General features: G+C 40.5%; 12 protein-coding genes across 14 annotated transcripts in view; 8 read left to right on the top strand and 4 right to left on the bottom strand.

Moving 5' to 3' along the window:
* Positions 1–3,644, top strand: part of LOC310929558 (inositol hexakisphosphate kinase 2-like) — a 6,852-nt gene extending 3,208 nt beyond the window's left edge. The window contains exons 3-5 of the mRNA XM_083892352.1: positions 460–617; positions 1,560–1,735; positions 2,411–3,644. Coding sequence (XP_083748478.1) covers positions 460–617; positions 1,560–1,735; positions 2,411–3,058 — 982 coding nt within the window. The 3' untranslated portion in view covers positions 3,059–3,644. The remainder of the gene's footprint in view (positions 1–459; positions 618–1,559; positions 1,736–2,410) is intronic.
* A 13,793-nt stretch (positions 3,645–17,437) lies between these two features.
* On the top strand, positions 17,438–23,510 carry sec61a1a (SEC61 translocon subunit alpha 1a). The gene is made up of 12 exons (XM_083892154.1): positions 17,438–17,545; positions 18,893–18,960; positions 19,059–19,124; positions 19,232–19,310; positions 19,526–19,657; positions 19,762–19,871; positions 20,097–20,250; positions 20,345–20,505; positions 20,601–20,798; positions 21,358–21,549; positions 21,626–21,702; positions 22,438–23,510. The coding sequence occupies exons 1-12, from the start codon at positions 17,539–17,541 to the stop codon at positions 22,622–22,624; spliced, it is 1,431 nt and encodes a 476-aa protein (XP_083748280.1). The 5' UTR covers positions 17,438–17,538; the 3' UTR covers positions 22,625–23,510.
* Positions 23,511–25,174: 1,664 nt separating this feature from the next.
* chchd4a (coiled-coil-helix-coiled-coil-helix domain containing 4a) lies at positions 25,175–27,148 on the top strand (the record flags this gene model as incomplete). Its single annotated transcript, XM_083892157.1, has 3 exons — positions 25,175–25,310; positions 25,864–25,962; positions 26,808–27,148. Exons 1-3 carry the CDS (start codon positions 25,289–25,291, stop codon positions 27,146–27,148), a joined length of 462 nt encoding a protein of 153 aa, XP_083748283.1. The 5' UTR covers positions 25,175–25,288.
* Positions 27,149–29,805: 2,657 nt separating this feature from the next.
* Positions 29,806–44,172, bottom strand: LOC310929240 (netrin-4; the record flags this gene model as incomplete). The annotated part of the gene is made up of 10 exons (XM_083891961.1): positions 29,806–30,029; positions 30,928–31,098; positions 31,636–31,704; positions 33,272–33,396; positions 33,498–33,714; positions 34,418–34,606; positions 35,563–35,689; positions 36,666–36,977; positions 38,200–38,663; positions 43,887–44,172. 10 exons carry the CDS (start codon positions 44,170–44,172, stop codon positions 29,806–29,808), a joined length of 2,184 nt encoding a protein of 727 aa, XP_083748087.1.
* Positions 44,173–79,484: 35,312 nt separating this feature from the next.
* Positions 79,485–106,382, top strand: LOC310929410 (MAP kinase-activated protein kinase 2-like). The gene is made up of 10 exons (XM_083892155.1): positions 79,485–80,190; positions 92,387–92,526; positions 94,557–94,621; positions 94,781–94,860; positions 96,143–96,269; positions 97,054–97,129; positions 97,244–97,368; positions 101,317–101,402; positions 101,511–101,591; positions 105,727–106,382. Exons 1-10 carry the CDS (start codon positions 79,873–79,875, stop codon positions 105,880–105,882), a joined length of 1,254 nt encoding a protein of 417 aa, XP_083748281.1. The 5' UTR covers positions 79,485–79,872; the 3' UTR covers positions 105,883–106,382.
* An 8,088-nt stretch (positions 106,383–114,470) lies between these two features.
* On the top strand, positions 114,471–141,729 carry pfkfb4a (6-phosphofructo-2-kinase/fructose-2,6-biphosphatase 4a; the record flags this gene model as incomplete). Of its 3 annotated transcripts, none has more annotated exons than XM_083892153.1 (14): positions 114,471–114,698; positions 127,202–127,318; positions 127,426–127,522; positions 127,607–127,673; positions 127,762–127,836; positions 128,142–128,198; positions 129,044–129,165; positions 129,266–129,473; positions 129,563–129,709; positions 129,795–129,899; positions 132,420–132,549; positions 133,106–133,168; positions 134,165–134,229; positions 134,490–136,045. In XM_083892153.1, the coding sequence occupies 14 exons, from the start codon at positions 114,641–114,643 to the stop codon at positions 134,547–134,549; spliced, it is 1,371 nt and encodes a 456-aa protein (XP_083748279.1). In that variant the 3' UTR covers positions 134,550–136,045. The 3 variants fall into 3 exon arrangements, with proteins under 3 accessions (XP_083748279.1, XP_083748278.1, XP_083748277.1); XM_083892152.1 differs by lacking the exons at positions 114,471–114,698; positions 134,490–136,045 and adding exons at positions 124,247–124,448; positions 139,829–141,729; XM_083892151.1 differs by lacking the exon at positions 114,471–114,698 and adding an exon at positions 124,247–124,448.
* Positions 141,730–143,121: 1,392 nt separating this feature from the next.
* Positions 143,122–148,251, bottom strand: arpc4l (actin related protein 2/3 complex, subunit 4, like). Its single transcript, XM_083891910.1, has 6 exons — positions 148,185–148,251; positions 146,657–146,775; positions 145,868–145,979; positions 145,341–145,436; positions 144,564–144,734; positions 143,122–143,572 (listed from the first exon to the last, which is right to left on the bottom strand). Exons 1-6 carry the CDS (start codon positions 148,185–148,187, stop codon positions 143,567–143,569), a joined length of 507 nt encoding a protein of 168 aa, XP_083748036.1. The 5' UTR covers positions 148,188–148,251; the 3' UTR covers positions 143,122–143,566.
* Positions 148,252–148,809: 558 nt separating this feature from the next.
* tada3l (transcriptional adaptor 3-like) lies at positions 148,810–155,829 on the top strand. Its single transcript, XM_083892771.1, has 9 exons — positions 148,810–148,822; positions 149,879–150,126; positions 150,239–150,486; positions 151,993–152,098; positions 152,200–152,335; positions 152,902–153,005; positions 153,122–153,228; positions 153,382–153,573; positions 154,945–155,829. The coding sequence occupies exons 2-9, from the start codon at positions 149,917–149,919 to the stop codon at positions 155,135–155,137; spliced, it is 1,296 nt and encodes a 431-aa protein (XP_083748897.1). The 5' UTR covers positions 148,810–148,822; positions 149,879–149,916; the 3' UTR covers positions 155,138–155,829.
* A 2,717-nt stretch (positions 155,830–158,546) lies between these two features.
* LOC310930047 (matrix remodeling-associated protein 8-like) lies at positions 158,547–180,133 on the top strand. The gene is made up of 12 exons (XM_083892941.1): positions 158,547–158,724; positions 162,576–162,602; positions 162,692–162,997; positions 163,588–163,689; positions 163,787–163,920; positions 164,803–164,982; positions 167,975–168,116; positions 174,957–175,115; positions 177,072–177,096; positions 177,264–177,352; positions 178,215–178,286; positions 178,376–180,133. The coding sequence occupies exons 1-12, from the start codon at positions 158,670–158,672 to the stop codon at positions 178,396–178,398; spliced, it is 1,314 nt and encodes a 437-aa protein (XP_083749067.1). The 5' UTR covers positions 158,547–158,669; the 3' UTR covers positions 178,399–180,133.
* A 3,807-nt stretch (positions 180,134–183,940) lies between these two features.
* per3 (period circadian clock 3) lies at positions 183,941–201,116 on the bottom strand (the record flags this gene model as incomplete). Its single annotated transcript, XM_083892206.1, has 21 exons — positions 183,941–184,369; positions 186,027–186,177; positions 186,771–186,957; positions 187,308–187,497; positions 187,903–188,762; positions 188,865–189,116; positions 189,216–189,380; positions 189,473–189,588; positions 189,673–189,784; positions 190,699–190,807; positions 190,890–191,018; positions 191,122–191,230; positions 191,629–191,785; positions 192,330–192,436; positions 192,538–192,616; positions 193,245–193,393; positions 193,852–193,903; positions 194,967–195,165; positions 197,801–197,919; positions 199,123–199,283; positions 200,833–201,116. The coding sequence occupies 21 exons, from the start codon at positions 201,114–201,116 to the stop codon at positions 184,247–184,249; spliced, it is 3,810 nt and encodes a 1,269-aa protein (XP_083748332.1). The 3' UTR covers positions 183,941–184,246.
* Positions 201,117–210,008: 8,892 nt separating this feature from the next.
* On the bottom strand, positions 210,009–222,548 carry vamp3 (vesicle-associated membrane protein 3 (cellubrevin)). The gene is made up of 5 exons (XM_083892240.1): positions 222,467–222,548; positions 217,741–217,819; positions 214,144–214,302; positions 213,368–213,419; positions 210,009–212,209 (listed from the first exon to the last, which is right to left on the bottom strand). Coding segments are annotated over exons 1-5 (309 nt in total). The 5' UTR covers positions 222,469–222,548; the 3' UTR covers positions 210,009–212,192.
* Positions 222,549–225,001: 2,453 nt separating this feature from the next.
* ccdc3b (coiled-coil domain containing 3b) lies at positions 225,002–254,278 on the top strand (the record flags this gene model as incomplete). The annotated part of the gene is made up of 3 exons (XM_083891960.1): positions 225,002–225,366; positions 239,944–240,118; positions 253,985–254,278. 3 exons carry the CDS (start codon positions 225,002–225,004, stop codon positions 254,276–254,278), a joined length of 834 nt encoding a protein of 277 aa, XP_083748086.1.
* Between the last annotated feature and the right edge of the window lie 34,080 nt (positions 254,279–288,358).

The following is a 288,358-nucleotide window of genomic DNA, read 5'->3' as shown; positions in this document are numbered from 1 at the left end:
AATATTTTCTTGTTTCCATTGAACAAAGAAATCCTGAAAACTGAATAATTTTGGTTTGCTTTGTTCAACATTTTCTGACATTTTATGGATTAAATCGAGAAAATAATCGACAGATAAACTGATTATGAAAATAAGTGTTAGTTGCAGCCCTTGTATCAAGCCATCCTTACACTGGAATAGACTCATATGATGCTTAAAGACAGTGATTTTACTGCCTACAAGAGAACAGGCTGTGAATACAGTGAGCGGCTGATCTTTAGCCCTGTTTTCCTGTGAGAGCGTTACAGCCTCAGGGTTATGGAACTGGCTTCACATTCACTTAACTATTTACTGAGGTCTGTATCATTGTTCCACATCCACATGCACACAGACAGTAACAGATACAGTGTTTTTGTGTCAAACTAACAAGGACCTCTATCTCTCTCGCTCCGTCTGTCCTTCCCCCTCTCTGCTGTCCAGTCTTCACAAGCTGCAGGAGGCCGAGGTGCTTTACAGCAGACTGGAGCGCAGTCACAGCAACGCAGTCCCACAGCTCACACACAACCCGTGGAGTCTCAAGTGCCACCAGCAGCATCTGCAGAGGATGAAGGAGAATGCCAAGCACCGCAACCAGTACAGTATCCTTTCACTGACTCTGTTTGGTGTTTGTTCTACTCACCAACAGGGAGGCAGGTATATTTGTTTAAAGAAATACTGGTTTCTCAGGCTTAAAGGAAATGTGACAGTTTCAGTTTAATTATTGAACAATCTCTCTCTCATACAGAGACAAATTAAACAAGCTCTGTGATATTTCAGCTTCTCAAATGTGAATATTTTCTTCTTTCTTTGCGCCATATAACGAAGAAATCATTGGAGAGTGTCATATTATTATTATGGGTCAAACAACTATTTAATTAATCAAGAATATAAGCTAAAGAGTAATCGTTAATGAAAGTGCAGCTTCTTTGATCTCAGAAAGAACCGGCCGTCTCTATAGTTAATTTCTTAGCATCAAACACCTTCATCTTTATAACTAACATCTCCTCTGTTTATATTGTATTTCATTTGCCACATACAGGCCTGGCGTGTATACATTATGGAAACCTTCTTAAGAAAAGAAAATAATTGTTTAGGGAACGTTGTGTTCCTGTGAGGACGAGCCCTAAAGGCCAAACAGCTGTCCACCTCAAGCTGTGTGCAGAGGGAGTGTGGCCTCGTAGCTCGTGAAGCCTTGTTGTTGTTATATTTCCACGTTTCCCTGAGCCTTTTGCACAGCTGCGTTTTTAAGTGGAACTCATGAACTCACAATCACCACATAGACGTCGTGAACAGGACGTCCTGAAATCAGAACTTTCAGAAAACACAAGAGTTCAGAGGTGATGGGAAAGTGTTCACATGTCCTCGTCTTGTAAACAGTGCTTTTATATTCAGGGTCTGATGTTTCCTGTTGTCTCCAAATGCAACTGCTTCGACCACAACAAACAGGAGTGTGACGTCACACTCTGCTGAGTTTACACAGTTCATCTCTGTTTTGCCAAACTGCATTGAGGACAGTTTCCTCCTTGACTAATTTTTCCCAGAATTCATCCTGTTAGAGAACCTGACATGGCGGCACACAGTGCCGTGTGTGCTGGACCTGAAGATGGGGACACGGCAGCACGGGGACGATGCCTCGGAGGAGAAGAAGGCCATGCAGATCCGAAAGTGTCAGCAGAGCACGTCGTCCTCGATAGGAGTCCGTCTGTGTGGCATGCAGGTGAGTCAAAACTCTCCTCTCTGTGTTCATGACGCTGTCTTCAGTCGTTTGACATTTTCTATAAAGTTTAGGTCGATGACAACATCCACCTATTTAATATATGATTTCACTTTAATATAAGCAGTTGTTAAAAATACTATTTGAATTATATATATTTTTAATTTTGTCATTTTTAAAGTGCAGAACAAGTATATAAAGACAGTTAGTGGCATTGTTGGTGTGTCTTAACAATGGTGTGTCCAAAACCCACTCAAACTTTTGCTTTTACTGGTACGAACACAAAAGTGTGTCCAAAAAAGGGTGTCCAGACTTTACACTGGTTTGGACGCCAAAGTTTGTCCAATGATTTGGACACAAAAGTGTGACCAAACATTTGAAACAATATTGTGTCTAAATTTTTGACTGGTTTGGACACAAAGGTGTGTCCCAAATTTGACCGGTTTGGACAACAAAGCGTGTCCAAAATTTGATTGGGTGGACACAAAAGGTCTGTCCAAACTAAATTGTGCCCAAATATTTAACTGGTTTGGACACAAAATCGTGTCCAAAATCCTGCAACGACATAACAGCTTTGTGTAGCTGTGGAGCTAAATGTAGGCCATTCCTTTCCCTGGAGTGAAAAAGAACCTTATCCTTTTTCTCTTGTGACGTCTTCGTGTTTTTCCGTCCTCTCAGGTTTATCAGTCTGACACAGGACAACTGACGTTCATGAACAAGTACCACGGCCGCAAGCTGAACCTGCCCGACTTCAAAGAGGCTTTGTTCCAGTTCTTTCACAGTGGACGGCGTCTCCGACAGGAGCTCCTCTCGCCGGTGCTGCAGCGACTCAGAGACATGAAAGCGGCTCTGGAAGCCTGCGAGTCCTACCGCTTCTACTCCAGCTCCCTGCTCATCATCTATGACGGCGCGCCGCACCGCAAACACACGCGCCGACGCACTGAGGGCGGACTCTCGGAAGAAGAGGACGACGAAGAGGATGATGATGACGATGAGGAGGCTGAGCCAGAAATGGAGGCAGAGGAGGAGGAAGAGGAGGGAGAAGTAGCAGGAGCACTCGGTTTCCCTCACAGCTCGTCCACGTCGAGTGACGTCAGCAGCAGTTGCTCCAGCAGCAGTGGGAGCTCAGGTGTCAGTCAGTCCCGTCTGTCCTCCTCCTCCTGCAGCCCCCTGGTGGACGTGAGGATGATAGACTTTGCTCACACCACCTGCAGACATTACTGCGAGGACAGCGTGGTGCACGAGGGCCAGGACAGCGGCTACATCTTTGGCCTCCAGAACTTGATCACCATCATCTCCGAACTGGAGAACCACAGCACAAACTGAAGCCACACAGGTGCAGAAACACACACACACACTGAACTGTGGAAGACAAGAGGAGTGGACTACTGATGACATTTAACCTCCTCTTATTGTTTTCTTTGCACCTTCCTGTTTCTGCCGCTGGTGTTTTCATGATGAACCTGACGTCCCTCTTCAGGATTTGCACGTAACATAGAGGGCTGACCTGTCATCATCGTTCTGTTTTAACCCATGAATAAAAGCAGTTTGAAGCGTAAGACAGTAGAAACGTCATCCTCATCGTGTCCTATTCCAAAGAAAGTGTCGGCGTTTTGCACACACACACACACACACACACATATTTGCACTCAAACACACTCTGCTTGAGTGTGTGTTTGGACTGAGACAGGGTTTTGGAGCACGGGCCGTCGTGTGTGTGTGTACGAGGATGTCGCCGAAGAGACGCTCTCCGTTCTTCTCCTTTTGCCTGTTCATCGCCACTCAAAGAGGGTATATTCATATCGCTATCAGAGACAGAGGATATATATATATATACATATCTAGTTATTTATTCAATTGACATGTTTCATAATATAAACTAAAAGGTCAAACAGGATGTGGATGGAGAGAGAACTACATTCCATGTTATTAATGTTACAATAATGATATGAATTAATATTGTTATTTTGACATGTTTGGATACCTCTATCTTGTACATCTGTCTTTGTCCACAGTCTGTTGGAGGACAAAATTAAAGACTGGTTTGTGCTAACGTCTGTGTCTGTCCTCTCTGGAGCTGCTAAAGGTGTATAGTACGTAACATGTGAGCAGAACACGAGCCAACGCGTAAGGATTGGAACTGGGGCGTGAAGCAGCGTGTTTTAAAAACAAAAGTGGAGCATCGCCTAATCTCTCGCTGCAGTTTCTCTTATACTCACAAGAGGAGGATGAGGGGACACCTGTGATGTCACGGGTCCAAGTGTAACAGATGACCCAAATCGGTCCAAACATTTGATTTGACTTTGTTTGGACACAAAAGTGTCTAAATTGTGTCTAAGTTTTGGGTTGGACACAAAAGTAAAACATTTGGTCACACTTTTGTGTCCAAACTGACTGGTTTTGTCACAAAAGTGTGACCAAACTTTTGACTTGTTTGGACACAAAAGCGTGTTCAAGCTAAACTGTGTGGTGTATCTAAACATTTGATTGTTTTGGACAAAAGTGTGTCCACACTTTTGACTGGTTTGGGAACAAAATAGTGTCGAAAATTGGAATTTGTTCACCCCTCACACGACAAGATATTTTGGCCAGATAATCTGTTTAATCCAGCCTTAAATCGGAAGACAAATCATAGACAAAGATAAATCTGGCAAATCGTCCTCTAGTGTGAGCTTGAGCTCTTTTTTCAAACTAAATGGCCTTTGGAGAAGAGAATTAAATAATATTAAAAAAGATCTGATCCAGATCTGATATAAAATTCCAGTTTTGGTCCACAGGCAGCCAGTTGCTGAGCACTGGTCTAGAGTAAAGAATGACTCGTTTACTACAGAGATGGAGGTCTGTTCTGGTGACAGGAGGTGAATGCTGGCATCTGTGGCTGTTTCAGCCAGTCTCGCTCGTCTCCAGCCGGTCTGAGGCAGACGGAGAGGCGGAGGAGGAGACGTCACTGACTCTGAAACACCGTCGGCAGCAGCAGCAGCAATCTTGTGGTGAAGAGCGATTAAGCAGAAACAGGCCTGTGTCACCAGAGTAAACAGACTGTAACCACTTCAGTGTGCCTTTTCTGCGGAAAGTTCCGAGACAGACATGGTCGGCGAACCATCAGCCTTTGTCATATGTATATTGGTCAGAAAACATCATGTTATGGTGGCCATGCATGTGTTTAGTCACCTCCTGCATATCACCATCTGTCACATGCTCGCTGGGTGTTGGACGTGAATAGCTTGTCCCTTGAGGTTCGACACACACACATCCACGTTCCATATGACCGACCACTGTGTCCAAAATTAGAAAAACTATGTTAATTTCAGTTTTCTGCATGTTTTTGGGAGTAATTCAGTATATAGTGTATCTGTTTTATCTTTGCATATAAATGACCTTTACATCAATCCAATATTTTAAATGATTTTATATTAGGCTTGAGTGTTGTCAACAATTGAGAATGTTTAAAGGGATAGTTCATGGTTCACAGCAGGAAAAACGATATTCACTACTTAAACAACTCACCTTATTTACAAGCATACAAGTCTGCGATGTCTTAAGAATGTTTTTTAATGTTTTTATGTCACTGGACAGCATTTGCTGACTTAAAATTGAAGTTTATGTCACTTTATGTAAATCGTTCTCTTCCTGACCAAAGTCCATAGAGAAAATCAGCAATTTTACACCACAGCACACAGGAGCTGCTGATCTGCTTCTATCTACATGAAGAAGTTCAAATATGTCATTTTGTGACTTCGGTGTATGAAATCCTTTGTTTTGTTTTACCTAAGTGACACTAATTAACCAAAGGAAGCAGCAGTAGAGCAGCAGTTTCTGTGTTCCTGTGAGCTAAAATCACTGATTTTCTCTATGGACTTTGGGGCTGTCAAATTGTGAAAGAAGCACAGTTTAAGGGAAGCCTGAACTGTCCCTTTAACTGTAAATGTGACACTGTCGTTAGTGGACTAGTTACATATACTGTATATATATACTTGCGTGTAGTTGTTGCTCGGGGACCTAGTTCTGTTCAGTAATCCCATAGTGGTCCAGTACAGTACATTAAAAGGTCAAAGTCTTTACTGTAACCCAGTGAAGTCCCCGAGTAGACAGACAGTTTAATCTTTAAGCGTCCAGGTCAGGTCAGGGTTAAGACACACACACACACACACACACACACACACACACACACACACACACACACACACACACACACACACACACACACACACACACACACACACACACACACACACACACATGCAGACACACACTTTCCTTATTTAATAGAGCATCATAGATAGATAGATAGATAGATAGATAGATAGATAGATAGATAGATAGATAGATAGATAGATAGATAGATAGATAGATAGATAGATAGATAGATAGATAGATAGATAGATAGATAGATAGATAGATAAGCTCTTCCAACTCCTTTAATACTATGCGTGTGTGTCAGGATTGCATAACAGCTCCAGGGTCAGTCGGCTGCTCTAGATCATCAAGTGGATCCCATTCTGTCATGTATACACATGTTCATGCATGAATGTACAGTATGTGTGTATACATATGTATACATGTACACTCTTAGAAATAAGGGTTCCAAAAGGGTTCTTCTACAAGGGCTGAGGTTCTACCTGGAACCATTTGCTTCTGAAAAACCCTTTCCCGAAGAAAGGGTTTTTCAAAGTTTCTTGGTAACACTAATGGTTCCAGTAAGAACCATTTTGATCCAGAGAACCCTTTAAAACCCCTTTCCTGAATTAAGATTTTTAAGGTTCTATCTGGAACCAAAAAAGGGTTCTCCTATGAGGACAAGCCTTAAAAGAACCTTATAACCCTAAACCTATGGTTCTACTTAGCACTTTTATTTCTAAGAGTGTACTAAATGTATATACGTACACATGTAGTGAGTGAGCATATGCATGTTCTGTAAGCATATATATATATATATATATATGCATATACATGTATTTATTGTATGTGTATACTGTGTGTACAGCTTATGCTTGTATGTAGGCTGTCTTCACATGTATAAATGCATATACAGTATATGTGTGTGCATGTATATGCATGTGTGTATGTGTATGTATATATAGTTTGCATTTACGTACATATACTGTATGTATACGTGAGTGTATATTTCACCACATGTTTATCCATCGATGAGCTGTACCCCAGTCCATGTATGTCATGGTATGACATATCTATAGGAGCCCATCAAGGTCACAGCACTAAGTAGAGCAGTTGCATAACAGTTTGGAGTCACTATGGCAACAGCAGACGTCGTCGGGAATTAAATGGTGTCAAAGCTTTTCGGGGCCACAAAAGATTTATGCCCTCGTTCATCAGACACATGAGTGTTCCCTGTCACTGGACCTGTGGACGGTGCAGGAGTCGGTTTGTTTTTTAATGGCCATGTTGTCAGGAACAGCTACAGTAAGAGTTCACTGTGGACTTTAAATCCACAGAGATCCACAGAAACTGACAGACTGCATGTATCTGACCATTATCATGTCTCCACAGTGCTTTTCAAGACATTATCCCAGTGTTCTGACATCCTCCACATCCTGATAAACGATTCCCTCCAGAGAATAAAGAATGAACAGTGAGCTCTGACGGCGTGACACTGAGTGTGTTTACATGCACACAAAAAAAATTATTACTGGCAATAATCGGGTAACTGGAATAAACCGTTTAAGGTGTATGTATTTCTCAAAGAAATCAGATTATTGACAGAAACCTAGGTGTGTTAAACAGGTTTTTCAAAAACCGAGAATGATATCAGTTTATTCCGTTTACATGAGCACTTGAATAACCAGATAACCATTTTTTTAGTTTGCATGTAAACGCACTCACTGGGGCCGTAGCCAACACTGTAGTGATCAGAAAATGAGTCACAGAACTCATAATTCCAGGTCGATATAAATAACAGGAATTGTGTTAAATGGTTAAATGCATATTGAATGTAAATGAACTATTTTCCCGTAAAAATTAACTTAGTGACTTTTAATTTAGTGAGCTGCACTTTTTACAGTGTGTGACGTTGTATTTTAAACCTTTTTCTTTATTAAACTTTATTAAACTGGATTACATCGCTGACAATTTTAGGAACTGAAGGAAGCCAAACTAACGTTATTTGTAGCGATGGAACTAAACCTGGATTAAATACAAAAAATATTATGCAATATTAAAATATGACTGCAGTGACTAAAGCTAGGTTTATACTCTTCGTAGTTTCCGGGCGCGTAAGCTCCAAGGTGTCGCGTCTTTGTGTAAAGACTAGTGTAAAATCTTACGTCGATGCCGACAGTTTCCGTAGTGTAGTGGTTATCACGTTCGCCTAACACGCGAAAGGTCCCCGGTTCGAGACCGGGCGGAAACACGGTTTTCTTGAATTTTCTCGGGATCCATGAAGCATCTATCGATTTATCAAACTTCATACAAGATCAGTGGACTCCAATGCTGCAGCAGCTGTTTCATCTATGGAGGACGAGACCTGACATATCAATAAATAAATGCATAAATAATTACAGCAATAAATTAATATATGTAAAGCATTTTTTTTATTTTTTTATTACTGTATTTATTTATTTATTCCTGTATTTATTTATTTATTGATATGTCAGGTCTCGTCCTCCATACTCAACCACTCCTTGTGCAACATCACTATAATAATAACTAACAATCAAGGTGGAACAAATGTGAATTATAAACAGAATGGCCCTTACACAGCAGTCCTTAATTGTAATAATGTACTATTACACCCTTAAATCAGTAAAGTAGCCATAAGAGTCTTTTTCTTTGGTCTCAGGAGTCATGAACCCCAGAATCTGTATTGACTCATTGTCTTTAAACTCTATATTTAAGTAACATCTTTGGTACAGTCTGTTCCAGGAGTCTATTCTTTGTTTTGGACTGATTAATCACTACAATGACTGTTTTGCTATGTTTCAGTGTTTTGTTGACGTTTGTTCTGGTCTGGTTTGAAGCTTTCACGCCAGATTTGGGCCATTTTGGCTTCGGCCAAACCCAAACACACGCTCGTGCCTGGTGTGAGTTTGTACAGCTGGAATTTGTTTGAATTCAAAATAAAAGCAAAATATTAATTGAGTCTCGTATGATTGCCAGAATGAGTGATTTATGTTTCACATTTTCATGGAGGAGTACAGACATGAAGACAGAACGTGAGCGCTGTATGAATAGGGGACAGAGCCACGCTTGTTTTGACAGGTGCTAAACTGTGGTTACGTGATGGTGATGAGCTCTGCACAGTTACATAAACAGCACAGTAATGTAACAGGCGAGAGATGAAAGGCAGACAGAACCACTGAAAATGTCTCTTACATGGTTGACCATGCAGGAAGAAAGAAAACTGTGATGATGAGGATGAAGGTTGTGCAGATGAACCTGCTGAGCTGTTTTAATGTGTTTATGATTGAATAGTGTTCTGGCTGATTACACCTCTGATTACACCACAATAAGACCTTGTTAATACCAGAGCGGGATTAAAGTAATTGGTTTCTTCAGCAAATTTTACCACCATATTCATATTTGGATCGTGCTGTATAGATATAGATACTGTTCATATGTATAAAACACATGAACAGCGTGAGAAATCGTGGGTGTGAGTCTATATATTTAATAAAATGGAAATGTACTGTTAATCTCATAAATCTGCGACTTTATTTTCTCATTTGACACTTTTAATGTCGTGAATCTGCAACTCCGAGCTGTCACTCGAAACTCAGCAGAGAGCTTCCTAAGGCCCGCCCACTCTAAGCCTTGTTTTCTTATCGATCAATTCGCTCGGCGTGCACAAGTTACAAATCCTTTTGCACCACTTATACCACCTAGCGAGGAGAAAAAGTATCTGAAACTCAGATTCGAGCACTTGTATCAATTGACTTGTAGTTGTGCAAGAAAATGCTCAATGCTCTATAGAATTTTATTAATGAGAAATTATTTCACAGATGCACAACTTCTGATGCATTAGTTCACATTTGGGTTTACAAATGAACAAATGTTATGCATGTTCTCAGATTATGAAACACAGGTGTGTGAATGTGTTTTGCACCAACTGCACCGCAACTATTGGAGCAAAAGTGTCGAGTGCATGACTGCTGGTATTTGTGATGCACAGGATAGGATTTGTGTACCTGTAACAAGGATTTGTGTTAACAAGGTATAAAAAAAATATATGTACAAATTCAACTTTACGGTTACACATTTTTGACTTTCGTGTGGCAAGTAAAATCTGCAGTTACATGTGCTTGTGACATTTGCACCAAATATACCTTCATACCATAGACGCTGCCTCCACCATCTATACGTTGTCTCCTTCTACTTCTGGGTCAAAAACCAGGGAGGAAATTTGGTGCATGTGCAGCCAAGTCCCACTCCAGTCCGACTAAGCGTATACATGCAGGAGTAATCGGACTATGAGATAAGAGATAAAGCAGCAAGCTCTGGAAACTACAGGAGGCTCCAAGAATCACATTTTAAAGCACTGTTGTAACTGTTCAGCGTGGATATTGCAGAGGCGATGAAGGATTTCTTGCAGATGTTTTTCTGTGCTCGTGGTACATTATACCATAACTGAGGTGGAGAGGGTGTGAAGCGGTGTCTGTGATCAGGGCTGTGTGTGTGTGTGTGCGTGTGCGTGTGCGTGTGCGTGTGCGTGTGCGTGTGTGTGTGTGTGTTAAATTTAATTTGGACTCCTCCCCTCACTAGCCCCATTTCACCCCAAGCCTCAGTTTAAAACATTTTACCTTTTTTTGTGTGAATGGTTAAATTGTGTGGGTTTTTTTTAAAGGATTTAAACAATAAATTGTATTTTTCTTACATTTTTGAGCCACGTCTCTTGCATCCTGAGTAGAATTTACTTGCGTGTCCTTCATTGGGGTAAATCTTTCGGTGAAAGTCCCAAGGTTGTCAGTTTCCAGTAGGCTACGAACAGGACCTTTTTAGTCCTAATAACTTTAGCTTTAGCAATATTACGTTACTTTGTTTGGTTCCCTCCTTACACTCGCCACACTTGTATTATTATTATGAGTCTTGTTTTGAGGTGTGAGGTGAGAGCTGATTCAATCAGTGAGTGGTAGACCATTTTCCTTGTCCTTGTTGACCTGGAATTGTCCTGATTTTCCTCAGCATGTGGAACCAAACAAAACATTCAATGGACTTCAATGAAAAGGAGCAGAAGGCAAATCTTATACAATCTGCCTCTTTCTTACAAAAATATATAATAAATCCGGTGTTACTCAAACTTTCTGAGTCGAAAAATCCAACTTAAAAGCATCATTTATGTTGAAACTTCCCGAGTTTGTAAATTCTCACTTTCACACCTGGAGCACACCACACCCTGCGTGTGTATGTGACACGTGTATGTTAGCGATTAGCGGTTACACTGAGTCACTCCTGTTTCGCTGAGCTGTGCAATCATGCGCATGTTCAGGTTTATTTACAGCCTGCTATCTTTACCTGAGATGTGCATTGCACCTTTATTAATAATAATAATAATAACAGGTTTCAACCTGCAAGGGCACAGAGTCACACTCTCTGACAAAGACGTGGACAGTGGGAAAAGTAAACTGGAGCTCAGCGTTATAATCTAACAAATGACAAATACTTTGTCAGTGTACTTTAGTACATAATTTACGTATCTGTACTTTACTTTGTTATTTATATTTCAGGCAGCTTTTACATTTCCTCTAACTATCTTTGCTTGTTAAATAAAACCAGAAGAAGAGTTGATCATGGTCTGTTCTAGTCTTGATGATCTGATTTACACTATAGTTTCAGTCATTCACCCATTCACACATCTTTCAAATCCATTCACACACTTCAACATTGGGGTTATGTGTCTTGCTCAAGGACACATAGACTAGCATAGCCAGGAATTGAACCCACAAACTTCCAGTTAATAGACAACTCATCCTGCCACCATGGCTCCTCAACTCCTCACTTTTTAAATACTTTTACTTCTAATTACATTTTATATCAGAAAATTACCTTTGATTCAACTGTTTGGGGTCACTTAGAAATGTCCATATTTTTGAAGGAAAAGTACTTATTTTTCAATTAATATAACATTAAATGAATCAGAAATACACTCTATACATTGTTAATGTAGAACGACTATTCTAGCTGCAAACGTCTGGTTTTAATGGAATATGTACATAGGTGTATAGAGGCCCATTTCCAGTGTTCTAATGGTACATTGTGTTTGCTCATCACGTTAGAAGGCTATTGATGATTAGAAAACCCTTGAAAACCCTTGTGCAATGATGTCAGCACAGCTGAAAACAGTTTTGCTGGTTCTTTGAAAGGCACAATTATTTTGAATAAAAATCATTATTTCTAATCTTGTCAATGTCTTGACTATATTTTCTATTCATTTAGCAACTCTTTTGATGAATAAAAGTCTGACTTTTAATGAAAAACACAAAACAGTTGTATAGGTGACCACAAACTTCTGAACGGTAGTTTAAGTACAGTAAATGTCAAATACTTTACTTACGTAATAATATATTTTTTAAAAAGTGACTTCAACTTCTACCAAAGTCATTTTCTGTTTAGATATTTAAGGAGCCAAGATGTAATCATCGTTGCATAACGATGGCACTGACGCTCTATCTCTGCTAGACGTCGGCCTCAGGCTCCAGTCGTACCCTCACTGGTCCGCCCTGTCAAGCTCGTTTACGCTGAACACTTAATTACTATAATGAACCATGTGTAGCAGCACATTAACACCAAACATGTTTTTTATTCAAGCTCAGCCGTGAAGGTTAAGTGAGGGAAGGACTTTCTACGTCAGTGCCGGGACGTGACTGTGACCAGTGCCATGCTGTCAGGACTCCACTGCATTATCGTTTAGACTGCTTCAAATACTTCAAATGAAACCACTGTGAAACGCTATTTTTCATGGCTCAGTGTCTTTGTGTGGCAGACAGAGCCTCTGCTGTCCACTGTCTCACATGGTTTCACTGTCCCGTGATGTGATGCTGACAAGTTTGTCATAAAAATGAAAAAGAAATCCAAGTCAACTTTATTTGTACAGCACTTTAGAACAACCACAGTGGAACCAAAGTGCTGTACAGAATATTACTAAAAGTTGAGTAACTCTCCTCTGTCTCCACAACTGACCCCGGACTGTCTTCACCCACTCGTATGTCCTCCTCATAAGTCTGACTCCCTTCATATGGACATGTCTCCGTCTTTGGGGGAGAGTTTACATAAGCCCTTCATAGTGTTCATAAATAGTATGTGCTTATTTTTACATGTTTGTTAATGCTTGCTTCCATAATTATAATAATTATTGTCATCATCGTTACAAATCATACGACAAAATGATAACACATTCACTCCATGACAAAGTGATGAATAAAAGAAGACAATTAAACAAATTTTGGTTGCAAATATGTGCTTAGAAAATGTTAACTTTAAACTCACACACATACACACACAATATACATAATACACTTAGGTTTACCTTAACCATCACAACTAAATGCCTTAAAGGGACACTGTGTAGTATTTATGGGTTTAGACCCAAAATCCACTTTTGTATACATATTATGTGCTCCTGCATTGTCTAGTCGCTGTATAATAGTTTCATTTTCGTAGTGTTTCAAAGAGTCATGTAAAATAACATGGTCGCGGGCCGCTGTTGCATTGCCACTGTTAGCAGCGAGACGCCATGTTTCTACTGGAGCCTGTAAGGACAAACGCGAGAGAACAAATCAAGCGTCGCTTTACTTGTAGTGGAGGTCCCGCCTCCACTCTCTCCTCTTCGTCTGCTACGGCCGTGGTAGCTCGCCCTCTCCCTCGCCTCACGAACCTCATCTGCTGACACGGAGAAAGACGACGAGGACGACATTTGACCAGCTGCGGATACCGGGAAGGGAGGGGGTGAGCAGAGGAGCAGTTCTTTGTTGTAAATTTCAGCCTCTCCTCTAGATGGCACTATAAACTACTTACTTCACCTTTAACCCTGACCACAAAGACAGGTTTGAATCAAAATGTACTACCTCACTACTACCACATACATTTCGGCACACACACATATCATTCATATTGAGGAGACTCAAAGATATAATGCGTTCCCTAACCTTAACCATCACATCTAAATGCCGAACCTTAACCCTAAACCAGGTCTTAACCCTCAAAAAGCCCTTTAAAGTTGTGTGGACCAGCCAAATGTCCTCACTTCCTGTGGTTTATATGTTTTTTTTTGGTCCACACAATGCTACAGTTTTTTATATCTTAATTAAGACACTTCATAGAAACAATGCATTCCATTGCCCCTTAGCCTGACCTTGTCCATTACCCTAACCGTAAAACCAGGTTTCAACCTTGAACCCTGAAAAGAGTCTTTACAGTTGTGGGGCCCAGAAAAAATGTCCCCTCAAAGATAGGTTTTCACAAAGATGTACAGACACGGAGAGCAGCGTGCTCGTCTGCCCTCAGATAAAGAGATATTTGTTCATGTGGTTATATAATGACCACAGTGCTGAGAGCTAACACAGAGGTGAGGACAAGCAAACGCCTCACTGTCCCTCCACTCTCTGCTTTTCACCATGAAGACACACTCATAGTCAAGATCTGGTGCTCAGTTCTTATTTGTATTGTCAGTCGTGAGAGAAATGTCATCAGATTCATCGAAGATCTCAACAAAGTATAAGAGTCTGACTCTGTTCCCCCATGTTTAAACCTAAGAACAAACAATATAAACAGGAAATAACTTCTTTAACTTTTTTTCAAAAAACTTTGGCACTAGTTTCACAGCCTCCATCACTGGATACAAATCTGACTGTTTATCACTTAAAACACAAACCTTTAAAACATTCCTAATTTTATAAGAAATGTTGCATTCACAGACCCATGGAGACATTTGCCTTTAGAATAGAACAGCCTTTATTATCATTGCACTGTTGATGACGCACACAAAAACACCATTAGTTTCACTTTTTCATAAAACCACACGTCCACATGTGTGGATGCAATTATGACTGTTCCAATAACTACTGTGCAATAATAGATGTCCACTGTGCTCTTGTCTATTATCATTCTGCTTACATATATATATATATATATATATATATGTATGTATATATATATATGTATAGCCGTTATATATAACGACTGTTGTATACACTCTTAATATGCAACAATAATTCCTATTTATTAATTGATTTATAGACTGTAAGTCTGACTAAAATTCTGATAAACTATCAAGGTTTTCACTGTAAAAGTAATACTATTAGTACTCCTACTACTACTACTAATAATAATAATAATAATAAAAGGGTTATATAAATACATTTTATCGGTCCTCATACAGTCAGCTGATTCTGCTCTCTCCCAAAATAAAATAAAATCAAATAAAATAAACAAAGACCTCTCTCTCTGTAGATTCTCGAATATCAAATGAAAGTGAATTTCCTGATTAGATCCAAAGTTTCCTCTGAACATCACACGTACCTCCACGCACCATGACACAGACACTCTGTCTGCCTGTGGTGTTGGAAGCTCGTATTTGAAGAGAGAACACACACCGTGATAATGTCAGGACATGGTCAGGTGGGTAATTTGCATCCGTGCCAGAGGAGTCATACAATTTGTTCCTTATTTTTAGAAATGGGCAATTGTAAACAGAGGAGCCTGCATTTATTTCAACCCCCCCCCCTCTCTCTCTCTCACACACACACACACACACACACGCACACAGGTTCGCACAGCTTTTATCTGCATTAACTACCAGCCTAAATAAATTGTTATCCCTAAGTTAAACCAAAACCAGTTAATGCCTAACCCTAACTTTAACCTCACCACAATTGAAATCTTAGCCCTAAACTAAACCAGTTCCTTAGAAATATGGTCTCCATGTGGACTACTGGTCCTGACAAGGTTAGTGTATACCAGAAACTGTCCTAAGGTAAGAGGTAAGAAATACAAGTATAAACACACACATAACAGATGTGCACAGCTATATTTTCAAGGACTCTCATCGAAGTCCATTCATTTGGACAGACCAAACAAAGTGTCATTCCTAAGCTGAACCATAACCACACCTCACTGAAGACCTTTGAACTTTGGAGGGCAGCATTGCACCTCTCAGTGTACAGCCTGCTGGAAGTAATTATTAGAAGTCTCCTTATTTGTGAGAAAATACAACAACAAAAAAGAAAAAGAAAATGAAAGAAATTAGGTTCTGTCCCATTAGGACCAGGTTTTAGTCTCCATGAGGATGACTGGTCCAAAAAAGGTCACTGTTTATAGCAGAAATACTTCAACAACACTGGAACAATACTGACCTCTAGTGGTAGGTAATGGGACTGAGGAAAATCCCTGTATGATTTAATCACCAAGGACTGTGTTGTGAAGTTTTCTGCAGCGCTTTACAATACTCTGCTAAATCATATCAGACTTTCAGTCATAAATGAAGAAATACATGTCCACACACATGTAACACAATGTGACACCCTAAGCATATTCATTTCTCTTACAATGTCATTACAAAAATACAAAGGAACATCTCTCCAATCACAACAATCAACATCTACATATTCGTTTGGCTTTATAACACACACACACACACACACACACACACACACACACACACACACACACACACACACACACACACACACACACACGCACACACACACACATACACACACACTGTTGTGTTATTTAGAGGTGTGGCCACTGCTGTGGTCTATTGTCTTTTTTTGTTTTTTTATTTTAGTGACAGTATTTTCAACACACACACACACACACACACACTGTTGTGTTATTTTGAGGTGTGGCCACTGCTGTTGTCTATTGTCTTTTTTTGTTTTTTATTTTAGTGACAGTATTTTCAAACGCCTGTTTTAGCTTTTGCTTGTAAACTTATGTGACTTCTTTTCATTCATTCATCCATTCATTCATTCATTCATCCATTCATTCATTGTCTACCACTTTATCCTCCACATTAGGGTCTGCGGGGGCTGCTGGTGCTTTTTTTGTTTTTATTTAATGAGCAAATAAACACACACATACAAAGTGAGGACACAACATTGACATAATGAATTCCCAAACCTTAACCGTCACAACTAAGCACACACACACACGCACACGCACACGCACACGCACGCACACACACACGCACGCACGCACGCACGCACGCACGCACGCACACACACACACACACACACACACACACACACACACACACACACACAGGAGGAGGAGGAAGTGGGGGCGTGTGTCAGAGCGACCGTTTAGTCAGAACTGGGGCTCCCTCTAGAGGACGGGAAGACTCAAAATTATTTCCGTTAAACTAGAAATACTTGTTGCTTTTTTTAATGTGATAATCTATTTCTCACCTCGGGTGAATTCGGATTAAACATCTGTGTGTGTGTGTGTCTCCCTCCCTCTCTCCCCCTGTGTGATTGTGTGTATTTGTGTTTGTGTTCGTTTCTGGCACCTTCTTTAGGACCACTTCTGACATCATCGCTGACTTTTTAAAAACCACTCGTGTGATACAGGGTGAACGCACATCTAAGACTCTAAAGTTCAGGATTTGACTTTGATGAAACTGTCACAAACGAATCGAAGTCAACACTTGTGTCCTCGCAGGAATAGTGACTCACACCTCTGTGGGTGTGTGTGTGCGTGTCGGAGAAGCAGTGACGTGTATTAGCGGCTCCACTGGTGACGTGTCTTTGCTGCTCTCTCTTTCCTGACGGAGCGGCTGGATGGAGCCACACTGACCCCACTCTTAGCTCTCACACTGGTACCAGAAACACGCGTGGACTTGGACTAAGGAGGACAACATGGGGAGTAGGTGTCAATCTTCTCCTCCTTTTTCACTCGCGCTGACCACTATTTAAATTGTTCGTGTTTAAATATCAAACAGTCACGCGCACACACAAAACCGCTCGTCGAGAAGCTAACCGGCTAACCTTGGGAGTTGAGCTAGCTAATAACGGAGGCTAATTTGAAGTTGTAGCCTAATATTTTCGCCCACCGTGTTTTAGTGACGTTGTCGATGTTCGATCGCAGTCAGAAGCGATTCCAAGACTTTAAAATATGTTCTTAAAAACAAGCTTCCTCTTTTTAAAGTCATTACTCACTCGGTTTGTGATTAAACGCTAGCTAGCATAATGCTAACGCTGCTTAGCCGTGTATTTGTTCATTTAAATGAAATGTGTTCGAACAGACATGATTTATGGTCGACTTTTATCACGTTGTTTGATTATTACGTTGTGATAATGTGTAGTATGTGGCATTTGTTTAATATTTCTGTCAAAATCAGTTTCTGTGATTCGACACTAGATAATCGATGTTGAGCAGCTTTAGCCTCGAACATTATAAACATGACCACACATCTGAGCCCTGATCCACTGAACTAAACGTGTTTTACTTCCGATTTTACCACGAAAGTGCTGTTTGTTTGCTGAATGAGCCAGTTTATCAGACGGCCATGTTCAGCTTTGCTGCCAGATGTTCATCTGCCTATAGTGATGACGTAGCGTACAAGTTAAGATGACCTGGCACAAGAAAACTCGTAAAAAATAAAACAAAATAATTAAAAGTAATGTTGATGATATCGGAAGGACAAGTGTTGTCTGACACAAGGGCATTGTTTTTTGGTAATTAGTGCTGCAATCACAGAATCATTTAATGATCAATGAGTCTGTCAATGATTATTTGGTTTGTCCAAAAAATGTAATTGTTTGAAAATTGTCAGTTGGGGTTTCCCAAATGTTAAATGATGTTATTTACACATGCGCAGTAAAATTAGTTGATTGATAAGTCTAATACACAGGATAAGATAGTGAGTGTCCTTGCTAGTGCTCAGCATTTTTCACAGTTTGTGTCTGCACTGCACATTGATATTTAGTATATTACCTTGATATATTTCATACAAAGCCTGCCAAGACAATGTTATTATTGTTTCAGCAATATAAACAGCTGACCTCTGTTCACAAATGTTTTTTTTTTGTCACCAAACCAAAGCGTCCTGTTGGAGGAGCGAAGAAAACAGAAAATGACCATATTTAATGGAATTAGATAATTTTTAAACTGTATATAAAAGAACCAAATTCAATGCAATTAATTTAGTAGTCTGTTGTTAATATACTTATTGTTGAGCTTGTATTAAGCTTGTCGTTTTCTTTTCTGCAGTTAAATTTTTGGAGGTCATCAAGCCTTTCTGTGCAGTCCTGCCAGAAATTCAGAAACCAGAAAGAAAGGTATGTTTTTTCTGTAAATATATATTAATAAGCTGCAAAAGTGCGACTGGATTTTATTGACAGACGTATGCTGTTTTTTTTATTATTAATCCTCACAGATTCAGTTTAGAGAAAAAGTACTATGGACCGCTATCACACTCTTCATCTTTCTGGTGTGCTGCCAGGTCAGTATCTCTTGATGATAAACACTAATGTAATCAAAATGCTGCTTCTGTTGCTGATGACACTGGATCTTTGCATTCTATTCAATTAATTTTTCTCTTTAATTCAGATTCCACTCTTTGGCATCATGTCTTCAGACTCGGCAGATCCCTTCTACTGGATGAGAGTAATCCTGGCTTCCAACAGAGGTGCTTCAAATTAATATTTTAAATTGGCTGTTACTTTTTGAGTCCAAAGCTCCTTTATGTCGAGCGCAGCTCCGGCAAATTCCTGTGTTGTTATCAGGCACGTGAGAAGTCAAAGGTCAACAGTTGTAGGACATCTTGCATTGTCAAGTACTTAAGCTGTTGTTGTTCTAACTGAGGCTGATAATGTTAATAACGTTGTCCGTGTTGTCCTCCAGGTACTTTGATGGAGCTGGGTATCTCACCCATTGTTACCTCCGGTCTTATCATGCAGCTGCTGGCTGGTGCCAAGATCATTGAGGTTGGCGACACTCCCAAAGACAGAGCCCTCTTCAATGGAGCTCAGAAATGTAAGCAGTATAACTCACTACATAACTTAGTTTGTGAACTCACAGGTAATAATACTTGACACTGTAATGTCAACTGGAAATCATGTTCTCCTGTCCTCCTGCAGTGTTTGGAATGATCATCACCATCGGACAGGCTATTGTTTACGTCATGACCGGCATGTATGGAGACCCTTCAGAGATGGGTGCTGGGATATGCTTGCTCATCATCATTCAGGTTAATAAACAAAAAGTCTTAGGGAATACTGATTTCACATGCACCAGTCGCATGTCTACAAATGTCATTGAATCAGTAGCAATTCAGAGGACTGAAGAAGCCTCCTGGATGAGAGGGCAAATGTTACCATTTTAGTGATATTTGAAGAAATGTGATTGAGGTGAATGAATGTACAAAGATGTGTAAATATACTGTCTCCCTAAAAACACTGCTTTTTTTCTGTAGCTCTTTGTTGCAGGTCTGATTGTCTTGCTGCTCGACGAGCTACTCCAGAAGGGCTATGGTCTAGGCTCTGGTATCTCTCTCTTCATTGCAACCAACATCTGTGAGACAATCGTGTGGAAGGCCTTCAGCCCCACAACCGTCAACACCGGCAGAGGTGAGGGCGACTGGGAACAAATGCACAAGTGTTGAGACGTGAGATTAGGACTTTTAATCAGTGTTATAACGACATGTCTTTATGGTTTATCCAGGTACTGAGTTTGAAGGAGCCATCATTGCACTCTTCCATCTGCTGGCCACTCGCACGGACAAGGTGCGTGCCCTGAGAGAAGCCTTCTACAGACAAAACCTGCCCAATCTCATGAACCTCATCGCCACCGTCTTTGTGTTTGCAGTGGTCATATACTTCCAAGTAAGTAACCAACAGCCCAGTGTCCTATTTCTGAGCTCTAGACTGCTTTGTATTTGCTCTGTGAATTAACCTATGTGGACTTTGTTTCTCTCCAGGGCTTCAGAGTGGACCTGCCCATCAAATCAGCACGCTACCGTGGCCAATACAACACCTACCCCATCAAACTCTTCTACACCTCCAACATCCCTATCATTCTGCAGTCTGCCCTGGTCTCTAATCTCTACGTCATTTCCCAGATGCTCTCAACACGTTTCAGTGGCAACTTCCTGGTCAACCTTCTTGGAACCTGGTCTGTAAGTATATGATGGCTGTTCCTCTCTATAACCTAGCTGAGTTGCCTGGGAGAGTGTTTATGGTGTTCAGTGATGCACAATATGCAGGAGCACTAAAGGTGTTTTTTGAAAAGCACTTTCAGTCCTTGTGTGTCTCAAGGTTAACCTACTGTATCAAGGATCTCTGAATACAAAGATTTGAGTGGGCATGACCATACCAAGGTCTTCCTCTGTGAAATCCATTTCGCAAAGATGCAAAATTATAATTTGTGCGCCCGTCTGTCAAGTTCTTTGAGTTCAAGCCAAACAAATATGCATGACATGAAAGCAAATAGAGAGATTCTTCAGGACTTCAAATCGGAAATTGAGGATAGTTGCTGTATGTTTGCACACTAAGGGAGTGACCTGCCCTCTGTCAAAGAGTCAAAGGGTGTGTCACCTGATTCAAGCTATCTGCCGCTCCGTTAGTTGGTTGTTGGTTGGCTCTAGCATTAGCCTCAGGCTTCATGTTTGTTAGGAGCACAACGCTTGTGTTATTTGTTCAAGGATGATGAGGTCTTTTTTTTCTGTCTTTTTGAAGGACACCTTGACTGGTGGCCCAGCCCGGGCCTATCCTGTGGGCGGTCTCTGCTACTACCTCTCTCCTCCAGAATCGTTTGGTTCTGTGTTGGACGACCCTGTTCATGCCGTCATCTACATTGTCTTCATGCTCGGCTCCTGTGCCTTCTTCTCCAAAACCTGGATTGAGGTCTCGGGATCTTCTGCCAAAGATGTGAGTTTGGGTTTGCGCTGGTGCACAATGTCCTTGTGTCATTTATTTGTTGTTAATATTGTTTTGTGTTTTTCAGGTGGCAAAGCAGCTAAAGGAGCAGCAGATGGTGATGAGGGGACACAGAGAGACCTCCATGGTACACGAGCTCAACAGGTACGAACTAGCATCGTATGCCAGGTTTCTTAGTGCTGGGTCATATTTTCGCAGGGGTCTCAATGAGGTGACTTGTGTCACCTTCCCATTTTAGACCAATGGTAATCTATGCACTTTGATTCCAGTTTGAATTCTCTGGAGTGTCCGCACTAATTGCACAAGCTCCTAGATTCACTTTCCTAAATGAACAACTCTGTTCTCAAAGAATACAAGGAAACAACACCACTGGTATGGAATATGAGATTGAGTACACAAGTATTGATCAATAGACCTAGAATCTCGTTAAAGAGCGTGAACATAACTGTGAGCTTGTACATGCATGTGGGAATGCTTTACAGATGTGGAATGTGGTAGGTATAACCTGGCCCTAAGGCGACATCATACTGCTACAAGCCGTGTGTTTCTACACTGCTTCCAAACTAACATCCCTAAAATGGAACTATAAATCATGTTATTCAGGTTCACTGAACATGTGCATGCCAGTGTAAACAGGAAGGGACTCTCCACTACAGCTGTTCATTTTCCAGATACTAATAAAGCAGAGCCAGGGACCTGCGTTACAAGATCGGTGATGTGAAAATAAAACTGAAATTAAGTGTAGATGTAGAGGTTTCCACAGCCAATGTTACTCAATTACAATGTTTCAAATAAAAACCAAGCCAGTTGTTTTTAATCTTATTCAAATATATTTGTTGCTGAGTTCTTCTCTTTTTTTTTTTTCTTCCACATCCACAGGTACATCCCCACAGCCGCTGCCTTTGGTGGTCTGTGTATAGGAGGGCTGTCTGTCATGGCTGACTTCCTGGGTGCCATTGGTTCGGGTACAGGAATCCTCTTGGCTGTGACTATTATCTACCAATACTTTGAGATCTTTGTAAAGGAGCAGAGTGAAGTTGGCAGCATGGGTGCACTGCTCTTCTAAACAAACAACTCAAAGAAACAAAACAACCTTTTGACACACAAATACACTAAGCATCTGCCCCTGCCACCATTTTTATTACTTTTTTTTTCTATTTTTTTTTGCAATTGGCACAATTAGTTAATGTTGCAGCTGGGATAGGTAATTGTTCTGTGTCACCGTCATTGCCCACCAGATCTCTCTTGCATGTCAGTGATGAGAAAACTGTTTGGGTCACTCCCAGTGTTGAGCATAGTATTGTGTCTCTTCAGTCCCTTTATTCCAAGAGTTAGTACCCACCTGTCTGCAGGCTGCCTAAATCCCCACTGACTGTCTTACAACCCGAATGATGCCTGAAAGCACACAAGTGTAATGTGCCGTCTGCGACTTCCTCAGGCATCGGTCATGGCAGCACATTCAAGCAGCACTAAGACGGCAACACCAAAATGTTAGTGCTCGTTTCAAGCTCAAAGCACTGTGCCTGGACATTTCAGGGGGAATGGGCTGAAAGGAAGTCATGTCACGTCCATCACATCACATTGCCGTCATGCTCGAGGTTTCTAGGCCCCTCTAGTGGGATGTAAAAAAAAGTATAAATAAAATATGCTTGTACTCCTGAAAAGGTTTCTGGTAATCTTAGGCGAGCTGTTGCTGGTTTTCATTTATCTTTCTGTTGATATTTTAAGTGACGGACTATGTTTATGTTCACTCTGGTCTTACGTCGGGCACTGTGTTTGTTCTCCGTGTCTGGGTCCTCTAAAGGAAAAGTGTTTGTCTGCGTCTCATGCTCTTTTACTCCCAGACTGAATCGCTGCACAATACTGCCGAGATGGTCGGGATGAGGGTGGGTTTGATAGGGGCAACAAAGGGGGGTTCATTTTGATTTTTACTGTATGTAACAGACATAACTGAGTTATTAAAAAACAAACAGGATTTTTTTTTTCCAAAAGGTGGACACTGTGTTTTGATTTCTGTCGTCTCATTGTTCTTTGTCATGGCATGTTCTGAAAAGTCTAATGACATAGCAACTTTTTTCCATTTTCAGAAAGATCCAATATCACATGGTGAAACACTGCTCATCCTTTCTGTGAAAGTTAGCATTTAAAAACGAAAAAAATGCCGGCTTTAACTGGTTTGTTTGTGCCCCTGTAGAAACTAGGGATGGCTCGATATCACTTTTTCAACACCAGTATCGTAACCTTGAGTATAGCTGATATCAGTCTGACCCTTTAAATATTCTCAAATAATCCAATTGCATGATTTGGCTAACATGCGGTTGCTGTTTTCTTTCCATTTACATTTTATAGTCTGCATAGTGAAGCATGCTATGTACAGGATTGTTAAACATACTCGTGGGTAGTATATTCAGTCCAAACTTACATGCTGGGCCTTTAACTTTTATATTTAACACAAAAGAAAGAGAAGGGCAACAAAACCAATGAGCAGCAAGTGCATTGTTTCAAATTGCAGTTTTGATTTGAAAACAATGACCAGTTAATTGCTCAAATACTTGCCATACTTGATTTTTTTCTCTTTACGTTTCCATCTGCCATTTATGAAAATATGTGAGACCTTTATTCTTTTTCACAATTTGAAAAGTGTGAACTCCCTGACATCATCAGCTGTAGTTGTGCACACAATTAAAGCAGCAGTGAATCACTTTCACAAAGAGGTGTTTGTACAGGGTTTATTTTACTCTCCAATTCTTAAGTCCTGTGGTGGGTCTGAAAAAGATTAAAGGGAATTAAAGTAGTAAAAGGTAGTCGGCTTTAATATCCCTGAGAGACAATTTGTTTTAAAGACATACAGGTCTGGACAGGTTACAGTAAGATGGAAGAAGACATCCATAATACAAACAGACAGTTGGCAAATGAGATGAAATAAATCAGTAAGGTAAAAAAATAAGCAAATGCAAACAAATTACTATTTAAAATATTTGCGGCAGGAATGAAGCTGTTTCTATAGTGACTCGTCTTAGACCTCTGGACTTTGTGCTGAAATTCACTGAAATATGCCACATTGATACACACAGCACTGAATTTGAAATAGTCATCTTGATGAACTTGTTTAAAAATAGTTGTAGTAACCAAACTACAGAAGCATCTGAGGAGTCTGCATTTTAATGGAAGCTGAGGGTCAAAACCACTTTTTTTTGCCAGCCTGTCCCTGTATTCAAGGTTGATAATGTCAAACAATACATTATGGAAAAAGAGGGGGACTGTAAAAGAAGACTAAAATATTGTCATCAGTAAACCTATAAAACAAAGATTGATTGAGAAAAAAAAATGTATGTAAATGTATGTATACATGTACAGAACATAAACAAACCTTCATTTATTTATCAAGCATTTTTAAAATTAAAAACCTGAAGGAAAAATATTTGCACTACTCCGTTGATAATCTCATTTTCAATTTTTGGAATTTAATTGAATCAACATTAAAAATATATATTTACATGTTACAGTTTATATAGACTTAACAAAAATGTTTTTCATGCTAAATGGTGTTATCACACAGTGTGTGACGTCATCACCGTGCGCCCGCATGTGGGGCAGGTCAGACTCGGGGTAACAGGTTAGCTGGACGCCGGGTGTCTTGTCAAATGAAATCCTCGCCGCTTTTCGGTAATTTCTCTCACGCGTGTCATCTTTCCACACCAAGGACGAAGCTCGACGGACGCCGGCAGACATGTCGTACTGCAAACAGGAAGGTAACGTTCGGCGCTCTTTCATTAACCCCCCGCAACTGAGCAATGTCACCGAGTTAGCCACCGTGCTAGCCGGCTAATTCCTCAGCGAAACAGCGGAAACTCGGGGAAGGTTAGCGCGTTAGCTAACTGGCTCACGGCTGTCGTGATGACATGGTGTAGAATTTACCTCGTCACCGCTGCTGTAATTCGAAATGTAGTTCAAGTGACCAACAGTTGGAGTGTTCAGACAGTTAGTTTGAACCTCGCTGATGCTGTTACATGAGACTGTGTCACGGTGGAACAAAGCAGCTTTAACTTTAGCAAAAGCTACTGACAGAGGTCGCCCACCAGGCGTCGTTGTCAAACGGCACAACTTCACTGCGCGTTCATTGAATTATAATGGCCGCTGTACTGTAAACTCACCGGCTGGGTTGCAGAGGCGATCCTAGACTCTGGGAGGCCCATGCTAAGAAACTAATTGGGGCCCTTCACCACCCCTCATCGCATGCACATTGTAAGCCTACAGGAAGTGCATTTAGTGATTTTATCATGACTGTTTCTGTTACTATTCAAGGTAAAGATCGCATCATCTTTGTGACCAAGGAAGACCATGAGGCGCCCAGCAATGCTGAGCTGATTGCAGATGACCCCGACGATCCATACGAGGAGCAGGGTCAGTCACTTTAATTATTTTAGAGATTCCACCTTGAAAGGCTGTTCATATTTATTTTGCATTTTTTGCTGGTTTCATTAAATGTCATGTGATTCACAATATTGTTACCATGACTGTAAAAATAATAATAATAAACAGCTTAAATTGAGTTTTTCAATGCCATCAGTGTATTCCAACGTCCTCTGTGTCAAGCCATTTTTTTGTAAACTTACTCTGTATTGATTGTATAGCTATTGAATTATTGTCAATACAGTTGTGGATTATATATTCATGGGCCACTTCACTGATTTTTAACAAGCCCCATTTATTACCGCTGCAGTTATGCTTAAGTCGCCACTTTTGTTTGTCTGATTGGGAGCAGGATAACTCGGCATGTAAAAGACAGATTTTGATGAATTTTCTGGGGATGTAGGTTTTGGTCAGTGAAAAAGGACTTGGTGTTTATCCAGGTATGATCCAGACGAAGAAGAATTATTATTCTTATTAAAAGAACATTGTAGTTATGCATCATCTCAGGCCACTTAACTGTGTACTTTGATTAAAATCCAAATCTTGATCTGTATCATCACTGAGGGAAATTTAATTTCCTTAGAATAGGTTTGCACTCTTAATGTATCTAGTTCCTCATCATGAGTTTTATCCTGGTAACAAAAGCTGTATAATGTTTACAGTGGCTCTCGGTGTGAAGCTGAGAAACTTGAGTTCTATTGTGGGAAATGTAGAACCCTAGACATGTCTGAAGGTTCTCAGTAACCCCACAGTCATCACAACCCTACTAAATATTCATAATTATCAGCCTTTTAACAGTAAGTGTCTTCTGTTAACATGGTCTCCTGTTTCTTCAGGCCTGATTCTGCCAAATGGGGACATCAACTGGAACTGCCCCTGTCTGGGCGGCATGGCCAGTGGACCATGCGGCTCTCAGTTCAAAGAGGCATTCTCCTGTTTCCACTACAGTAAAGAGGAAGTGAAGGGCTCAGAGTGCATCGATAACTTCCGTAACATGCAGGAGTGCATGCAGAAGTATCCCGAGCTTTATCCTCAGGAGGAAGATAAAGAAAGCTCCTCTCAAGCAGAGTCCGACTCTGCTTCTGCCTCTGCCTCTGCCTCTGCCTTATCCCCTGAAACTGACGCTACCCAATCCACCTCAAACCCCTCACCTACAGATGGCCAGACTGCCAGCTAATCATTCGTCAGTGGGGCTCTTGTTCTCTGTGACCAGCGTTCACGACTCTCCACGAGCAGCTCTGATCATCTCCTTTCCAGTTGCTTAAGGAGAGAGGACTTTGACTGACGCAGCTCTGACACTCACAGGCAGGATCTGTTAGGCAGGAGGACACCGTGACTGCAGAACAACAAAGCATATGTACAAAATCAAAGGCTACTTTTATTAACTTAGCACTCACAACTCATCAGATGATAAAAATTTAATGAGAGCAGGCCTAGCTTTTTACTTCAGGGGACATTAGCTCACAGACTCGCGTTTATATGCAACATGTAAATTCATTTGCTGCGTTTTTTTCCATGTCAGTTAGACAAGTAATTCATTGTTTGTCAGGAAATATTGAGTAGCACTGATTTATCGACTGAAGTCTGAGCAGTAATCTAGATTTTTTTCTCCGCATTGACTTATGTTCAGCTTTTCCTTGACTCCAGGTAGTTTTTTAGTTACACAGCTCAATCACTTTACTTTCCATCACTTGAGCGACCAAATTAGCCCTGGACACATCGCCCCGATGATTGGCCAATGGCAAAGAATGAGGCCCAAGTTAGAGGGAAGTAATTTCCTTACCAGCAGATGGCAATATTCTGTGTTTATCATAAAAGGGGAAACAGGGAGGCCTATTTGTTGGTGGCATAGATAGACTGCAGTGTTTGTTGATCCTGTCACTCTGTATTCGCACAGATGTTTGCTCCCGACAACCATGTTGTTGATGTCATCCATCCATCTTCTACCGCTTTATTCTCCACACAAGGGTCATGTGGATATACATCTCCACACAACCCTCACACCCCCGGTATCTTCTCGCTGCCTGTTGGGGCGATGTGTCATGGGCTTTAGAAAGCAAGGCTGCTGCTGTTACTGTATCTGTGCTATAAACATTACATTGATTTTAAGGGGTTTTTTTTAGTTTGCCTGTATGATGTATTGACACTGTCGGTTCTGTGGATGTGCCCGAGAGCCAGGCACTCACACTCTCACTGACATGGCTGCCAACAGGGGCAGAAAAGAAAACTGGCTTCAACCACTTAAAATATACACCTGCTTAACTCTGACGTCTTGAGAATATGTGTACCACTTTTTTTAAATTCTCTCTGTTAAACAGCCATTTTTGTCTGGGTTAGACAGATAAAATCAGCATTTTTTTTACATCACACAGGAGTTGTTGATTCACTGCTGATTCACTGAGCACATTCAAATGTGTTATATTGTAATTTTGGTGTTTGAAAACTTTTGTTCAGTTGTCCCCAGGTGACACAAACCTAACAAGGTTATCAGAGATGGCAGACTTCACCTCATTCACGCAACAAGCCTCTGGCGGTCTCTGTCTCTCAGACAGACACACAGAGCCACAAACAATACAAGTAATAAATGAGACTGCAGGATACCAGCAGCTCCTGAGTCCCTGTGAACTAAACATTTTGTTTTGATCAATTCAATTTGGCGCAGGACAATATGAGGTTTACAAATCTCTCATTAAATCACACTTAGAAAAACCTAAACTATCCCTTTGAAGCTTGAAACTATAGATTGTTTCAGAAACAATGTTGTATTATTTGTTGAAATCCACCCAACAAAGAACAGACATTTGAAAAGGACTACAGCTTTAACACAGATGTTTTTGAAGTGATTGTTCAAAAACAGGGTCCTCATCTGTTGCTGTTTGAACGTTTGCCACGGTTCACTGACACTGTTTCTGTGTAAGACCAAAGTGTTCAATCGTTGCTGCATAAATGTTCTCTCTTGTCTCAACACTGTTTTAAGTCACCACTTTGGAAGCTGTGGTCACCACTCAGTGTCATTCAAGCCTTAAAAGAGTCAAAGGTATTTATAATAGAACGCGTCCATGATTAAAATGATAATTAAACAATTCAACTTCCAGGTTTCTTCTCTTCCCAAAGACAAAAGCATTTACCTTACACAACAAGGAGTGCTGGTTTTTTGTAGTACCGTTACCACAATGATGTATTTCTTCAGCTTTAACTTATTATAATACTTCTTGTGGAGTAGATGTAGTTTCACAGCATAATGGAAGTGTATTATTTACCTTTTATTACAAAAGTTTGAAACCATTTGCCATTGAACCATAACTCAAGTTTTACTTTTCTGTATAGCTTAACAACCACTTGCATGTCTGTATGGTGCTTGTTAAAGAAAGTAGTAAAAGACTGAACTGGACCCAAAACGTGGGAAAAAAAAGACTATGTAACAGGTAAGATTTTTTATTTTATGTACATCACACTAGATGAGCTGCTTTCAGACATGCACCGGAGTGTCTGTGTGATTTCAAATGTCTGCAGGTGTCGCTCCGGAGATTCTGTCACCAGGTCCGTGGTGCTGCTGCTGTATAATCTTCAGTTAATGTCGGAGTGAGTTTATGTAAGAAAACAGCAGGAGGAACGACAGAATCCACAGAGAGTGTCCAGGAGTCACTTTGTCATCTGGTTAAATTCCATGTGTGAAAATGGCTGAGGACAGTTAATATAATCTGACCTTCCAGTCTTAATTTTGTGTTACACAAACGCACACTTTCGTGTTTCACCTAGAGTCGCCACGAGTTCTGTTTCCTGAATATTCTGTTGTTGATGATGATGATGTCCAGGGATTGATATTGCTAGATTTCAGTCTTGTTTCTGAACTGTCTGTTGACTCTTGGATTTTGAGTTTAATGTGCATTTCTCTGGAGTTTGTCCATCACAGAGTCCAACTGAAGGACATCCGTTCCTCAGGCCCTCTGATATGAGCAGACTCAGTCGAGGCGTCCAGGGGGCCACGACGCTTTGCATGGTGACCAGCAAACGTCCTGTCCCAGCCTCTTCAGGACCAGCAAGCAGATACTCCATACCTGGTTTAAAAAGTGACATTTAGAGTAATACTCAATTTCTTCCTCTGTGTTTATGATTATGAACTTCAAAATGTCTCATTTAATCTGCAGTGTGTACTAGGGATGTGAATCTTTGGGTGGCTCACGATTCGATTCCGATTCTTAGGGTCACGATTAGATTCAAAATCGATTCTCGATTCAACCGATTCTTGATCCAAAAATTGATACAATGCTGTGTGTTAAGGCAAATTATGGCATCAAAACAATACAATTCATATGTGATAATGTGATCAGACAAAGGCAAACTTAAGACAAAAGTTAACTTTTATTCATTAAAAACAAAAACTTAGTTGCTGTACAAAAAAAACTTGCATAAAATAAAAGCTTAGACGAGCTACCTTTTTCTCCCAGAAGCTACAAAAATAAACTGTACACAAATAACACAAACTTGTGTTTTGGGTGGTTTTTCAAAACGTATTATTATATTTTTCTCTTCAAAATTAGATTTTTGAAGTTTATGAATCGTGGATGATTCGAATTCCTATGTGAATCGATTTTTTCCCCCTACCCCTAGTGTGTACATTTTGGTGATTTTTGCGGTTGTTGATGTTTTTATTCGGTCTCTGTTTGGTTTAATGAACACAAACGATCATGTTCAAGCAATTCTATCTGATCTGAGGGAGCGCTTGCTTGTATACAGCAGCAGCACAGGAGCGAGCGGGGACGAGATGTATTTACAACAGTGGGTTTTATAAACGTGTGGAGTTTATAGACTTAATCAGCATTTTGTTAACTCTTTTGAATATAATGGACTATAGTTTTAAACCATATGAGAGAACACCTGTTAAGCCCCGCCTCCTTCTGCTGCCAGTAATTGTCTGCTTCACAAACCAACCCACAGATGTGTGATTTCCCTTACCTGGGTTCAGTATTGGACAGGTGCAGCCGCGGCTGGTCCAGGACAGAGGGTAGATGCTGATCGTCCCCGGGTGTAGCGCCACCTGGCCTGATCGAAGGACCTTGCGGACTTTGACTTGAACTTCCGCGTGGCTGCCTTTGTCATGAGCAGAAATTACACTGGCCTTGATCACTGTTATGCACAGGAATGAGACCATATCATCATTTTACTTCACAATTATCTTGACCAAAATGATCACAATTAGTGAGGTTCCTTAGGTACCTTAAATTACCGTAATTTAGTTCTTTGCATCCGACATGAATAGTTTTTTAGTGAATATTTAGGCTCCACCTTTAATCGTTTGATCCAAGTTTAATCGCTGTTTATCTTAGAGGGAGAATGCAGCAGGAGATACTCCTGCTTCCACTAAATGTTTAAAAATTACATGGAAATAATGTCTGAAAACGTAGTAGCTTATTGACAAAGTTCCCTATTCACGATTCTCGTAATGATGGAAAATTTACTGCTACTACAAAATTATTGTGATTTTGTGTAGTGTAATTTTTTAAAACGTTTTATTTATGAATAGAAAATCTTTATTGTCGATGTACAAGTACAACACAGACAAACAACAAATAATTAACAGTTAAATAAAGAGATAATAAATGATAAACAATAAAATAATTATAAAGAAATGGCACAGCTATTACAGGTGCAATAACAGCTTACCATAGTCATGTTTGGTCTTACAGAGGTCGGACACACTTCTCAGTTTCTTCTCCTTGCAGCTGCACTTTCCTGTGAACAAGCATTAGCATACAATGTTATCACAGTAAGTTCTGCACTTTAAAGGTCCAGTGTGTAACATTTAGGAAGGTTTATTGGCAGAAAACTGAACAAACTACTCATTAGCTCCTCATTAGCTCCTCATTAGTCGCCTTACAATAAGCTGTTTATATGCACTTGAGGCAGCCATCTTGTGCCACCATGTTTCTACGGAAGTCCAAACAGACAAACTATCCAGGCTGTGTGTGTTGAAGCAGAAGCAAACGGCACAAATACAAATGATCAAAGGTGGAAAGTAACAAAATACATTTACTCAAGTTACTGTATTGAATACTTTTTTTTGTGTATTTTGTATTTTTTAAGTACAATTCAAAATCAGGATTTTGTATTTTACTTGAGTACGTATTGACTCAAGTATTGTACTTAGTTACTTTATAAATCCTATCCATTATTGGGTAAAAATCAAAATTCAGCACAATGAAGACCTACAGGGGGAAAATATACACCAGAACCAGACGAATGATGATGTGATTAGCACCAGCACTGGCGCGTGAACATAGAGGGCGTGCGCTAATAGTGACGTAATATCCTGTGTCGAGCTCCAAAATAGTTTTGGATTTCTGACCCCTTGTCATATTTCTACAACCCTCACACCCCACACAAAGTAACTAAGTAACGTTTACTTAAAGAGCCAACTTCAAACTTCAAATGAACTACTTTTTACTTCTACTTGAGTAATTTATAATATTTCTTATAAATCTTATATTTCACCAAAGTATTGGTACTTTTACTTGAGTACAATATTTTAGCACTTTCGCCACCTCTGCAAATGAGCGACATTATTTTGGGTCTGTGAAGGCCAGTGTAGCTCCCTGATGCACTGGAGGAGCCCTCTGTTTGTTACAGTCTCACATAAGATGTCACTAAAGGTGCATTTCCACTGTGTCGTACCTGGAGCTCCCATCACACCTGTGTTGTGCTCCCTCCTCTAGTTTCCTGTTTGGTTTTGGACTGATTTTAAAAGTCTTTTATTCTATTTTACTTTTAATTATCAATAAATCAATCAATCTTTATTTGTATAGCCCACAGTTTACAAAACATAGTTTGTCTCATTATGATCGACTATGTTTTATGTCATTGTTGTACCTTTTACAATGTGAACCACTTTGGTCAACCCTGGTTATTGTCGAAATTAACTTCACTTGACTAGAACTAAATACCAAAACCCTTCCTGCAGGCCACTGTTAAGGTGCAGCATTAAAAGCAAAGTCAAAACATTATTTATATTATTGGGTTTTTAGTATGAATACATTTTAAAAACTATTGTGGAGACTGATCAGCTGACATAATTCGCCATGGCATGACCAGTTAATTGTGCCAACCAATCAAAAATGTGGCTCTCCTACACTTCTCTTTATTTCCTGGTTCCTGCAGTGGTGACGCACACACTACAGTCCTTAGTTCCTGGTACTAGTTCCTGCAGTGGAAATGCATCTTCATCGTTACACACGGCACCTTTTTAATCATTCTACTGTGGTTGAACGTGTGTGATGTCATAGTAAGCTGCTCCAGCTCTCACCTGTGTAATGCAGAGCAGAGACTGCGAGCTCCTTTGACCATTGTACGTCATCGAGAGGGAGCATATAATCCCGATCAGGGATTTTTCCACCAATGGGCACGTTGAACACCTGATTATCTGAGTAGCTGCAGAATTAAAAGGGGAATAAATAATATTAAAATACATCACATGCCTTATTGTTAGTGTTTGGTGAAAAATGTGGCCACAGATGAAGAGAGCAGCCAACCTGTCGAAACACTGCCCGGTGCTAGGATCACAGCTAAGAGGGCAGACGCAGGGTTCACAGCCTTTGTCTCCAAAGCCCCAGTAACCAGGCAGGCAGTGGCTGCAGCTCCTGCCACCGACGCCTGGTTTACAGTGGCACTGTCCAGTCCTGGGGTGACACCACGGTCCTTCTTCTTCAGGTCGAGGAGGTAGAGAGCCGTGTGGATCACACCTGCAGCCTGAGGAGCAGAGAAACACAAACTCACAGGTCTGTATGCTGCTGAAACCTTTGCTTTCTACCTATTCATTACAGGTACTTGTCAGCAGATGGCAGTAAAGGACCTTGATGGTTCTCTTGACAGGCTTTTCTCAGGCTTTTTTCCAGATCACTTCCACTGAGGTTATAGTTCTCAAAACGACTTGTTACTGTCATTAACACAGTATCAAACTGAAAGTTTTGGCTCATTTACGCAAGTTCTTCTGTACACTGACTATGTGTAGTTTATTTCTTTACAGACCTATGACCTAATAACAATTAATAATAATTTCCACTTCAGATCAGGCAAGCCCCTACACTTCTTGATGACATTATAATGATAAACAGTGTGTCCTTTACATGTAAACACAACATAGGCCTTCAATGCTGTGGCCAAAATCTGTAATCAGTTTTACTTTTGATCCATTAAGATGATTATTTATTGATAATTGGGACAAAATAAAAGTTGTGGATGTTAGGGGCCTGGGAATGAGAGAAGTGCAGAAAATACCCATACTTAATGTTTATGTTTAAAGAGATAACCTTAGAGACACTTTTACAGGTCAACTTTTAAAACTGCATTTCAAATATTAAGGATAATTATAGAATGTTAAAAAGATACTGAGGAAAACCTCAAAAGTGACAGGCTATATGAAATGGTGAGTGATCCCTTCTGTGTCTCTTACGTGTGCAGGCATGGGCGGAGCTGAGGGGCAGGGACAGGTGGCGGTGGTAGCCATGACGACAGCGCTGGCACCGGCGTCCGGCGGTGTTGTGCTGGCAGTCATCACAGACGCCACCGCTGGTGCCGCCGGACGACATCCACGCCCGGTGAGAGAAGTGACAGCTGTCTGAGTGACCGTGACACTCACACTCTGATGTCACAGCAGAGGAGAGGAAGATAAGTGAAATATAAACTGTTAGGTTAATGACACAAAAGACAACTTTCCCGACATCATCTTTTCCTTTTTCATTCTTAAAAAAGTTTTCATAAACATGTAATTGTTTTCAGAATCCACACAAACCCCTCAAAAACGACTCTAAACTCCAGGTGTCTACTTTTATTCTTCTTTAATCTTTATTTTCTTGTTAATGTCTGTCTGTTCTGCACTGAAACATAAGCAAAAAAAGAAAAACCTCTGGTGCTCTGCTCATGAAAGGGAAACAATTAAAGTTGATAGCCTGTGGAAGAAAAGGCTAAAAGGCCTTTAATTCAAAGGGCTGGAGACCTTTAACCCCATAGATTAAAGGTTCTTTTTTCCCATTTTAAAACACACTGAGTGCCTGGGCCTGGATTATTTCTACCTCAACATAAATCCTCATGTTTTTTGTTCACGTAAATGCTTCACTAAGCACAGGCAACTGCATCAGTGCAAGTGTCTTATTAAAGCAAGATCTTAGCAAGATTGCGGACCCCTAATCAATTTAATGTGGCCCACTACCTGAGTAATCATGAGTTATTTCTGTATGTTTATTTTTTATTTACAGATTAATTTTCTGCTTTTATTTTGAAATTCTTTTAAGATAATTTTGCCTACTGTAGATTTGCATCACAATATGTATAGTTTCAATACATCTGTGAAGATTTGTACCTGGATCAGTAAATAATGTTCCTAGTTACTCGTATAAACTGGATTACCTGGAATAAAATGGTTTCACTATATTCTTCTTACTTTATCAACAGCCTACACAAATCTTGACTGTGTTTAAAACTCACATGACGATTATATGTCGAGTATTTCATTCTAAATAGATTCACACACTTTAAGACGTCTTCTCTAATGTGTCTCTTTCATGCATGCTCTAATATAATAGTTGTGCAGTCACGTACTCTGGCAGGGGTTGGGCTCCCCGCTGCTGCCGTTGGCGGGTCTCCAGGGACGATCGTTGTAGAGCGTGGCACACTCCTCGCAGTGATCCCCCGCTGTGTGGTGAGTACACAGACACCTACCAAACACCTGGAAGACACATCTGGGTCTGTTTAGTTCACCGACATGAGCGCAACTTTAGAGACACCTGCGGTCCACAGGCTGTCGTAAAATACACACAGGCAGGTGGTGTAAAGAATAAATCCAGCAATTTACAGCCTTTTAACTGCAAATGTTCCCATCAGTGAGTTCATTTTATTTCTGGAAACTTATAAATGAACACATGCCAATCCAAGAGCTCAACTTTATGGTCTCCTTTGTTTTTGAAATTGAAGTGATTGTTCCATGTTTTTTTTTGCTGTGTGTACTTAAATGAGATTCACACCTGCCATACATAACATACCAAACATAAGCCTCATCCTATAAAATCAATGTCAGAATGTGTTTGCTGTGTTATGTTGCTAATAAATCAATAATAAAACTGCCTGAAAACTGGAAACATGACATCAGGAAAAACTGATTTTATGCACTTAACAAAAGGCTCACTAAATGAGATGTATTTCTGCTTAAGTCTGTGATATCTTAAGAATTTTTTGGCCTCTTTTCTTAACCATCATACAGTCATTTCTGACTGGAAAGTGGAGATTGTGTTGCTTTGTAAACAGTTGATTGACAGCTGCCTCCAACACAACGTTTAAAAAAAAAATGTTATTTTATGATGATGGTGTTTGAAATCTTTTGTCCGGATCTACCTCAGTGACACAAACACCAGGAAGCAGCCCCAGTGTCCCTGTGAGATAAAAATGCTGATTATGTCTATGGACATTGGTGTGGAAGAGTGAGTGCTTAACAAACTTAATTTTCCCTTCAGGAAAGGCTGTATAATGTTAAGATAAAATGATGAATATATTCTTAAGATGTCTCAGACTTAAGCAGGCATAGATTTGATTAAATGGCTACAATCAAATTGTCTTAGTGTCCACAGCCATATATTCACTTAAACCACTCTTTTCTAATTGTTCTTTTACTTTGACATGCACATATGCCCACAAAAAGAGCTACTGACCATGTTACTGTCCTGTTGTGATTCTTGGCTGCTGTTGTATGGAACACAGTACTCCGCGTGTCCGTGGCACAGACAGGTCCCTTTGGCTAATAAAGAAAAAATAGCATAAGTTGCGTTCTCTGTTGTGGATGTGGAGGTCAGAGGTGATGCTGTGGGGCTTGTCCGTCCTGTAGGGGGAGTAGGAGGTGCAGAGCAGCTCTGAGACTTCAGTAGTCTGATGCGGAGGTTAGTGAGTGTGAGGCGTGCGAGCGTCTCTGCGCTGTAAGGGTCCCGTGTTTTTGCACTGCTGGGGTCGAGGGTCCGTAATATGACCTGGGAAGAGAAACAAATACTTATCAGCACTGAATTAAACATTGTACATCTGCTTAAAGACATAAACGACACCCCAAGGGGATAGTTCAGTTTTCTGAAGTGCAGTTGAATGAAATACTGCCTGAGACACAGATGCTCACTCTCACTGAAAACATGGCAGCTTGTTTTTCATTCAAGGTTCATTAAATCTACACCTGTCTGTGATAACTTATACAATATGTTTGTTATTTTTTTTCTCGCCATTAGAAATCCTCTTCCACCTGGAAACTGATGTTTGTAAACCCATTGTTCTCCTGCACCAAAGCCCATACAGAAAATCAGTTTTTACCTCACTGTATCACAGGAGCTGCTGTTCTACTGCTGCTTTGGTGAGTTTGTGTCACTTAAGTGAATCCAAACATTTTAAAGTGGACCTAGACCGGAATTTCAAATTAACGCTGTTGTTTAGTGTGTATCTGCGTCATTACCTTGTTTACGAAGCCCTGAAGTTTCGAAACAAACAATTCAGCCATTGCTGAGAACGCTGTAATGTAATAAATAATTTAATGTAGCGAGATCTCTGAAAAAAACCTGGTCCGGTTACGTAAACATCGGTTCTCCTGAACAGCAGATCCTCCTGCTCCGGGCACTAGTCCGGGCACAACCGGTTGCGTACATTGAACCACAGAAGAAGAATAACGTCCGTTGTGGAGGTGTTTCACGAGCAACAGTGTCTTTTGACTCTGGGTCTGACTCAGAGTCAAAGTCATAAAAGGGACTGCGGCGAGGAGTCGTGAAGAAGCTATTTTTAAACATTGTTAAAACAATGTTTTGATAATGAGTAGCAGTGCATCCACCGTTCCAGAAGGGGGAGCTGTGCTTCTGAGAGCGGATGTGCTGATGATGTCACTTCCGGGTATTGGCCAATCACAAGACAGTTGGGAAGGCTCTATGCTGGCTGGCCAATCACAACACACTCTATCTTCTGGGTGTGAAATTTATGTCTGAAATATCGCGGCTCAGGACAGTGTCAGAAAAGAGGATTTCTATCTATCATTCCCTGTTGTCATATGTATACTGTATTAATATAAACAAAAATGTAAATAAAAATGTATTTAACAAAAAAGAAGATACCGTTAAGCAGGCGAGTATGATTTCCCCCCACACCCCCCCCCCTTTGTGTCCCTCTGTGAAATCAGTACAACAACACTTGAAAAACCTGAACTCTGGTTTATCCTCTCACCTCTCCACCACTGCAGGGAGTCGCACTGGTGTAACGTGACGTACACAAAGAGCCAGGCAGACTAAACTCATCAGGCAAACCAAACTCTGCGCTGCAGTTTTGTGCAAATAGCTGAAGAGGCTCCCAGGTCTTTCCAGAGTCAGCAGAGCGTTCAATGGCCATGGCTGAAGGCCGGGGCGACCTGAACACCAGAACCACATGGGACAGACAGAACCGCGTTTCCAGATCCAACCGGATCTCGTCGTGCTGCTCCTGCGTGGAGGCGGTACCCGCACCTGATGCCCACCAGGTCTGTGGACGAGAGAAAGGGTCGTCGGTCATGTGAGCAGGTGGGTGTACGTCCTCGGGGCAGAGGGGAGGCTGGAGGGAGCAGTTCCCACAGCAGCTGGAGAGGGTGCTGATGGTCCTGCCGCTGGCCAGGTTCCCTATGGGTGGACTGCAGGCCCTGTCCACACATCTGGAGACTGACACAGAGGAGAATGGAGAGTCAGTAAAATGTGTGTTCTAGGTATTACTCATGTTGTGGGGACCGAAATCATACAGTCACATTATGGGGACTTGTCTTTCTTATGAGGACAAAAAGCCACATAATGTGAATTTTTCTATTTTAAGGTGAAGACATGTTTTATGGTTACGATGAAGTTAGGATTATCTTAAGGTTAAGGTTAGGGTTAGGGTTAGGCCAGTAGTAGTTATGGTTAAGAAAATTGGAAATTGATGTAAGATTATTTGTTTGGCATATGTCAGAAAATGTAAAAAGAAAAAAAAATGTTGATCAGTGTTTACCAAACCTGGACATGATGATGTTCTCAAATGTCAAAATGATTCAGTTTTAATGATTTATTTGTTATATGGGAAAAAAAAACCCTGAAAATATCCACATTTAAGAAGCTGAAAAATCTGAAAACTTGTTTTAATTATTAAAAAAAACTCTTTTGATTAACCAATTATCAAAATAGTTGACAATTAATTTAGTCATTGATTAATGATTGAATTATCATTGCAGCACTCAAGTCAATGTAATGTCCTCTGAAGTCATGGAAACCTGACTCTCTCTGACTCTCTCTCTCTCTGTGTGTGTGTGTGTGTGTGTGTGTGTTCGCGTGCGCGTGTGTTCCTTTTGTTGTGGCTCTCCTCTTGTTAAATACTGATGAATAGTTTCCTGCCCCAGTCCAATTATTTTGCTGCCCAGTTTTATTATTTTGTTTCATGGTTTGTGATAAATGTTAGTGACGATGACGGATCTGATGAAACATTTGTAAAAAATAAAATCAAACAGTTTTTCAGATGAACTGCTTCAAACAACGAGCCCTCGCTGACTTTATGAACAAACTCATTGTAACTTCTATGAATATTTAATTCACCCCTTCACTGCTGCTGCTGCAGCTCACTGTGACACAGAATCCCTCTGCTCTCAGTGGACACAGTCCTGTTCCACCATGTTGTCTCTCAGGTTACAGGTGATAGAAAGACGAAGACAAACATGAGACAGCTGCTGTCAACTCTGACCTTTGCTACTTAAGTGTGAAGTGTGCACATAATGTACAATACAGAGCCACCTGCAGATAATGATAAACGCATTCTGAACATTTAAAGGGATAGTTTTCTGAAGTGCAGGTGTGTTACATACACACTCCATTTGCAGAGGGAGAGAGGAGAGCCCACAAAACTATTTTAACATGGTTTGTATGTGAACAGGGAACGAAAAAAATATGTTATATGTCAGGTAGCCCTTTAATATTTCCTAAACGCAGTTCTACAAGCATAACAGCACTGTATTATATATTGTTAAAGTTCATTATGTCTTCTGATTTAACTTACAATTGTTTAGTTCAGGGCTCATCTACCTTTTTTTCCCCTCTGAGAGATACTTTAAAAATTAAAAAGCCCATGAGCTACTCATGTTTTTTAACATCACCCTTTATTAGTTCAGCAATAGGGAAATTTACGTTGTCACAGCAGCAAAGACGGTAAAGATAAAGATGATAAATAATAAACATGCATTAAAGGTCCCATATTACACCCTATTTCTCCAAGTTAAACTAGTTCCCTGGTGTCCTGATGAACATCTGTGACATGCTTTGGTAAAAATACCATAAGAATGAAGCACCACAGCAGTTCAATCACCCTGACAAAACATCCCTGTTCAGAACTCTTGTTTTAGTAGTATCTCTTAAAAAAAAATAACTTAAGGGACAGGAAAAGACATCAGCCACATAGACTACTGGGAATTTACATTTGGAAATGTGATCATTTGCAGGTTCTAGCAGGCACGTTGCCGTCATATAACATGTATCCACTGCACAAATAAATCCTCTGAGGTTGGAAGTTTGTGTAGAACTCTGTGCTGCACTGTGGAGCCAAGAATAGAACTTTCCGCGGACTTCCGATTTTTGGATGCCATTGCCCTCGCCAGCACTCCGCAAAACACAAATTCCAGGAATTTAGCGCATTGTGACGTCCCAGTGTGCGCGGAAGTCAACATTGCATGATTTATCTCCTGTACTTAGACTGAGGAGGACCACAAAAACATGAGTGAGTCATCTTTTTTCACACTTTCGACTGATAGGACCTCCAGAGTCCAAATATAAGGATTTAAATAATTAAAAAGTAGAATTTTGCATAATATGGGACCTTTAAATAGTGCATTGTAGACAGTTACCAGAATATATACAGTATGGGCTTGATATGTACAGTATAAAAAAGGATTGGACAGTAAGTAAATATTTCTCTGTCCATTCACTCTTGAATTGACGATTTTCTGGGTCAAATTTGCGTCGCTTTAGCTTCGGTGAACGACATCGCAATGCACTTTGTCAGATCAGTTCCACCTCTCCTTCGTGCCCATGAAGACAAGATCAGTGTGAGCACTGTTCCAGCCAATCACAGCCCAGCACCATGTTGCTAACATGACGTACACTACAGATGTACCCAAACCAGGTTTGCTCTTCTTAAAATAGCTCAGAGGTGAGTTTTATTATAAAGTCAGCGGTGGTCCAAAGGACAATTAAAAAAGGCAGTATCTGACCCCCAGGCCGCTAGTTGAATAGACCTGATGTAGAGCATTGTTTGTGATGCTAACAACAGCTAGCTAGACATATGTTTATGTCCATTTTTCCAACTTTTCAAATTGAACCCAGTGAACTCGGAGGTGACGTCACTCCCACTTTCACCTTTTTATGTAAATGGAATAAACCAACTCCCAATATTCTCTTTACAGCAGTTGATGGAAACATGCAATAATATGCATTTTCTTTCACTGAACCTATTCTATTCAAATTTGCGATATATTTAATTAGAAACCGAGCTACTGTAACCTCACGTTTTGTCTTAAATCCAAATGATAGCTTTGTGGTTTTCTAAATGGGGTGCAGGGACCCGTGAAGGTCATGCAGTCTGTGAAAGCTGTCAAACTTCAGTTTAAAATGATTTGCTTTAGTCCAGGAAATAAGAAAAAGTAAGTTTTCCCAAACTGTATTGTCAATATTCACACAACACACTTAATATATTTAATTTATTGACATAGAAGAACAACACAATGTTTGTGTTATCATTATTTTTGTTAGAACTGAAAACCTCTGCAAAGGATTAACCAAACCACTGCAGCGATGGAGCTAAAGAGATGGAGTCGCTGCTCACCTGCTCCGCTCTGCGTCACAGCCACAAACATCCAACCGAGCATCGAAAGCAGCAGCAGCATCACCTGGTGCCGAGTGTTCCCGAACATTCTACACACTCTCATCCTCTGTGTTTACAACAGACTCGGTGCTGCCACACAGGAGAGAGGAGTCCCAACATCATGTGGAGCTTATCTGAAACACACGCGCATTTCTTCGCCAATTACGCAATGCGGAAGGCGTCCAAATGAAGTCGGGATGATGGTTTTTTTTTTTCCCTGCAGAGAATCGTGGACATAAAAAACTCAAAAGCGCTTAAGCATCCTATGACACTATGACACGTTTGTCAGAAGCTCCAGGTGCAGCGATATCCAAACAATAAGTGATAAAATGTCTCCATATTTGGCAGAAATGTTTTTCAATTGAGTGGATTTCTGTAACAGCAGGAGAGCTCCGTGTCTCAGCCACGCACAGAGAGGAGCGCTCTATTTATCCATGCCCACGCGCGCACCCATCACCCCCCGCCCACGCCGTTACTGTAGCGCAGAGCAATAACGCAGAGCCAAACCACTCTGGACTGAGAAGGTGTTCGCTTCCTTCAATTTCCCAAACATGCATCCACGAGGGACAAAAAGAAGAAGAAAAGGGGGGGAGTGAGGACTTTCACGTGCTCGTGGACACAGTTAATGTGAACCAGGCGCATAGTGCGTCCGTGCGTGCGTATAACAGCTGACCCAGGTCCCTCCACTCAGTAAGCAGGGCCTCACATTGAGCCAGGCGAGGAAATTAGTTCATCTGCTCCTGCCCTCCTGTTTTTCACATGCAGTAATTCCAGGTTGCAGAGACTCTTTGAAGTGTGCAGCAGGAGGAAACCTGAGCGCGGAGACAAAAATAGTCCTGCTGCAGGTTATTTACAGCTCATTGTGGCACCAAAAGAATCTGGCATCATGCAAATGAGCTGAAGGAAAGGGCCTTTCTTCACTGTGTCTGCCTTACTGTGTATTAGATGACTCTGCCACTCTTCATTATCAATGACAGTCCCTTTTAGGTTCTTTTTAAAACCACATACATGAGGAATAAACACCATTACCAGTTTTATGGCTCCACTTCAATTACAGGGGCCTCTGATAATTGGAACAGACGCACAGAATTGGATTGGTTTCCATAAATGTCTGTAATATCTTACAAACCGTTTACAGACCGGCGCACTCCATCTGCTTTTCCCCAGAGCGGGGGAATAAAAACAGAATTACTTATGAATGGCATATGGTTTGACAGCTTTGAGTTTTTAACTGATGAAATGAGCTGATGTGATGTATTTAAAGTGATTCTCCAGGTTGTGTAGTACTGACATGTTGACTTTGTCAACACTGCTCTCATTGAAAACTCAGTGTGGACACAAGGGATAGCATATTTATCATATTTATTATTGACTAAAGACTCATTAAATGTGTGCATGTTTAAGACTATTATATCTTATTCCTGCCTTTCTCTTGGTGTTAAACAACCCTTTTAGAGGGTTTACTGGAATTTTTAGAGTTTTGAATACTAGAGTTGTAGTTGGAGTTGATCCACTGCTGCCTCTATTTTTAAGTTTAAATATGTTATTTTGTGACTTCTGTGTTTGAAAGTTTCTGTTTAGACTTAACAAAGTGATACAACTTTACCAAACAAGGCAGCTGTACACTCTTAGAAATAAAAGTGCTAAGTAGAACCATATAAGTTTCTTCGGCTTGTCCTCATAGGAGAACCCTTCTTGGCTCCAGGTAAAACCTTTTTTTATAAAAACCCCTTTCTTCTGAAAAGGGTTTTTCAGAAGCAAATGGTTCCAGGTAGAACCTCAGCCCTTGTAGAAGGACCCTTTTGGAACCCTTATTTCTAAAAGTGCAGAACAGCAGCTCCTGTGTCTTTGAGATCTAAAAGTGTTGATTTTTCTCAATGGATTTTGGAGCAGGAGAGCGAAGGTGTTTACAAACTACAGTCTTAGATCGGTGAGATCCTGCTTTTTTTCCGCTGGTAAACAGCCTTTTTCTGAAAACTGAAGTTTGTGCCACTTTGTAAATGACTCACTCCCTGCACTCACCTCATTGATTTTACTCAGTTGATCCATCTGTTCCATCTGCTGACCCATCGCATCCACTTTGTTCTCCAACTCCTTCAGCCGATGGCCTTGCTTTATATTCTCTTCCTTGAGCTGTTTGATTTCAGCCACCATCCCTTCAAAGGTTTCCCACTTATTCATCACCGCCTTCATGTCCACACGCATGATCATCATGTCCTCCCTCATCTCCTCTCTCATTGCAGCCAGGTTTTCAGCAACTTGGTCTATCGCTGGATTGGGTTTCGGTGGCGCCATTTCTTCACCTTTTCTCCCACTTCCAAGTGTGTGTATAATCTCTGGCAGTAGCTCACAGTAGCTGGCAGCCAGTAGCTGTTATCTCACAGAGCTCTGTCTGCTGCGTCCGTCCTCATCGGAGGTCGTGAGCATGAGTGTCGTTGATCCACTGCTGCCTCTATTATTACATTTAAATATGTTATTTTATGACTTCTGCATTTTACATTTTTTGTTCAGACTTTACAAAGTGATACAAATTTACCAAACAGTAGACCAGCAGCTCCTGTGTCTTTGAGAGATAAAAGTGCTGATTTTTTCAATGGACTGTTGCAGGAGAGTGAGGGTGTTTACAAACTTTAGTGTCTAGTCTTGAAAGACAGCAATCACATTTCTAAGATATGATAGACTAAAGAAGATGTCATTTTTTAGAAGTTGAGCCTTTAATGAAGTGACTCATTTCTGTTTTTCCTAGTGTCCCCATTGTCAACCATGTTTTCAGTGTCTGTGTCCCGGGCTGGTTTTCAGTGACAGCTTTGCTTGGTAAGATCCTGCTTTTTCCTCCCTTTTAAATCTGGTAACTGATGTTTGTGTAACTCAGTAAACAACTCACTCCCTGCACCAAAGCTTAAGAGAAAATGAGTGATTTTACTTTACAGCACACAGGAGTTGTTGATCCACTGCTGGCTCATGTGTCTTTGAGAGCTAAAAGTGTTGGTTTTCTCAATGGATTTTGGTGCAGGGGAGTGAAGGTATTTACAAACTGCAGTTTTCATTCTTAGATCTCAGTCTTGGTGAGATCCTGCTCTTTTTTGCTGGTAAACAGTCTTTTTTTAATCTGGAAACTAAAGTTTGTGCCTCTTTGTAAACGACTCACTCCCTGCACCAAAGGCCATAGAGAAAATCATTGATTTTACATCACAGCACACAGGAGTTGTTGATCCACTGCTGCTTCTATTAGTACGTTAAAAGAAGTTATTTTAGGACTTTGGTGTTTGATTTTTTTTGTTAGGACTCTACTAAGTGATATAAATTTAACAAATGAGGCAGCAGTAAACCAGCAGCTCCTGTGTCTTTGAGAGCTTAAAGTGCTGATTTTCTCAATGGACTTTGGTGCAGAAGAGTGAGGGTGTTTACAAACTAAAGTTTTCATTGTGGAAAAGTGGCAAATACATTCTTAACATATCATAGACTCATTTTTTTTTTAAAGCTGAGCCTTCAGTAAGGTGGCTGAAAGACACTAACTACCTCAGGCTGTTTTTCAGCGGCGGCTTTGCTTGGTGAGATCCGAGCTGACAGTGAGTCAGTACATCACACAACAACACTTTAAACTATCCCTTTAACATCAGCCAACAGTAGAATTGCACACACACCTCATCATTTTTGTGCAGTGTTAAGTCTGTACAGATGAAAAGCGTGTCCATCACCGTTGAATTTAAATGTATCTCACTGCTGAGATTTTTCTTTTTATCACCTTCTCCACCTCGTATATCACCTCATCTTCATCTGTTCTACATTTGCCTCCGTTCACCCTTCACCGGTCTTCCCTTTCATCTCTCTCTCTATCCTCCTGTTTTCCACTCTTAACTCCAGCTACAGTGTGTGAAAGGCATCCACACAATAAAAACCCCTGAGGCTCTTCCTCATCTTCATGCATCTCACTTTCTCCTTTCGTCTCACTCCAGTGCTGCACTATACGCTAAAGTGAGAACAGGTCACAACAGGGTAATTAGATTTTTCTGGATTTGCAGTTCACTGGGACACAGAGTTATACAATATACACTCACTGGCCACTTTATTAGGCACACAGGACACATGAAAGTGGCAGAAGTGGCACCTGGTCTCCTGCTGCTTCTGCTTCAACGTTTGATGTTATGTGCGTTACATTTTAAACCATGCTTTTAAAAAAAACACTTTAATCTCACGTTGTTTTACTATTATTTATTTCGATTTTTTTTTTTGGAAGCTGTGAATGAAAGCAGCTCGTTTTACAGGAAATGTAAGAAGAACTGTAGTTTTGTATTGTTAACAATGCAAAAACTACAGGATTTCTATCCTATTTCATTTTATTTTGGTCGTGTGAGAAAATCCCAGTGGATCAGCAGATTCCAGAAAACACAGGATGGGATGTTGATGTCAAGCACATGCAACTAACTGGTGGACTTGCCGGTGAATGGTGGATTCCTGGGAAAGAGTTGAGTTTTGGGACACATCATCAGTAGTGTTCCTCTAGGTCATGGGGTGTTTCAGCCTTTACACACTATGCACCCTCACCAGAGGCGGCCAGCTACAGGCTGATCAGGCCTGAGCTTGCGTCCCAAGCCCAATTGACCATGAGAGTCACTGTGTTGTCAAGTGGCGGACATCTCAGGGGACTATGCATGGCAGGGATGTCCTGTTCCCTGAGTCACACTTAAGCTGACCGCATACCTCCTGACACGCTACTTGGGGGCCCAACTGGGGTCGTTCCTTTTCAGCCAGAGCCAGTTGCTGCTTCTTTCTACTGCCTCTGATGCAGCTTTGATGGCTGTGTGTTGGCTCCGGCCCCTAACTCCCAAGTCCCTCAGCAGTTTTGTGGTCGATGTTCCCACAAACCCTCTGCACCCAACCTCCACTGGGCGGACTTCCGCGTTCCAGCCACGGTGTTGTGCTTCAGTGGCTAACTCAGCATACCGTAGATGTTTCCGCTCATATGCCTCCTCCATGGAATCCTCCCAGGGTACGGTGAGTTCTATTATATAAACCTTCTTTAAGGAAGGGGACCAGAGCACCAGGTCAGGCCTCAAGCTGGTGGTGACAATCTCTGAGGGGAAGACCAGCTGTTTGCCAATATCTGCCGGCATCTTCCAGTCACGTGCTAAGCCCAGCTGGCTTCTTTCCGATGGTGTGGAGTTGGTCCTGGCAGCTGAAGCCCCTTCACGAACAAAGGCAGTTGCTCATGAGGGGTAAGATATTGGTATTGGTAGGGCGTTGATGTTGGTTCGTCTCCCCTCCAGTGTGGAAGCAAGGTTCTTTAAGACTCGGTTGTGGCGCCAAGTGTACCGTCCCTGGGTAAGGCTAGTTTTACACCCTGTGAGTATGTGCCCAAGGGAGGCTGGCCTGGAGCAAAGGACACATACAGGATCTTCGCCAAACCACTGTTGGAGATTAGTTGGTGTTGGAAGGACATCGTATGTGGCTCTGATGACAAAGCTCAAACTCCTTGCTTCCATGGCCCATACATCCCTCCAGCTCAACCTCCTCCTTTCAACACTCTCCCACCGTGTCCACAGTCCCTGTTTGCCAAGGGAGACTGCCTTGGCCCACCGTGCCGTCTCCTCCTGCCGCCGCACTTCCTCCACCACCATCTTCCTCCGTGCTGGAGCAGTGGCATTTCTCCAGGCTGGGCGGCTAGTTGACAGTCCGAGGCCTCCTCTTCCTTGCTGAAAATTCCCCACGATGTCCGCATGTCTGAGGGCTGCTGTTGCCTCCTCCACTGCTCTTGCTGGTCTCCACTTGCGCCCAGTATCTAGGGTCGGTGCATTTTCCCTCATCACCGGATCTTTGGATTCATTCAGGGTCATCTGTAGTCGTGTTTTAGCACACTTGAACTCCTCCGTAAGGCTGGAGAGGGGCAGCTTGAGGACACCGTCTCCGTAGAGCCCCATGTTGGTAAGGCAGCGTGGAACTCCAAGCCACTTCTTGATGTGGGTTGTGACTCTTCTCTCCAGCTTCTCTACTGTTGAGATGGGCACTTCATAGACTGCCAGGGGCCACAACACCCGGGGTAGCAGACCAAACTGGAAGCACCAGGTCTTCAACTTCCCAGGTAACTGGGTGTTTTCAATCACCTGTAGGCCTGCATTGATGTCATTGTGCAGTTGTTTCACCTGGTCTTTGTCTTTCAGGCTTGCGTCATAGCACCTTCCAAGGCTTTTGACTGGCTGCTCAGATATAGTGGGTCGTCACCGATGAAGAACCGCAAATCAGTAAAAACTCCCTTCACCACTGAGATGCTGCGTGATTTAGATGGTTTGATCTTCATACGGGCCCAACTGATGTTCTCCTCGAGTTTTCTGAGTAGCCTTCTGGTGCATGGGACAGTGGTAGTCAGGGTGGTGATATCGTCCATGTAGGCTCTGAGGGGAGGGAGGTGCCGGCAAGAGCCGAGTCTTTGTCCACCTACAACCCATTTTGAGGCTCGAATGATGACCTCCATCGCCATGGTGAATGCCAAGGAAGAGACCGTGCATCCGGCCATGATGCCTACTTCCAGGCACTGCCATGAGGTGGTAAATTGAGGCGTAGAGAAGCAGAATTGCAGGTCCTGAAAGTAGTGTTTGACCAGGGTTGTGATGGTGTCCCGGATGTTAAAGAACTTGAAGGTAGTCCAGAGCAGCTCATGAGGCACAGAGCCAAAGGCGTTCAAGATCCAGAAAGATCACATGGAGGTCCCTTTTCTCCAGCTTTGCCATTTGGATCTGGTGCCAGATCATGCTGGCATGTTCGAGGCATCCAGAGAAGCCCGATATTCCTGCCTTCTGTACAGATGTATCCACATACTCATTTCTGTGCAGGTACTCGGCCATCCTCTGTGCAATGACCCCGAAGAAGACCTTACCCTCCACGTTAAGCAAGGAGATTGGACGGAACTGGCTGATGTTCACTGCGTCCTTCTCCTTTGGGATAAGGATCCCACCTGCCCTACGCCACACTTTGGGTATGGTCCTCTACTGCCATACTGTTCTCATGAGGCTCCAGAGAAACCTACAAACGTCTGGTGTGTTCTTATACACCTTGTATGAGACTCCGTTTGGCCCAGGAGCTGATGCTGTTCTCGCCCGATGGACAATCTTCTCCACCTCTTTCCACGTTGGTGGACCAGTCTCAAACTCATGCTTTGGGGGGTCGATTGGTGGAATGTCTGAAGGGATGGCCAGGTTTTCATCGCGCTTTGGATCAGAATGCGTTGCTCTCAGGTGCTCCTCCAGGTCGTTCTTTGTTGTTTTCAGAACTCCACTTTTTTCCTTGATGAAGAGAGTCTTTAGGAACTTGAAGGGATCTTTGTAGAACCGAGTTCTTGTTTGTTCTTTCTTCCTCCTTCGTTTCTGTGCACTCTCTGCTCTGCGGAGGGATGCCAGACAGGTTTTAATGTCAGCCTGGAGGGTACTTAGGCCCTCCTTTTCCACTCAGAGTCTCCTGAGTTGTCTCCTTTCTTGGACAAGGCCTTTAATCTCCTGTTTCCTGTCTTATCCTGACATTTAATTAATTGGTTTAAGTGTTTTCTGATCATTATTGTTACTTTATGCTTCTTAAAGGTGAAGTAAGTAGTTTATAGTGACATTTAGAGGGGAGGCTGAAATTTACAACAAAGAACTGCTTCTCTGCTCACCCCCTCCCTTCCCTGAGCGCTAGGGTATCCTAAGCCGGTCAAATGTCGTCCTTGTCGTCTTTCTCCGTGGTGTGGGCGTATGGTCAGGTACTGGTGTTCCTTTATCCGCTGTAAAATACGTGTGGTGCTCCATTCTAAACGCGTAAAAACATCCACTCTGGACTCCTGCTACAGGTAAAGCGACACTTGATTAGTTCTCTCGAGTTTGTCCTTACAGGCTCCCGTAGAAACATGGCGCCTCGCTGCTAACAGTTATTTTACATTACTTTTTGAATCACTACGAAAATGAAACAAAAACTATTATACAGCGACTAGACAATGCAGGACACATAATATGTATTAAAAAAGTGGATTTTAGGTCATATAAACCCATAAATACTACCAAGTGTCCCTTTAAATGTGAATTGTTTCTGGTATTTTCTCAGGTTTGGTTAGGGCCAGTTTAGGATTAGAATGGTACATCATCACTCAACATTTCAACTTTTTCTGACATTTTTAGACTAAACAACCAATCGGTTAATCGATTTAAGAAATAGTTATTTGTTGCAGTGCAACCAACAATAATGTCAAAGTCACTGAAATGACCTTTCCTCCTCATTCTGATATTCAGTGTCTCCATGACAAAATGCTGCCGTGTGAGTGCATAGACCAGTGAAGTGGAGTGTACCTAATAAAGTGGCAGGTGAGTGCACATCCACCCACAGATTGCAGGGTGTGCACAGTACCTGTGTGTGTTTGTGTGTTAGTGTCAGATCATTCATGTGGTTTCAAATGCAGTGTGCGTGTGGAGGATGTTTCTGGAGTTTCTGTAAACGTATGTCACTGAGGTTTGAGGTCAGGGTCTCCAGAGCAGAACCATAAAACATTTTAGGAGACGTTCAAGTGCAAGTTAACTTTGGTTTCTCAATTTAGCTTCAAAGTGTCGCCTAAATCACCTAAAATTGTAATTATGTGTTATTTTCTGTCATATGGGAATTAAAAGGAGACCGCGTCCTATAAATCAGGCGTGTGGATCTGGCTCACAAGACGATTCATAAATACAAAGCAACAAAAATGTTCTCCCGACAGCAATTAAGCCTTTGTGATAGTAAACTTCCAGGTCCTTCAGGGTGGTCCCTTCACATCACAGTCAGTGTAAACGCTAAACACACACACAGGTCCTGTTTTCATGTCACTGTTCATGATCTACAATGTCATCACAGTTGCACCATTAATGTCATGAAGAAGAAGAAGGTGAAGTTCAAACAGCTGCCACTTCAATGAGTTTCTGCCTGAAGCAGAGTTTGCTTTAGTTTTACCTTTAGTGAGATTATAAGCCAAGAGGAGAATATTCTGGCAAAATGATCCAGACAATATGAAAATGATGTTGAAATGCACAAGACTGGAAAAAAATAAAAACATCTGCGTTTGGAAACATTGGACTATCAATCACTTTTGCATCAATGGTTTTATTTATTTTGAACGTTTAACATGAAGTGAGATCCAGAAAATATGTCCCTCTCACATGTAGGCTGCACCAAGTAAGAAAAGGGAGAAAAAGGATTACGAATGAGTCTATCAATCATTTTTTGCACACATCTGGACTTTTTTAAATCTGTGAAAAAATAATATATTATAATATATAAAATAGTAATAAGCCATGATTCTGAGGGGGAAAAAAGTCTTACGGTGACCGTATGAATCGTACGGAAGAGCATCAGGGCAACAATAAATAAATAAAACATCTTTGACTTTAAGTAAACTAACTTTAAGGCCTTCATCCTCAACCGTACTACACAACGTGTGAAGACTAAAACAAAGTCACATTTCACAAAACAAATGGACACAATTGTATTTGTTTGTTCTACATATCACAAAGAAGAAAACCCTGACCCAATCCAATGTCCTCTGTATGTTAGAAGTACATTCTCTCCATGTTCAGGATGTGTATGTTCTTCATGAAGCCCAGCTGTGAGAGGTCAAATACCAACCAGGAAAGGTCACAGCGATCTCCTACCTGCCCCATGACTGCCTCTAATTGCTCTTCTTTCTCTCATTTACAGAGTTTAATGGGTGCAGGAGGGAGCTGAGGTCAGATGAACTGGACCTCCACCTCCACCACTGCCCTTATAATCCTCAGTGTTTGTCCAGGCTGCTCATTCAACTGTACGTCAAACTCACTGCACATCTCATGTCAAGTCTTGAATGTTCCTCTAAAGATGAAGAAGAATGATGAAGAAGTAAGTCCATCTTTATTGATACAGAGGTACATGATGTGTTAGAGCACTGAGCCACAACACAGGAAGCACTGGAAACAGACATATCCAAATATAAACACGTGCACTTAAAAATGATGCACAGTAAAATCACAAAATTAATAATAATATTGTGGAATCGACCTTTAAAATTGTTAAATACAGAAGTAGCTTCATTATTGGACGTCATGTTGATGTTGTTGACCAGTGTTTCTGCCATGAATACACAAACTGTTAAAAAAAAAAAATAAGTGAATCCAGGTTATGTTTTTTTTTTATTTTTTATTTTTTAACCCTTTTGAAGTGAGGAGCGAGAATTGAAAGATATATTGAAGTCATATTTCAACTGGAAGGTTGTGGGTTCAATTCCTGGCTCTGAGTTGCTCCTAGCAGCGTAAATGGTCACCAAGACTAGAAAAGCTCTATATATATTCAACAAAAATATAAACGCACAAACTTGAAATGGTGAACAAAAATAGAATGTCATATTTGCTCAGATTCTTGATGCACTTGTTTATGATATGATTTATTTTGCTCAAACCCAGTAGTCCAGTGTCACTTGGCCACTCCCATTGACTACAATCTCAGATTGAGTATTTCAACTCACCAGAGTCATGGAGCATGGCAGAGTGGTGGGTGTTATGTCCACAAATATACGGACGCTGCTGTGTGCTCACAGTACTTTATTTTTAACATCCACTCGTAGCATAACAAACCATCGTCTCAGCCCAATGACGTCATGCCTTCGCGACTCACGACATTACAGCTGTAGACCGTATGGTACATTTACCCCCCCCTTCATAAGAACACACTTAGCCTTACATTGGCCTGAACATAGCCAACCAGGCTGGATAACCCGGGTAGACTGCCGGATTACCCACATAGCCCTGTGGATTATTCTGCCACATAACAGGCTATGCACTAGCTAAGTAATCAATTTACAACATAGTCATTGAGGTAGAGAGGCCGTCTACGGACCCGAAATGGGCGGAGCTCGGGCAGAGGTTCAGCCGGCACGCCTGCTTTGGGCAGTTGCCCAGGTGGGATTCCCCGTTGTGCCTCAGGGAAGTCCCAATCCAGAACTGTGAAGCGTTCATCGGTGGTTTGACCCGTCTAAGACGGCTGGCGTGCCAGCGTGAATTGTCAGCCAGGCGAAAGGTTGCTGGTCCCAGCTGTGCGGTGATTTGCTGTGGTTCAGACCAAAACGAAATCAGCTTGTGGGACCAACTGGGTCGACGGACCCGGACCCAGTCTAACACTGCAAGTGAATGGCCCTTCACCCGATGCTTCCTGTTAAAACGCTGCTTCATGGTTAGTTGCCGCTCTGCCACTCTGCTGCTCAGCGACGGCGCCACTGCCGGAGCGTCACCCATCTGAGGGCGCAGGCGATCCAAAGGAAGCTGCATTTCACGTCCCAGCATCAGGAGGGCTGGAGAACTGCCACATGGGACGTGGCCCTGTAATGCAGTAGGGTGCTCTGCAGTGCTGATAAGAATGGGAGGCCGCCGGCTAGGTGTGCTCTGAGCCCACTCTTGAGGGTTTGGTTGAACCTCTCCACTTCACCATTGGCCTGGGGGTGGTAAAAGGCCGTTTTAATATGTTTGATTCCCCTCCCCACCATGAAGGAGGAGAAATCGGCAGAGATGAACTGGGGTCCATTGTCAGTCGTGACGGTATTGGGCACACCCCAGCGGGCGAACAGAGATGATCGGAAGTCGATGACCACCCTGGCAGTGACAGAACCGGTGGGCAGCACCTCAGGTCACTTAGAGTGCAGGTTGTAGGCCACTAGGAGGAAGCGTTGGTGCTGAGGGACGCCATGAAGTTCACCGCAGATGTCCACCTGGATGTGGGTCCACGGTGCTGGCGGCCACGGCAGGGGCTGCAGAGGCGGAGGTGGGGGCAGGCCTGTCTTACCACTGGTGAGGCAAGCTGTACAGTCTTTCACCATTGTCTCCACGTCCCTGTCAATGCCAGGCCACCAGACCAAGCCCCTGCAGCGTTGTTTGACCGCCCAGGTGACCTTCATGCATCATGGCCAGGACACGTGCCCTCAAGGCGCTTGGGACCACCGTACACAGACCCCTTGCCACGCAGACGTCGTTCCAGCAGAAGAGATCGTCCTTGATGCGGTGAAAGGGCGTTAGTTCCTCAGAAAATTTCCTGGGCCAGCCCTCTTGGATGAAAGTGCGGAGTTGGTTGAGGACAGAATCCTGTGCCGATACGTCTTGAAGCTCCTGCAGGGAAACGGCTCCTTGGAGGGGCGTGTGCAGCATGAGGACAAGCTCCGGCTCCGAAGGGTCCTGGGAGATTGTATGCCTGCAACCGCTCCAACCACCGGTATAGGCGTAGTGGCTTGTGTCCCGATCCCGTCATGGCCAGCAGGGCTGTAAGGGCCTGGTGGTCCGTCCGCAGTGTGAAGTGGCGTCCGTACAGGTCCATATTCCAACGTTCACATGCCCAAACGCAGGCCAGCGCTTCCCTCTCACCCACAGAGTACTTCTGCTCAGCTGGAGTGAGTGACCTTGAAGCAAACGCCACTGGGCGTTCGTCCCCTTGCTGGAGTTGAGACAGAACAGCACCAACTGCGGTGTTAGAGGCATCACAGGTCACAAACGTAGGGCTCTGCAGGTCGAAGTGGGCAAGCACAGGCGGGGAAGTGAGCTGGGATTTGAGCCTAGAGACTGCGGCAGAGCAGGCAGGGGTCCAAGACCAGGCTGCATCCTGCTTGAGGAGGGCACGCAGCGGTGCAGTGGTTTCAGAGTAGCGGGGAAGGAAATGCAGGTAAAAGGCAGTCATTCCCAAGAACGACGATAGTTGTGCAGGACAGGAGGGCTCAGGCAGGCGCAGGCATCGACGTTTGAGTGAAGTGGGCTGAGGCCAGAGGCAGTTAGACGGAACCCCACAAACTCGATGACAGGAACTGCAAAGATGCACTTCTCCCCGTTCAGTGTGAGGTTGTGGCGAGAAAGCACATTAAGCACTCTGGAAAGGTGGCCATCATGGGACACAACCATCTGCCCGTGCACCACAATGTCATCCAGGTTTACAACCACACCCGGAATGCCAGCGAAGATAGTGGCCATGATCTTCTGAAAACAGCTGGGAGCCGAGCTGAGGCCGAAGGGCATGCGGGTGTAGCGGAAGACTCCCATGTGTGACACAAAAGCAGTGAGGTTACGGCTGTCTGGGTGTAGGGGAACCTGCAGGTAGCCCTGGCGAAGGTCGAGCTTGGAGAAGACCGTGGATCCATGGAACTGAGCAGACAGCTCCTCCATTGTAGGCAGTGGATATTTATCGGGGATCACTGCTCTGTTCACCTGTCTGAGGTCGACACAGGGGCGCAGGCTGCCCGACTTCTTCCTTGCCACCACCAGGTTGGAGATCCAGGGTGAAGCGTCGATCCGCTCGATAATGCCAGCGTCCAACAGCTTCTGCAGCTCAGCCGTGACATCGTCACGTAGGGCGAGGGGTAGCCGACGTAGAGGCTGGATAACAGGGGACACTGCTGGGTTAATGAGTGGCTGATGATTGAAGGCTGTGAGGCAGCCCAGGCCAGCGAAAAGAGACGGCCAGCGTTGTTGCCAGGGTGTGGTCACCGTCAGTATGGTGGTGCCTGTGTTGTCTGTGATGGAGAAGCCTAAGGCGCAGAACAGATCAAACCCAAGGAGGTTGGCACCATGACGGGACACCTGGAACGTGAACGCGGGTAGGGACCTCGAGCCATAGCGCACAGAGAAGGTACCAGTGCCCACCATGCCGATCTTAGTGTGTCCATAACCATACAACTCCTCTGCGCCCGCCCTGATAGTCTGTTGAGGGAAGAGTTGCATGACTGTGGACTCGCTGAGCAGAGACCTGGAGGCCACAGTGTCCAACAACAGTGGCAGGCACACACCATCCAGCTCCACAGTGCACCACTTAAATGCCTTGACGCTGGAACCAACAGAGTGGATGGTGGATGGGCTTGATGGGCGAGGTAGGGAGTTTGTGGAGGTGGGCGCAGAGCGACATACTGTTGAGAAGTGGTTCAGTCTACCACAGCGTTGGCATCTCTGTCCTGTGGCTGGACAGACTGGGGCACGTGTGGGGTGAGAGGAAGAACCACAGTTACCACAGAGCCGACGTGCTGTGGCGCCCTGTCGAGCGACATTCACCTCCAGGTTATCATCTGCAGAAGTGGGGCCGAGAGCTGTGTTGCTGGCCCCACGGCCTGTGCCAGCGGAGCAGAGTGCGAGGGGGCGGGGTCGGAGGCTGCCAGATGTGAAACTAACAGAGCGGCAGACTCTAGCTGGAAGGCGAATTCCACCGCCTTTGATAGCGGCAGGTCATCTGGGGACATGAGCAGCCTCTCCCGCAACTTGGGATCAGTTGTGTGCTCTGCTAGCTGGTCCCGAATCATCTCATCCTCTAAATATGCAAATTTGCAGAGGCTAGCCAAACAGCGGAGATCGGCGATGTAATGCTGGACAGACTCACCCGGCTGTTGGCGGCGCCGTCGGAAAATAATCCGCCGGACGATGACGCTCTGTGGAGCAGCAAAATGTGAGTAAGGTGACACAGTCCGCATATGTCTGTGCAGGTCCGAGAGTATGGAAGATCCGTTGTCCTTCGCTCCCCAGGCTGTGGATCAGTATGGCTCGGCACCTAGCGTCACTAGCATCGGTTAGCCCGGCAGCCGTAATAAACGTCTCGAACGAATTGTGCCAGCGGGACCACGGGATCGGCGGCTCCCCAGGCAGACGGTGAAAAAGGAAGCTCCATCCTTGTCGCCAATGTTATGTCCACAAATATACGGACGCTGCTGTGTGCTCACGGTACTTTATTTTTTAAATCCACTCGTCTCAGCCCAATGACATCATGCCTTCGCGACTCACGACATTACAGCTGTAGACCGTATGGTACAGTGGTCAATATGTGTGACCAGTACACAGACACTCCTTATGGTCTGCTCAATAAAGGTCACTTGTCAATATGCCACAGATGTCACAAATCGAGCTGGGTACAGCTGTGGCAATACAACTGAATGTGCATCATTCCACTGTCAGCCACCTGTGGACTCGTTTCAGAGGAACGACAGCGAACCGTGCACATGCCCTCTGGCCATGTGTTACCACGCCTGCTCAGGAGCGGTACATGCAGCTCCAGTACCTCCGTGATTGGTTCCGCCCAACGACCAGAACTTGGTCGCCGGGAACTTGGATCATCGACACCCATTGTGTTCTTCCTGCCATTACTCCAGGACTTTTGTTTTGAAATTGACCCTAATGCTTGCAAATTAAAGCCACTTTATTGATAAAATTGTACTGTTATTTTTGGATAGTTACTCTGTTTTGTCACATAACAATAACTGCAAGTTTTTCTTTGTGCGTTAATATTTTTGTTGAGTGTATACAGACCATTTACCAACTCTTCTTCTTCTGATTGTATTTTGTAGTAACGCGTAACAAAGACAGTTAGGGGAAATGTAGTGTGAGTAAAAGTACACAATTTGTTTTAGGAAATATAGAAGTATAATATGAAAGTTGCTATAAATAGTAATAGCAAAGTAAAGCCTGTGTCAAACACTGATCTCAGTTAAATATCCTTTTATTTTTAACGAAAAACATTTGTGTATCAATAATGATGTCTGGTGTACACTCTGCAGTTTCATGAAATTGTAGCCCATACAAATAACCTTTGAAAACCACCAGTTTTGCATTGTTGTTTTTTGCTCTTCAAAAATACCTGAACTATCCCTTTAGCTTAGCTTAGCTTAAAGCAGGGTTTTCCAACTCAAATGACCTGGGGGCCACTGAGCGTCTGGTCTCATCAGGTGGGGGCCGGTCAAGTGAAAAAATAAACTATTTGTTGAAATAGTTCTCATAATTTCACAATAAAAGTTTTTAAACATGTACAAATGTAGAATTAATAATAAAACATATTTATGATGCTAAATTAATTTATTAAATAAAACATACATAATTAACTCATTATAACTTGACATTGCTTGGTGGACCACATGAAAGCACTGTCGGGTAATTTAAGATCTCTGCCTTAAAGTTAAAAGATCAAGGTCAGAGGTCAATAGGAAAAGTTCAGTAGATAAATGAAGAGCAAAAGTACTGCATTTCGTTTAGATTGTTGGAGTTAGATGTGTCACATGGTGATTAGCATTGTTGCCTCACAGCAAGAAGGTCACTGGTTCGAGTCCTGGAGGGACAGCACTTCATGAGTTGAACAAAATTAAACTGCAAAATCAAAATACACAGATTGCTAAAGAAAATATTGATTTACTCATTCAACATTACTGTATTATTGTGTTTTATTTCGCTTGCTCCTACTCTTTTGTGTTTGCCCTCCAAACTCGTTCTCTGCGCTCCCTTGGTTTTTGTTTGCGATTCTGACCGTGGGCGTGGCTAAGGAAGCTGCCTGCTGTTTGGATACTGAGTTTTGCGGCGACAGCTCGGCTTTGAGTCACTGTCTGGAACCTTGATCATAATATCTCAAAAATAATCTAACACACGTAAGATACTATTGCTATTTTAATTTAAAACGGACCTAGACCGGAAGTTCCAATTAACGTTGTTTTTTAGTGTGTATCTGCATCATTACCTTGTTTAAGAAGCCCTGAAAGTTCAAAACAAACATTTCAGCCACTGCTTAGAACGCTGTGTTTTATTGTAATCTCGGGCTCAGCGAGATCTCTGAAAAAACCCGGTCCGGTTACGTAAACAACGGTTCTCCGGAACACCAGATCATCCTGCTCCAGGCACTAGTCCGGGCACATCCGGTTGTGTACATTGAACCACAGAAGAAGAATAACGTCCGTTGTGGAGGTGTTTCACGAGCGACAGTGTCTTCTGACTCTGGGTCTGACTCCGGGTCAAAGTAATAAAAGGGACTGCGGCGGGGAGTCGTGACGAAGCTATTTTTAACACTGTTAAAACAATGTTTTGATAATGAGGAGCAGTGCATCCACCGTTCCAGAGGGGGGAGCTGCGCTTCTGAGAGCTGGTGTGCTGAATATGTCACTTCCGGGTACTGGACAATCACAAGACAGTTGGGAAGCCGGGGTGAGAGTTGAGTCTGTTACCCGGCTGGGTAACAGTGTCAGAGAAGACAGATTTCTATTGGCTCGTTTACAGCAACTAGGAGGTTTTTGAACATAAAAACAAGTTAATGTATGTAAGTAGCAGGGGTCGCGTTAACCGAATATTTTCCGTCATCCGTTGAAAAATCTGAGGGCCATCCGTCATTTTGACAGATTGCAATTCATACCCCTGACCACTTGGTGGCGAAGAGCATATTAAAGTAATTGGCTCTTGTAGAAGAAGAAAAGTAGAAAAGAGGAAAAATGTCACGGCAGTTGAATGTTGGAAGTTTCTTTAAAAAGCCCAATAACGATGTTGATAAAAGAGGTGAAAAAAGAGGGATAGATGCAGATGAAGATGAAGGACAAACTCAGCCCTTGGCCTCGGCGGAGCGAGGAAGCGACAGCAAGGAGGTGAGGCGGGAGTACAGAGTTCAGTGGGAGCGGGAGTTCTCCTGGCTGAGGACGGTGCTGAAAGCGTGTTAAAGAGCTATGGACAGGAGGCTTTGGAGCGCGTCTGTGACCCGCTCATATTTCACTATTCATTGTTCATATGTAGCTACTTGGGCCACAGTCAGATGTTTTTGTGTGTGTATCCACGGTGTGGATTATTTGTTCAGCTTTTTTGGACTTGGCGGACAATGACTCCAAGCCCGGGACTACTTCCGGTCCATTAAACTGCACCTCCAAAACTCAGTAGCCATTCAGCAGGCAGCTTCCTAAGCCCCGCCCACAGCCAGGGAGCGCAAAGAAAACGTTTGGAGCAGAGTGGGCGCAAGGGAAACAAATAAAATACAATCATTTTGAATGATTAAATCAATATCATGTTTGAAATGTGTGTATATTTTTATGATTTTGTGCTTCATTTTTGTTTGCAATTCATAAGTAAAAAGTGTGGCTTGATGATATTGACACAGATCTAATTCTGTACTCCTACAGTCCACAAACATGCAGAATAAGTTAACTGGACTTGGAGTGAAGGGTTGGGCGGCACTGTGATGGACTGGTGACCTTTCCAGAGATGACTTGATCCGCCTGCCGCTCTGTGACCTTCATGTGAAGGATAAAGTGGTAGAAAACAAGTTGTTTGATTTGTTCTGCTGATTTAATTTATCGTCAGCCAACATGATATTTCACCCTGACAACAATGATGATTGCTGTCATCAACCTCATGTTATGTAGGATTTTCCTCTTTTTTCTTCATGAGCAGACATGGTTTGAAATGAACGTGTTCACATGTACACTGTGTGTGAGTTAGTGTGTGTGTGATAGGCTGAGACTTCTTGGTTCCTTCTTTGATGTGAGAGAGTGACTGACAGTGATTAAGCTGTGGACCAGAGGCTGATAGAGGCCAGATGAGGCTGGATGACAAATCTCGGCCTCTGTGAAGCACTCGGGCTCCTTGCCAAGCCAATAATGCGTGCATCTGCGAGCTTAAGTGTGGATTTGTGGGTGTTTGTCCGTGGAAGGGTTATGAAAAAACTCTTACACATGTGTATGTGACGGTGAAGTATGCAGAACTGTTTCCATTTATGTTGTATTACTTTTTAATGAGGAGGAATGTTGGGAATGTTTAAGAGGGGCTCACTTGAGGAGGCTTCAGTCGGACGGGGGTGATTATTTATAGCTGAAACTCCTGTTTAATATTGGACAACAAATTAACCTCCCACCCACAGGCACACTACTACTACTACTACTACTACTACTATTACTACTACCACTACTACTATTACTACTACTACACACACACACACACACACACACACACACACACACTGCTCGTGGCTCACTCTGTCATGAGTAGAATTGGACAACATGAACATTTCCTGTCACAATTATTGACTAAGATAATTGCGATAATTGTAAATAATAAGTGTGGTTGTATGACGCATTGACACAGTATGAACACTGACTTTGCAGAGAGCCAGGGAAATTGGGGGGGGAGGCTTTTTTTTAGCCACTTAACAAAATTCTCACTAAAATCTAAGCTTGCTTAAGTTTATAATTGCTTAAGAATATATTTGCCTCTTTATCTCACTGTTAGTTGGCCTTTTCTGGATGGAAATTGAAGTTTGTAAACCACTTATTCTCCTACACCAAACTCCACAGAGAAAATCAGCATTTTTAGCTCACGTGGACACAGGAGTTGCTGGTCCACTGCTGCGAGTAGAAGTGGCAGGAAAAAAAAACCTATATATTAACTAATGTTATTATTGTTACAAACAATTTACTTATACCCAAATACTTATATTTACAAAAAAATCTTAATGTTATAGAGTTATAGCAATAAGCAATATTGATGTTACCAATAATTTTACAAATAATAATAATAAAAGTTTACCTAAAATGTTCCAAAATGTTTCAAAAACCTGTTAACATGTCACATAAAAACTACTTATATTTACCAAAAAAAGTTACAAAATGTTGTAGTGTTACAAAAACATTGATTATCAATTTTTTTTAATAAAGGTTATAATTTAAACTTACAAAAAAATAAGTTTTCCAAAATGTAATTTTACATAAACATGTTAGTCGCATAATAAAAATTGAGTTTGTCAAAGGTGTTTACAAATTGCTGTAATGTTACACAACCAAGTTGTTAAAATGACAAAAAAAAAAAAAAAAAGATCAGTTACATGTTAGCAAAAATGTAACATATTAAAGTAAAAAAAACAAAACAAAAAAAACATGAATTTCCTATCTGATCATTTTATTTCACGAGACCCTCGATGGAATGATTGGAAAGATGCAAGCTCCTTCAAAATAAATCACTAGGACTGTATCCTGGCTGGATGGACAATATATTAACAATTTTTCCCATTCACAATAATCCCAATTATTGAAATCCACCACAATCATCTTGTTTATTCTTTGTATCGCTGTATGCAGTTATATGATATAATGTTTTTTTCCTTGTGTGACTTATTTTCATATGTTCATGATGTCATTGAATAACTAGATCAAGATTGTCTTTGGTGTGTCATCATCTCACTCACATGCACACACAAATCCTCAGATACAGTTTCTTGATAGCAGTTTGTTGGCCTTCAATCATTCAGCCGCAGTAATGAAGTAAAATTCCAGTGAGCACTTTGTTGTTGTTTTCTTGTTGTAAACCACAGAAACACACAGACCTGTTTGCAGATTCTTTGGGCTCTGATTTGCACACCCACAGAGATAAAGCATGCAGACTTGGCTCAAAGGACAATTTCGATTTCAAACGGTTTCAAACATCAGTGGATTCAAAGAGACTGTGATTTGGCACTTTATTAAAATGGCATTTGAATGTAAACAGCTGAACAAAGCTCACTAATATTTCAAGTCCGAAGTCAGCGAAATGAGGTACAGATGAATGTGACATCAGTTAGATATTGAAGAACCAAGACATAATGTTTAAGTTATTGTACATTTAGTACTTTCTTCTTCTTCAACGTCTGCGTTGCACAACTTTTTCTATGTCTCCTGCCTTAAAGGTCCTCGTGTGTAAGAATTATGGCACTTTTTAATTATACAGTTCTAGCACGACTCAGCTCGGCTCAGTACCTGATACCTGGTGCATTTTTCAGAGAGTGTAGTTACTGTAAGAATCATGAGCGCGACATCCAACATAAGAATCAAACCAGACAATGCCAGTGATCAGTTAACCCTGCTGTTACCATCCGACGACAGGATTTGGCATGTGTACTTGTCATTACCGTAACTCCTAGACTGTTTGTGATATCTAGAAAATTCAAAAACTATGGAATGCCGATCTGTCCAGGATGTGACTGCATCTTTCGCCCTATGTCAGCTGAGATTAGCACAGCACCCCCCACAACCTTCATGTGGAGGATAAAGTGGTAGAGGATGGATGGATGGATACCGGAAAGCAGAGAAATAGAGCTTTGCACTAGGACTTCTGCAGATGACCGTCCAATCACAGACAAGATTCACAAGCGCGTCACACGTTTGTGATGTCAGCTTCTCAGTACCATAATTGGTAAACAGTTCAAGAACTGCCAGATATCGAAAATGAAAGATATCTTGGAAAAAGGAGCAGAATGGGGCAGAAACAGGGTTAAAAAGACTTAAACATCCAGAAAACATATGTTACAAAGAGGAGTCTGGTTTATTTTGCGACAACACTGCTGAAAGCTGCCGATTGTCAGACGGAGTCTGTATTCTTGTTGTAGGTCAATCCAGTTGCGTACAGAGAGAGAGGTGACTACACCTTTTGTTAGCCAGGCTATGAGTTTTGTGGCTGTGCACTTTAAAAGAACACAACAGAAATCAACACCTTCCATAGGAGATTTGAAGATTTTGCCTGGTTCTGTTTAACTGTGACTCCTGTGCTCGCCTAAACTGTGGACTGCGTGTATCCCAGGTGGAGTCCTGGCCGGGCCAATAAAGAGGATTTTAATGAGGGTCTGAAAGTGGCCAGACATGAGAGGCAGAATGGAACCCCCACAAAGTGCAGTCCACGACCTCAAGCAGCTGCGTTGGATTTTTTTTAAACTTTCATTTGCTCCATTTCTCAGTGTAACTTTTAAGACCAGGAGGGGAACAACAGTCAGACACCACTGACCGTGTAAATATTACAGGCCTAGGACGCACCACCATGACAGTCAGGAGATGGTAAAGAACAACAACCAACGCTGACGCTGTGTCTGCAGATATACATTGAACAGTAACACTAACCCGATTGACATTTACATCCTTTCTGGTATGTGAAGGCCACCGTAGTTTCCTAGCACGTTGAAAGTGCGGGGTTAGAAATTGCACTCTGCACTCTGACCATTAGATGTCCCTCATGGCACTTTTTCATTATACAGTTCTGGCGCGACTCGGCTCAGCTCTACTTATACTCAACAAAAATATAAACGCAAGAACTTGAAATGGTGAACAAAAATAGAATGTCATGATATTTGCTCAGATTCTTGATGCATTTGTTCATGGAATGATTTGTTTTGCTCAAACCCAGTAGTCCAGTGTCACTTGGCCACTCCTATTGACTACAATCTCAGATTGAGTATTTCAACTCACCAGAGTCATGGATCATGGCAGAGTGGTGGTCAATATGCATGACCAGTACACAGACACTCCTTATGGTCTGGTCAATAAAAGGGCACACCAAAATGTGGAATTTTGTCACTTGTCGATATGCCACAGATGTCACAAATCATGAGGGAGCGTGCATGCCATTGGCATGGTGAGTGCTGGGTTGAGCATTTCAGCTCTGGCAACACAACTGAATGACGCTGTATTCACCAGACATGTCACCTATCGAACACCTTTGGGATTTTCTGGATAGGAGTGTCCGCCAGTTCCAGTTCCCCAAAACAGCCGCCAACTTCAAGTGGCTCTGCAGGAGGAATGGAACATCTGCCAGGCCACGATCGACAACCTGGTGATGTCCATGCGTCGCCGTTGAGTGTAGTTGGTGACGTGACGTTTTTTTCCGTTACTTCATAGTACCTCCTCAACATGGGCCTGGGTCATCATAGCATGGCTGCACAACACTGACGTCACATTGTTTTATAAGCGACACAAACTACTGAGTCAAAGCAGTTGTTTTCAGTGTAATGAATCATTAAAATCAGTTCATTAAAAAAGATTTGTTCACAGAATCGTTCAGTACTTCCTGCATGACAGTCACTGAATTGCAATACAGCTGAACAGGTTGTGATTTGGCTCACGATCGGCAGGCTTTCAGCAGTGCTGTTGCTAAATACACCAGTCTCCTCTGTCAAATGTTGAGATTTCCTTGCTAAATGTTGGAGATGTTTCCATGATTTTGAAGTCTTTTTTAACTGATCTACAGTTTGGCATTGTTCGGTTGTATTCTTGTGTCGGATGTCGCGCTCATGCTTCTTCCAGTGACGACACTCTCTGACCAATCACTGGCCGACAGTCTGATGACATCACATTTTAGTATTGGCCAGAGCAGGTACTAAAAAAAAGTACTAGGTTCCAGGTACTATCACTAATGTAAAAGCAAAAAAAACCAAAAAAAACAAGTCAAGTTGAGTTAAGCTGAGTCGTGCTAGCACTGTATAATGAAAAAGAAAACTGCTCTTCTTTGGCCGCCATGTTGGATGTACTGTATACAAAAGCTGGTAGATGTTGTTTCTCTGTCGTCATGGTGTTAACATGTTTGTATTTGGTTGCCTCTTTTAGGAGTTTCTGTATTTGGCCAAAACAGCGTCTTTGCCAGACGTGTCTGCAGAGTGAAATCAACTCGCTGGCAGATTTAGCAACAAAACACAGCCATTACGTGATGTTTGCTGCCCTCATTATGGTTCTGCTCTTTTTCATCCATCAGTGACGTTCACCGACCACAGCAGCGTCGCTGCTCATGCAGTTCTGGCCTTTAAAAGAGAAGGAAGTGCTTTGAAAGTGGTTTGTAGCAATGTTTTTTGGGTTGTAAATTGTAAGTGTGAGTGTTTTTCACTATTTGCCCAAGACTTCTACTCGTTTCCTTCCCCACAGTGTCACAGTGCAATCTTTTAGAAACCTTTCTTGCTCTGTTTCAAATCATCCCTGCATGTTTTTAGTCTTATTTTTAAGACTACCTTCATATGTTTCCACTCTTGTACACAAACACAAAAGTAAAATAGTGGAGTAACACAAGGGTGTGCCCACTATACTAACTGGATTATATGTCTCTACAGGAGAATGTGGAATTATGTGCAAGCTCTAAGCCCTCAGTGCCCAACAATGTGACAGTGAGAGTGAGTGTTTGATCCCATCAGCTGAACATCTGGCTCTCAGGAGGAGCTAAAGTTAGAAGCACATGCTGATGTCATTATCGTAAAAACAGGAGTTAAATCCACTAAGGCATGACCCTCACAACATCCCAATACTGTAAAAGTACAAGAGCCGGCGGAGGAGAAGGAGATGATATCAGGGTTTTTAGGATGTGGAGGAGAGAGGATGGATAACACATCTGGCTCTGTTACAGAAGTGTGTGTGGAACTGAAGCAGTTTAACTTTTATTGTGACATAGTAAACAAAGAAAGATTTGAATTAAATAAAACACAACAATGAGAAATAACCCCATTTTTATAAGTATATTAAAGGGACACTGTGTAGTATTTATGGGTTTATATAACCCAAAATCCACTTTTTTTTATACATATTATGTGCTCCTGCATTGTCTAGTCGCTGTATAATGTATAATGTTTTTGTTTCATTTTCGTAGTGTTTCAAAAAGTCATGTAAAATAACATGGTCGCGGGCCACTGTTGCATTGCCACTGTTAGCAGCGAGACGCCATGTTTCTACTGGAGCCTGTAAGGACAAACGCGAGAGAATAAATCAAGCGTCGCTTTATGCCTCGTTGATGCCAGAGATCAGAGAATGACCCAAGATGGTTCAAGATGACGTAGAGAAATTACCACTTGTTATAACCAAGATATGAAGGAGACCATCTGTGAACACACAACATGACAAACAATGAAACAGGAGTCCAGCAGCAGAACACACCTGCTGCTACTTTAAGTGTCCTGTGTACCTAATAAAGTGGCTGTCAACCTCAAACTCCAACTACACTTGGATTTTCCAGTCCTGAACTTAATACAACTGTACTTACACCCAAGAGTATTCATTAGGGCTGCAATGATTGATTACCAATTAATTTTTGTAATTGATTATTTTTTTTCAATAGATAAAATACATTTACAAAAGAATTTTCAGCTTCTTAAAGGGACACTATGTAGTATTTATGGGTTTATATAACCCAAAATCCACTCTTTTATACATATTATGTGCTCCTGCATTGTCTAGTCGTCATTTTCGTAGTGTTTCAAAAAGTCATGTAAAATAACATGGTCGCGGGCCGCTGTTGCATTGCCACAGTTAGCAGCGAGACACCATGTTTCTACCAGAGCCTGTAAGGACAAACGCGAGAGAACAAATCAAGCGTCTCTTTACTTGTAGCGGAAGTCCCGCCTCCTCTCTCTCCGCTTCGTCTGCTACGGCCGCGGTAGCTCGCCCTCTCCCTCGCCTCACGAACCTCATCTGCTGACACGGAGAAAGACGACGAGGACGACATTTGACCGGCTGAGGATACCGTAGCGCTCAGGGAAGGGAGGGGGTGAGCAGAGGAGCAGTTCTTTGTTGTAAATTTCAGCCTCTCCTCTAGATGTCACTATAAACTACTTATTTCACCTTTAAGTATAACTATAAGTATATACCTTTTTATAATGTATATAATAAGTATAACTTCATGTTCAACAATCTTTTTTATGGTTTCTGCCTCAGTTACCAGATCTAAGTATGTATGTAGGTTGGCTGGCTGGCAGGTTGGTAGGTAGGTACTGTAGGTTGGTTGGTTGGTCCTTGGTCAAACCAGGATTTAAACCGGTGACCTTCTTGCTTTGAGGCAATAGTGCGCGCCTACTTGTGGGACTGCATATTGTAAATATCAGAGGACTCGCTCCATTCTTTCCCAAGTGTCAGGCAACTACCGTGGCCTTCACAGAACAGGAAGAGGAAGTGTCATTCTTTGTCATATGTGTAGTAAGTTTCCACTTCATCATGTCATCTGAATGTAAGATGGTGACTTCTGTGAAGAAAGGCTGTTGACTGATGTACTTAAGGCTTATTAAAGGGTAAGACATTTTAGAGCTATTACATACTTATACAAACATACTTATGGGTAGCATATTCAATATCTGCCAAAGAACCTAAATAATGTTGTATCACACACATTTACATTTGAGGGTTTTTAGTTCTGTGAAGAGTGGGTTTGGAGATTCTTTATGATTGGTTTTATGCACAATTGTTATGTCTTTTTGGTTTATGATGGATGAAGATAAGCTTTATGTTTGTATGTGTTCTCCCACACTTCTATGTTAGATATGACAGAAGTTTGACTTTATATAGACAATGTTAAAGAGACAGAAGAATACATGGTAGATCAAACACTGTAACCATTGTTGGTCATTTTTACACTTTTATTACAGAACTGCTGGCCACATCTGTCCAAACACATCGCCATGGTTTGCTCCTGGCTCCAAAGATGGCTGTCAGCTAAAAACACTGGTAGGGCGACCACCACTTCATCAGACACTTGTGGTTCTCGTGTGGTTTCTCTCTGATGCAGATCTCCTCACTGATAATCAATAGCAATAGGCAGTTGTTAGTGATTAATCAAACAGCTGTGGTCAGAATGATTGCAGACCACTCTCATATGATAAAGTCATTATTAGATGTGGGTTATTTAAATCCATGGCTTAGTCTTTCATTTGGTTCAGGCTTCCTCGTGGGGTGAGGTCATTGCTTGAGTGACTGAGCTCCGTGGCATGATTTTGGAGATCAGAGAGTAGAAGAGGAAGCAAAAAGATAGAGATGAAGGATTTACAGATCAAGTAAAAACAACAGCAATCATTCATTGTCCCTCATGGTCCCATGGCCCATGGTCGGAAGTTGGTAAAGCCGTGTTTGGTACGGTCCAGTAAGTAAGGTACGTAATTTTTTGCATTTCCATTAGGAATAGTACCAAAACACTTCCCTTCCCTTGGGGTACCAGAGTAAAATGATACAGTATGGTCACCAGCTCCACCCATGACAGTCAGCTGATTGGGCGACAGAAAAGAGTCACTCCCTTGCGACCAGTGTTTCTTCAACACCCGCAGTCTATTCTCACACAAAGCTTTACAGTACGTCTTGTTGAGACTAATTGCTGGATGTTCTTCGTTGTTGTTGATAAATGTCATTATTCATCGTCGTCGCCCTAGTCAACATCACGCTATGTGGCACACCACCACACCCCACCTTCCAAGTAAAAGACCCAAGATTTTACCATTCCAAACCATACCGAACCATGATGTAAACACATAATAAGTATGAAATAGTGATGATTTTTATTGTTATACATCTATTTTATATATAGTTTGTTAATGTGTTTTGCTGAAGGAACTTGAAATGATCATGTTGACGTGACTGAACTCATCCTGAGTACAATAATCCTCTCTGGATTTTTGTCCGATCTTGGCGTGACCCTTCAAGGCACTGCTGTACACTGCAGTATCCATAGCATGGCAAGTCACCTTGTATATTTGACCTTTGCTCTTTGCTCTTTGTCTCCACTGTACAGCCTGCTGTTAAAGACCCTCTCACGAAACAATGTGAGTACAATGTAAGTCACCTTTTACCCCTTTGTCCCCTCATGATTCTTGTCACAGCCAAGCACAAGAACTCCTGCTGATTTTCAAACTGGTTTCACTCTCTCACTTGCAGCATGTCCTTTACCAGTGACATGTGAGGGGTCCAGACACATGAAACCATTCATTTGTGCTTGGCTACCCAATCACAGGCTGCTCTGATGGGTTTAAACTGAAGAGGCCAGGGGCTGATCCACCATGGGAACAGGACATGGTTATGATGACCTTGTGACCTCTGAGTGTGGGGATCGCACAGGTCATTAGGGATTTCCCTCATATGGACAAATTTGAGCTGTCGTGAGTGAAAAGGGAAGTTGAAAATTCCAATCAAATTTCATTCAGTACCATTACTGCCATTACATCACCATATTCACCATGAACAGCATGTGGGGTTTACCTGTGGACAACAGTGTCAAGGGAAATGTATTTGGTGCTGAGTAAGACTTTTTATATGGGGACCCACTTTTTAAACATCGCAAACTATTGTATGTTTGAATTGGTAAACAAATGGTTTGGTAAATTAATTAAAATGTAGTTATTTAAAACATATACACATAAATCTTAAAGGTGAAGTAAGTAGTGTATAGTGCCATCTAGAGGAGAAGCTGAAATTTACAACAAAGAACTGCTCCTCTGCTCACCCCCTCCCTTCCCTGAGCTCTACGGTATCCTCAGCCGGTCAAATGTCGTCCTCGTCGTTTTTCTCCGTGTCAGCAGATGAGGTTCGTGAGGCGAGGGAGAGGGCGAGCTACCGCAGCCGTAGCAGACGAAGCGGAGAGAGAGGAGGCGGGACTTCCGCTTCAAGTAAAGAGACGCTTGATTTGTTCTCTCGCGTTTGTCCTTACAGGCTCCGGTTAAAACATGGTGTCTCGCTGCTAACTGTGGCTATGCAACCGCGGCCCGCGACCATATTATTTTACATGACTTTTTGAAACACTATGAAAATGAGACAAAAACTATTATACAGCGACTAGACCAGGGTTCACCAACCTTTTTGAGACCAAGAGCTACCTGAAGGGTAAAGAATAATATGGAGGGCTACCACATTAACATTTTATGCACTATTTTTGTTTTTTTACCATTTAAATTATTAACATTATGCATTCAACTGCATACACATTCATTCCAGTGCTTACTCCTAAAGATTATCAGTTTTTATAAACAATATCAATGATATTTTACTGAGTGATCATATTATTATTATTATTCATTACATCTCTAGAGCGCTTTTCTAGACACCCAAAGCGCTTTACAAATTGGCCATTATTAATTAACACATTCTCACTGGTGGTGGTAAGCTACCACATATACATAGCATATGTATACATGCAAGTGAGGTGAAGTGAGCCAGCGGGCACCGTGTTGGCTGCCTGCGGGCTACCAGGTGCCCACGGGCACCACGTTGGTGACCCCTGGACTAGACAATGCAGGAGCACATAATATGTATAAAAAAGTGGATTTTGGGTTATATAAACCCATAAATACTACACAGTGTCCCTTTAAGTAAAAGGTTGGGAAAATTCTGCACATTTTTTGGGGGAACCAAAGAAATTCTCCCGCGACCCATCTGTGGGTCCTGACCCAGTGTTTGGGAGTCACTACCCTAGATGCTCAGAAGCTCTGAGATGCACACACACACACACACACACACACACACACACACACACACACACACACACACACACACACACACACACACACACACACTCACACACACACACACACACACACACACACTTCATTCACTATTATTATGCAGTGACACTGCCCTCTTGTGGTGCTTTCTGGAGGTACTGGATGCTTTTTTCAAATCACTTTTTCTTTCTTTGTGATCATAATAAGGGAATTGTGATTGTTTTCCTGAATCACTTTAAAGAACCCTGAATTGCTCTCAGGCTTATAATTTTTTTTGTGTATGTTTTTTTGTGTATATTCAGTTTATAAGCTGGTGGTAAAAGAGAAGCACACAGGGTGTCTTTTAAACAATGTATGTGTCAGGATTACAAACGGTCTTGTAGAAAGTACCTAAAAGTGTATCTTACCAGAAAATAACTGGTAGAAGTTGAAGTCACTTTTTATAATATTACCAAAGTAAAAGTCTTGAAGTATATGATATTTACTTTACTTAAGTAATTTTCTCATATAAAGTGTAGTTTTCGAAGTAAATGACTAGTTAGGATTGAGCCATGGCGGCTCAGTGGTAGGGCGAGTTGTCGCAGGTTGTGGGTTCAATTCTTAACTCTGTTAGTCTATGTGTGTCCTTGAGCAATACACTTAACCCCATGTTGAAGCGTGTGAATGGATATGAAAGAAGAATGGATGAATGACACAACTATAGTGTAAAGCAGCTCATCTGAGGGCAGCAGACGCCAACAAGATCAGCAGGATCATCAGGAAGGCTGGCTCCGTCCTGGGGGTCCAGCTGGATTCTTTGGTGGTGGTGTCTGAGAGGAGGATGCTGTGTAAACTGCACAGTATCCTGGACAACAACTCTCACCCTCTCCACCAGCTGCTGACTTCGAGCAGAAGCACCTTCAGCAACAGACTCATTCTCCCCCGGTGTAACACAGAACGCCAGAGGAAGTCTTTTCTTCCTGTGGCCATCAGGCTGTTTAATTTAGCTACTTCTGGCCACATTAGGAACAGTGGAGACACTGTGTCCTGATCCAAATGTCACTTTACCCATATCACTTCATCACTTTACTTTGTTTGCACTATGCTGATAACATTAGTCACCTTATCACTGTTTATCACTTTCAACATTTGCTCACCATATTTAGTTGTACTTATTTTATTTCCGTGCGTACTGCTGTATATTATATATACCTACGTTGACTGTGATTCTTTTTTGATTCTTCTTTTTTGTGGCATTGTTGCATTTAAGTTACTGTTGTAAGTTACTGTTGTATGTCTTTTTCCTTCTGTTTGGCACTTTGTTGAATTTGTCTTATTTGTTTATTTTACTTTTATTTTTATTTTTTTTGTTTTATTTTTATTTTATTTTTATTTTTATTTTATTTTATTTTATTTTATGTATCTTTTAACTCTTGTACATCTACACTTTTACCTCCCAATTGTTGCACAATAATTTCCCTCGGGATAAATAAAGCATCTTGAATCTTGAATCTTGAATCAAGACGGTCTATACAAATACAGACCATAATACCAACTCTTCTTCTTATTCTGATTTTATTTGGTAGTAGATAGTTTGAGGAAATGTACTGGAGTAAAAGTAAAAGTTGCTAGAAATATAAATAAAGTACAGATACTTGAATTTTGTACTTAGTATTTGTACTTTTATACGTTCAAGACTGATTACAGTTAGTTGTGAACACAGTAAGACAAGGCACTTTTATTTATAGAGCACTTTTCATACACAAAAGCAAACTGAAGGAACACATTCATAAACAATAAAGGCAGAATCATAAGAGAGCAACACAAAGTCAAAAAACACAATCTGTAACAAATTGTTTAAAATAAAATAAATTATAATAAATGAATGGTTACAATAGGCAAATATATTCAAATGACTTACAAGACTAAAGCCTTAAATGGGTAAAAGTAAAATAAAGTGAGTGATGTAAGGGTGTGTTCCATTCACAACGGAAATCAGAAGCGTGAATGACATCACCTCAGAATTTCCCACATTCTAGTGCGTGGACACAAAACTCTTTATTTGTTTTTGCTCTTTTGGAGTATAAACAACTTAAAAATATGCACTCCAAACAAACAGCAGAGCAATGTGTCCACGGATAGTATGTCTACAGCTGACTTAATGGGGAGACAAGAGTGCAATACACTGCAGCAATAATAATGAGGTGCTCTGATATGTAGAAGGACACTCTTGAGTTTTACCTCCCCCCAAAAAAATCTTGTTCTTTGGCTAAAAAAAAGCTTCAGACAAAGAGAGATAAGACCAAGGTGTCTGTTTTTATCGATGGCTGATGAGAAAAGGCATAGCTCACAATTAGTCATTTTAAAGTATTACATATTACACCTTTAACACATGGACAGTTTTTTTCCCCATTCATTCTTACTGTGCAGAGGCTGTCATTGTCTGACAGGGTGGGGGTGTTTGTGTGTTTGTCTACAGGGTGGAGTTCTCATTCAGAAGAATGCAACACAGAGCAAGCTGTTGACCCTTTGACCCCTGAGACCTCATTCAAGACCTGCAGGACATTTGTGGTGCTTTTCTACTATACCGTTCTCGCAATACTCGTCGCTACTCGGTTTGGTATCAGGCACGTTGTTTTCCATCACTATAGTACCTCCCCTGGGGTGCTGCACGAAACTTCCGTGACATCATTTTATACGTGACAAACTAATGTCTTGTAAAGCAGTTGTTTTTGGTGTAAGTGAATCATTAGATTCAGTTCATTAAAAAGAGTTTTTCACAGATTCGTTCAGTACTTCTTGCACGAAAGGGACCACAAACTCGCTAATATGCCAGGCTCTGTTAAATATTGAGATTTTAGACATTTCCATGGTCAGTGATGGAGATTAAGGCAGGAAAAAAAAGCACCATGTACCAGGTACTATCCTGGAAAAAAAACAAGTAGAGCTGAGTTGAGTCGATCCGTGCAAGAACTGAATTATGGAAAAGCACCATTACAGCATCATTACACATTTTTAATTGACAATGGTTTCTATGGGCTTATACCAGTTCATAAGACAAAGGGGTAGATTTCTGAGCACCACCTGGGGGTCTATCTGTATGAGCCGCCGATTGTAAAGTTGCGCCTGCTAAAATAAACAGCAACTTTTTGCCACATTTAGCAAAAAAGCATGTAAAAAAAAACAGGTGAATTTTTTTAATGTTATCAAAATAGTATGTTCAAGTTGATTTCCCCCGCTGGGGTGGTTTTAATTCGTTGTTTCATTGTATAAACACAGCCTGACCTCTTCGAGCTTTTATTTTGGTACATCCAGTTACCGGCAGTGTGAATTTGCATATTAGCTAAATATTTAGTTTCAAACGAAACATTTAGATTTTACATTTAGATTTATATTTAGCATTTAGATTTAACATTTATATTTAGATTTAGCATTTATATTTAACATTTAGATTTAAATTTATATTTAGCATTTAGATTTAACATTTATATTTAGATTTAACATTTATATTTATATTTTGTATTCAGACTAAACATTGAAATTATATTTTCACAAGTAAATATCACAAAATTCACAAATATTGCTGTATATCTGGTCAAAACTAACATTAAAAAAATTCACATGTTTTTATACATGTTTTTTTGCTAAATGTGGCAAAAAGTTGCTATTTATTTTAGCATGCGCAACTTTACAATCGCGCCTCATATATCTGTGCATGTAATTGACATTGATCATACATGTGTTTTAATGGACTGGTGATGTGGAGTCAGTTCACAGGTTAAGCCAGTGATTGGTTGATACTTTTGGTCTCTGGCTCTGACGCCCTGCCAACCTGTACAAGTTTGCTCATGACGTTTAATTCTCCAGTAAAACCAGAGTTCTGTCCCTTACACAATACCCACACTTCTTAATTCTACTATTTTGATTTCCAGTACTTTTTACGTATCACCTTTGGATGGGGAGAAAGATTGATACAGAGCAACATTGTGATATTTTGTGTGGCGGTTTTATATCACAATTTAGACACAATTTTTTTTTTTTATTGATGTTATAAATAAACTTTTTGTGAATTAGCATAAAAAAAACAATATACGTTTCAGTCCACTAGATGGTGCTCACTCCCACGAGAGCTGTTGTCTGAGTTTATCGCAATATAATTTGTGATTTTGCAAATATTCACCATTTTATAATATCGCGACAATATCATTTCCCCACGAACCTGATGTGGAGGATTAAACGGTAGAAGATGAGCGAGTGATTGAGAATGAGTGATAATATCATATTGTGGCCCTACCACTGGTGTATATTTTAAACAAGAACTATATCTACTGGAAGTTTGGTTAGTTATATTCTTGCCACATGTGTGTCCTGGAGGAACAGCATAATAACAGGACACCAAATAAAACGGACTGTGTGCTTGTTTAAGTTTAAATAATTTTTGGACATATTCTGGATTATCTAAATACACAACTTGGCAAAATGTGAAATGTAAGATTGGTTTTTAGTTATTTTAATATGGAGTAAATATTGAAAGCAGAACATCACTAATCTTTTATATACACCATTAGGAAAATGGAAGAACTGGCACTTGTTTTTTCCCACGCTGAGTAAAACCAGTGCGATCTCTTTGTGTCAGGTCAGGTCCAGAGAGATACCTGTGAATTCTCTCCGTGCACTTTCTCTGACCCTGAGGAAACCCACTATAAATCTCTCCCACACAGAACCAGGCCACTGTCATTTGTCTCTTTAATAACGGCCACCTTAGCACTAATTGTTTCAGCTATTTCTGACCACAGGGCCGGGACAATGTACGGTACCCTTCATGGACAGATGCCAGATTCCAAGACGCTGCAATTAAGCACACAAAACACCCATAAACACATTGTGTGCAGCATTTAAGCTGAATCCATACTCATTGTCCTCAGACCTGGAGCCAGTGACCAAGTAAACACACCCAACAGTATAGTCCCTCTGTGGTCGGTCATTATCTGTAATAGCATGTGTTTATCACATTACTCGCTATTGTGTGAGTTACAATCATGGCTGGTGCTGGGAATTTTCAAAGTCTACAATATAAAAACATTTTTTTTGTGTTTATGCAAACTATATGTCATATATTTATCTATCTTTGCTGAAATACAAAAATTGCGTTTCTATTATTAAGACCATGTTTATATTACTTGATATCCGTGGATTTAAAATGTGCAGTGAGCGGTGATGGTTTGAATCCGGCGCTGTTGATTTTTTGAAACTGAGTCATGTGACAACCAGAGCTCTATTGGTTTCTTTACTTCTCTTGGTATGGCCAACCTTCTCTGCAGGTGCACAGAAGCCTCTATCTGTGGCTCACACATGCCCACAGCAACAAGCATCCATTTTCTAAAATGGCTCCAACAAGGGCCATTGAGCCTGAGAGGCATCAAGGCCAAACTACACAAATCCTACCTTAGTTTAAAGTCCTTCCCAAACTAGAAGATAACTGGCAGGATTTTGGTCCAACAATCGTAGGTGGCTCGATCTTTCACGGGATTAAAACATTGAAAATCGGTTCCAATGTCTGTTGCGTCTGTGGTCTCCCACGTTTAAAAAAAAAAAAATTTGAAATGACTCTTGTGAAGGACAGGCTTTAGTGATAATTGTATATCTTCTTCCATGTATACTCCCATTTCTTTTTCATATAATATTGGCCTCTGTCACTTTCAGGACATCTATCGTAGTTATTCCTGGTTGATGTTAGATGTTCCTAAGACCCAGTTGCCCCCAAACTATGGAATGACTTACCCATCACAATTAAATCTGCCCCAACATTTTTAACTGACCTTTTAATGGTCCATCTCGTTGTTGAACCTGCTTAAAAGTAAAGTCGACTTGACTCTCCTCTCTTCTCGTCTTCCGTCCTCTAGAGATGACAACCTTCATGTCTTCGCTCCTCGTTTCGGATGAGGGAAGTTCAGCCCTTTAGGCGTCAGCATTTCCTACAAGTTTCCACATGGAGACGTGAACATCTGCCATCATCAGCCAACTGTGAATGTTCCTGGACAAGAACCACAGCATCCCATACAAGAGTGGGGGAGAGAAACTTCTGCCCGTAAGCCCTAATTTACTGTCTTATTTTCTTGTTTTCTCATTCTACTCTTTCTGTGTGGCTGTTCAGTTCTGATCCACCTGTTCTACATTTTCGATTGTGTGTCAATAAAGATCCTTTCCTTATAAATCCCGGCAGATGCTACACTTGCCACATACGTCACCAATTCTTCCCTCTCGAAGCTCGACAGCTCCCTCATTAAATACTTAGCCAAAAGAACGACAAATAACTTTTTTGTAGCCCTAGTTGTAGAACTCATTCCCGGCCGCTCATTCACCATCCGCCATCTTGCTTGTGTTTGAACGATCTCCCACTGGCCATGAAGGATCCACCAGAATTATCCTTCAGAGCCAAGCTATTGTCGGCCACTTTTGAGTCAACAAAGCTGGGACAGACTATGTTGCTACACTGACAACATCCAGTTGACAAATCCTCACTCCGGGGGATCCAGACCCTTGAATGGAACAAGTAGGCTTTGCATTTATTTGTGAGCATTTATTTGAGAGTCTAAAGACTATTTCTCCTCATGTTTCCACTGGCAGCCATGTCGTCACTGATGACAAGCGTCCATGTCTCAGGCTGATTCCCGGTGACGACAGCACACAAGGTGACGTCAGTGCTGACTGTGTGTCTGTACCTTCATACAACAACAACAACAACAACAACTTCAAAAACACCCGAGGTATGACTTTAAGGCCAGGTCTAACACAGTGCACACCACACCGCAGGTCTCCCCTTGGGGTCAAACTATATCTAATCTTATTTTACAATTATAGAGTCAGTATTGGAAAATGTGTGTAAATGCAATTATCCAAATCCATTAGAATCACTGATGGTAAAAGGATATTGTGTAAAAGCCTCTTTGACAAAGTTTATCTCAGCATGAAGTCAGGTCCAGTAGCCAGAATGGATCGGTGAGTGTGGCATTATTCTACTCATGAGGTATATAAATAATCCAGATTAAATCTTAGACCAGTGTCTGAAATTGCACCTTTAGCAGTCACAGCTAGAAACCATGATTATGTTTGTTTATTACATGTTTGTTCATATTAATGAGTCTGTGTCTGTTGCTCATGATATGAACTGTTTGTTAATGTGTCTGTGTACGGGTGCTAACTCTGTAGTGTGTGTATGTGTGTGTGTGTGTGTGTAGATCTCCTTTTGGTGGTTTTATTACTCACCAAAAATAGACTCCAGTGAGTATCCTGTTTCATTCAGTGTCTGAAAGTGCAGTGCTGTATTTTCCACCCGCAGCACGGAGCCAGCACCTTGTGATGGCACGTTAGACTGCTCAGAAACTCTCAACTCCCAGAGCAGAGGTGGAAAAATACAAAGAGTTGAAGTGTTTTATTTGTGTCAGAGACACTGAATCAAACAGGGAGTTGCAATGTGTGAACTGTACAACGTGAGACATGCGCTTCATACTCCGTGTCACAGTTAAGATGAGTGTAGCTGTGGTTACTTGAACGAAAAGTCAATCTTAAAGTGATATTCAGATTTCATGACTTTATGTCACTGTTGGACAAGTTTTTGTCATTTTGCAAACCACTTATTCTCCCACACCGAGGTCCATAGAGAAAATCAGCACATTAACGTCATGGCACACAGGGGTTGTTGATCCAGCACTGCCTCCTTCAGTAAGTAAAACATTATTATTTTATGACTTTGTGATTCAAATCCTTCATTCAGATTTACCTAAGTGGTTAAAAACTCAACGAAAGAACAGCAGTATAGCAGCAGTCTCTGGGATCATGTGAGTTAAAATATCATCATTTTATCTATGGGCTTTGGTGCAGGAGAGTAGTTGGAAAATATTGCCTAACAGAGATATATACAATGACAAACATATACTAAGATATGAGCATCCATGTTTCAGACTGGGGGTAACAACAACAACAAATGTAGTTTGTTTAATTGCTTCTTAGGTTGTGTAATTCATTATTTATTAGAGTTTATTTATTAATTCTGCTCTAGTTTCACAAGATAAAATGCTGTTTTAAAGGTGAAGTAAGTAGTTTATAGTGCCATCTAGAGGAGAGGCTGAAATTTACAACAAAGAACTGCTCCTCTGCTCACCCCCTCCCTTCCCTGAGCGCTACGGTATCCTCAGCCGGGTCAAATGTCGTCCTCGTTGTCTTTCTCCGTGTCAGTAGATGAGGTTCGTGAGGCGAGGGAGAGGGCGAGCTACCGCGGCCGTAGCAGACGAAGCGGAGAGAGAGGAGGCGGGACTTCCGCTACAAGTAAAGAGACGCTTGATTTGTTCTCCCGTGTTTGTCCTTACAGGCTCCGGTAGAAACATGGCGTCTCGCTGCTAACAGTGGCTATGCAACCGCGGCCCGCGACCATGTTATTTTACATGACTTTTTGAAACACTACGAAAATGAAACAACTATTATACAGCGACTAGACAATGCAGGAGCACATAATATGTATAAAAAAGTGGATTTTGGGTTATATAAACCCATAAATACTACACATTGTCCCTTTAAATCATGTAATTCTTGTGCGGGGCTCCCAGAGCCAGTAAACTAAAAGGCAGATAATTAATAACAAAAATAAGCGAATCTTTAGAAGAAGGAAGGAAATACAACACTATAGAAAATAAAATATAAACACTGTAAGAAGTCTGTATAGCAAATATCAACAACAACTGTAAACATAGTGAATATATACAAAAACTATCATAAACCCAATCGAAATGTCAGTGAATGAACTTGTTCAACTCCCTCCTCCTCATTAAAGAACTGGCTTTACTGCTCCTTTAAGGCGGCCACACAGGGTCATCTGAGAGATGTGACTCAACAGAGGGAGGTGGCGCTTGTACAGACAGTGACAGTGAATGGCCATGAGAGTATTCAACCACCGAGGAGTCCAGGAAACCAAGATGAGCGGAGTGAATCCAACACATCTCTGACTGGAGTTTGGCTTTTGTTTCATTCCGATGAACGGAATTATCTTCACTGATGTTACTTTTCAATACATATTTAAATTTAGTGTTACAACATTGTGTAGTTCTGTTGCACACTTGTAGATACAGTGTGGAGTGAGTCCTGACAGGCGCTTCAGACGCGCCGGAGGATCCCGCAGCTTTTACGCATTTACCGGAGCGCAGCTGGAGTCACAGGAGGAGGCGCAGCGCTGTGGTGAATTACTCACTCTCATTCTTTCCCGAGTACCGCTGCTGACAACAGGTTGGTGTGAACATGCTGCAGAATGGAAACGGGAAGGAGAAACCACTGCAAGCTCCGAAGGCTGAGGCAGAGTCGGACTCACCGAGCCCACCAGAGCGGCAGCAGCAGCCCGATCTCCCCGCAGCAGCAGCAGCAGCAGCAGCAGGTGACCACAAGGACCCGGGCTCCGTGTCCACTCACTTCCCTCTGCCCGTTCATCCCAAACTGGAGATAAAGCGCAACGCAGTGACGGACGATTATAAGATATCCAGTCAGGTTCTGGGCTTAGGGATCAATGGCAAAGTGTTGGAGTGTTTCAACAAGAAGACTGGAGCCAAGTGCGCACTGAAGGTACTGAAGTCACCTGACACACACTATATATATATAAAGTTTCCTGATTCACACTTTAAAATGATCACGTTTTGCCAAATGATAGAAAAAAGAGGTTAGAGAAGTTCTTAAGGACAGGAATTGAACATATGAGCCATAAGTAACTTTTTATAAGTGCTTTTCTAGTCTTGGTGGCCACTCAAAGCTTCTTTACACCAGTTTTTCCATTCACCCATACATTCACACTTGTGTATATATATGTGCAGCACATTTTCTATAATGGCACAGCTGTCAGGAGCAATGAGGGATTAAGTGTCTTGCATGCAGATGGGAATTGAACCCCCAACCTTCAAATTGAAAGGTGACTCGCTCAACCACTGAGCTACTGTCACCCAGTGGCAGAAGCTGCCTGATTTCCTCATAGTCTTAATGACTTTAAGATGTTTGGTTTTCGAAGTCTTGAAAGAATGAAGCTGTTTTTCCATCGTGTGGAATGGAATGGTTCGGTTTGGTACAGTAACATAGTTATTTTGTTGCGTTTCCATTGCAAATAGAAGATAACCAGCCCTTACTGTTTTTGCATTTTTGGCACCCTTCCCTTGGGGTACCCGAGTGGCTCCACCCACAGGGGTGACGGTACCTCAGTGGTAGAGGGAGTCGTCTTTCAACTTGAAGGTTGTGATTCCCGGCTCTACTACTCTAAATGCTAAAGAGTCCGACACCTTGGGCAAGACTCTTAACCCCACGTTGCTCCTAACGGTGAAAGTGTGAGTGAATGGGTGAATGGCAAAGCTGTAGTGTAAAGCAGCTTTTAGAGGTCAGCAAGACTAGAAAAACAGACCATTTACCACAACATTGGGTGATTGGGCAACAGAAAAAAACTTAACTTCCTTGTAACTGGTGTTTCTTCAAGCCTGCAGTCTCTTCTCATACAAAGCCTGACGTCTTCTTTAGACAAACATCCACAAACCAAAAGCAGGAGGAAAAAAGACCTGCTGGCTTTTCCTAATCGATTAATCAATTAGTTGTTTGGTCCAGAAAATGTTGATCAGTGTTTCCCAAACCTGAAAATTATGATGTTGTCCTCTTCAGTGGTCACTATGTTTGTTGATGCTTTCTAGAGGAAGTATTGTGTAATATCCATACCAACGCAATATGATGCATGCAGGTACTGTATGTAGGGTGGTGACGGAGACAACGTTTGGTATGGACGGACGGATGTAAAACTGACGACACTGGAGTATAAATTGGCTGTGTTTCTCGATATAGCATTGTTTTTGTTTTCGCGTCACCCGGTGACATTCCCTCGCTGAAAAAGTTAGTTATTCTGCTAATAAAATACATGAACGTTCGACAGTTTGAATTGTTATTAACTATGTCATGTGGAGGCACCAGCAGTGATTTGGTATTTACTCAGACTTCCTCCTATATAGAACAGGTTTTGTATAACTAAATGGTCAATTGAAAATTTGTTGAGCCATTTTCCATTATTTGGTTGATTTCTTGTATCCATCCATCCATTTTCTACCACTTTATCCTTCACATGTGGATCATGTGGTGTGCTGTGTCAATCTCAGCTGACATAGGGCGATAGGCGGAGTCACACCCTGGATAGTTCACCAGTCCATTGCAGGGCCACATAGAGACGAACATCCGTACCTAACAATTTATTTACCCTTTTATTTTAAGTAAGTAAGAAAATAAGTACATTATATACTGTATATATAGCACCTTTCACTGATATGGAGTCCCACACTGCTTCACAAGACAAAACAAGTAAAATACATAAAATACCATATCTTATAGGGATACTGTGGCCAAGAAAAGTGAACAAATGTCGAGAACCTCTGGTATAATGAGTTTTCAATGTGACCTGAGCGGTTTAATCAGGCAATAGACGTGGGCCTTTAGCTGAGAGAGAAGCTGAAAACTTAATTTAATGGTCTATTGTTTCCTAATAATTCCTCCTCTTGATGCTTTAGACCTTAATTGGTTTCTCATACTTTCTTCCAAATCCTGATAAGTTGTGTGGAAAAAAATGAGAAAATACTGCGGTGTCTGTTGTCCTCTCTATATTAAAAAAAAAGATAGAAAGAATTGAGGTGAGCCGAGTTGTGCTAGAATATTGGAAACAACAGACTACAGTGGCTGTGCTCACATGCCCTACACGTCGACGTGCCCAGTGCCAGCTGTGTTTCTTGGAAGTTCAGTCCAAGCCTGGTTCAGACAGAGGCATGTAACGGGCTGCGTGATTTCCCATCCGTAAACGATGACGTGTCGCTTCATAAATGACAGTGACACCTTATTCTGGAAATAGCGTACGCTCAGGCACATGTGCCTTTACACATGTACGCATTTGTCATTAGGCTGTCACACCTGTCACCATTGGACGATGGGCAGAGAGATTAACTGGCTTATCTGTCAGGAGCTGAGCTGCCACACCTGACAAGAAAAGCTGTAGAATCTGGAATAGGAAGACAGAGTCGAGATAAAAGGATGTATGAAGTCTAGCAGACTTGAGGAAGTCACACACAAAGGACAGGAACATGGTTAAATACTTCAAAATGGCATCAGAGAGAACCAAAAAAATTGTGTTGACATGAATCAAGGATTCAGAATCGGCTCGCTGTGCCGAAGCGATTTTGATAGGTAGCAGTTCTATTTTAAATTAAGTCAATTTAAGTACATTTCAACAGAGCAGATCGCACCAGACAGGAAGTCCGACACAGAATCAAAGTAAAACACTTCCAACCCCCAAATTCACATCAACATTACGTTGTGACCGGTGCTACCAGGTCACGACGAGAGATTGATTGTTGAAGTGCAGAAACATAAAATCATTTATGACACCAGATCAACAGTTCTTCCACGTCGGAGAATGAAATAAGCTGTGTTGTTGTTGTTTTCTTGATACACACAGTATATCGCGGGATCTCGCGAACTCGCGTCCTTTCGAGATTATCGCGTGATGTTCCTTGAATACCGCTGGCTCCCAAGGCACCGCGCCGCTGCTGTAATGTGCCCGGTGGGGATTGCCGCCGGGCAGAGGACGAAGCAGAAACGCATCCAGTGGAAATCCGCCTTAAGACTGGTATCCCTGTGTGCAAGAGACATCATGGTCACAAGTTCAACTCCACCCCCCGGCTGGTTGTACTCAATTCCCTTTTAAGTCACTTTGGATAAAAGCATCTGCTAAATGATATGGCATGTCATTTTATGTCAAAGTTGATAAACATTCCAGACACTACACAAAACCACAGGAACCAGAGCTTAAGGGCATCTTGAAAAAGAACCTCCAGCTTCATCCATACTACTCTGGAACAAACGCTGCAGGCTCCATTTTAGTTCTTTAGTCTAGACAGGTTAAAAACTGAGACAATGAGTTTCCACTCAAGAAGAATTCTTACTTTCACTTTAAATGAATCCCAGCTGTGACTTGCAATTCATAGTCCGTTTGAGGTTTACAATAGGTCAGTTTAACCAAATTTTAAAAGATTCTATAAAATACATTTTGCATATTTTATTAATACTAGGAATTCTGGGCAGTCACCACAGTGAGATGAGAAAGCACAACTTGATGTAAATAAAAAGTGTCAGTACTTGTTGATACATGGTGGCGTTTCACTGCTGCTTCTGATACTTGATTGTTGATCGCAGAACATTGTTTCCATGACGTTCCGAAATTTCCGCTTTTTTTGCAGTCTAGTAAAATACAGAAGTTGAAGGGATGTTTCAGTCACGCTGAATCAGTTTCCGTTGCACTCTTGCATTTACATTGTTTTCAGTACACCAACTGGATCACCTCCCTCAAGTGTAAAAAGTTTATTCAATGTTACCAAATCTTCTTTCATTTGAGTTTCATATTCACATATCAAAAATCAGTGAGATCGACAGATATTGCCTTTATAAAGTGTCATCTGAAAACTCACCAAGACTTCTATGCTTGCTCCCTCACAAGCTATTATTTGTTTGTGTTTATTTATTAACAAGAAGAAAATGGCCTAGTGGAAATGGAACTTGGCTTGGTTGCTGGTTCCAATCCTGACATGTCTTGGGCTGGGGTACCTCTGAGCAATGCACCAATCCACTTTGCACCCCATTGGGACAGTTGGCCACTGAGCATCTAGACTGGTCAGTGGGGGCCGGTCAAGTGAAGTTAGTTGGGGTGGGAGATCAGATCTTAGAATTATGTCATGAATTATATCACAGATTTCAAAATAAAAGTGATTGTTTTGATTTTGGATTGATATATATTTCACCATAAAAGTACTTCTGATGCTAAATAAAGTATCAGAAGTACAATAAAATATTGTTATTAAATGAACTTGATATTAAATGTCGGGCCGCATGAAATCAATTTGGGGGCGAATTTACGACCTCTGCTTTAACTTGACCCCACCCATGGGGGTTCACATCCAGAGTTTAAGATATCAATATCGGACACAGGCAGGTGGTATCGTACCATCGCTACTCCTAATGCCAGTCGTAAGCCCGGAGAAATGGGAGGGTTGCGTTAGGAAGGGGGTTCTGTGTCTTTTTGTTTGTTTGTTCGTTTGTTTTTTTATTAAATGACTGCCAAATCAAATATGCTGTGATCAGCTGTGGCGACCCCTAGAGAGGTAGTAGCCGAGAGAAAAATGAAGAAAATGTATATCTACATCTGCTGTGAGATGAGTTTGCAAAATAAATATCAATTTCACTACAGAAGACACTTAACTACCTCTGCATTTCTCAGTATCAGTATCAGTACTCATTATCGGCCCAAAAACTCCCAATAAAAAGTCCAATATTGTGCATCCTGTCAAAAATGCACATAAAATCCCACCTCATGTAACCATTTTGTATTATATGTGAACCAACTAAGCAGACTATTGAGTGTTAATACACCCCATGTCATGTAACTTGTGACTGCGACCCTTAACAGCATCACCTGGTGCATGACAAACCTGGGTTTCCACAGAGAAAAGCTAAGAGTGGGTCATGGTGACCCCACTGCACTCTGCAGTCTCCTCTGCAGACGCTGTTTTCTTGAGGACATAACAATGGAAACACTCAAACGCTCAATTTCCCTCCTCTGTTGAAGCTTTTACTGGTGTCTGTGTTTGGTTTGCATTTGAATAGTTTTGCACTGGAACAGCTGGTGACAGCTTTTTGAACGTACCCACTAGAGTTTTTGTTTGTTCTAGTTTATTGCTATTCCAGCTAATGGGCATCCCCCTCTGTATGTTTTAATCTTGCAGCAAATAGAAAGCAACGGGAAATAATTGAGTGTTTGATGTGGAGGGGAGGGTTTAACCACTGGCCTTTTAATTAAGTGTTGCTCTGAGCACTGAAAATAATAAATGGATACATAGGTTTAATCCACTTTGCAGCAGAGCTGGAGGGGAGCCATCCATTTAGTTTAATTCACTTACAGTGATCAGAATTCTTTTAACTTGGACTTCTCTGACTCCATGGCAGATAAATGTGCCCTCAGCGACAGAAAGAGAGAATTGCTGTTGTCTTGAGCTCCACCATGAACTGTTAAAGGCATAGTTCAGGTTTTTGAAGTGTGGTTTTATTACTGTAGGTACCGGTGCGTACCACCAGTGCACTGCTGTCACCAAAACCCAGCCTGAGACACAGATGTGTGTCTTCACTGAAATCATGGCTTACAGAATATATATGCTGCTCCAATCCCTGTCAGACAACCTTTTCCAACTGGAAATTAAAGAAAAGAAAAAACACTTGCTTTTCCAAACCAAAGTCCATAGAGAACATCTGTGTTTTTAACTCATGGGGACACCAGAGCTGCTGTTCTACTTCTGCCATTTTTGGGTAAGTTAATATGACCTAGATCAAACCAAATGAAAGATTTCAAATGCAGAAGTCCCAGAAGAACATATTTCACCTTACTGATGGAGACAGCAATGGATCAACAACTGCCGGAGGCTGCCTCGGAGGGCCTTGATGTAAAAACACACATTTTCTCTATGGACTTTGATGAGAGGATTAAGTGGTTTACCAAGCAACATAAACTTAAGTCCATGTTTGGAAAAGGTTTTGTAATGATGAGATAAAGCAGTGAGTGACCATATCATACACTGGGTAAAATCTGGTTTTCCTTGTGTCAACTGGCAGCTATTATGTTTAGTTTTCATTGTCTGGTTCCCAGCACACTTTTGGTGCACACACACCTTTATACATAGCATCACCTTTATACAACCACACTTTTAGGTGCACTTCCAGTTTTGCTGTGCAACCGCCAGGTCTGTAGGTTCAATTCATAAGTCTCCTATTTAATTTGTTAGTTCACCTTTGTGGTCAGCCCACTGGTATGCTAGTGACACCTCTAGGTTTCCTCTGAGAGACCAAAATGAACATTCTCAGTGGTTTGGTAAGGCCGTGCATGCATGGAACCTTTTTTTCATGGCAGGTTGCTCCAGGCAGCCGGTGCTGTTTAACACGTTAATCAGTCTCAGAGGTTTGGTCGTATAAGTCTGAAATGACTCTCGAGATTCAGCTGTTGTTGTGCAAGTCAGAGGAAACTAAATATGCTAAAGTCCTCAGAGGGTGTCTCTAATGAATGCATCAAATTTGGGTTTGTAATCTTGTCATCCTTTATGTTTAAGGATGACAAGAAGGATCATTAGTCAGATGAGCTGGATAAATTATGATACCATGCAGAATACCCCTGCTCTTTGTTCAGCTTATAGAACACAGAATGTTTTACTGTCCTGTAGGGACTTTCACAAATTTAAAGATATTTAAAAAAAAAAAAAAAAAAAAAAACCTCATTATGGAACAGGTCAAACATCAGTGTGAAATAAAAAATACAAATGGTTAACATTGGTTATTTGGTGTTGGTCTAAACCAGGGGTCACCAACGTGGTGCCCACGGGCACCTGGTAGCCCGCAGGCAGCCAATACAGGCTCACTTCACTTCACCTCACTTGCATTTATCCATATGATTTTTCAGTAAAATATCAATTATATTGTTTATAAAAACTGATAATCGTTTTGGAGTAAGCACTGGAAATAATGTGTATGCAATTGAATGCATAATATTAATCATTAAAATGATAATTTTTTTCTTTTTTAAATGGTGCATAAAATGTTTATATGGTAGCCCTCCATATTATTCTTTACCCTTCAGGTAGCCCTCGGTCTCAAAAAGGTTGGTGACCCCTGGTCTGAACTATACAATATACCAATATACTTAAAATTAAACTTATCACCTAGGTTAAAAAACAGTGTAAATAGGTAGAGCAAAGTAAGCTACAGACTTTTTCACAGGAGGCAGATTTATTCCCAATAAGGTCATTTGCTTTCTCAAAATCTTTTATTATTTATTAAATTTTTTACGTACTCCAGCCAAAATTCCTTAGCTCCACTCCAATCACATACCCTGGTACAGTACCACCAGAGGAAGCTTGCGTACCATTGATGGTACACGTGCCACAGTTTGAGAACCATGGCAATAACGAATGAATCAGGCCGTCAGTGCTTTACATTGGTTATTAATTAACCAAATACCACTTTGATGTCAGAGTTTACGAGCAGCACGTGAGTAGAGTGATTCTGGTGAGAGGTAAACCAAGTGCTGTTAAACCAGGCAAATTATGGTCATTATCAGATACGATTGTTTTGATGAGTGTCAGGATGTGGTTATAAGAATCCAAAGTCCATCAGAAGATTGAAGCTGCCAGCGGTCAGTGAGAGTCTTCAGTTAAAATATGTGTTAAATAGCTCTCGATGTTGACAGCTGTCACTGATTTACACCAGACATTCCCAGAGACAGACAGACTGCAGAATTTCTTACAGCGTTTTCCTTGAGATTTATGTCAGTGACAGCCTACACCTTATCGCATGAGAGAGCTCATTCATTTTCCACTACAGTTATGTTTTCTGCCAAAATAATTCACAAGTCAGTAGACAGAAACATAAAATGGATGTTTAGCTCATTAAAAAAGAACAGACTGCAGCTACAGTTAGCTATAATATTACTTGTAAAGCAGGCTAGCATGAGGCTCGATGTGAACGGACCCCTACTTTGTTAATAAAACACTGCTAAAGAACAGACTTCAGAATAAAGTTATCCACACTAGCTACTATATATAAGGTATACTATGAGGCTCAACATGACCTGACTCTTGCTTTGTTAATGAAACAAACAATCAGAGGCGGACAGAGTACACAGCCCCATTACTTCAGTAAAAGTTTAGATACGCCCTGCTAAATTTTACTCAAGTACAAGTAAAAGTACTACAGTCAGATGTCTACTGGAGTAAAAGTACTGAAGTACTTGTTTTTAAAAGTACTTGAGTATCATGAGTACAAGAGTACATTTTCTAAATATTGCATTACTACTGCCACAGTTCTTACAGTTACGTAAGGTTCTTTTACGTATGGTTTCGTCTCTCAACTAAATCTGACCATGGAGTTGTTGTTGTTGTTGTTGTTGTTTTTTATAGATGAAGTAACAGGTACTCACGGTTATGGATAGAAATGTTTTGGAGTAAAGAGTACAATATTTGCCTCTCAAATGTACTTGAGTAAAGTCATGAGTACTCCCCAAAAATTATACTGGAGTAAAGTAAAGATCCCTCAAAATTGTACTTAAGTACTGTACTCAAGTAAATGTACACCGTTACTGTCTGGCTCTGCAAACAATCAGTTAAAGACTGCAGCTAAAGTTAGCCAAACTATTCATATGAACCAACACCTGCTTTGTTAGGAAAAAACTAAAGTCCACAAAGTTAGTTTGGTTAAAGTTAGCCAAACTAAGCTAACAAGTAGGTAGACATGACTCCTGTTGATAAAACACAACATTTAAAGAACAAACCTGTCCACTGGTTTGTTAATGAACCACAGATAGGCCAGTTAAAGAAAAGACTGCAGCTAAATTATCACCTGATAAACTAGCATAAGGCTGGACATTAACCAGCACCTGCTTTGTTAATTAAATACAATTAAAGAACAGACTGTAGTTAAAGTCAACAAAATGATCACTTGTGAGATAAGCTAGCAAGTTGATGGTGTGGACCAAGCCCTGCTTTGTCAGTAAAACACTGAAGTACAAAAGGTTAATTTGGTTAAAGTTAGCCAAAGGAATGTTTGTTTTTGACACACAAAGGCACAGTTAAAGAGCATACTTCAGTTCAGCTTCAGTTAGTCAAACTACTAGCCTGACATATAGCACTTATTTATTCTATTTTTTCATTATGGTAATTATGAAGTTGCAACAAATCTTTCTTGGAAAAGGTGGGTTTACCTTCTGTTTACCTTCTGTTTACTTTTGAGAAGGTAAACAGAAAGTTACAATTCAACAAAAAGTCAGAAATGTTATCTTATGCTCTTGTCTTCATTTATATAGTAAGCTTGGTTGTGATGGTTGTCATCTTTAAAAAGATGTTAACATAATGTGGTGCGGTCGCACGTGCACACTATAAAGTATGACTGTTCACATCTGGCATCTACATGCGCCCTAGATGTATCTCTGCGACAACTTGTGATCGGAAATAATTGCCCTCTGAATGAATGTATGAATTTCTTTATTTGTCATTACACAAGGTACAATGGAATTATGTGAGGCTCTCTCTTGGTTGAATATTTAAAATAAAATAAAAAAGAACATAATAAATATAATAAAATAAAGGTTAAGCAGCTTAAAAACTAGAATAAATAATTTATTCTGTAAAGTATAAAAGCCCTGGTATACTTCTGCGCACATGCCACAAGAGGCAGCAGTTCCAACAGGGAATGACTGGTGCATGTGTCGTCCTTGCAAATGGAGTCAGTCAAGTTGACCAGTAGTTTTTGTGGGAGGCTAGCCTGTTTCATCTTTCTGATCGTAATAACCAATGAGAGCGAGTTGACCAGGAAGTGGATATTGCATACTTTTGTTTAGAACCGTAACTTGTACAAGCCAAGTTGATTGTTCCATGTTCTCTGCCATGACTTCATCGACAGTTTTTTTGCATTTCTCAGCACAAAACATTGCAAACATGGCAGCTATTGACTGATAATGCCGACAGTCTGCCTCCTTGTCTGTTTATCTCCTGAAGTTATGTTAAATCACACAAGTTTCTGTGAGATGGAATCCCTGGAATCTCGTCCCTGAAGAGCCAAGTATGTCTTGACTGGATCATATAGTCTGCGCTTTCTCAGGATTAAAACATTTAAAATCAGTTCCAAGGTTTATTGTGTCTGTGGTCTCCCACGTTTATAAAATCAAGTCAGATTTGAAAATCCTGGGACAACGATCTGGCTCTTACTTGATATCTTGACATCTTCCTGTCTCCCCACTCAGTGTGTTATATGTCTATTTAATCCACATGACCTCTTTTATCAGAGAACCTTCAGTTTCACTGTAGGAAATGAAGGATATGCTCTGAATGGAGTCGTAAAAGGTTATAAATGGCCTCGTCAGCACGAACCTGCCTTCTGCTCGGTTAAAGTCAAAGTCTCTGTTCCAGGTTGAATAAATTAGGACCCTCGCATAGTAGCAGACGAGAAAAAGTAAACGGAAACGCTCAACTTCTACTTTCAGCAGCTCTGACTCGATCTCACTTCCTCTTTAACCAATGGTGAGCTGCAGTTACGAGATGTCGCTACTGACATTTGGGGATTCCAAGAAGTCAGAGAGGATTTCATTTCCACACACACACACACACACACACACACACACACACACACACACACACACACACACACACACACACAGTGTGAATCTGTGGAAGTAAATCTGTAGTGTGCGTGTGTGTGGGTGTGGGTGTGTGTGTGTGTGTGTGTGTGTGTGTGTGTGTGTGTGTGTGTGTGTGTGTGCGTGTGCGTGCGTGCGTGCGTGCGTGCGTGCGTGCGTGCGTGCGTGTGTGTGCCCTTGTAAACAGCAGGAGATCACTCCATCTCTGTCACATCCAAAAATAAACTCTGACTAAAAACATGTGCTATGTCAAGGTCTAACACCTGTTGTGTGTGTGTGTGTGTCGTGTATTTGTTACCTCATTAGGACCTTTACTGGTATAAACACCGACCTTGTCAGGAACAGTAGTCCTCATGGAGACCAAAACCTGGTCCCATTGAGGCAGAAACTAATTTCTGAGGTTAAGTTTTGGAAGTCAATTCAGAGTCCTTAAAAAGATAGCTACACAAACCTGTGTGCGTGCGTGTGTGTGAGAGAGAGAGAGAGGTAGGCTGTGTTTTGGGGACAGCTTGTCTTACTGGGGACAAAAGCCCATGTCCCCATGTGAGAGATAGATATTTTCGGGTGGGTCAGTTTAGTGGTCACTGAGAGTCTATGTAATGTCCCCATAAGAGAGCTATGAGAAAATGTGTCCATCATTTCCCATCTTGTGGTCACAAAACAGGATGTGTGTTTGACACACAAATTTAAAACACAGAACATAATTGTTTTCAACCACTTGAGGCTACATCGATGATATGATTAAGAAAAAAGGTATAGAAACATATTTCTATTTCATATTAAGTGTGTTCATTGTTCGTGAAATATCAGAACATGCTAACAATAAAAGTTTATCATGGGTTCCTGAATGTAAACTGTCTTCATAATTGTTATTATTTTGCAAATTTAAAACACAAAATGTAATTACTTATCACAGTGTAGTGGTGTAGAATAATAATATAATAAATATTATATAAATATATAAAGTCAGTCAGTTCAGACATAGCTGAAACATCATTTAAAGTGGAACTAGACCGCAAGTTCCAATTAACGCTGTTTTTTAGTGTGTATCTGCGTCATTACCTTGTTTAAGAAGCCCTGAAGGTTCTAAACAAACAGTTCAGCCACTGCTGAGAACGCTGTGTTTTATTGTAATCTCGGGCTCAGCGAGATCTCTGAAAAAACCCGGTCCGTTTACATAAACACCGGTTCTCCAGAACAGCAGATCGTCCTGCTCCGGGCACTAGTCCGTACATGCGTACATTGAACCGCAGAAGACGAATAACGTCCGTTGTGGAGGTGTTTCACGAGACTCTGTCTTCTGGGTGAGAGAGTTGAGTCTCAAATCTCGCGGCTGGGAAACACCGTCAGAAAATCGGCTCGTTTACAGCAACTAGGAGGTTTTTGATCATTAAAAACAAGTTAATGTATGTAAATAGACCTCCATAACTAACATATATGTGCAACAGGACCACTCTATGTGAGCTTTAATATTGGTCACAAATGAGTTTCTAAAGTAAAGACTCTCTCTTTCTCTCTGTGTCTTTCTGCCAGATCCTGTACGACAGTCCCAAAGCGAGACGAGAGGTGGAGCTTCACTGGCGAGTGTCGGCAGGACCGTACATCGTTCGCATCCTCAACCTCTACGAAAACATGCATCATGGGAAGAAATGTCTGCTCATCATCATGGAGTGGTACGTTTTCACGTTTCAGTTCACGCACACACACTTACTTCACATACTTGACTGTTAGATGTGTTTTCTTTAGCAATGCTTTAATGACCATAAACCATAAAACAGCTGATTCATTTTACTGGGGAAACCTTTTCATTTTGAGAAACATCTGCTGTGAAAAAGGAATATTACACCAGGTTTATTCAAAAAAGAAGCATAAGCATTAAATACACATGTATGAGTATTTATAGCTCATATGTATTTGTGAGTATGCAAGTATTGAAGGTAAAAGTACATATTAATGTGGGAATTTTAGCCACATAGACCCATGGTTCTCAAAATGTTGGTCGTGTACCACCAGTAGTACGCAATCTTCCTTGTACTTGTTTTCTTCCTTGTACTTGGAGGAAAATCTGAAATACTCTTCTCCTGTATATGCCAGGGTAAATTATGCAAATAATAAAACATTATAATAAATAATACAGCTCAAGACTGAAGTCTTGAGCTGTAAAATGCTGTCTAATGGTGCGATAAAGTGGTGTGTACAGAATGTGGACAGAATGTGGACTCTGGACTTTTCTGTGCTGTCTCTCGTTTCTCATGTTGTAAAAGCACAAAAAAAAAAACTGTTATTCAGAGGAAACATGAGGAAGCTTGCGTTGAAACCAGAAAAATGTCACTGTCCTTTATTTGTGGGACTTTTAAACAGTGACTAATTCTCATCAGCACTTATTGACCCAACAGCTTTTACCTTGTGTGTGTTAGTAATGTATCAGCGCTGCGAGCTGCTTCCTGTGTGAGTAAGAGGAGGCCCACACATTCCCTTGAACTCTGTTTATCTGTTTACTCTCAGACCCAGAAAGTACATTATTACTAAGCTGTGCGTCCATGTCACAGTGAGCGTGGGCCTCAATGATTTATCTATCATCTTTGATTATGGAAAACCCTTCAACATTAGAACTTTTGAAGAATGACACACACACAGCACTTTATGTTACAGTTCCTAGCAATGGTAATAGCAATGATAACTTAATATTCGCATAGTTATTAAATGTATATGATAATTAATAGTAATACAGATTATTATTATTTTAATATAATAATATTAATTATAATGACATTATTTTACAATATCAATTTAATATTAGGGTTATACTATCTTAAATTCCAGCTTGGTTATATAACAATGTAGTTAGATGATAAAATCATATTATCATATGCATCACACTTTTAAATTCCACATAGAATTATATCCATAAGCTTAACAGTTGTTATTTATTTACATTTATTTAGTACATTATTTCGTACATTTTTGAATTCCATTGAATCTGGCATCATAATTTTGATTAAATAATGTTTTTATTGTTGTTGCACATCATAACAAACACTTTTACTCTGAAATTCTGTGAATATCATCATGAATGTATGTATATTTTATGGTCCCACTCTGACTGAAGAGGTTTTTTTTTTCTTTCCACAAACTGTGAACCAATATTTTGGACTGTACGCAGACAATTATGTATTTTCCGTGTGTACACGCGGGCAGAAGACGACACATTTACGTCACGCGGATGTAGTATTGAACGCAGAAAGTACAAATGAGTGAGAAGTTCCTTTGTCATACATATGAATACCATTGTGATTAAAACCTAAAAGCTAAATATATATGACAACATATATATATGTATATGTATATGACATAATTGTTTGATTAAATTATATATGCGCTGTGTATTATTGGTGGGCTAATTTGTTGTGTTAAAAACAAAGATAGATAACTGAGACTAAAAAGATTATTTCAACAGGAAAACAAATACTTTCACTTGTTTTTACTCTTGTAAAACAAGAGTAAAAGCTCTTGTTTCACTGACAACTTTCAGTTGCACTGTTCATTTTGACTTTGCCAGAAACCAACTTTTAGGGGAAATGCCTCTGTGTTTTGAGCTGTAAAACAACTCGAGAGATTCAGATAAATATCACTCTAATTCCAATAATGATCGACTGCTTTGTTCCAGAGCTTTTTTTCACTAACCACAGTGTATTTTCTGCAGCATGGAGGGAGGAGAGCTGTTCAGCCGAATCCAGGCCAGAGGAGACCAGGCCTTCACTGAGAAAGGTGAGGACTGAAGGAGGGAAGGATACACTGTGGATTACGTTAATCTATTTTATTAGACATTATTTGGCAGAATCTCAGGGTGTGTTTGTTTCTCTTGTTCTCTGACGTTTGTAATGCTTCTGGTTTGAGAGAGTCTTTTTTCGCCTCTTTTCTTCCCAGAGGCATCTGAGATTATGAGGGACATCGGCACGGCCATCAAGTTTCTCCACGACATGGACATTGCCCACAGAGACATCAAGGTACATGGAGATCGTCATTACCCGTTTAACCACTTCTTCCCTGAACCTCTTTTTGGAGTCCCTTCTCGAAAAATGACATGCCCAAACTAAATAGAGTAAACCTCTGCAGTTACAAGCTTTATGTGGATTATCTTGGTATCAAAATAAAATATGCAGTAGGAGCTTAAAAACACATGGAGGTCATGTAACACCATGTGGACATGAGCTGTGCAAAGTCTGATGCTGCTGAAATGAAGCAGAGTGAAATTACAGAGGTTTTATTAAAGAGATGTCTGGGCGTTCTCACTTTTGGCACAGTTTGGCACTATCTGTGTCATTTGAGATTTCTAGGTACCAAATTATTAAAAAGCCATGTAATTTTATTTATATGTCAATATTGGTCTAAAAATAACTTGTTTTGAAAAAAAAAAAAAAAAAAGTATGACAACTCCCTGTAAATCGATGCTTTCTGTGCGGTGCGTAATAACAACTCTGTGACTCTGCAGCGTCTTCAGTTACGCAGCGCCACAGCTCTGGCTTACCTTGGTCAATTAGGGTGATTGACAGCTCGTTTTAAACCTCTAAACTGGTAGAATCAGACCCCGATCTCCAAATGTGTGTCAATCACTTCATTAGTGAGTCAAAAGGACATAAATGCATATGACACATTTGGGGGGACATTCGCCCTTCTCTAATCAGAATGATCTAATGTCGCTCTGTAATGATCAATCAGACTGGGATTTGTTCCCAAACCATGCTTCTAATCTTCATTAGAAGTGGTTTTGTTCCGGTGGAAATAATTTGTTTTGATAAACAGCAAAGGTAAGACAACATTTCTGCTTGTATTTCTTGAAAGTCAGTTGTTCTTTTGCACTTATTTTGGGGCTGGATTCGTGAATCTTGGTCGTAGAGTGATAAAAATGGTACCGCTGGAATCTGTGGATTTTCCACTGTCCAGTCTACACATGTTTTCTTTGTTTACATAATCACGCTGACGCTCCGGTACCGCTTTTCAATGTGTGCGCTGTGACGGTTTATTTCCGCTCCTTCTGTTTGATCCATCACTGTTTTAACTGTGTTTCGTGAACATAAGAATGGTTTACATGAGCTTTTAGCCGAGTTTCTGTGGGTATGCAGCATGTCTGTGTTTGTTAAAGTTAGACATGGTTTTATGACGCTTTTGTCGCTGCATCTGAAGCTGCCCCCGATCCCGGGGGCAACCGTGAAGAAGAGGTTACCAATTTTTTTTGTTTATTATTATTTTATTACATTTTTACGTGTCTTCTTGTGCCTCCCTCTGCAGCCAGAGAACCTGTTGTACCAGTCTAAAAAACTAAATTCAGTCCTCAAACTGACAGACTTTGGCTTCGCTAAGGAGACGACACTACACAACCCTCTCCAGACTCCCTGCTATACACCTTACTATGTTGGTACGTGGTAAAATACTGCATTATTTTACAGTTAACATACAGATTGAATGACTGTCTACACACTGACCTGGAAACAAGTGTCATATACTGCACTTTACTGTATCTGTACTACACTATACTACAACATAGTTTACTGTGCTGCACAATACTTTACTATAACTGTGCCATACTATACTGCAACAGTATACTGTACTGCACTGTACCATACTACTTCATACTATACTGTACTGTAAATGTACTATACTATACTACAAGAACATACTAAAACGTACAATACTATACTACAACATTGTATACTGTACTGTCCTATATTATACGACAACATAGTATATTATACAGCACTTGCTATACTCTACTGTACTGTACTAAACTATACTATAATGTACTGTACCATACTGTAACTGTATAGTATATTATACTACAGCATACAATACTGTATTATAGTATACTATGATGTACTTTATTATACTATAACATACTGTACTGTATTGTACTATACTACAACATACTATACCCTCTCAACCACTATGCTGTACCATACTAAACTATACTGTACTGTACTTTACTACACTATACTGTACTTAACTATACTATACTAAAATATACTGTACTATACTACACTTTACTGTACTGTACTACAACATGCTATACTGTACTATACTAAAGTATATTAAGCTGTTATATAATGCTGTACTGCATTACTACGAGCTACTACTAAAGGACTTAATTCATATTTATTTATGCTGTGTAAATCTAATGTGTGTGTCTGTGTGTGTGTTCGAAGCTCCTGAGGTTTTGGGTCCAGAGAAATATGACAAATCATGTGACATGTGGTCTCTTGGTGTCATCATGTACATCCTGTGAGTACTGTATATAGTTGGTCAGGAGCATGTATACATTTAAGATGACATAAATACCTTAAACAATGTCCAGATGAAAGTTTTTAAAGCCTCTCTCCATGTTGGTCTCTGCAGGTTGTGCGGCTTTCCTCCATTTTACTCCAACACGGGTCAGGCCATTTCACCAGGGATGAAGAGGAGGATCAGGATGGGCCAGTACGAGTTTCCCAAACCAGAGTGGGCTGAGGTGTCACAGGAAGGTGTGAATCTCAAAACACACACACACACACATGCACACGCACACACACACACACACACACACACACACACACACACACACACTCACACACACACATAGGCCTTGTCAATGATTTTAATTTGAAATTCTAAGTTGAATTTTCAGTTTGTGCCAGTATCCCCTGTGCACCTTTTTCTTTCTTTTTTTACGGCAGCGTCCATAGTCCATAGTTTTCTTTGTTTGATACGTCAGGTAATGATGGAGCTGTCCATCATACCGACGCAGGATTAAAATAATAATAATATAAAAAGGTCCTATGGACCCGGGGAACAAGGACGTCATATCCCTCGATCCCAGTTATCTGCTCATCACAGAACGTCACTTTCTGTTCAGTGGCTTCAAATTTCATTCTGCGCTTACGTTGAGTCTGCTCTTTCTCCATGTGGACAACTCTTGACTAGCGCAAAATCCTCATTTAAATAGGACGGTCTTAACCACTTCTGCGCCTGTAGTCAATTGTGGTCGCAATCTTAGTAGTTCACCCGCAAAACGTAATCCAGTAACAGGCGCAGTCTTTATGCTCGCGCAAGCAATTTAGCGCTCTCTATTTGGAATCTTAGTAAATCAGGCCCTTAGTGTATTACTTTATCTACATATGCCTAATTTCTAGGAAATTGTTCTTGTTTCTTGTCTGAAACAATATTGTTAATGAAGTGAAAAAAAGATTTTAAAAGATATTATTTTCAATAAGATATTACAGCTTACTTTAAGCTTTGATTATAAGTAACAAGCTAAACTTTTGTTTGTTCACTACTGATGAAAGTATGTTCTTACACCAGTTTGGGCCAGTTTTGTGTAGATTTTGGTCCATTTTTCCTTTTCGATCCTCATTTTAAGGCACATTGCAGTGTGAAAGTGGCCAAATTTACAAGCTACTTTTAAAGCGGACCTAGACCCGAAGTTCCAATTAGCGCTGTATTTTAGTGTGTATCTGCGTCATTACCTTGTTTAAGAAGCCCTGAAGGTTCTAAACAGTCATAAAAGGGACTGTGGCGGGGAGTCGTGACGAAGCTATTTTTAAACACTGTTAAAACAATGTTTTGATAATGAGTAGCAGTGCATCCACCGTTCCAGAGGGGGGAGATGCTCTTCTGAGAGCGGGTGTGCTGAATATGTCACTTCTGGGTACTGGCCAATCACAAGACTCTGTCTTCTGGGGGTGAGAGTTGAGTCTCAAATCTCGCGGCTGGGAAACACCGTCAGAAAAGAGGATTTCTATCGGCTCGTTTACAGCAACTAGGAGGTTTTTGACCATAAAAACAAGTTAATGTATGTAAGTAGACCTCCATTACTAACATATAATATATGTGTGGACCACTCTCCACTAATGTGTCTTAATACATGTAAATTTAAATCAATTTCAGAATATTTGGCTGATTTCAAACATGGCTTTTTTTGTCAGTGTTCCAACAAAGGTGTATAAAAATGTTAGGTCGACTAAAGCTTACTGACATTTGTTGGTGTGGACATGGCCTCACTGTCATGTTTGCACCGTAGTCAAAAACAGGAAGTCATAAAGCCATCATGCCGCACCAACGCCACAGGTTTACTAGGTCAAGTCATAGATGTACTCAGATAGAAAACCTCAGTATGTGAGTGGGGGAGATACCATCATCATCATCATCATCATCATCATCATCATCATCATCGTTGTCAGCAGCAGCTGGTTGAAAGTGTCCCGTCATGTGAGGAAAACACTGCAACCTCTCCAACCTTTCTGCATGTGTACCTCTCAGTAAACAGAGATCAGATAAACTGTGGTTCATAGTGACTCATCCACTGGTGCTTTTCTGGAGTTATACACTTCAAAGATTGTAAGAAGTTAACATCAAATGGATTCCCACTTCTAAAGGTCTAACAGCGTCCACCCAGTTCCTGCACTGTTTCCTGTAGGGGTCATTTTTCATTTGTCTGGTTTGGCTTAAAGAAGCGCTACGTAACTTTGCTGTGTTTCTCAGTATGGCAGAGGAAACAAGCACCAGTGAACTATAAAGTGAGGCGGCCACAAACAGGTTGGAGTATGACTAATAAAACAAAGATAAGCTTAAGTGGTGATTTGTACTGCTCTGAAAAACAGGTTGTTCAGCAGTTTGACGGGTGAAAAGCGAGTTTCACCCGACAGAGCTTGTTTTCAGATAAAGGATGAAGAATAAGTGACACTGCAGCTTTACCCTAACAGAATATGTCTGGATAACAGGTTCTATGAAGCTTGTGACATCATCATAATCAGGCCGTCTGGATTTATTTAGATTTTATGGCTGTAGAATCCTGGGTTCAAACCCCGGTTGGAACAAGGGAGTTTGCATGTTCTTCCCGTGTGTGCGTGGGTTTTCTCCGGGTTCTCCGGCTTCCTCCCACAGTACAAAAACATGCAGATTTGGGGATTAGGTGAATTGGTCACTCTAAATTGACTGTAGGTGTGAGAGTGTGAGTGAATGCTTGTTTGTCTCTATATGTGGCCCTGTGATAGACTGGTGAACTGTCCAGGGTGAACGCCGCCTTTCGCCCTATGTCAGCTGAGATAGGCACAGCACCCCTGTGACCCTCTGGTGGAGGACAAAGCAGTAGATAATGGATGGATGGATGGCTGTAGAATTGTCAGACAATGTTAAATGAGTGAGTGCTTCTGTGCCTTTTTCCAAGATAACTTTCTCTTTCAATATCTACCAATTATTCAACTTGTCTGTGATTGGACGGTCATTACACAGAAGTCCTGAGGGTTACCGTAATGACAAGTATATGGGTGCAAAGCTCTATATCTCTGCTTTCTGGTATCCATCCATCCATCTTCTACCACTTTATCCTGCACATGAGGGTCACAGGGGGTGCTGTACCAATCTCAGCTGACACAGGGCAAAAGGAGGGGTCACACCCTGTGAAGATGGCCAGTCCATAGTTTTTGAATTTTCTAAATATCATAAATGACCTATGGCGGGCATGTCCAAAGTCCGGCCCGTGGGCCAATCACAGCCCTCGATCAGATTTTGTGTTGCCTGCAGCTTCGGATTTATAACAGAAAATTGGCCCCAGTCACATGTCATGTTTGCAACCCAGCAGTGACATTTACTTGCCTTCACTTCCTATAATGTTATTAGGATATCTGACTCCAGATTTTTTGATTTGTTCACTCTTGCGTGGCTTAGATTTGGTTACATTGCCCTTTAAAAATTATAATTGTTTCAAAAAAAATTATTATAAAATAGTGCATTTGTAAATCTTCAAATGATCAAATCTGGCCCTCCTTAAAAAAAAGTTTGGACACCCCTGAAGATACAGTATTGAGAAGTGGGCATGCCAAATCCTGTCGGCAACAGCAGGGTTTAAGAGGTAGTTCAGGTTGCAGAGTCCGAGTATAGATGCAGAGGAGAAAATCCATTTATTGGCAAGTTAAGTAAGTAGTTTAATTTACATCTAATTTGTATTTAACTATTCAACATCTTTCCTGATATATATTAAAGTATTTAACTTTATTTAAATGTTGTTGCTCTTAAAAGAACACAAGAAGTGTGAGTGTTCTTGTGAGCTAAAATCAGCAGCACACTCACAGTTGTTCACATTTTGTTCCTGCGACTGAACAGCGCCTGATAATTCTTTTATGTTTAGTGGTAAAACCTGCTTCATAGACTAGAAACCCTGGTGTTAAACCTGGATAATTCCAGCTTCTTATCCAAGTCGCTAGTGTCGGCCCCCTAAACAATGACAACAGCTCAGGCTCACAAGCACCGTCACATTTCTCCCTCATGTTCTCTTGCCATGTCTGTGTAAATAGGCCACACTGTACATGTGACAGTGTGACCTATTCACGCTAAAATAACACATTATTATTATAATAATAATAGAAACACTGTGACGAGACACATGTTTTGAAGCTCGCACTATAATCATCTTTGCGTCACATTCTCTCCTCCAGCTAAAGATCTGATCCACCAGCTTCTGAAGACGGAGCCGACAGAGAGAATGACCATCGCTCAGTTCATGAACCATCCCTGGATTACTGTAAGAATCCGTCACATACACAAAAACACAGTTTCCTCCCATATTTCTGTCATCACACCATCATCTGTTCACACACACACACACGTGTGTTTGTGTTTGTTATTGCAGCAGTCTGTGATGGTTCCCTCCACCCCGCTCCACACCACCCGGGTCCTGACTGAAGACAGAGAGATGTGGGAGGATGTGAAGGTCAGAAGCAGTGTAACACTGACCCCCTCTGGTCACATGTTGGCATTACCACTAACAGCTCTACTTCACAGAGAGTGCAGCTCCGAACCGGAGCCATGAAATAAACGGACAAAGCAGTTACTTACACAACATTATAACCAAAATCTAGATATCTATAGATATATTTATATATCTATATAGTGTTCATCAAGACTAGAAAAGCAATATATAAATACAGACCTTTAGCAACTCTTCTTCTGATTTTATTTGGTAGTAACGAGTAACAAAGATAGAGGAAATGTAGTAGAGTAAAAGTTGCTAGAAATATAAATAACAAAGTAAAGTACAGATACGTGAATTTTGTACATAAGTACAGTGACATATATATTTGTACTTTGTATAAAATACAACACTGGTAATGGCCAGTTACATCAGTTCTTCTTTTTTAACTCTTCTTGAACTGTAACCACTGATAATAACCATTGACATAATCCAGAAATCAAGGATGCTTTCAAGTAAGCATTTAGTAAGTCCCATATTTTACTCAATGTTTCACTAAAAACAACTTTGAACAGAACCCAGACAGAGAGTCAAAATTCACCACAGTTTCCATGTTTCCCTAAGGTTAATAATGAATTGTAAAGCTCAGACTCATCACTGGTTTATTCTCTAGAGCAGTGTTTTTCAAACTTTTTTGAGCCAAGGTACATTTTTTTCATTGAAAAAATCACGAGGTACACAACCAAACAAAAATGTTTAAAAAATGATACTCTGTAGCCTATATTAACAATTGAGTCGTTCTTATCGAAGTGTCTTGAATATTTATATCCATATTATTTGCTGATAATTAATTATTTGTTTTCAAAATATGTTTTTAGACCAATTAGGTGAAGTAGGATAATTTCCCACGGCACACCTGACGATCTCTCATGGCACACTAGTGTGCCACGGCACACTGGTTAAAAAACACTGCTCTAGAGGAAGTTGGCAGCCATTATTGGTCTATTCCCTTATGAGTGAGTCAGTGTTATGCAGAAATAAACGATAAAACAGCTCCGTGTTCTCTAAAGTACTCTTGAGAATGGTTTGAGCTGCAGAGGGACTTGAAGCTTAGACATTTTTACAAAAGGTTGTTGAAAAATTAAATAGTAAAGGCCAAGGCTCCAAATAGATTCTCATGAAGCAGCTGGAGACAGACACAGTCTTGTGTTCTCCATCAAAATATTACAACTGAGTCATATTTGGAACACATGTGTGATGTTTCTCGGACATGATGCTGATTTAATACCGTTTTCCCAGACAGCTTTGTTTATTTAATGGAAAAAAGGTCCGTCAGTTTCCCACAGTGTCAATGCACTCTCCTATTTTCCAATGTAAACAACTGTAAAACTGTAAGTCACAGTCACTCACAGACAAACAGACAGATGTGGCCAAAGTCTTGACCTTTGAGGATGAATATGTTTCCGAAAGAAATGACAAACTCCACCTTTAACTCTTTGAAGTTTGAGTCATTGTAATGGTGATTCTCTGAATGACCACCAGGGAGAAGCAACGTTCACAGTCTGGTCTGATACAGTTAATGGCCTTTACGCTAAGATCTTCTTTGGAGCGCTCTTAAGAACGCTGTGAAAGAAGAACGTGTTTCCCAGAGTCGCTCTTAGCTTAAAGAGATCTTTCACTAAGAAGGAAACGTAAGATCGAGCTGACCCACTCTTAACAGCCTTCTTATCGATCAAATGTTCAGTGATCATAGCCGCTAGGGGCGTCTAGAAGATTTCTAGGCTGCAGTGATCAAGCCGCATCAGGGAAATTTATATCCTCCACTTTTTGAAATAATAAAACAATGTTCAATGTTGAAATGCGCTCATAGCTGTGAACCACTGGCGCAAGAAACATAGACTAATAGTAGAGAAGAAAAAACTGTTATTGAATTACACGTTTATGAGTTTATAGTACTACACATAAAATGATAATAATAATAATAATAATAAAATAATATAATTCCTCACTTTCTGAGAGGTCTCGTCCCCCTCAACATCAATGCCCCCTGTCTGGCTTTGGAATTCCTACCACTTCTTTCACACAGCACCCCAGTCACGCAGGCCACATGGGCTGGAGGGGGACATCTTCTCCGCTATAGCCTGCCTTACACGGTTCTTCACCGTGATGTTTTTCTTTCCTTTAGTTCCACCAAATAAAACTTCACGGTGCTGCCACACCTCGTCCACCAACACGGCCATCTCCTCCGCGGTAAACGACGGTGCCCGCTTGTTTTTTTTGTTTCGATTTGCCTGGCATCGATTGATTCAGTTTCAGCTCCACCGTGGTGAACAGCTCTCGTTAAGAGCTTCTTAAGAAGCTTCTTTGGCTTGATCTTACGGTTCTCCTAAGAAGGCAGTTAAGAACACGTCTGGGAAACACCCGTACCTTAGCGCTCCTTCTTAGCCATTCCTTCTTAAGAGCCTTCTTAAGTCCTTAAGAAAGATCGAATCTGGGAAACGCGGCCATTGTCTGTAAGTGATTTCAGTGAACACAGAAGCTCCTTCGACAATGTGTTTAAACAACAACGAGGCTGTTTGCTCACACCAGGTCAGACTGTGGTCAAAACCACACTACTCTTGAATATGATCATATTGGGAAATCATATACACACACACATATATGTACACATATATATACATATATATATATATATATATACAGTATTCAGTGACACATTCCTTCACAGCAGCTGAACAAGCAAATCTGTATCACAATCAAGTTTGAAAAGCGCTTTGTCTGAAAAACAATACGCTGACACAATCCACAGCCACGCAACACACGCGGCTACGTTGCGTAAGGAATTACAGGAGGTTGCATTTCTGAAGAACTACTTCTCGAAAGGCACGAAAACCAAAAGGAAGAAAGAAAAGACGTTGTGTTGTTTCTACATCCATACTGACTTGACGTGTGGCCTCCAGTCTTGCACAGTAAAGTAGGAGGAGCTTTCAGGAGTTTTAAGGTCATCTACATGTCTCACACACACAGTGACTTTTTCTCTTTAAAAACATGCAGGAATGGTTCCTTCCTATGGTTTTTCTCTGGCATTTGCTCCACTGTTTGTCTCTATGCACTGCAAATTCCATTTAGTGCATTTCAAAATAGCACCAAATCACAACATACATTATCTCGAGGCTCTGTGTTACTTTGAATGTTATAGAGAGAAGAGAAAGCCAACACTTCACACAACATCATTGGAGATAAGGAAAACTCTGACAGGACCAGACTCAAAAATGTGCCGCATCTGCCTCGACGGGTTGTGGTGAAAGGCAAAATGGAGGACAGAGAGGAGGGAGAGACAGGGAAACAATTAGCCGAGGTAGAGAAAGAAGAGAGAAATCAGGAGCAGATATTAAAGTTGTATTGAGTTATAGGTTTAGACAAGACATTTCAGTTATGACATGTGTATAGTACGACAGAGAACGTACTGAGCACAATATTACACAATTTAAGGTGCAACAATGTAGAATCAAACCGGGCTAAAAACCAGGTTAATATATATATATACATATATATAGATATATAAATACTGTACATATATATGTAAAAATAAAAACTCCCCATGTGTAGTTTCCAACACTTAAATCCATAGAAATCTGTGTTTCTATTTAAGTTAATGGACCGTTTTATTTTTTGTTTTTGATGACGGCTTCTGTTTTGTGGCTCTGCCGTCGTCTTTCAATTTGGATTTACTTTTGAAAAGAATAATAAAATAATGAAAAAAAGTGTGAAATCTGCTGCTCCTGTAAATATTTCACAACAAAGGCCTCGTATTAATGCAGTGATCTCTTAGTGAACAGATCTTTTTGTGCAAACAATCAGCAGCCAGTAACGCCACAGTACAGGACTTAGTTGCTACCACATTCCTGCCCATCCCAAAAAATTCACATCAATGTTTCAAGACATCTGTTAACAGGAAGTTGCTAACAGAAGGACAAACTTACAGATAAACCCAAACTGATAACAACATAATAAAAACTGCTGTCAAAAGTCCTGATGATTTCCTGGATTTGGGGCTATTGGTTAACCCTGAGTGCTCACGCGGCACAGATCAGTGGCTTACATCATTCTTCACTGAATAAACACACTTCACATCCTGTCTTCTTGTCTCCCACAGGAGGAGATGACCAGTGCCTTGGCCACCATGCGTGTGGACTATGACCAGGTGAAGATCAAGGACCTGGACACGTCCAGCAACCCTCTGCTCAACAAGAGGCGTAAGAAAGCTGCAGCAGGAGGCAAGAGCGTATCCACCGTCTGCCAGAGTCAGTGAAGACATACAACCAGTCAATGAAGATGAAGATTCATGCAGAATATTTCACTTTTTGTTGTTTTTTTAGACAGACAGAGAGAGAGAGAGAGAGAGAGAGAGAGCTGCTCTGGACTCATGAGTGACTGAATGTGAAGAGCGTGTTCTCTGGAATTAAACAGAACTTCATAGGATCAAAAGCGACTGGACATTTTCACGACACGTGTGGTAGAACTCCACGGCTCTGCCTGTTTTTAATTATTATTTTTATTTATGTGATTTTTAGATCCTGGCTGCCAACGCCATGTACCGTCGAGTATTTGTAGTGATGGTGTGTCGGTGTTTATTCGAATGCTGCTTTGCTTGTTTTTAAGTCTCTTTTGTAGGAACGCGTCAGTGTGACAGTCACACACAAGCACACAGACTGAAGCTCGAACACTCAGTATGACCTGTGTTGTCTTAATATTGTCTGTCCTCTGCTCTTTCTTTTCAGGGATTAAAAAGTCTTGTCAATAAAATGTAGCCTTCATAAAGGTGACGGCTCCATACTAGTTTTTCACAACCATAAAGCATCAGTGTGTAACTTCTGTTGTTGTTGAGGTTATTATTGTGCTTGTGCTGTTCTTAGTGAACAGAAACAATGTAACATTGGGGCTGGGTTCAAAATAACGTGTGTTTTTCCAATTAATATACATTTTTATTTGGAAGACCTTTTTATTTATATATATATATATATATATATATATATATATATAAATATTTCAAAAGCCTTAGATCACTGGTCTCAGAGTCAAATGCAGTGAGTGTCCAGTCTGGTCATGAGGGTGCCGTTCATGTTTTGAAAATGTAAACTCTGGGGAATTGGCTTAAAATAATATTATGATAACGCAATAACGTTATAATAAATGTATAACACAATAATAAATATATTCATGGGGATATTTCACAGAATTTTAAAGTAAAAGTTATGATATGGACGATACATAGTTGACAATAAAAAACATAATGCAAAATGAAATAAAAAATTATTAAATAATAACATAGACATGAAATCACTACACAAGCTCATATATATATACAGTATATGTATATATATATGTATATATGGCTCTGTTTTTACTAGATTTTTGGTCAGCTTCATAGTTTTCTCATTCAATCAAAAGAAAAATACTTGAGAAAAATAAAAGAAAGCTTGCAAAAAGAAAGGAAAAACTTGTAAAAGCACACCCTGAAAAAAGGTGGTTCTCCTGTTAACCTCTGTATGTTTTTTCACTTTTAGAGGTTTATAGGTAACTGGTCACTCTCAATTCACTGTAGGTTTGAATGTGAGAGGATAAAGTGATGAGTACAAGTATCTCACCAGAAAATAACGTTGGTAGAAGTTGAGGTCACTTATTATAATATTAAGCAAAAGTCTTACAGTATGACATTTACTTTACTGTTCTGGCTCAGTGGTAGGGCGAGTTTCATCTGGAAGGCTGTGGTTTCAATTCATTTTATGAGCAAGACACTTAACCCCATGTTGCAGCTCATCAAGACTAGAAAAGCTCTGTGTAAATACAGACCATGACCAACTCTTGATAGATAGTTAGAGGATATGTAGCGGTGTAAAAGTAAAGGTTGCTAGAAATATAAATAACACAGTAAAGTACAGATATGTGAATTTTGCACGACAATAAGTAGTAAGTAATAAGTACTTTGTTACATTACAACACTGCACTGTGAGGTCTTTTATCAGAGCTTTTATGTAAAGCAATCGTGTGGCAACAGTTTGGTCGTGTGTCATGAATAGATTGTGACACTTTTTTCTTGAGAAAGCAAACACCTCTGTGTGTTTTACAGAGGTTGAGTAAAAATGTGGATGCAGTTTCACATTCAACACTCGTGGGTAGCCCCAAGCTTTTTATTATGAATAATAATAACAAAACAAAGCAGGAGTGTGCGAGTGTCTGCTTTGGACCTCGGGGAGATTGTGTGTCTTGTTTTGTTATGTTTTTTCATTCTTGCCTTGGAGTCTTTGTGATGCTGCTATAAATAGCTGTGGAGCAGTGGAGCAGATATTTGGGACACGGCCATCTGACTTTGTGTTCAACTTGGAAAGGTCAACATTATTGACCGGTGTTTAGATTACAGAGCCAGTACCTTTCACCTACTTAATTCACATGCTCCGCTCTGAAGTATTTAGGTGAAGCCAATTATATCAGCGTATGAATCGTCATCAGCCGTGATTTGACGCAGCGCAAACAGAACGTGACCCAGCAGCTGTTGTTTTACACTACAAGTCAAGAACAAAATACATTATTATTATTATTATTATTATCATAGTAGTGGTAGGAGGAGGAGTAGTACAGCAGTAGTATTAATAATGTATAGTATAGTGTATAGTAGTAGCAGTAGTAGTAGTAGTAGTAGTAGTAGTACCTTTCACCTACTTTTCTCACATGGTCCCTCTGCAGTATGTAGGTGAAGTCTGTCATGTCAGCTTATCAAGCGTCATCAGCTGTGATTAGACACAGAGCAACAAACAACACATCAGCTGTTGTTCCACACTCCATGTGATGATAATAATGATAGTAGTAGTAGTAGTAATGGTGACTTTATTAAAGACACACAAAAGGTCAGTAGAGCAATATTTAAAGACTCATAAGTAAATATTAGCATATTTTTAAATTGTGAATAAATCATATATATTATTAAACACACAGGAAGGACATTTTATGTCAGAAAATTACTTTTGATATTTAAGTACCGTAAATGTCATGACTTTTTCGAAAGTAATATTATAAAATGTGACTTCAACTTCGACCAAAGTAGTTTCTGGTGAGATACTTATAACAGTTCACACAGTGCTGTTGAAGTCTACTACTCAGTGTGTGATACGACTTCAATCGGACAACTTGCCGAGTCTGAGTATACATACGTAGGAGAAAAGCGATTTATTGGCCATGTACGTTGGACTCCGCCTCCGTAGGTGGCGCTGTGTCTCTCTATAAGCTTGTGTGTTCTCGTCTCTTCTATGTAGCTTTCGCTCTCACCGACGCCATCGGGTTGTTTGTTCTTTTCTGGCAACAGCACTGCAGTTTATATGTCGTCTCCTTATACTTCCTGGTCAAACACCAGGGAGGACATTTTGGTGCATGCACAAGACGCCAAGTCCGACTAAGCGTATACATGCAGGAGTAATCGGACTATGAATGAAATTATCCAGGTATGTTAGTCTAGCTAGTTAAGACTAGCTCGATTTATTCAACCTAGCATGTTAATATGACATCAAGAAAACTGAATTATTATCTTAGTTTTTGCTGCACACAGGAAGTGATTTGTTATATGTCAGGACGTTTCAGAAGTTAACGAGATGAACCCTTCTTGTCCCCACCCACCCCTGTGCTGCTGCTGTATACACACAAACTCTCCCTAAGTCAGGTTTGACATTGACCTTTTTTTTTGACCGTTTGACATTTTCACATGAAGGACACAACAAACAAATACCGTTACCTTGTTTCTGTTTACAGAGACCAAACAGAGGTGGAAGAGGGGTGTGAGTGGAATTTTACACGTGAAAATATTTCCTGCTGATGAAGCACCAGCTATTTTATAGAGACAAGCCCAGACATGATGACACCATCATGCCTCATGCACTGTATTTGCACTGTGAATGTGCTGTTTACATAACAGTGGCTCATGTGTTGCACTGGGGTGTCATTCTCCACAAAAGTCAACGATCCTCCCCCAGCCGTCACTCTCAAACACTTAAGGCCACATTATACTTCTCCGACTGCGTATGCGTTATCCGTCTGCGTCACCACGGAGACGCCTCGAGCATTTATACTTCTGCGTCGTGGTGACGGACACTCGCTGCAATTTCCCGCCCGATCAGTAGGGGTCGCTGCGCAAGGTTGTTGTGCTTCTGGCTACAGTGAGCAATGGCGTCCGAGAAAGAAAGAGAGCGAGAGACTGTTGTTGTTGAAACAGTGGCCGTTTCTCACTTTTCTGTGTGACGGAACGCAGTTTTAAGATAATTTGAGGCGAGAAATTGGCCATTTAGGGTCTAAACATGTGCTGTGTGTGTTAAGATGTGACGTATTTATAGTTCGGCAGCGGCGTTATCGGCGGGGATCAGCTCCGCCTCTGTCAGGACGCCCGGAGCGCACTGAGAGCCGGCACAGAGCAGCTTCGCTCAGCATGTCCTGAGGACCAATCGCAGCTCTTGCCGTCTCCGTAGTCCCTTGACGGAGTGACGGACACTTAAAAAATATTTCGTGCACCCGGAGACGACGCAGAGGCTCTTCGACAGGTTCTGCGTCGACGCAGAGTCTCTCCGTAGCCTACGCAGAGCACTTTACGCAGAAGTATAAATTGGGCTTTAAATATCACAACACTCATGAGGTCAGAGGTCAGAGTTCAGCCGCGGGGGTGCTGTGCCTATCTGCCTATCCTATACATACATATATATATATATATATAGGATAGGCGTGTGTGTGTCATGTGTCGTCCCTATTAGTTAGCTTTTGCAACCCAGCCGTGACAGACACAGATACATTCACCTCAGATTATGTTATCTGACTCCAGATTAGTTTAATTAGTCATTATTGCACACACAAACATAGTAAATTAGTCCTCCTCATTTAATCCATCCTTGAACACACACAAGCCGGGCACACAAGGAGTGTGCAGCACTTATAACATTCTTATTCTAAGGCTATGAAAAGCAAACCAATCTTTATTTTGAAGCAGTTACACACTTTTACAGTTATTCATTGGTCTATTCAAATTCTTCTAATGACCCCGTCTAAATGTTACACACTAGACCTTTAATTCAAATGTGCTATGTATAAGCTTCATGATAAAGCGCAGTGAGACAGGTTGGACTCGTGTTACAAAGTGAGAGTGTGTGGAACATGCAGCCTGAGGGTGGGGTTGGGGTGTTGGGGACACTTTGCTCTTTTTGCAGGAATGTGTTGGCAGACCCATGTGACCTTGAACAGTTCCACTCTGACCGTCAGTCACTCCCTCATCTGTGTGTTTCATGTAATCTCCAACTGTTACCTCTTTCTTTGTCTCCTCTGTGTTTGTGTGTCATTCATTCCTTCACAAATGTGCAGGTGTTATCATCATCATCTGCTGCTGATAAGAGAACCAGTACTGCCACAGAAACTGCCTCAGAGCTTCACAGAACCAGTCACATGCTGCCGAGTTAGTGCATGTGTTTCAATCATGTCACATTTCTGATGAGTTAAAACAGTAGTACGTAAAGCCCAATTTATACTCCTGCGTAAAGTGCTCTGCGTAGGTTACGCAGAGTCCTCTGCGTCGACGGAGAGCCTGTCGCAGAGCCTCTGCGGCGTCTCCGACTGCACAAAATATTTTTGGAGTGTCCGTCACTCCGTCAAAGGACAACGGAGACGGTAAGAGCTGCGATTGGTCCTCAGGACAGGCCGAGCGAAGCTGCTCTGTGCCGGCTCACAATACGAGCGTCCACAGAGGCGGAGCTGATCACCGGTTAAGACAGGTACTTCTGTGTGCAAAAGACATCATGGTCACAAGTTCAACTCCACCCCTGGCTGGTTGTACTCAAGTCGCTTTGGATACAAGTGTCTGCTAAATGACATGTTATGTAATAAGATATGACAGATGCGTGTCTCTCTTCTGTCACACCTTAATGACACACACAGGTGATGTGGGGAAGCGCACGCACACACTTTATATTTCCTGATTGAAATACTAAACCTCACGTCCCCTTTTGGAGGTTTGCTTTTGCGACGGTGTTAATGCGCGTGTGTTTATTTGTGTCACCAGAAGCAGATATGATCGTCATTCAAACATTAGATCATAAATGACTGACATACTTCAAACGGACACACAAACACAAACAGGTTCAGCCAGTCTGACTGCTCCTGTAATGCTGAACCCTTCCTCTCGCTCTGCTCATGCAAACACCTCCACTCTGTGTTGCAACATTCAGCTGATTCAGAAAAACATCTGTGATGAAAGCAGTCACATTATCATATATTTAAAAAATTCCACAGGAAGCTCACCAGTCATAACACAGTCATGGTGTTTGGAAGGTTGTTTAGTTTTCTAAAGCCGCTGTTTGATTTTTGTTTTTGTTTTTTTCCACTTCAATTCAATTCAATTCACTTTTATTTGTATAGCGCCAAATCCCTACATGCATTATCGCAAGGCGCTGTGCATATTAAAGCAAAACCCTTAACAATATTATAGAGAGCAGAGATCTGTGCAGCCATGACAGAGGAGACAAAGGAGAGAGAAAGGACAAGAGGGAGGTGAGGTAGAGATAGAAGAGAGAGAAGAGTTGTGTCAAGTTATCAATTTAGATAAAACTGTTCTGCATCAGTGATATCAGTTTATACTACAATGTCATTTATACAAGGAGCAGCAGAGACTGTTGATTAAAAATTACACTGATATCAATTTATTTTTGTGTTTTAATGATGTCTGACGTGGCAAGCGCCTAAATATGTGTATTTTTTCAGTTATTTACCTGAACAAGCACATAAACTAGCACTGTTTATACTGTGAATATGAGGAGGAGGCTATGATGTACATATAACACAGTGACTGCTGCAGAACATAACTTTCTCCTTTCAAATCTTTTAATTTGACTCTTCCTTATTACTGATTTATTAATTATTATTCTGTTGATTTCTTGTACTGCTGTTCTATGCTGTTGTTTTAGTATCATTGAGTCAACCTGAATTCTTTCTTTTTATACAATTCTGTATTTTTTCCTCACTTTCTAATTGAATTTTCATTATTTAATAGTTACTTTAGGAAATAACATTGGGATTGTAACAGAATTTATGAGCCTAAACATGTTATTGTTATATGTTGTAGATATATTGAACTGCTTCTTCTGTGTACCTGAAACGGGACACCAAGTATTTTGTCCTTTATCCTCCACATGAGGGCCGTGGGACTGCTGCAGCTGACATAGGGCGACATTTTGAGTTTCATCACACCCCTAGACATGTCGCCAAAAAATCAAAATAACCTAAACTAACTAACGAGCTGTGCCGTGCTGGAACCGGAGCTGTATATTTTATAGAGAGCAGATGTTATAGAGACATATGACTTTCAAAAAAAACTGCAGCAAGAAGACCCTGGTCCATGACCCGGTCGGAACAAAGGCCTTTCTGCATGGAGTTTGCATGTTCTCCTCGTGTGTGCGTGGGTATTCTTTCCTCCCACAGTCCAAAATCATGCAATATGGGGATTAGGTAAACTGGCCACTCTAAATTGACCATAGGTGTGAAAGTGAATGACTGTTTGTCTCTTTGTGACCCCAACTATCGCCCTGTTAGCTCAGCACCCCCTGTGACCCTCACATGGAGGATAAAGCGGTAGCAGGTAGTTGGATAGACTCTCAAATAACTGTTTCTGGCTTTTCCTGGTCAGAGGTTTTCATGCTATGTGGTCCATTTGTTGTCAGAACATGGAATTGCAGGGCATTGCTGCAGAGGGAACCTATGTCATATTTGTTTTACAGTAAATCAGTTGTACATATAGTATATTTTTTATTTTTATCCCGAGCCTTGCTGCTACACTGTTTGTGTGTGCCATGGTTCTCAAACTGTGGTTTATGTACTAGTGATGGCAGAGCAACACTGATGCTTTGATACGTGCTTCAAACCCTGAACAACAATTCCATGGAACCACTGCTTCAAAAGCTTGCTTTGGTGCGGACAAAGAAATCATGTGACGTCCGAATCATTGCCTGAATGAATCAGGCGATCCAATCAGGTGAATCACTGGCACTGAGAGCGAGTGTTTTCCAACGTGGAGAAGTTGTGAGCAAACCCAGAAATCGGCTCGATGCGGACACAGTTGAAAGATTTATGTGCCTCAATTAAAAACGTTGAGTGTTACCCAACACACATGATCAGGGGGTTAAATAGTGACATAGTTAAAGTCATATGTTCCCAGCACTCTCTGCTCAATTACACAATACACACATTCATCAATCTTTATTTGTAAATAGAACATAAATCCAGTCTCAGTGTGTGCGTGTGTATATCATTCTGAAAGCAAAGATACACACTGCTCATAGAGCACGCCCACACACAGCTCATAGAGCTGTGTGTGTGCGTGTGCGTGTGCGTGTGCGTGCTTAATTAAATTAATCATGTTCACCACCTAGCCTGCCTAAAATGCACTTTTCTCAAGGAGAGGTCACTCTATATTTTAAGCTTTGAGTAATGAAGCTATTTTCAAAACAATTGGCTCAAGTCAGTGCTGCGTTGGTACGCAAGCTTCCTCTGGTATCTTTTACCTGCTGAAAATGTTTAATTTTCATAATTTAGTGTTTAATGATTTAGTAATACACACCTCATGTGTAATAAGGGGATAACTTGGCACTTATTTTCCCCACTCCACACACTGTTACGGACAAATAAATATCTAAAACTATGACCTGGATGAAAGTTTGCATGAAAGTATTTGAAGTATTGTTAGTGTCAGTGTGACTGTGAACTGGTGTGGGGACATCTTCCTGATGTCAGAGAGTGGGTGGGGTTTGGAGTGGGAGGGAGGGAGGGAGGCAAGTAAGGTAGACTTCTCCACCTCAGTGCACTTCTCCAGTTGTGGAGAAAGCCTTCCATCCTTCTTTCTTTCCTTCCTTCCTCCCTCAGTTCTCCACTCACACACTCACACACTCACTCACTCACGCACGCACGCACTCAGTGAGCATCACTGAAGCTGCAGCTGCTGCTGGAAGCACGTACGCACCCGCCAGACTCTGCGCTCCAGCACACAGACGCCCACGATGAGAGGCTGCTGCTCCTCCAGCCGAACCAAGCTCACACAGAACCAGGACAGAACGGGTAAGATGCGATCCGTGCGTGTGTGTGCGTGCGTGTGTATGTGGAGGCAGGATTGTGCGTCAGAGAGAGAGAGAGAGAGAGAGAGAGAGAGAGAGAGAGAGAGAGAGAGAGAGAGAGAGAGAGAGAGAGAGGAGGTAAACAAGAGTCGACGTGCTGTCAGTGCCGTGGAGGTGGGAAGTCCGGCTCTTTTCAAAGATTCCGATCTTTTGGCTCGGCTCTCATAGTAGTCGGCTCACAAGACTCCCAAACGGCTCTTCACTTAGTCTCACTCTTTTTAGAAGTATGTCACACTGATTTAGTAATACGAGTGGTTTGTGTGTTGGTAAGCAGTTGTTTTTAATCAGCCTTATTTTGATGCATTTTTTTATTGCAAAAAAACTAGTGATAAAACTATAAAAGCGGACCTAGACCGGAAGTTCCAATTAACGCTGTTTTTTTGTGTGTATCGAAGCTATTTTTAAACATTGTTAAAACAATGTTTTGATAATGAGTAGCAGTGCATCCACCGTTCCAGAGGGGGGAGCTGTGCTTCTGAGAGCAGGTGTGCTGAATATGTCACTTCCGGGTATTGGACAATCACAAGACAGTTGGAAGGCTCTATGCTGGCTGGCCAATCACAACACTCTCTGTCTTGTGGGGGTTAGATTTATGTCTGAAATATCGCGGCACAGTGTCAGAAAAGAGAGATTTCTATCGGCTCGTTTACAGCAACTAGGAGGTTTTTGACCATAAAAACAAGTTAATGTATGTAAGTAGACCTCCATAACTAACATATTATGTGCAACAGGACCACTCTATGTGAGCTTTAACATTTTAATCAAACCTTTAAATCAGTGGTATCCAGGGCCAGATTTGATAATGTGAAGATTTCCAGGTGTCAATCATCCCTTCAGTGGTCCCTTTTTTAAACAATAAAAGTTACACACAAATACACCGTTTTATAATAATATTATATAATATTATAATTTATTTATTGTCATTATCATTTCACTCCTAGTCTGTCCTATGTTGCTGACCACATAGAGTGAACTGTCCATCAAATCAAAGCTATGATTTGCCTCTTCGGGGCCAGGACTTGTTCCAAAGAATCGGCTCTTAGATCCGGCTTGTCCGTGAACAACACATCACTACAGCGCTGTCACCTTTACCCTACATAACATCAACAGACGTCTGTATGGTTCAGTTTTTAATAAACAAGATGTTTGACTGTTCTCTCACACTGTGAGGATGAAGAGCAGGCAGATGTTTTTGTTTTGATCTGCTGCAGGAGAGATTTATTTAAAAAAAAAAAAACACATGTTGGCATGCGTACCATGAGCTGCAGATACTGTAGATACTATTTTCTGGTCATAATGATGATGATGATGATGATGATGCAGTTCTGTGTTTCTGGTTGTTGCGATTGAACAGCTGCAGCGACAAAGCATGCACCGGCTGATATTATGACGCTGATTCATTGCATCATAGACTATAAAACTTTCAACTGTTAATTGCTGTGGAGCTAAAAAGGTTGAATCAGTCAGGGAACATTATGTTATTGCAAATGTTTTTTCTCCTGCAAGATATAATAAAAAAGCTCCAGTCTGTAACGTCGCCAAAACACTGCGTCCCTTCTCCAGATGTATGGCCTGTTCCATGTGTGTTCAGAAGTCGTAAAGTCGGATTCCAAGACGTTTTAGAGGTTTCACAGTAAATCAGTTGTACACAAAGCACTGTTCTATTTTCATTTGCAAATATGTTGCTGTTACGTTGTTATGTTGATACTGTATATTAAATAATAATAATAAGATTCACCATATCTCTCACTCCATCTTAATCTGATGTCATTATACCAGGAATATTGTTAAAGCGGACCTAGACCGGAAGTTCCAATTAGCGCTGTTTTTTAGTGTGTATCTGCATCATTACCTCGTTTACGAAGCCCTGATGTTTCAAAACAAACAGTTCAGCCATTGCTGAGAACGCTGTGTTTTATTGTAATTTTGGGCTCAGCGAGATCTCTGAAAAAATCATGTTATAGTTACGTAAACACCGGTTCTCCAGAACAGCCGATCATCCTCCTCCGGGCACTAGTCCGGGCATATCCGGCTGCGTACATTGAACCGCAGAAGAAGAATTACGTCCGTTGTGGCGGTGTTTCACGAGCGACAGTGTCTTCTGACTCTGGGTCTGACTAAGGGTCAAAGTCATAAAAGGGACTGCAGCGGGGAGTCGTGAAGAAGCTATTTTTAAACATTGTTAAAACAATGTTTTGATAATGAGGAGCAGTGCATCCACTGTTCCAGAGGGGGGAGCTGTGCTTCTGAGAGCAGGTGTGCCGAATGTCACTTCCAGGGTACTGGCCAATCACAAGACAGTCTGTCTTCTCAGGCGAGATTTATGTCTGAAATAGCGCGGCTGACAAGTGCTTCAAAAAGGACAGATTTCTATCGGCTCGTTTCCAGCAACTAGGAGGTTTTTGACCATAAAAACAAGTTAATGTATGTAAGTAGACCTCCATAACTAACATATATGTGCAACAGGACCACTCTAGGTGAGCTTTAAGTTGGAGTTGACGTTACTCCTAGTTGCAGTCCATTAACCCAACACCTCAGGTGACCCTGCAGCACTTTACAGAGCAACTTCTTAACCTTAACTTTACTGTCGTCTCACTTTACTAACTTAGCTTTTTTGCTTCGTCTTCTCTCCATCAGTCACGATGTAAAACCCATCACTCTGTGTCTCCACAGACACAAAATACACTGATATACTTAGAAACAGAGTCATGTGGAGCCAGTGGTATGAATGTAATGGACATTCGTTTTTAGTGAAAGTGATTACCACATGACACCGTCAGAAAATTATCTAGTATTTTACTCTCAGGATAAAAAAGTTCCAACATGTGCAGTATGTGTTACTTTTTTAAAATTAAATAATTGCATAAAACAACAATTATCAGTTACTACGTCTGTAAAACCATAGAAAACCATACGAGAACATGTGGTCAGAACAGAGTGGGATTACCCGAAATAACACAATACACACCACACACTCAGTGCAAGAAGCAAATATTGCTACAGTAATAATAACAGGTGATGCAACAACAAAACACCAACATGCCCATGTGTTACCTAAGAGGCTATAGTTGGATGTAGAAACATAGATGTAGAAACCAAATTAAAGAAATGAATATGCATTTTCTTGAACTGGGTGTTAGCAAAATGTCTTAAAATGTATGATACACTTTAATACAGGGGTCTCAAACTCAAATGACCTGGGGTCCAATGCGCATCTATTGTGGTCAAGAGGGGGCCGGCCTAGAGAACAAAAAGTGGGAAAAAACAACTGTTCACAATATTGAATCATGATATCACACATGTATATTTAATAATACTATTTATGATGCAAAATTAATGTATTAATATCAAAAACAGATTTTATAGATATTCTAAATTACATAAATAATAGTGTGGACAACTGTAATTCAAATTTGTACCAGAAGCCGTTTTGGCCACTGCCATTCGTGGCTCGGGCCCTAACAAGTGTATTTATATATGTAATTTAATCAGATTTATCACTCATCATTTGATTGATTGATTGATTGATTGATTGATTGATTGATTGATTGATTGAATTGAATGTTGTATATGACACATTTAATAATGGGATAATGACCAAATGTCTTGTTATTACTGTTATAAAAACATTGCTAGCAAACATATATTATATTCTATCACCTCACTGGCAGCTGTGCCTCAGCTACACACTGAGTTTAAAAGACGGTGAGGTCGTGGGCCATGTTTTCATTATAACATGATATTAAGTGGGGGGCCATATGTAATCGATTGGGGGGCCCGCATGTGGCCCCCGGGCCACCAGTTTGAGACCCCTGCTTTAATGGAAACCCTGTCATAGAAAATAACCAAGAAAGAATTATTTTAGTTTACAAACTGACAGTGTACTTACTGTACTTAATCTGGAAACGTTTTACATTGGTGTCTTTTCACTCATGCAAAACGTTTTTCATTCAAGAGACATTTGAATTAGCATTTCATTTGTGCTGTTGTGTGATTTAAATGTAGTTAAGACATATGAAAAAAAAACATATAATAATTTACAATCCTGACTGACAGCATTTTCCACATTTTTCAAGGACATATCATGCCAAGCTAAGAATACATGTCTTGTTGGTGGTTGTGCCATTTATTTGTGAACCCATTAGAAAACCTCCATCTCACCATATTTAGGTCACAGACTCTGCCAGTCTGACTTCCACCACCACTGCAACTCTAAAGCTTGATATAAGGAGTGTGACTCACTCCTTATGACTCACCATGTTATTAACACATGAACAGATGAACACATACAAATGTTTGCCTGCACTGAATATGTATAGTTACTTATCCACGTAAAGTCCTGTCTTTCTAAAGTTTATAATATACAGTTAATTTATGTCATTACATTTATTCATGATCTGATTATATTGAACTTATTAATCAATACAAGTTTTTAAAAAAACTGCTCTGAGCTTCATTGTTGCACGACAGGTGTTTTATATCCAAATGGTTCACAGGACTGGGTCAATTACAGCACACACAGAGAGAAAGAGAGTAATGCTGCCACCTAGTGGTTACTGACAGTATATGAGTGATGTAAAAATGGCCAATTATCATCAGTTATTTTCCATAATTTAGAAATTGGAGAGGAGATTTTTTTTTCATTTAGAGTAGATATTATTATTTCCATAATAGGTTTCTTCCACATTCAATATTTTGAGCTTATTAAGAACTATTAATTGATTATTAATTGTCATATTAATCAGTTTGAGTGTTTTTCTCAGATTTCGTTGGCTTAAAAAATTAATTTTCTCAATTTGACAAAGAAATCATTCCAACTGAATAATTATTGTTAAAAAAAATTATGAACATTTGAGAACATCAATATTTTGGGGTTTGGGAAACATGAATCGACATTTCCTGACATTTTATTGACTTTTCGGTAGCAGATTAAAAGTTATTATCATAAAGGACAGAATGTTTTTGAATGACTCTGTCTGGGAGCAGAGTAATTTCAAGACTAGATTATAACTAGATTAGTAGATTATGTTTCCAAGGAAGAAATTATTAGACTTTAGACATGTGTGTCTATTGTTTTGACACTGTTGAGTGGTCTTCAGTGCATTTATTTATCGTATAATCTTATTTAAAATTCCTATAGTTAGCTTAGACTCTGTTCACTGACCAAGTCTGCACATTTTTGCACCTCCACATTTTCAGAGTGTTCCTACAACTGAAATATACTGTAGGTGTCTGGATTACTAAATACTGACACCCAGTGACGAAAGGCAAAATCAATATAGAGCTACATGAGGTGATTTACTGGCAAATTATTGGCATTTGACGTGTTTTAAAGGAATAGAGCTGACCAAATCTGCTTATTTAAAATTTTTCCTACATTTTAGTGACCTCCATGTTGTGTGTATCCATTACAGCCAGATTGTGGATATATTACACTGTGTTCATTTAGAAGTATTACTATTTAAATAGTGCAGTATATTTTCTTTCGATCCTTTTGTGACTGGTGAATGTCTGACTTAAGTATTGTTATGTGTTAGTGATTGCACTTCATGTTACCCTTATGGTTAATGTTCACACTAGTATGTATATTGTATTTTATTTTGCACCGTGGTCCTGGTAAATGCTTGTTCACTGTGTACTGTATATATGGATGAATTTACAATAAACATAATACTTCTACTACTATATTTCTATAATACTTCTATCTATATTACTATAATACTTCTACTACTAATACTATAAAATCTAGACAGATGCCAGCCGTGTACCTTTAACTTACAAGAAGTTTAAAACTATAAACTAGCTTTTTATAAGGCCGGGCAAGCAAATATAATGGTAAAAGTCTAGTGCGGTGCAGAAATTAAATATACAGTATATATGTATAACTATATACACATTTTCCATTTAAAAATTCCAGACTCAAATTCACAGACTTCTCTGAGGATTTTTCAGTCAATGGTAAACATCTGAATACCAGTTGTTAGATGCTTATTATGTAAATAAATGGTTTTAAAATCCTTCATTAATTTTTCTTGAAGCCAACCCTCGGAAAACTTGCATCGACCCATGACACTGTCGCGGCCGACAATAGGTGGCTGGCTCGACGACACGCATGGAAAACAATAAATAATGAGTCAATAACAGTAACCATGGTAACTCGACACCATTCTACAGCCAGCTTGATTAGTTTCATATCATCTACAGGTAGGCTATGTTGGGTTAGTAACTTGTTTTGATATATTTGTATATATTAATATACTACATTTTAGAAAGTGAGATAATAGTCTGGAAACAACACAAACATTTTTTCACTTTTTCCAAACTTATCCAGACCTGTAAATTACTCAAATTAAATTCCATACTTTTACATGCTGTGTAGGAACCCATCCATCCATCCATCCATCCATTATCTACCACTTTTTCCTCCACCAGAGGGTCACTGTGCCTATCTCAGCAGACATTGGGCGATAGGCGGGGTACACCCTGGACAGTTCGCCAGTCCATCGCAGGGCCACATATAGAGACAAACAACCATTCACTCACACACTCACACCTACGGTCAATTTAGAGTGACCAATTCACCTAATCCCCATATCGCATGTTTTTGGACTGTGGGAGGAAGCCGGAGAACCCGGAGAAAACCCACGCACACACGGGGAGAACATGCAAACTCCTTGCAGAAAGGCCCTTGTTCCGAAGTTGTTCCAAACTGGGCTCGAACCCAGGAACCCGGGTCTTCTTGCTGCAAAGGCAAGAGTGCTTACCACTACACCAACCGTGGGCCCTGTGTAGGAACCCTATATATATATTTACATATCCTTTTAAAGATGCATTATGTAATAAATCTAGAGCAACTGGCCATAAAATCCTCCTAATATGTCACAGAGGACCAGGAATAATAATGTTCATATAACAAACTGAACTACAACAAAACTAGTAAAAAAATATATATTTGCATTAAATGTATTTGCACCGCAAAGTTTATTTATGTTTTGAAATATGTTTTGGTATGAGGCGCCTCCTACCGCCGTCTACCAATCATTGAAGTCAGTAGAGTCTCAGCTGCCGCACAACCCCGGGTTGCCAGTTACGTCTGAGCTACAATGGCGGAGGCAACGAAACCGAGGATATCTTGGTATGAATCGCAGAAATCTCAAGATAAAGTTCGTGTCGGAGCTGCATTCGAACGGTGGAGAGTGTTGAAAGCGGAGAGGAATTGGAAAACGGATGCAGAATTGGCTACTTCTTCTTATATTTTGAACTGTCGAGCTCTGTTTTGAACTGTTCCCTCGGTTTTGGAGGTCCGTGCACTTGGATTTGGGACTGTCAGCAACATCGCTGAAGCCGCCGCGCTGGACCAACACAATCCACACTCCGGTTTGTGTCATCTGAACCGCCGGTAAGAGCACACTCGCCCGGAGCGGGGAGAACAGCGGTGGTGTTTGCTCGCACACGCCCGCTACGAGCTCCGGGCGGAGAGAGAGGGTGGAGCGCAGCAGAGTGTAGACACAGCACAAACAGCTGTTTTCATTTGTTTTCCGTATTGCTGACAATAAACGAACTATTTACACAAACAACACCGTCTCTCCGCTTCTTTTCATTCTCCAAAGTGGAATAACTGTTGATCTGGTGTCATAAATGATTTCATGTTTCTCCACTTCAACAGTCTTAAGTCTCTCGTCGTACATTATGACTCTCCGAGACGCTCTGATTGACTGTTTACCTGGCAGCACCGGTCACGACGTAATGTTGATGTGAAGTTGTGACAGGCTATATGACCTGCGTATTGTGTTTTATTTTGAAAGGGGGGCGGAAATGTTTTACTTTGATTCTGTGTCGTTTTTCCTGTCTGGTGCGAACTGCTCTGTTGGAATTTACGAGGTTGCAGTGGCAACGGCAAAAATAGAACTGCTAGCTATCGATAGTGCTGCAGCGCGGCGAGACGCTTCTGGGACGCTGCTGAGATGCTCCGCAGCGCGTCTGGTGGAAATGCTCTCATTGATTAGAATGGAAGCGATTTGCAACGGCGACCGCGCCGCTGACGTTCCGTGGCTGTAACGCGTCCAGTGGAAATCCAGGGTTAGCCAAATTCGAGTCCTCTTTAGGTCTTTGCATGTACATCGCCATAAACTATACACTATAACATTATAAAAGGGGAGGCAAAAATGAAGGACAGTTCTGTCAAATATCATGCATAACGTTATTCCCTAGTCAACAGCTAACATTACCATAAATTATTATACATCTTGATCTTTACTGAGAGAACAGAATTGTGTGTCTAGAGCCACTCATTTATGATAAAACGCTCGCAATAGTTGCTCGGCGCTGACGGAGGACACGCTGCTCTGGCAACCTCGACTCTGGAGGGGAGGGGGGGAGTGGGAGGCGGGTACGACTCGCCGCACTGTTTTGATTTTGAGTGTAGTAACCGTTTTTGGCCACATTGTTACAGATGGCGCCTTTAAGTAAGCATTTGCTTTACAGAGGCAGCCAACTTGCGGCGCCACATTTCTAAAGCAGCCTGGATGGACAAACCGGCCAGAAGTTGTATTTTTAAAAAAATATGGAAAATTACATGTTTAGTAGTACGTGAAACCAGTGTAGTTCCCTAATGTGCGTTTGTAGTCAGAATCCAGAATTTCCAGTCACAGGGTTTTCTTGAACAGGTACCTTCATTTTTAACTCAGAAACTCTGAGTAACCTCAGGATTCTCGTGTCCTTCAAGATGGTTGCCACCATATAAACATAGCTACTTTTACTGTTAATAGCATTTCTGTTGTGTTTGTTTCACAACCATACACATAAAAGTACTGTTTAATTTTTAACTGTAGACATGTTTCAACACCAGGGGTCTTAAACTCATGTAAAACAAATGACCTGAGGGGCCACTCAATGTCTTGTCTGGTCCAACTCTCCTCTGTTTACATGACTATGGAACAGGATTAGGGCCAAATGTAAACATAAATAAATACATTGGAAAACAGCCTGACATCTGACATTAAAGTGATTTGCTTCTGATTTTTTTGAATTGTGGCTCCTTTTCTTTCTCCGAATTCTGAGATTAAAGTGAGAATTCTGACTTCTTTCTCAAAATTCTGCCTTTAATCTCAGAATTCTGGCTTTATAAATTATTATTTTTCTCTTTGTTCTTAATTATCCATCCATTTTCTAACTATTTTTCCTTCACATGAGGAAAAAGAGTGTGCTGTGCCAACTTCAGCTGGAATCTTTCCAACAATTCATTTATGGTCCTCATCCTCTTCCGTACAGGATCTTGGTGTGTTCTCGTGTATTTACGTTGTGTTTTTGTGTGCGCACAGCGCGCATTGTGGTAGAGCAGATTGCGTCCTTACTGCGGTCATTACGGTCGTCAAAGGTGGCATGACCCAGTCACGTGATCGCTGCACTTAGAGTGAGGTCTCCCTCCCTCCCTCCTTCATCCATCCCGCCTCGGCAGTAGTAGGCAGCTGTAACAGGACCAGAGCATCGCTGATGAAACACCGGTCACCTTCAGAGCAGCATCACGGGAAAAGGTCCCGTGATCCCGACGCGGCCGCCTCCACCTCACCGCCGGACAAAATGGAGGATAAGACGACGTCAAACCCGCCGCGGGAACTGACACAGAACCCGCTGAAGAAGATTTGGATGCCGTACAAGAACGGCCTTCCAGAAAAACACATAGCGCAGAGAAAGGGTGCGTGGACGACGTGGCTATTGGCTACAACTGTTAGCATTCACGTGTCTGTGTTGTAGCTGCTCCTCGCGAGTTTAAAGGGCTTTTTTCTTTGTTAAAACGTGTCTGTAGGGTTGGAGTAAGAACCGTGTTCATGTCGGGGATGTGTGTTTGTGAGCAGATATCTCTCATTTCTCTTGTGCGAGCGCAAACTTGAATTAACGTTAATCCGCGGCTAATATCGTAGTGTTTTTTTGTTGGCTAACTGACGTTGAACCGTTGCTGCAGCAGGTGCGGTCCTAGTTATTTTGGGGTCGTGGTGCCCTCAACGCTCCAAAAATAAATGAATGAATTAAAATTGGACAGCTTTAGAAATGCAACATAATGAAATAACGGTTACATTTAGTCAGTTTTATTGTAGGGACATTGTTGTCAATTTTCCTTTCGATAATTGGCACCTGACTACTTTTTAATCAGGCATTCTTTACTCAATTTACACATTTATTCATTGGAAACTAAGTAAAATTAATTTTTTCATCTAAAATATTATTTGTCAAAGTTTAGTTTTGATTACGTGATTCATGTTGTCTATAAGTTGTCTATAAATTCAGAAGTTTACTTTTTGGCAGACACATTGTAGGGATGCTATGAGTTAATACATCAAGTGCTCATTAAAGTTTAGCTATTTCGTGACTAATTTGTTAGAATTAAACTGGGTGAAACTAGTATCATATCATATTTGAGCACTCTCTTTGAAAGTAACATAGCAGTAGCAAACGCTAAATGTTGTTTACAGAGGAAATGCGTAGATATGGATTTGTCCCACTTGCATCTCTCTCTTTCTTTCCCTCTTGCTCTCATTGATCTCTGCTTCACTTTCTTGTGGGTGATAATGTCATCAGGGTCAAACGCTTTACGTTTCACAACCAAGGAAATGGAGCTGGAAACTTGCCTGACTGTCTGGTCCTCGGCACTGATACAGCAGAACAGCGCCAGGGCCTGTAGTTTTTGATAAAGCTTGAACACGTGGCAAATAATACAGCTGAGTTGGTTAAGCTTTAAGCATGACACTGGGTCCATACAAATACATATTGTAAGTTTGTTAATTTATTTCTGTATTTATTGTTTAGAAATGAAAGAGAGAGGGGGGGTGTCGACAGGGAAATGCCGATATAACGGATATCGGCGACCCACTAACCCATTCGGCAGTGGTTGCCAAATGGGTGCCTGGCACCCACTGCCGATAGCATGTGCCTTAAAAGCACCAGAGCCAGTAGATGCAGCGTTTAGTTGTCTTTTTGCAGCCACAGACATTTGGTCTGCACCCACAGGGTAATGTAAGGATCCACATGAAGGCTGCTGGCAGGAGAATGGACTGGTACTGGGGAGGTTGTACCTCATTGTTGTGGATACCTGTCCCATTTGCACTCACATAAGTCTCCTCACTGAGTCCTGATGTTTCCAGTGAACAGACTAGTGAAATCACAGGCTTGAGAAGACACTGCATGATAAGTTTTGCTGGCAAAGTTAACAGACAGCACAGGCTGTACAGAGAGATGGTGGTTGAAGGAGCATGAAGGGCTTGTGCCAGAAAACAAATATTTTTCTTTTGCACATGGAAGGCGTCTCAAAATCAAGGAAGGATCCACAAACTTTAACCGTCTTCTTCAAAGGACCTTTCAACTTCTACAATGGACCAAGTGCTTCACACAGAGAATTTTTCATGGACACATGTTGTAAATCCTCAGTATACGTCTTGCCAGGTGGAGCCTCAGCAATGAAGTCGCTGTTCCCAGAATGGTCGGAATGAATCTTGCTTGACTTGGAAAGTCTGGACAGCAAAAAAAAGAAGAAATATGACCACATTTGTAGATGGTTGTACCACTGTACTTCTATAATCCCAAAACTGTCTCCCAGGAAACTACATATTGTATCATCTGTCAAACACCGCCCTGCTCTCTGACCCAGTCATCTGTGAACACACTAGCTCTTTGCTCATTCTTCCTGTTGTCTTGAGCAGTTTAAGCGCGATGTTTCACAAGTGTTGGACACATGCTGGTGTCACTTATGACCTCTGCTCCACATGCTCAGATGGTTCTTTCACATCAGCAAGCACTGGCACACTTCCAGTTCAGTCTCTTGAGCCATGTTTCTGTCATGGTGTAGTTCAATTGGGTACCGTTTGGAAAGGTAAAGCCCTTGGTCAGGCTTGCAACAGTACCTTTGCTTGGTAGGCGGGATGTGCAGTGCTGTACCTGATGACTGTTGAACGCAAAATGACCGACAATGAAGGACATTTATCTGCTCTTTTTTTCCTGCTCGGTTTGAGGCTATATGAAAAAAGACTGTGGACACAAGGAGTGCTTTCTTGTAGTGTAAACGTGACCGACGGAATTAGTTCTCCTGGAATTCAGTAGATACCCAAACTGCCACCAAATGTTTTGTCTCGTCTGGGATGTTCTGTTTTCTTCTTCATTTTCACTGGTGTGTTCCTCCTCATCCATAGCTTATTGACATCCCGCTAATGACATAGTCTTTTTTAGTCTCAGCTGGGAACCAACTTTTTGGGTTCATTAACATTATTTTCCAAGATAACATATCGGTGGGTTTAAAATTTTGGTTTGGGAACCAGAACTGTGCTGTAACTGTGTTGGTGCGAAAGCCACAAGTGTGGTTTGGTGTGACTTCTCTGCAGATAGCACTGGATTACATGAACACACTGATAAGGGCAATAAAATGTTAATATTAAATCTTTTTTGTCTCTCTTGTTCCAGTATGTATGACCAACTGCCCCACCCTGATCGTGACAGTGGGCCTTCCTGCCAGAGGGAAGACCTACATCTCCAAGAAACTGACCCGCTATCTGAACTGGATCGACGTGCCAACCAGAGGTAGGACTTATCACTTTGTTTCTTTGACAAAAAGGTTGCATAGAGTGAATTTCTTCTGTGTTTTGTGCTGTTCAGATGATCTCATCTGTCCTTTTTCTTTCCTCCAGAGTTCAACGTTGGCCAGTACAGGAGAGAGTTTGTGAAAATCTACAAGTCCTTCGAGTTCTTCCGTCCAGACAATGAGGAGGGGTTAAGGATTAGGCGGTAAGAGCGGCTTGTTGCCTGACACCACCGATCCACCTCCAACCATGTGGCACTCATGAGTTACATTATCTTAAATCTTTGCAGACAATGTGCTTCAGCGGCGTTGAATGATGTGCGGCAGTACCTCACAGAGGAAGGTGGCCAAGTCGCAGTAGGTTTAAACATTTATTTTTTCTACATGTTGATGGATGTGGGTTGGAAACAGTGTTGAAAAGCATGCTGCTGTTCTGTCCTTGCAGGTTTTCGATGCAACAAACACCACCAGAGAGAGAAGGGAAACGATCATCCAGTTTGCAGAGCAGAACGGCTTTAAGGTAACATAGAGACCACACAGACCAACAGTCAAACCAAAGGTGCAACATGATGCAAATAAACTGCGCAAAACTACAGATAACTCTGTGACTTGTGAGGCATCCTCACTATTCACATTAACATCAACATGACTAATATTCCTCCAGGGTTTGTTATCGTCTGACCACATGCAACATTCTGATTTATTACATGGGTTAGTGTCAGGGAAAAGTTAAAAAGTTAATTTAAAGCTGCATTGGATACAAGACCGAAAACAAGTAAATTGCATGAAAAACAAATCAATGTTCTCTTCCTTGTTGTCTCTCAGGTGTTCTTCGTGGAGTCTGTGTGTGAAGACCCAGACGTCATACAGGAGAACATTGTGGTGAGTGACTGTATTTCTTGTCCTGATTTCTATTTATTTAGGGCCAATTCCAATTCCTATCTTAACCCTCAAGCTCAACCCTTAATCTTAACTGGCCCTCAAAACCAAGTGTTGAGGGTTATTTTGTCACTTAGAAATGGGACACCCCTAAAATGCAGATACGTCTTCAGACTGCGGGGGGCAGAATAAGGCGAAAGCTGCGTCCAGTCTGTCAACTCCAAAAAAGAAGAAGAAGAACACATTTACGTCACGATTATTTATTACGATCCGTTTGTCAGTCAAGTTATTAGGTTGTCAGTTAGTTATAAGATGATACTCATACAAATACCACAACCACGAACATATTCAGCTGACAGTTACCGCACACCACGGCTTATTGAAGAGTAAACCATAGCACCAACCAAGATCGTTAAATAAAAATAAATGTTACGCAAAAATGACGTCAGTTGTCCATAATATGGGCCTAAACTAAGATAATACAATGGTTTTCATAATTTTTATATCTCTTTTATATCTATTAACAAAGAAAATACTTAATTTGTATCGCACTCGCTTTGCCGTTTTTGGCGCCATCTTTCTTATGTGAAAACAGGCAATGCATTCTGGGTAGCCCTTGCTCCCAAGGGTGGTCTTGGAAAATCTCAATATTGAGGGTGATACAGCCCTTAAACTCGCCCCTCAACTTAATTTTTCTGAGAATCAGGACAGCACTTGCACTAGCGGGAGCGCACATTTTTGAGATTGAGGGTTAAGATTGAGGCTTAAGCAAGGAATTAGACTCTTATTATATTTCTTTAATTGTGGGAAAAGAAAGCTTTACTCCTCTGCTCTTTCTCTGTTTTCAGCAAGTGAAGCTGGAAAGCCCAGACTACACCAACTGTAACACAGAGGAGGCAGTGAAAGATTTCATGATGAGGATCCAGTGCTATGAAAACTCCTACGAGACCCTGGATGAAGTTCTGGACAGGTGAGATTGAAGCTGAAGCAGAAACGAATGAGCTTATTTAATAATAATAATAACTGAACCAGTTAGATTGAGGCGTCCTCAAACCTGTCTCTGCTCTCAGGGATCTCCCCTTCATCAAAATCATGGATGTGGGCCAGCGCTTTCTGGTGAACCGGGTGTTGGACCACATCCAGAGCCGAATTGTCTACTACCTCATGAACATCCACATCACGCCACGCTCCATTTACTTGTGTCGCCATGGCGAGAGCGAGCTCAATGTCAAGGGACGCATTGGAGGAGACTCGGGCCTCACTCCCAGAGGCAAGGAGGTACAAAGAACTCACCAAAAGACACTGTACGTCATCAGAGCTGTTTTTTTGTTTTTGGTTTAAAATGTTTTTTTACCTCCCCCTTTCAGTTTGCAAAGAAGCTGAACCAGTTCATTCAGAAGCAGGGCATCAGTGACCTGAAGGTGTGGACCAGTCAAATGAAAAGAACCATCCAGACAGCAGAAGCTCTCGGTGTTCCCTACGAACAGTGGAAAGTCCTCAATGAGATCGATGCAGTAAGTACAACGTCCTTTTCTGCTCAACGCCGACATAAGCACTGGGTTCATGGAGTTAGAGTAAGTCCGTGTGATGTTGTTTCAGGGAGTGTGTGAGGAGATGATGTACGAGGAGATCCAGGAGAGCTATTCTCTGGAGTTTGCCATGAGGGACCAGGACAAATATCGCTATCGCTACCCAAAAGGAGAGGTGAGCAGTCAAGTACTCGTGTTTTTTTATTTGTTTTGTTCACCAGGCTCACACTGGATGCGTGTGCAGTACATGATTGCAGTACTGCTGCCATGTTTTACTGTGGGTTTTTGCTTTTAAAGGTTTTTCACCTTCTCACATGTGAATATTTTCTGGTTTATTTGCTCCATATGACCAATAAATCATCAAAATCGATTAATGATGGTTTGTAGGCAAACAAGACATTTGAGAACATTTATTGACCTAACAAGTTCTAATTTTATTCACAAAATAATCGACAGATTAAGGAATTATTAAAATAATAGTTAGTTGTAGCTCCATTTATGCCAAGTTACTCCATATGCTCTTAAAACTGTGGACAAGGAACATTTTCCTTGTCCATGAAGTACATGGGCGAAAGTTTAAACAAATCTTCAGATTCTCCCTCAACAACATAAACAAATCTGGCATTGATCATTAAACTATTGGTCATGAGAGGTTGAACACCTGCCTGTGATGCCAACAGCTAGGCTAACTGGTGAGTCAGCACAATTGTTCCTTTCTTAAAATGTCCTCCATTTTAACAGCAAAGCAACTTTACAGGTATTGTCTGTGCTTTTATGTGTGACACTGTCATGTAGTCGCATCCTTGCTTCAAATTATACTTGCATGAAGTATATCCAGATGGCTGCCAACCAATAACGTGAATCTAATGATGAGTCAGACTGTGTGTGTGTGTGTGTGTGTGTGTGCGTGTGCGTGTGCGCGTGCGCGTGCGCGTGTCTAATGATGTGTCAGACATTTGTGTGTGTGTGGTCAGTCAGTTTACTGTAGGCCTGAAAGCCTGCTACTGCAAGTCCATCCCATTACTGTTCCATTAATCTCACACTGGAAGATGGATGCGGGCATTAGTTGTCTGCTCAGACAAGCAGCGCTGCTCTTAGTGCTTCAGGGAATGTTGTTGTAACAATAATGCATAGAGTGACCACGATTTTGGCTTCTCGCGATCATAAAAACATTAGAATCGAAGAAAAACAATTAATGCGCGGCGCAGCGTGTATGTAAATTTCTATGCTAGAAAAACACCTTGAATGCACCAGTGTTACTGCAGCTGCAAGTGACGTGTGTGGATCAATAATGAGGAGAGAACGTGGAAACACGACAGAAAGGCAGACTTTGGTTGAGAAGAAATTTAGGACATCTACATCTTTCTGCAGTGCTTTCAAACATGTGCTCTTCATATTATTGATCTACACATGTCACTCGCTAAAGGACACATTACTGCAGCGGCACGTAACTGGTGCGTTCAAGGTTTTTCTAGCATAGGAATTTACAAACACGATCAACAACAAAGGGCTTGTGAAGCTTGTGAACATTTTTCTCATAAATAAAATATATCCACTGGACACAAGTCCTCTGAGGCTGGAAGTTTGTGTAAAACACTGCTCCGCTGTGCAGCCACTCTTCCTCCCTCGCCTGCACTCTCGTATTTCACAGGGACAAGGAGGAGCTACGGTGGAGCTGTGAAGTACTCTGCCTGGCGGGGTGCCAACATTCACGGTGAAATGCTTGCTATGTCGTCATTCCGCGGGAGGTTTAATCATCGCCTGTTTTATCGCCTATACTTACACTAAGTGGAACCACTAAAACATGACTGAGTCTTGTTTTTTCACATTTTGGGGACTGGTATGGTCCCCTGAGTCCCAAATATCAGTACTAAAATTATTAAAAAGTTGATTTTGCACAATATGGGCCCTTTAAGGCTAAATATGAATGTGTTTTAAATCTGGTCCCCATGCTAGACTCGACTCTTAGCCAGGACATGGGCTCTCTTAGGCAGACAATTCTGACATGGGGCCCCTTGTCTCCCTGGATCCCCAGATTGCTCCAGGGGCTCTGTGCACTGTGGTAGCTGGGACAGGGGCTCTCCTAGGTTTATAGAATGCTGACATGGGCCCTTTGACTCAGACCCTGTACACACAGAATCATTTAAGGAGAATCTGTGAAACTGTTGTATCGTGTATGTAGTGACCCTTAATCCACATGAAAGTGTAATTTTGGGAACCCTAAAAAACTATTTTTGAAAAAGAAGGCCACCCTTGTGTTTTCGTGTACATAACCAATATGCAACTTTGGGACAAAACGTCTTTTTCTGTATTTGGTGTACTTCTGTGGCAGTGTTACAGTGCACTGCCACACACAGGGTTTTGTTCTAATTGAGGCATTTCTTGAAATAAGTATTTGAGGGAAACTTAGAGAAGGAAACAGAAAATGTTTCTATTTGGATAAAAAAAAAGATGATAAGCATGTAACAAAAAAATTGTTACTTGCTTTTTGCTTTGTCTGAAAATGTGCACAGATGCGAATCAAATGAGGCTGGAGTATGGACAGAATGCCAGCGTTATCACAATAATGTTGAGAATTGCAGTTTATGGTGGTCAGTATAATTGTGACAGGGACTCCTAATATTGCCCCATACCTACATGAGACAGTCCTCTGCTCTCCATCTGTCTGAATCTCTGTGGTCTTTTCCTCCCTCAGTCCTATGAGGACCTGGTGCAGAGGTTGGAGCCAGTCATCATGGAGCTGGAGAGGCAGGAGAACGTGCTGGTCATCTGTCACCAGGCCGTCATGCGTTGCTTGCTGGCCTATTTCCTGGACAAGACAGCAGGTAAGACCTTTTACTGAAGATAACACAGGGTTCATAAGACAGGAACCGCTGAAAAACATGATTGATTGTTGAGTTTCATGTAAAGAGAGAGCAGAGGAGGTGTAGAAGTGTCAGTCTCTCTCAGATCAATTGATTCACATTATGCTGAAAGGTTACAGGAATCGGTGATCAACAGCACCTCAAATATTCTCCCTTATAAAGCAACAGTTTTGTGATAATCTCATAATATTTGATTAACATAGACTGTAATGTCTTACTTTTGCATTTTATGACAGAATTAAAGAAAATTGTTTTTAAATGTGTTAAATTTAAAAATATTTTACAATCTCCTCTGAATAAGACACTTTGAAACTTAAGTGGTGCTTAGAGAAAATGTCTTGGAGGACTGATTACCATACAGACCAGATGAGGTCACTTGAGTTCAGCAAACGCAGTAACCAGTGCTTTTCTTCTCCTCAGAGCAAAATCAATAAACAACAAACATGATAACTGAGGAAATTGTTTGGTTTTTTTATTGTTTCATGATCTTTCCGTCTGTGCCTTTATCTCCACACAGCAGAACTGCCGTACCTGAAGTGCCCTTTGCACACGGTGCTGAAGCTCACGCCGGTTGCCTACGGTAGGACTGATCTCCTCCTCCTTTAACGCTGTTCACACACGAACAGAGTGAATGCATTTCTCTGTGCTAAGTACTGGGGATGACTCGATATCACTTATCATAACCTTGAGTAACCACCATTGCCCATATCAGTCCGACCTTTTAAACTGTGATGCTGTTGACACACATTTATTGATGCAGTTATCACGTACAGCCATATCAAGCTATTTCAAAGACACAGTTTTAAACAGTGTAACAAATATTCTGCTCCCACAAAGAAGAAATAAGCAGCGCGCAACATGACTCCGCTGAAATGGTGACTTTTATTTACATTTTAAGGTCTGTTTACAATGACTAATGTATAGGGTTTTTATATTGAATCAGATTTTATGGTTTTTGATATCTAATCCAGTGATACTAAAGGCCACATTATACTTTCTCCAACTGCGTAATGCGTTATCCGACTGCGTAACCACGGAGACCACTCGAGCCTTCATACTTCTACATCCTGATGAAGGATACGTGCTGCAATTTCCCGCCCGATCAGTTGGGGTTGCTGTGCAAGGTTGTTGTGCTTCAGGCTACAGTGACCAAAGGTATCTGAGAGAGAAAGACTGTTGTTGTTGAAACAGTGGCCGTTTCTCACTTTTCTGTGTCACGGAACGCAGTTTTAAGATCATTTGAGGCGAGAAATTGGCCATTTAGAACAATGAGCAAGTAGCGCTAAGCAAGTGCGAGCAAATGATGACGCGATGCCTGGGAAATGAAAACTCCAGGATCTCTGTCTCACCAAACAAACAAAATTACAAACTTTGACCAATATCCCAAGGACAATCACTTGTCCAGATGCAGAGCGTGCTGCAAATCGATAAAAGTCCTTGAATTTGTTGTCACCCTAGGCATGGGAACCCTGAATGAAGGTGTGGACACACCCTATGTCATATAGGCTCATCCCTTTTCAATGCTGTGCACTCATTTGTTTACTGAACTAATGATCTTAACTTTGTCTGCGCTCAGGCTGCAAAGTGGAATCCATCTGCTTAAACGTGGAGGCAGTCAACACGCACAGAGAAAAACCAGAGGTGGGTATAACCACACACACACAATGTTATAAATAATGACAAACAATGATGGCTTAAAGGTCCAGTATGCAATACCTGAGCCCTCATGTCAGACCGAAAACACACACCGCACTGCTGTAAATGGTTCAAAATGTCGACCATGTGAGGACAAACCGTATTAAAACTGTGCCGTTGACGGCGTCTTTGTCTTCATTTGTGTGGGTTGTGTGGTCTCCCATGTGTTTTTGATCCCTCCCCCTTTTTGTGCTCTTTACAAACAGAACGTAGACGTGTCGCGGATGTCAGAGGAGGCTTTGCTAACAGTGCCAGCTCACCAATGAGGCAACGCCTCCCAGCTCCGCCTTCCCACCTTACCTTCCCAAGCCCCACCCTCATTCACCTCATTACCTTTCATTACTCACACTCCCCCCCCCCCCCCCCCCCCCCACTGACGCACAATGAACCTGCCACTCTCAGAACTGTCTCCTGTCTGTCCTCCACTTCTATTTTAAAATGTGATGATGTTTGCAAACTGACTGGAATCCAGTTTCTAACTCGGAAATCTTGAATCCCATGACGCAGATTTTGTGTCGTGCACATTCTCTCATTTTCAGGAGAATGTATGGAGATCAGATTTTTATTTAATTTTTTTTTTAACGGATGTAACTGTGAAAGAATGAAACTCCCATCACTTTTCTTTTTCTTGAAGTATTGATTATATGTAGTTTAATTTCTGTCTATGTTCATTTTTATCAGTGTCTCATCTCTATATATTCTGTTAGAAGGCCACAACTTCCATCACCACATTTTTATTTCAAACCCGTGGTATTTCTGTCCACACTGTCCAGCCCATAAAGTCGACCAGAAAGCACCGTTATTTTCAATAGCTACGAGAGGTTGCAAAGGGAACTTCATTTGATTCAACATTGACCCAATTTTCACTTGCTTTATAACAATAAATATTTTTCTTAGATAAATGATTTTCCCATTTAGAGGAAAATGGATCATATAAAGCACCGCAGGCTTCAAAATGGAGAAGTCTTTCTCTTTCTGTGAATGCAAAGCCACATTAACACTCTGCTTTAACGGCTATGTCTTGTTTAACAGTATTTGTCTGAACTGCAGTGGAGAGAATCTGCTTCCTGTGCACTTTGAATGATCACATCACTAATGATGTAGTGAGTGTTTCATTGTTTGAAGCCTGTCGTGGTCTGTGTGTGTGTGTGTACTTGTTTTTATATCTTTGTGAGAAATGTAAAACTATCTTTGTGGGGACATTTTGTCTGTGCCTCACAACCTTAAATGCCTTTTTCAGGGCTAAGACCTGGCTTTAGGATAAGGGGCTGTGTCCTCACTAAGATATAAAAACATGTTTGTGTGTGGGAGAGCAGCAGCGGCTCTTTAGTCAAAGTCTGAACCGCACAAACCGGTGCCCTTAGTCAGTCACCTGCCAAGTGTGACACCTGTCACGTGAGCCGTTGGACAATTATACCATTAACGACGGACACAGATTACTCCTAATAACACCTGGATGCAGATTAGTTTCCATTTGAAAACACCGTTATTAACATGAAAACGTAGTCTCGACTGTAGCCTTAGTTTAACACATTTTGCACAAAAACAGAGTTGTGCACTAAACCACTCTGGGTTTTTTTTTTTTCCTTTGGCTATTTTCTCTTCTTACAGTTTCTTTGTAGGATGTGTAATGATTGTTGTGGACGTAGGAACACACTTTTTTGTTTTTGTTCGACAATGTAAATGTAAAGGCTTGTTGGAGGACGTTCACTTCACTGAACAGATTGCAAATTATATTTTTCCTGTTTAATGTTTCTAAATAAACTCCACTCAAACATTTCATGTTTCCCCCTTGCACACTTTTCTCGTGCCTCATTTGACGTCGTTTGTTATTAAAGCTGTTAATTTCGTGGATCTCAAACTATGGTATTCAAGCTTCCCCTAGTGGTATTTGGAGGAAAATCAGAAATACTGTTGTACTGCATATACTGGGTGATGTGATCAGAGTGGAGCTGAGGAATATTGACCAGTGTAGAAAATTAAACAAACGTAAGCGTTGTTGCCATACTTTAAGCGTATACTTACTTGAGTATCATTATTTGGTGAGTCTTCATACTTTGACTCCACTACATTTTGAGGTGAAATACTTTTTACTGCACTACATTTTGTGAAACCTGCTGTTCATTTGCTCAAAATGCCTAAAAAATTGCATTGCAGGATTTTTTTTTTTTTTTTTATGTTACAGTTTTTCTCCAATGGTTTGGCTCCTCATTTTCTTGCACCACCTTCATTCTGATTTGATCCCTGAAAATTAGAGGTCTGGTCGGGCCTCACCTACCAAAGTATGCACTTGTGTGGGACAATGTGAATTTCCTCCGTGGCCCCGCTCATCAGAGTGCAATGTGTGATGTCAAACCTTGGATGGTACTCTTACCATAAAATCCTAAAAAAAAATCTGTATTCTACACAATTGTATTCTGTTAGCTGGACAAAAAAGAACTAGTAGAGTAACCATTGTCAATGAAGGACTGGGCTAAGACTGAGAGGAGGACATGAGGGATATTTCAATGTTCCTCTGCCACAGCGACAAAACATCTAAACATTTTGACTTGCAGTGTTTACACAATGCCAAACGGACAATGGATTTTGGGGGCACTGACTATTTATATGAGAAAGAAATGTAGTTTTGACACATAAGTGAACTGTTTTGGGGGAGATGTGAGCTTTTGCAAGTAAACTATGGTGTTGGGCTGAACTGTAAGACTGTTGTGCCAAACGATCTTAGAGTTTTGAGAATGTCATTTCGGTTTCAAGAAATGAGCCAAACCAATGGAGAAAAACTGTAAGCCAAGACAATAATGGAAGAAATGCCAGACACTGAAATAGAACATCCATGGATATATTTGAGCTAACTATTTGAACGCGTTGTCCATCTCTGCTTGCCTCACAAGCAAACAATATCCTCTTTCTGAACCACACTCTATTTCAAGAGTGGTCTTTTTTCTTGTAAATGACTTAACTGAGCAGAATGAGTGTTGGCATGAAGGACATGAGCGGGAACTGGAACCATATCAAGTTTTACTTTTGATACTGAAATACTTTTGAAGTACTTTTAGACTTTACTCAAGTAGACGTTTAAAGAGAGTACTTACTACACTGATACATTAGGTATCAACCTTTACTCAAGTATGTGGTTTGTGTACCTTGTCCACCACTGATAATTACAGTCACCTTTTCTCGCTTCATCTTAATCTAATGTCACTACAGCAGTGTGTGAAGTATATGTGAGGAAGAGGAGGATGATGAGAGAATAAATGATCTTATTGGGAATAAATCTGTCTCCTGTGAAAAGTCTGTAGCTGACTTTGTTCAGTCTGGTGGTAATGGAGTTACTTCACTTTCTCAGCTGGTACTTGGTATAAAAAGATTGAGAACCACTGGTTTAGTTCATAGGATTTACTTTGACATAGAAAAACTAAAGTCTAGACCAGGGGTCACCAACCTTTTTGAGATGAGAGCTACCTTAAGGGTAAAAAATAATATGGAGGGCTACCACATTAACATTTTTTTTTGTTTACCATTTAAATGATTAATATTATGCATTCAACTGCATACACATTCATTCCAGTGCTTACTCCTAACGATTATCAGTTTTTATAAACAATATCAAAGATATTTTACTGAGCCATCATATGGATACATGCAAGTGAGGTGAAGTGAAGTGAGCCCGCAGGCACCGTATTGGCTGCCCGCGGGCTACCAGGTGCCCGCGGGCACCACGTTGGTGACCCCTGGTCTAGACTGACGTTTCTCACTTGTGGGAAGTAAATGAGACTTGTCATTTCCATCATTTCAGTGTAAGTTTACAGAGTCCTCACTGTTTTCACCCTTTCATTCACATGCAAAGACTCCACTGAATGGGTGATAGAAAGTGCTGGCATTTATCAGCCTGAACAAAACACTGTGTTTCTCTTACACGCACACTTTTCTGAGCATGATGACAACATGAACATTTCTGCCATTTCAAAAAGCCAAGTCATCTTTTTTTGTAAATAAGCAATAACCATCACGCACATGTAAACAACACGAGCACAAGGATCAAATCAGTGATAACAGTTGTTATCAGTGGATTGTTCCACTCACTTCTCCCTTTCATAAGTGCATTAGGAAACTACGGTGGCCTCTGCACACCATTTGTGTCATAAGCTTCCCCTTCAAAACGAACCCACTGGCTGCTGTAGAAACACGGTTGCACAAGATGACGGCCTTTCGTAAAGTGCGGCCTTTTGCCTTAAGTGCATGTAAAAGTTTCATGTGAAACTCAAATTCTCAGTCTGATTCAGGGAAATATGTGATATTTTCTGTGGCCATTTCATGTTGCTTTTGAGACATCAAGTACCGATTCGTGACAAATAAACATTCAACTTTCTGCGGATTAGCATAAAAAAAACATCAACATTTCAGTCTAGTAGGTGGTGCCAAAATACTCATATTACAATTATACGAACATACGCAATATTAATAATATAAAAAAATGTTATGATATCTTATTGTGCTTTAAATGTTGTGATAATATCGTATCATGACTTAAATATCATGATAATATTGTATCATGACTTAAAGGGACAATATGTAGTATTTATGGGTTTATATTACCCAAAATCCACTTTTGTATACATATTATGTGCTCCTGCATTGTCTAGTCGCTGTATAATATTTTTTGTTTCATTTTCGTAGTGTTTCAAAAAGTCATTTAAAATAACATGGTCGCGGGCCGCGGTTGCATAGCCACTGTTAGCAGCGAGACGCCATGTTTCTGCCGGAGCCTGTAAGGACAAACGCGAGAGAACAAATCAAGCGTCTCTTTACTTGTAGCGGAAGTCCCGCCTCCACTCTCTCCGCTTCGTCTGCTACGGCCGCGGTAGCTCGCCCTCTCCCTCGCCTCATGAACCTCATCTGCTGACACGGAGAAAGACAACGAGGACGACATTTGACCAGCTGCGGATACCGTAGCGCTCAGGGAAGGGAGGGGGTGAGCAGTGCAGCAGGTCTTTGTTGTAAATGTCAGCCTCTCCTCTAGATGGCACTATAAACTACTTACTTCCCCTTTAAATATCGTCATAATATCGTATCATGACTTAAATATCGTGATAATATCGTATCATGACTTAAATATCGTGATAATATCGTATTATGACTTAAATATCGTGATGATATTGTATTGTGGTGTCTCTCGCGATACACTGATACAAAAAAACAATTTCGAACAATAAACCCTTGTAAATGTTGCACACTGGACCTTTAAGCACAGGCTGATGCCTAGCTCTTTATCATATACAGTACAGTTATGATCAATGGCAGCTTGTTAACGGGCAAAATCAATGTATGGAAAGTGGTCATGGAAATAAGGACATGTGTCACAATGTGTGTGAGGTCCAAAACGTACAAACCTATGTTTGTGGGGACATTTTGTCTGGGCCACACAACTTTTTCAGGGTTTAAGAACTGGTTTTAGGGTTAGAATTAGATTGAGGTTAGGATTAGGTAAAGGTAGTGAATGCATGATATCAATGATGTGTCCTTATTGTTGTCTTCTTTTCTGCAGAATGTGAACATCCATCGTACAACTGAAGACGCACTGCAGACAGTCCCTCCTCACCTCTGACAGGCTGCTGCTGCTGCTGCTGCTGGAGTCCACTTAAGACAAAGTTGGACACACACTGCCCCCTTGTGGTTTATTTCTTTCTCACCAGTCCAATATTCACAGCCTGCTCAAAGTGGTGATTGTCTGGTTGATGTTCTTCTTCTTTTTGCTCGCCCTCCAACACCTTCACCTTCACCGCTCTGCCTGTCTTATGTACATAAGACATTTAAAGGTCCAATGTGTAAGAAATAGTGATAAATAGTTACTCACCCTCCCTTTCCTAAGTATGTCAGGGAGCTACGGTGGCCGTCATGTACCAAAAGGGATGTTGATATTCTTAGGTTTGCGCAGCAAGCTTCTGCTTCAAAAACACAAACCCACACGCCGCTGCTGCTTATGTCTTTTCAGGCAACTGTAGAAACACGGTGACCCAAAATGGCGGACTCTGTATATCCAAGGCCGTTGCTTACATTTTTTTTGTCCTTTTATTACACACAAATCTGTGCTTTGTGTGTATGTGTTGTGACGTAGGGTTGTGAAGTGTTCAGGTTTGATATGATATTAATTTATTTCGATACATTTTTAAATTTAAATGAATCTACAAACACAAAGGAAGTTGTGAATTCTCATTGGTGAACCTTCAACAATGGTGTAGGTTGATTTGTTTTTCACAAAACATGACATCGGCGACAACAAATAAATTATTTAAGCTTGTGCCCGTGCTAGTTTTTACATATTGCTATTAAATAAATGTTTAATAGGTTAAATTATTCTTATTCAGTTTTCAAGCTTGTATAGTATAGTATAGTATAGTATAGTACTCAATGTTTTAACAATTTCTAAACAATTATTACAAAGTAAAAAAAATACAGTGAAAAACAAGTCAAAACCTCTCAATTTGAACAGAAATAGACAGAAGATACTGGAATTTGGCCCAGATTGATTGATACTAAAAGATTATAAAAAAGTACATCATTCGGTTGGCACCAGGGCTGCAACAGTTATTCGATTCATTGGTTATTAACCTATTACTAAATTAATCATCTATTAATTCATTTACTATTTTGATAATTGATTAATCAGATTGAGTTTTGTTTTTGTTGTTTTTCAATAGTTAAATCAAGTTTTCAGCTTCTTAAATGTGAATATTTTCTGTTTTCTTTGCTCCATATAATGAAAAAGAATTATTAGTTGCAGCCCTAGTTGATCCCATTAAATGTTCCAAGTGCCTGTTATATATATACACACGTTTGTTTATATATAGTTACCTTGTTCTTATTATTAATTCTGCTGTTGTTTGGTGTGTGGTTCTTTGTCAGGGAAGTTTCTGGTTAGTTATATTGAATTACAAACATAATATATATATATATGTGTGTGTACGGTGCCCCTGAGGTGCAAATCACAAAACAACACAAATCAAAAACACAAACGCAAATCAAAAACACAAAAACATTAACTCAAAACAGAAACACAAATCACACAACACAAACACAAAAGCAGAAAAGACGCAAACACAAATCACACAACGCAAACACAAAAGCAGAAAACACAAAAACATTAACTCACAACGCAAACACAAAAGAAAAGATATACGTATATATATATATATATACATATAGTACAAATTTTGGTACCAAAGCCGAGTTGTTTTGCACAGAGGCAGAGTGGTTAGCCACAGCAGATTCATGTGTCATGTGTGTTTTTATTGCGCCGCAGTATAATAACCACTCAAAGTTGATTGAGTATAAAGTATTTTTATTTTTAAGTATTATTCACATGTGCTCTCGTTATGCAATGTCTTTGACATGTTTCTGTAGTCGTCGTCAGTGAAAATGTGCAATTTCAGTACGGATCGACTCAGAAAACAAAACTGCAAAGATAAGTTTTTGTTGACACTGGTGAATTAATGAATGGAGGGAGAGACTGAGGTTGTTTTTAGTATATTTTCTTAGATAAGTTAAGTGTTATTTGTAAATGATCATGTAAAACATCAGCCTCACAGAGCTGACCATGTGTATGTGGATCATGATATCCAATCAAATAAAGACGTGTTATTTTTATACACTATCATCCTCATTTTCTGCCCTCTGATACTTCAGCTGATCAGTTATTATCATTGATCATTTCAATAGGTTGTTTGGCCCATAAAATGTGTTTAACATTTGAGAATGTTTAGCTATTGAGAATTTAAAGAGAATTCAATCTATCTATCTATCTATCTATCTATCTATCTATCTATCTATCTATCTATCTATCTATCTATCGTAGAAATCCATAGAAATCTATTTTTATATTGAAGGTGTTGGGCTGCACGTTTTTGATTGAGAGACTCCTAGTGGCAGAAATTACAAACTGCGCTTTTAATGTTAATCAAAAATAACACCAAGTGTTTTCAGTGTGAGGAGCAGCATAGGAAAGAGAACCAATGTTCAGAATGTTCAGATTACTTTATTAATCCACATGGGGAAATTGGGTTATTTTGTCTATTTAATCGTAAAACAGGGTCACTGAGAACACAAATCTTCACCATGGCTTAAAAACGTTGTCACCTGTGTTTTATATTTTGAGCCACTGGAGAACTTTACCTTAACAAAATTCATTCTGATCTGTTAAGATGTCGCTGAGATAAACACATCTAAACCATGTTGCATTTAAATTACCATCAAATCTGTAGTCTGATGGATGTAGAGTGTCTGATCATGCTAAAAACTGTCAATTTTGTTTAAATCTATCTAGTCTAATCTAGTTTGGACAGAGATATGAGTATGACTCTTTTTTTCTTTTTTTTAAATACACTTTTGCCCATTTTAAGTGATGTGGCTTTCTTAAAAGTGTCCATCAGGACTAGAAAAACACTATATAAATACAAACCATTTATAATTTAATTTAATGAGTCATCACAAAGAATTCAGATTGAATCGTCAAAAAATGTAGAAGGGAAGTTGAAGACAGAAGGACAGACTTACAGATAAGTTGTTATAAATAATGGTATATATTCATGGTATAAAAAAGCTCTGTGTGCTGCACTGACTTCCTCTTCCTCACAGCTGAAACAACAAGTCGAACGTGTCTGAGGTGAAACCGTCACAAAGTGCTGACTAAAACCCCAGAAGCAGAACAAGTCCTTTTATAGTAAAGGCTGCAGAACGCTCACTCAGGACTGAGTGTGTTTAAAAAGAGGTAAAAACAAACAAAAGGTATAAAACAAATGACTTTTTATTATCTTTGATTATTTTCATACATGAGTTCTAGTCGCGTCTTTACAGACTCTTTAAAAGCAGACGACTTTTAAATCTTGAACAGAGAAACCAGGAGATTTTACTTTGAAACAACAGCAACAGAACAAACAAACAAACATTTCAGACAAAAATACAAAAAAGAACCTGGCCGTTATGTTTGCGACAGCACGTCCTCCTCGTCCCTGTATTCACGGATATTAACTCGATTAATACTTTAAGGACCCGCCTTTGTCTGGGGATTTGTTCTACGTGGCTGGAAATGAAACTGGTAAATATTTCATTATATACAGTCATTGATATTCGTGAATACAGGAAACCACTGGGGACGTGTGAGACGGGTGTCATCACAGGATTAGTCACGATCCTCTCGTCTCCTCGCTGATTGGCTGTTCACTCCTTTTGTCCTCGTCATCGTATGCTGATTGGCCTTTGGAGCGATGTGAGTTCAGACAAACTGTCATCAGAACTGGGGAGAAAGCAGCACAGCATTATTTTACATTTCACCATTTCTGATTATTTGTTTGTTAGCCTAATTTAACAGCATCAGAGCAGGGTTCACTCGGGTCCTTGAAATCCTTGCAATGAATTTGAAATAAGAGCGTGCTGGAAATTAGTAAAAGCGGACACCATTGCTCTTAGAAGTTGCCCTCCCATCTTAACCCGTGTCAGCATTTGCTTCTTGAATTTGAGGGAATGTGTCCTGAAAAGTCCTTGAATTTGGCGGTAGACAATGGATGGATGTTTACAGAGGTGTTGTAAATGTATGTACTCCGAAACTGTAGGGGGAGCGTCATAGAGACAAAGGCGAAAAATCGACCAGACTTGCAAAATAGCTTAAAATAACTAAAAACAACAAGAAAAAACTTCAATCTATTATGCATTTAAAAAGATCCAATATCTGATCTTTTCATAAGCCATTTCCTGTATACTCTACACAAATCTCACAAGACTTGACCACTATATATTCCACGTGCTAACAGCTAAGCTAACAGCAAAGACTCCAAATGTGTCTGTTACTTTGTCATCAATGGTGTAGCCCCAGAAATACTTCCACACGCCTCTTTTCAGATGTTGTGGTTTTTCCGATCACTGTTCTGATGAGCAAAGAGGCCAATCTGTGCTCACAGCACCCTCTGCTGGAGAACTTGGCAATGACATCAAACAGTCTCAGTTGCTTTTTGGCTGTATGTTCTTAAACTCAACTTGGCTTTTAAGGTTTGTTTCAATTATTCTTTACAACTGCATTATACACTTGCACTCTGTGGTCATATTAAATACAAAGTGTATTAATGTAAGTAACTATGTGAATATCCACATTCTTTTTAATTACAGATTCAAAGTTTGCAGCATTACATCTGTGACAATCGCTTTCATAACCAAGCAGAATTGGCATTGAAATGAAAATATCTCTGTTAAGTCTAACATTTTTTTTACATGCATGTTAAAAAAAGTCTTACGTTCTTCAGGAATTCCTCTGCGACGATACGGGCGCGGGCGTTGACGGACAGTTTCATCTCGCTGATCTCCTTGTCGATCTCTTCCATGAAGTGAATGACAAAGTCCACCAGCTTGTGTTTGTACATCTGCTCCGTGTGGAAGTTGGTGATCAAGAAGCTAATATCATATCCCTGAAATCAGCCAGACACAAAGTGAGTGAGTGAGCGGACAAATGCATCAGTAATTACAGGAAAGATCACTGTAGTTATTGTGGTAATCAGAGCAATAGCTTCACAAGACATGGTTAGAAAAAGAAAAGTATAAAATAATATACAGTATAATAACACTGTAGTAACACTGTACAATAAAAAGTTAAAAACAGCACACGGCTTTTCTTATTTTTCTTTCTCACTCTGCACACAGTCAGTTTTCACACTTCACAAAAAAGTAAAAAAATATTGTGAAGGTATTTTTTTTTCCCAATCTGAATCTTTTCCCAACAATGGATTAGTTGTTTGGTCCATGAAATGTCAGAAAATGTTCTCAGGACATTTGTAATAATTATTCTTATAAAAATACTCAAACAATTGGCAATTCATTTTTAACCAATGAATGGTTGCAGCCCTATTAACTGAACTTCTGATGTCAACAGCCATTTAAAGACTTGACAGTGTTCCTCATTTTATTTATTTTCTTCCTCTGACCTGTATCAAGTCCTCTTCTGTCACTTCCTTTTTATTTTTTCAAATATATTCACATTAACTACAAAACTGATTACACACTCCACAGTCTCTTACCTCGACTGGTTTCCTCCTCAGAATGAAGAAGTTCTCCGCTCTCATCATCATGAAGCGCATGAACTTGTGGCAAAGGATCTTCTCGATCTCATCAGCCTGGATAAAAGTTTGAAAACTTAGTTCTAGGACTGGTTTATACAACCTCTTTTATTTGATTTGTTGACATACTCAGCATACTTAGCATGTGTAACTACTGCTACTGTGAACTTATTATAGTGGATTTTATTATGTTTTTTCCTAGTTAATTTTATTTATTGATGGCTATCAGAAGGGGAGGGGGAATTCAACAAATAACAAATAACAAATTACAAACTCAGGCATTAGTGCACAAAATTCTGATTGTAGAGATAGACACTAGTGTAAAGGGGGGAAAGCCAAACATAACGGGTCAAATATACAGTATATGCTGTAAATATCTTGTTTACGTCATACATTAGCCATCAGCTAACCTAATTTCTGACTGTTAGCCACAAAAAAACAATATCATAGCAGATAAGGCACCAAAATCCTGCCACTTTTTCTTTTACCTGTTTGACAGCAATGCTGACTCTGACAGAGTTAATGGATCCTTCAATGAGAACCTTCTCCTTGTCATTGCGGCTAATCACCACAGGCTGCAGCAGGAGCTCCTTACTGCTCCTGTTATCACAGAAAAATCCAACCGTTATGAATAAAACATACGCATCTTCTTTGTTTTCAAATATTATGTTTACAGTATACACGGTGCTCAAGAGAGAGATGTTACGTTTCCATCAAAGTTTCAGTTAAAGAAAGTTTATAATATGTGGCATCAAATTCTGGGTCAGAGGATAACAAAACGCAACTTGTAAATAAAATAGCTTTTGATGGTTGCTGTGGCGACATCTAGGCGGTTTATCTTTGGGATTATAGTTCACAAATGGGTAAAGCAAATCAGGTGTTGTTTGTTGCTGCTTCAATTCATTATTATAGTAAATATTAATTCAACATTTCAAGACTCTTTTTAATTTCCTGTGTTTCCATCCAGGTGTTTTAATGGACTAATGGAAACACACTTATAGATCATTTGAGTTTATAATGACGACATTTTTAAAAAGTCCTAATCTTTGTGCAGGGAGGGACACATGCAAACAGGCCACAGCTCGTCCCTGCGGGCTCATTTTACAGCCTTGTCCATGCTTGTGTAAGTTCTTCTTTCCTCCTGGATTTTCTGATGCATGTTTGCACACGTCTACACTTGTGTAGATGCAGATGATCTTCAAACAGCTCGAGGGCAAAAGAAACAGGACAAAGCAGAGCCAGCTGATGCGTCTCCAATCACATGTTATTGAACATACCTGACCTCCACCTCTGGCTTGTTGTGACGCTCCACTACCTGCGAGGAGAAGTTCTCGAGGCAGAGGGCGGCCTGTAGCGTGGCCCTCACAGCGTTTAGGTAGGGACGCAGAGTCGCTGTCTGAGGACGAGAACAACAAGATCAACATGGGTGAAAAATGCAGCCAGAGACGGTGTTAGAGGTTTTTTAAATCAGGCTTAAAATATCTTTATGGCAGAATGTAATGAGGCACACCTTGTCTATGCATGTAGAGCATACCTCAAACTTACTGTTAAAGTTAATGAAGCAGCTGTTGTCATAAACTCTGTGCAGAAAATGGTCATTATTCAAAATAACTGCATGTCACAATATGTATTGTATCATGGCCTCTGCATGGTGATAAGTATTGTATCATGAGGTTGTAGGAAATACCCAAATACACTTATGCTTTCAATCTACAATAACATCACAAACAAAACTGCAATATATGCCAGAAATGCTGCAATAAGGTATTTACACCAAAACCTCTCACAGTTTTATAAATTATTTTCTTTATAAAATTAATCGGTTCTTTAGCAAATGTTTAAGAAAAGTATTGATCTGTGTGTGTTTCATAAACATAAAACTCAGGATGGGACGATAATCAATATTATATTATACATCGTGTTAAAAAGGCGCACCTAATAATATAATAATAATAATAATAATAATAAAATCCCTCGATATTTCTTTGCTCCAATTAACAATGAAACTGGGTCATTTTGGTTTGTGGACATTTGAGAACATCATAATTAAATAATTAAAGATTAAAAATAATAATAATAATAATAATAATAATAATAATAATAACAACAACAAAAAGCACCAATCACGTTTTATGGCCCAAGTACTTGCTAACAATCGTTAGTTGCAACCCATTTGTGATTCCTCAGAAATACACATGCAAACAGAGAACAAATAAAACTTTTTGCAATTGCAATTTGAATTGCAAAATTGTGTGAAAAACTGATTAATCGATCGTCAAAATAATAAATGAGTTAGTCAACCCACTTACACTCAGATGCTTTTTTAGTTATTTTAGTTAAGTTATTTGTTATTGTTTTAGTTTTTTGTAAAGAAGAAGAAGGAAGTATTTTCTGCCAATGGAAACGAACATATGTCACATACGATTTGATTTTGATTGAATAAATCTTATTGGACAGGAGGCTTTTATCTGACTGAGACTGCAGCTCATACAAATGACTGACCTAATAAATATATTCCTGCTTATTGTGTCAAAGCTACACATCTTTCTGAAGAGCAAACAGTCAAAGTAACGAGGTAAAACGAGTGGAGAGGAAAAGACAGCGAACACAACTCAATCATTTAGTGCAAACCCTGTGAAGGATGCCCGTCAATCTTATCTCACTGCAGTCAACCACAAACGCCTTTCTCTGACAAAAACTCAGCTAGCCAGCTAAACACGGCTTATACTGAGCAATAGTTGACATTTGACAACAGCGGAATAATTAAATAAAAGATAAAATACGTGTTTAGTGAAGCAGACTTACCATTTTTCTGCTGTCAAAGACGGAAGTTCCTCAGCCACGCCTGGAACTCCGCTTCCGTAAATCCTACACAGTCGAGTATCGTTGGGGAGTATTCGTTTTGTATTTGACTAATCCTTTAAGGGGGCGGGGTTTCCATCTCACCGCGAACACTTGCTTTTTGAAGTTATTGTTACCCCGCCCGGGTGGAGAGTATGATTTATAAAACGAGCATACCATAGGATGCGCCCATTCCCTTCCGTGAGCAGGAGACACCCAGTGCTCAGTGGCTGTCGGTTTACGAATCATTGTAATGTTTTGCTGCTTGTTATAAAACAATAGACATAAAACCACAATTTCTCTACACGCACAAAACAATTAAAATGCTAAATTAAGAATTCAGACCGAATCCGTTGTGCCCTCATATAATATGGTTTGTTCCGGCGATGCTACTTTCGTGCTAAATTACGTATCCACCATCGTTCATGTTTGTTTCAATGGTGGTTTGATTCGTATATCCATTCACATTTTATGTTTTCATTTGTGATTTAGTTATCAGATTTCTTACCGTGTCGATTATAGGTTTAATTGTATTTCACGTTATTGCACACCCCTTCTCTCGTCTCAATGGTTTTTTCCATCATGGCCGCCACGCACTGACGGTAAATATCGTTGCGCTTAAACATTCAAAGATACGTATTTATGCATTAAGTTTGAACAGTTCGACCCTTGAAACTATGTATGTCGTGTGTTTTAAGCGTTTGTGTGCGAATCCTTTGAATATTAACGACCAGTTTTAACGTGTAAACGCCATTTGGGCAGTTTGGGCCCAGCTTGCCGTGCTCGTTCTCGGTGAAGCATACGCGCGTGTACGTGTGAGGTTGCGCGTGCGTGCGTGTTTATGTATGTGATGGAGAGATGCAGGTAAACGGAGAGTAAGAGCCGCAGCTGTTCACTGCTGTGTTGTAGGCGAATCCCAGTCGAGTGGAGTTGTGAGTCATCACGAAAAAAATGAATCGGCCCCTGAGTCCCAACGGCCTGAGTCTGAGTAGAATTCAAGTCTAAACAATTACGTCCTACGTCCTTAGTAAATGAGTCCAATTTACCTAAGAACAGCTACAGTCCTGAATCCACGGTGTTTGTCTTTGAGTAGAGTCTCCAGTCTGAGTTGAGTCCCTGGTGTTAGAGTTCAAGTCACCAAATTTAAGTTGGAGTCCAGTTCTGCTTCCCCTGTGTTCAAGTCCCAATCGATTCCAGAGTCTTCTATGTTGTCCCCAATGTAGAAAAGTCCAAGTTGAGTCTCAAGTCATTTGTGTTTGGATTCAAGCTGAGGACACAGTCGGAGAACTCTGGGGTCCTGCATCCCCAGAGTTCACATCCAATTTGATTCCCTAGTCCCAGTTTTCAAGTTGGAGTCACCCAAGAAATGTCCGAGTTGAGATCCGAGTCCTCATTGTTTCAGTCTAAGTTGCCTAAAAAGTCGGGAGTTCAATCACCAAAGTTCTGAACTCATCAGTGTCTGACACATGAAACTGTGTAATGTTAAGGTATTATTATAGCTGTCAATATCTTCTGCAAAATTATTTGAGTCTATACAAATTAAAAATCAGAAAAAGACTATCTCCAACATCCAAGTCCCAATCCAGTCATGTTGAAGTCCTGGACTCATCTCCTGTGTTACGTCACCTCCTGCTGTTAACCACACTGTTTTCTATCAGTTTGTCCAGGAAGAGCCAGTTCTCAGTCTCACAGCATCATGAGTGAGCTGAAGGACTGTCCCCCGCTCAAATACTACGACTTCAAGCCCGTCGAACATGTCAAAGTGTGCCCGCGCTACACTGCTGTGCTGGGCCGCTCAGAGGACGATGGGATCGGCATCGAGGAGCTGGACACGCTGCAGCTGGAGCTGGAGACGCTACTGTCCTCAGCCAGCCGCCGCCTCCGAGCCCTAGAGGAGCAGAGACAGGTTCGACACAGATGGACTTGTTTTATGTGGTGTCACAGATTTTAGGAAGTGCTGCTCTGTAGATTCCATCCACTACATGCTCGTGTTGAGTCCAACCTTTGCTGTGTTTCAGATCCTTACAGACTGGCAGGACAAGAAGGGAGATAAGCGCTTTCTGAAGATGGGGAAAGACCCGGACCCTGCTGCCACATCTCGCCACAAACCAAAGAAGCCAAAGTTGGATGGTAAAGGCAGTCATGGTCCAGGTCCAGGCCCTGGCAGACCCAAATCCAAAAACCTGCAGGCTAAAGTCCAAGAATATGAGTTTACAGACGACGCACAAGACATTCCCCGCACTCCTAAAAATGATGCTCCCAACAGGTCAGCACATTCTGCTTCTCATTGTTTCACACCATTGTTTTAAGTCAGGGTTTTCTCCAAATTATTAGTCAGGTTATTTTTAGACAGGGAATACAGGGACCAGACCGACTGCGTCTCACACATCTCAAATCTTTGCGAAGCAGAAACTACATGTTACACATAGGTTGCCTTTGTAAATTATCATAAAATATTATTTCACATACTATAAATACTTCTCTGTAGTAGGGATGGGCATTTCTAGCAAAGCTGCTATTATGTATATAAACTATATATATTCCATGGTATTGTTTGTCAAATGTTCTAAACTGTGGCACATGAGATCTTGTGAAAGTAATGCAGGGTTCAAAGCATGTTGAGCTAAAACAAGATGCATTCAGAGACCATCTTAAATGTCATCAATTCTTCAAACAAACATGAAGTCGATTAACTAAATGTTTGCTGCCCCTTTGTGACACATTAGATAATCACTGTAGTAGAAAGGTTTTTTTTTTTTATAAATGCAATCATTGATTAAACATGCGTTTTGTACCTTTTTAACTGATTGACTTTTTATAATCATGCAAATTATTGAATACTCAAGCCCATCCCTACTCTGGTGCCACACTTGAGTATGGACCACACATCTGTCAGTCCTGCAAAGAATGCAGTGAATCTTTGTTTAAAGGGGACCTATTATGCAAAATCAACTTTTTAATCATTTAAATCCTTATATATTGGACTCTGGGGGCCCTATCAGTCGGCAAAGTGTGAAAAACGATGACTCACTCATGTTTTTGTGGTCCTCCTCAGTCTAAGTACAGGAGATAAAACACATGATTTTGACCTCCAGGCTCATTGGGACCTCAACATTGTGCTAAATTCCCAGAATTGTTGTCTCGCAGAGCTCCGCTTTGTCCATAAAACACACAAGAGTGCTTGCGAGGGCAACGGTATCTGAAAACCGGAAGTCCACAATGTGCTTGCTAGAGCCTGCAAATGATCACTTTTGCAAATGCTGATTGCTGTTATCTCCCAGTAGCCTCTTTGGCTGATGTCCCTTAAGTTATGTTTCACTTTTTTTTAAGGTGGACCTAAAGAGATACTACTATACTGAGCGTTCTGAACAGGGCTGTTTTGTCAGGGTGATTGAACTGCTGTGGTGCTTCATCCTTATGGTATTTTGACCAAAGCATGTCACAGACATGTTCATTAGAACACCAGGGAACTAAGTTAACTTGAAGAAATAGGGTATAATATGTTACCTTTAAAAAGGAAATTAAAGGAAGAATCACAGTCATTAATCGGAGATTAAACAAAAGAGTTGAGAGGATCATCTCTGCAAACGCTAGCAAACCAAATGCAGTAATGTAGGAGCGGGTACAGTTACTCTCAAATACTTGATTAAACTGTTGGTAATACTCACTGAGAGTTTTTCTTATTATGACATGCACTTTAAGTGATGTACTACTACTATATTTTTTCTGACATGATATTTTTGCATTGCATTCCAACTTTTCATATCCTTAGATTCTGGGCATCAGTCGAGCCATATTGTGCAGATATAACAAATGAAGAAATACGATTGCTAGAGGAGCTTCTGAAACCCCCAGAGGATGAAGCCGAGTATTTCAAAGTAAGTATTATTTCTTCCACCTTATTTGGCTCTGACCAAAAAAAACTGTTTTTATAGCGATGAAGAAAGCTGAGCTTTGGTCCTGTCTGATTTAACTGTAGATTCCAGCACTGGGTAAACATTACTCTCAGAGATGGGCTCAAGAGGATCTTTTAGAGGAGCAGAGAGAAGGAGCACGAGCCAATGACAAGAAGAAGAGCCTCATGGGAGGACCACTATCTGAGCTGGATGCTAAAGGTGAGATAAGACTGCAGAAACCTGAAGAATTGGCTCATTTGCTCTTAGTATCACTTATAACTACACATGCATGTATATATCTAAGGGGTAGTTTATGTTTGTTCAGGTGTGGTTGTATCAAGTCATACACATAGTCAGTGCTGACTTTTTCCATGCACCACCACAACCAACCTGAGGCTCACTTGATAAAAATGTATGTCTTCAGTCTGGAAACTGAAGTTTGTAAGCTGCTCTTCTATGTGCAGTGAGTTTGTGTCACTTGGCTTAAACTGAGTTAATAATTTCAAACACTTAAGTCACAAAATAACACATTTATACTTACTGGTGGAGGCAGCAAGGGGATCAACAACTCCTGTGTACCATGATGCAAAATTGCAAATTTTCTCTCTGGACTTTGGTGCTGTGATGCGAAGAAGATGTTTTCTTTTTGTCCCGCTGTCAGACTTGTTTTCATTAAGAACGAGTTTCTGTGTGTCAGGCTGGTTCAGCACCAACTATGTGTCAGTACCTCATGCATCACTCTTCAAAATAAGCCTGAAATGTCATTTTACCACCATTTCCTTCAGATGTGGACTCACTGCTGAAAAAGTCTGAGTCCCAGAATGAATCCCCAGAGGACGGATGTCCCTTTGGTCCTCTCACACAGCGTCTGCTCCAGGCTCTTGTAGAGGTCAGACTCCTCATTTTATTTTCCAGTTTTTGCACTCAAAACTACAATTATCATTAAAATACAAAAACATAAATATGTGACTATAATTGCATTGTGTTCATTCTGTTTTCTCTCAGGAGAACATTATTTCTCCAATGGAGGATTCTCCTATACCGGATATTGCAGGCAGGGATGCTAATGATGGTGCTGGAACATCTCCCCGAAGCCAAGGAAAAGCCTTTAGGTATTTATGCCACAGCTTGTGAATTTATGAATCATCGGAGACTTTCTGACTGAGACTCACTGCCTTCTGTTTGGATGTTTTTGTAGGAAAACACATACCCCAATGTTTTCAAGTGTGTTATATCACAGATCCCTTGTCCTTATTTCTGTCCAGTGTTCCTCACACACGTTCTCTGGAGGCACGGATCAAAGAGGAGCTGGTCGCCCAGGGTCTGCTGGATTCTGAGGAGCGACCAGGACCAGGAGGAGACTCGGAGGACGAGGTCCTGGCAGAATTACAGAAGAGACAAGCTGAGCTCAAAGCCTTGAGTGCTCACAACAGAGCTCGCAAACAGGAGCTGCTCAGGTGAGATCATGGGCTGTGACGCAATTCTCCACTCAGAGAAAACACACTGTGCAGAGTCCACAGGGTGTTGAGCTTATAGCAGCAGCTAGGAGATGTCAGTGAAGGTTCCAAGTCATCCAGGTCATGCTATGCAAAAGCTATGAGATGCATTGAAGGAACCTTGTAAATTTAATTATTTCTGCAAAAAAATGCAGTCACTTAACCAAACACCTGCTGCTGCTGCATTTATGAAACATTGGGTGAATTCCAATTTCTTGCTTAACCCTCAATCTCAAAAATGAGCGTGTTATTCTGCCCCCTACAGTCTGAAGACGTATCTGCATTTAAAGGGATACTTCACCGATTTGAATGTGGCTTTGTATTGCTAGAATAGCAGTAGTATTTTTCAGAAAATGTGCTTCCCTCCCTCAGTTTTTCACTGAATTGTAAAAAAATCTGTTTTCCCTTATCCAAATGTGCCCTACTGTGAGTCAAATGACCCGTTTTGCATCACAGTAGGGCACATTTGGATAAGGGAAAACAGATTTTTTTTACAACTCAGTGAAAAACTGAGGGAGGGAAGCACATTTTCTAAAAAATACTACTGCTATTCTAGCAATACAAAGCCACATTCAAATCGGTGAAGTATCCCTTTAAGGGTTGTCCCATTTCTAAGTGACAAAATAACCCTCAACATTTAAGATTAAGATTTAGGGTTAAGATTAAGGGTTGAGCTTGAGGGTAAAGATAGGAATTGGAATTGGCCTTGTACATTTCTGTACTTTGCAGTCCACTAAAGAAATTCTTGCTGCTGCTGCCACCTTGTGGTAACAGATGCACTACCAATTTAGGTTGTCATTGACATTAGGTAATTGGAAATCTATTTTTAAGCAATGCAACCATTACAGTTAGGTTTTTCCATGAATATTTTTTTGTTATTATCTTGTAATATTGTGACATTGACTGATATTTGTTGTATGTATGTTTTTTTTCCTTGGTGAAAGTTAGGGCTGCAACTAACTGTTATTTTCACGATTAAGTATTTGATCCATAAAATATTGATCGGTGTTCCTCAAACCTGGAAATGAAATGAAATTATTAACTTTTAATGATTACTTTGTTATATGGAGCAAATAAACCAGAAAATATTCACATTTAAGAAGCTGAAAAATTAGAGTCACAGTCAAATTAATCAATGTCTATAATATATATTTTTATATATATATAATATAATAATGTTAATCATAATCATATCTTGACATTTAATCCAGTAATTGATGAATCATTGCAGCGTTAAGCGTTGGTCGTCTTTTTCTAACTATTGTTATTTTATTGGTCATTGAAAAAGAAACCTCTACTGATCGACCTCTACTGATTTGCTGATGCTTGCAGGTTGGCAAAAGAGGAGATGCGTAAGCAGGAGCTGCGGCAGAGAGTCCGGGTGTCCGACAACGAGGTCATGGAGGGATTTCGCCGACTCATGGCCGCTAGGCAGAAGAAGCGCACTCCAACCAAGAAGGAGAAGGACCAGGCGTGGAAAGCTCTGAAGGAGAGGGAAAGCATCCTGAAGCTACTGGATGGCTAGAGGAAGCAACAGTTTGTCTGTTTTTTAAAGATGTTGAAAATAGAAAAAATGTTTCCCAGACACAGACTATGACAGATTTGACATGGTCAGTGAACAGCTGCAGACAGTTAACTGCAGGGGGACATGATCCCTGTGGAAATGTCTCTGCAGCATTTTGTTTTTGTCCCGTAAAACTAAAAGCTAGTGATCAGTGGTTAGTAACCTTTAAAGGAATAGTTCAGTTTTTTTTCTTTTTGTTTTTTAAGGTAGTAGGTATTAACACATTATCAGCTTCTACGGTCAAGACTTAGGTCTGCTGCCATTTCAGTGAAAACATGACTGCCAACATGGACACAATGAAAAAGAGATTCAAGCCCCTAACAAAGGTTTCACGTATTGCAATTCACTCTTGCTTAAGTCTGATATCTTAAGATTATGTTACCTGCTTTTTCTCCGGGTTAGGCAACCTCTTTCTGACCGGAAACTGAAGTTTGTGTTGCTTTGTAAATTGCCAACTCTTCCACACCAAAGTCTATGGAGAAAATCAACAATTCAACATCAGTCCACACTGATCCACTGCTTCCTCCATTCTGTTCCTGCTGGCAGCCATGTTTTCAGAGCCAATGACACGGTCAGTGAAGTCAGTGTTGTTAATGTGTTAACACCTCCACAGCAACACTTTACAAAACTCAAACTATCCCTTTAAGTTAATGAACACTTGACTTTATTTTAATTTTGTTAAAATGTTTTTCTTTGTCAGTGGAATGTCATATCATGTTGGTTTTTATTTGTATTTTGTCTATTGTAATGGTATGAAAACAAAACACAAATGGTTGAATAAATCACTACCACTTATTCAACATTGTTTGTTTGCGAAACATAAGTCAAATTGGATACATTGTATTCATCACTATATACTATATATACAGTACAATGGCCTGCGTTGTTTTCCTCTAAGTTCCACTGGAGACTGTACAAAGCATCAGAAGACCACATTCATTTCACATGTGCAGTCATGCTGTTATGAGAACAATCTGAGTAAAATGACCAAGTCAAAAGTTATTTTTTTTAGTGGTGGAGTTCTAAAGTGTAGAGCAAAAAAAAAAATCAAGCGTATATACACTTTAAACTAGTTTTTCATTAAAGGAACACAACAAATTAAAGGGCAACAACCAAATGTTGTTGACACTTGACATTTACGAAGATTTGGGGAGGTGTATTGTGTCATTTTTGTGCAGAAAAATAATATCCCATAAAACTAACAGCAGATGGCAGCAGTAAAGTACTTTAAACAAAAATCATATCAATCATAGAATCATTACTTTCTGCCTCTGGACATAGGTACTGGATGATGATTTTCCAAAGAAAAACCTTCACTCTTGAATCAAATTATTGTTTTTTTAAATCCTTCTAAATGTAGCAGAAATGTTCACTAAGATTCACATACTGATTGTTAAATTTGGGTCTATCTCAATCAAACTTCATATAAAAACAGACACCCCCCACAAATACACACAAACACAGATAGCAAACAGGAAACACTCGAGACAATATCAATTCATTAAAATTAAAGTACATTTTAATGTAGCTGTGCTTTCTATAATCTTATATTCGTACACAACAGACAAATAAAATGCAAATATTACCTAAATATACAGCATGTGCTGTGCAAATAGCCCTTTCCTCCTTCACAGGTGGAGTCAGATTGGTGCAAAGTGACCAGCAGAGGTCACTCAAACTGCCTGGGGTTTCAAAATCGCTCCAGTTAGAGCTTGGAACATTTAATTAATTTATACAATAATGACTTTTTTTTTTAAACACTTCACATGGTGGAGCTGGCCACTGTTAAAACAAAGAACATTCAGCAGTTAATGAAGATGTTTGTGAAGATATTTGAATGATTTGGACTGCATTTCCTTGTTGGCTACAAACTAATTACATGCTCATGTTTACTTCCAATAAACTGAGCGCTCAATGAGAAAATGAAAGCTTCTCATACTTTGAAGTGTCTTAATTGCGTCTTAATTTTTATCGAAGATATCTCATTAATTCAGACAAACTCAGACAAACATCCCATCACTATTCATTATATATATATATGTATATATACACACATATAAACATAGAGATGTTTACTTTAGCTTAATCTGGCATTAGTTTGCAGTCACATGTGCTTTACTGATATAAAACAGGGGGCGCTCTAAAATAAAACAGAAACAGAATATGTGGCCAAACATCAGAAAAGATCTTTCAATGAACCTGTGACTTAAAACATTTGTTTTGAGGAAAACATATGTTTTTTTTGGCATTTAATCAACAGCAGTGGTTGATGGTCTTTTATAGTCACTATTTTTGTGCTTTCAATGTTCATGGTGTTTCTATCGTTTGGATTTTTATTGCTTTTTTTGGTCACTTTGAGATTTGTCTTCTAATGAAAAGTACATTATGTATTATTGTTGTTGTTGATGTTGTTTGCTTTGTTATGAAGAGAAAAAAAAGCACTAATGATTTGTGTGTGCCAGAACAATCCGATAATAAGTGAGCTAAGCGGCTATTTAGGGTCCTGTGGCCACTAGGGGGACCCCCAAGCTCTATGAAGGTATATTTGGTGCAAAAGTCACTAGCACATGTAACTGCGGATTTCACATGCGCACACAAAAGTCACAAATGTGTAACTGTAAAGTTGAAGTTGTACATTAAAGTCACAATGTGTAACCATAAAGTAGAAGTTGTAAAAACATTTGTATACCTTGTTAACACAAATCCTTGTAACAGGTACACAAATCCATGTTACAGGTACACAAATCCTTGTTACAGGTACACAAATCCATGTTACAGGTACACAAATCCTTGTTACAGGTACACAAATCCATGTTACAGGTACACAAATCCTTGTTACAGTTACACAAATCCTTCTTACAGGTACACAAATCCATGTTACAAGTACACAAATCCTTGTTACAGGTACACAAATCCTATCCTGTGCATCACAAATTCCAGCAGTCATGCACTCGACACTTTTACTCCAATAGTAGCGGTGCAGAAGCTCCGAGGTTACAATGGTAATAATGATCAATTGCTTTTCTTCTTAAGAAGTTTAAATAATAATTAAAAAAAAAAACTAAGTAAGAATTACTTATTTATACATTTGACTTTAATCTGTTTCTTTATCAGGATTAATGCCATTTTTTAATTTGCGAAACAAAACAGTGTGATCTGTAGATATAATCACTGCAGAGCAAGGCCCCCCCCCCCCCAATATATTTACTCTTACGGCCCCCAGATATCTAGGACCGGCCCTGGATTTATGCCACTGTTGTCTGAACAAAGCCAGGTTTTCGGGTCTTAAGAGAGGGAGGGATGTGGATCTGCAGGCCGGAGGTGTCGGGTGTCAGTTCGCGGATTGGCTCGGCTCAGTTCGGTACTGTTTCGGTTTTGTGTTGATGTCCTGAATAAAAGCAGGTCGTGCTGCTGCAGTCGTGGATGTCTTCTCCTTCTTCTCCTTGTCCTTCGTTCTCTCAGGTGTTCTCTCACGAGTTTTAAAGTTGACAACATGAAGAAAACACAGATTGAGGACGTTGTTCTCCTCGTTCTCCTCTTCATCCACAGTGAGTACATATTTTTGTTTTTAGTCGGTTTTTTCTCTCTCTCTCTCTCTCTGTGACTTTTACGCCACAGGTGCGTGAAATCATCATGACTCCATAAAACTGAGATTTTTTTTTGATGTAAAATAATTAAGAATGTAAAAGAAAGGATGAAAATTAAAATACACAACAGTTATTGCTCCAGTCTTCTCTCACCAGTCAATTTACAAAACACAAACTTTAAAGGTGATTTAAGTAAAATATGTACAACAGCGACCTTCAGCGTTTAAAACGGTTACTGCTACTGTCAATATTTCCAGATTTTCCAAATACACTATACATTTAACAACAAGATGCTGCACTCTTACCCAGTGTTTCACTGTGTTAATGCTCACAAATACACACTTTCCCACTATCTGTTTTATTTCTTTATTAATATGGAACCTATTTGGTTAATGTTAGCATGTTAGCATGTTAGCAAATGGAGGAGATTGAAATTGAAGTTGTTGTTGCAGCTTTAAAGAAGCAGCGGGGAATTTTCACACGAAGAGAAGAGCCGGCCATACAAAGGTCATAATGACCTTTGTATGGTCGGTTATTGTCGCTTCGTTTGTCGCATATGTGAAATATTTGAACGTGTATGAGAGACAGAGAGAAATAGCATTAGCTAACGTTAGCTAAAGTTCCCAGTTTTTAATTCAAATAAGCATGTTTGTTGTCGACTACCTCTTCATTTTAAGAGTTTTTATTTTATCTCGTTATCACTATAACAAAGGTTGTTTTCTCATGATAACAAATTAATTTATTTCTTTATCGCCATATCACAGAGATTGTTTTCTCGTGATAATGAATTCATTATTTAATTACTTGAGAAAACAATCTTTGTTATATTGAGATAATAAGTCGCTATCACGAGATAACAGTGCATAAAAAAAGAAAAATCCATGGCCATTTAGGGCCTCCGTAGTTTTGGGACGGGTACCAAGACTTGTATTATTTAAGATGCTTAGCAGCTAACTGCTCTCTGCTAGCTCAGTGCTACTTGCTGTGTTACTGGGCAGTTGACCATAAACAATTGACCAAAAAACTAAATTGAAACATAAACACAGTTTGTAACCTGCAAATTTATTTTGAGAATGACACCACCGTTGTTATCAGTGAAGCCCACATTTCAATTTAACATGTTTCCTTAATCTCTGATGATGACGAGAATCGATATGCTGGGACAAATTATCGATATTTTAATTAAAGCGGAACTAGACCGGAAGTTCCTATTATCGCTGTTTTTTTGGTGTGTATCTGCGTCATTACCTTGTTTATGAAGCCCTGACGGTTCGAAACAAAAAGTTCAGCCATTGCTGAGAACGTTGTGTTTTATTGTAATCTCGGGGCTCAACAAGATCACTGAAAATCCCGTAATAGTTACGTAAGCAGCGGTTCTCCTGAACAACCGATCGTCCTGCTCCGGGCGGTAGTCCGGGCACATCCGGTTACGTATATTGAACCGCAGAAGAAGAATAACGTCCGTTGTGGAGGTGTTTCACAAGCGACAGTGTCTTCTGACTCTGGGTCTGACTCCGGGTCAAAGTCATAAAAGGGACTGCGGCGGGGAGTCGTGACGAAGCTATTTTTAAACACTGTTAAAACAATGTTTTGATAATGAGGAGCAGTGCATCCGCCGTTCCAGAGGGGGGCGCTGCGCTTCTGAGAACGGATGTGCTGGATAGTACTGGCCAATCACAAGACTCTGTCTTCTGGGGGTGAAAGTTCACTCTGAAATCTCACAGCAGAAAAAGACTGTCAGAAAAGAGGATTTCTATCGGCTAGTTTACAGCAACTAGGAGGTTTTTGACCATAAAAACAAGTTCATATATGTAAGTAGACCTCCATAACTAACATTTATGTGCAACAGGACCACTCTATGTGACCTTTAACAAATTAAGGCACCCTAAAGTAAATTGTCCCTGCCAGTTTCACAAGTCAGACGTCACTACTTCACGTCTCCCCACGGTGGCGCTATATACATATATATACATACATATATATGTATATATATGTGTGTGTATAGAATTAAACTGTAAAGATATGACATGTTTTCAAAACTTATTTTCTATGTAAATGTAACTTTTGCGATTTGCTCATTGCGTATTGTGACTTTCATTTGAAAATGATTAATTTAAAGTCCCACATATGCAGATGTGTATGACTTAGTGTCACAAATGTAAAGTAATTAAAAACCAAAAGTGGTTTTGGCCTGGGTTTCACTGCCACCTGTTTTTTTTTTTTTTTTTTTTTTTACTTTTTCTGTTAATAACATTATTTACTGACACTCACTTTGCTCACAGATGAGCAGCCACGTTGCTGAATTCTGATTCATTCCACATCAGATTTACATTCCCAGTCAAAAGTGACCGCAAACACCAAAGGTGTGACTAACTGACTTGACTGAAAATCTAACCCACAAAATTGAATGAAAGTGGTGACCAGCAGTTTTATTTGTCCAGATGTTAAGTGTGGAGGCTGAAAGACCTCAGGATTATCTTTGAAATGAGTCAGATTAGACTAAACATTGTTGTAACGTGAATGTGCTGATGTGATAGATATTATTCATCTGAATGTCTATAGACTCATATTAAAACCAGATTCAGCTGCTGATTTCCATGTGTCCACCTCACACACACACACACACACACACACACACACACACACACACACACACACACACACACACACACACACACACACACACACACACATACGCACACACAAACACACACACACACACACTCATGATGATGTGTCAGATGAGTCAGGGTCTAAAGAATCAGGTCAGTGTTTGTCATAGGTTATACTTTCTTACTACTGTTTATAATTTGGTGCATTTAGTTATTTTTTAGCTGCACAAAATTATGTGTTGTTGACCTCATTTGCTACAATTGATCTTGCCGAGTCAGCATTGTTATTAGGGACCTCGCACACAAAGGTGGCGAGGAACCTATTGAAATTGCTCAGATTATTATTATTATTGTTATTAGAAATATTAGTTTCAGCATTTTTGGTATATTCAATTGTATTATTATTGGATTTCAGTGTGTTGTATTGATATATCTACAAACGTCCATGACATTCAAATGACATTCATGAGTTCACATGAGTTTCAGTCTCTCACCTCCACATGACTCTGTGTGTTTCGCAGTATATTGGTATTAAGATCTCTTGTCACGCACTGACATTCCACACTGCACACAGGACGTGATTTGATTCATGTCAAGACCACTTTGCAACAGGTTGTGACGTCATCCATAAGAATTGGAATTGCCGTTTGAAGGTGATTTGTCAGGCACCATTTTGATGTTCATCAGACTGAAAATTCTAATTCTTTTTGGATTATACCAGCTGTCAATCCCATTGGCTTCCACTCATATCATCGTGTTTTATCATTTATTTTCCTCTAAACAGGAACATAATTTACAAACTCAACATCATGTTCTATGGAAAAAGACGTGAAACAAGAGATTGAAACCATTAACTCATCAGGAAAATGTTTACTGATGTTATAAATCTACGGAAGCTATTGCATTCACTTAAATAAAAAAAAAGGGTCCGTTTTTTAACAAGATAATTTTTTTTATTATGAGATGTTTTGTTCTGGATTTATCTGAAATTATAATTATCTATTTTTTTTTTGCTACTTCGAAACATCAATTAGAAGCCCTCAGGATGCAATGCCCTTCTGTACATTTAAAGAGCCTTCCTTCTGACTTGAATTTAACTCAACACTTTGTTCAAAGCAGCACCAGAAACCAACATGGAGTGCTCGACTATCTAAATCTGTTCAACGATTTATTTATGCTGTTCATTTGTTTCTGTTTCAGTCCCTGCGGCCTTCTTCTTCACTGCAGGTATGTCTCTCTTTGCACGTTTGCCGCTGTGAGTTGCTTCTATTCATTTCTCCTCAGAGCTTTAATAAACTCTCCTCTCACCTCTGCAGTATCAGCTCAGTCTGACAGGAGCAGCAGCGTGGTGGTGGCAGGTTACAATGTGAGCTCCCCGGCCGGGTCCAGGGTGGTGCTTCAGTGTGTGAGCGGACGCATGGTGTGGACCAGGGACCAGGTGAGGGACAGACAGAGGGTGGTCCACTGGGACATGTATCGGGCCCATCCGGACTACGCCATGGAGAGGGTGGTGGACATGTTCTCGGCAGGAGACCAGAGGATTTACAACTCCTACAACCTGGGCAGGGTCAGCATCATCCCAACAGCCTTCAAGGACGGCAACTTCTCCCTGGTCATTAAAGGTCACTCACTGTCTCTGTGTTTCATGTGTAGTTGTGGTTCAGCTTTGGTTCTCAATATTACACAAAAATCATGTGGAGGAAGACATTTCCTGACAGATTCTGTGTTTACAGAAAACCTTTGAATTGAAAACCACAAAGAAAAGATTGTTTATGTTTTGTTGCATTTCTATGTGGAGTTCCACTTGACTGTCTCTGTGTTTCTCAGCATAGCAGTGCTCTGCACACAGAACGTCAGTAGTTTTATGTTGAAAACAGACGACGATGACTGGTTGTTGAGTGACTGAAAACACAAAGACGCATCCACAAAAAAAGTTAGAAAAAACAGAAAAACAGGTCCCTCAGCGGAGTGAAGGGATGAAGACTTCCTGACCCTGCTCTGCTGCTAGATACACACAAACGCTCCCTCAGTCAGGTCTGATAGTTTTGCTTGACAGAGCCCATTTTCAGAAGGATGTAGCATCCAAATAACGCTACATAGTTTCTGTTCACCAAACTGACCAAACTGAAAAATAATATCAACAAAAAGTCTGATGACAACATTTTTGCCTGGCATTCTTATGATGTTATCATTTTCTGTGATGACTCTGTAGATGTGACGATGAATGACAGAGGGCTGTACTCCTGTAACCTCCACCATCTCTACTGTCACCTGTACGAGACCATCAGAGTACAACTCAACGTCACTAAATCACGTACGTATCTAATTGTGTACATAACTGGACCCACTGTCACTGCCCTCAAAACATGGCACCTATAATCCAGTTTGTCTTTTGTTTTTCACTGATTAAGGTCGTAAGGAACAGCGTTTCTGGGACGGACACAAGGCCGTATATGTGGTTCTCCTCGGCAGCACTGTGGCGCTGCCGTGCATAAACCGTCGTAACGTGTGGACAGACTGGAGCAACGAGGAGGAAGATCAGCAGGTCAGCGTCTGACATGGACAAAATCAAACACAGTATAGAGTTACTTGAATAGAGATCACATGCGCAGGAGATGGCTGTTTTAAACTGTTGCCCTCTAGGAGGCGTGTCAGAAAAATTAAACCACTAAGACTAAGATGCAAAAAAATAGCATCTATCCCAGAGTCCATTCACTGGTGATACTGCAAATAGCAAGAAGTAGTCACATAAGGGAACTATGGTGGCCTTCACATACCATAAAGTCAGTTATGGTGAGTGAAGGAGGGAAGTAGGTAAGGAGACCTTCCATTAAACCACATAGAAGAAGAAACAGTTGTTATTGTTGTTCTTTGTTTAATATGTAAGACAGATTTACTGTGAAACTAGTACAACAAAAGTGCTATAAACAGTAAAGGTAGCAGTGTTTGTATTGTCTAATTAGAGTTTCCAAGTTGGAAATCAAAAAGCAAAACCTACACTCTGTCTGCTTTGTCTGTTTGGGCTGCTGTAGAATATAGTGGTGAACAATGGCAGCCACCCTTAAGCAAGGCCCTTGTCTAAAGTACATATAGAAGCCCCCTAAAACCAAATTACTTTTACTTTAAAGTGATTATACATTTAGAAACACAGACTCATTGCTGTATTCAATTTCTTAAAATAAAATGTGCTAAAATGTACACACTGGACCTTCAATTTGTGTTGAATGTATGAAATGTGTTTGCTTCCAAGACTGTTCCAAGTAGTTGTTTTTCTTGGTAATTGGTAAATGTATAGATTATATATCTATCTATATTTTCATATTCTTGCTCTAGTGTACCAGCAAGGGCAACCACAAAGTTTTGTTGTACTCGTCCAATGACAATAATGTCATTGTGTCTGCTTCTTTCTTGCTTTGGTGGTTTGAAGGTGGTTCACTGGGACAGACAGTCGCCAGGAATCCACCATGATCGCGCTGACCGGCTGGTGGACCTGTACGCGTCAGGGGAGCAGCGTAGCTACGGCCCACTGTTCCTGCAGAGGAAGATGAACATCAGTAATCGAGCCTTCGCTGAGGGAGACTTCTCACTCGCCATATCTGATGTACAGGTGTGTACATAACAGTGTTTAACAATAGGTTGGAAGTAGCTAGCCACCAGGGTCGACTTGTGTGGTTGTAAATATAACTCAATTTGGATGGAAGTCTATGGGAAAACGAGCTTCTGCTTCTTCACACTTGATTTACAAGCAGTTGATGCTCTCGTACTAAAGTTTCAGGTCGTCTTCAGTAGATGATGTAAATTATGTTCTAATTTAGAAGAAAATAGATGATAAAGCACAACAAATATGACTGAACGACAGTCATTGGTATCATCCAGTAGGAGCCTTTTTGCAAGTTACACTTTCAAAAGCTGACATGGCGCTGATCAAAAAAATTGCAAAACTTGTTTCTTGTTTTAAAGTGGGAGTTTATACAAAAGCCTGATAATGACCCATTACTCTGAATGGGGTTTATTGAAGCAGGTAAGCATCTAAAACATCCAGAGCAGTGGCTCTACATGACCAGAAGCAAGAAACACTGGAGTTTTGTATTGCTAAAGAAGGCTAGCCTTAGATACATTTTGGCATGTTTCCATCATGTTATAATAATGGCATGGCATGGTTTGGAACAGAAAAGTACCTGGGTCAGGCTTGAGTATTGACTCTGAACAGTATTTGGTAGGCAATGTGTGCAGGATGGCCGGGTCAGCAAGATACGTACGTGACGTTGTACCAGTGCACCAATCAACACTGACATCGACACAGCAGTCAACAACACAATAGACAACAATGGAGGACATCCAGCAGCTCAACTTTTTTACTGCTTTTATTGTTGTTTATTGTTGTTTGTCTCAACAAAGATGTCTCTTGTTGAGACATCTTTGTCTCAACAAGATGTCAACCTTTGAGAATAGTTGGAGTTGGAAAAGATGCCGTGGGTCTAGCGCCACCCACACTGAACCATTACTCTGGTACTCCAAGGAAAGGCTAATGAAAAACTTCTATATTTGAGTCAATAGTTTTTTCCGGCCTCACTCCCAGCTGGACCTCTGATGTAAATGGATGACACCATTATTATAAGGCTAATGTGATTATACATTTACACAAATGTTAACATTTCTGCCAATAAACCCTCCTAAATATTACAGATAAGAAGTGTAGGTACACTCCACACTTTCCACTCAGACAACATGACGTGATGCAGTGTTCAGTGAACATGTGTTGTACATGTCGGACAAAGTTTCCAGAGCACATGGAACTTTCATTAGTAATGTTGCTCTACTTAATTTCACTTTTTATTGCTCTTTTGAGGAAACAAAGCTGACAGCAACAGTCCACTCAACAATCACATTGAATTTTAAAAACAAAATCAGCGGCACCATGACAAACAACACCAGACCACTGCCTGTCTACCCGTTCTTCTGTGCCATGTTCAGTAATAAAAAACAGAGAATGGAATCTGGGTTTTTTTTATTGTGTCTTTTTTGACAGAGCTCATAAATCAGGACATTTAGGTTAAATACAGGCTCAGGAGGCTCTGGGGCTTCATGATGACCACACTGTGGAATGAGGTCATTTTTTTCTGTCAGCTACAGGCAACACTCAGCCGACGGCCACACTGGAGCTGTCTGTGTTTAATGCCTGAAAATTTAAGTACAACAGTAACACAAACATAATAACACACATTATTTTTCAGACAATTGTTTGATCGTTGACTGAAGTTTTCTGCTAGAATACAAGCTGAATGTGTTTTTCATTCTACAAAGGACACAAAACAGGGACAAATTATTGGCTTTATTTATCATAAGTAATCAAAGATGTTAACCATTCACTTTTCAAATATAAACAAATGACTCATAATTATGCCAGCTCCACACGACTCTCTGTGTTTCTCAGTGTAGCGGCGTTTGGGCCCCCGTATCACCCGGTGGCATTCCCATGCTGCACGCAGGAAGTGATTCATGTTATGTCAAGACAGACACACGCAACAGCAACATGTGTGTAATAAAAGAAGTGGAAAATGAGGAAAACAAAACAGCAAATATTGACCAGAACCTGACATGTCCTGTGGTGGAAGCAGCTACTAGCCCCATTAACAACCCAACCATCGTGGTTTATTTTGAGTAGTTGTGGAGGAGGATGACTTCAGTAGCATGTGTATCTAAATAGTAAACCAGTTCTAAAGAGAAAAACTAGGTCAATCATCTACCAATTTCTACTTGTTACTTGTTATACAACTATTTAAACATTACATTACATTGAATGTTTATGAATGTAATGTTTGTTTCATATTTTCAATAAACAAATTTAAAAAGGGCATTTAAATTCACTCTATTTTACAATATGTTTCACCAAAAGAACTTGAAATTATCATGACAAGTGATGTAACGATCATGGTCCAAGCACAAAAAAGTAATTTCTGTATTTTTGTACGAACCTCTCCTAATGGCAACCTCTCAAAAATCCAGAAAACCAGTCTCTCCCACCCTGTTTTCTTCATATTCCTGATGGAAACAGCAACAGAAAATGTCTTCATCATTACACACACACTCCAGTCTGTTCCGGTTGGTCCAGAGATTAGTGAACATCTTGTCACACATGAGATTAAACTGTGAACATGTTCAGGGATCGATCACAATAATCAACATTCCAGATTTACACCAGTCCTCAGCAGCTGTGTTCCTGCTGCTCCTTATTCACTAACACTGTCATGTCCACAGAATTTTATTGCAATAATAATAACAATTATAATGTATTGTTTGTCATTTTTTTCCCTGAGTAAATGTAACATAATATACTTGCTAAAATATAAGGCAGCTCTGTAATTTCCAGTCAGTTGTCGTTAAGGGGAAACTGACTGACAAAGACAGTGCTGCATCTTTAGCTGACAGATAACCAGAAATAGTCGACTGTGCATATAATAAATTCAGTACACTCCTTGTTACTGTGTGAAGTAATAATGTCACAGAAATAATTGACTGAGTAACACGCCCAACACCGCACGTGATATGCAGTCTAACAATAATAATAATAATAGTGTGTCTGTGTTTCTGTGTGACAGCCCGTAGATCAGGGGATGTACTCCTGCCACCTCCACCATCACTACTGTGGTTTACACGAGAGAAGAGAGTTCCAGGTCACAGTGGAGCCACCAGTGATTCAGACCACACAACCAGCCAGAGGACAGCCCACTGAGGAGAAAGGTACACACACATACACACAGTTTCTGCCATGATGTCCATTTATTTGTACACTCTGACTAAAGTGTTATCCCTAACCTTTACCATAACAATTTGATGCCTAACCCTAAACTTGACCTAACAACACTTTAAATTATGGCCCTAAATTTAACCAGTTCCAGATCAGGTTTTGCCTCGTTAGGACCAGGTTTTGGTCTTCATGAGGACCACTGGTCCTGAAAAAGTCAATGTTTCTGCCACAAAATGTCCTAAAGACAGTAAACAGTCACCTCTTCTGAGTGAAGAAACTTAACCTAAGTCCAAGTTCTTTGACAAAACATCTAAAGAACCAACCTGACGCTCAGCAAAAGGAATTGGTCACTTCCAATACTTGTATGTAAACAGTCCAATTGAGGCAACTTAAGCCTTTTTGAAGTTATGAAAACATTTCCTCACAAGGTCAAAAATGTGTCCTCTCAGCCGAAAACAGACATTTATATACACATGCAGAATGGATTTAAAGAAAAGAACGCACACACACACACACACACATCTGTGATCGTAGTTACTCTTCCTCTGCGGAGCAGTTTGTGTTTCTGTTTTGACATCATTCGTCGTTGCTGTGTTCACGTTTCGTCTCTGACTCTTAAGAGAGCAAAGTAAGTAAGAGCCGCAGAGGAAGAGATGATGATGAGAGGAGCAGAGAAGAAGAAGAAGAAAAAGAAAACCCTGTCAGTGTTCCTTAGGTTCTCTGTTTGTGTCATGTCAGACGTTTTTCTTGCACTGTCAGCTCGTCTAGCGCCAGACTCCTCTAACCACACACACACACACACAACCCCTTTGCTCCAGACCTCACCCTTGTTGCTTTTCACCTTCTTTTCAGCAAGTATTTAACACACATTTGTTTTTATTGCCTCTCAGAAGCTCACAGTCTTCTCGGCCCGTTCTTTTCAGTTTCTGCTCTCTTGTTAATTTAGTTTTCATCTCTCAGCACTTTCCTCTGCCTTAACTCGCCGAGAGCACTTTAGAAAAGAAAGAAAATAAAAGAGAGAGAGGGAGAGAGGGGATGATGGTGTCAGTGTTTGGTCGGTATGTCGGCACGCCAGCTATGTGTCTGTGTTTCCAGTTGGTAACTGAAACAAAGCCGATAATAACAGTTGTATCAATGTGGGAAAATCAGGGAGAGAGGTTTAGAAATGAGAAACTTCTGGGAATGAGCTTGTGTGTGTGTGTGCGTGTGTGTATTTGTTACCTCTGTTACCTTTTCTGGCATAAACACTGACCTTTTCGGACCAGTGGTCCAAAAACCTGGTCCAAATTAGGCAGAACCTGATTTCTGAAGAGCTGGTTATGTAGAGCTAAGATTTTAATTGTGGTCAGGTCAAGGTCAGGGATAATACTTTGTTACAGTTGTCCGAAGAAGAAGAGCTGAACAAACGTGTGTGCGCGTGCGCACACGCACAAACTATCTCATTTCAGTGGAATCTCAGTGGATACAGTCTTTGGGCTGAAATCCAGCTCTGCCCACACGATTAATCCTTCACTTGCCGAGCTGTAATAAACAGTGGGATTGCAATGCACCATGGGATATGCTGTAGATTAGAAAAACAAGATGTGTAACTACTGTAACAGTTTTCTTGTCTGTTGTCTCAGGACTTATCCACATGGAAAAACACAGCTTTCCCGATACAATCTTCTTCTCTGCTCAAAGGCCCAAAAGTAAAAAGGCGTTTACATTAGATACATGAATGTGTTATCTTAAGGATACATGAATGAATTTTTGTGTTATCTCCAGGATAAAAAGGCCCATTTTCTCATGATAATGTGGTTAATTTTTACATTATACTTAGGATAAAAAATAGCTGCTTTTCGAATGATATACATTAGTATGTTATTTGGGATAACAAGGCTCGTTTTCTAGCGATAAGGAGATCAATTAAGGCTCAACAAGCATGATAATGCATTAATGTATCTCATTATCATAAGCAAACAAGCCTTGTTAGCCCCAGATATTGCATAAAATAATCTCGTTAACACATTTTCTCAAGAGAATTTATACATTATTTGGGACAACAAAACTTATTTTCTTGTGACAATGTGTAATCTTGAAATAACAAAACAAAAAATAGAATCACTGTGTCTGATTCAAGATCACTGCCACTTGTTGGAGAGGACTCTGGAACAGTGAATGAGCAAAGATAAATATAAGATATGTGTATAAGCCTATATACATTTACATTCACCCTTTTATTTTCCTGTTATCCGATTATCACAAGAAAACAAGCCTGTGATATCAACATCATTATCCTGTGATCAACAGAATGAAAAATATAGTAGCCACCATGACTGTTCTCTGCCTCTGTAGATTCCTGAAAAATCTACTTTAGAACTATTTGTTCTTTGTTACATTCCACTTGTTTTTGACTTTGCTCTTTGAGGTTTTTTTTCCCATTCTTTTTTAAGTCCCACCTCCATTTCACCTCTCTTCTGCCCTCGTTGCCCCTTCTCTTCCCTTTGTAGATCCTACGTGCTCAGGTTTGTTTATTTTCACCACTTTTCACCGCTCTTGCCGTTTTCCATGTGCCTTTCTTACGTTCTCAGTGCCTCTTTGATAGTTATCGTGCCGTCAAAGCGAGTGCGCTTCGTCTGCGCGGCAGCTGGACGCACACACAGAGAGACAAACGCAGAGGTAGACGCAAAGGAATGAAGTTTTGGAGACGGAGAGAGGAAAGGCTTGAGTCTGTTGATGAAATAAAGAAGAGGAGATGTAGGTCATCCCTCCCTCCTTTCTCCCACTTTTCTGTCATAATTTTTTTTTTTAATTCGGCAGGACCAGGGTTGGGTATTGATACGGAAGCTTATCTTAACTTAATATCCCTTCCCATATACACGTAACCCACTATTCTCCTATCCACTGTGATCACAAAATAACTAATAAGAGAAATAACTATTCATTAATTCATTCATGCTCCTGCACTTCTACAATTCTAATCCGAACCTCAAAACCAAGTCTTAACTGTCCCTTTAAAGTCTTGTCCTCACCTTAAAATGTAATCATTTATGTTATGGGGTCTTAAATATTGCAGACAATTCCCCATAATGTGACTGTGTAAACAAGGGACCCACAACATGTGAAACACACACACGTATGTGCAGCTCTATCCTCATTGACTCATTGATATATATATATTCATTTGGACAACTTAAACAAACCATAACTAGTTCATTCTTAACCCTAACCTTAATCTAACCACAGTTCAAATCTAAGCCCACAGTTCTTCAGAAATGAGGTTCTGTCTCATTAGCACCAGGTTTTGGTCTCCATGAGGACTCTCTGATGCCAGAGAAGGTCCTAAAGAGGTATCAGTTAAGCCCAATTTATACTTCTGCGTAAAGTGCTCTGCGTAGGCTCACAGTGAGCGCCGAGCGCTACAGAGGGCGGAGCTGATCCCCGCCGACTTCGTCGCTGCCAAACTATAAATACGTCATATCTTAACACACACAGCACATGTTTAGACTCTAAATGACCAATTTCTCGCCTCAAATTATCTTAAAACTGCGTTGCGGGACACAGAAAAGTGAGAAACGGCCGCTGTTTCAACAACAACAGTCTTTCTCCCTCGGACGCCATTGCTCACTGTAGCCAAAAGCACAACAACTTTGCGCAGCGACCCCTACTGATCGGGCGGCAAATTGCAGCGCCAATCCGTCACCACGACGCAGAAGTATAAATGCTCGAGTGGTCTACGTGGTGACGCAGACAGATAACGCATACGCAGTCGGAGAAGTATAATGTGGCCTTTACACGTTAATCTCATTAACTTCTCATTTGGGGAATGATCTCTGTGTCTCTGGGGGTAACTTCCTGTACGCCTGGAGACAGCCAATCACATGCTCTGTTTATCTCGGTCAAAGGATGACGCTGAGTTCTCAGGGACGCTGGTGTGATTAACCCATTTGATATTGAAAGTTGATATCGAATCACAACACTTTAACAGTAATGGTATAGTGAGTATTAAAGTTTCAGAGCCAGCCCTGTACGGGAGTTGGGAGGAGGAGGAGGGGTCAGTCTAAACACAAACACAAAAGTTCCCGTTAGGATACGAGTCAGGAAAAAACATCTTGAAACAAAAAAATAATGAGAAAGAGAAGAACGAGAGGAGATAAAAAACATGTTTACATGTTCAGTGCACACAAACAGCTGTAAATGCAATGGGAGTTAACTTCATTTTGAAAAACGGGCCTCTGGAGAAAAACGCCTCACTGTCCCCGTCCTTTTCCCTCAGCTCCACTCCTCCTCCTCCTCCTCCTCCGCCTCCTCCCCTCCTCTGTCCTCCCTTCACTCCTCTTCCTCTCCTTTCTTTGTTTTGCTGCCAGGAAAAGTAAATCACGGCATGACTTTCTGTCTGGATCTCATTTTGGCTCGAATATATCGAGTCTGAGGTCCACAGCTGCTTCTTTTGCACTTTTTTTAAATTCTTAAATTCTTTTTCTTTTTTTTTAAATGATGCAAAATGAAACCAGGCTTCCCCTCCCCTCCCTCCACCCCGGCCCTCCTCTTCCCTTTCAACACATTTGCACACATCACCTAAAACCCGGCTGGCTAATTATTTTAAAATGTGTTCAGCGATTTGTAACTGCCGGAGAATGTCATTGCATAGAGGGGAAAAAAACAAGTGCCATTAAAAACATGCTGAATGTGGTAAAGTCACCATAGCATCACACACACACACTAATGAGTGCAACAGCAAATATACATTTGCAGCCTCCTGCATTCCCTCTTTGGGCTTGGGGTGAAATATCTGCCAAAAAGCAACAACTGTAGATGTCGTCCTCCAGTGAAAAGCACACTTCAAACATCAACCACCCAATTAAACAAAGACAAATTCAATTATCACAGAACTTTGCAGGATTTTTACCATCATTTAGCAGCTTCAGAATCTTTGTGATGGTTGTTGCAGGTAGATTGTGGGATGTCTCCACTCCCTCTAACTTCTCTTTGCGGAAAACCAGCCTTGCAAGTTGAAGGCCGCCAACCCGGAGTCCCAGAATTGGGTCTCTGGAGACACACACCTGAGGCAGGTACCGGCTGTTAGGTCAAGGCAGCAATAGCGTTATTTTAGACAAATAAGAAGCAGAGAAAGCCATTGTCAGAGGATGAGGAAACGACTGTCTGACCGAGCCAGGGGTCATGCTAAACAGATGCTGGCATGGACATGGACATGGACATGGACATGGACATGGACATGGACATGGACACGGACACGGACACGGACACGGACACGAACGCGGACACGGCTCCATGGCTTGTGTTCTTCGGCTCTGTTGAAAACAAATGTCAGCTCAGGATAGGAGAAGGAAGTTTTTATAACAGTGAGGATAAAGCGGTAGGCGATGGATGGATGAATGTTTATGGAGGTGTTGTAAAAATGTGTACTCCAAAACTGAAGGGGGAGCTACGTAGAGAAAAAGGCGAAAAATGTGCCCCCACTTGCAAAGTTTTGTGTTAAAGCTCACATACAGTGGTCCTGTTGCACATATATGTTAGTTATGGAGGTCTACTTACTTACATTAACTTGTTGTTGTTTTGGTCAAAAACCTCCTAGTTGCTGTAAACAAGCCGATATGAACAAGCCGTGTGACAATTATACTCAATTCCTACTGGTCAAAAAACAAACAAACAATTGAATCCTTTGTTGAAATTAGGGATTGTCATCAGTATTCTATATTTTTTTTTTTTAAGTATTAAAAAATGTGGCTATTTGTATTAAAAAAAGACACAGATGAAAACTTTCTGAGAGTTGAATAATTTCCAGCTATTTCATTGTTGTTTTCTTCCCCCAACATTGGTCAAATCTGACCTGAATCTGATTAATTACAGATCAGATTTGATGGTTCACATTCTTAACTTCAATCGTCCCACATCTTAGTCACTGCTACACAAACTTGTGACATGGCAAGCGTCCGTCTTCTTTAGTGACGCAGCAGTCAAAGCTCTTTCTTACCAGAGACCTGTGAGTTTCTGACCAAGTTGTTGTGATATTTCACAGGATGATTGGAAACGTTGTGCCACTGCAGGAAAAGTCAGAGGAAAGAGTAAAAGACTTTCTCTAGGATCCATTAATAACTTCTGCATCAGACTGCGTGTGTGTTAGGTCTTTCATTAAATGGCTTAGTTTTACTTGTTTATCTAAGCACACGTTATTCTTGCACTTCTGATCACATATAGTGAAGTTTATGCATTGTTTTTATTTAAAATATACAAGTTCACTGTATTGCAGACATCTAATCAGAGACAAGACTGCTAAGTTAAGTCTGTTCAGAAAACGTTTGTTGTTAGTTAACTGTTATATTTTATCCGATTGGAGGGGAAATAAAATAAAATCTGCCAGATAAAAAGTGTCATCATTGACTGGCCATCTGCTGACCTGATTTCTAAAGATCGGCATCTGTATTTAAGTGTGGATGAAAGTAGCAAAGCAGACTGTGTGGTTTTAGAGGTTTTCATGTCTGCAAAAGAGACTTTGACTTGCGATGATGTCAGTCCACATATCAGTTTAAAAAAAAGTACAGCTCATTCTGAGATTCTGGGCACACTTTTGAGTGGACTGAACAATCTGACATTGTTTAAACTGAAGAATTCTAATAAATCTGCATCTGTTACTGAAGGAGGTGAAAGCTGTTATGAATGGATTGTTTTGTGTTACGGTGTGAAATCTGTTCAATGTTGAAAGTCTGGTCTCGTTTTATTTCATTAGTGAACCACGCTGTGAGACATCAGTCTGTTTGTCACAGGGAAAAAATGAGGAGGAGTGAAACAAAATGGCGTGAAATGCTGACTGCTGTTTTCTCTGTGTTACTCAGACACCATCAAGGCCGATTCACCGCGCGTCATCAACGTCATCGTGCCGGAGCACAGGCACCACTTTCTCATGCCGCTGGGATACGTCCTCACGTCCTTGCTGCTCCTGGCGTTCATCATCCTCATCATCATCCTCATCACACGCAGGCGGAGAGTCAAAGGTGTGATCCGTGATTCTGCCCAAGCATTAACTCTCTTCTCTCCACAGAAATACAACTTCCAGTGCATGAAAAATTATCACAGATTTGCCCAAACTTTCTCAGCTGCAAACTTAAAGGGACACTGTAGTATTTGTGAGTTTATATAACCCAAAATCCACTCTTTTATACATATTATGTGCTCCTGCATCGTCTAGTCGCTGTATAATAGTTTTTGTTTCATTTTCGTAGTGTTTCAAAAAGTCATGTAAAATAACATGGTCGTGGGCCGCGGTTGCATAGCCACTGTTAGCAGTGAGACGCCATGTTTCTACCGGAGTCTGTATAGACAAACGCGAGAGAACAAATCAAGCGTTGCTTTACTTGTAGCGGAAGTCCCGCCTCCACTCTCTCCGCTTCGTCTGCTACGGCCGCGGTAGCTCGCCCTCTCCCTCGCCTCACGAACCTCATCTGCTGACACGGAGAAAGACGACGAGGACGACATTTGACCGGAAGGGAGGGGGTGAGCAGAGGAGCAGTTCTTTGTTGTAAATTTCAGCCTCTCCTCTAGATGGCACTATAAACTAATTACTTCACCTTTAAGCCACGACAGAAGTAGATCCAACTATGTCCATCACATAGACTACATATAAAAGTGGACATAGTCATTTGGTCTGCCAGATGAGTCTAACCAGGAAGTAAGAATATGTTGAATAGCCACTAGAGGGAGACTCCACTGGCTGTGAAAGACAACTCAGTTTGAGTTGAGCTGCTATTTCTCACTTGATTTATGACATTTTCTGAGGTGTGAAATAGATGCACTGCACATATGATTGACCACTGGTATCATCCAATGGGAACCTGAATCAACAAATAACAGATTCTTACATTAGATTCTTCTTATGTTGCCACTTGGTCAATTGTGTAACTGGTGTCCTCTCCTCATGTGCCCTGCATTATCGTATATAAGCTCTTTTTCTATGGACTTTTTTTTAAAGCAACCATTGGAGTTGCCCCCTAGTGGCTATTCAATATATCTCACTTCCAGGTCAGCCTCATCAGCAAACCAGCTATGTTCAAATCCGTGGGCTGGATCCTAGAGACAGAAGTGAGTCAGTCTAGCTCACAGAGAACCTAACAAACTCGGGTCCCCAATTCTTAGGCTGGCACAAAGAATTCTGGCATGCAGTCACCGAAGGATACGTCGGGTGTGTCCTTCATGGCCGGACAAATGAATCAAGTTGAAGTTGGACAGCCAACGTCGCATTGTGTCAATATCAGTTCAATGAAAGTTCACCTACTGGGACACAGCTTATGTCCACTTTTTATATGCAGTCTTTTGTGATGGACTTTATTTCTACCAGAGTGAAGTCACGTTGCAAAGCTGTAGCACGAATGAATGAATGAGTTTTGAAAATTCTAAACGATGGCCAACTACTACAACATCCAACATCTTATGTCTAGGGTTTCACTTTTTAGCAAGGCAGGAAGACTGCATCCATATTAATATATGTTCTGTCGAGTGTATCAGTAGCTCACTGGGATAAAGCTTTTCCTCTTGGTGTCTGAGGTTGTGAGTTCAAGGGTGAATTCCAATTCCTTGCTTAACCCTCAATCTCAAAAATGCGCGCTCCCTCTAGTGCAAGTGCTGTCCCGATTCTCAGAAAAATTAAGTTGAGGGTCAAGTTTAAGGGCTGTATCGCCCTCAATATTGAGATTTTCCGAGACCAACCATGGGAGCAAGGGCTACCCAGAATGCATTGCGTGTTCATATAACAAAGATGGCGTCGAAAGCAGCGAAGCGAGTACGCTACAAATTAAGTATTTTCTTTGTTAATAGAGGGTTGAGATAGTAATTGGAATTGGCACCAAATCTTGCTTATGGCCTGGGCTTGGTCTTTGTTGCTTTTGATTGTATTTACTTAGATATTAAATTCATCTTCTGTGTTTAATTTTCTCTGATTTTCTTTTTACTTTCAGAGTTCTATCCTCAGACATCCATGAGGTGAGTGTCAGCCGCTCTCACACACACACACACACACACACACACACACACACACACACACACACACACACACACACACCCCCACACACACACACACACACACACATACTGTAAACGTCTTATCTGTAAACCCACTCTCAAACATGTCCTCCTCTTCACTGTGGCAGATCCAGCAGAAGTCAGAGCAGCTCGGATGAGTTTGAGATGGACGTCACTGAAGTCAGTCTGGGCAACGAGGAGGAGGAGAGAAGGTTTGGTGAGTTGGACGGAAACATTAGATCAGAAGCGTAGTGTGGTCCACGACCACATCGCACAGCGCTGAAGCTTATGGTTCCAGTTGTAGTTGGATTTTTCCGAGTTGGAAAAAGTCGAAAACAACCTCAACGTGAGACTTGTACAAACAATCCTACGTTCACTATCAGTTGCACTTTTTTCATATTGCTGTGAAGTATACACAGTATTTGTATCTGTGGACATGTTGCTACACTGTGCAGTGCAGAGCATTATCAACTGGTATAAAAACTCTGTAAAAATATCGATTTTGTGATATATCGTTGTCCTTCCTCGTGCAATATGATAAACTATACGCCAGGGCAAATATCGATATTTAAAATTAATAAATGAAAGCGCTCTAAATGAACAGTCCCTGCTAGTTTCACTCTCCGGGGCATCACTACTTCATGTCTCCTCATGGTGGCGCTTGGTGGAAACTTGGGTGGAAGTTACCTGACTGAAGAAGAGGGCGTTAAATGAGTGAGAAAGCTACGTTAAGAGATGCTCCATTCACGTTCAATACATAGACGTGATGCTTTTTGTTCTCTACGTTGTGAATAAATAGAGAAATTCTGCACATTAAACTTTTCACTGGAGGTTTTGTTTTCTTCAGTTAGACAGACATGGTGATGTATCGCTATATTACTGTCTTGTAATATATTGATTGTCACAGAATGGTTGTATCGTGATATTATTGGTTTCATGTATGGCATGGTGAGGTACCCTGACCCTGTGATTCCCATCCCTCATACAGCATAGATCTGCATATCAAATAGACTAAACCACTGCATTAAAACCAGCTGTGAGCTTGTTTGTTATGTCCTCCTGTGTGTTTATTTCTTTAGACTACAAGAACAACCTACTGAAAGAGAAGGTCCACATGAACTCTCAGCCTAAAATCATTGATCTGGACAAAGGTAAAACAAAAAATCCCCTGATTTATCAGCATAATCATCATCGTTGGACTCATATCTGCCTCCTCCCTAACCTCCTTTGCTTCTTGCAGAAATGCAGAAATTTTCAAAGTGAGACAGAGAGAAAGTGAAGCTGGAGTCACTGGCTGGTCCAGAGGCTGCATTCCAAACTCAACACACTAACCCTCCTCCTCCGTCCGTCCTGGCAAAGTCGAAAATCAGTGTTGCCACAAGTCTGTGTTGTGAAGAAAAAAAGAAAAGGTTTTCAGTTTGGATTGTTTTAAAGTCAACTTTAGAGATGTGTGTAAAAAAAAGAAGAAAAATATATTTTCTTTTCTTGTTTTTTTGTAGTTTAACTAAAAAAAAAAACAACTGGACTGGTACTGCTGCAGATGGCACCACAGCGCCCCCCACAGGGAGGTTTTATCATTAACTGAGCATGTCAAGTTCAACAAAGTGACTGAGATGGGAGTGAGTGAATATGAATTATCTGTTATTACAACTTCAATAGATTTGTCTCAGAATGTAAAAATACTCACTGATGTTTGACTTTTGCTTTTGTTCTTCTGTTAATTCACATATTCTTGACGTGACAGACACCACTGAGGTGTGAAGATCAGTGTGAACCGCTCTGATTAACTGTTTACTAACTGATCAAAGGAACTGTGTTTTATGTTCATACTAACTAAAGAGCTGAATGATTTGGGTAAAACGTCTAATGGCAACATTTCTGACATAAAGTATGATCAAGGTTGTGTGTTATTCTTTTTTTAAAAGGTCCAGTGAGTGTTATTTGGCAGAAAATTAAGATAAAATAATTATCTTTAATTTCTTTTACAACTGTACAAACGCAACTGAAGATTAGTTTTTTGTCCACAGACCAAAATGATGAAGTTTAAGAGGATGTGTTTGATTTGTATGGTACAACCATGCATGATTGCATGAGGTGTTGACACCAAAAAGAGTCCAATTGTTCAACCCTTTTGAAAAGTACTGCATTAACCTGTCCACTTTATTAGGTACACTTGTCCAACTGCTATGAAGGATTAATGGATGTTTTTGTCCTAAAAGGTTTCTTCACCTGCTGTACGTCTCAAGAACACATCATTCCTCACAGAGCAAAACTAAACATTCACACATTTTCTTATCAAATGGCTTGAAAACACAACGAAAAGGACATTGAAACAGCAGTTCCTGGTGTTCAGGCTGGTGGCTGTGGACAGAACAAATGATTGGTTTTATAGGAGGTTTTCCAGGCCAATGGAAGCTTGTGTCTTCTGCCTGTGACAGCAGTATGTTGAGGAAGTGGTGGAGGAGGTGTGAAGGGTCTTCTGTGATTTGACCGACTGTATTGTAGACGTTTATCAGGTGAGTTTGTGCTGAAATGTTTTGGGGCATTTGGTTTAGTATTTGGTGATGAGAGAGTTCTACCAGAATGAGATGTTTAAGAACTAATTTGGAATACGTCAAATCAGACATTTGCACTGTACATTTTTTTGAGAAATTTCATTGCAAATCAAAGTTGCGATTTTTTCCCGATTAAAATATTAATGTTGGAAATTAATTTAGAATTTCTCAAAAACTGTACAGTAAAAATGTGTGATTTTAAGTATGTAAGTAGTCATAGATGTCCTGAGCACAGCCTGGCCAGTTGTGTCCAGAACTGATAGAAGCATTTGTTTTTATAGCAAATCAAAGTTGGAATTTTTTCAATAAAAATGTCAATGTTGCACTTCACCTTTCTCATTTCCTCAAAAGCTTGAGCATAAAATGTCTGATTTTAAGTATGCATGTCATTCAGTCTTTTAGATTTTTTTTTCAATAAATAATGTCAATGTTGCTCCTATAATTTCTCAAAAACTGTGCCGTTAAAGTCTCTTTATGTCTTCATACCTTAGCTAAAAGTCCAGTTAGAAAGTCTGTAATTTCTAATTTTTCCCATTCCAATATGGGCTTTCAAACGTGCACTCAGACACAGATAACGTGGGCTCACGTTTTTGTTTTTGTTTTTGTTTTTTTTGTTTTAAAGAATCTTTATGCAACAAGACAATAACAAACTAAAAAAACAGCCTGTGTGAAATTATGTTAGTGAGTGTTGCAGCCATCTGATAAATCCTGTCTTCCTTTATATGTCAACCAATAATCCATTGAAAATATTAATACACTTCTTAAGGAATAATTTTAATTTTTTTTTTAATTGATGAAATTATCAATTTTCCATGATGCACTTTGACAGTGGGAGGGATTTTGAGGTGACATTATTAAAAATCCACAGAGTAAGAGTACTTGATATTTGCTTTAATAATAGTTTAATAATTTGGTAAAATTATGAACAACATGCTATAGTATGACTTTTTGTTCAAATTTTAGACGACATGCTATAGTATGACTTTTTGATCACGACCAGCTATAGTACGACTTTTGGTCAAATTTTGTACGACATACTAAAGTAAGACATTTTGGTCAAATTTTGGACGACATACTATAGCATGACTGGTCAAATTTGGGACAACATATTACAGTGTGACATTTTGGTCAGATTTTGAAAGACATACTATAGCATGACTTTTTGGTCTAATTTTGGACGACATGCTATAGTGTGACTGTGGTCAAATTTTGGACAAGATGGTTTAATATGACTTTTTATTCAAATTCTGGACGACATGCTATAGTATGACATTTTGCTCAAATTTTAGACGACATGCTATAGTATGACTTTTTGTTCAAATTATGGAAGACATACTTTAGTATGACTCTTTGTTAAAATTTTGGACAACATGCTATAGGATGACTTATTGGTAAATTTTGGACGACATACTTGTCACGACCGGCTCAAAAAGCCATGACAAGAGATAGTGAGACATGGGTAAAGTAACAATTAAGAATATTTATTTAAATAAAGTGCACAAATCATAATAATGCCATGAGGTGTGAATGTATGGTTATCAGTGTGTCTGCCGATGGATGCGTGTGAGTGATGAATGCAGGGTGTTGTAAAGTGTAAAAACCAGGCCGCAGCCAACGAAACAATACAATGACCCCGGAGGATAACCAGGTCCTTCTGGTGTGAGAGAGTGAGAACGACTGAGACGGTCTGCTTTTAAAACTTCCAGGAGACTGGCCAGGTGCTCCTGGTTTCAAGCCCTGCCCACTGAGATACCTGCAGACAGAAAGGGAGGGACACACAAACACACAACACAGGCCATAACACAGCAGAGGGCCGTCACATACTATATTGTGACTTTTTGGTAACAACATGCTATAAGTATGACTTATTGGTCAAATTTTGGACGACATGCTATGGTATGACTTTTTGGTCAAACCTTGGATGACATGCTATGACTTTTTGGTCAAATTTTGGACGACATACTTCAGCATGACTTTTTGATCACGACATGCTATAGTATGACTTTTTGGTCAAATATTGGATGACATACTATAGTATGAATTTTTATGTCGTCCAAAATTTGACCAAACTGTCATACTATAGCATGTCGTCCAAAATTTGACCAAAAAGTTATACTGTAGCATGTTGTCCAAAATTTGACCAAAAAGTCACAGTACAGTATGTAGTCCAAAATTTGACCCAAATGTCATACTATAGCATGTCATTCAAAATCTTACCAAAAAGTCATACTATAGCATGTTGTCCAAAATTTGACCAAAAAGTAATATTATAGCATGTCGTCCAAAATTTGACTAAAAAAATCATACTATAGCATGTTGTGACCAAAAAGTCCTACTATAGCATTTCGTTCAAAATTTGACCAAAATGTCATAGTACAGAATGTCGTCCAAAATTTGACAAAAAGTCATTCTGTGGCATGTCTTCCAAAATTTGACAAAAAGTCATACTATAGTATGTCGTCCAAAATTTGACCAAAAAGTCACACTATAGCGTCCAAAAGTTGACAAAAAAGTCATACTATAGCATGTTGTGACCAAAACGTCATACTATAGTATGTCTTCCAAATTTTGACCAAAAAGTCACTCAATGATCATGATCAAAAAGTCATGCTGTAGTATGTTGTTCAAGATTTGACCAAAATGTCATACGATAGTATGTTGTCCAAAATTAACCCTATAATAATAACATTATTAAACTGTAAGTTAAGGAAAAATACTTCTATAAGTTTGTTGTGATCATGGCTTGAGCCAGGATTTTGAAACTACTGAGGCTGAAAAAAACAAACCTCAGCCACAAATATTAGACTTTTAGGAAACGTTCCAGTCTTTTGTTATAGGTTTTGCTAATAAATAATAATAATGTCCAAAAACCTGTGAGATCATAGTTTTTATTTATTTTTTATTTATTCATTCCTTTGTGTCACAAACACAGTCCCTGAAATCACAGACAAATGGCTTTTTATACACTTTGTGAAGTTTGTTGTGTGTACAATTGCTATAAAATACAAGGTAGCGTAATATATTTGAAATCTATAAATGGTAGAAAACCTCGTTCTGTCCCTGCACTGTTGGACAACTGTGTCAAAGCAAACAGCTTGCAGTCACTCACTCAGTCACTCACTCACACGTTCACTCACAATCTCACCTAAAATCTGAATCCAGTACGAACCACAGTGTCTCTCTCTTACACAGACACATGGTCAAAGCAGAAAGCTACCCAGTCCTTGCATTTAGAAAGTAAACCAGGATCAGATCAGACGTTTACAATCAGAGGTAAGCTACAGGTCCTGCAGCTGGAAAACAACAGAGGAAAAAAAGAGAAGAGGACACGCTACACGACATTTGGCCTGTCACATGTTTTTTTGTTTTTTCTGAAATTCAGATATCTGTTCAAACATAGAGAGAAAAAACTCGAACCTTAAAAATCTGTTTGAGATCAAAATAAACAGCCTAGAAAGTGCATTAAACACTTGTGAGTCATCCCAGGGTTAACTTCTTCATGTTAAGTTTTGTACACAAGATAGATAAACAATCCTGAGCGGACAATCGCGACATTGAAGCATCTGAAAAGCATTAAGTGGACATATTTATGGTCCTACACCATAGATCTGCACCAGTTAGCGTAGCTGTTAGCTCCACAGGAGCTCCACAACAATGTTCAACCTTAACCTATGAAGTAAACAAAGCATGATTTTGGGGAAATAGTGACTGCCCTACAGGAGACTTGTGCTGCTTGTATGTCAATGCACTACATTTAAAATGAACACCACACTTCCCTGCTGTTTGTGACTCAAAAACAACATTTTAAAAAAAATAAGACAAGAAGGAACAACATATGGAATAACAATGAAAATATACACGATTCAGATGTGCACATTATAAACAGAGAGCAGCAAATGTATCTTTGTCTTGGTGCCAGTCAGGAAACAACAACAAAAAATGACTAAGCCACTGAAGGAGCCGACATGGTACATGTATACTGTACAACCTGCACTCCATGTCACAGGAGAGGAGTCTGGTGTGTGTGTGTGTTTGTTCTGATACTCGGACTGGGCCAGCACTGTCTCTTTATACTCACCCAGTCACACCCATCCAACACACTGGGCGACTTCATAGTGCTTGTGGTTATTAATCCATTCAATCGGCTCACAGCGCCAAAGGAACAAATCAGTCCTGAATATGAACTAAACCCCAACACGGGAACTAGCAACACAAATAGAAGAGAGGTAAAATATTCATGGTCCGATGAAGGCGGTCACATTAGACCGACATTAGTCTCTCTCTCTCTCTCTCTCTCTCTCTCTCTCTCTCTCTCTCTCTCTCTCTCTCTCTCTCTCTCTCTCTCGCTCTCTCTCTCTCTCTCTCCTGCTCCTCTGTTCTTCAGGGTGTGTGGTCCAGCCTCTGGTAACATCTCAAAAACAGGTCATGTTAAATGTTGTTGACCTAAAGCATTGGGACCCTGTCTGAACTGGTCATTGTGGGGATTTTCTGGGTAGGTCTCTGGCAGGACTTCTCTGCTGTTAATTGGGTGGTGGTTTCTATGGATTCCAGGTCTCTCAAGTGTCCACCACAGATCCAATCAAGTCCTGCTGAGGATTGTCCAGCAGGGACAAACTATCTGGGGCAGGTGGATGAGGCGAGTGGGAAACTCTTGTCCCTGAGCCACAGGTCACACAACCCTGAGGAGCACAAAGAAAACAAACAGTTTAAGGCCTGGGTCACATCTTTGCATGTTTACTCCCACATTGGTGCAGCCAGTGGCCAAGGGGAAGGGGGTAGGGCTTATAACCAGAGGGTTTCTTGTTTGAATATCAGGACAGGTTGAGTTGTTGCACTCCTGACGCTGAGCACAAATGTGTGCTGCCCACTGTTCCTGTGCCTGATTTGGGTGGTCACTATTAGTTGAAATTCACTATCACAGATGTGTGTGTGCAAATAAAAATGCCAATACTGGCAAGATCTCGCCAGGAGTTTAACAAAATTTGCATGGCCTTATTTTTTTAATGAATGTGCTGTTCAGCAAGTTGAGGTGGTTCAACTGGTAAGGAAGGTCAGGGAAAGGGCCTTATCCGACCTTATCTTGGATAAGTAGTTGATGATAAATGGATGGACTGTACAGTGTAGTTCACGTTGGTACATTAGTTAATAATAATTCCATTGTAAAATATTGAAAAAGAGGAACCAAAACTGATCTGAATCATCCCAGCATTCCGTTGGAGTACCAAAAAGCCTTGTTTCTACCAGGCGGTTCAGTGCAGTTCAGCAAACCACGGTGTGGTTTGGAACGGTACACCCTGATCTGGCTTGTGTTTCACAGGGTGTGTGGGCCAGATGGTGATAGTGATGGTGAGCCCAGCTACGTAAACAGTATGACACGGAGTAGAAGAATGCGACACAGTCAACGATCGAAGGGTAACTTTGAAATGTAAGCCAGATCAGGGTGTATCATCCAATCCAGTTCAACTTTATTTATAAAGCACTTTAAAGACAACACAGGTGGCCAAAGTAAAAATAAAAGAGAGTAAGACAATATAAAAATAGATAAAGCCATCAACTCAAACTAAGTTAAAAGCCAAAGAGAGAAAATGTGACTTAAAAACAGGAAGTGAGTCGGTCTGCCTGATGAGCAAAGGCAAACTCATTCCAGCTTCAGACTGAAAATGCGCGGTTGCCTCTCAGCTTCCTTTAAGTCTTATGGACGACAACAGTGACTGATCTGCTGATCTGAGACAGCGTGAGAGAACGAACGACTGAAGCAGGTCAGACTGCGGGCACTAAGACATTTGAAGACACAAAATCAATCCAGAAACGGAGAAATCGGCTCTCGTTGTACAAAAAGCTGAGAAGTGGCATTTTAAACCAACTGTAGTCGAGCAAGTGACGTCTGGCTCAGCCCAACATAGAGGGCATTGCAGTCGTCTAAGTGAGTTGTGATAAAAGCATGGATTAAAATTTTAAAAAGTGATGCCGAGTTCATCTTGACATCAAGTTTAAGATCGTTGTCAAGTATTGACTTAAAGAACCAAGATAAACTTGAACCTTGGAGGTGTCGCTAGGCCCAAACAACATGACCTCAGTGCTTTTATTATTATTATTATTATTATTGTTATTATTATCATTATTATTATTATTATTATTAAAGTGCAAAAAGTTTGTTGACATCCATGCTTTGATCTCTGCAGTCTGTGAGGTTACAAAATGTCAAAGTCCTTGGATTCATTCACAAAAGGCCGGATGACATTTTTTTCCATCGCATGGACCACAGTGAACCTCAACTGATAGATCACACCTAAAACTGACGGTCAAAAAGAAGGTACGTGATTTAAAGAGCCACACCTGTGTGTCGATCTCCTGTGGGATAACATGCTGTTGGATCCAGGGATGAACCTCAGCCAGCTCCTCTCTCTGCTCCTGATTGAACCAAGGCTGCAGAGGCTGAAGCACACGGAGCTTCTCCCTGTCCTCTGCCAACACCTCATTCTGGTCCCTGGAGACGAAGAGGAGGTGTTTAAATTTGTAGAAACAATAAACAGAAAAGATGTAACAATGCTGTATATATTTAAGACTAAAAAAGACTAAACTGAGCTCATTCACAGTAGTGACTAACGGATGAGAAGAAGCTCTGCACTGCTCTGTAGTGGTTGGCTTTTCAAAGCATTTTCCTTTTCTGTGCACACATTTTAAACCTGATCTGAAAAGCAGGTGTTTCCGCACAGCTGTAAACGAGAGGTATAAAGATTCATCTGACCGATTTTAGCCATTTGTCATTAATACCTTTTTGTCCTCAGAAAATTGATGAAAAACAAAAACCTTACTTGATGAAGTATAGTTGCTTGATTGAGCATTACATGTATTTATTATACATTAAATACATATATATAAGAACAATGCTGATGATGCTTATTTATCTTCATGTATCCTTTGTTATTATTAAGCCGTTGGGGGAAGTGAAAACAAAAATCATAGTCATAAGTCATAAAAACCCCACATCTGACAAATTCGACATTAAACGGATGAATGTTTTTAAGTTGGTTCATAAAGGTAGGGGGAGTGTAAATGGTGAGGAAACACAGATTATACCTGGTGTGGATCTGGTACGTCATCATGACCTGCTCAGGTGTGTGCTGGATCATGGTCCACAGGGAGTTCTCCACCCTTGTGTCGAAGCTGTGCTGGTGCTCTGCTGCCCCCTCCTGGCTCTTGCGGGCTTTGCGTGACATGTCTGATGAATCGTTGCTTGCAAAGTATTTGCTGCTGTTGCTGCTGCCTGTAACCCGTCAACATGTCGGTCAGTGTCTTCGTCACTTACATGATACAAATGATTTTGCCACAAGTGACCACAACGTCTGTCCTGCATTTTAATCCCACAGGTGACCAGTTGTACTAAGCAATATCCAAAGACTTAAGGATCACTAAGGACGGATATCAATACCTGAACAGGGACAAGATCTCTCACTAGAACCAGTGTCTCAGAACAGAAAGGTGTCTAATATCATGCCACATTAACTGAGAGCACAGTTAACAATATCTTTAATTACTGAAAAAAAAGACAGCATCGTGATGACTTCTCTGTGGATGTTGACAAATGACGGTGCAATATTTGTCTTTTCTTCTTACCAGTGTGAGAGGTAGAGGTTCCATTGGAGCCAGATCCAGATCCAGATCCCAGTGAGCCTCCGGACTCCCCTGATCCAGACCCTGAGGCATTAGAGCCAGTTCCTGACCGGGCGTCTTCCTGCAGCAGGTCGAGGAGCTCACTTGATGTAGATTGGGCATCGTGGTTCCCAGACACACTGAGGGCGTCACCCTAATAAAGAAAAAGGATTAAGTGTCAGAACTAAATCAGGATTTTGTACATTGTGCTGGCTACATATGACAATCTGTTTACTGACAGAGGATTCATTCATAATTATTATTATTATTATTATTATTATTATTATTATTATTATTATTATTATTATTGTTATTATTATTGTTATTATTAATAATAATAATAATAATAATAATATCAGTGAGTTTGGATTTAGAAAATCTGTAAACGTAAGTAAGTGGATTCTCTTCTCTGCAGTTTTACGTTTAGTTTCAGAAAGTGGACAGCAGGAGTATCAAGAACATCTATTTTTAAATGAAAAAAGAGTATAAATGAAGATGCATGTCTTCAAGACTTGTAAGGAAGGTGTTAAGTTTAGGGAGAAGACAACAGCTGACTCACTTCGTTCACATGATTTTCATGGAGGCTCTCAGCGAGGTTGTGCCCGGTGCTGCTCTGCCCTTCACTCAGCTTGGGCAGCTCTTCCTGCAGCAGGTTGAGCTGCAGCGGAGAACTGGAACGCGAGCTGGAGAACAGAGCCCCAGGCCCGGCTGCTACCTCTTCCTCCTCGACAGAGGAGCTGGCTCTGGGAGAGCAGAGCAGAGGGATCGAGGAGGTCAGAGTGTGGGGGCCAGGCTGGGCTTGGAACTGAGGCTGAGTGAAGGGAACACTGGGAGGAGCAAAGCCTGTCATCATGATGGGAGTCTGTGGCAACATGGTGGTACCGGTTGCTGGGTACATGGAAGGGTGACCAGCAGTGAATGCAGGGTAGTTAGGGAGGATGAAAGCCATGACTGGAGCCACATAAGGGTTGATGCCCTGGGCTGGAGCCATGGGCTGCATGGTGTGAAAGTTCTGCAAATTCTGAATAGGTTCCATCTGGATTGGCTGCATGCCTGGCATGCACTGAGTGGACTGCATGATGTTGAAATTGTAGTTGGGCTGGGGTTGGTCAGGAGGCCGCAGCACTACAGGAGTCGCTGTGGGAAGCTGTTGTGGACTGGGCGGTTGATTTGGGCCAGGCTGAGTCGCCATCATGGGAAAGAATGGTGTCTGCAGTGGGGATGTTTGGCTGAATGGCGCCCCCATCTGGGGCTGAGAGGATTCTGAGGACGGCCAGGAGGAGTCAGGGACGTGGCGAGGAGGGCAGGGAGGAGAGGCATAGCTGTCAGAGGAACACTGCGGTTTCGCACGCTTATGTCTGTGCTTTCCTCTCCGTGAGCGGTTCCAACCGCCGCCACTCAATGGACGAAGGTAATCACCTGTGGTGAGATGGAAAAATAACCTTTTTTCGTTTTCTGTAGCTTTTCCAGACTTTACCAGACCAGACAGACTCTTCGTTTTGCCCACATGTAAATACATACCTGGGCGGTGGGAGTGAGCTTTTGAGCTGTTGTCCAGCTGCAGGTAGGAGCTGTATGGGCTCTGGAGGATGCGATGGCGGAAGCGATCCACATACTCTTGCTCCTCCTTTTGGGTATGAGCTGACAGCACCTCCTTGGTGAGACCTACAAACATTCGCTCCTTTGTGGCAGGGCTCGGTGCTGGACGGACAGAGACGGGAGCAGCTTCAGCCGGTTCACTGTCCATCGGTGTGTCCTCAGGTGCTGTCGCCTCTGTGGATAAAACATGGAGGGGGAAATAAGACTTTACTAAAATGTGTTTCTGCCCATACCAGAGAGAATATTGACTGATATAATGGCGTGATTATGTACCTGACTCAGGCTGCGGCACGTGTACAATGGTGCTGCTGTACGAACACTGGCTGGTGACAGAGACGACGCTCATGGCCTTGGTGGACATTGCGATGTCTGTCAGCGGCGCTCCCACCACAGCAGCAGCTGACGCACTGACCGACATCTCGCTCTCCAGCACTGCTACTAAAACACAGGAGAATCAAAAGTGAATTTCTTGTTTGTAAAATTACAACCGAGGACTAAGCCATGTGCTGTGTGAGTTTGTGTGTTTCTACCGTCTGAGTTGGCCTGAGCAGTGGCTTCAGCCGGCTTATCTTCCTCTGAGGAAGAAGAGTTGGCCTGAGATTCATTCTTACGCTTCAAGGCTGGACCTGTGCAGCTCTCCAAGTATCTGCAGCACCCACACACACAAAGCATTTAGGCGATTTGTCGTGCAATAAGCTGAAAAAACTAGAACGTGGCTATGATGACTCACCTGATGATGTTGTCCACACAGTTGATTTGCTGATAGGAGGGAATGTGAGTTTGCTTCCTGCTTTCTTCATTGTCTCTGACCCCAGGGTTTGAGGCTGCAGGAGGCAGACGTGCTGGGGGAATTAAGCACCATCTTAGCGAATAATAATAATAATTATAGATGTTGTGTATACAGGAGGACAACATTTGATTTGATTCAGCTCGAGATATTTTCAGTTTCCAATAAGACATCAAGCTGCAAATTGTTGCCTCTGACCTGACCTGGAGCATCATTTAAAATATGAATATTAACACTCAAAATTGACGGCAGACGCTCTGGCGTCAATTTAAAAAGACAAATAACGATACTATCATTTGTGATAGTATCGTTATTTGTCTTCTAACGATGTGCAAATTGACAATATCGAGTATGTAAATGATTTTGTTGATATTTAATTACATTTGTGAAAAACTCTTTCTATATTTTTTTTGTTACAGTATATACGCTAATCTGGAGCACACACATTTTCCTTGATTTTTGTACAATCTTGGACAGAACTTGAAGTTAATAATTTAATTTGTTTTATAATAAGATTAAGTCTGCGTGCAATGTTGTGCAGAACATGCATAGACTTCAAACTTCTTTTGTCTTTGAATACTTCAATTTTAAGTTTAAAGACAATAAATATGTGTTGTTTCCTTCAATATTGTAGCCACTGATTTAATAGTTAAGCAACAATGATTGATTTATAACTCAGACGACTAAATTAATATTTTTAGAGGATATATTAAATAAAGAAAACAACAAGATATGTTTTGCCAACATCACCCCACCCCAGAGTAAGTAGAAGAATATATTTTTTATTTAATACGACCACACATTTCAACTCTACAGTAGTCGTGAAAATTCAAGAATAATACAGGAAATAGCATATGTTAAAAGAACGATCGGTGGAATTTATGAACAATATCACATTTTTTAATCACTTTTTCAAAATCCTAAAAGGTAGTCTCAGTGTAATGACATGTGTGTGTGGGACTGAACTACCTGTGGCAGGTTTTCCAAGAAGAGTAATTTTGTGGCTGGAATCGAGATAAGGCTGTTGGCCCCAGCTCTTCACTCTGTTCACATCAGCACAGATCTGCTGCAAAGTCATCTGAAAGCAGAGACGCACAGATTCATCAAGACAACGACATGAGAAAGTGCGTGATACGTCAGATGTCAGTGCGATGCCTCACCGGTTCACGGTGCGCGTCCTCCCACAGGTTTCCGTTGCTGTCACTGGAAGACGCGACGCTGATGTAATGCTCGTGAGATCCGTTACTTCCATAGCTGCCATAACCACTGGAGCCATTGTTGTGAACCGGCTGAGGAGCAGAGACGACAAGGTGAGTGAACTCTGATGTTCACAAACACACCACGTGTTTCTGCTATTATTAGATGTTTGATTTTCAGCTTATAAATAGTCACCTGCAGGAAAAGCTTGTAAATCTTTGCTTGCAGGTCTTTTATTTCTTCATGAGTGACTGGAAAATCCTCCTTAGGTCGAGCAGCAAACACATCCTCGTTCAGTGGACTCCTAAACACAAAGACAGAAGCACAGCCATTTTCACTACTGCGAGTAAGTTTTTATTAACCCTTATGCAACCTTTGAAAAACAACAAAAAATTGTATTTACCTTTAATGCAAAAAATGAACACTCCCTAAATGCTGCTATTAAATATTTTATATAAAACTATTTTTAAAATAGATGTTTAAAGCATTTAGCCCTTTAAATGACAGCTTTTCAAAGGGTTTGCTCATTGTGTGAATTGTTGGGTTTCTCTGCTCTCTATAATGTAGTCTATGTACAGAGCCTGTGCGTTGAGATTCAGCGCTATACAAATAAAATAGAACTGAATTGAAGGATACTGAAGGCACTGACACTTATACATAAAAGATAATGTTGTATTTCTTGCGTGTGCTTTTGCTTCTTACGTCCTGACTTTGTGCCGTCCGATGATGAAGGCCACCTTGCGGCTCCATGGGTTGATGAAGCTGGACCAGCTGGTGTCCAGCGTGACGTAGTCTCCGTTCTGACAGCACAGACGCATCGGAGAGTGTTCGAACGGAGGCTGGCCAGCGTACTTCAACACTACACAGGGCAACAAGTGGTCAAAGTGAAAAACAAGAGGAATGAAGCAGATTGAAAAAAACCTACCAGACTCTATTAATAACCCATTACAATATTCTAGGGGTGCAACTTTCCATTATTGTCATAATCAATTAATCTGTTACTTTCTCGATTAAACATGAAGATGTTTGGTCCAAAAAACGTCAGAAAATAAAATAAAATATTGATTGATGCTTTCCAAAACCTGAAATGATGATGTTCTGTTTTGTCCAATACCAAAATGATTCGAATTTAAATCTTACACAACTGTTCTATTCTATCTAAGACACCAAACAAGTACCACCTGAGCTATATATATACATAATGTATACAGTAGAACAGTATTTCTGATTTTCCTCCAAGTACCACCTGAGGAAGCTTGTACCAGTTTTAGAACCATCGATTCAACAAGTTTCATGCATTACTTAATATTTACGAATATCAGCCCAACTCTGGTCACTATGCCACTATAGGGCTTGTGTAGTGTGCTATGTTAGAACAGTGACTCCCTCCTATGAACACAAACCTTTGCGGTGCATTGACAGCATGAGGGGCCGGTCCTCTGGATGAACACAGGTCAGCAAAGATGTGCCAATCAGATCCTGGGGAAGGTATCCAAGCAACGGCACAGCCCTGTGGATAAGAGCCGTTACATCACCTTCATCAACACACTGTCATTTTACAGCTCAACATAAACTGCACATGTTTGTGTGCGTGTGTGTTTGTGTACCCACCTGTCATCCACTTCCAGAAACACACAGCCGGGAGAGTGTGTGGTGGTGAAGATACGCTTGTCCATGGGGATTCGAGGCGCTGCATGGATGAATAATAATGATATAAACATCAGGATTATCCTATTTCTTATTTTTGAACCCTTTCTCTCGTCTCTTGATACTGAGTAGTGCTGAAAATCTAGACCCAGCGAATGTAACACCCTTCAAGAACATGACACGTCATCAAGTAAGCAGATGCAACATGTTTTTGCCAGAGATTCAACATGATGTTGTCAAAAGAACAAACAAACAAACATTTTTGTCAGCTGTCATAACATGGCATGGTGTTATCATGGACTACAGGCATTACATTTTATCTTGTCTGCAGCAAAGCCGCGGCACATCAGGAAAAAGTCTGGAAATAGTTTTGCACCAGATTATCATGTGTATAACAGATTACAGACAAAGTGTTGTTGTAATTAGCACACAGACTATAAAAAAATCAAAATCAACGAAGCCTTCCAGTTTGAAAAGTGAATCCACTGGTTGCAAAAAGAAAGTGTCTGTTTCTGTTTCTAAAATACAGAATAAAAAAAACTAATCTGGAAAGGGTTAGGGTTAGGGCAGCACAGCCGTGTGCACAAATACAAACAAAAGGAAATAATACACTGTCAACTATTCTACCCTGTTTACACCTGTACAGTTTTTGGCTGACGATATAACTTTACCTTCATATCCAGATATGATGCGTTCTGCCAATGCGAGGGAACACGGCTCCTCCTCCTCCCCGTTCTTTCCTGTTCCTTGCACCTTCAGCAGGTACGGTGTGACCCGGAAAGGATTATAACGCATCTCACCTTCGCGGTCCTTCCCACCCCTAAAATAATACACTTACATTTTATTTTCTGTTGTGAAGAAAGTTGAAAAAAATTCCTTGAATTGGATACATTTTATACATTGTACCGTTAACATTAAAGGAAAAACAAAACAATGGGGACAAAAGCTCTTTATTTTAGGACGTCTCATCAAAAAAAAAATCTGTTTACGCCAAAATTATATAATTAGTAGATCTTCACAAAAGTTCCATGGTTTAGTAAAGACAGACAGGCAGGCAGATCCCTTTGGGGAAATTCTGCATATAGTACATAAATACGTCAAATAAACAGATTGAAGGAATCAGAAAAGAGTCTTAGGTACTACATCATTCCTGAGGGATTATTATCCATAACTAACTGATAACTGCAGAGCATTTCCAAGAGAGACTATTATTGTAGAACTGCTGAATTCCAAATAGCCTATCTTCGGTAAGTCCCTGAATGAATGTGAGATACTGACCTTATTCGGCAGAAGAACGACTTGACCTGTGCACAGTCAAACAGAACCCCCGCTGTACAGACAAACCACAGAGAAAATAAAAATAAAGGCTTATTTATCAGTTCAAATACACAAAAAGGCACAAAAACAAACCAAAACAATAAAATCAGTTGCAAACACTAAGAGACAAAAACTAAAATGGGTCTGATAAAGCTTCCAGCTGCAGCACTAACATGTATTTTTTTTTTGGTTGTTTATGTTATTTTTCTGCTTCGGTTTAGTCTTTATGAACATAAGCTGACATTGGGTTTTATCAAGCAATACTATCAGACCCAACTGAGAGAGCATCTGTGCACATACACCAGCAGCACATGAACGGGAAGAGACAAGAAGCCTTTATCCTGTCAAACTGCTTTTTTGAACAGTAAAATTAACTTCGGAAAGTTTTTCATGTGGACTTTTTTGTTTGTTCGCAGTCATTTTGTTTTACTGGCATAATGTTGCTGTTGCCCCCATCTGTCTCAATATAAAATAAAAACAAATTATGTGCATAGTGCTGGAATGTCGCTGGGCGTCACAAGATCTAACCAAGATTAATATCCATGTTATTCCTGGAGGCACTATTGGAGAAATAATTATGGGTGAAATCTCCATAGCAGATGTGGAAGCAGCAGCAAATGAGTTATTTCCAGTGGCAAAACTGCTGCATGGCTTCAGGATCACACTGTTCCTGCAATGCATGAACTTCCTGCAGTTTGTAAATCACCTGACATTGAAACTTAAACCCAGGCTTGGTGATGTGGATTGTTCACAGGTCAACTTCTTTCTTTATATTCACTATTATTTGGGAAATACAGACACTGTAGCATGTTCTAATGTGATATTTATACACAACTATTTATATTTAACTTTTAGTGTTATATTGTCACTGACTGAGTTTAATTTTATACAAATCTTGATCGGATCCTAATCAGAACTGTGATAGAAGTAGAAGACAGTGAGTGATAACTTTGTGTGTGAACTCATTTGACAGTGTTTTGAACCCAACAGACATTTGTTTGTATTTAAAAATGATGCACTACAGTTTTAACCAAACGCCATACTGATGAAATGTGTTAAATAAGATTCAAACACACCTGTGTGCGAGTTGCTCCAGGGTGGGAGGTGCGGCTGAGCTGTGTGTGCGTAGAAGACATTAACATCTTGGTGGAAGAGCAGCTCCACAAACTTGGCCGACTCCAGGAACCTCCTCTTGCAGCAGAGGATGCTGGGAGCCTGCTCTGACGCGTACAACACGCGGCCGCTCGACAGCGAGAAGACCACCGCGAAGGAATCCTACACGCAGACACAGAGAGACGGACGCATGCACACGTAGAGAGAAAAACACGCACACAATCAAGACGAGTCACAGACACACAAAAGCAGTGAACACACATACTCACTAGGGGTGGGAATCTCTTGGCACCTCACGATTCGATTCGATTACGATTCAGAGGTCAACGATTCGATTCTAAACCGATTATCAATGAATCTCGATGCAACAATATTTTACTTTAATACTTTGCTACTCATTTAAAAGTAAGATAAAGCTAAATAAATATAAAAGTGGTAGTGCCCCCTCATCTGCCTCATCTGGTGCAGACAAACGGCCCTTTTATTTCTGCGCACCGCCCCTGGGCTGTTCTCTTCTCCCTTTCCTGCGCCGTTCGTCGCTCCTCTGAGTCTCCAAGCGCTCATTTCATATCTAAAGCAGACTGGATCATTTCTCTACGTGTTTTATCCCCACATAAAAGTAATGATCTTTATGACGAGGATGTAGTACAGTCGCGATGAAATGCAGGTGATCTGAGTGAAACGTGGTGACAGACTCTGAAGAGCAGAGCGCACTTTTCATCGTTTTCACTCCGTGGTCTTAATCTTTGTGAAAGAAGACGCTTTAACGCTGCAATTACGGGAATAACAGATGCATCAGATGAGCTGATGTCTTTAGTTAACTGCTCAAAGAGAGAGAATGTTCTCTGGTGTGAAGTCAATGTCGCGGGGAGTTCATAATCTGTGCCGCACGCAGCCAAGTTTCGCTTTTGCGCAGAGACGTTCCAGCGTTTAACAGGTGCTGTTCCACCATGTTGTAGCTGTGTTTCGACCGCCGAATTATCGCTGCATCCCTAAATATAATATCTTTATTGACAAGAACGATTTAACCGTAATAATGACGCACTTTATAGTGTGACTTGGGTTTCAATCGGCACCTGGACAAGCGTGCGCTGCGCGGATTACATGGGGGAACATCGCTCGTTCCCCGGTATAGAAAAAGCAGAGGTGTATAAAAAAATCTATTTTAAATAAATAAACAAGCAACGCAAAGCCTGGCGGGGGCCAAGTAAAGCCTGGCGGCCCGCTAGGCTTATAATACACTGGGGGAAACCCTGGCTCTGCAGCGAGCGAAGCGAACAGAATGTTGCAGCAGGCGAAGTAATTTAATTTTTTAAAATTCCGATTATTAACTTATCCGCATCGATTCGGAATCGTTCTAGAGAGAATCACGATGCACCGAAGAATCGATTATTTTTCCCACCCCTAACACTCACACACACACGCCCAGGTGTGAGGCAAAAATAAATGTATGTGTATGTGTGTGTTAGGGGTGCTTCTCTGCCTTAGAGGACGATTCCATATGTATCTAGATACATGACAGGAGCGCAACTTTAAGTTGGTGGAATTACAAGTGATTTAGACGAGATGCTCGATTGTATACAATACGATACTCAAAATCACTGGAAGGGATATTAGATAGATGAAAATGTAAAATCTATTGCAATCCAAAAATCCTATATATCACATTTTAGCCGAGTCATGTTGTAGGATGTTTATTTCTTCGTTACAGGACAAGAATATTTGTTAAACAGTTGAATTATGTCTAATAGTTAGGGTTGGGGATATGGACAGATACTTGAGTTTGTGATATCGGTATTGGACATGAAAAAGTGTTATTGCATCATCCCTATTTTGAACAATTTGAGTTCCACCCAGTTTTGCCCCCTTCCTTGCAGTTTGCCTAACCCTAACCACATAATGTTTTTATTCTCTGATTTTGTTCCAATTTTCTTTTTTTTTTGTATCTGTATCTATCCCTCTCTCCCTCTCCCTCTCTCTCTCTCTCTCTCTCTCTCTCTCTCTCTCTCTCTCTCTCTCTCACTCTCTCTCTCTCTATATATATATATATATATATATTTTTTTTCCTGGGGGTAGTTGTCAAGTTTGAAATTCTGTAATCATGAGTACCAGAGACCAATATATCTGTGGATATTTTTTTTTTTTTTTTTTTTTTAAATAATCCCCACTGGATAATTATTATTTATTTATAAGAAACTTGACGAACTTAACTATAACTTGACTATATTATTATATTTTCATTTGATGACCTGATTCATGTATTCAAAATTTGGTTTATACATACATATTTATATGATTGATTATACATGGTTGCTTATGTTAAGCAGCTTTTTTATATATTTCATAAGAAAATCAGCATCAGTTATCAGCCATCAACTGCCATGATTTTAAAGAATTGGTATCGGTATTTCCACAGACAAACCCATATCTGTCTATCTTTAACAAGAATCCTAGCTCATACAGTGATCCACACAGATATGTTTGTATCTTTTACTGATTCATATTGGTTTATTTTTACACCCCAGGCATGTGTGTGATGGAGCCTCGAAACAAATAAAACTGAGCTCAAAAAAAATCCTATACTATTGTGGTATTATTGTTGATTCTAATGTGTGTTTTCTATGATAAATATATGTCAAAATCAGGGAAAGAACATGACGTAACATTACTTCATGTGTGCTGTGTGTGTGTGTGTGTGTGTGTGTGTGTGTGTGTGTGTGTGTGTGTGTGTGTGTGTGTGTGTGTGTGTGTGTGTGTGTGTGTGTGTGTGTGTGTGTGTGTGTGTGTGTGTGTGTACCGTGTTTTTAAGGGTGTGTTCAGAGGAGACCCTCTCCAACTCTTCCAGGGAACAAACAGTGGCGTCTCTCCGCTCGTCCTGGCCATTTCTCATCAGCAGTTTGTAATATTCAGTGTTGGCTGCAGAGACACAAAGACACACATGCTGCTATAAAGCAGAAAACACTCTAATTTAATATCCAAGTAAAACAGAAAACTTTGATAATGGCGATTTTGACACCTACCTTACAAATCCCTTATTTTAGGACTCAAATGCCTTTTCTATGGCAGTTTTCAAGCTCTTTCAGCCCCTTACTGCTGTCATTAATTACATATTAACACTCATACATACTGTACACACGCTAAATGATTATTCACTTTTTAAAACCACATTAAAAGAGATGTCATGCAACCAAAATTGGGTTTTGTAATAGCAGATGGATATAAAATTATGTCACTTCCAACAGCAGCCAAAAAGCCACCGAAAGTAGCCAACCCAAGCAAAGCAGATTTCATTTTACTACTAATTTTCAAGGGATGGGCATCCCATACAAAACCACTATCTAATTAGTCTATAAATATGCCATATCTTGATATATTAACCGCCTCAAATGATATTAAGTATGTTAAATAAAGTTATTTCTTTTTTTTTTACGTTTTAATTTAAATTGTTTGTCTTCTCCATAGACAATAGATTACGTAGACGCCTCATGATCACAAATATATTCTCTCAAAGTTACGACTCATCAAAATTTCTCATCTGATCTGATGCTGAATACAACTATGAAAAGCAGGGGAATTGCATTTTACATCAACGTTATAGTTGCTCACGCTAGTCGACTTTTAAAAATAAAATTGATTACGCGATAATCATGACACATGTCTAAGTCTAAATTTCAGACACAAACCAGTCAGATAACAATTTATCTTTCAGGTTTTAAATCCAAATTCACACAAATTTGGCACAAGGAAAAATGCAATTTAACATAGTTCATATATTACTTTAAGACAGATCTTTGTGCAGCAATATGTGCTAATATGATGCTAATTATAACTAACTCCAGTCTCTAGTTGGGCTTTTATATGTAAAATACAAAGTGAAATAAAAAAACAAAAAAAAACTGTAAAACCGTGTAAACACAATGAAGTTAATCACAGCACACAAACACCATAAAACAATTACAACAAATATGTTCGCTCTGACTTGATTTAAGCCAACACTTAACCTTCAAAGTAAAAGATTTCCCATCTGAACCTCATTTTCTTTCATTTGTTAGTGAATTTCATTACTGACTGACTGCCTCTTATAGAAAAAGCAGATTTTACACACAAACACTGGTTTACCTTGCACTTGTTTGACACAGTTGAGTGCGTAGTGTAAGGCCTCCACAGTGCTGGCTTTACTGCGGCTGCGTTTGTCCGATGGAAGCCTCTTCTTCATCTCAGCCACAGTGACCATCACTTGTCTGTGGTTCTGCCCTCCGTCGCCCTCTGTATGCTCACTGCTGCACACACAGAGTTATAATAGCACAAAGGACTTATAATATATATATATATATATATATATATATATATATATATATATATATATATATATATATATATATATATATATATATATATATATATATATATAATAATAATGAGGTCACAAACACACAGATCATTCACTACAGTGTTTAGATGAGTTAATGAGATAATTTTTCCTGAAGATTTATTTTGGCTTGGTTTCTCTTAACTATGAAGATACTATTTCCCCAGATTATTTTTTCATTTAGGCTCTGTTTTTCTGAATTGATGGGATTATTTTTCCACTCTATTTTTTCAGAAAAAAATTATTGAATAAATTCAAAAAACCAAACACACTTCTGTAGACACCAGTGTATGCATGTGTTGTTGTTGATGCTTTTAAATGGTAAATGATTAATTTCCAACAGTAAATGAATCAATTTTATTATATGCATGGTATTTAATACATATACACCTAATTCTTAAATAAAAGGATTGGAAAATTTGTTTGGGGACCCAAACAAATCTCCTGTGACCCAAATGTGAGTCCTGACCCAGTGTTTGGTGTAATGTATATTTTGGAGAAACATGTTTTTTTTAGTCCAGAATGTTGCTCACATGCTGGTTTTTGCACACAATGGTCTGGTTTGAGTATCAATTTATGAATACGTGTGACTCATAGCGTTCTTTCAGTCTCCCTGCTTTATGACTGGTGTTTCAGTCTGTATTATGCAATCACTGCACAGTAACAGCTATAAAAGGGACTCTTGTGTTCAACAGCTGTTGCTAAGAAAATTATTTTTATGAAAAACAGTGGGGGAAGAAAATTGTTAACTTTTTAAGATCTGGAATTAATTGTTATTTGGAAACGCAACCAACGGCAAATTAAAAATTAAAATTAAAAACCTACAATTAGGGCTGCCACGATCCATCTTTGAAGTTTTTTTGAAAATTAAAACAAGCTCTATGATCAGCTTCTTAAATGGGAATATTTCCCTGTTTATTTGCTCCAAAATCATTAAAACTAGATAATAACAAGAACATCATCATTTTGAGGTGTGGGACACACTGATCAACATTTTGTCACACTTTACGAGCCATACAACTCAATCATTGAAAGAAAGAATCACCAGAAAGATAATGAAAGTATTGATTAGTTGCAGCCCAAAGTAACTGATTTAATTAATAGTTTCTAAATTAATAGTTTCTAAATTGTCTGGATGCTTCATCTCACCATAGGCATGTACAGTCAAAGTTGTCTTAAGTATCATCACAAGATCTTTGACTTTTATTTGTATCTGCTTCTTTGGTGCGTTTAATGTACAAGCTGAATTATTGCATTGTTTATAGACTTTCGCCATTTTATTGGACATGTTTTATGCAAGTTACAAGATTTTAGCTATTTCATTTTGTGTGTCTAATGTTATAACAGACAGAAACTACAAAACTTGCATATTGCAGTCAATAATGTTCTTGTGAGTTGACATTCACACTCACAGAGCCACCAGGGTGTTTATTTGAGATGTAATGTGAAAAATCAAATACCTCTTGGTTGAAACGGAGGTAGATCCAGTGGCGCTGCCAGGGCTGTGATTGGCTGAGGAGAGGTCATGTGAGCCACTGGTCATCTCCTCATCCTCCTGCCCAACTTCTCCTCCTGAAGCTCCACCCTCCTCTGCCCTGAGGCCCTGGGACTGTGCCCCTCCTCCCTGCTGCTGCTGCCTGGACATCATCCTCTCCGCCGCTCCTCCGTCACGTGATGATAGAGAAGGCTCCTCCCAATCTGGTCCGCTGTCACCCACAGGCATCTCCACACTTTGATCACACATTAATGGCAATTTATCCAGTTATATTGGTCAGTGAGGATCTTGGTCAGTTCAAGAAAGGGTAGAGTTCCATGTTCACCTAATCATGGCCTGATGGAGGAGAAGAGAGAGGGAGAGAGGAGGAGGAACAAAGAGAGATGATAAGAAACACTATCAGAACAAGGTTTGCAGGTTTATGACCAACGAGCAGCTGGTGGTGATCAAACAGCAAAGAAATAAAGTTCCTTGAGGTTTATGACGAAAGGGTGAGAGATTATGTAGAAACAACTGCACCATTTCCCCCAGTTAATACTGTGAGACACCAGATTCACAAGGTAACTTCGGAAAACTAACGACAAAATAACTTACTATTTTATGCTTTTAACAAATGGTAGTTAGCTTTAACTATGCTTAAAATATGATACTAACCCTGGAGGTAGGAAAGTTGATAAATGTTGCTAAGTCACTGAAATTGCACTTATTTCTTTGCCATCACGCTTTATGGATTTGTTTGTTATTCAATGCCCTCAAGTATAAGAAACCACCAACTATAATTTGTCAGTATTATATAGCTTTTGAGACACAAGGAAAGTATATATTTTTTTTAACAAATAACTATTAAATAAACATCTATTGATATTTCAGTCCACTAGATGGTGCCAAGTGCTCACTCGTCTCTCAAGCTGTTGGGGTATTTCGCAAAACGTGATTTTGCAAATACTCAGTATTTACAATATATATCGGCATCAGTTATCGGTACAAGCACTGCCGATATATAAGAATATTGGGCATAAGCAAAAAGTCCAATACCATGAATCCCTTTTGTCATTTCAGGTTTCTGGGAACAAAAATGCGTAATTTGTAAAAAACTAGCTGATTAATAATATGATAATTGGCAAATGTGATCATTAAAAAGTGGCAAATATTCATCAGCCCAACCAAGTACTGGGTGTATACTTCTACTGCAGAGCATCACACTGAGTCACTGCTTCTGACTCACTCCCATCATTTCAAACATAAATACAGCCAAAACCACTGACTCTGTCATATGCCGATTATTACACACCAGCCGTAACACAGTGATGATGTAATGCTCGGTTGCGTACGATCTGTCCACAGTGAGCATATCCTACAAGTCAGCTGCACATACACGTTTTAAAGGACACTTTAAAACGTGTATGTGTAAAGTGTTTACTCTTTCAAACTCCCTTTACCAGCCGCTTTACTACACAAGACACCATCAAGGACACTGTCGGGAGAAATACTGAGACAGACTGAGACACACAAACAGGTGTCAAATGAAAATATTGTATGTCAGGTCATTGCTGCGAGATAGTGTAACCAGCCTGCTCAATTTAACAGTGTTTCTATCCTCAGCTCACTTGAGACCTGAAACCCATACAAACGACAAACACGACACAACCCTAATGATTGCTCATTTCCTAAGTGCAGCACACAAACCGACCACACCGAGGTACAAACATGCGACATGTGACGTGAGACATGTGACAAGAATTCACGGATAGAAGGAAAGCACGAGAACCAGTGATCCTGGTGTATGCATTATGACAAGAGCAAATGTGTGCATAATGTAGTGACTTATTTAGTCACGTCTATAACACCAATCTTTTCCAATAGACGCTGAGAAAGAGTTTTACACTGGTGTAAAGAACTGGTCAAATGCAAAGACTTCCCTATGGGCGATGTGGCTTATAAATAACATCTCAATATTTTTAGGCTGCTTCTTGATATATGAGATACATCTCAAATTACAACCTGGACACTGTTCGTCTGAGCTCATGACGAGGTTTCTCTTTCATGGTTTATGCTTCTCAAAATACTTTAGTATACTACAGTAAATAAATAATGTACAATATATAAAATATGATGTTTATGATCTGTATTACATATTTACAGTGGTGTCCGTTAACTTTATGTGATAGCTGATGTATTTCCGTGGCTTTTTAATGTTAAATAATAAATAAAATCTGCTCCAGCACTGATTGATTTGTTTAGGGATTTTTCATGTATACTTTTGGGTGTTGGAATTTTAATTATCAATATTTATTAAATAAACAGCCTTTAAAAACAGAAGACATCCCAGATGCTATATAATGGTATTATAAGACCTTGTCTCATGTCACATGATTGATATAAAATATTGATAAGTTGCTCTGCCCTAAGCACATAATTGATTTACAGGCTATTGACAGATCAAGGACGACCTAATTAGAAAGAAGCGCTTCTAAAATGTTATGTTATGACACACACCAGTATTGAAACTAGGGGTGGGCATCTTAGGATAATAAAAACATAAACTACAAATGTTTTATCAATGATTGCATTTATATATATATATATAAAAAGAAAGCTTTGACTGTGACTTCCTAATTTGTTGTGCATTTATTACCACAAGGTGGCAGCAGCAGTAACAAGCATTTAGTCAGTGTACTGTACTGCGTGTTTGCCGAAATTGATGAAATTTTACGAGATTTCTTGAATGCATCTTGAAGGTGCGACCCCTTATTTCATGAGCACTCATGCTGCGGAATATATAGACTATTCAAACATTCAGTTATAGTGGTCAGTGAGGATCTTGGTAGGTTCAAGAAAGGGTAGTTCCAAGTTCACCCAATCATGGCCTGATGGAGGTGACGAGAGAGAGAGAGAGAGAAGGAACAAAAAAAGATGATAAGAAACACGATCAGGTGGCAGCAGCAGTAACAAGCATTTAGTCAGTGTACTGTACTGCATGTGTTTGCCGAAATTTTTACGAGATTTCTTGAATGCATCTTGAAGGTGTGACCCCTAATTTCATGAGTACAATAAATAGACTATTCAAACATTCTACGAATAATACCGCTGAATATTCGAACAGCATTTTTCTAGAAATGCACAATTTAAACATGAGCAAATCTACTGTATAATTATTAAAAGAGGAAGAAAGCCTGTAATGTATAAATGAAACTGCAAAAACTATTTATATATGTCTATTTTAAAGTTAAAAACAAACTAAATGTGCAAAAATAGATGAGCACCTGGTTTTACCAGTCTGAAATAAACTTAATTGTATGATCATGTAATACCAACAGTCTTGTGAAAGTTAATCAATAATATATCACCCATGTATCTGTACATGGAGTACCTTCCTTATCAAAAACTGGGTATTACAAAAACCTTTTTGTCACACCCATATTGCTGTGGAGATTATGGGTTTTGTTTTTCACACAGTATAAGTATAATCGACAGACTGAATCTACTGTGAATGGAGTCAAAACACAGCCTTCAGGATGAACTGTATCTTCTCTGCATCTTGACATGTTCCCCAAGATTTTTGTTGAATAATGTATTAATTATCCTCTTTAATATCAAAGTGTTATGAGAGTGGAGATAGAAATAAAAACCTGAAAATGGGGGTAATCTTCTTTGACACGCACCAGTCTTATAGGATTTGTTTGTTGAGGAATGAAAATCCTTCACCTCCTACGTAGATACACGACAAATGATTCCTGCAAATGTCAAGAACCAGCAGATCTACAATGTTTGGTTATGAAATCATGTCATGATATTTACACACGGGCAGCATATTGTGAAGATAATATGGGACTGAAATGATTAATCGATGATTACTCGCTTTGTGTTATTTTTCCAACAATTAAAACAAGTTTTCTGATTTGTCAGCTTCTTAAATGTGAATATTTTCTGGTTACCTTGCTCCACACAACAAAGAAATCATTTAAATCTTTATCACTTTGGTTTGTGGATAAAACAAGACATTTGATAACATCATCATTTCCAGGATGGGGACACAGTGATCAATATTTTCTGATGTTTCTTGGAAACCAGTATTTATTTAAAGGGACAATGTGTAGTATTTATGGGTTTATATAACCCAAAATCCACTTTTTTATACATATTATGTGCTCCTGCATTGTCTAGTCGCTGTATAATAGTTGTTGTTTCATTTTCGTAGTGTTTCAAAAAGTCATGTAAAATAACATGGTCGCAGGCCGCGGTTGCATAGCTACTGTTAGCAGCGAGACACCATGTTTCTACCGGAGCCTGTAAGGACAAACGCGAGAGAACAAATCAAGCGTCGCTTTACATGTAGCGGAAGTCCCGCCTCCTCTCTCTCCGCTTCGTCTGCTACGGCCGTGGTAGCTCGCCCTCTCCCTCACCTCACGAACCTCATCTGCTGACACGGAGAAAGACAACGAGGACGACATTTGACCAGCTGCGGATACCGTAGCGCTCAGGGAAGGGAGGGGGTGAGCAGAGCAGCAGTTTTTTGTTGTAAATTTCAGCCTCTCCTCTAGATGGCACTATAAACTACTTACTTCACCTTTAATCAAGAAAATAATCAGATGAATTTTAGATCATGAAAATAATTGTTAGTTACAGCCTTTTTGTAATGTAAATACACATCAGGTGGATATTTAAGAGGATATAGAGTAAAAGGCAGACTAAGTGGCCAGTTGAATGTTTATGGGGCAGATGTACTATAGTCCCACCATTTTGTAGGTCACAACCACAGAGACCAGGTTTATCGCTACATATTAAATAAATGCAGACAAACTCAATAAATACAAATGAGCAGGAAGTCAGAGATAGTGCAGCAGTTGTACCTGGTTTCTTGGACTTAGAAGAGAGAAGCTTCATACATAAACAACAACTCACAACCCACTCCCACTCAAAACACACCTGACACTCACAGTTCACTACCCCCTCCCCACATGAACTCAGTAACCTCAATAACCTCAGTCACCACCGCTCGGTATGGCTTAAAGAAGAGACATTCCTGCTGCTGCTCCACTAAAGACAAGCACTATACCTATTCATGGTTCAGAAATTACATTTACTGTGACACATTCAAAGAAATCTTATTTACAAATCATATTTCATGTCAGGAAAAAAAACTAAGAAGTCTAGAATGTATAAAAATTCAACAATTACTATGTACTGTATACTATGCATATTCACGCCCCATTGCAATTTACAGAGGTGCAAATAGGGCTGGGCAATAATTCAATAACATTATATCATAATACATTTTTAATAGCAATATTACGATTGCAATATTACATTTATGCATTTTGCAAATACATGCTAAGACACAACATGCAATTTCATTGAATGTTTAGATTAATTTTGTTTTTGTTAAAATCACAATTTCCTGGTTTCTTAAACTTTCAAAAAGTGAGAGTTTATTAATCTGACTTTTTTGAACATAATTACTTTTGGATTTGAAGAGTTTTATTACTTTTTTTTCTGAAATTAAGATATTGGCCATTATCCCCCAGTTGTATATTAATGAAGTCTTATCTACATATCATATCATGCCAAAAAAAGAGAAGAAAGAAGATAGATTTATGAAACCCTACCCCCATTTCACATGTTCAAACCTTAAATACAATTCTGATTAAACTTTGCACAATGAGTCCTGATATCAAATATTTACAGATAAGCAAACACAATATATCATAGGATACCATTTTCAGAACAAATTACACAAACACATGACTGTTCACTTAAAATTACACAGTGACACAGTGGGAAGTAGGTGATACAGTGCACTGTTAATATCAATTTGGTGATAAATCGTTGTCCTTCATCATGCAATACGATAATCGATTTTCCACAGCAATTTTACGTCTCCTCACTGCGGCGTTGCTCAAATGAATGAGGGAAACTTGGGTGGAAGTTACCTAGCCAAAGAAGAGGGAGTTTACAGCGGGATAATGGTGGAGAAAGCTGCGTTAAGAGATGCTCCATCCACATTCAATACATAGATTTTGTGCACTTTGTTCTCTATGTTGTGAATAAATAGAGAAATCTGGCACTTTTACTTTCAGGGACATTTTGTTATCTTCAGTTGACAGATATTGTGATGTACCGCAATGATGATTGTCTTGCAATATTTTGATTATCACAGAATCGCAATATGATATAATTGGTATCGTGGACCATGTAATGCGTATTGTATCATGAGGTAACCTGTAATGCGTATTGTATCATGAGGTAACCTGTGATTCCCATCCTTACAAAAAACTGTGACATTAAGCAGTTTAGTGTTTAATTAATTATTATTGTCCCGGCCCACCCCTACATTGCTGCTGTGACATAAACGCTGCCTCAGTCAGGTCTAATAGTTTGAGTTGACAGACTTTTTTTTTTTTAGATAAAGGATATGGCATATGAAAAATGTTACAGCATTGCTGGTCACAAAGCCCAAACAGAGGCAGAATAACATCATCAACCATATATATACACACACATATATATATATATATAAAACCTATATATATATATATACATACATATATAACCAAAATGTACACACTGCTGTTTTAATAGAAATAAAGTTCGAATATCTAGATGGACGTTTTCACAAACCTTTTCTTTTCTTCAGTTAAACAGATATCGTGATGCGTCAGACACGATTTTTTCGTATTATCATTGAATATATTATTGATTACATGTTGGAAATAAACTACTACTACTACAGAACTGTTGTATCGTGATATTATTGGTATCGTTGACCATGTACCCTGTGATTACCACTACTAGCATTAGCTGGTAACCAGTCCTGAGTCACTAGTTATCTACGTGGTCTCCGACTTATGGCAGAATACAGTTAGCTAGCACAGCACGCTCCATACTGAACACTGCTCAAAACAAAGTGAAGCGTCAAAGCATACATATAAAATATACACTCACAACACACAAGAAACCCGATTAAATTAGTTTGTTTACATCACTTGTTTTGCCTGGTTGTTGCCGTGGGTTAAGTAGTTAGCCAACTCGCTAACGAAATCAATCATTATTAAAGTTCAGGACTTAATATTACCTTTCGGCGACGCGTTCAATTCAGCTCCACTATCCAAAGGTAAAATGTGTTGATATGGTATGTATCTCACGGGCGAATAAGAAATATGTATATATTTAAAAGAAAATATGTCCCAGTCACGTAGTTACATCCTGCTTAGAGAAACGCTTTGACACATTTGTGCAACGTGAGACCGGTGCCGTTCGGCCACGCCCATAGACCAGTGATTGGACCGCCTTGATTTGCATACGCCGCTTCATTGGACATACGGTGACAAAGTAGGCGTGGTCACACGCCTGAAGCTGTCAACTGCTTGGCGTCGGCTCACGTGGACGTACACGTTACGCAACAGCAACAACCCGTGGAGCAGCGCTCACCACGGCCCAGCACAGGGTTGCCAGCTCTGAGGAACGAAATCCGCTCAATGACAATCAAACCGGCCTAAAGCTGAGCAGAACTCAAAATATACTGCTGCCACAAATTGAACAGCAATACTGCTTTTATTGAAAGTGCACATTGTATTGTTATTAGTAGAAAAATTAATTATTCTGTGAGCACAGTGCCAATTTACCAATGTGTCTACTTTTCAACCCTGCCTCGATAACATGTTTATATCATAACATTAGAAGTGATGGTGAATCTACTTACGGGAATCAGCTGTATGTAATGTCTTTAACTAATTACATTTGCACAGCTTAGTGTAAATGCCTGTTCAACTTGTAGAGTAGTGGGCCATATGTATGGTGAGTATGGAGTATGGTCAATGGGCCATATGTGGACCCGGAGTCGATGTCCTTTGGCCCTGCACTTCTATAATTATAACGAAAACTGGTCCAAACTGTACATGTCTGTTATTTTCATTCAATGTTTTGATTCTATTTTATTTCTGGCTGTATTTGTCATTTCACATTTTTGTTGTTGTGCAATATCATCCTAAATATTTTTAATTGTAACATCCTGATGGATTATGAAGTCCACTGGCCCCAGGTCTTTTTGAGTTTGATGCCCTGGGGTAGAGGGTTGATGCTTTAGAGCAAGACCATCAATTTAAAATAATTCCTTGAATTAGAGCAACTAAAAATATAGTTTACATGCTGTGGGAATTGTCATCAACTTGGTCCTTGACATGAATGCAATAGTTTAAATGTAGCCAAAAACCACAGACCTGGCAACCCTCACCCTGCATCCAACAACCTGCTGCTGAATGAATGAATGAACAAAGATTGACCCAGAGATTAAATATAGCAACCATTGTAAGTAATTAACAAGACAATCAGTCAACAGAATCATTTTAAATACAATAAAATGAAAACTAAACTGCTTCCAGCGTCTCAAATGTGAATGCGACGATGAAATTTAAATTAAAATGTCCAGTGGAACGAGAACATTACTTTTACTGAACAAAATATATTATGATTTTATCTAAATTCACCTGTTTTTCACCTGATGTGTTCATTATCTAAAAATAAGACCTTCATCAGAGGAGTTTTGAGAGAGAAAAAAAATCCAGAATGATTAAGGAATGAGGATAAAGGAATGCGGATGAACGTGAAGGAGAAATTTGAACTTGAGGAGAACATTGAGCTGCGATAAAGAACTTTGAACTGCATTTGAAAGCAAAAACAAAAAATCTAAAGAAAAAAAGGCCACTTGTTCCTGTTACAGAAAGCTACTGTGTATTACTGTGTATTATTACAGAGACCGGCTTGACAAGCAAGTCCGGCCTACAGCTAACCACAGAATATGACTATGACCTGGATGACTGAGAACCCTCAGGTTGGTAATAAATGTACACTCACTTATCTTCTACCACTATATCTTCCACGAGGGTCGGGAGGATTTTGCCATCTATGGGGAGAAAATGAAAAGTGAACGCCTTCTTTCGCCCTATGTCAGCTGGGATTGGCACCAGCGCCCCTCGTGGAGGATAAAGTGTTAGAAGATGGAGTTGAACCATAACAAATGCATAAAATAGCAAATATCTGTTAGGATGAGTTATTGCGGACTCTATAGGTCTATGGAAAGAAACAGTGACACCATGTGATTTAAGTTAAATCTATTTTATTCAAGCAAAAGGCATTTTAGGGCCAAAGAGTAGAATTGCACTTATTTGGAAATCACTGCCTCACAATTTTTTGAAATAGACGTGGAGAAGATGATGCCAATTTCCTGGCAAGTGAAATCATTTTCATCATCACCTCTGAAAATATTACAGTTTCCTGAATGACATTTCGGCCACGAGAGCATCATGAATACAGTATGACTGCCAAATATGAAATAAATGCTAGATGTCTAAAAAATAATTAATCATGAAGGCATCACACATCACTTCTGCTTGGACGATATGTACAAAAAAATCCCAATGTTTTTGTCTCCATTAACCACAACTCTTTCAAAAAGATGGAAGCAACAGAAAAATAATCATCCACTGTATTTGTTCTCCCACATTCAAACATCAGTGATGCTCAACGGGAGTGAGATGAGCACTGAGATTAGTTCTACAAGTATTAGATAGCGGGGTGGGGGGGAGCTAAAGTTAGAAGGATAATTAAACTAAAACATCACACATGGAGTATTTGAGGATTATGTCAGTGTGACTCAAGAGAAGATCAAATGATGTAAGCAGCCTAGTATTTGTTAGAATAGTTAAGATAACTACTCTTTACCTGTCATGTATTTATGGTCAGTGAGGTTTGGCTGCTCTCTGTTGGCTCTTCTCCATTGGAGAAACCAACTAAGGCATCTGTCTGAAACTACATGATCTTTGTTGTGCTTAAATATTTCACAGAGGAATAATAAAAAGCATCATGAATATGGATGGCACAATCTTTTTTTGTAGCAGCTTCTAAAGCTTTTGTCAGGCTGTGAGGTTGTTGGTTTTAAAGGCATATAATTTCCAAGTTCACACTCATTTATTCTCAACAGAGTAGCATGGAAGTCAGAAACAGGAGCGGCGTCACCTCCAAATTGACCGTGTTACAGCTGAGAAGTCAAGAAATGGACACAAATGCACCTTGTGCTAGCTAGTGTTCGCAAAAACCAGTCGAAAAATAACGTTCTGAGCCGTACTTTGAAAAAACAAAGAGCGTAGCAACGTCCACGGATAAAAGCTGAACAGTAATGTGTGTACAACTGATTTACTCTGAAAGAAATAAGTCAAAAATGCAATTCATGGTAAAAGTAACAGAGTATTTTCAATAATGAGGCAAGTGGCAGCTATCCCGGAATCCTACAGGCATTGTGAGGTCACTCTGACTTGAAAATCCAATTTAAGGGCCCTCTGGCAGAATAAATGCCCTCTCAAATCAGATATTCGGACTTCCAACTACACTACACTACACTACACTATGTACAGTTATACATAGGAGGGGAGACGTGTTGCAAATCTAGAACCAGAAGACTACATCTACTTTTTTCCATTTCTCCATGGTTACAGCTCTTTGTTGTTGGCTGACCCCCCCACCAAAAAAAAATCAAGATTATTTAACAATAAATTTTAAGTTGTTCAACAGTGATCTCAGTTTGCACTCAACCATGTGTATAAATACAACATTGACATTGAATCCTACTATTCATCCATAAACAAACGGCAAACCCAGTCTTAAAAATAAAGGAGGAAAAAAAAGCCCTTGAAAAGTTGGCATCACACTCTGAAGAGCAGAAATGTGTCGAGTGGAAAAGGGAGTTTACTTTCTTTCACTAAATGCAGGATTAGAATCTAAACTGACATGAAATAACATCAAAGGCACTTATTTTCGCCTGGCGTGCAAAATCAATGGCTATTATTAATACAGTAAAATGTAAAAAAGTAGATATATGTTTAGAAGTTAACACCAATATTCTTCACTTGTAGCCCTGAGGTTTGGAAAGTGTGTATTGCGTGTGTGTGCTTTGTCACAGAGTCAAATGTGATTCATTTATACTTTAGAAAATAGGCTTTTGTTAATATGGACTTTAATCATGAGCCTGTTTGTGTTTGAAAGTTTCCACTTTCTTTGGCACGCAGCGTGGCACTCTGGTAAAAAACAAAACAAAAAAACAATTTAGTGATGTCTGTGTAGTGCGATCATGCAGGGTTAAAAGTCAGGCTCGTTGGTGAATACACAGACACACACAAACACACAGGGCAATCCAGGACAAGGAATGAAGATCCACTGTGGGAGGGGAAGAATATTTTGGAGCTCAGTAGCCAGTAATCATGTGACCTATTCCTCTGAGAACATTGCACGTTGCTGTTCTCCTCTTCTTCAATTTTTCCTCCACTCTTCACTGTTTTATGATTTAGCCCAAACTGAAAATGAAGCAAAAACTTGATATGAGAGACTTGCAAAAACTGAACAGTTTTACCAGGGAACATTGGTACATTTACAGTGTGTCACTCATTGAAAACTGTAGTGTATAACTTTAAAAAAATAAACAAGTGTCTGTTACATTCAAACCAAATTAATTCAGACAATGTGCCCATCACTCTATCGATTCTATGGCCTTAGCTACATAGAGAATTTTCCCTATACAACCTTTCATTTTTTGCACCTTAAAGCTCACAGAGTGGTCCTATCGCACATGTACAGTATGTGAGTTATGGAGGTCTACTTACATACATTAACTTGTTTGTATGGTCAAAAACCTCCAAGTTGCTGTAAATGAGCCGATAGAAATCTCTCACTGAAGCTCAACTGAAGAAAACAGACTGTGTTGTGATTGGCAAGCCAGCGAGGGCTTTCCCAACCGTCTTGTGATTGGCCAATACCTGGAAGTGACGTAATCAGCACACCCGCTCTCAGAAGCGCAGCTCCGCCTCTGGAACGGTGGATGCACTGCTACTCATTATCAAAACATTGTTTTAACAACGTTTAAAAATGGCTTCATCACGACTCCCCGCCACAGTCCCTTTATGCCTTTGACCCACAGAGTCAGAAGACACTGTCGCTCGTGAAACACCACCACAACGGACTTTCTTCTTCTGCGGTTCTATGTACGCAACCGGATGTGCCCGGACTAGTGCCCAGAGCAGGAGGATCCACTGTTCAGGAGAGATGCTGTTTACGTAACCAGAGCGGTTTTTTTCAGAGATCTCGCTGAGCCCAAGATTACAATAAAACACAGCGTTCTCAGCAGTGGCTGAACTGTTTGTTTCGAACCTTCAGGGCTTCATAAACGAGGTAATGGTGCAGATACACACCAAAACAGCGTTAATTGGTACTTCCGTTCTATGGGAGCTTTAAAAGTTTTCCGTACACAAAGCATTGTTTTAAGAAATTCCAACACACAACCCCCCAACCCCCTCAAACTTGTGCCAGAGTACAAAACGTGTACTGGGGTTCAGGTTGTGTCAGAGTGGTGGGGCTATAACATCATTGTTTTCCCAAAGTTGAGAATTTGATGTATACATGAAAACACTGCACTGAAAATACTGCATGCTTATACCAAACACAGGCTTGTTACTCACTAATAATGATGATGATGATGATCAATATGACAGCTATCAGAATGGCCCACATCTGCAAGAAGTAACAGTACAGTTAATTCAGCCGTACAAACTTTAACTGCAATAAAAATGTGAATTCATTTGTGTTACAGATTTTTTTGTACACAATCATTCTTCTATTTTCCTTTTAGTTCACAATCATAAATAGTTAATGTACACTGTGTTGTGTAGTTAACTGATTTCTACAGATGAGACAATACACAAACTTGAGTATCTACTGATACAGATATTAGTCCAATACAGTCATTTTAGATCATTTATGAACTATGAAGCTCTCAGCAAGAACACTTGCACAGAGTCATATCAGTCAAATACATAATTATCCAACTGTGTATTGTTCTCCTAAAAAGAAGAAATAAACAGCCAAAACATGACTCACCTAAAATCTTTTGCTGATTTGTGTTACATTACATTACAGTGCATAGTGAAGCCTGGGATATATAGGATTTTTTGATTGGATTGTATTTTACTGTACAAATGTATCTGACCGATCCAGTGATCTTGACCAGTATTGGACTGATACCGATTCCCATCCATAGTCATTTCAATAATTCCTAATTTATTATTATGGAATAGCTTATGTGTACTGTTGCTAAAATAAAACAAACATGAAACTAAAATCACCCAAAGAGATAAATCAAACCAGTTAGAGAAAACACACTTAACATTAAATAATTGCATAAACATTTAAAAGTGGGCCAAAGTGAGTTTATTTGGGGGAAACTGTGTTTGGGCACCTTGCAGTTCTTCCACCAGTACTTCCTCTTCAGCTTGGCAGCACTGGTCTCAAACTGGGAGGCTCCAGCCCGCAGTGCGTCTGCCCTGTCGTCCAGTTCTGACAGCTTTTGGTCGCGTTCAAGCACTTTGTCCACATTGACTCGCATAATATCCACCACCTATTTACAAACACGCACAACAATAAAATACTGCGTTGAATAACAAGTGACACATTTAATTTAAAGAGCACATCTGATAACAAAGAAATGTGAGCCATCAGGAAATAAGGAAAATGTGCTGAATATTGTGTGTAAACATGGGTCACTGTTGAAGTAAACAACATTGATGACTTAACAGTTATTTAACACAACTACCCTTCAGGAAACATCATGAATTAATATGGTACTTCAGCAAACGTCTCAGGGCAGCACAGCAGTTTAGTTGTTTTTATGCCTGTTAAATTCTGAAGTTCTTGAATCTTAAATTACACATGTGTTTACAAACAATATCAGTGAATAAACACTAAACCCAAGTGTTCCACTGATCAACAACAAAGCAGCAGGGCGGAGTAGAGTGTGCAGGCTCATGCAGGTCTTACATAACCACTGAGACAGTGATTACATAAACTTCAGGCAGCCAATAGCAAGCTGTGTGGAATATGCTATGGTTAAAGTTCTGAGAGGGAGGGGCCAAGCTCAACAGAGCCACAACAGAGAGAGCGAGAGACAGAGAGAGGAGTAAAGGGGTTAAGAGTGACGCCCACAGAAGGAGTGAGACTTGGCAGCTTTTCCTTCCTGCTGACCTCAGTAACATGGTTTTTAAACTAAATGAAAAAGGAAATAAAAAAATAAAAAAACTGGACAAAAAACCCAGTCTCTTCTTTCTCTTCCACTGACTGTTCCCTGACATGCAGAGGTGGTGTATTAAAGAGCTATCGATTGCACATTTCCGTGATTCATGGTGTCATTGTTGCCAATGGTTATGTAAGTCTCTAGTTCACACAGCCATGAAGGAACACGGAAGCCACAGTGAGTGGCTGATTATAGAGGAGTAGCATTTAGGGCAGAATGTTAAGAGAGATCATTATCATTCATTATATTGCAAATTCACCCTGTACAACTAAAGTGGATACAAACCCTTTGGTGAGAACATTCACATAAAACAAGAAGAAACAGAAAAGATAAATATGTCTATGTAAAGAAATATACAAAATCAAACAAATACAACTTTAGGACTTGTGTGCACACATTCGAGATATTGCGTTCATTGCCCATTTACTTTTAGCAGCATCACCTGTTTACAGCATTCAATGTTGTTATGGCTAAAGGTCCAGTGAACAGCATTTAGGAGGGTTTATTGGCAGAAATTAGGGCTGGGCGGTATGACCAAAAATATATATCACGGTATTTTTCAAAATTCGAACGGTTTCACGGTATCTGACGGTATTTTTTGTTTTCGTGCATAATCAGGTGTTCACAGCATTTTCTACTCATTCTAAGAGAATTACTGCAGTAGATTAACTTAGGATGGTCTATTTTACTGTCATGAATACTGTAGAATAAATCTTGCATTTGCATGGCCCCAGAAAATGATGCTGTTTACAAAGAAGAGCTCATGATTCTAATGAAGTGAGGAATCAGAATGCAAAGACAATTGCAGTCAAAATACACAACTTTGATTGTGCAAATCAACATCTTTTATAAAAATCCCATTGTACCTGCTGATGTGAAGGGTGCTGACTTAACTTCATGCATTCTTGATATTCCAAGACATGCTTACGAGGGCAGTCAAAATTGCTCAAAAATGATATTCGAATATTCCCTCTAAAAAAAACACTTGAAAGATATTCGAATATATTCTCATAGTATTTGCATCGCGCATCTGGTGTGCGTTGCATCTGCTGCATCTGGAGGCTTTCAATCAGCCAGACTGTCAGGTGATGACAGCTTCATTCAGTGATTGAAACAAATATATAAACATTAATGAAACGTTTAAATGCAGAGCGCGCGCTCACTCGCAAAGCAGACAGCAGCGCAGCGGCTGCACGGATGTTGTGTAATCAAATATACCGGTATGGCGGTATATTAAAAATTCATATCGTGACGGGAAAAAAAAACGGTATTCGGTATGAACCGGTATACCGCCCAGCCCTAGCAGAAATTAACATCATCAATCAACATCTGTCCTGAGTTACAATCACAACTCAACTGGACAAAGCATTGGTCTCATGAGCAGAAATTAATATCCATTTACATACAGAGCAGGGAAATGGGATACGATCTTGAGTGGTCACATAAGACGCCTGCTGTGAAGTACTGTCCACTTGTGAATTAACACTCGTGACGGATGTTAATACCAGGTCTGCCGTGACTCAGAATAGTGAGCTGACTCTGCCCGTCTGTGGCCTCTGAACGCTAACCCGAGCTCTCAGCTTGTAGTTGGGCAAGCAAAGAGACGTACAACCACCCACTCGTACATTCACACCTACGGTCAATTTAAAACAAGGTTGTTCAAACTTTTGTTTTTTAAAGAGAGCCTGGTTTGATAATGTGAACATTCCCAGGGGCCAATTGTCCTTTCAGATATTTGTTTAATTGTAAAAGATTCATACAAGTTAAGGGTGTCACGATTGTAAATAAAATATTGATCAAACGAACGTCACGATTCCAACCTTCAAAAGCAAAGGTGGAATCGAGGATTTAACCAGGCCTCCCGTGTGACGTCCTGCAAACGTGCTAATGGAAAAAGAACCATTGTAGCATGTTGCCTACTCCTGTTAACCCGAAGCTGCTGCCAACTAATAGTAACCATGGCAACTGCCGATTTAAATGTATGTACTGGAACTACACTACGAAATGCCAAGCAGGTCGCATCTTACTACAAAGTCGTTTCCTTCCATGTATGATAATGTCATTGAATGTCAGTGCAGATTTGGTGAACTAACCAACATGTTGCTGGACCTTCAGAGCAACACAGAGCTACATGACTCCTTATAACTTCTCTTCTTTTATACAGTTCGTTTCCAATTGACTGGTTATTGTTACATTATCATATTGTTAATAAATGATTTAAATTTGACAATAAGGCCTTAGTGTGTTGAACACTGCAAACCAATGATGATTACATCAGTCATGGCACCATGTAGACAATCAAAATGAGTTATAATGACATAAAACCAGTGATCCTAGACTAAACTAGACTAGTATAAAAATAGCAGACCCATCTGATTTAAAAGAGATTACAAAAAATACCGGACTTGGAAAATCACAACACTGTTTTACAACAATCTTATTTTCATGGTCACAATTATCATTTTAAATGGCAATATAACCTAATCCAAGCCACACACGAGTGAACAAATGGGGAAAAAAACTCAAAGATGGCCAGGAAGCGAACCCTGAAATTCTTATTGGCTGAGCTAATGGGAACTCCGGTTTAGTGGTTTGCCAGAATGCCAGGGCCGATTTAAGTCCCAGTGTGTCCCTAGCCATAAATAATACATTAGAAAATCAAGCCGAAGCTGTAGGCCTGATAAAAATCTGACTGTGGGCCAACTGGACATGCCTGATTTAGTGTCCAGTTAACCTCAGCGTGATTTTGAACTGCGAGTATCATACCTCATCCACCTGGGCCTGGGTTTGCTGTAAGCGCTTGGTGCCTGGAGCTGCACCAGAGCCTTCTGGACCGGGGGCTGACCTGTAAGAATAATGAAAATAAACAAATAGTTTTTTTTCCAATGAAAACATTCTATTGCATAACAGATAGCTCAATGTCCATCTAAAATTCTAAAGCATTTAATCAATCTCTCGTGCACATAAAAACCAAAAGCACATAATTATCATCTCACATTAATGGACACAAAACAAGTCACTTCCTCTTGTTTTTTGGGTACAGCAGTGAGAGACCAATTATTCTGTTGGGACAACAGATTTGGGATATTTGCCATATTTAATAATCTGCATTGGCCAAATATTATTTATCAATGGGCAAATTATCACCCTCTTCACTGAAACTTTGCAGTTTATTCTACCCTTTTAATTACTTATTTCATGTATTAATACTTAGTTAATGGATATTGTTTATTGAAATTATTGTGTGTGTGTGTGTGTGTTTGTGTGTGTGTGTGTGTATACACACACATGTATATAAATACATATATACACATAAATATATCTGAGATTTGTACTCTCTACAACTTGGGAGAGATAATTATAAATCTTAAGCTTGCTACTGCCACTCTTTGGCTAAAGGCAGCAGTGCACCTCGGGTGACAAGGGCAGCAGTTCAATGAAATTGGGTGATGGGTTTAACGCCCGTCTGTACAGAACTGTAAGGATTATAGGGAGCCATAAAGACTCAGTAAAAGGTTGCATTTACCAAATTGTGGCATAAATCAAACATAACCCATGTGGGGCTGAACATTTTCTGATTTTTCAGCTTCTTAAATGTGAATATTTTCTGGTTTCTTTGCTCCATTTAAAAAAGAAATCATGAAAACTGAATTATTTTTGGTTTGAGAACATCTTCATTTCCAGGTTTGAGAAACACTGATTAACAATTACTGACATTTTATGGATAAAACACTTAGTAAAAACAACAGACAGATTAATTGATTACGTAAAGAATCATTAATTGCCACTCTAAACCCATGACACATGATAAAAAGCACATGGATTCAGATATCGTCAGAGTGGCTTCAGGCCTCACTTGAATGCGTAAATAACTCTGATATGAATCAGATATGTGCATCTTCCATCGAAGTGGACAGATTAGACACTACCCTGCCGATGTGACGTGTGCCTCCTTAAAAATAAGACTGGTAAATGTGGTAAATAATAAACAAGTACACAATCTAAAATCACATGATTCGTTTAACCACTGCAATGAAAGAATGAAGGCTCAAGCCAGTGGACACAATAACACCAATTTCATTTCCATTTCCCTTTTCAGGACAGTAGCCAAGCCTATCCTGTGATTTGTCTCCCCAAGTATTAACCAGTGTAAATGCAGATTTCAGATACAGAATGTGAGCAGAAAAACCAAACAAAAAAACCCCAAAACATATAGGCAACCAGAATGGCTTCTTTCTTCTGAGATCCACCAGGTGAGCTGCAGATGCTGAACACTTATTGCAGACACAGGGAGCAGGCACAGCAACATGGGTCATCTCAGCAGCTCGCAGTTTTTGTTGCTTAGTAACAACGGACGCGACAGAAGAGGAACACTACAAATGCCTTGGTTAAAAACACCTCTGACCTCTTCTCCCATGCATTTTTAGACATTTGTGCATGTGAGCGGTCATTATACACACTGTATAATATACACTCAGAAATAAGACATGTCTACATGTTGTTTTTACTTTAAACTCTGATAGATTGCATGAAATATGATTACAGATCGTTAAAAAGAGGAAAATATAGTGTGACAGCGTAAGTGTGATGTTTACACTAGAGTTGAGTCATTTGACCTTGGAATTATTGCCTATTGTAATTTTTCAGTGTGAGAGTGAGACTGTATAATTAATACTTGTTAAAATTACCAATTTTCTTGATTTGTATTATACTTGGGTTTTTAAGTTAGCCATATCAGTTATTTTTATATTAACCATATGTGTAAAATAGTATAATTCAGTGAATAATTTTGCTTTCTGGTGCCACTGTAATTCATGTGTTTATTTTAGAACCTTTTAATGGTTATAGGGCTGCAACTGACATTTATTTTCAGTCAATTAATCTGTTGATTATTACCTCAATTAATTACTTTTTTGGTCCAGAAGATGTCTGAAAATACTGATTGGTAAATGGAAATGATGATGTTGTCAAATCTCTTGTTTAGTCCACAAGGCAAAATTATTGATTTGAAAATTATTTCTGTTATAAAAAAATCATGAGGCTCGTTTTAATTATATATATAAAAAAAACACTCAAACGGATTAATCACAAGATTAGAAAAGTGATTTTGTTTTGAACATTCAAGTATCAAATCTTAATTTCTGACACAGTCACGCACAATCATTTTACACTAATTTAACTCCTTTTAAAATGAACATGTTTTTGCAAAAATCTTTCACACTTTATAATATATGAATACATACGTTTGGCTTTGGAAAAAAGTTGTTTGGTCCAGAAAATGTTCATGTTGAGAAATGTTGTTTGGTTTCAGTTGCTGTGTCTACAAACTAAGATTAGTCAATTTTAATTATAACTTTATTAAATTCTTTCAATTATCCATTAATCATGCAATGGTTCCAGCCATGACTAAAGTTAAAGGGCAGTAACTTGATAGGTATTTGTTATAAAAACTTAGGTCAGTGCAGCCTCTGCAGTGATATCCCAACACGTCATGGAAAACTCTGTTAACTTCCTCCTTGGCTTAAGTGGTGGAGGCTTGTCAAGTCCGATAAAACTGCAGTCACCGACAGTTTCGCAATTGCAATCTTTTTTCCATTAATTAATTTTAAATTACTACATGGCTCGACATCAGGGAGAACAACAAATTTAAATGTTCAGGATCAAACAAGCTTTACAACAAAACAGGATCCAGCATACAGGAGAACATGACATCTGATTGTGAGTAAAGCCTCTCCCATCTCTCCCTCTGTGTGATATTTACACAGGTGTAAAACTAACAGTGCTGCATCACACCGATTACATGAGGAACAGTATTTCCCTTTTCTGTTTTTCTATCATTTCTTTATGAAAATGTGTAAAGAAATGGCTTAAATGGCTTCTATTCCTGTCCACAGTCAAACGTCCACTTTGTATACAACCCAATTTTTACTATTACACAAAGCAACGTTCTGTGTGTGACAAAATTGACCCTCCATATACACTCAATCTGGCCCTGTGGTCATCCAATCAAAACTTACTTACTTACTGTCCCCTGGGAGCCATTACAAAAACAGAGGTGATGTGTTTCAAGCTGTTGCTGCCCTTAATTTATGGAATTATTTCCCCACGCCACTGTGATCCAGGGATTCCTGACATACTTTTATGAAGTAGTGATATCTAATCTACCTTATGTTTGTTTTTGATGGGTCTTCGGTGTTGCGTTTTATTTTTACGACTTTTACCCTATTACGCTTCTGCTTCTTTATAACTTGCTTTTAATCTCTGTGCTGTGTTTAAGTGAATTTTAATTCAGTCAGACGTTGTTACAGATTCATAGTGCAGTACTTATTTAACTGAAAAGCAGCACATTTTTAATCCGTGAAATGTGTTATATAATTAACCTTAACTGTACAGACACTACCAATCTATGTCAAATTGTACTAGGGTTGAAACTAAAACTTGATTATTGACCGAGTACCAAATTAATCTGCAACTTTTTCTAATCAATTTATTCCTTTGAGTGTTTTTTATTTGTAAGAATTAAATGATAAATGATTTTATGAAAATTAGAAACTTTAAAGGGTATTTTAAATAAGAAATTAGATCTGCCTTTCCTGACAAGACAATGTGAGACATGGACATTCCTAATTGTCAGTTAGTTAATTCGTTTATTTCCATCACAGGTACACAAATAAATGATATATTTAAGTAAAAACGCATTCTTATAAAAAATAAATAGACTGAAACTGTGTAGGCTGAAGCGCAAGCTTATTTTGCATACCCCAAGTACTTTTGTTACCCACCAGTACACAATGTTTTGAGTACTTCATTTGAATTCCTCTGTACAATACTTCCACATCATGTTATACAGTTTTTCTTAATTTCCTCCGAGTTGATATTTACGCTCTCTGGTTGTGAACAGATTCTGTATTCTCTTTGGCAGAAGGTCATTTTGATACATTTGACCGACATACATTTCAAATTTCAACGTATGTAGGTTCAGGAATAATACATTACATGGTTAAGTAAAATAGGTGATAATTCTTGCAAAGCACGTTGTTGCTAAATTAAAATAGGTTTTCTGTTAGTTTTATAGGTGTTGCCCCAAACTTCAACATAACACAAACACAATGAGCGACAAACAGGAAAGTTAGCCATCAATGGATTTCCTTTTCAACTGAACTTTCCACATTACGGAGACTTCATTGTTTTCCGAACTACTGCTGCAATATTAACAACCACAACTAAACCACGATATAACTGCCACTTATTTATCGTGTGAATATACGATAATGTTGACGTATTTTCATCAATGTTGTGTCGGCTAGCTTCTTAGCTACATTTCGTCAACTTGCGCGCTAGCACTTGTTGCATGCTAACTAGCAAACGCAGCAAAGTTTTGGGCGTTGCTTTATCAAACATACCGGAAGGCCGGTGTGTTGGACAGCGTTTCACTCACTTTCAAGAGTTTGGTTTAAGAGTAAAAAGTTAAGTACAAACACAGCATACTTACATTTTGAGAAGATATTTCGTTGAACAACCCGAAGCGACTTGTTGGTTGTGAGCTAAAGTGTCAAGTCGTAACAGTCACAGCCTTCTTCGGTTGTTATGCTGCCTTCACGTACCGTTGGAGTTTTTCAAGATACCGTTCAAAGCACACAGCGAATATCTATATAAAAATATTTAAATTTAAATAATGAATTATTTATTAGCGCAAAAAGTATGGCAATGCTACTCGATTAATCAATAAACTATAACCCCCGCCCCGCAAAAATCGACTTGTTTTAATATGTGCAGTTTATTTATTTATTTTACGTGCCTATCAAGTCTCACGAGAGGCGCTTAAACGCACCAATAAAGAGACAGTAGCCCAATTCGTAAAGTGCGTATACCTGCATTTATAAACAAACAATAAAACAACACTTTGAGAAAGAGATTATCGAAAATTATACCATGACGCCGCATGTGTTTGTATTTTCGAAGTTGATTCGTGTTATTAGTATTACTCTTTATAAGTGAGGAAAAGACGACCATAAAAGCCCGTGATCAGCATGTGACTGTAATTGTTCCACTTTCATGGTTAAAACGGTTTACTGTTGAGATGGGTTTGAATGTCACGACTTGTTATTAAGAAGACATTATTATATTTATAGAAGAGGGAGGAACATTTGTTTTTATATTTATTTTATTGCTTTCAGTATTGTCCATAAAATGTCGTTCATTGTTTCTCAAACCTGAAATGAGAATGTTTTGTCCACAAACCAAAGTTATTCAGTTTTTATGATTTAAAAAAAAAATATTTTTTTAAACAACACCCTTCAAACCGGTTGATATATTATCACAATAGTTTATAGTTTAATTTGTTAATCGAGTAACTGTTTCAGCGCTAGTTTCAATCTTCTAATTCTAGGAATTCTACTTTTACTGTTCACAATGCATTTGTAAACTGCTAGACTCGACCATTGCCACTAGAGGGTGCGAGAGATTCTTATAAATAAATAAATAAAAGGCTACTTCAACTTTAATGATATTTTCGTAATCTGTGGATTATTTTCTCGATCTCGACCTCTCGAGCCAGGTCAGATCTCTGGAGGCCGACATTTTGGCCCAGCATTTTTTACAGTCTGTCACAATGAACAAACTAAATATTTTTCGAGTTTTAATCATATATGAAGGTTAAATAATGTCATTAACACACTTGGAAGAGCAGGTTGAGATGATACTACATCCTACATCCTACTGTCATATCCAAACATGACCACAAGAGGGCATCACAGGTCTTTCAAAAAATGTTATTCTGGACTTTGTCTTTTATTGGTCTGCTCTTTTGAGGAAATCACAACGTTTTTGAGGTACATTCCTGTGGAATGAAACTGTGGATCAGATGGAGGATTTGCTGTGATTTTTTAAAATCACATTTATGTTCTGATTTTACAGATTATAGGATCAGTGCGTAAAATTGAGATGAAATTCGTTTTATAAGATAAGTACCTTTTTTTGTATGAGAGAAGTTTTCATGAACCCAGCATCACCATTGTTGACATGTATATCAGGAGCCAGGTCAACTCTCTGGAGGCCGACATGTTTTTACAGTAGCCCATAATGGACAAACTAAATGTTTTGAGTTTTAATGATAGGCCTAAATGAAGGTCACATAGTGTCACCAACACATTTGGAAGTGCATGGTGAGGTGATATTAAAATTGAAGATCAATTATCCCTTTAACCAACACCAAATAATTAAATTATATTAGGTAGGATTTTTAAATTGTTTTAGAGTGGTGAAAGAGTAGGTTAAGGTGGTTTTGCTGATCTACTAGTCTATGTGTGTGGGTTTATGTGTTTGTGAAATGTAGCCCATAGCCTATTTTTCTTGGCACCACCCACTCTCTGCACTTCATTCAGCCCCCGACTCAATCTCCAACATGCTGCTGCAGGCAGGGTCTATTACATCCTACTTGATCCTGTCGACGCTGCATTTATAGCTGCTATGCCCAAACATGTCCAATAGAGGGCATCACATGTCTTTCATGAATTCGAACCTTTTGTCTTAAATTGCCCTGTTCTTGTGAGGAAATCACGACGGTTTTGTGGAGGGTGCACTGGTTAAATACTGCATAATCCCGTGGACAGTGGAGCAGCTGGAGGAGTTGCTGTGAATTTTTTTTTCCAGAAAGTTTTTTTTTTTTGCATTTCCGTTTTAATTTTACAGATTAATGTAATCACATATTCTCTGGGGTCTCAGTTCAGAGGAGACCAAAAAGGCTGAGAGTGAGATGCTGTTGCTGCTGCTGATGTGAATGGGCTGATCCATTGATCTTAGATTATCGTGGCTGTTACAGAGGGCGCGCAGTCCTGCACAGAAGTCACAAACAGTCCCGGGTTAAGATTTTGTTCTTCAATCGACAGAAGTGTGAAGAAAGTATGTGCATGGTGTGAACCCCCTGCACTAGTTCTTTCTTCTTCTTGATTTCATCCATCAGCTGCGTCGTGCGCATCGGTGCGCCTTCAGTGACCCACCGCGCGTCCCGTCTCCTCTGTGTCGCGTCATGTGGATTACTATTGTCTTGGCGTGTGCTGTGGCAGCGGCGATTCCCGGCGGCAGCAGGGGATGTCAGCTGGCCCACGACTGGAGACCGCAGACAGAAGCGTGCCGCGCCGAGCTGGCCGAGATCATAGTGTTCGCCAAGGTGTTGGCGCTGCACAAGGAGTCGTACAGTGTGTACAACTACCTGCCGTGGCAGCACGACACCGACCTGCTCTACTCAGCCGAGATCGAGCTGCTGTGCGACCAGGCGTGGGGCAGCATGCTGGAGGTCCCCACCGGCTCCAGGTTTAATGTCACCGGCCTGGGATACTTCCCCTGCTTCTCCTACACTGTCACCAAAAACAACAACTACTACTTCTTCCTGAGGTGAGTGACACTCATCCGTCCCTGGCGTTACCCGTTTAAATAAACACACCGTCTTGTACATCTAAAGTACCTAAAAGTGATACTTGAGTAAAAGTACCATAGTATCTTACCAGAAAATGACTTTGGTAGAAGCTGAAGTCACTATTTATAATGTTATTTCAGTAAAAGTCTCAAAGTGTATGTAACAAAATTAATTTTCCGATAATTCTGATAAAGTGTAAAATTATTATTATTCAACTGGAAGGATGTGGGTTCAATTCCTGGCTCTGCAAGACACTTCACCCCATGTTGCAGAGTGTGAATGTATGAAAGATGAGTGAATGAGTGAAGAATTACAAATTATAGTGTAAAGCAGCTCATTGAGACTAGAGAAGCTCTTTATAAATACAGACCATTACCAACTCTTCATCTTCTGATATTATTTGGTAGTAACGATTAACAAAGATAGTTAGAGGAAATGTAGTGAAGTAAAAGTAAAAGCTGTTAGAAATTCAAATAACAAAGTAAAGTACAGATAAGCGAATTTTGTAGAAGAAACAACACATTTTAAAGGTCCAGTGTGTTAAATTCAGGTGACATTACTTTTAATTTGGCAGAAATTAAAAGCGCCATATGTAAGAATGTGGACAAAAGCAGTTACTTGACTAAATTCAAAGTACCGAGGTCTTTTAGGTTTTGTTTTCTCCGCCATTGTAGCTCGGACGTAACTGGAAACCCGTGGTTGCTCGTTAGCTGAGACTCTACTGACTGCAATGATTGGTAGACGGCGGTAGGTGGCGCCATGTTACGAGAATGAGAATGTAATAGGAGGACCCGAATGCAAACAGGACAGAGAAAGGTAGGTAAAAGGTGTTTTATTAGCTACCTGATGTTTACAAGTGCTAGCAAGAAATGACAACACGATAGTATGACTAAGTGAACGAATGACAGCTGAGCCAGGATCCACAGCGGCTCTCGTGAGGCAACACCGTTCGTCGGGTGTTCCTGATGGAACGAACTCACAGAGTGTAGCGAAGGAGCGACGTTGTTCCAGAGAGCCTGTGGCGAATCGGCTGCTTCTTAGGAATGGTGGAAACGTGAAGCTGGAGAACTGCAGGAGGAAGCGAACCCGGAAGTGTGGAATCCACAGGAGACTCCGTGTCGATCTCAGCAACAGGAGACGTGGCGACCTGAGAAGAATATCCAGGTAAGTATCTTCGTACGAGTAATAGTTTCAGCGAGCAAGGTAAGTCGGCGTGTTTACCAGCAGAGTGAAAACATGGAACTGACACCAGAGATGTGCGAAGCTTTGCCTTATAAGTCCTTGTGATCGCTGATCAGGAGCAGCTGGGCAGGGGCTGCGCAGGTGGAGTCATCTCTGGCGTCATCTGGGAAACTGGGTCAACCACGCCCCCTGCTGGGAGATAAAGCAGACACAAGGGAGCAGCAAAGAACACAACAATAAAATAGGAAATGTGGAATGGATCGTGACAGTACCTCCCCCTCAACGGGCACCACCTGGCGCCAAGACAGGAGCCTCGGGATGGTCGCGGTGGAAGTCCTGGATCAGGGTCTGGTCCAGGACTTCCTGGTCCAGGACTAGTATGAAGCGACGTGGGATCCATGATCTTTCCTCCGGGGCGTATCCCTCCCAGTCTACCAGGTATTGGTAGCCACGGCCCCGGCAGCGGATGTTAAGGATGCGACTAACCGTGTAGGCAGGGCTGCCCTCGATGATCCTGGGCAGAGGAGGGGGATCAGCGGGAGGGACCAGATCCGATTCGACCACGGGCTTGATGAGGGAAACATGAAACGTGGGATGGATCGGGTGTTCCTCCTCCAGGATCTGGATCGGTCACATGGGCCTCGCGAACTCCCGTCTCCACTGGCCATGTAGCGGCGCCCAGAATGCAGGAAGACGGCAGGATGGTTCCGGGTTCTGGTTCTGGCGGATCTGGAGCATAGAGTCGGGAGAGGGCATCAGGCTTTACGTTCCGGGTTCCTGGACGAAAAGTGAGGGTGAATTGGAAACGTCCCAGGAAGAGAGCCCAATGCGCCTGCCTCGAGTTGAGCCTCCGGGCGTTCTGCAGCGAGGCCAGGTTCTTATGGTCGGTCCAGATGATATACGGTTGGGCGGTCCCCTCTAGCCAGTGTCTCCACTCCTGTAGGGCCAAGACGACGGCCAGGAGCTCCTTATTCCCCACATCGTAATTTCTCTCAGCAGGAGAGAGTCGACGGCTGAAGAAGGCGCAGGGATGGAGCTTCTGGTTGTCGAGGCTTCGCTGAGAGAGGACCGCCCCCACACCGGTGTCTGAAGCGTCGACCTCTACCACGAACTGATGTTCTGGATCAGGATGGGAGGATATCATCCAAGTACACGAAGAGGAACCTGTCCAACATGTCACGTAGAACGTCATTGGCCAGATGCTGGAAAACAGCGGGAGCGTTAGTGAGGCCAAAGGGCATGACTAGGTACTCGAAGTGACCTAAGGGAGTGTTGAATGCTGTTTTCCATTCGTCCCCCTCCTTTATGCGAACCAAGTGGTAAGCGTTGCGTAAGTCTAATTCAGAAAAGATTTGTGCCTTGCTGAGGGGGTTAAAGGCAGCGTCAAGGAAAGCGTATCGGTTCTTTATGGTAATCATTTAGTCCTCGATAATCAATACAGGGCCTAAGTGACCCGTCCTTCTTGGAAACAAAAAAGAATCCGTCCCCCACAGGAGAAGAGGAGGGACGGATTAGGCCAGACGCCAGAGACTGGGTGATGTAGTCCTCCATGCTCTGACGCTCTGCCCGTGACAAGTTATAGAGGCGTCTTGAAGGTAGAGTGGCTCCAGGAAGAAGGTCAATGGCACAATCATACGGGCGATGAGGTGGTAGAGAAAGCGCACGTCCTTTAGAGAAAACCTCAGCGAGGTCATGGTACGCCGCTAGAACGCCGGTGAGGTCTGGAGGTTCGGGGTTGGTGTCAGGAGACTTCGGCGAAGAAGGTTCTGAGGCAGTGAGAGTGGCAGTGTACGCTCCAACTGGAGAGTTGACCCGTGGACCAGTTGTAGACCGGATTGTGACGAGCCAGCCAGGGGAGACCCAGGACGATCGACGCCGAAGAAGCAGGGACGAGGAACAGCTGGACCTCCTCCACGTGATTGCCAGACAGGATCATGGTGACTGGACTGGTACGGTGAGTGACCTCAGCGAGAAGATTGCCGTTGAGGTCAGAGATGGTCTTGGTTTGGTCCAGCGGGATGGTAGGAATCCCAGCCTGTTCAGCCAGAAGAGAGTCAATGAAGTTGTCGTCGGCCCCAGAGTCTACGAGACACGTGAGGGAAAACTTCTCTTGTCCCCATTGAAGTTGGCCTGGGAGAGTGACTCTTGTAGGTGCAGGACATGAGACCGCTCTACTCACCAGCACTCCTGCGTGCGCTGGTGAGCTCAGGCTTTTGGGGTTGTCCCGCCAGTCCACAGTAGATACAGGACCCCTCCTGCAGTCGGCGTCTTCTCTCCGTGGGTGAAAGACGGGTGCGGCCCAGCTGCATAGGTTCACTGTTATTATTAGGACTGTTTACGGGTGATCTAAACGGCGGTTGAGTAGAAACGGGAACATGAGAAGAGTTGATGGGGCGAAGAGGAGGAGAACGCCGCCTATCACGTCGTCTCTCCCCGAGTCTACAGTCTAGACAAATGGCTAGGTCTATTAGTGCGTTGAGATTAGGTGTAACGTTCTCGAGTGGCCAATTCGTCCCTTAAGTCGTCGTTTAAACCACGTAGGAAAATAGCTCGGAGTGCGGTGTCGTTCCACCCACTCTCAGATGCACATATGCGAAAATCTGTAGCAAAGTCCGCCGCCGAAGAACTGCCCTGTTTCAAAGCGAGTAACCGGTTAGCGATGTCGTTGTATTGAAAAGAATTATCAAAAACACGGTTTAACTCGGTGGCGAAAGCAGAGTAGGACGGACGAGAATGAACATTTCCGAAAATGGCCGCGGCCTACTGAGTGGCCCTCCCGGAAAGGAGGTTAACAACAAAATCTATGCTATCATGCTATCCTCGCATGATCAGATGGGTAAGTAGCCGGTTGCAAGTCGAACACCAACGAGCACTGGAACAAAAAGCTGGAACATTTGTTCAGTTCCCCCCGAAAACCGTTTGGGGGTCGGAACAAATGGCTCACGCGATGGCATAGCTGGAGGTGAAGACGAAGCTACAGGGGAAGACTGAGGAAGCGGAGGCACAGGTGAAGTCGGTTGCAGGGGAACAACGAGGTTAGAAGTTAGCCGTTTCACAGAGTTAGCTACATCAACTAACAGCGCCTTGTGGTGGCTAATCATTTCACCGTGTGCGGTGAGCGCTTGCTTGAAAATGTCCCTGTCTGCCAGGTCCATTGTTGGTCAGTTCCAACTGTTACGTGACACGCCACATGCAAAAACATGATTTGCAGTCTGCAAAACATTTTTTTAATGCAAATATTTTGTCTGTACTGTTGTTGTTGGTGAGTTCAGTTTGTTATATGAACATTATTCCTGAGTCTCTGTGACATATTAGGAGGATTTTATGGCCAGTTGCTTTAGATTGATTACATAATGCACCTTTAAAACAGTTATAATTTTTACAAGCGTATAATCATTACTTTTCATGAAAACAGAATGAGCCTTTTATGTGTCAGGAGGTGAGTCAGCAATTTGGACCAGCGTGTTTTTACAGTAGCCCACAATGGACAAACAAAGACACATTTTTGAATCAAAACTTACAAATCAAAACCTGAAGGCTACATAGTTTCTCCAATACTCTTGCAAAGGAACATTGAGGGGAGGGGCGTGCTGCGTTCAATTTACATTGCAAGTTGGAAGCCGGAATTTGGAGTGACATGTCGGGCCAGCCATTGTTAGCAATACCAGTCAGTAAAAATAATGCTCTACAAACAGTGCAGCAAATTGTCCAATCGGGCTGAAATTCCGACTTCCAACCACCGTACAAGTGGAATGCACTGATATTCAGCTGCAGCTTGCTACAATTTACGCACTGTAGCTTTAACAGATAAAGATCTGCAGCCAGACGAGTTGGGGTGAAAGAAAAAATGGGCAACAGAGAAGATGTGGGGGACAATTCATTCTAGGCTTGTAAAGAAAAGACAAAAGTGGACAAAACTGTCCACTGTGGTTGTACCATTTAAAACTTGGTTTGTTACATGATGAATTAAAATGTAGGTGAGGCTTCTTTTAAGGTTTTGTTGCTACAGACAGATCGCTGTGAATTCAAGTTTATTTATAAAGCACATTTTATAAAGAGTTTAGTCACAATAAAACCATAGAAAATATTTAACATTAACATAACTGGGGGAAAAGCGCACAGTAATCTAACGTGTTGGAAATAATGGCATCTTCCAAGTCTTCACAGTCAGACTGGGAAAGGAACTTTGGATTTTGTTTTGACTGAAAGCCGTGCTTGTGATCATGAAGCACTGGGAGTCGAGATTGTGATGACAACCAGAGTAAGATAAGGATAAGATGGATGCAGTCTTTACAGCCAACTATCAGAACATCCCTTTTTTCCCTTTGTCTCTGTGTCTGTTGCCAAGAGATAACAAGACATGGTCCACGTGTGTCCTGTTGTCCAGATGTGTCTCACAGCTACAATAAACTACACTTTGCTGATCAGATTACACATGGACACAAGACTTTTTTCTGATTACATTTTTTTTGGGAGCACAATAAAAATCCAATATGAAAAGAAAAGGTTAGTAATGTCAGGTGTTTGATATTGATGTTTTCATGCTGTGGTCGACGAATCCATCAAAACTGAACACAGAGCAAGAAGAAGAAGCACCATAAAAGATGAAAGACCAAAATCTCACATGTATATTTTACAGTCGTTAAACTTTATGTAGGTTTAGACGACTGTGTGGACAAGGACCTCCTGCCGTCTCTCGGTCATACACTTACATCATCGCTGGCTCCGCAGTGAGGTCTTGGCAACCCTCTGACACAGTGAGCACATCTGTGATAATTAAATATTTAAACTGGAGAGAAGGCACTGGTCGGGAAACCACTGGGATTTCTAAAACTGAAATTAAGACACTTCTTCACAGAGATTAGATGTGCATATACTTTATTAGGTACAAAGGACACCTGATAACATGTCCGGAGAGACACCCGGTGTGGTCTTCTGCTGCTGTAGAACATCTGCTTCAGGGTTTGACACAGACAAACAGAGATGGTTTTCTGTGAATCTTGGTTGTAACAAGATATTGTCAAATTTCTAGACTTTTTTAGCCAGTGGCGATTCTCCTTTGACCTTTTAACATCAACAAGGCAATTGCATCCAGATACCTGAATGGATGTCAATGTATGTAAATTCCAGTTGATACTAAAATTGTCATACCAGCCACTCTGGCAACAACAATTGTGCCACATTCACGTTCTTATTTATTCTAAACCTGGGTTCAAACTTCAACAGGTCATCTTGATCACATTTAAACGCCTAAATTTATCAAAATGCAGTCATGTGATAAACGAAATAAAACACGGGCACTTTTAATTTTTGGAGAAGTTTTTCCTGCCAACATGGCAGTGTAAACAAATTTGTCACGTGACTTCCGGAAGTCCAAATATCCAATTCCGATTTTTAACTCTTCAAGCTTCAATTCAATACTCTGTTTACAATAAAATGGAATCCTAAAGCCAGTCTAGCTCCAGCCGACCGTACTGTACCATTTTACTCTGATACCCCAAGATAAGAGTCCCAGAAATGGAACGATTGTGGCTGTTTATTTTGGTACTGTTCCTTATGGAAACGCCAAAAAAATCAACCCAAACCAGACCAAACTGTTCCAGTTGGTGGAAACACGGCTTAAAACTGACCTTAGGTATGAATTTTTATATTGAATGTGACAGTAATGGCACTTTTCCTTGGCTCGGAACCACACGGCTCGACTCTACATGGTTTGGTCCATTACTATTGAGTCATCATAGCACGGCTGCATGAAACTGCCCTGGCTGGCCACTCAAGATCACCGGCTTTCAGCAGTGCTGTTACTAAATACACCAGGCTCCTCTGTTAAATATTGAGATTTTAGACATTTCCTTGCTAAATGTTGGAGATTAAAGGGATAATTCGGAATTTTGGACATAACACCTATTATCCAACTCAACCGTTGTGATGGAGACGTCTGTAGACGTTTTCAAGAAATTTCATTCGGTTCTTCTAGTTGCAGAGTTCGCTGGTGCTATGGCTAGCGCAAGTCAATGGTACCTGCTAGCATGGCATTAAAAACACTCATACCGACTCCACAGTGCACCCGAGGCAAATCGATTGTAACGGCAGACTATCGATGTACATATCTGTGTTGATAGAATGTTTGAATTAAAACCAACCTTGCAATTTGAAGGATTTATGTCTCAGCAGCAGCAGCAGCACGTCATACCTCCGGCAGCGGCGGACTGATTCTGCTGCTGCTGAGAAAGTAGTTCCTCAAAAATTAATGTGATGCGAGGTTAGTTTTATTTCAAATATTATATAAATATTATTATCAACACAGATATGTACATCGATAGTCTGCTGTTACAATTGATGTGACTCGGGTGAACTGTGGTATGAGTGTTCTAATGCCATGCTAACTTGTATCATTGACTTGTGCTAGCCATAGCACCAGCGAACTCAGCAACTAGAAGAACTGAATGAAATTTCTTGAAAACGTCTACAGACGTCTCCATCACACCGGCTGAGTTGGAAAATAGGTCTTATGTCCAAAATTTCGAACTATCCCTTTAACGCATGTTTTCAGGATTGTTAAGTCCTTTTTAACTGATCTAAAGTTCTGCATTGTACGGTTTGATTCTTGTGTCAGACATTGCGCTCATGAATCTTCCTGTGATGACTGACAATCCATGGCTGGCAGTCATTCAACGTCACATTTTAGTATCAGCTAAGCTAGCTCGGAACCTCGCAAGAGCAGGTTCGAAAAAGTACCAGGTACTATGACTAATGGAAAAGCAAGAAAAAAAGTTGCACCGTGCCGGAACTGGGTAGTGGAAAAGTGCCATAAATGGTTGTTTGCCTCTGTATGTGGCTCTGTGATGGACTGGCTACATTTTCCAGGGTGTTAGCCACCTTCCACCCTATGTCAGCTGAGATTGGCTCCAACCCCCATGAAACTCATGTGAAAGCAATAGAAAATGGATAAATAGATGAAACGTCCTCCCTCTTCATTCCTGACATTTCTCACCAATGAAACCGAGCGACTCTCCAAACTTGTGCAGAAATCTGTCATCAAAAAGAAGCAAAGGCCGTCAGAGGATGGAATCAATCGTCAGTCAGTTATGGAAGCATTTGCACTCAGAGGCAGAAGGCTGGCACAACACACACACTTTTGCTTTTAATCTGTATCTGACAGTGTATTGATTTCACGTTAATAATGCATTTAATAACCTGCCAAAGTTTCCACTTAGATGTGAAAGAAACGTATACGTCTGTGTTGGACAGAAACAACACTGTTGCTCAGGAAACGTCTATTACATTCCAGCCAGTGTAATTATGGAGCCAGACATTTCCCAACAGTGTGAAGGTGAACCTACAAAGTATTTTAAGTCAGAGTTATCAACACACCAGCAGTGTCAGCGCAGTACAGCTGAAATACAAACCAGTATATGCCAGTTATAGACCCTGTGCTGACAGCACATACTTATATTTCTCTCTTTCTTTTTTCTCTCTCAAAGAGATGAAGAGTTATATATAAGGGGGGGATAAAAAGCATTCCTCAACTTTAATGTTTGTCTGTCCCACATGAGGGTCTGCAGCAGCAGAGCCAACATCAATGCTACTTGTATGGCTTATGTTACACATCATAATGTGCACAAACTTACTAGGGCTGCAACAAAAGACTATTTTCATCATCAATAAATCTGTCAATGATTTTTTCTTGATGAACTGATTTGTTGTTCGGTCCATAAAATGCTGAAAAATGTTGATTGTTTTTTTTCCCAGACCTCGAAATGTCTAGTTTTGTCCACAAACCAAAATGACTTTAATGGATATGGAGTTATATGGAACAAAGAAACCAGAAAGTAGCTTGGTTTAATGATTTAGAAAAAAAAATACTCACTGCTGCTGCTAAGTGGTAATATATCACACCTGCGGGGGCAACTTTGCTGTGCCCCTATGTTGTGAGGGTGAAAACATCCGGAGTGTGTTAATAATCAGTTTGGCGAGTTTAAGAGTCGAGCTGACAGTGATTAAGAAGCAATGATTACTCCAGTAAACCAGTGCAGTGTTCTCTCAGTGGCTGTAAGGGAAGGCAACCCCCTCGAAAGTGTTTACCTGTGGTGTCTTTTGCAGAAAACTCAAACCACATTCACACCGGTCCAAAAAAATCTATTTAAATGGATTTTTAATGGGTTAATTTAACTCAGCTTTGGCTCTGATCGAGAACAATGGGCTGAATGTAAAAAGTTTCAAAACAAAACATTGAGGTTTTGAGATTTGTGATTTGAACAGTCTGTTTTTTAAATCCTGAAATACACCAATGTTATTTCCACTCATATACGCCATCCCTGATCATCTACTTTCCTCTAAATTGGATTATAATTTACAAAATACATAATGTTCCATTGAAAAAGAGCTGTGTTTCAGCTTACATACTAAATAAAGTGATTCATTTAGTCAGGTAAAGTAAGGCTACCCCAAGGACATCAACTGAGACAAGGGAGCCTACATCCTAAGCCACATCTGGGATGCTATGTTGCATAGTTGTCTCTATATAGTATTGTAAAGGTTTCTGTAGTCCCTTGAGATAATATATGTTGAGTATATGAGTTGAGCTGTGCCGAGTCGAGGCGAGCTGGGACCATGTAGTGGAGATACGGCAATATCTTTACATTGCCAAAGCAAGTGTAAGTATAAAACAAAAATCCAGATAAACTTCCCTCCATCTGACTCCAGAGAGTCACTCAAAGTTTACAAAAGTCTGGAGGGAGACAAAAGTGTGCAATCTGGCTTTGAGACAAACATTCAACTCGAGTCTGTCGGCGTTTGGGGGTCACCACAGTGGATCATCTGCCACCATCTGGTCCTCTCCCTTGTGTTCACTTCTGTAAAACCAGCTGTCCTCGTGTCCTCCTTCACAACATCCATATGTGGTCTTCTTCTTTTCCTCCTGCCCGGCAGCTCCATCTTCAACATCCTTTGTCCAATATAACCATCTCAAACCATCTCAACCTTGACTCTCTTACTTTCAACACTCAAACTCTCCATCAAATATGCTCATTCCTAATCCTGTCCACTCCCAACGAAAATCTCAGCATCTTCATTTCTGCCTCCGCCTCCTGTCTGAAGAGAGTTAACAGTTGAAATCTGTTGCCTGTGGGTTCCCATTGCTCCATCTTCTTCTGCTGGCTTTGAACACACTTTATGGCAGTGATTCACCTCTGCAGTCTCTCTGGATCGTTAGGAAACGACGAAATGTTCTCCTGTTATCCTGTCTCTGACAGTTTTGGTATCCTGGGGCTCAACATCTATCCGCCATTTTCACTTTTATGATGAAAACAGCCGGCAAAGAGACAAGTTTTCTGACATAATGCCTGATTTACAGTATGTGTTGTCTAGCATAACATCTATAGAGGTGAGCAGTGCCGTTGCTTGCCAGAGTCTTGTAACCTTAGTTGTGTGATGTCAGCTACTACAGCCTATACTGTTAATTTTAGCATTAAAGCGGTTTCAGAGTATGAGAACAAGGGTCATTTTCTATGCTCAGGAGTACCTTTTATAACAAAAGTGGTTTCCTCTGATCTGTTATTTGGCACATGACGCCTAAACACAAAGACGGAGAGAAGAGATTGTCTGCAGAACTACAGCCACTGCTGGACTAGAAGGCCAAAACGGAGAGGTTCTCATTGCAGTCTCCAGTGAACGTCCATTTCCTGCTATAAAACCCTCAACAACACTGTCTCAGACCAAAACAGTTTTCCCAATCAATCATGGATATGAGCTCTCGGGACACGGCGAATCAGAGCTTCACATGGAGAAAAGTGCAACCAGGGATTCTCCCCACGGACCTTTAAACCAGACTGATTGAGTGTGCAGCGTCCGCCAAATGTTCGCTGTGAAAACGTTAGCCTATATCTCACTTCTCAAGATTCTTAAATTCTCTGTCAAAAGAAAACAGCTCAATACAAGAGATCCAATAAATCATTCTTTTTTTTCATGGAAATTGACTGAGAATTGAAGTTTTTTTTTTCCTTGCAATGTCCTGAGTCTTCATTCAACCTTTTACTATAACATTTTAAACCTCCAATAGACTGGAGGTCCCAATTTACGCTGTTGGTGTGTATCTGTACCATTAACTCGTTTATGAGGCCCTAAAGTATCGAAACAAACAGTTCAGCTGAGAACGCTGGGTTTTATTGTATTCCCGGACTCTGCAAGCGGTCTGAAAAAGCCTGGAATCGTTACGTAAGGTGCACTTCTCCTGAACAGCAGATCCTCCTGCTCCGGGCACTAGTCCGGGCACATCCGGTTGCATACATTGAACCACAGAAGAAGAATAACGTCCGTTGTTGAGGTGTTTCACAAGCGTCAGTGTCTTCTGACTCTGGGTCAAAGTGTGATGAAGCTATTTTTAAACATTGTTAAAACTATGTTTTGATAATGAGGAGCAGTGCATCCACTGTTCCAGAGGGGGGAGCTGCGCTTCTGAGAGCTGACGTGCTAATTACGTCACTTCCAGGTACCTGGCCAATCACAAGACAGTTGAGAAAGTATTGATATGGAAACATTTTTGACTGGTTTTGAGCTGCTTTCAAGCCTCTGACCACAAGTTGGCAGCAGACTAAGAAAACTAACTCTCACTCATCTTGTACTTCTTTTATCCCCCATGGGGCGCTGTGCCAATCTCACAAAGAAAACTGAATTTTGTTAATTCATATGAAATGTTATTAGTTACTATGAGTTTCTTTTAAAATAGACTAAAGCCCAATTTATACTTCTGCGTAAAGTGCTCTACGTAGGTTACGCAGAGTCCTCTGCGTCGACGGAGAGCCTGTCGCAGAGCCTCTGCGTCGTCTCCGACTGCACAAAATGTTTTTTAAGTGTCCGTCACTCCGTCAAGGGACAACGGAGATGGCAAGAGCTGCGATTGGTCCTCAGGACAGGCCGAGCTAACACTGCTCTGTGCTGGCTCACAGTGCGTACCGAGCGTCCACAGAGGCGGAGCTGATCACCATCAACAACAATGCTGCCAAACTAAAAATATGTCGTATCTTAATACACACAGAACATGTTTAGACTCTAAACGGCCAATTTCTCACCTCAAATTATCTTTAAACTGCGTTCCGTGACACAGAAAAGTGAGAAACGGCCCCTGTTTCAACAACAACAGTCTTTCTCACTCGGCCGCCATTGCTCACTGTAGGCAAAAGCACAACAACCTTGCAAAGCGACCCCTACTGATCGGGCGGGAAATTGCAGTGCGTATCCGCCACCACGACGCAGAAGTATGAAGGCTCGAGGTGTCTCCGTGGTTACGCAGTCGAATAACGCATTGCGCAGTCGGAGAAGTATAATGTGGCCTTAATGCTTGAGGGAAAAGTTGTTACAAAAATATTGCATTTCAAGTCACTCACTCAAGTTTCCAGAGCAGTAAAAAAATTCATGAGGACACTCAGTTCTTCTGACCTCATGGTTACTGCATGTGTATGTGAGCTCTGACCTCTTTCTGCTGAAGTGAAAGCTTGAAACTTCTCCATACTCTTTCAACCTACACACACACACACACACATATGCACACACACCCCGTCTGATAGGGACAACCAAACTTTTGATGTCCCTTGAGGGAAACGAGATGGAATCCAGATGTATGAAAAAAACGCTGCTTCCTCCCTCACACACACAACTCACATCGTAGGGGAATATATGAAACATGCCTAGTGAATCAGTTTGGCTTGTATTTTGATGTAATGCTTGAATTAGAATAATAATAGACCAGGGTCTGCTTGCTATTCTGCACATAAATGCATGTTTGGGGTTTTTTGTTCCAAAATCCTTTCATTTTACTGTTTTAACAGGTTTGTTTGCTGCTGTTGAGAATAAAACTGCTGATGCTTCTCATTCACTGTGAATTTTTGTGTTAGTCCAAATTTAAAGGTGCCATATGTAAGCATGTGGCCAAAAACGGGTTGCTACACTCAAACTCAAAATACCGAGGACTTTTATGTTTCGTTTTCTCCGCCATTGTAGCTCGGACGTAACTGGCAACCCGTGGTTGCTTGGCAGATGAGACTCTACTGACTGTAATGATTGGTAGACGGCGGTAGGTGCCGCCAAAACATGATTTCAAAACATAAACATGATTTGCAGTCTGCAAAAAATATTTTTCTAATGCAAATATTTTGTCTGTACTGTTGTTGTTGGTGCGTTCAGTTTGTTATATGAACATTATTCCTGAGTCTCTGTGACATATTAGGAAGATTTTATGACCAGTTGCTTTAGATTTATTTCATAATGCACCTCGGTCAGCTTAAAGAATTTAATACTTTCAACTTAACTGATGGTAGAAAGACATATAATGGTGCTTGATATGATGACAACTAGCCAGCTAATGTAATAGGTCAACTGGAAAACGCCAAATCAAACTTGAATTTCCATACTGCATCGTGTCACATTGCATTGGCCATTGTGCCGGTCAGCACGAGCATGAGCCACTGGCTTCATCATCTTCTTCGCTGACCATCTGCCACACTCTTTCCTTTTTGTTTTTGTCCCGGTACATGTAGCAACTTGTGTCGCAGAGCTCCAGGTGTCCACACTTGGAAATGATAATTTTCCAGTTTTGGTGAAAACTTGCGAAATGGAGCGATTTATGATCCACGCTGTTGGCGTCTACCCGCGTCTGTGCATTGACTTTGTGTGTAAAAAGTTGTACCACATAGAGCAGGGCTATTCAACTAAAATTTGCGGAGGGACAGCTTTTCGGAAGGCTGTCCAGCCAGTGGGCCGGTCAACCCCTGTACTACTATTTTGTGTTGCATGTACAGTAAACGGATACAAATAGATAGACAATGTTATACATTATTTAGCACTTATATATTGAAATGGCTGCTAGTTTTGTGCAAAAATAATTCATTCAGGTACAATACATTTTGTGTATAGTGCAAAAAGGTTACAGTTGCAGTACCAACCAACATTTGGATATAACAGGCACAATTGGCTCTTACAAAATTAGAGGTAACAATATAAAGACAAAGTTTCGCAAAGTGCCAGAAATAGGCAAAGCTAAGGTTTTATTGGCTTTTTAATAATACATTCATTATTTATGGGTTAATGGTCCTAATTGCTTGAAGGGCCAGCTCTGGCCCCCAGGCCTTAAGTTGAATAGCCTTGACATAGAGTCTGAATGCAGCATAACACTTACTACCTAAAAGGGCCATATCGCCACCTTCACTCAGTAAATCCATTCCCTGCTAGTGCTTGTATCATGGGATAAGGAGAGTAGTCCAATTAAATGGCTTCTGACTTAACTACACATGGAAATGAACTAAGTTCAAATGAAAAAGAACAATTTTTTCCTTTGTTCACAAGAGAATCATTTCAACTTTCATCCTCTTTCAATGCAGGATGGATGAGAACTACAATATTGTCCCTCATGGAGTAAACTTCCAGGACCCCATCTTCCCTGACACTGCAGACAACCATCGTGCGTTTTCCAGCCTCTTCCAGTTTTCCAACTGCACGGCCGACACTCAGATCCACACCTTCACCCCGGAGTGGGAGGCTCAGGAGGACAGCAGGGTAAGCTGCTGCTCAGAGCCACCAATGTTTGCCAGATGCTCGTGTTGAGGAAGTGTTGAATTCCTTTGATGTTCCCTGTTCTTCTTCTACTCTATGGTGTTTGATGGCAGTATCCAACATTTTATTCAAAAATTCCTTCACTATGTCTGTGATGCTTCCTCCGCCTCACTGGGGCGGAGCTAACAGCTAAGCTAACAGGTGAGTCCACTGCTTTGTTTGTGGAGCATGAAGTGCATCCACACTCAGATGCTTTGGTGTCAGGATTGGCTCCTCAGGAGGACGGAGTAACTTGCTGTGTCCTCTGTTTTCCTTAATTGTTCATCCATGTAGTCCAAGCTGCACTCAGAACGCCCTCTGCTGGGCCATATGGTAATTACTTGATGCATAGGATGCAGTTCTCTATCGAGGTCGAACTTTCCCGCCCTGTTTGAATGGATAAGAGAATTGACATTTCTATTGGCAGTTCCAGCCTAAGCCTTTATGGGGCCCTAAGCTGAATTTTATTTGGTGGGGCCCCTCCCACCAGGTTAGAGAATCAATCATCAATCAATCTTTATTTGTATAGCCCACAGTTTACAAAACATAGTTTGTCTCACGAGACTTCACAGGGTTGGTAACATCCTCTGCCCTAAGACCTTCGACCAGGGTAAGGACAAACTACCAGGGAAAAAACCCTTGTAACAGGGAAAAAAGGTAGAAACCTTAGGTAGAACCACAGGTGAGGGATCCACTCCCTGGACGGACAGACGTGCAGTAGATGTTACCCAAAAACATACAATACATAATGACAAAGAATAAAAAGTGTAAAGTCTTTAAATGCCAGGGTCCATCTGGATCACTGGGTTTGTCACAGCCTGTAGTGAAGGCTGTTGTGGTCAGAGACTTGGGGATGATGGAGTCCTCTTTCCTGTTCTGACCTCATGTCGTTCACTGGTGTCAGCAGAACTGTAAGAGATTAAAAATCAGTAAGAGATGTGATACATGTGGATTTATGTGCTACATGTCATGGGGGGACATCGGGTAAGTGGTGAGGGTTGAGAAATCGAGGAGGGGGTAGAGAAAGTGCAGCTCGTGCAAAGTCTGTGTGCTCATTCTAAGTGCATGATGGGAAATTCCCCCAGCAGTCTAAGCCTATGGCAGCATAAGATATTCTAATCAGGACATACCTGATCTAGCTTCGACTATAGTCTATGTTAAAAAGGTAGGTTTTCAGTCTCACCTTAAAGGCAGAGACCGAGTCAGACTGTCTGACTGAAAGTGGAAGTTGGTTCCACAGGAGAGGAGCCTGGTAGATAAATGTTCTACCACCGATTCTACTTTTATTCGTTTTTGGAATAACCAGTAGACCTGAGTTCAGGGAGCGCAGCGGTCTATTCGGTTGATATAAAGTGATTAAGTCACAAATAATAAAAGGTGCCTGATTATTCAGCGCCTTGTATGTAAGTAGAAGTATTTTAAAATTGATTCTAATTTTCACTGGGAGAAGCCAGTACTTGACTATTATTGATACAAATGTGACACTTGCATTAATTATAGTTGTGTTATTTATATCAAACCAGTGTTTTTAACCTTAGAGGGCTGTAAAATCACAAAAGTGGCCGTGTTAATTTGCACTCTGTATCCAAAGTGAAGCATTAAGTGTGGTTTTACTGAACTTGATTTAAACAAGTAAACCAGTTTAATGACTTTGGTTTTTAAACGTTGCCATTAACCCATTCATAGAGAATATTGAAACTCACTGACCACTTTATTAGGTACATAGGAGATCTAAGTGGCAGGAGATGCATAGGTTGCACCATTAGAAATGGTATTTAGCCTTTGGTTAGAACAATTGTTGTTTAACTTTCTATCATATTCTACCACTCTGGTCATTCTCCTTTGACCTTAACAAGGCATCTTTTCACACAGAGAACTAACACTCACTGGATAATCTCTCTTTTTGCAGGCTGTTCTCTGTAAACTCTAGAGTTTCTGAAAATCATGCCATGTTCAAAGTCACTTAAATCACGTTTCTTCCACCATTCTAGTTTGGCCTTCAGCAGGTCGTCTTGTTAATGTCTGCATACCTAAACCCATAGAGCAGCTCCCATGTAATTGGCTGGCAAGATATTTGCATATCAGCTCCAGGCAACTCCTCTCTCTGTGTGTTTCTCATTATAAGTGTTTCTTCTCATGCCACCCACTGTGCACCAAAATGATTAATTTTACATCACGAGTGGGCGAGGCAGTAGCACAATAGCTACGTAGCGCTAGTCGGGCAACACGGCTGCAAATAGTTGCCGTTTGACCGAAAATGCCAAGAAATGCCCACGAAAAGTTTCAGAAGTGGATTCTTTTGCTTAAAAAACTCCAAAACAACAGGCATTGTTTATGGAATTTGAGGTGAATGCAACTGGGTAACAGTCGGGGTGGGATCACTTTGGCATAGAGGTTTCCCAGTAGTGTTTTGGTAATTACTCAGAATTCCTCAGGGGGTGACAGAAGTTCCTCGGTGGAGCTTTAACAACAGTTGGAGTGGTGTCCCAACAAAGTTGCCGATGAGTGTATATTTAGCATTTTATCACACGCAATTCACACTGAGTCACATGCTGGTGCCGCAGCCCTCAGGAGCAATTTGTGGTTGAATGTCTTGCCCGGGGACATGAGCTTATAAACTAGAGGAGCCGGGGATCGAACCCACTCTACCCACTGAACCACAGTCGCCCCCCCACATGGTTCCACATGTACTTAGAGGAAAGAGTTCAGTGTGCTCAAGTAGCCCGAAGTATTGTGGTGTTTTCAAAGTAAAACTACAAAGACGCTGATAAATTAAGATGGAAAACCAAATGCAAAATAATCTCCTGAGGTTTTTGTCAGACAAAGAGCTCTCTTAAACCATTGTTTGTGTCATATCAATTCTCTTGTTAAGTTAAGTATTTGTTTCTTCAAAGACAAGACTCTTAATATTAAGATTGACCTCACATGGCGGCAACGGTCTGTGACTGGTTAAATCTATTTTTAAGCAATTGTTCTCCTTTAACACTGTCAGAATAAAGACAAGTCACCAATATCAATTAATTTCTTCTTTGTGGAACACAAGCTATACAGAACCAACAATACCACATGATCCATGAGACCAAAGCCACCTGGATGCACAATGTTTGGAAGCAGTACAAGTTCAGGAGAATCAGCTTTTTGAGAGCACTGAAATGCTGTTTATTGAAAACAGGTCCCAGAGTGGGAACATCTCAAAACACCACACTTGTGTTTTCATGTAGACTTCCAATACGCTACTTTGGGGAAATGATGATGTCATAGGTCCACCTCTGTCTTGGACTTGCATTCTCTGTTATCTTTGTCGTCGTCGTCCTCTTTTGTGTTTGGATATTGTCTAGTGCAGGGGTCACCAACGTGGTGCCCGCGGGCACCTGGTATCCCGCAGGCAGCCAATACGGTGCCCGCAGGCTCACTTCACTTCACCTCACTTGCATGTATCCGTATGATCGCTCAGTAAAATATCTTTGATATTGTTTATGAAAACTGGTAATCGTTAGGAGTTAGCACTGGAATTAATGTGTATGCAGTTGAATGCATAATATTAATCATTTAAATGGTAAACAAACATAAAAATATTATATGGTAGCCCTCCATATTATTTTTTACTCTTAAGGTAGCTCTCTGTCTCAAAAAGGTTGGTGACCCCTGGTGTAGTGGATCCACTTTTTGATAATTATTTTTTTCATTATTTGGTCGCCCTGGCTTTCTTCATCCTTTCTCTGTTTATGTTATTGTATACATTGTGATGAACAAAAAAATGCTTCATGCTTTATGTGCAGACTCAACATATCATTGTCTGTTTTTGGTGTATTTGGTGTACAGTGCCACATACAGGTCTGACTATGTATTACAACATTTAGAGTCATTTTGGGCAGTTTCTTGTGGATGAATTTCTTGAAACTGTGATGTCATGTTTATGGAAGACCTTTTAAAAACATGGCTCTGGTAAAGTTTTGTTTCCATATGTATTAGGCATTTGTTGTAGCAAATGAAGATTGGAGACACCAGCCTCAATCTGGGGTTCCTACAGTGTCCTTGAAAGTTTGTGAATTTGAAAAAAAAAAAATCAAAAATTGGGAAAATCACCCTAAATAGACATGGGTCATTGAAAGTGCTTGGGCTCGTAGAAGTTGCCCTCCCACCTTAAGCTTTTGCATTTGAGGGAATTGGTCCTGGAAAGTCCTTGAAAAGTCCTTGAATGTGAGGTGTAGGAACCCTGTCAATCATAGAAGAAGATTAGGCCTCAACTCTTTCTAACACTATACTGTCAAATGGTTTTCATTTTCAAAAATGTGTTCTTCAGAACAAGCTAACGCTTGATTTAATCTATGAGAAAAGGATTACCTTGGTAAATATTTTGATCGTCGACTAATTTAAAGAAAAAACATATTGCATTGTGCTCTTCAAATATTGGGATTTTAAGTTTTTCTGTGGATCATTGTAAAACTGTAGTTTCTCAGTATAGCAAGGTTTAGCTTGTGTCGCTCCTGGCAACATTCCCCAGCTGCACACAGGAAATGATAGCTTTATGTCAAGACAGCAACATTGCACGAGTAAAGCAGGGAGACTGCAAACAGGTCAGAGTATGAGTGAAAATACAAAGACGTGCCCTTGAAAACAACAGCAACTAAAAACAATCACCAAAGGTTACGTACTGCAGCTTTAAATGATCATCTGATGGTGTTGGAATGTTGATCATGCAACACCAGATATTTGAAAGATTATGAGAATTGGGATTTTGGAATTCTTCATATCATGAATGTTCTGACAAATGATTAATGAAGAAAATACACTGAAGATGAATATGATACAGAATCCAATCCTTCGTTTCAGGCCTCAGAAGAAATGAATCACAAACAGTAACACCAGTACACCAAGTACAGTCAGAGAACATAATCGATACTGAAGGAGGACGAGGAGGATGATTTTCGATGGTCTGGAAAAACCACGACGCTCCTCTGGAAGCTGTAGACAGAAAGGAATCCATGGAAATGAAGAAAATCACAAACTAAAGTAAAACCAGGGTATGTGCATAAATCATGAAATCACAACCTCTAATCAGAGAATAGCTTCTGGATTACACACGCAGATTGATGAGAGCATCTGAAAGTTTTACATTGATACTGATGGATACTGGATTTTAAGATGAGCTAAATCAGAGCTTGAGCTCCGGTTTACATCTCCCTGTCACTTTAGCTCATGTTCACCACAGGCAAACACCTGGTTCTCCTTCACTCTGTAAACTCATTCGGTTTGTGTCACAGTCTGTGCCAGTTTATAAATGGTTTCCAGTTATTTCTTCACCACTTCTTTATCCCCTTTAATGAATCAAAACCTTTGGCATAATCCACTTGATTTAGGTTTAGATGTAGATTTCTTCTGTCTGTTTCCAATCATTTGCTGACTAATCATAAAAGCAAAAACATACTTGCCATGAGTAAAGAGAATGAAAACATGGTTTATATTTCCATTAACGGCAAACCTTTGGGTCAGGCCTGTGATTATAATTACTGAGCAACATTTAGATAACAGCGCTGCTTTCTTCTTACATCATTGCCGTGATTAAATTTCCTCTGAGAAAAATAAAAAACAGACTTTGTTGTTTTTTCTGGGCCTGAGCAACCATTGTTGACCTAAACTCACATCAGTACAGATCATACCACACACGTCACATTATCCAAACCACAGTAAATCAGATTTAACCTGGGATGTGACACCACATTTTTATCAGTAATGTAAGCTTTTCTTTAAACAGGGTTAAGTTTCTTGTAAATGGTCATTGAGTCACCCATTAAAGGTCACATAGAGTGGTCCTGTTGCACATAAATGTTAGTTATGAAGGTCCACTTACATATATTAACTTGTTTTTATGGTCATAAACCTCCTAGTTTCTGTAAACGAGCCGATAGAAATCCTCTTTTCTGAAGGTGTTTTTCTGCCGTGAGATTTCAGAGTGAACTTTCACCCCCAGAAGACAGAGTCTCGTGATTGGCCAGTACTATCCAGCACATTCGTTCTCAGAAGCGCAGCGCCCCCCTCTGGAACGGTGGATGCACTGCTTCTCATTATCAAAACATTGTTTTAAAGGGGAAGTAAGTAGTTTATAGTGCCATCTAGAGGAGTGGCTGAAATTTACAACAAAGACCTGCTGCTCTGCTCACCCCCTCCCTTCCCTGAGCGCTACGGTATCCGCAGCTGGTCAAATATCGTCCTCGTTGTCTTTCTCCGTGTCAGCAGATGAGGTTCGTGAAGCGAGGGAGAGGGCGAGCTACCGCAGCCGTAGCAGACAAAGCGGGGAGAGTGGAGGCGGGACTTCCGCTACAAGTAAAGAGACGCTTGATTTGTTCTCTCGCGTTTGTCCTTACAGGCTCCGGTAGAAACATGGCGTCTCGCTGCTAACAGTGGCTATGCAACCGCGACCATGGTTTTTTACATGACTTTTTGAAACACTACGAAAATGAAACAAAAACTATTATACAGCGACTAGACAATGCAGGAGCACATAATATGTATAAAAAAGTGGATTTTGGGTTATATAAACCCATAAATACTACACATTGTCCCTTTAACAGTGTTTAAAAATAGCTTCGTCACGACTCCCCGCCGCAGTCCCTTTTATGACTTTAAACCGGAGTCAGACCCAGAGTCAGAAGACATTGTTGCTCGTGAAACACCTCCACAACGGACGTTATTCTTCTTCTGCGGTTCAATGTACGCAACCGGATGTGCCCGGACTAGTGCCCGGAGCAGGACGATCGGTTGTTCAGGAGAACCGCTGCTTACGTAACTATTACGGGATTTTCAGTGATCTCGTTGAGCCCCGAGATTACAATAAACACCACGTTCTCAGCAGTGGCTGAACTGTTTGTTTTGAACCGTCAGGGCTTCATTAACAAGGTAATGACTCAGATACACACCAAAAAAACAGCGTTAATAGGAACTTCCGGTCTAGTTCCGCTTTAATACATGTGCATTAGAAATCTTTACATGGAGAGTGTTTAAAAAAGTAAACAAGTATCAGAATGTCTTGATACTAACTGTGGCACACTATAGGGTCCTATATTATAACCCTGAAGTGGAATTTGTCTGTGATAACTGGATGTTTCCTCTTAAATTGGATCCAAAATCATATGTAATTTGTGTCATATTTGACAGGCTTTTATTCTGAAACTATACATCAGATTATCTTCAAACTTACAGGGTCACACTACGGGGTCATGTACTATAATCCTGAAGTGGAATTATTATTTGATAACTGGGGTTTCCTTTTAATTTGAATCCAAAATCATGTGTAATTTGTGTCATATTCGAGGGTTTGACGGGCTTTATTCTGAAACTATACATCAGAATGTTTTGATACTTACTGGGTCACACTATCAGGTCATGTAATATCACCCTGAAGTGGAATTATTGTTTGATAACAGGGCGTATTCCAATAAAAAAACCTATTGGCTTAAGCTTACAATTGTCAATTATTTGAGCTTTTATTTTGAAAGTATATATCACAACGTCCGTACATTTCCGTTGACAGTCTTTCGCTATGTACCCGACGGATGCTTTTATTTTGAAACCAGTTCTGAGACGTTGTTACCATAAACCTGCTATAATCATGCACAGCAAAAAAACTAGGTCGGCTGGCTTGACCGCAGTTCTCACTCTCCTGCGCCATTCGTCGCTCCTCTGCGTCTCCAAGCACTCTTTTCATATCTAAAGCAGACTGGATAATTTCTGTGTTTTATCCCCACATAAAAATAATGATCTTTATGACGAGGATGTAGTACAGTCACGATGAAGTGCAGGTGATCTGAGTGAAACGTGGTGACAGACTCTGAAGAGCAGAGCGCACTTTTCATCGTTTTCACTCTGTGGTCTCAATCTTTGTGAAAGAAGACGCTTTAACGCTGCAACTAGGAAAAACGGATGCATCAGATGAGCTGATGTCTTTAGTTAACTGCTCAAAGAGAGAGAATGTTCTCTGGTGTGAATTGAATGTCGCGGAGAGTTCATAATGTGTGCCGCACGCAGCCAAGTTTCGCTTTTGCGCAGAGACTTTCCAGCGTTTAACAGGTGCTGTTCCACCATGTTGTAGCTGTGTTTCGACCTCCGAATTATCGGTGCATCCCTAAATATAATATCTTTACTGAAAAGAGCGATGTAACCGTAATAATGACGCACTTTATAGTGTGACTTGGGTCTCAATCGGCACCTGGACAAGCGTGCGCTACACGGATAAAAAAAAAAAGCCGAGGTGTAAAAAAAATCTATTTTAAATAAATACACAAGCAACGCAAAGCCTGGCGGGGGGGCAAGTAAAGCCTGGCGGCCCGCTAGGCTTATAATACACTGGGGGAAACCCTGGCTCTGCAGCGAGCTAAGTGAACAGAATGTTGCAGCAGGCGAAGTAATTAAATTTTTTTAAATTCCGATTATTAACTTATACGCATCGATTTGGATTCGTTCTAGAGAGAATCACGATGCATCGTAGAATCGATTATTTTTCCCACCCCTACCTTCTAGTGGCTATTTGGTCTTACTTTCTGATTAGCTTCGGCAGCAAACCAGGAGACTACATCAGTTTTTAATATATCATCTGTCATCAACATATACGCAGAAATATCAGTTCTAAAAAGGCTGCAGACAGTTTCCTCACCTGACAAGCTTTAACAAACTCTTCCAGCTCATGTGACAAATTCAGCGTCCGTTTGTTTTTTTAAGCAATGCTGGTCATTCTCCTCCCTGACCCATTTTCAGGTTATGTTTCACCAGAGTCAAGGTGTGAAAGAGGGTTGTTGTGCTCTTGACAGATAACCAGCCTACAGAGGCCAAGTGTCTGTACAAAGGGCAAGTTTAGGAGAATTCATAAAAGTTTTGTATTGTATCAGATTTTTTCCCACATTTTGGGAGCCATAGAAACACTATTTATGGAAAACATGTCCCAGAGTGAAAACATCTCATAACATCACCCTTCGTGTTGACAACCAAAACGCAACCTTGGGAATAAATCCTGGCTCTGGCACATATTACAGCGTTAAGAGTCGTTTTCGGCTGAATGCCTGGATATTTTCCACCAGAACTGAAGAAGCCTCTTGGATGAAAGGTGAACCGTCTTCAACTTAACTCAAGCAGGTCCACTTTCCTCCAGCAAACTACTGAAGATACAATGACCTGGATGAATGATAACCATCACAGACATGTCCATGTGAGAGACTGACAACAGAGGGAGGTTTATGCTGCATATCTATGTATCACTTATTGCTCCAGAGTTTTCACGGGCAATTTCTCCAGGATTCGTAGACCCATGCAGCTCAGTCTGAAAGAGAAACCAGCTGCAGGTGTCATGTTTAAAGTCTTATCCACGCGGAAACAGAACCTTCTCTGTGCAACCTTTCTGCTTTGTCATTCTTAAAAAGTTTTCCGTAAAATTTGCATTGTTTCAAGAAATGTCTTCAAACACAGAAAACTCCCAAAACTACTCTGTAGTGTACATGCCAGGCCTGTATGTGGCCCTGTAACACTGCCTCAGAAATACATCCAGAACAGAAGATGTGGAGCATAACATAAGCACAGTGTACACAAACTCATACTAGACGATGAGGATGGCGACAGAATGCAAGAGCAGAGGGCGGTGCTATGACATCATTGTTTTCCCAGTGTTGAGTATTAAGCCCAATTTATACTCCTGCGTAAAGTGCTCTACATAGGTTACGCAGAGTCCTCTGCGTCGACGCAGAGCCTGTCGCAGAGCCTCTGCGTCGTCTCCGACTGCACAAAATATGTTTTAAGTGTCTGTCAATCCGTCAAAGGACAACGGAGATGGCAAGAGCTGCAATTGGTCCTCAGGAAAGGCCGAGCTAACGCTGCTCTGTGCCGGCACACAGTGCGCTCCGAGCGTCCACAGAGGCGGAGCTGATCACCGCCGACAACGTCGCTGCCAAACTATAAATACGTCATATCTTAATACACAAACCACATGTTTAGACTCTACTGACACAGAAAAGTGAGAAACGGTCACTGTTTCAACAACAGTCTTTCTCACTCGGACACCATTGCTCACCTCTGAAAAATAATTCTTTCTAAAAACTCTGGCAAAAGTGGAGATTTAGGAAAATTCCTTTTTCGTGTTTGCATTTAAACAGAGTTTTAAGCAATCTACGCTCCAAAAATGCGACCTTTTTTTCAGCATCGTCGGTTTTGGGTCTGACCTGGGCGGACTGCTATCTGGTGGGAGAACTTTGATAATGAGGTTATTGTTCCGGAGGAGTGGCGTGAGAATTTTAGGATGTTGCGATCATCGCTGCTGTCACTTGAATAGTTATGTCTATACATCGAGGGTGAGAGGTCAGTCGTTGTTGTTGTTGCTGTTGTTGATGAGGATTCTGATTGGCTTGTATAGCTTTATCTCCTTCTCCCTACACTGCCGCCCACAGGCTTGCCGTAGTTATGATGGCTCTCAACAGCTTATTTATGCGGGTTAACCCACGAACACTATCGCTCAAATTCAAAACACCATCACTAACACCGGGTGATTTTTACCCTAGATAATAAATACACCCAATAAAAAGTACTTGTCATCAAAATATATCAAAATATGACAATACATGACAAATTTGAGTAGTGCTATTTTATTTTAAAACTGTGTCATGTCTAACAAAATGAAAGGAAATCATCATGAGGGGACCATAGAAACATGCTCCAAAATTACTGGAAAATTTGGAATTTGGGAACAAAAAATTTCTGAAAAAATAATGAAGATGAAAACTTGGTTTTTGGTCCACTCATTCCTGGGATACCTGAGACTTCCCTGGTGAATGACACAGTGTCCTTGGCACACAAATAGCTGCAGGAGAGAGAAACAAAATATGTCATATTTTGAATGGGTAAACATGACCAGCTAACTAAAATAACTTTATTATAACTAATCACCACTTTGTGATAGTTATTCATAACCACTGCACTAAATAAAGACAACATGCAATTCCAGGACCACTCTTATATAATAAGTTTTATAATCTTATATGATAATGTAGCGCTTGTCTGAAAGAAAGAACAAGCACAGTATGGGTAAAAAAAAAGTTAACATTTGCTAAGGTAAATCAACCTTAGCTATGTGTTACTCACTTGCTGGGATGCCAGACACCAACTCTGCAACAGGAGCAAAGCTGAAGTTGAAGTAGGCAAAGTAAATGTGGCAGTCCTGAATGTTGTCAACCTTGAAAGGGGGCAAGATTTACCTGATTTTATACACTAACACTTTCCCTAGGTAGAATCCACCCATAACCTACTTTACCTTCTATCACTATTGCTAGGTGAAAATCACCCAAACATGTGCCTGTAGGAAAAGGTGTGTTTTGGATTAGGAAAACACCTATGCCATCAAAGATGTCAAAGACAATGCTGAAGCTACCCAGAGACCCATGACACTCAGATAAACGCAGCATCATGAAAATCACAGACATTTATTTGCTTGGGTGAAAACCAACCGGCAATGGTGTTCTAGGGTTAATATAAATGGAAACTTTTTTGAAAACGATGATGTGTGCACAAAGTTATTTTGGAAAACGGAGGGAAGAAAATATCCGTTTAAAAAAATATCCAGCTAGTGTAAACAAAGCCTTAGTTGCATGATACAAGGATACGTGAGGGTGGTATTTTGAGTTTAGGGAAGTAGGAGATGATGTATAAACTGTGTCTTTCTTCGGACAACACAACAACCACAAGAGCCATGCGCAATCTAATTTGTATAACGTTTAACATGCACAGCAGGTACGAAACACACTAGCTTATAGATCTGTATCTTATAGAGAGACACAGCACCACCTGTAGAGGCGGAGACGGACATACACAGCCAATAAATACATTTTCAAACTCGGCAAGTTCTCCGGTTGCCTTTCTTAGTCAGACTACAGCCTGAGCTCGATTATACGGTGCATGCAAATGTAAATGTGAGTGTTTTCGGGCTCCAAACACTGGTTCCTTGTGCATAAAAAGGCTGATACGATGCAAAAAATAGCTCTAAACTCACTCTAATGTGTACACGAAGTAAGTCTTATCTGAGAACACTAAACAGGATTTGTGTCACTTTCCATTACTTGATTACTTGTTCTGCTCTTTTACTTCAACCTTTGCATTATGAGGTTTCACATCCCCTTTTAATCCTCAAATGGGGCACAAGAAAGAGCACATGGGAGAAATCTATAGCTGATATTAACAGTGAGTAATGCATTTACCAGTGATGTGGGCCGACAGCCGGCAGCACATTTTTAACATTTCCTTTCAAACCCTCAGTGGTTGTTATCTGATGGAAGGGAATTTACATGAGTGTTTAACGTTGGCCCATGTGGAAGCTTTAGGATCTGTGGAGGAAATCCACACTCAGGAAGACAGGCACGCAGTCGGACACATCTGGAGCACATTGTTTTTTCTGGGCCCTTTGGATCGCCTGTCGCAGGGTCGCAGGCATGTCGGGATTCATCTAACAAGAGGTTACCTCAAGTTAACTTAACTCAGATTTACATTATCTCTTCTTCATCTAGGACTTCAGTGCAAGTGTGTCTTTGGCTTATGAAAACAAAAAGCTGCACAATACAACACATGGTGACGCTTGAATTCTCAACATACAGTACATATTTCCACACACTAATGAAAATACTTGGTTTTCATTTCTTCAATTTCCCCCCTCATCATTTATTTTTATTCTGTGGGTTTAAGTGGTGTTCCTATTTGATTATTTCCAATACATAAATAGTGAAATATGCTGAAGTAGTTATGAGCTTTTGGCAGTGATGCTCAATCACAGGATCATGCTAGAAGCTTACACTCATTTGAGGGAATCTAGAATCAAACAGCAAATGATCTGTCAGGTGTTACGTCATAAATTAAATGCAATCTGACAGTAACATTTGTACGAGCCGTGACGGAACAAAGTCCATATGATTTCACTCAACTTACACCGCAGGATAAAAGTCAGTGGGATTTCATACAGAAAATGAGCTGGCTTTTATTGAGTACCGAACGTAAACGATTAGAAATGTGAGAAATATATGCTAAAATTGGAAGGAATTTGGTTGCAAGCCAAGTATGAGATTTTGTTAAATCATATTTAGTGAGCCTTTTTTTTTCAAGAGTTGTTCTAGATTTGGCGGGGGGGGGGGGGAAAAAGTTTCCCTGCAAAAGAGAGCAGAGGGTGTTCTTGTACAGACTGTAAAAGTCACAGAGACAAACCATTAAGTGATTCATAAACCCAAAGACTGAAGGCTTGAATCGAAAAATGGATTGGTTTTCTGTGAAAGTATCTACAGTAATACTTTCCTTATTTAGTGGTTTAGTCAAACAGGGACAGTGCACATGAATACAATATTGTTCTGGAAATGCATCAAGATGATATTTTTTCTCTGGTGTTCCTAGACATATGTAACAGTTTTAATCTAAAAACGGAATACAGAATGAAATTGCAATGCTACATTATTCAAGTAAGCAAAACAATAATACAGTAGACAGACTATAATTCAAACTGTGCTGCATTGATAGACACTAAAACAGAAGTTTTGAAGAAATAGATAAAATGCAAGCACAGATTAAGGTGTTATATAGTTAGTGTTTTGTTGAAATATCAGCAAGAGTTAATCTGGACTGAGTCAAATCCCTCATATTTTACTTTCAATTGAGGAACAGTTGGTGTCAAATTCTATTGTTAAAATGAAGTGTCTTCAAAGCAGAAAGCTGTAAGTGTTTAAATGGATCACAGTCAATCATGTTTGCCTGGAGTGCTGTTTATCAATTGCACATTTTTTCACCATAATGAAGTTAAATCTTTCCCTCTTCTCTTCACAGTTACTGTGCTCCACAGTGCAGAAGGCTCTGTTCGAGGAGGAGGAGATGGTGAGGACTCTCTCACAGAAGGTGCGCACCTTGGAGAAAGCCAACGGCCACTTGAGGGAAAAGGTGAAGACCATGAAACGTCTGCTGCGTCAGGTCCAGAGAGAAACCACGAAGGAACAGCAGACTCTCAACCACAAACAAATCTACGAGTCAAAGACACCCCAGACTTACCCGGATCAGGACACCACCCAGGACCAGAAGAACCCGTCGCTGAAAAAGGTCGTCTCCAAGAAACTAAAAAGCTAGACATTGAGTTTCTTTCTTTTTTCTCCCAGTGAGTTATCAGTGACCGAACAGACTGACAAGATATTTGAGTAAAAACTGGGGGAGGTGATAACAACAACAGTTTAAATCAACATTCTTATCATTAACCTATTTAATATGCTAAAGTTTAAAAGTAAAATTTGACCGAAAAATGTACTTAATTTCCTGGTGAAACTGACTGGTGCCATTAAAAATATCAGCTACAAAGACATGATACAAATTTGAATTTGAACCCCGGTTGTCAAGTGGATAACGTTAAAACAGTAGAAATTGGGGATTTTTTTTTCAATAATTCCATTTTGTTTTATCTGTGCTGGACACATTACACATTCTCTAAATGTTATAGTAAATACAATTTCTTATTTCAGAAATATCACTAAAATGCTCCAAATCATTTTTATAGGATTTTTTTCCTAATCTTCTAATCTGACAAGCACAGGACCATATACTGTACCTCTTGGGGTTGGACAAATTCACATATAAATAATTGTGACAGACAACTTTTAAACTTCTAAAACGGTCCTTTAACACACTGAAATCACTTTAATGTTTATTTTGGCAAGAGGTATCCATGTTTTCTTGCATCACAGATCCGAAACATATTAAGGGAGTGAAAGAGAAAAACAACAATTTCAAGTCTAAAAATTAAAAGACCAGGGATATAAATGGCTGTTTTCTTGTTGCTGTGGTTAATTCATTCTGCCACAGAGATGTGAATTCACTTTAACTTAGCAGGATTCAATCTAGAAGATAGGGGGATGGTGTCAATAAAATAAATACCATATTGGGCTGTGGCTGCATAATTAAAACATCAATGTAAGAGTAAACGATTGTAAACTGCAGTTAGCTCCACTCTGCTGTGAAAGGACATACAATTAAATGGCTGTTAGCTGTTTGGTGGCTATAAATAGCTAGCATACAGATAAAACCGTGGGCTACAGTTATCTAGCTAATGCTAAGAGCTTGCTAAAGTAAGCAGCTAAGAGCTCATACTAACAGCAGGATACATTTAGCCAGCTAATGCTAACATCTGGTTAAAGTTAGCTGTATTTAATGGTGACCAGAACACCATTTAGCATTCACAACAGATAGCATCATAGCCAAACAAATATTTCAATATTCATTAGTGTGATTTAACCAACACATGGTGCAGCATTAAGTATTTGACATGGAAGTTATAGGAAATTAACTTTTCTCCAGGAATTCAGCGAGCAAGATTAAGTGGTGGTGGCAGAAATTGGTGTGATTACCACACCCCGGATTATGATTATACCGATGATGGAAAACGACCATGATTTAAAGGTGCCATATGTAAGAATGTGGCCAAAAACGGTTACCACATACAAATTCAAAATACCAAGGTCTTTTGGTTTTGTTTTCTGACGTAACTGGGAACCCGTAGTTGCTCGTCAGCTGAGACTCTACTGACTGCAATGATTGGTAGATGGCGGTAGGTGGCGCTACATGCCAAAACATGATTTCAAAACATAAACATGATTTGCAGTCTGCAAAATATTTTTTTTAATGCAAATATTTTGGCTGTACTGTTGTTGTTGGTGAGTTCAGTTTGTTATATGAACATTATTCCTGAGTCTCTGTGACATATTAGGAGGATTTTATGGCCAGTTGATTTAGATTTATTACATAATGCACCTTTAATTATTGAGTGTTTTTTTCAAATGCTTTGTAGGCTGTATGAAGGTTGAGAGGAGCAACTGTGTCAAAGCTGCAGTTACAATTACATCTTTCTTTGTATTACCTTTGCCTGGTTTTCATTTACTAGTTTGAATTATTCATACCTTGAGAAACTATTGCAAAGTATAACGATTCTTTTAAACAAGTTTTTGTTTCCAAAGCGTGTGGTGGTTTTTTTTTACAACTTCTGTGTCCATTCATATAAGTCGTACTGAATGACAGTGTAATTTTTGTGCTTGTAAACATGGTGCTGAGCACCTACTGAACCCAGTCAGACAGCCTGGCCTGGTACCAGGCTGTCTTTATCTTTTTCTTTTTCTTTTCTGTGTCAGAAATGAGAGTTCGCCTCTTGAAGACTTTCTGCATTTGCTTGTTTTTTTGTTCGTTATTTTTGCTTTCTCTTAACTATAAACATCTGGTTTGCTTTGCCAGCAGCATAATCATTTGTGTAACAGTTATGGAAGTTATTTTTGTTTATTTTTTTTTACATTCTGTATATATTAATAAATGATATTTTAGAAAACTTTCTACTTGGACGGTTTTACTTGTCAGAGATTAGTAGTAATCTAAAGGAGTAATAGATCCACAGCTAAGGTCTTAATGTGCATTAAAGATACAGTGTGTAAGAATTAGTGACATTTAATGAGGACTCCTCCACTCACCACTCCCTTTCCCATGAGCCTTTGGGACTACGGTGGCCTTCGCACACTACTGGTTTGTATGTACTATAGGAAAGTCCCCTGTACATAAAAGGCTACGAAATCAATCCGAGGTTAATCCTACAGTGATTATACACTTGGATAAACAAACTTTTGTGTTATTTATTCATTTCTGCCAAGAAACCCTCCTAAATGTTACACACTGAAACTCTGATTCTGCATTCACACCAGACCCACATTTTACATACGTCAGTGCAGATGTCAATTGGGGTAGCTTATTCTGTTATCATTTGTGTAGTCATACAGTGGTATGCAAAAGTTTGGTCACCCTGTAAATCTTCATGATTTTCCTTTATAAATCATTGGTTGTTTGAAAAAGACATTTCAGTTAAATATATCATATAGGAGACAAACACAGCGATAATTGAGACGTGAAATAAAGTTTATATGATTTACAGAAAGTGTGCAAGAATTATTCAAACAAAAATCTTTGGCTGCACACAATCATCTATATATATATAGATGATTGTGTGCAGCCAAAGAGAGGAGAGCAATAACCAAGAGTTGCGATGTTGAGGGATGATGGATTCAAGTAAAAGTTTAATATCTCAATCGCAATGATTCCATGCGATACAGACAGAAATAATAAAAGCTTACTGGCGCGCACGACATCTTTAGTGTGATTTATCACCAACAAATCAAAGCTTTCCAATAAAAAACAACGTAAATTCAAAAACCGAATGAATCCCTGAAAGTAAAAAGGGTCCTGTTTTGACCTCCTCCTCCTGTCAAGCTCTTGTTCAGTTTACGTCTGGTGCAACACAAGAACGTTTCAGATGTGGAGTCGTCTTGGCAGACGAAATTTTCAACGCAATTTCCAGGAGAGCCGAACCAAAATGTCTTCCATATGGTGCTGCCGCATAAAACCATGGGAGTGAAGGGCAGGGTTTGCATGTCAGAGAGAGCGGAGGAACATAATAATTGACACATTTTAAACATGTTACATGTTACGGGGACTTTAGTTTTTTTTCTACTACAGTGAAGCGGAACGTGACACTTTGGTTTTGGTCATCGTCTGACCTCTCAGCGTCACAGAGGGCACGCCGCCCGATGAAAACCTTTGCAACCTTTACAACCTCGCCTGCAGCCAACTGTCAAGATCCCATGGACCAAGGCCAAAGATGATATACACACACTGCTTTCTCAACATAAACCACTGTGCACAGTCAAGCTGCAAAACAGATGTCAGTCCATCGGGCTGCACTGAGGTGGTCTTTCCCAAAAGGAACGTGGCTGAATGTGGACATGGTTTATTTACTTTGTCATCATGTTTTCTGTTTACAAATGCTGGTTTTTCTTCTGCTATTTTGGCTGCTGGTTTTAATCTAATCATTAATGATCCCAGAACCTCTGATTTAGTAATCAGCCTACAGTGAAATCCTTTTTTGGTTCTCCTATCTGTTCATCTCTCTCCACACTGCTTTACTCTGTTTCTCATCAAAGAAATCCATCAAAGAAGTTTCTAACCTGCCACCTTTGGCTTCACCCTTGAGTAATTACTTGGGTACTTTGACTGATAGTGTTTTTCTTTTCAAAGTCAAGTGTATAGGCCTTAGGTGGATATTAAGGCCGAATGAGATACAATATTCATAAGAATATGTTTTCATTTAAAGCTGCAGTGCGTGACTTTCGGTGATTTTGGTTGTTGATGTTAATTTTCTGCCTCTGTTTGGTCTGGAAGAACAGAAATGATGAAACATTAGTTGCTGTGTTCTTCATCTGTAAATGGGTTCTATCAAGCAACACAATCAGACCTGATTGAGGGATTGTTTGTGTATATACAGCAGCAGAGCAGGGGCTGGGTGGGATCAGGTAGTGTTTATCCTGTCAAACTGCTGAATGACTTTTTTGAGCAGAATTTTACATTTAGAACTTTTTTGGTCGCTTTTTGTGTTTTCAGTCATATTCCATCCTTCGCTAGCTCAGCGTCTCCATCTGTCTTAGTATAAAACAAATCACTGTGTGTGCGGCGCTGAAACATGAGATCTAAACACTGCTATACCAACAAGCACAGACAGAGTCATGTGGAGCTGATAGCATTGAGTGAACTCATCTGAAAATGGTTTGAATGTTAGCGGGCATATGTTTATGTTTAAATGTTCCATCAGTTGCGTCTGATAGTTTTGCTTTTGTTTGCAGATGAAGGACGCAGAATACAAATAATATTAAATCCTTTTTATTCACAAACACTACACAGAGGCAGAATAATAACACAAAAAAACATCATCAGTTATGCACTGCGGCTTTAATCCATGCCCTATAACAGGGGTCTCAATATAGTATATATTTAAATATAGATTAAGTACAGAAACAAATCAGATGTAAAATTTGTGATTAAAATTGTGTCATGTTAAGATATACGAGTGAATGCAAAGGATATTTTTTCATAAAATGAAATTAATTGATTTACCCATAGAATAGCCTCAGGAGGGCTAAATAGCCACACAGCACACTGCTTTTAAAGTTATACACACATTATTGTACTCACAAAAGAACCTGGTTACAGCTCTGTGTTGTCAAAGTCCACATTTAATTTGTTTATTTCATTTTACAGGCTACATATCTTGATGAGCATGGTATTAAAGCTCACATAGAGTGGTCCTATTGCACATATATGTTAGTTATGGTGGTCTACTTACATATATTAACTTGTTTTTATGGTCAAAAACCTCCTATAGTTGCTGCAAACCAGCCGATCGAAATCTCTCCTTACTGACGATCTCCTCAGCCGCGGTGTTTCAGAAAGAAATCTCACCCCCAGAAGACAGACTGTGTTGTGATTGGCCAGCCAACGAGAGCATTCTCAACTGTCTTGTGATTGGCCAGGTACCTGGAAGTGACATATTCAGCACACCCGCTCTCAGAAGCGCAGCTCCCCCCTCTGGGACGGTGGATGCACTGCTCCTCATTATCAAAACATTGTTTTAACAGTGTTTAAAAATAGCTTCATCACGACTCCCTGCCACAGTCCCTTTTATGACTTTGATCCAGAGTCAGACCCAGAGTCAGAAGACACTGACGCTCGTGAAACACCTCCACAACGGACGTTATTCTTCTGCGGTTTAATGTACGCAACCGGATGTGCCCGGACTAGTGCCCGGAGCAGGAGGATCTGCTGTTCAGGGGAAGTGATCCTTACGAAACAATTCCAGAGAGCGCTTGCTCCATTTTCAGAGCGCTTGCAGAGCCCGAAAATACAATAATACACAGCTTTCTCAGCAGTGGATGAACTTTAGAGCTTCATAAACAAGGTAATGGGGCAGATACACACCAAAAAACAGTATTATAGAACATCCGGTCTATGGGAGCTTTTATAAGTGTGTGGAGGAGCAGGAAAGATAACATATTATCACAAATGAATGTTTGGTGGCCCTGATGTGGCCCTCAGGCCTTGAGTTTGACACACCTGCCCTACACTGTCAAGGTATTTCACAGGAAAACACAAACGTTAACCATGCTGTGGTTCTACAGGAAGAGTGAAGAGATCCTCCAGAGTCTGTAGGATTCATCCTTTGGGTTTTAGGAATTTAAAAGGTAATCCGTCAAAAACCTTTTGATTGTATTTCTGGTCCAAAGCAGTGAACCCACTCCCACCCCAGAGTAAGGAAAGACTGTAGACATAGGTATGATACGTGTGTAGAATAACAAATGTTGATATTAGAAATACCTTTTCTCATTCATTTTGCATTCACTTCTTCACAATGTGAGCGTTTCCCAGCAGCTCTGTGAACATGGCCTGGCTTTTGAGTGGAAACGTTTCCTCATTGTGTCGTTACACTTGACCAGCTGTAGCCTGTTCTGGCGAGGAGGTGATTTTTATTTTGTATTATTTTTTGCCTGTCCACGTCTGTTTCAATAAGGATGACTGATGTGTGCGTTTGCCCTCAGAGACCGCTCTAAAAAAATCACAGTACCATGATTTTAACCCCACCCCCGCATCGTAAGAGCACAGAGCAGCGAACACAGCATCTTGGCAGGTTTACCACAGTGAGATCAGCGTTTTATTTTAGGGCTGCACTATTAACCACAACACCAGATTAAATTCCTTGGTCCAGACATGGCATGTAAAAAAAGATCACACTTGAGAATAAGGGTTTGAATGTTAGTTTTTTTTTTATGGTGGGAAATTTTGTCATGTTGACACTTCACAGACCTAATTTCAGGCTGTACATCTCTTCATTACTCTTCTCTTATGTCCATCTCTGCTAAAGATGAACTGCATTATCCCCTTTAACAGCAATATACTGTACTTTTTCTTCTTTGCCTCTCCACTTTTCCTTCATCCATCATTCACTAAAGCCTGTTTCACACAAATATACACAGTTATTATCCGTATTAACCTGTTGATTCCCAGGTTTAAACAGTTTGTTTAGGCCCTTGAATGTTTTTGGAAATCGCCCTAAATAGACATGGGTTATTGAAAGTGCTTGAATTTTTTGCAAGAAAGATGTTAAGTTAATATTTATTTAAATGTCTCCCTTGTTTGTTATGAAGCCTATACGCTGAACAAACATCGGGTCATAATAACTAGTGGTGTTGAGTCCACTGTCCACTGTCTCTCTCAACTGTTGACATGAGATTCCATGCTGAACAATGAGCGAGTGACGATAAGAAAAGAGAGAGAAAATGACGTGATGTCTGGGAAATAAACATTCCATAATCTCTGCCTCAACAAAGAAAATGACAAAGACTGACTTTGACCAGAGCGTGCTGCATGGACAAAGTTGCCCTCCCATCTTAAGCTCTGTCAGCACATTCGGCGTCTGGGAACCCTGGATTGTTTTCAATCGGCAGTCACGCCGTGACTCATTTCTTGTACGGACGATAAAGGCAGAAAAAGGAAAACACCACAGGACAGACCAATCCCTGGCAATGATGTTAATCATGTTTTTTGTGGGTTCACAAATCCCGGGTGTACCCCCTAATTTCCATCTGGAAAAGGCTTGACATGGGTCACCATCCTTCTTTCAAGTACATTTTCAGTTAATAAAATTAAAAATATCGAGTTATGTCCAAAGTTGAAATGACGTATCATTACAAAAATAAAAAAGACCAAGCAAAGATGATCATGTTCACCTGGGTCTTGCATTTTCCCCTATGTCTAACCCGGGAGTGAATGCCACACTCTCAGTGGCAAAAGAGATTCTCAGAAAATTAAGTTGAGGGTCAAGTTTAAGGGCTGTATCTCCCTCAATATTGAGATTTTCCGAGACCACCCTTGGGAGCAAGGGCTACCCAGAATGCATTGCGTGTTTTCAGATAAAAAAGATGGCGTCGAAAGCAGCGAAACGAGTACGCTACAAATTAAGTATTTTCTTTTTTAACAGAGATATAAAAATGATGAAAACCATTGTATTATCTTAGTTTAGGCCCATATTATGGATTACTGACGTCATTGTTGCTTAACATTTATTTTTATTTTACAATCTTTTGTCAATAGCCGGCTGGTGCAGACACGCGATCGTTTGCTATGGTTTACTTTTCAATAAGCCGTGGTGTGTGGTAACTGTCAGTTGAATATGTCCGTGGTTGTGGTATTTGCATGAGTATCATCTTATAACTAACTGACAACCTAATAACTTGATTGAAATAAAATAATAAATAAATAATCGTGACATAAATGTGTTCTTCTTCTTTTTTGGAGTTGACAGACTGGACGCAGCTTTCGCGTTATTCTGCCCCCCGCAGTCTGAAGACGTATCTGCATTTAAGGGGTGTCCCATTTCTAAGTGACAAAATAACCCTCAACACTTGGTTTTGAGGGCCAGTTAAGATTAAGGGTTGAGCTTGAGGGTTAAGATAGGAATTGGAATTGGCCCTAAGATTAGTCATTTTCTCCCTCTGGGTTTCTGACAAGACGAGCAGGATGTGTTTCAAAACTTTATGTGTTTGTTGTTAGTGCAGCCAAGTTGTTTTTCAGTCTAATGGTTGGATGTTAGTTTTATGGTGCCACATTTTCCACCCATGGATGTTTACATCATTATAGTGATTGTTCAGGAGTTGTGGCTTTTTCTGCTTCAGTCTGGGCGGCATTTGTTGCTTTTGCATAGTTTGAAGAGAGGAAAATCAAATTGCAGTTGCATTTGCAGTGTCTTGTAAACCAACCAGTCATATGATTAAACTTAAAACAGACGCTACTATTTTTAACAAACACAGAGTTTAAGTACAGATGTGAGTAGATTGACAGATTGCAATGAGGAGCTGAATTAGCATTACCTGAACCATAACTGAATGAGGAGATTTGGAGGTTTTGGGGGGCTGAAGCCATCACCATATCACCATACACCACAACATAAACCTAATATGCTCACTCAATTTATATCAATACATGCTGGACAGGTCACCAGTCCATCACAGAGTCAACTCAGAGACAACAACCATTCACTTTCACACCAATTAGCCTAACTCCATACAGAAAGGCCCTCATTCGAACTGGGATCCGAGCCGGTGACTTTCCTGATGCGGGGCAACAATGCTAGCCACCAGCTAGCAATGCTTCCCACCGTGTGCCCTCCTAAGTTTGCTCCTTCTTTAATATCAACATAAGGTTAGCCTTTTGTACATGCCTGGGGTGTATAAGATTTTGAGGTGTTCAGAGGCAAAAGGGACCTGGGGTGACGCTATGCTAAAGACCAACTTATGCTGTGTTTCCATCATGGTACAGTTTGATTTGGTACAGTACAGTGCGGTTTGATATGGTACAGCCCTGGGTCAGTTTTGCTTTTCAGCTGAGAACAGTACCTTTACTTTGTTTGGCAGGGTGTGGGCTGTGCCCGATGGCCATGTAGCGTGATGTCATATCAGTGCGACGAACATCGAACGTGACACAACAGACAACAATGGAGGATATGCAGCAACTGTTTTTTATTCTGGTTGGTTTGGACGTAAAGTTTGTATGAGAACAGTCTGTCGTCCAATCAGATGACTGTCGTGGGTGGAGCCGGTCTCACCATACTGTACCATTTCACTCTGATACCCCAAGGGAAGGCCCTATTATTCTGGTACTATTCCTATGGAAACCAGGACGCCAGGCCTGATGCTTGGTGATAATAGCAGTGTTACAGGCTAAGCTAAGTGTGTATAGAGCTGTGTATGTGTGTGGTGTAGGCTGTATGGAAGTTAGTGTACTGTGCGTGCATGCATGTGACCTCAGAGAGTGAAGCAGGAAGTGTGCGTGCCGTGTTATTGTTGTCTTGTTGAAGAGCCAGAGACAGAGCCTGTTACGCTGAATATGGTTGCTTAGCTATGTTTTTCCCCTCTTTACAATAGTGTTGTGTTGGTCATGAATGATTCGTTCGAAAGAATGGCCTGGATTTGAGTGAACAAACTGACTGGGATCACTTCATGAACTGATTCGTTCCTTTCTTAGTTCAGTTGAGCTCAGCAGCCACCGTGGCGTCCGGGAGTGGAACTGCCGCGCCTGTGAATCAATTGTGAAGTTGTTCGCCGGCGCCGTCACTCACTCGTGAATCTTCGGCAAACGACGCCAGCCAACGTGCGCCGAGCGGGGACGGAGTGACTAGTAAGAAGAACTGTGTCTACCGTGCTGCTGTGATTCGTCAGTCACTGACTCAGTCATGATTCGCTTACGAACTGACACACAGAGAACTGGAAAACTATGGCTGAGGACATGAATTTCGTTCGAGCTGTCACTCACTCACTGACCCGCGCACATACTGACACACACTGAACTGTGGCTGTGGATGTGAATCTCGTTCGCATTGCGAATGAACTGACACAGAGAACTGGTGAACTGTGGCTGAGGAACGAACTGACACACAGAGAACTGGAGAACTGTGGCTGAGGAACGAACTGACACACAGAGAACTGGTGAACTGTGGCTGAGGACATGAATCTCGTCTGCGCTGTCACTCACTCTATGACCCGTAGCGCGGGTACTGTACTCTATGTACTGTACTGTACTGCACTCAGGGAATACATGAGTCACGTAGCAGGGCACTGGGCTCCAGCTAAGCACTGAACGATTCGGGGAACTAATCTTTTGAACAAATAATTTAAATGAAAGGATTCTAGTGATTCAGTACACTAAAATTAACTGCCGATCCCATCACTACTTTACAAGAGCATTGTACCCAGAGATGACACAGAGAACTGGTGAACTGTGGCTGAGGAACGAACTGACACACAGAGAACTGGTGAACTGTGGCTGAGGAACGAACTGACACACAGAGAACTGGTGAACTGTGGCTGAGGAACGAACTGACACACAGAGAACTTGTGAACTGTGGCTGAGGAACGAACTGACACACAGAGAACTGGTGAACTGTGGCTGAGGACATGAATCTCGTTCGCGATGTCACTCACTCACTGACCCGCGCACATACTGACACACACTGAACTGTGGCTGTGGACGTGAATCTCGTTCGCATTGCGAATGAACTGACACACAGAGAACTGGTGAACTGTGGCTGAGGAACGAACTGACACACAGAGAACTGGAGAACTGTGGCTGAGGAACGAACTGACACACAGAGAACTGGTGAACTGTGGCTGAGGAACGAACTGACACACAGAGAACTGGTGAACTGTGGCTGAGGACATGAATCTCGTCCGCGCTGTCACTCACTCTATGACCCGTAGCGCGGGTACTGTACTCTATGTACTGTACTGTACTGCACTCAGGGAATACGTGAGTCACGTAGCAGGGCACTGGGCTCCAGCTAAGCACTGAGCGATTCGGGGAACTAATCTTTTGAACAAATCATTTAAATTAACGGATTCTAGTGATTCAGTACACTAAAATTAACTGCCGATCCCATCACTACTTTACAAGAGCATTGTACCCAGTAAGCTGTGCATCACCTGCAGAACTAAATGAAGTGCCATGTTCACTACAGACGGAGTCCCGCAATCGTTTTGTAGTTACCATAACGATCTAACGCTAGTGAAGGAGCTGACGGATCCCTTTACTACAGTTCGGGGATCTGCCCGCTCGGCTCTGGTAACAGCAGCTACTGCATATCTGAACTTAGCAGAGCAGTGTCTGTCATGGCTGACTGCAGAGCAAGAGCTGCTCCAGTTGCTTAAGTGATGTGATGTCAGCAACAGTTGTTTGCACTTTGTTTGACAAAAAATATCTGCCAGGGAAACAACTTTGCCCGAGAGCTTCATTTGGGCTGTAGTGTTTGAGCTGATTTACTTGTCTAGCACTTGTTGATGTGTTTCCATAACGTGTCTTGATTTGCTGAAGGTCGTGCTGCCACTTGGAAAGTTGAATATCTCTCAACTCCAAATGCACGTGATGTGGGCAAAGTGAAGCAACGGACCCACAATGCAGTTTGGCAAAGTTTAATGTCGCTCCATTCAAAGTGAATGAGAAGCATTTCAGTTGACACCACCATGTGAGTCCACCATAAATCAAATTGAAGTGGTAAGTATGAAGCCCACATAGTGGGTTTGGATACAAAGACATATCATATGAATTAAGGGGATTCTCACAAAATTGCTGTTGCTGTGCACTTACATAATGAGGGCCTCTCTGAGCCCCATCTCAGCTCAGGACCCCAAGCAAGCTACTGCTTTGCCTTCTCTGTATGCAAGAGCAACCCCCGTCTCATGTGGAGGCATAAAACCAGTAGTTTCCACTTGAGCTGCGTGAAATTTCCGCTATGGGCACACAGTTCTGAACAGGCAGGCAGATTTTGGCAAACGCCTGACACCTGAGCTGAGAGCAATGGAGGAGCCGGCCAACAGAAACAATTTCCTCTCCCTGATGATGTGCAGTGACTCTTTATGCCAAATCATTTTGTAAGAAAAATGGCCAAAGGCAAAAGTCTCACACTCACTCACTCACTGACATCTGCATTTTTAAGTCTAGCCTGGCTATTTTGAGAGCGAACATCACTTATTAGACGCTCTTTGTAAACCAGAATTCCTTGTTTTTTTTTTAAATATAGTTTTGCATTAATGTCTCCTTTAATGGTGACTAATTTAATATGTATTTAATGGGATTTGAAAGTGATAATTTAGTGCATTGCATGCTAAGGATTTACAGGTGCAGTTTAATGGTCTCACACATATGCGGTTAAAGGTATGAACTGAAACTGAAATTGTGCTAAGGGCATCAGAAGAGAGTGTCCAACAATCAGAACAAATGATGCAAATGTTGCTAGCAGAAGCTGGCTAATGCTGGGACTGGACTACACAAATCCAGGCTGATTTTGAAGTGATTTGGTCATGACCGACCGTGTAGTGTAACATATTTAAATTATTTCAGTTTTCCTGCCTAGTCTGACATCTCCTATGTGCTACTGGACGTTGACCAATAGGATAACAGAATGTTATACAAAGTTACAAAACAAAAACGTTGGCGAGAAATAGCGGAAGCACTTCAGCACCACAGTAATGATTGACAACTCCTTGCTCCGTGTCTGTGATGACCTATGAACTTGCGCAGTGTCGTGTACAATGATGAGTAGTGTTGCCAGTCCCCTGAACAAGACATGGCAAGAATCCGCGCCACTGTGATCAATAATCTGACTTGGTGACCATCGTAAAAGACAAAAAAAACAACAACATGTGCAGCTCAAACACTTCCCAGCATGAACTGAGCTCTCGGACAAGGTTTTACTCTGCGCTACTGATGTTTTTAATTGGACAAAGTGCTCCCAACAATAGCAAACACATTGGACATCAGATAAACATCAATTTAGCAACATTAGCGACTCTTGCTTTGTCAACAGCCATGACCGACACAGGCTCTGCTAACCTCCGATAGCTGCCTCTAGCACCAACCATCACGCATTAACCCAATTTGTATGTGGAAGTTGGCCGAAAGGATTTCTTCAAAATGATCAACATCCTTGAAAAACCACACCATAATTTATCACTTAAAAACCATGACTGATTTAACCAAGGCTGCTGGAGTTTTTCCTGGACTCCCAGTATACACTGACTGAGACACAGGAGGCAACATTCAAGATAAGGGTCTGGTAATAGCAGCACTGACAGAAACACAGACCATTCACACAAACAACACCGTCATGAAATAATAATACCTTACAATAACAATAACCTCAAAGGGATAGGAAACTGGAGAATCCATTACACTTCACACTCATGTTGTGTGAAGTGTAAAGGTCCATTCATAGATTTATATTTATATGGACTTACTTTCCATTCATTTCATCCGTCATTGTGCACTTCGTAAGGAGGCTTATAATGACGGGGGACATGGATCAATACCACTGGAAATCATAGGGGCAGTAGAGAGACAATAGTCAGGAAGTAGAGTCTATATACAGGCTTTTAAAAATGTTTCCGCAAGATGGTGCAGAAGTACATCCATTTATATGATGTTACCTGTTACGCCGTGGGAAGAAGCATGTTTGATTTGAGGGATACATCCGGAAAAGTAAGTTGTCAAAAGTCGTTTCGGACATACGGAAATATTGAAAATGTAGCTTGTCATTGATCTCCCTCATCAGCAACACCAACAAGTAATATTCCACATTAATATGACGGCTTAGATTTGGTGGTCTTACATTCCACTGGGCCAAAATCCACTTGTGTTTCAGTCTATTTCAGATCAAGCGCAATAAAATAACCTTTTCAATGGTCGCTTTGTTTGTTGATGCCTGCAACTTGGTACTCAGCACTGCCCTCCAGAGGAGGTGTTGTGTAAAATTTACACAATTATGTTGCACATATTATGCCCACCATAGTACAGAGACTGCACTACTTAGAGTAAAAGATGATATTCTTATGGCCTCTGAAAAAGGACTGGCTTCTATACTGGTCCTGCTGGATCTCAGTTCAGCATTTGATACGATAGATCATGAGATTCTGCTACATAGACTAGAACAAGATGTCAGATGACGGATTTCAGTTTGTTAGTGTAAACGAGGAATCCATTATTCACTAAGGTTAACTACGGAGTTCCTCAGGGTTCTGTGCTCGGACCTATTCTTTTTACCCTGTACATGCTGCCATTAGGCAACATTATCAGGAAACACAACATAGATTTTCATTGTTATGCAGACGACACCCAGCTCTATGTATCTGTACGACCGGACGACCCAAACCCATCTATTAAACTCCAGGATTGTCTCATAGACATACAGACGTGGATGAATCGGAACGTTCTGATGCTTAACACAGAAAAAACTGAGGTCATGGTCCTCGGGCCAAAAGATATAAGAGCACCACTTTCACTTCGTCCCTTGCACTACAGTAAGGAACCTAGGAGTCCTGTTTGACCAGGATTTATCACTGGATGAACACATTAAGCATATATGTAGAACAGCCTTCTTCCACCTTCTCAACATCAAGACAATTAGACATATTATATCACGACAAGACTCTGAGAAACTTATCCACGCCTTTATAACCTCTAGGCTGGATTACTATAACTCCTTACTGTCTGGATGTCCTAGTAAGTCCTTTAGAAGCCTTCAAGAATGCAGCAGCACATATACTGACTGGAACCAGACGATGTGATCATATAACTCCTGTCTTGGCTTCTCTTCACTGGCTCCCAGTGAAAAGATGAATCAATTTTAAAATACTTCTACTTACATACAAGGCCCTGAATAATCAGGCACCTTCTTACATTTGTGACTTAATCACTTTATATCAACCGAATAGACTGCTGCGCTCCCTGAACACAGGTCTACTGGTTATTCCGAAAATAACTAGAAGTAGAATCGGTGGTAGAACATTTAGCTACCAGGCTCCTCTCCTGTGGAACCAACTTCCACTTTCAGTCAGACAGTCTGACTCGGTCTCTGCCTTTAGGGTGAGACTGAAAACCTACCTTTTTAACATAGACTATAGTCGAAGCTAGATCAGGTATGTCCTGATTAGAATAGTTTATCTTATGCTGCCATAGGCTTAGACTGCTGGGGGAAATTTCCCATCATGCATCATTTAAAAACTTTACACTTTTTATTCTTTGTAATTGTGTATTGTATGTCTTTGGGTAACATCTACTGCATGTCTGTCCGTCCAGGGAGTGGATCCCTCACCTGTGGTTCTCCCTAAGGTTTCTACCCTTTTCCCTGTTATAGGGTTTTTTTTCCCTGGTAGTTTTTCCTTACCCTGGTCGAAGGTCTAAGTCCCGTGAGACAAACTATGTTTTGTTAACTGTGGGCTATACACATAAAGATTGATTGATTGATTGATTGATTGATAACCACTCTATGGGAGCTTTAACACTATTGTGTGATTCACATGAAAATAACTTTATTATTTAATTTAAAAAGGTTAAAGGTTATTATTAAAGGTCATTATTAAATAATAAAGCCAACAATCAGTACTGGATTAATACGGCAAACTATAACTTTATAATTTAAAATGTATTTATTGTATTTGTTGTGCAAAGCTGAGCTGTGTGGTTGGCTTTTATTTTGCTGGTGGTTGGAACAAAAAGGTGTTTTGCAATCAATATTTTGAAGCGATAAGCAATATGAGTCACTTGGCATGTTTGAGCATATTTAATTTGCAGCTCATTAATCAACCTTTCACCTTCAAACAATCCTCACTGTTATATGAAGCCTGAAACCATTTGGAAAACAACAAAAAAACACAACACAAATGAATCCCTGAGAAAAACAGTTTGAAAAACAAAAGACTGCACTGTAATTTTTAACATTAACACAATATAATGCATTTCTTTGGCATTTATTGTGCATTCACTATAAATGTGTCTATTCATTTGTCATTTTAAGTGTTAAATATAGTTAACAGCATCATATAAATACAGTATTTACATATCTATATATACAGTATATATTAATTAATTATTGGAGGAAATGAATGTGGCATGACTGTAAAATTATAGTATTTATACATGAAAACACTGCTAAATCACAGTAAAAATATAAATATCATGACAATTTACAATAACTTACTTACACTAACCTGTGGAAATTATAGTGTCTATTTTACAGTAATGTATTGTAAATATATATTTGTTTTAAAAAGAGTGTCTTTAAGAACTGGAGGATAAGATTTGAATAAATCACAAATGTTGTGGTTGTTTTTCCACAGTCTGGTTTTGTTAAGAATGTCCATTAAAGCTACCGTTTAGTGGTAAATCTGAATAAAATGGTTTGAATAAACGGTTCTGGAGCCAAAGTGGGAGGAAGAGGGTAATTTTAAACATTTAGTTTATAAACAAGTCTAAAAATGATTAAAAGAACATGAAAAGACGCCCAAGTATTAACATAATCTTGGCGAGCAAGTTTTGAACAATAGAACATTTAAATAGAGAAACAAACATTGAACTTCGCATATAAGATATGATAGCTAACATTAAGTTTTAATGACTGGTGATTTTGTTTCTTATTTAGAGCAGAAAAGAACATTTCTTTGTAAACTGATTTTGTGATGTTGAGACATTTGTTGTCTTTTAAAAACCATACTAAAATTAGAAAGTGTCTTCTTTAAGATAAACTTACTCAAAAGCACCAGATACCATCACTAATGGAAAAGCAAAAAAACTGTGCCGAGTCAAGCCGGGACTGTGTAGTGGAAAAGCGCCAAATCACTGGATCAGATATTGGAGAGACAGAAATGTAAAATCTGATACAATCCAAAAGCACACAGACTGTCATCCCTAATTTTTACCACGGAGAAACATACAGAATCCAGGAGTCAGGACATTTAGTTCTTCATGTCAAATACACAAGGCTTATATGGTGCAATCATTGAAATCAAAAGAAAAACACAAAACTCAGAACTTTATTCCCTCCCATCTATTATTCCCTCTTTCATATTAGAATTTAACTAAATAAGACGATAGAGAACAGAGACTGTCACACTTCTATAATTATATATTTGGATCTTCTCCCAATGGCATCTCCTCAGTAACGCAACAGTACGTACTTTAAGTGATATAATGAGGTCCTTGAAGTAATTCTGGTCTCTGTAATATAATATATCTAACCCATTTTGTGTTTCCCTTTTCATTGTCTGACGGACACAGGCACAGGCCAGTCTACTGTGTTTTACAAACGCAAGAAACCTGGATGTCAAGTTTCTGGCAATGTTTGATCCTAATTGCGGGTTGAATTTCCCCAAAAGTGGAAAATTAGTGGTTCCCTTTTTTTCTGCCAGATACTCCCCATGTCTGTGTTTTTCTTTTTTGTGTCCTGTTTATTATTACCAACTGTGGTTTGCAGAATCATGCAGGACTTTGAGGGTCTGCGATGTTTCCTGAACGGCAGCGTCTTGGCTTCAGTTGAGGAAAAAGTTGAGTTCTTCAGTCCATGCATTGGAGCGTCTGGACGCTTTCTTCTTTGTGAACTGAACAGATTCAGACTTTGACTCCAGAGAAACAGTTTCTCATTGTCTCTGTCCAACAGACTCCTTCGAACATGAGTCACTCTCAGTGGGTGAATTGTTCTCAAACTGCACGTCACTCATCTCCAGGGCAGCACAAGGACAAAAGTGATCTCATTGGGTTTAAGTCTCTTTCCCGCTTCTGAGCTCCAGCACCTCAGGGACTTTGCTCAAACTAAAACAACCTGGTTTTAGTCTTAAAACAATGTGAGACCACAAGATGAAGAAGAAACAGAGCTGGAAAAAAATCCTTCTCCTAAATTAATGATTTCTGTCTGTTTTTCCGATATTTTGGTCCAAAGAAAATATTTGGCCAAGATGCTCTGAGCTGCCTGAGTGACTGTGCATCCAAAGCAAACGCACAACTAAGATACAGGGAAAAGGTCTCAGTCAGTGCGTGTGGTGTCCACAAAGCAACGTTAAAGCTGCGGTATGTAACTTTCGCCTGCGTTTGGTCTTCATGAACACAAATGCAACAATATTTGTTTGCCGTGTTCGTTATCTGAAAACAGGCTCTGTCAAACAACACTATAAGACCTGAGGGAGCGTTTGTGTGTCTAAAGCAGCAGAGCAAGGACAGCTGGAGATAAGCTTTTATTCTGTCAAACTGCTTAATGCTCTGTTTTTGGAGCTGTGGAGATCACTTCTGAACATTTTGTGGACGCTTCTTAGCTTCAGCCCATGGATCCTTTGAATTAGACAAAATTCTCTAGAAATTTTGGCACTAGAAAGTTTTTGAAACCATCCTAAATAGACATGGGCCATTAAAAGTGCTTGAATTTTGTACAAGAAAGAACCTAATTTGATAATTAGTTAAATGTCACCCATGTTCCTGACGCCGCCTATTGTTTCATGCCCTGCGTTGCTTGATGTACGTAGACTGAGCCTACACAGAATCTCACGTCTCCGCCGTTGGCGCGAGATTCCATGCAGAACAATGAGCGAGTAACGATGGGAGAGCAAATGACATGAAGTCTGGGAAATGAAAATTCCAAGTTTTCTGTCTCACCAAAGACAATTACAAAGACCGACCTTGACCAAAGATCCCAAGGACAACGTAAAGGTCACCTGTCCAGATGCAGAGCATGCTGCAAATCAATTAAAGCGGACACCATGGACGAAGTCATGCTTACAAGTTGCCCAGTGTTGTTTTTGACAACCATCTTAGATTTAGGGTGAATTCCAATTCCTTGCTTAACCCTCAATCTTAACCCTCAATCTCAAAAATGCGCGCTCCCTCTAGTGCAAGTGCCAAAAAAAAGACCAAGCAAAGATGATCATGTTCACCTGGGTCTTGCATTTTCCCCTATGTCTAACCCGGGAGTGAATGCCACACTCTCAGTGGCAAAAGAGATTCTCAGAAAATTAAGTTGAGGGTCAAGTTTAAGGGCTGTATCGCCCTCAATATTGAGATTTTCCGGGACCACCCTTGGGAGCAAGGGCTACCCAGAATGCATTGCGTGTTTTCACATAAGAAAGATGGCGTCGAAAGCAGCGAAGTGAGTGCGATACAAATTAAGTATTTTCTTGTTAATAGAGATATAAAAATTATGAAAACCATTGTATTATCTTAGTTTAGGCCCATATTATGAATTACTGACGTCATTGTTGTGTAACATTTATTTTTATTTAACGATTAAAGATTTTATCTTTTGTCAATAGCCGGCCGGTGCGCACACGCAATCGTTTGCTATCGTTTACCCTTCAATAAGCCGTGGTGTGTGGTAACTGTCAGCTGAATATGTCCATGGTTGTGGTATTTGTATGAGTATCATCTTATAACTAACTGACAACCTAATAACTTGACTGAAATAAAATAATAAATAAATAATCGTGACGTAAATGTGTTCTTCTTCTTTTTTGGAGTTGACCGACTGGACGCAGCTTTCCCGTTATTCTGCCCCCTACAGTCTGAAGACGTATCTGCATTTAAGGGGTGTCCCATTTCTAAGTGACAAAATAACCCTCAACACTTGGTTTTGAGGGCCAGTTAAGATAAGGGTTGAGCTTGAGGGTTAAGATTGAGGGTTAAGATAGGAATTGGAATTGGCCCTTAGTCTTAGTCTTTTGGACGAAAATGCTTATTAGTTTTAGTCACATTTTAGTCACTTCTATATATGATAGTTTTAGTCTAGTTTTAGTTGACGGAATCTCAAAAAGGATTTAGTCTAGTTTTAGTCAAAAAAGAAGTATAGTCTTTTAACAAATTTATTTAGGTCAATAAGTATTGGAGATTGTTGTTGGGCAGTGTCGCACATAATTTGTGAAAATAGCAGCAGACCTATAAGTTCAACACACTGCAACACACTGTGAGCTTGCAGATTGGCTATTATTACACACAAAGAGATGACCACACCGTTACTGAATGTAAACATGGCTAAACATGCTGCTAAAGAAACACACACACATAATGAATTGACGTTAGCGTTACAAAAGCTTACTTTAGCCACTACTACTAACTACTGTGTCCAGTTATTGTCATGTCCTGCTTTCTTTCTGCCGCTAAATAATCCATCTGTTTGTTGTTTGCTAACACGTTAGCATAAAGATCGCTAGCTTAAAATGCTAATGAGTCCACTTACATAAGTGTCGGGTTAGAAGAACTACAGACGCAGTTCAGTCCCTCTGTGGGATTATCCATCGTCATTCAACGGTGAACACACACACACACACACACACACTGCAGAAGCAGTAGCGGTGTACGTGTGCTTTCTCCGTGACCATCAGGTGATTGGCCGAAAAAACGAAATGTCATGCGTTTCAAACGTCGAAAACAACACTGAAGTTGCCCTCCCATCTTAAACTGCGTCAGCACATTCGGTCCTTGAATTTGAGAGAATTCATCCTGGAAAGTCCAACCAAGGTGTAACCTGTCAGTCAAACTTCAACTTGTTTACAGTCGTCTCACTTGAATCTTGCCTCAGTCTCTCTCTAGTAAAACAAATACCTTGTCTCAGTCATATTTGTTTTGACATTGTGTTTAAAGGTGAAGTAAGTAGTTTATAGTGCCATCTAGAGGAGAGGCTGAAATTTACAACAAAGAACTGCTCCTCTGCTCACCCCCTCCCTTCCGGTCAAATGTCGTCCTCGTTGTCTTTCTCCGTGTCAGCAGATGAGGTTCGTGAGGCGAGGGAGAGGGCGAGCTACCGCGGCCGTAGCAGACGAAGCGGAGAAAGTGGAGGCAGGACTTCCGCTACAAGTAAAGAGACGCTTGATTTGTTCTCTCGTGTTTGTCCTTACAGGCTCCAGTAGAAACATGGCGTCTCGCTGCTAACAGTGGCTATGCAACCGCGGCCCACGACCATGTTATTTTACATGACTTTTTGAAACACTACGAAAATGAAACAAAAACTATTATACATCGACTAGACAATGCAGGAGCACATAATATGTATAAAAAAGCTGATTTTGGGTCATATAAACCCATAAATACTACACAGTGTCCCTTTAAAAGTTACACACTGCAGCTTTAAATCAAACTACCAATTTTTCAATTCAAAAAAAAATATCAATTCAATAATGACATTTCAAAGTGTCAAATTTACATAAACCCGTACATATGACTCCTAATCTGCAATCCCTGACAGTTTCACTTGCTGGGCGTCGCTACTTCATGTCTTCTCATGGTGGTGCTGCTCAAATGAATCAGGGGAAACTTGTATTTTCAAACAATGAAATAATGTATTTTTGAATGATTAAATCAATATTTTTTTTTGCTTCTGAAAAAGTGTTGCTTGCTTCGTGAAAAGTGTTGTCTGAAAATATTGACACCAATCTAATTCCATACATTAAGAAATGCCCCATCCACATTCAATACATACATACTTTGTTCTCTATGTTGTGAATTAATAGAGAAACGTTTGATTTCTATCGCTATATGATTGTCTTGCAATATATTGAATACCATAGAATCATTGTATCGTGATATTATTGGTATCGTGGACCATGTATCACGTATGGTATTGTGAGGTACCCGCGTACTGGTTACTCCCTAAACCTCCTACAATACAAGAATGGATAAATATAATAAATTATATTTACGTAATATTTACATATTATGTAAAGCCTTTGTGGCCCGATTTTGTAGAAGTGTCGAATGATAATGTAACGCCTTCTCCTTCTGTGATTTCATTTATTACATTACTTTTTAACTGTGATGGGCCCTTTCACCCTCTTCCAATTTGTGAGAAAACCTCAAACTTCTAAAACTGTGGACTGCAGCTGCTTTTTATATGCTTTGTATACACGTGCTTATGTGTTGCAATCACTGCAGTCCAAAAGGTTGCTCTGTGAAAACTAAAGTGCCTGAAAGTCTGGACGTCACCATTTTAACAAACATAGAAGACACATGGATCATTCACTGCCGCCATGTTTGCTTGCCCGGACTCCAAATATAAGCGCTGACAGTTGTTTTTCTGTTGGCAAGCGCATCTATAACCGCAAATCTAAATCTGTTGAGTGAGAAAAACTCTCCACATGAGTTAAACAGACTAGTCGCACTTGAAAACAGAGGAGTAAGACATCAAGATGAGGCAGCAAAACACTGAAACTCTGTAAACAGCACGTGTCTAGACATATAAATCACACAAGGTGGAAAAAACTTCCAACCAGAGGGTTTTACGTTTTTTTATTTATCTTTTTTTTCTTTTTCAGATTTTGGTTTGGTTTGTTATTAAGTTGAGGAGATGTTTTCTAAGTAAACACTGGTGTAATCTGCTTAACCCACGCAAAGAGACATTTTGTCCTCATTAATCATCATTAGAACTTAGTCTGTTTTTCTTTCACATAACAAAAACAATATTTTTCCTGCTCCACATTCCACGTCTACCATGCACCGTTTCAAATAAAATGCAACAATTATCTAATGCGTTGGGCAATCGTAACCATATGTGCAACCATGCATGTTTGTGTTTGGTGAGCGAGCGTCACCTTTAACCCCAGAGTATCACTGCCAAAACATATTAGTCTTATGTGAACAAAATGTTGTGGAGGAGTTTGACATGGCACTGCTGCTGTATATAATCTGTATAATTCACTCAGATTATTGCTAATTTAATCTTTGTACAATCCACAACTGATCCAGAATTTATGCATTAGTTATTTAAACATTTTTTTTGGGGCAGTTGTCTATGGAGAACCATAATGACATTATAATATGTAAATACATTTATAAATATAGATATAAATGAATGAATGAATGAATGAATGAATGAATGAATGAATGAATGAATTAATGAATTAATTAATTAATATATAGATAATAAAAGAATAAATAAATGCAGAAATACAGAAAGAAAGACATTTATAAATAAACAATGATTTATTTCTTCCTTTATTTAGTCATTCATTTATTATTTTATTAATTCATTTATTTATGCATTTATTAATTCATTCATTCTTTTATTCATTATAATGTAATTTATGATCCTCTTTAACCCTCATGCATCCTTTTTACACAGTTTCATCTTTTATTTATTTGATCATTTTGCCTGGATTACAGTTTTTCTCCATTGGTTTGGCTCATTTCTTGAAACAGAAAAAATTACATTCTCAAAACAACATGGACAAATCTCCAAACCACTTTGCAATTGTCCACAACAGAATTGCATTTCTCATTCATTTATCAAATTGCAATTGTCTGCAAATGATTAAGTACATGTAGCACACAGTTAGCACAGTTAGCCTTCATTTAGCACAGTTTCCAAGTGAATAGATCTTGTTGATCTAAACTGTCGAAGTCTCAGTCTAATGGTTGTTCTCTGCAAAACATGTCAGCATCATTTCATTGTGTAAGTCATCACTTGCACAATAGTCTGTTCAGTTGTCAAAATTAGTCAAGAATATAATACCATGAATATCATATATGAATCTCTTGGAACATTTGATAGATTTATCATAATTGACACACATTGTTTGATTGGTCATCTGAGATGTGTGAAACTCCTCATTTGTTAGCCAAGTTCTATTTTCACCTGACTGTCAATTACACAGAAGCTCCTCATTTTCTTAGACCACCTTCATTCTGATTTGATCCCTGAAAATGAGAGGTCTGGTCGGGCCTCACCTACCAAATTGTGCACTTGTGTGGGACTATGTGAATTTCCTCCATGGCCTGCTCATCAGATCCTGGTTCACTACTCATTCAAGGATGGTCATGGTGTTCCTACCACCTGACTCTCCTTTCCTCAATCCTCTTCCATTGAAGAGTTTTTCTCCGCTTGGCGAGAGAAAGTGTATGAGCATCAGGCTCGAGATCAGAGGTCCCTGCTCCATGTGATGATATTACAGGAGATCAGTGCAGGGAATGGTTGTGACATGCATAGCGTTTCTTCCCTCATTGCATCACAATGGAGAATATACTCTGTGATGTGAACGAGAATCTGTGGCCAGACAGACAGCAGTGTGTGGACGGCCAGGAGGGTGAGGACAGAAATGTCCTCAAGAAATGTTAGTTTTGAATCTCCAGCTTTATTGTGTTTATGTGTTTATATGACAGTATATTGTATATATTGTATATATACTATATATATTTTTACGCTGATGTATGGAAGTTAGTTTATATCTGTGAATAAAAATGGTTACAATTTCCTTGGCAGTATGAGTGCAATGTGTCAAACCTTGGATGGTACTCTTACCATAAAATCCTAAAAAAAAATCTGTATTCTACACAATTGTATTCTGTTAGCTGGACAAAAAAACTAGTAAACCATTGTCAATGAAGGACTGGGCTAAGACTGAGAGGAGGACATGAGGGATATTTCAATGTTCCTCTGCCACAGCGACAAAACATCTAAACATTTTGACGTGCAGTGTTTACACAATGCCAAAGGGACAAAGGGATTTTGGGGGCACTGACTATTTATATGGGAAAGAAATTTGGTTTTGACATGAATTTCATGTCATTCACATGAATGAACTATTTTTGGAGAGATATGAGCTTCTGCAGGTGAACCATGGTGTTGGGCTGAACCATCCAGGTTATTTTGTCAAAAGCACCAAGAGTGTTGAGAACGTCCGGTCTGGTTCGAGAAATGAGCCAAACCAATTGAGAATGATCTCTTGCATTTTGGTGACACTGACTATTATGGGAAAGGAATTTAGTTTTGAAGCATGAGTGAACAGTTTTGGGAAAGATATGAGCTTTTGCAAGTGAACTATGGTGGTGTGCTGAACTGTAAGACTGTTGTGCCAAACGATCTTAGAGTTTTGAGAATGTCATTTCGGTTTCAAGAAATGAGCCAAACCAATGGAGAAAAACTGTAAAAATTAGTACTTCTGATTCTACGTTGGGTCTGTGAAACACTGTTCAAAACAAACACTTAGGTTCTTTACCTTAAGGACATAAAACGTACACATTGAAGCCATATATTGTATATTTAAAAGAATTGACGGAATCTTTCAGTTTTCGCAGTGAAGTCAATCAGGGATTAAGAATATACTGAATAGCCAGCAGGGGGAGACTTTAGTGGATGTTTAAAAAAAAAAAAAAAAAAAAGGATAAAAGAATAAAAGAATAAGGAATATAGGCCTACTTAAATTCCAAGCCGATACTGACATTTTTATATATTTCTTTTTGAACAGGACAGATATTGTTCACTCATTCATCAAAAGTGGAAAATATTTTTTGCTCAAAGGCAGTTTATCTGAATATGACATAGTTGCTGAGAGGATGAATATTAATATTGACAATGAAAAAAGTCCCATATCTCAGGCCGTGTTATCCCTTCAAAGAAAAAAGAAAATCTCATCATCATGTAGTATATGGAATATATAGCATTTTATCACAAGCGTACATGAATTGTCATGAATTGATGCATTCAAAAGAATGAATTCATTCATGAATAACCCGATGAACTGTCAGTTCTTCACATGCATTGACAGCATCACATGCCTGACTTCATGCTGGCACCATAAAGTAAATTATGCATTTGCTTTTGAAAAACTGGCATTTAAAGACGTAGAATGCTAAATGGATTGCATAAGGATAAAAACAAAAACATAGCCCAGTCAACTACATAAGCTATTGACCAAATATTTACTTCAGTGTTGGAAAAGCTCAACCAAAGTGGCAGAAACTACCCTCAAATATACTGTAGATGTTGACAGACAAAATGGACATAATGGGCACATTCTGTAAATCCGCAGAGAGCAGTGACAGATATTATCAAAATGCTGATGCTGACAGACAGGAAGGCAGAGAATTCCAAAAGTTAATTAATAATTCAACAGTTTGGTATTAAATAAAACAGGTACCTTGAAGAGAGACTGTTTCTCAATCTTGTAACATTTAACTTAACTATGGCCCATGACTCTTTATCAGCAGGAACTGTATCTAACATTTGCACATTTTTTCAGTGGTATTTGTTGAATAATTGAGTCAAAATATATTTTATAGTTTAAAATATATTGTAAATTATGAAATACAGGTGGTTATGTGATGTTATCTGTAAAATATATGTAAGACACTCACCTGTTTTTCTTCTTAGTTATTTTCCTATTCAGTCCAAATCCAGAAGTTTCAGAAGTTCAAGTTGACATTAGCCACGTTGTTCAGGTTGAGTAAGGTACACTGAGCTAAAACCTGTCCACAGGTAAAAGAGTCCTTCAGGAAACAAACACTCATTTAAGGTTCCGGGATATTCCCCTATTGTGAAAAATCAACTTTTTAATCTTTTAGTACTGATATTTGGGACTCAGGGGGCCATAACAGTCCCCAAAATGTGAAAAAACAAGACTCAGTCATGTTTTAGTGGTTCCACTTTGTGTAAGAATAGGCGATAAAACATGCAATGTTTACACCTCCCGACCAAGTGACGACAGTGCGGACATTTCACCGTGAATGTTGAAATGGGGAGACGGACGTGGGGAGACTGCAGTGGAACTAACTGTAAGTATTCTTTAAAAAAGCATGCTTAGTTTGTCATTGTTCGTGTAACACCAGCTAAGGCTAAATGCGGTTAGCTTCAGAAGCCCTTGGTTGTTGATTGTGTTTGTAAATTCCTATGCTAGAAAAACACCTTGAACGCACCAGTTACGTGCAGCTGCATGTGTGGATCAATGAACAGCACGCGTTTGAAAGCACGGCAGAAAGGTAACAAAGGTAGGAAAATATAAGTTAACTGCAAACATTTAGGCTTCAATGTGACGGACGTCGAGCAAAAGTAAATTGTTTGCAAAGTTTCTCACGCTGTCGGAAACACGACCAACTTATTGAATCATAAAGTTCTCTATGACAAGGCGATTCAAAAAAAAAAAAAAAAAGCTCATCAGTCAGCGACACCACAACTATGGTGAACACCTACAAATAAGCTCAAGGGGGGACAAGGGGTATGTTTCTGAGGGACAATGTGGGACACCTGGCGCGGCGGTGCCCCCACCTCACGGGCAGACCCATTAATAGTGGTTTACTTATTTCTAGCATATACCAGCTTACATGGTATATTAACCACTTCTTCCCTGACCCTCTTTTTGGAGTCCCTGCTCGAAAATGACATGCCCAAACTAAATAGAGTAAATATCTGCAGTTACAAGCTCTATGTGAATTATCTTGGTATCAAAATAAAGATAACACTTGTGAGATTCCACCAGAGGTGTAAGTTTCACTGTAGACGCCACAGTGTCAGAGTAAATGTACATGGAACACAGCATAACTGAAAGATTTTTTTCTCTCGCCTAAAAAAATATTGCATTTTAAAGCAAATATCACCTTCAAAATATGCAGTAGGAGCTTAAAAACACATGGAGGTCGTGTAACAACATGTGGACATGAGCTGTGCAAAGTCTGATGCTGCTGAAATGAAGCAGAGTGAAATTACAGATGTTTTATTAAAGAGATGTCTAGGCGTTCTCACTTTTGGCACAGCTTGGCATCATCTGTGCCATTTGAGATTTCTTAGGTACCAAATTATTAAAAACCCATTTAATTTTATTTATATGTCACTACAGGTCTGAAAAGAAAAAGTATGATAACTTAGTATGATAAATGGATGCTCCCTGTGCGGTGCGTAATAACAACTCTGTGACTCCGCAGCGTCTTCAGTTACGCAGCGCCATAGCTCTGGCTTACCTTGGTCAATTAGGGTGATTGACAGCTCATTTTAAACCTCTAAACCGGTAGAATCAGACCCCAAATGCATGTGAATCACTTCATTAGCGAGTCAAAAGGACATAAATGCATATGACGCATTTGTGCAGACATTCGCCCTTCTCTAATCAGAACGATCTAATGTCGCGCTGTAATGATCAATCAGACCGGGATTTGTTACCATAGCATGCTGGAAAGTGTAGTTCTTCATTAGAACTGGTTTTGTTCCGGTGGAAATAACTTGTTTTGATAAACAGCAAAGGTAAGACAATATTTCTGATTGTATTTCTTGAAAGTCAGTTGTTGTTATGCTCTTATTTTTGGGCTGGATCTGTGAATCTTGGTCATAGAGTGATAAAAATGGTACCGCTGGAATCTGTAGATTATTTGTTGTGCAGCCGACACGTGTTTTTCAAAGTGTGCGATGTGACGTTTTTTTCCGCTCCTGCTGTTTGATCCATCGGTGTCTTAATTGTGTTTGGTGAACATAAGAATGGTTTATATGAGCTTTTAGCTGAGTTTCTGACCTTTCTGTGGGTATGCAGCATGTCTGTGTTTGTTAAAGTTAGATATGGTTTTATGAAGCTTTTGTCGCTGCGTCTGACGCTGCACTGAACTGTCAAGTAATGTTCGTTTGGCTGCCTCGGGCTCCAGGATATAGAGCGACCAACTTTTTTTTGAGCAAGCATTGATTATGCGTGACACAGTCTGAATTTGCGGGATGCATGAATTGGGCTTCAAGCGATGTGCGCGCACGCGCTACGCGGGACGGGTAGTCACCCTAACCACAACACAGTCCTCGATTAACGACACTCTTTACAATGCCGTGTCTATTAATCGTGATTTCAATATCAATCAAATTAATCTTTTTTGTTATTACCTATGGACATACAGCCATACCAAAGTAAGCCAGTTATGCAGCTAAATAATGTAATGTAAATCATTAATTTAAAAGAAACATGTTACATGTTAAAAGGTTTACATGTTAAATACAAAGAGGTGATAAAATAAGTCCTACATTTGAAAATAAATCCCCATTGTATGAATATTTTGGGAATTTGTACAATGTGTTCTTATTCTGATTTAGCATTTTATTATTTTGTCTCCCAACACTTTACCTGGCAGGCATGCACTTCAATGAAAATACAGACCGTCTGATGGTGAGCTGCTGTTCAACTGGAAGAAAGGAGAATGCACAGCAAAGCCATTGAAAGAGCAGCCAACGTTCAGTAAGTTTTCTTTTTAACTTTTTATTGAAAGTCACACTAGAAATGTAAACGTCCATTAGAAAATATGGGTAAACAAAACAAATATATAAATTACACTAGTAAAATAAATAAACACAACAAATTAAATACAATATTGCACTTTCTGTTATTGCAGACAACATGGATGAAATAGTGGACCTGGTGTTAGAGAAGGTGTTTCTGGAGCCTGGTCCATACACGGATGCAGTTTTGAGAATGTCCATCCCTGAAGATCGCTCTGCACAGTTTGAGAAGCCGGACAAAAAGAAGGTGATAGAGCGCTATGTGACAAGGTTCAGTCAATCCAATCCAATCCAATCCAATCCACTTTATTTATAAAGCACAAGTTTAAACAAACAAACTGTTACCAAAGTGCTGCAGTCAAGGGCTGGTCTGAACCCCACATAGATGTCTTCAGCCTCAGGGAACTCTCTCCATAGCACCACACAGCTGGGCAGTGACACGCCAAGTTTTTGTCCCAGAAAACTGTAACAGCTGAACAGTGTGTGTGTATATAAATGTTTAGTTGTACATGTACATTTTTTAGATTACTGTTTTTTTCTGTCACATGATGTAAACATAAAAAATAAAAGTAAATAAAGTGTGCTGAGAGTGAATTTGATTTTGTCCAGAAATGTAAATGTGTTTGATATGTAACATTTTAACAATAGTCAAACTACCTTTAGAAATGGAAAATAAGGAATGGAACAAAGTTGCAAAATTTAATTTATATATGTGTACTGTTACTACAAATTAGTAACAGTACACAAGTAAAAAAAATAATAATAGTAAATTAAAATAATGATAGCAATAAAAACAATAACTAAAAACAAATAACCAATCGACCTGCACTGCTGCACACCTTGCAAAAATTGACAACATGCAAAATACACTAATAACACAAAACAAAATACTTGTGGGTGTATAGGCATAATTCACCATGATCTGTATGTGTAGGTTAAGGCATTGGAAGGAGGGTTGGGTTCAAGGCATGCAAGGGTTTATGCTCAAAGCTGTGTTGTGGATATGGTTGCATAGTGACCATGGTCCCTTTAAATTGCTGGGTCACGTGGTGATGAAAAACGCCATATTTGTTTTGGGCAATCAGCTGTTCTTCATTCATAAAATAAATGACTAACGCCGCTGCGTTAGTCGATGCTGGAAATTGTTTGCCGTCGTTTTCTACGATTTACACACTGGTGGCCCTGACGTTTGTCGACTGGACGTATCCAGAGACGCAATTATGTATGCGAATGCTGTCGCTCTCAAACTTCCTGAATTCTGGGAATCATCAGCATCGGCATGGTTTGCCCAGACAGAGGCACAGTTCGCATTACGTGATATCACTGCGGATGCCACTAAATATTACTATGTGGTGTCAGCCTTGGGAAGTTCAACAGCGGCGAGAGTAGTGAACCTCCTTAAGAATCCCCCGGTGACGGAGAAATACGAAACAATCAAGGCTCACCTGTTGAAAACATTCGAACTTTCTGATGCGGAGCGAGCGAGCCGGCTTTTCTCCCTGCAAGGACTGGGTGACAGCAAACCCTCTGAACTGATGGATCGTATGTTGGCGCTTCTGGGGGAGCACAAGCCGGATTTTCTTTTTGTTCAGCTTTTCCTGCGCCAATTGCCGTCTCAGGTAAGAGCCGCATTGGCGAACACAACAATCAGTGACTGTCGAGCGCTGGCGGAGGAGGCTGATAATGTTTTTCTGGCGAGCGAAACAACACTGCGTTGCTGCGCTTTTTCCTGCACGGGAGACGGCGGATGATCCCGCATTTGCTGCGGCAGCAGCTGCTCGTAGGCAGCAGGGCGCCGGATTGTGTTTCTATCACGCACGATTTGGATCTAAAGCCAAACGATGTCGTTCGCCATGCAAGTTCGGCGGAGCGGGAAACTTCAGGGCCGGCGCTCAGTAGTGGCCATGAGCGTCGGCCATGTCGGCAGGCTGCTTTTCATCCGAGATGACATCTCTGGGCGGCGTTTCCTATGCGACACGGGCACAGAGGAGCGTCCTGCCGGCGTCTCGGCTGGACATGGTGACCAACAGTCACGGTCCTGCTATGGAAGCCGCTAATGGCAGTCCCATCCGCACATATGGAACAAGGTATGTGGAGCTCTGTTTTGGGGGCCAGCGGTTTGGCTGGGACTTTGTTACAGCAAAGGTTGCAGTTCCCCTATTAGGCGCAGATTTTTTGTGCGCATATGGACTGTTAGTGGATGTGAGAAACTGCCGTTTGGTGGATGCCGTTACGTTTTGTTCCCATGCATGTACACTCAGTGGGGTCAATTCTATCAGGCTGTCCAGCATGCTTCCGGTCTCAGACGACTTCCATCAGTTGCTCCACGACTTCCCTACCCTGACGCAGCCTACCTTCTCTTCCTCTGTCGCCAGACATGGCGTGGAGCACCATATTGATACCACTGGACAGCCAGTCTACGCCCGCACTCGCCGCCTGGACCCCATCTTGCTCACCATTGCCAGGGCAGAGTTCGAGAATATGGAGCGCCTTGGTATTGTTCGCCGGTCTAACAGCCCATGGGCGTCGCCTCTCCACATCGTCCCTAAAGCCGGTGGTGGCTGGCGCCCATGTGGTGATTATCGGCGGCTTAATGGGGCAACGACACCTGATCGCTTCCCAGTTCCGCATAATGTACATGTACAAGTCTTGTCAGCGCACCTAGCTGGCAAGGTGATTTTCTCCAAAGTGGATTTAATCAGAGGATATCATCAGGTACCTGTTCATCCATTAGACATTCCTAAAACAGCAGTGATTACGCCTTTTGGACTGTTTGAGTTTCTGCGTATGCCGTTTGGCTTGAAGAATGCTGCTCAAACGTTTCAACGTCTCATTGATTCTGTACTACGTGACCTCACTTTTCTGTTTGTGTACTTGGATGATATACTCGTGGCTAGCACCTCCAAGTCTGAGCACTTGGTGCATTTAAAGATGCTATTCGAGAGACTTAACCAGCACGGGCTGATTGTTAACCCCGCCAAATGCCAATTTGGGCGTTCCACTATTGACTTTCTTGGCAACAGAGTCACTCGAGATGGGGCGGTGCCTCTCCCTGCTAAAGTGGAGGCTGTAACCAAGTTCCCACAACCACTCACTGTTAAAAGCCTACAGGAATTCCTTGGCATGGTGAACTTTTACCACCGTTTCATTCCCCACGCTGCGCAGATCATGAAGCCCCTGCATGACGCCCTGGGGGGCCAAAATGGCAGAGTCACGGTCGTGCCGTCAGCAACGTCAGCTGTCTTACATCTCTGAATTTACAACAGACTTGCAGCATGTGGCTGGTAAAAACAACCAGGTTGCAGACTGCCTCTCCAGGGCTGTCACGGCAGTGGTCCATTTGGGTTTGGATTATGGCAACATGGCAGCTGATCAGGCTAAAGATCCAGGCATACAGCTGTTGAAGACCGCCTCTACAGGGTTGCAGCTGGAGGATGTAGCCTTCGTAAACTGCAGTACGACACTTCTGTGTGACGTCTCCCTGGGCATCCCTCGGCCAATTGTCCCCACTGCCTGGAGGCGGAAGGTTTTTGAGGCAGTCCACAGCCTCTCCCATCCGAGAACAAAGGCCTCACAGAGACTGGTAGCAGCCAAGTTTGTGTGGCATGGCCTAAAAAAGGACACCAGGCATTGGGCTAACACCTGTCTCGAATGTCAACGTGCTAAGGTGCATCGCCACACGAAGGCACCTTTGGAGCAGTTCAAGGTGCCGGAGAGACACTTTGACCACTTTAATCTGAATCAAATAGATCTGGTCGGCCCTCTGCCGCCCTCCCACGGATTCACCTACTTGTTTACCATGGTGGATAGATCCACACGCTGGCCAGAGGCTGTCCCTTTGGCGTCGGCAGCATCTGCGGAGGTAGCATGGGCATTTATCGGCACATGGGTTGCTCGTTTTGGCACCCCTGCGGACATGTCTTCGGATCGAGGCGCGCAGTTTACATCGGGATTGTGGAATGCGGTGGCAGAGAACCTGGGCATGAAGCTTCACCGCACAACTGCCTACCATCCGGCCAACGGACTCTGAGCGGTTTCACAGGTCGATGAAGTCTGCTCTGCGGGCTAGCCTCAAGGACGGCAACTGGATCGACAGGCTCCCGTGGGTTATGCTGGGTATTAGGACGGCGCCTAAGGAAGATCTGCAGTCCTCATCTGCGGAGTTGGTTTACGGCCAGCCACTGCGGGTGCCAGGGGATTTCGTCCCAAGTGCCACAGTTCCTTGGTCGGCAGCTCATCAGCGGGATGTGCTATTGGCCAAATTCAAACTGTTTGCACCTATTCCCACTTCAAGTCACGGCCTTCCTCAGTCATATTCCCCCACTGGGCTACAGTCTGCGGATTTCGTTTTTATCCGCCATGGCGCCCACAGGGGACCCCTGGACCCACCGTACGAGGGCCCCTTCAGTGTGTTGGAAAGGGGGGTCAAGCATTTTGTGGTGGGCATTGGCAGCAAAGCTGAACGAGTTTCAGTGGACCGTCTTAAGCCAGCTCTTTTAGACATGACCGGGCCCATTAAGCTGGCACAGCCACCATGACGGGGACGACCACCAGCGGTGCGTGTATATCCGCGGCGCCTCAAGGTTACTAACAAAAGGAATACCGAGACCACCCCTGGAACTCAGCGGCCGACTTATTCGCCCACCTCCTCGTTGACTGTGATTCATTGTTATGGTGAATTCTGGGGGGACGTGTGTAGTGGGTGTATAGGCATAATTCACCATGATCTGGATGTGTAGGTTAAGGCACTGGAAGGAGGGTTGTGTTCAAGGCATGCAAGGGTTTATGCTCACAGCTGTGTTGTGGATATGGTTGCTTAGTGACCATGGTCCCTTTAAATTGCTGGGTCACATGGTGATGAAAAACGCCATATTTGTTTTGGGCAATCAGCTGTTCTTCATTCATGAAATAAATGACTGACGCTGCTGCGTTAGTCGATGCTGGAAATTGTTTGCCGTCGTTTTCTACGATTTCAAAAATCTTAGAATTTA

The sequence above is a fragment of the Microchirus variegatus genome (genome assembly GCF_963457635.1).
Source record: "Microchirus variegatus genome assembly, chromosome: 7".
NCBI lineage: Eukaryota > Metazoa > Chordata > Actinopteri > Pleuronectiformes > Soleidae > Microchirus > Microchirus variegatus.
The sequence above is the reverse complement of the archived record's forward strand: the minus strand, read 5'-3'. Positions and strand labels throughout refer to the sequence as shown.

Coding starts and splice junctions, on each gene's coding strand:
- sec61a1a (XM_083892154.1), top strand. Junction 19,125..19,231: donor TCTTTCTGGTGTGCTGCCAG/GTCAGTATCTCT, acceptor TCTTTAATTCAG/ATTCCACTCTTTGGCATCAT. Junction 20,506..20,600: donor CAGTGGTCATATACTTCCAA/GTAAGTAACCAA, acceptor GTTTCTCTCCAG/GGCTTCAGAGTGGACCTGCC.
- LOC310929410 (XM_083892155.1), top strand. CDS start 79,873: ATGCTGCAGAATGGAAACGGGAAGGAGAAACCACTGCAAGCTCCGAAG. Junction 92,527..94,556: donor CTGCTCATCATCATGGAGTG/GTACGTTTTCAC, acceptor TATTTTCTGCAG/CATGGAGGGAGGAGAGCTGT. Junction 94,622..94,780: donor CCAGGCCTTCACTGAGAAAG/GTGAGGACTGAA, acceptor TTTTCTTCCCAG/AGGCATCTGAGATTATGAGG.
- LOC310930047 (XM_083892941.1), top strand. CDS start 158,670: ATGAAGAAAACACAGATTGAGGACGTTGTTCTCCTCGTTCTCCTCTTC. Junction 164,983..167,974: donor TCGCCATATCTGATGTACAG/GTGTGTACATAA, acceptor TCTGTGTGACAG/CCCGTAGATCAGGGGATGTA. Junction 168,117..174,956: donor ACAGCCCACTGAGGAGAAAG/GTACACACACAT, acceptor TGTGTTACTCAG/ACACCATCAAGGCCGATTCA.
- arpc4l (XM_083891910.1), bottom strand. Junction 145,437..145,867: donor TCAGCATTGCTGTCAAACAG/GTAAAAGAAAAA, acceptor ACTTTTATCCAG/GCTGATGAGATCGAGAAGAT. Junction 144,735..145,340: donor TGAGGAGGAAACCAGTCGAG/GTAAGAGACTGT, acceptor GGCTGATTTCAG/GGATATGATATTAGCTTCTT.
- vamp3 (XM_083892240.1), bottom strand. Junction 214,303..217,740: donor CCCAGGCCCAGGTGGATGAG/GTATGATACTCG, acceptor GTTTGTAAATAG/GTGGTGGATATTATGCGAGT. Junction 213,420..214,143: donor ACTGGTGGAAGAACTGCAAG/GTGCCCAAACAC, acceptor TACTTCTTGCAG/ATGTGGGCCATTCTGATAGC.
- tada3l (XM_083892771.1), top strand. CDS start 149,917: ATGAGTGAGCTGAAGGACTGTCCCCCGCTCAAATACTACGACTTCAAG. Junction 150,127..150,238: donor CCCTAGAGGAGCAGAGACAG/GTTCGACACAGA, acceptor GCTGTGTTTCAG/ATCCTTACAGACTGGCAGGA. Junction 150,487..151,992: donor AAAAATGATGCTCCCAACAG/GTCAGCACATTC, acceptor TCATATCCTTAG/ATTCTGGGCATCAGTCGAGC.